The 245,402-nt window shown below is 38.1% G+C and overlaps 2 protein-coding genes and 2 long non-coding RNA genes across 8 annotated transcripts; 2 read left to right on the top strand and 2 right to left on the bottom strand.

Annotated features, from left to right (window-relative positions):
* Positions 1 to 23,071: 23,071 nt before the first annotated feature.
* On the bottom strand, positions 23,072 to 27,190 carry FABP2 (fatty acid binding protein 2). Its single transcript, XM_003985051.5, has 4 exons — positions 26,835 to 27,190; positions 25,448 to 25,620; positions 23,703 to 23,810; positions 23,072 to 23,323 (listed from the first exon to the last, which is right to left on the bottom strand). Exons 1-4 carry the CDS (start codon positions 26,899 to 26,901, stop codon positions 23,273 to 23,275), a joined length of 399 nt encoding a protein of 132 aa, XP_003985100.1. The 5' UTR covers positions 26,902 to 27,190; the 3' UTR covers positions 23,072 to 23,272.
* A 3,116-nt stretch (positions 27,191 to 30,306) lies between these two features.
* LOC111560155 lies at positions 30,307 to 100,524 on the top strand. Its single transcript, XR_006596829.1, has 8 exons — positions 30,307 to 31,729; positions 43,761 to 44,033; positions 46,811 to 46,973; positions 51,445 to 51,601; positions 52,210 to 52,288; positions 67,457 to 67,596; positions 79,338 to 79,434; positions 98,363 to 100,524. It is a non-coding gene; the product is annotated as an uncharacterized LOC111560155 (long non-coding RNA).
* PDE5A (phosphodiesterase 5A) lies at positions 56,613 to 199,435 on the bottom strand. 5 transcript variants are annotated; one of them, XM_011281658.4, is made up of 21 exons: positions 198,960 to 199,433; positions 178,456 to 179,044; positions 166,791 to 166,880; positions 142,024 to 142,095; positions 140,295 to 140,384; positions 137,822 to 137,959; positions 135,734 to 135,801; positions 128,296 to 128,404; positions 127,248 to 127,335; positions 116,967 to 117,142; positions 113,573 to 113,632; positions 94,472 to 94,618; positions 89,271 to 89,396; positions 87,158 to 87,252; positions 78,034 to 78,121; positions 73,435 to 73,535; positions 71,691 to 71,768; positions 69,526 to 69,589; positions 64,366 to 64,440; positions 62,870 to 62,953; positions 56,613 to 61,246 (listed from the first exon to the last, which is right to left on the bottom strand). In XM_011281658.4, exons 1-21 carry the CDS (start codon positions 199,079 to 199,081, stop codon positions 61,109 to 61,111), a joined length of 2,598 nt encoding a protein of 865 aa, XP_011279960.2. In that variant the 5' UTR covers positions 199,082 to 199,433; the 3' UTR covers positions 56,613 to 61,108.
* LOC109499004 lies at positions 109,204 to 116,967 on the top strand. The gene is made up of 6 exons (XR_006596830.1): positions 109,204 to 109,840; positions 111,309 to 111,543; positions 112,661 to 112,738; positions 113,786 to 113,835; positions 116,637 to 116,727; positions 116,822 to 116,967. It is a non-coding gene; the product is annotated as an uncharacterized LOC109499004 (long non-coding RNA).
* Positions 199,436 to 245,402: the final 45,967 nt, after the last annotated feature.

Genomic DNA, 245,402 nt, shown 5'->3' with positions numbered 1-245,402 from the left:
CGACCTGTACAATCCTATAAGTCTTCTTTAAGATATGAAAATCCTTTTGGAAACTTCCTTTATCTCTGCCCCCTCCCCCCCAATTTAAAGTATAATCACTTCTCACAGTCACATTGCAGCTCTTCTGCCCCCAGGTCCTGTACCATGGTATAATAAAAACACTTTTTTTGTACCATCTCAAGAAATCTTTCTTGATCTTTCACTCCTGGCCCATATCACATCAATAGCATTGAATTTTTCACTTAAGCCCCTATAATGTTCACTCAATCCAGAAATAGAAGGTTTAGGGATGCTAGTAGGAATAAAGTGAGTAAACATTATTTCTAAAGATGTTAATAATGTCTTCCCTTTGGAGTATTCCAGATTTTTATAAGGGCCAGAGGTAATGCTTCTGGCCATTAAGTCCAGTTTCTTAACAGACTTTTTCTAAAGTCCTTTTGACATCTGGATTTTTATATTCACTTTGCCTTGAGGATTAAGGATGGCACAAAGTGTGAAATTTTAATGAGTACCCAAAGTTTTTGCAAGAAAGTGGTTAATTTCTGCTGTAAAATTAGACCCTTTATCTGACCCAATCCATAAAGAATGCCAAAACAAGGAATACTCTCAGTTATGAATTCTTCACCATTGCTGTGGCATTGGTACTTCTAGCTGGATAGTATTCAGTCCACCCACTAAGTATACAGACATAACCAAATAGTGGGAATAGCCTGACACTGGAGATAAATCTGTGGAATCCATTGTGGGGTTTCACAAGGGACAATGTGGGTCTTGGAGGATTTCCTGAGGTACGTTGGTTTCCTCCAGAAATTTGGTGAGATTTGTAAGTAGTACACTGAGAAATAATTTGGCCAGAAATTTTGTGGATGCCAGGGAAGAACCAATTCTCTTTTAACTCCTTAAGTATCTCCCATCTACCCGTATGTCCCATCTGATGGGAGATGAGTGTAAGCCAAAAGGTCAAAAGAAAGGGGACCACAGGAAGTCTGTTTGACCCAATGTATAATCTAATTGTTTGGCACTCTTTTGTATCCATTTGTCTTTTTCAAATTGTGGGGTATTTGCCTGAATGGTTAATACTGTCAGTCAGGGATAAAAGCAGGGTTTTAAATTGGGTGGAAAAAGAAAAGGGGTTCTATTTGGGGCTGCAAAGGTAGCAGCCTTGTCAGCCCTGCTATTCCCTAGAGATACAATATCTGTCTCCTTAGTATGGCTACACAGCCAACAATATCAATTTTAGCAGGGAAGTGAATAGCATGTATAGGGCAGCAATTATATGCCCATTGGCGAGAGGAGTACCAGCAAGAGAGGTTAAGAATCCACAGGATTTCCAGATTGTGTCAACAGCCTGATGAGTTTAGCACCTTGGGCTAACTAACTTTACAGTGGGCAGAGAGTGTGCCTCAGATGTTTTATGTGGGGAAACTATGGCACAGCCAGTTATTATGTTTCCCCAGAAATTTCCTCTGTAGGAACAATCACAAAATAGAACTTAAGTCTCGGTTGTGTAAAGGGGGTGGTATCTAAGAGATCCTCTCATGGCTTTCAGATAATTTTTGTTTTTGTGTTTTAGAGAGAGAGTGTGTGAGCATGTGAGTAGGGGAGAGGGGCACAGGGAAAGAGAGAAAATCTGAAGCAGGCTCCACACTCAGCACGGAGCCCAATGCTGGGCTTGATCTGCCAACACTGGGATCATGACCTGAGCCAAAACCAATTGGCTGCTCAACCGACTGAGCCACCCAGGTACCCTGAGACAATTTCTATATTTGTAAAGTAATTCTGTGGAATGGAGTGATGTTCTCCATTATCAAGGAAGGGATAATAGAGTAGTCAGATTTAAAGTGTTACAGTGATGGAAGATGAAAGAAGGGTTGGATAATAGAGGCCACCACGTAGAGAGGTGTGGTGTCTTATGAACATAAAGGAACATAGAGGTGAATGGGGAGCCTGATCTCAGGGAACTGGCTTTATCAGTTAGGGAGGCAGCTGTGGCTACCGCACACAGGCATGAGGGCATGCCTGCTGTCACAGGATCCAGCTGACAGGAAGGTCTTACCTGAGAGGCAAAGATTTTCCTGGAATTCCCATAGCAATCCCAGTATTTTTGTGGCACTATAGGAACAAAAAAAAAAGGTTGTCAAAATTAGGTAACTGAGGGGCGCCTGGGTGGCACAGTCGGTTAAGCGTACGACTTCAGCTCAGGTCACGATCTCGCGGTCCGTGAGTTCGAGCCCCGCGTTGGGCTCTGGGCTGATGGCTTGGAGCCTGGAGCCTGTTTCCGATTCTGTGTCTCCCTCTCTCTCTGCCCCTCCCCCGTTCATGCTCTGTCTCTCTCTGTCTCAAAAATAAATAAACGTTAAAAAAAAAAATTAGGTAGCTGAGAATTGTGGGTGTTCACAGTGCTAATTTTACGCCTTCCAAGGAGGTTAATGAGGGCCCGGAAATGAGCTCTGAAGTAGTATCCAGGAGGAGGCTTCTAAAGATTTAGCCAGGGCAGCAAAGTTAGGAATTCATTTGTGGCAGTAGCCAGCTGCCTCTAGAAATTTACGTAGCTGTTTTTTCATTTGTGGGAGAGGGATGGGCAAAACTGACTCAAGGCATTTGAGAGTGAGCTTTTGAATGACTTGAGGTATCTCATGTCCTTAGTAGGTAACAGTTGTTTGTACCCCTATAAGTTTAGTTTAAGAGGATTTATGGCCTCTTTCAGCTACTATAAGAGCATGCTGCTTAGTTTGGTTACAAAGTAAAAGATCATAAACATACTGAACAAGAGTAGAGCCTTGGAATCTACCCTGGCGTTAGGGACTTGGGAAAATATTGAGGGAAACTTGCAACGTCCCTGAGGTATACCAGTCTATGTTAATTGTCTCTCTCTAAATGTAAATACAAAGAGGAATTGTGAGTTAGGGTGCAATGGAGTTGAAAAGAAAGCCGAGCAGAGGTTAATTACTGTAAATCAGGCTGGGTCAGCAGGAATTGAGATAAGAATGGTAGCTGAATTAGGGACCCTGGAGTGATGAGGAATTACAAAGGCATTAATGGCTCTCAGATGTTCTTTAAATTAATAGATTTGAATCCAGTCTGAATCCAGTTTCCCTCTTTCTTTACTGGTAAGATTGTAGTGTTACAAAGTGAGGAAGTGAGAATATCCTGCTGTCAAAGAGAGTAGGTTCAGTGCCTCACTGCGCACTAACGAGGGCACTAACGAGGGCAGCACTGGGCTACACGTGGGGGAAGTTTGCTCCTTTTCCAGTAATATGCACAACTCTGTTGCTGTAACAATTCAACCTCATTTGCATGTGAGGCCTGGGTGCTAGTTGGGATATCTTTTAAGATTGCATCTTCTTCAGAAGATTTTCAGTTGAGATGGGTTTCCATTAGGGTAAAAAAGTTTGCTGTTTGGTCAGATGCAGGAAAATAAAAACACATTTCTCATTACACTGTATGGTGGCATTAAATTTACATAACAAATTTCTACCTAAGAGATTTGCTGGGGAGGAGTCAGAAAACAGAAAGGCATGATGGATGTTAAGAGGCCCTAAAGGTATCCGGGAGGCCTAGGATATAGACAGTGAAATAGGTTGCCCAGAGACTGAAAGCTTGAATAGAGTCAGAGGTGACAGGTAGAGATAAAATCCTCTGAACAGATGGTAAAGTCACATCAGTGTCAATTAAGAACCAGTTCCTGATCCTCTGCTATGAGGTTGATGGTGAGCTCTGGGGTGCACCTTGGGGTTAGTTGACCCTATCAGGAGGGTATTGCCCCACAGAAGGGGAGAAGGGAGTGAACCCTCTGAGGGTGCAGGGTCTAGAGAGATTGTTTCCTTTTTTTTTTTTTAACGGCTGTTGGAAATCAAAAACAAGAATACTCATAACAGAAAATATCAAATCACTGCCTAAAGAACTAGTTCACACCAGTGTTTTCTTCTGCTAATCTAAATTTGGAAAAGGTAAAACATGAGGAGAGACTCTTAATACTTTTGTTGGATTGGATCTTGCAGGCAGAGATCCAGGAGACTAACTGGTAAGAATTCTTACCTTGTGCTGGCTGTGTCAGAGATCCCAGGATCTCTCAGCTGCAGTGGCCCTGGAGTGAGCAGTGTGCAACCAGTGACATCCCATCCTTGTCAGCAAAACTGTAGGTAAGGAAAAATGCTCCTCTACCTACCCTCTTTGTGTCTCCAGCAGGGCCTAAAAGTTAAACTGACATAAGAAAGTTTAACAGGAGGGGGGCACCTGGGTGGCTCAGTCAGTTGAGCATTGGACTCGATTTTGGCTCCAGTCATGATCTCATGGTCATGGGATCAAGCTTCAAGCTGGGCTCCAGGCTGACCTGAATGTGGAGCCTGCTTGCTTCTCTCTCTTTCCCTCTGCTCCGTTCCCCCTCTTGCATGCACTCTCTCTCTCTCTGTCTCTGTCTCTCTGTCTCTCTGTCTCTCTCTCTCTCTCAGAAAGGAAAGAAAGAAAGAAAGAAAAGAAAAAGAAAGAAAGAAAGAAAAACAAGATCAACAGGAGAAAGGCATATAAGTTTTATTATTATTATTTTTTTACATGTACATGACAACCTTCACAAGAGAATGAAGACTTGAAGAAGTGACCAGAACAGAACGCTTTTATATCTTTTAGACAAAGAACCAAGTAAGGCCAAGGAGTTTGGGCCAGGGGTAGTAAACTGTGGAGAAATGACTAGGAGGATAAGCATTAGTGTAACAAGTCTTGTTTGTACAGATTTCTCAGCGTGATTCCCCATCTCTGGTGAGGGGAATGATTTTCTTCCTCCTGGTAGAGGGAGGGGATCTTTGACATGGGAGTTTTATCTCCTGCCAGGAAGAATAAGGAAGGTCAGAGTGCCCCTCTTGTACCTGCTGTTTCTCAAGCTCCTTTAACTTAAAATAATCAATATGCTAAGACAGCGTATTTTGGGGTGACATGCTCTGAACTCCTTCACTATACTGCCTGGATTTTCCCTGGTGGCTCCCATTTTAAATATTTTCTCCCCTGTCATGTTATGAATCTTGGGTTGTTCAGAAAATGCAGGTATGTATTAGTGGTTCTCTTCGTGCAGTATGAATGAAGGTATGGCTGTGTGCCACTAAATCTTGATAAAACCTCTTTGAAGCTGTGATTACTCCATTTTACAGAATTAGAAAGTGAGACACAAAAGGGGTACAGAGTCTACAGTTACTAAAAAAAAATTATAAAGCCTAAAATTGATTCCAAATCCAGCATTTAACGTTTATTTATTTTTGAGTCAGAGAGAGAGCATGAACGGGGGAGGGTCAGAGAGAGAGGGAGACACAGAATCTGAAACAGGCTCCAGGCTCTGAGCTGTCAGCACAGAGCCCCACGCGGGGCTTGAACTCACGGAGTGTGAGATCATGACCTGAGTCGGGTGCTCAATTGACTGAGCCACCCAGGCGCCCCACAAATCCAGCATTTTTAATGCTGTTCTACAGATGCCTACACTTGCTTTAATTTGCCTCCAAATCAATTACCCAGTAATAGAGACAAACATAGTCTGCTACCTTAAAGAAAAATACCATTGTCCTTTTGCTTTGTGGCTTTGGGGAATGAGAAGACTATTATCTGAAAATTAGCTAGACTGTGTGATGTAGCCCAGATTATAGGCTGGTAATAGGTTGGAAAAGACCCTGATCATAGTGACACTGAAACTTTACAAAAATTAATGGAGGCAAGTGAACTATTACCCATATAATGATGGAAGCATTCTTTTCAGTGGCAAGATTGAATCAGCTACTCCTAATTATTGAAATAGGATTGATAAAAATCATTGAAATTCTAAATGTAGAAATAGCCTGACATAAACTGAACAAGTTCTGAAATGGTTTGAAACTTGTCCTTAGCAAAGAGTCACATGTTCATCTGTGAGAGGATGTTGGTACTAGGGTCTGATTTCTTGAGTAGGAAGGTCTGTCACATTTGGGAGAACAATTAATACAAACAGAGAGGAGTCATGTAGACTAAATTCACTGGAAAGAGTCTGTCACCTGTTCAGACTTCACCCCTGTAAAAATTCCAGTGATTCTTGATTATTCTACCTGATAGACAGAAATGAATATGGAGTATGGTGGTAGAATTCACTATGTTCCTTAAATTATAAGCAATTTAATTTCAAAGAAAGTACTTTACTGAAATTCAGATACATTGTTAGTGAGGTAGGAGCTTAGCATTTTCCCTTAAACCTTTCTGCCCGATATGTCCATGAAAAATATGTACCAGAAACTACAGAATGAGTTATTATACTGCAACCGTGATCCGTCATGTTCACAATACTGTCAACACAATTAATCTGATTGGAGCTAGGGTAGAGAAGATAGTGTATGAGCATGCCATTACCATCAGGCCAAAGATAGGTATTTTTTAGGAAGACATTCCAAACTTCTGAAGTTCAAGTGTAGTAAGTTCTTAAGAGGGAGTGATAAATTATGCTTTAACCTAAGGTGATAATACAGATTTCTTCAGACAGCTGTTGAGTTAGTATGTCCATATAATAAATCATCCTCATGATTATCCTAGGAGTTAAACTAATTTTATAGATAGAGTAACCTTTCCAACAATAAATAAATAAATAAATAAATAAATACTTTGCTAATTGTCATCTGAAAACATGGATTTTTCTTAAGTTACCCCTTTCTTATCTTCATTGCATTTTTGTCTCCTTTCCAAATTGAATGAGTGTTCCAATAACTCTGTGGATTGGTACACCAAGTTATTTCTCTGTCTTCTGGGGAATTTTGTCTGTTTTTTCTTTTCCACCATCATTGCTGTTCACTTCTATTATTGTTTCCTTTGAGCATTGTATAGTCATCACAATTAATTGCTATTTGTTGCAGCTTCCCTTTTATCTTCATCTTGGCCTTCAGCAGCTCCCATCCATGTATCCCACCATTAGTCTGTCTCCACCCTACTCAGCTAAACTCGTGTCCAGCAAACACCTTTTGCTGTAGCCAGATTGCTATCTTCCTTCTTTCTCAGAGAAACTGTTCTCCTCTTGGCCTTTGATGTGTGTACTCATTAACCTGTAATACTTCCCCTTCTATCCTAATCCTCCGCATCCTTTTTCAATTCAAATGCCAACTTCATAAAGTTTCCCTCTAGAAATCACATTGATTTCTCCATTCTCAGTATTTCTAACATACCAATTGTGAAAACTTCACATTTAATTTGTCTCCACCTATTTCATATACCATGCTTTCTTCTTGGGGAGAGGGTTAACTTCTCAAGATCAAGGCAGTAAAGTATTTACTTCCATACTTTTCTTACCTTCCTTTTGCATTAGCTATTATCCTCTACATTGTATAGCAACCACCTGTTGATGAGGCTATCCCCTGGGCTGATCATTTTTCCAAATTTTTTTTACCTTCAACTCAAAAAACGTCAAAATTTTCTTGACATATTGTCTGGCACACTGGCTTGCTTTATAACACAACGTTATATAAATTTTCTCCCCTATTAAAGTATTAAGTATCCTTTAGAAGGGAAACTATATTTTTTACCAGCTTTGTAGTTTCACAGTCCTTCAACAGTACCTTGAACATAGAAAAATTAAATATTTATTCAATTATATTTTGTTGTGTTCTGCAACCACTGATACAATCCTGGTAAAAAAAATACTTGTGGAATTAGCTCTGTTTTAACATAATAGTATAATGATACCACTAAGATATCTCACTACTGATCTACCACTCTCAGTGGGGATGCTTTCTGAGGTTTTTTTCCAGTGGTAGTAATGGATATGCACTAATCCATTCTCCCCTTTTGGATTTCTTGTCTTTAATTTCAATAAATACTCTTTAAATGCCTCCTGTGTGTCAGGCTCTGTCTGAGCAGCCAAAGGTTTAGGTGCAGTAGTCATTTAATTCATTAGCAGTACTGACTGAGGACATTTAGCAGAGCAATGTGATGTTCACTCTGTCCCAGAGTCCTGAGGTCCTGCATCATGGTTTTGGTGTTAGGAAGTCTGAGCAGGATTGGCTGTGAACAAATTACCTATCCTCTTCCACCTACCTTCTCACACATGTGCACACTTCAACCACAAAAGCTCAGTTTTGTTTATTTAAATTTTAGAGTTTCATGAAAGATTTCATTTCAATATAAAGAAGGCATTCTGCTTCTTTTTAAAGTTTCAAAACAACTTCAGTAGGGCAAGGCTTAAATTGGTAGGCATAGATGACAAAGATGTTGAAACCTACAACCTAGAAATATCATTATACTAATCAACTGAGTGATCAACCTGTTTTTGTTTCATTGAAAGGTGTAGGAGGGACAGGCATTGAGTTGGAGATTGAAAGATTAGTCAATACTTGACAAGTCTTCTCTTATAAAATTATATAATAGGCTTCCAAAAGTAGACATAGTGATATTAACATAGGCCTGAATGGAATAACAGTGTTAAGTAAATGGATGCCAAGGTGATAACTGCTATATATATATATATATATATATATATATATATATATATATATATATATAATGTTAACCATTATTAAACTTATTTTGTAAACATGAAAAATGTTGACATATCATCAGCAGTTATCTCTGGAAGATGGCATCACAGATCATTTTGTTCTCTGTGCTTTTTCGTATTTTCCAAATTTTCTCAATGAAAATGCACTAGAAGTTGGGAAGAAGGTTTTTTGAAAACAAGTAAGTTTAAAAATAAGCAAGAGATAACTTAGCCCCAAATTAATTATCATTTAACTGTTTCTAACATCAGATCATAAGCAACAGACACATAACTATGAAGGGGTATAATGGCTTATAATACTGCTTTTCAAACTACTTTTCATGGAGTTCTATGATTCCTCAGGGGCTGATATGAAATGGAAGAGATAGATGCAGGAATGACCCCTGCTAGAGAAGCCCCTACTAGAGAGGGTCAGTTTTTATGTTCATATATAAATATGTCCTGTTAGAAGACATATTTACTTTTTTTTTTTTTTTCTTTTTGCTCTGGTGAGAGCTGTGTCAAAAAGTCACCTTGGGAGACCCGTGTTCAAATTGGTGGAGTAGGCAATGCCAAGCCTCCAGAAACATTTAAAAATAGGCAGAAACTATTTGAAACGAGTTTGTCAGAACTCTGGGAAATAGAGGTTTACAACAACTAAGCAAATGTTTAATCAAAATATATGAAGAATACAAAGCCAGAATTAAAGGGAGAAATAGATGGTTCTACAATACTAGTTAGAAATTTCCATATCCCGGGGCACCTGGGTGGCTCAGTCGGTTAAGCATCCGACTTCAGCTCAGGTCACGATCTCACACTCCCTGAGTTCGAGCCCTGCGTCGGGCTCTGGGCTGATGGCTCAGAGCCTGGAGCCTGCATCCGATTCTGTGTCTCCCTCTCTCTCTGCCCCTCCCCCATTCATGCTCTGTCTCTCTGTCTCAAAAATAAATAGATGTTAAAAAAAAATTAAAAAAAAAAGAAATTTCCATATCCCACTTTCAATAATGGGTAAAAGATCTAGACAGATGATCAGTATGAAAATAGGGGTCTTGGGGCACCTGGGTGGCTCAGTCAGTTGAGTGTCTGACTCTTGATTTTGGCTCAGGTCAAGATTCCAGTGTCATGGGATTCAGCCCTGTGTTGGGCTCCGTGCTAGGCATGGGGCGTCCTTGAGATTCTCTCTCTCTCTCTCTCTCTCTCTCTCTCTCTCTCTCTCTCTCTCTCTCTTTCTCTCTGTCTCCCCCTCTCTCTCCCTCTCTCTCTGCCCCTCTCCCCTGCTCTCTCTCTCTTTTAATAAAAATTTAAAAAAATAGACGTTTTGAGCAACTCTATAAATCAATTAGACCTGATAGACATATATGGGATACTCCACTCAACAGCTATAGAATATACTACATCAGTTCTAACCCAGGCAGAGTAGAATACTGTATCAACTTTAGAAACTGGGAAGAATAAAGTTCATGAAGTTTTCAACACTTCCAACTCACAAAGTATTCCTACACAAATTCCAGCTCAAAATAAATGCAGAGTCTGTTGGCTCTTTTAATAATGCTCAGTTTCATTATTCTGCTCTTCCTAAGCTAGCAACTTGGAGCCCTCATAGAATGTGCTAGTTAGGCCCTTTATATTGCAAATCCCAGAAAGTCACTAAATGTAACTCCAGGGCTATTTTAATACTGTCATGCATCCAAGGATCCAAACCCAGGACTCTTACTCTACCTAATATCATATAAGGCACACTTAGAATGGCACATTCCCTCACTTCTTTCAGTTATTGCTCAAGCATCACCTACTCAGGTTATGGTCCTTGAACACCCTATTTAAAATTGTACCCACCATCTCACCCCTGGCACTCCTCCTCATTCCTCTTCCTGACTTTTTTTCTCTATAGCATTTATACCATCTAATATACCACATATTTTACTTCTTGTGTATTATCTGTATCCTCTTCATGAAGACAGGGATTTTTGGGTTTTGTTGTTGTTGTTCACTGTTGTATCTCTAACAGCTAGATAAGCACCTACATATAATAAATGCTCAATAAATATTTGCTGAATGATATTTTGGAAGAAAATTTGCCTATATAATCACATCAAATTAAATTGAATCTGGATTCCAGAACCTCTAGACTCTAAAACCAGACTGCTTAGGTTCAAATCCTGGTATAGCTACTTACTGGCTATTAACCTTAGCCAAGTTATATAACCATTCTTTGCCTCAGTTTCTTCTTTTATGAGTATAGTAACACTAGTTCTTATTGTATAGAATTGTGAGGATTAACGTGAACTGATTTTTATAAAGCACTTTGAACAACATCTAGCATATTGTAAACACCATATGTGTTGACTTGTGGTAGTAAGAGTTGCATTGAACTGCATCTGAATGTATTCTGTGAGTAAAACAATTATTTAGATTTTACAGTTTCTTCTTTGTATTTTGGAGCAAATTTGTATTGTGAAGATTTTGTAGGCCCTGGGAACTAGCATTTTCATGTATGGTTACAAATGAAAATAAGAATGAAAAGAATCTCAAGTGTGTGTTAGGCCTCTTTGAATTCAGGAAGGCCTATGTAATCAGTCATCTTAGCAAAAAATAGACCGATGGAAAATATAATCTAAGATGTTGCATGTTTCTATGAGAATCTACACTACTTCTTTATAACATGTATCACAGTTGTTTTTACTTGTTCAATGTCAGTATTCTACTTCTAGGTTCTAAGCTTCTAAGCTAGATTCCAAGCTCCATGGGAACAAAATAGATTTCTCTTGTTCACCACTGAAACGCATGTCATATTTGTCACATAGTAGGTGCGTAGTTCATATTTGGTTAAAGAAGTATGTATTCTTGGCCACCCAGGATCCAACGATGCTGTGGTGAACAAGTTATACTTTCATCCACCAGAAGCAAGAATTCATCATTTCTACCTCTAAAAACCTACTATTTCACACTCTTTTCTTCTATCCAGTTTTTTATCAGAACTCGATCATGACCCTTTTTGCCTCATGGTCTCTGTTGTCTGCCTTTTCTTCTGTGCCTTTGGACTTTTGCCCATCATTACTAGCTGATGACTTTTTCCACATATTGAAGTCAGGTTTCCAAGAGAGACTCTAACTCGTTTAATTAATTAGTATTATTGATCTTGGACAAAATTCTCATAGGCTGCTCTCAAGTATTATAGATTGACTGTCCTTGCATCAGCTAGCCTAATAAATGACCAGGGTCCTGGTGACCTGGTTCAGAATAAGGTTATCTTGATATAAGGAATAACTAGAACTGGTTCCCTCTGTAGAGCTTCCATATATAAGTTCTCAGAACACCGGATGGTGAAGGCTGGCTTGCTGAGGCTGAGTCTTTTTAGCAGGTCCATTTATTTATTCAACTGCAATTGTTGAAGTTTACTTTGTGTTAAAGGGGTGTGGTGGAGTATAGATATAACTCTCTATCCTAGCCCTCCCAAACCTCACAGACTAGAAGAGACAGTCAAATTTAATACAGAATAATGATATTGGTGAGCACATTGTGCTATGGAATCACAGAACCAACAGCCAGTGGGGATTGGGGACATGAAATAAGCTCCGTCTTCACTCAGGTTTTTCTGTTCTAAGGATGTGTTGAAGAGAAGTCCTGTGTCATATTTATGTCCTTTGATACCCTTGCTAATCTTGATATATTGTATAAAAAATTATCTAAAGCAAACCAAGAAATGGCATTAAGCATAAACTCCTTCACTAAAAGGACTTTTGGGTTTTTTTGTTGTTTTAATTTTATTTTATAATCTCCACACCCCACATGGGACTCAAACTCAAGACCCCAAGATCAAGAGTTGCATGCTCTTTTGACTGAGCCAGCCAGGCTCAGCCAGGCCCTGGACTTTTGTTTGTCTTTGAGTGAAGAAACAGAGTCTTTGGCTCTCAGGTATTTTCTCCAGTGAATGTAATGAGTGTATAAGAATTGTTTGAAAATAACCAGTTATACCCCTGTAGTCTGAGTGATGTGGCCTTAAACTGGACTGAGATCTGGGGAGAACTTCCTCCTCCTCCTCCAGATTTCAAATTTCTGTTACTCTTCTCCCTTAACAGCAGCCCTCACCAGCAATTATGGGACAGGTATTTAAGCCCCCCCCCCCACCTCCCGCTTTTTTTAAATTTGAGTATAGATGACACACAGTGCTATATTAGCTTCAGATATACACCTTGGTGACTTGACAAATTTATACATCATGCTAAATTCCCTTTTTTTCTTTCTGGTAATCTAGATATTGTAGAAGGGAGTGCTTCTGGTAATACTTTATTTTGATAGAATTCTTAGTGGGGGTAGATATTCTATGATGAGAACCTCCCTGGGACACTAATTTTTTTTGGTGACTATTAATTTGTTCCATGTCCCCTAACTTTCTTCATCTTCTGCCACTGCCTTGCTTACTCTTTTTTTCCCAGTCAATCCTCCAGGAATGTCTGCTTTACCCAATAGGCTGAATGTAGGTCATTGGGCCTGAAGGTCATAGGTATATACCATCTTGCATATTAGCATACACTGAATATAAAAGTATAACTCTACCCCTACAAGATGATGATGATATTCTAGGTGTTCTGATTCAGACCGAAGATGAACCTGAACATTTGAATTCATTCGATGAAGCTCTTAATGACCTAAATATCTCTACTGATGGGTGTTCATCATTGAACATTTGATGCCTGCTGCATAGTGCTTTTTAAAAATTGTTTTTTGTTGAATAAAGAAAAGCAGGTGTAAGGGATTGTTCAAGTGGACAGGTCTTTGTTATTATTTTAGTTTGGAAGCTGTAACTGAGGAAGCCCTTAATAATTATTGTTTTAAACTGCAGAATATGTTAAATCTTTCTGGATTATCCTTTGGACACTGAAATGTAAAGACCCTGAATTGGAAGTCTTTCAAAGACTTTGTGTCATTGACCAGTAGATGGCAGTCTTATACTATAGTTCAGAGAAAGCAAGTAGTTGCAGAAGGTAAAGAAACATTCAGTTTGAAGTATTCATCCAGAGTGAACTTCCTCCCTTTCTGATCCCCACAAAACCCCCTCCCATTCACATTCTACCCCAGACAACTATCTTACTCACCCAGTCACTTCTCTTCAGGCTCCCAGGGATCTCTTGCTGCCAGTCTCTATTTGCTCACAGGAAATATCTTTTATACTTATTCATAGTCAGCTCATAGGAACAGGACCAGCTACATAATTTGCAGGACCCAGTTTAATATGAAAATGTGAGCTTCTTGTTCAAAATTTATTGAGAATTTTAACACAGTAACAGCAGCACGTTAAACCAAACACAAGGCCCTTCTGAGCCCGCACAAGGTGCACCTGCATGAAGCTAGCCATGCTTTTATGAGCTTAAGAGATATCTCCCTCTGCCCAGCCCACTCTCTGTTATTGCAGCGCCTTCTGATGACACATACCAGAGGGCTATTTAAAGGAAGAATCACTGAATGTTATTCAGATATCATAGAATCTTAGTACTGTGAGAGAATTATTAGAGATCATCTAGTCCAATTGCCTTATTTTGAAGATGATTGGGCACCTGGCTGGTGCAGTGGGTAGAGCATGTGACTCTTGATCTAGGGGTCATGATTGGGCACAGAGCCTACAAAAAAAAAAAAAAGATGATTGAACTCAATTCTGAAGAAATGAAGTGGCTTACCCACAGTCCCTAGCTAGTTCTATCATAGACCGGACTAGAACTAAGAGTTCTCACCTGCTAGGCCAAGGCTTACTCTACCACATAGGCTTAGTGAGGGATATTTTGAGAAAAGAGTTTTCCTGTCTATTCAATCAAGACTACTTTGTTCTGTTTTCTTTATAAGAGAAGGGTACATGTTCTTACCTATGTTCTTATGTTATTACTTACTTTACTGAAATATCAGCTATATGCTAGGCACCACGTTAGATGGTTTACATATTTATCACACCTCAATTAAAAACAATTGCAGAAAATCATCACTATTTTCCCCATTTTTTAAGTAAGAAAAATTAAGGATCTGAATTTGACTTTTAGTAAGTGGGAAGACAAGAGTTTAAGCAAGTTTGTATGATTCCAAAACCCATTTTATTTTTACCACATCATTCCTGAGTTCTAGGAATGCTGAGTCAGCTTGTATTTCCTGAACATTGCTTCTATTTTTGGTCAGCTCTATAGAAGATTTGGGGGACCCATACTAGGCTTTCTGTGCTCTTCAGCTTTACCAAGCTTGCTCCTGTTTTAGGGCCTTTGCTCAAGGGTATTTTTTCCACTTGGAATTATTTCTCCCAGACAATCCATGAAAACAGGAATGCATGTCAGCTAAATAGGGGATCTGATTGTAGGCCACTGAGGATACAGGCTTTTTCTCTGAATGAAATGGGAGACCTTTCAGTGTTTTGTCAGAGTGACATGATCTGATTTAGATTTTAAAGGATCCTTCTGGCTGCTGTGTTGAAAAACACAGGGTAGGGAAGGGAAGGTAGATATTGGGAGGCTTTTTAAGGGAGTTATATTAATCCAAGGGAAAGATAATGGTGATTCAGTGGAAGTGACGGGAAGGGGTGGGTTTCTGGAGTTATATATGTATTTAAGTATTATATTTCTAACTTTTTTATGGAAAATTTCAAATATATACAAAAGTAGGAACAAATAAGATTAGAGAGATAAAAGTACTTTGAACATTTATTTTTTTTTAAAAGTGAAAATCTAAGTAATTGCTATTTTCTTTTTATTTATTTATTTTTAATTTTTTAAAATGTTTTTATTTATTTTTGACACAGAGAGAGAGACAGAGCATGAGTGAGGGATGGGCAGAGAGAGAGGGAGACACAGTATTTGAAGCAGGCTCCAGGCTCCGAGCTGTTAGCACAGAGCCTGACGCGGGGCTCAAACTCTTGGACCGCGAGATCATGACCTGAGCTAAAGTTGGATGCTCAACTGACTGAGCCACCCCGGCACCCCAATAATTGCTATTTTCTATGTGAAGTTTTTCATGCAGTTATAAAATTAACAGTGGATTTAAGTTCTTATTTTTGCAAAAGATTACATATACTCTAATCTATTTCTTTTCTTTTCATCACGTACTCAAATGGTTTTCTTCCCTCACTATAATGTATCTGCCATATGTATATACCATTTAGAACAGTGCCTGACACGTAGTAAGAATTATATAAATGTTAGCTGCTATTGTCATCATTGTGAAAAAGAATTAGTCAAAACAAAAGTCCATAGTTAAATGCTGAAAAAGTTGATTCCCCTCTCCACCCCCTAATACACACCTTCTTAAAATATAATTGCTTGAAGTGTATAAAATAGTACATCATGTGAGAATACGAGGAAAAGAAAACTTTTTGGGCCCTAGCCAGTTGTCAGAATCAGTGTTTATGAAAAAAAAAAAAAGGGAGGAGGAGGTGGAAGTTGAAGGTGACACTTTTGGTGTCTGATGACCCAGTTGTTCTCAAAGACTGGTTAGTAGACCTGCTGCAGCAGAACTACTGGGAGCTTTCCAAAATCTCCGGTTCTGTTTTCAGAGATTCTGTCCAGTAGGTTAACAGTAGAGATGAAGAATGCAAAAAATTTGGGGGTTCCTGGGTGGCTCAACTGGTTCAGCATCCAACTCTTGATTTCGGCTCAGGTCATGGTCTCATGGTTTGTGAGTTCAAGCCCCAGTTTGGGCTCTGCGCTGGCAGCATGAAGCCTGCTTGGGATTCTCTCTCTCTCTCCCTCTCTCTTTCTGCCCCTCCCCTGCTCAGGCTCTCTCTCTTTCAAAATAAATAAATCAACATTTAAAAATTTTGTAAAAGAATGCAAAAACTTTTTAGTTTCTCTGGTGATTCTGATTCTTAGCCAGATCTGAGAATCACTAGTGTAGAAAAATATAGTTCTTTGACTTAGTATTTCATTTATTTCCTATCATATTGTTCTGAGTGATATTAATGGGGAAATATACATATCTACACCAAGAGAAGGGAACTAGGAGGATATCTATCAAAATCAGAATGGTGATAATCTCTGGATTGTAGGTTTATGGAAATATTTATTTTGCAATTGCTTTTCTTATTTCTGAGTTCTAATTGAATGTATATTATTTTTATAATAATAGATGTTTCTGGGGCGCCTGGGTGGCGCAGTCGGTTAAGCGTCCGACTTCAGCCAGGTCACGATCTCACGGTCTGTGAGTTCGAGCCCCGCGTCAGGCTCTGGGCTGATGGCTCAGAGCCTGGAGCCTGTTTCTGATTCTGTGTCTCCCTCTCTCTCTGCCCCTCCCCCGTTCATGCTCTGTCTCTCTCTGTCCCAAAAATAAATAAACGTTGAAAAAAAAATTAAAAAAAAAATAATAGATGTTTCTAAGGAAAATATTTACAACCAGTGAAAGATTTGTTTTCATTGAGTCATAATTGGCATGTAATATCCTATTATTTTAAGGTATACATCATAGTGATGCCATATTTTTTATACATTATGAAATGATCCCCATAATAAGTCTAGTTACTGACACCATACAAAGTATTATAGTAGTATTGACTATATTCCCTTTTCTGTACATTATATTCTTATGAAATTTATTTTATAACTTGAATTTATACCTCTTAATTCTCTTTACCTACTTTGCCCCCTCCTCAATACCTTCCCATTCTGGTAACCAACAGTTTATTTCCTGTATCCATGACTGTTTCTGTTTGTTTTATATGTTTGTTTAATTTCTTAAATTGTACATTTGTGTAAAATCATATAGTATTTGTCTTCCTCTGTCTGACTTATTTTGTTTAGCACACTGCCCTCCAGGTCCATCCGTGTCACAAATGACAAGATTTCATTCTTTTTTATGGCTGAGTAATATTTCAGTGTGTGTGTGTGTGTGTGTGTGTGTGTGTGTGTGTGTGTACATCACATTTTCTTTATCTACTCATCTATTAATAGACAGGTTATTTGGTTGTTTCCATATCTTGGTAATTGTAAATAATCCTGCAGTGAACATGGAAGTGTATGCATCCCTTCAAATTGGTGTTTTTGTTTTCTTTGGATAAATACCATGAAGTAGAATTATTGGATCATATGGTAGTTCTGTTTTTAATTTTTTAGGGGAACCTCCAGGCTGTTTTCTTTTTTTTTTTTTTTTAATTTTTTTTTAATGTTTACTTATTTTTGAGAGAGACAGAGACAGAATGTGAGTGGGTTAGGGGCAGAGAGAGAGGGAGACACAGAAGCAGAAGCAGGCTCCAGGCTCTGAGCTGTCAGCACAGAGCCCGACATGGGGCATGAACTCACGAGCTGTGAGATCATGACCTGAGCCGAAGTCAGATGCTCAACCGACTGAGCCACCCAAGCGCCCCCAGGCTGTTTTCTACAGTAGCTGCACCAATTGACATTCCTACCAACAATGTATGAGGGTTCCCTTTTCTCTACATCTTTGCTAACACTTATTTTTTGTCTTTTTAATAATAACCGATCTGACAGTTGTGAAGTAAAATTGTGGTTTTGGTTTGCATTTCCCTGATGTTGAGCATCTTTTCATATGACTATTGGCCATCTGTAAGTCTTCCCTGGAAAAATATCTATTTAAGTTCTCTTCCCATTTTTAAATCAGGTTATTTGGGTTTTGTTTTTTGATATTAGGTTTTGCAAATTCTATATATTTTGAATATTAACCCCTTATCGGATGTCTGATTTGCAGGTTATCTCCTCCCATTCAACAGGTTGCCTTTTCATTTTGTTAGTTTTCTTCTCTCTGCTTTTTACTGTGATGTAATCCCATTTATTTATTTTAGCTTTTGTTACTTTTGCCTGAGGAGACTAGTCAAAAATATATATATATTTCTAAGACTGATGTCAAAGGGTTTATTCCTATATTTTCTTCTAGGAGTTTTATGGCTTCAGGTCTTGCATTCAAGTCTTGAAAACATGGTGTGAGATAGTGGTCCAGTTTCATTCTTTTGCACGTAGCTACCCGGTTTTCCCAACAGCATTTATTGATGAGACTATCTTTTCCCTGTTGTGTATTCTTGCCTTCTTTGTCACAGATTACTTGACGATGTAAGCATCGGTTTATTTCTGAGCTCTCTATTCTATTCCATTAATCTATGTGTCTGTTTTTGTGGCAGCACCATATTGTTTTGGTTACTACAGCTTTGTAGTATAATTTGAAATCAGGGAGTATGATACCTCCAGCTTTGTTCTCCTTTCTCAAGATTGCTTTGGCTATTTGGAGTCTTTGTGGTTTCAAACAAATTTTAGGATATTTTGTTTTAGTTGTATGAAAAATGCAAAGGCATTTTTCATGGGGATTGCTTTGAATTTATAGATTTCTTTGGCTAATACCAACATTTAAACAATATTAATTCTTCCAGTCTTTGAGCACTGTATGTCTTTTCATTTGTTTGTGTCTGCTTCAATTTCTTTCATCAGTGTCTTACACTTTTCAGAGTACAGGTCTTTCACCTATTTGGTTAAATTTATCCCTAGGTATTTTATTCTTTTTGATGCAGTTTTAAATGGGATTATTTTCTTTATTTCTCTTTTCTGGTAGCTTGTTGTTAGTGTATAGAAATGCAAACGATTTCTGTATGTTAATTTTGTATTCTACAAGTATACTAAATTGGTTTATTAGCTCCAATAGTGTTTAGGATTTTCTGTATATAGTATCATGTCATCTGTAAAGAGTGACAGTTTTACTTCTTTCTTTACATTTATTTATGTATTTATTTATGTATTTATTTATTTATTATCATTTTTGAGAGAGAGAGACAGAGACAGAGCATGACTTGGGGATGAGCAAAGAGAGATGGAGACACAGAATCTGAAGCAGGCTCAAGGCTCTGAGCTGTCAGCACAGAGCCTGATGAGGGGCTCAAACCCACAAACTGCAAGGTCATGACCTGAGCCGAAGTCAGATGCTTAACTGCCACTCAGGTGCCCCTTTTTCTTTCAAATTTAGATGCCTTTTGTTTCTTTTTCTGGCCTAATTGCAGTGGCTAGGATTTTCAATACTATGTTGCATAAAAGTTGCAAGAGTAGGCATCCTTGTTTTTTTCCTGATCTTAGAGAAAAAGCTTTCAGCTTTTCTCTTTTGAGTATAATGTTAGCTGTGGGTTTGTCATATTTGGCCTTTGTCATTTTAAGATACATTTCTTCTATACCCACTTCAAGACTTTTTGTCATAAATTGGTACTGAATTTTGTCAAATGCTCTTTCTGCATCTATTGAGATGATCATAGGATTTTTATGCTTTGTTTTGTTAATGTGATGTATCACGTTGATTGATATATAGAAGTTGAACCGTTCTTATATCCCTGAAATAAATCCCAGTTGATTGTGGTATATGATCCTTTTAATGTATTGTTGAATTTAGTTTGTCAGTGTTTTGTTGAGGATTTTTGCATATATGTCATTCAGGAATATGGACCTGTAATTTTCTTCTTTTGTGATGTCTGGTTCCGGTATTGAATAATATTACCCTTGTAAAATTAGTTTGGAAGCATTCCTTCCTCTTCAGGTGTTTGGAATAATTTGAGAAGAAGAGGTATTAACTCTTTTTTAAATATTTGATAGAACTCATCTGTAACAGTGTTTGCTCCTGGACTTTTGTTTGTTGGGAGTTTTTAAATTACTGATTCAATTTCATTACTTGTAAACAGTCCATTCAGGTTTTCTATTTCTTTGTGATTTGGTCTTGGAAGGTTCTGTGTTTCAAGGAATTTATCCATTTCTTCTAGGTTTTCCATTTTGTTGATTTATAATTGTTCATAGTATTCTCTTGGGATCCTTTAGATTTCCATGGTGTCAGTTGTAACTTCTCTTTCATTTGATTTTATTTGGGTCCTGTGTCATTTTTCTTGATGGAACTAACAAAAGGTTTATTGATTTTACTTATTTTTTCAAAGAATCAGCTTTTAGTTTCATTGCTTTTTTTTTTTAGTCTCTATTTCATTTATTTCCACTCTGATCTTTATTATTTCCTTCTTCCTACTAACTTTGGGCTTTATTATTTTTATTTTTTTTCTAGTTTATTTAGGTTGTAAAGTTAGATTGTTTATATGGGATTTTTTGTTTGTTTCTCGAGGTAGGCCTGTATCATTATGAACTTCCTTCTTAGAACTGTTTTTGCTGTGTCCCATGAATTTTTAAGCCTTGTGTTTCCATTTTCAAGGTATTTTTTTAATTCCTTTTTAATTTCTTTATTGACCCATTGATTGTTTAGTGGCATGTTGTTTAGTCTACACGTTTGTGGTTTTTCTAGGTTTCTTCTTGTTATTGATTTCTAGTTTCATGTTATGGCCAGAAAAGATGCTTGATATGATTTTTATCTTCTTGATTTTATTGAGACTTGTTTTGTGGTCTAACATGTGGTTGATCATGGAGAATATTCCATGTATACTTGAAAATAATGTGTATTCTGTAGCTTTTAGATAAAATGTTATATATATGTATCTGTAAAGTCCATCTAGTCTAGTGTGTTGTTTTAGGGCACTGTTTCCATACTGATTTTTTGTTTTTTGTTTTTTGTTTTGGCCTGGACCATCTATCTTTTGATGTAAGTGGGGTGTTAAAGTCCCCTACTATTATTGTATTACTGTCAATTTCTCTATGTCTGTTAATATTTGCTTTATATATTTAGGTGCTCCAATGTTGGATGAATTAATATTTACAAATTAATTGATTCATGGATTGACCCCTTTGTCATTATGTAATGTCCTTTTTAGTCTTTTGTGGCAGTCTTGGTTTTAAAGTCTATTTGATATGAGTATTGCTACTCTAACTTACTTTTCATTTCCATTCGTATGTAAAATATTTTTCCATCTCTTCACTTTCAGCCTGTGTGTGTCTTTAGATAGAGCGTTTCTTGAGCCACCTGGGTGGCTCAGTCAGTCAAGCATCCAACTTCGGTTCATGTCATGATCTCAGGGTTTGTCAGTTTAAGCACCGCATTCGGCTATCTACTATCAGCACAGAGCCTGCTTTGGATCTTCTGTCCCCCTCTCTCTCTGTTCCTCCTCCACTCATTCTCTGTCTCTCTCTCTCTCTCTCAAAAATAAATAAACATTTAAAAAAATAGAGTCTCTTATAGGCATCATATAGATGGTCTTCTATTTTTATCCATTCAGCAAACCTGTGTCTTTTTATTGAAGCATTTAGTCCATTTATATTTAAAGTAATTATTGATAGGTATGTACTTATTGCCATTTTGTTAATTGTTTTCTGGTTGCTTTTGTAGTTTTTCTGTTTTTTTTTTCTTCCGTTCTTTGTCTTTTCCCCTGTAGTTTGATGATTTTCTTTAGTGTTATATTTGGGTTCTTTTCTCTTTATTTTTTGTGTATCTATTGTAGATTTTAGGCTTGTGGTTACCATGAGGTTTTTCTATATTGATCTATTTATATAGCAGTCTATTTTAAGCTGATAGTCACTTAAGTTTGAATGCATCTGAAGGCACTACATTTTAACCCCCTCCCCATGTTTTGTTTTTTAAATTTTTTTTTCAACGTTTATTTATTTTTGGGACAGAGAGAGACAGAGCATGAACGGGGGAGGGGCAGAGAGAGAGGGAGACACAGAATCGGAAACAGGCTCCAGGCTCTGAGCCATCAGCCCAGAGCCCGAGGCGGGGCTCGAACTCACGGACCGCGAGATCGTGACCTGGCTGAAGTCGGACGCTTAACCGACTGCGCCACCCAGGCGCCCCTTGTTTTTATGTCATATTATATATCTTTTTATTTTATGTATTTTAAAACTATTTATGTAGTTATAGGTGTTTTTACTATTTTTGTTTTCTAACCATCATACTAACTTTTAAGTAGCAAATGCACTTCCTTGATCATATATTTACTTTACAATGGAGATTTTTTCTTTCATATATTTTATTTCTAGTTGTGGACTTTTCTTTTCCATTTAAAGAAGATCCTTTAACAGTTCTTGTACAGCTGGTTTAGTGATGATGACCTCCTTTAGTTTTTGCTTCTCTGGGAAACTCTATCTCTCCTTTAATTCTGAATGATAACCTTGCAGGGTAGAGTATTCCTGGTTATACATTTTTCCCTTTCAGCACTTTAAATATATCCTGCCACTCCCTTTTGGCCTGCAAAGTTTCTGCTGAAAAATCACAACCAGTGTAAGATTTTAAAGACCCCAATCCAGTCTGTGTTTTCAGTTTACCAGATATGGGGGTGGGGGGAAGTATAGTCTATCAATGCATATGTTGCATAACTTTATTTAATTATTTTTTAATCTTTATTTAAAAAAAAATTTTAAGTTTTATTTATTTTGAGAGAGAGAGACCGAGAGACAGAGAGAGAGAGAGAGAGCGAGCGAGCAGGGGAGGGACAGAGAGAGAGAGAGTGAGAGTGAGAGAATCCCAAGCAGGCTCCACACTGTCAGCATAGAGCCAGATGCGGGGCTTGCTGTGGGGCTTGGACTCATGAGCCGTAAAATCATGACCCTGGCCGAAACCTAGAGTTGGATACTTAACTATCTAAGCCACCCAGGTGCCCCTCCTTTTTGTTCTTTTTTCTTTTTCTTTCTTTTTTTTTTTTAAAGGAGAAGCTACCTACAAAGCAATGTGGCAATGAAGTTTATTCATCTGTTTTAAAACATGTCACAAATTCTTTTCCAACACGAATACAGCAAAAAATGTACATCTTAGAGAATGTAAAACAAATTAAATCCTAATTAGTTTTTACTTCTTTTGCCTTGGCAAGACTAGAAATATAAGTCGCTGGTTATGTTTACAAAAGGACTAATCAGGGAGAGAAAAACAGTTTTAATACAATATAGATTTTCTATTCAATTTGTGTTCTGGGCTGTGCTCCAAAAACGAAGCTCATTCCTTTTTGAAGATCCTCTTGGCTTCTACTCCCTCATATGTGTAAGTCTGAAAGGTGTTAACAAACATAGAAGAATTTGCCATTAAGATTTAAGGCTAAATTAAGAAAAGTATTAGTATTATTATAGCTTTGAAATGATTATAATATTTTTTTCTTAGTCTTGATAGCAACATTTTATACAGAGACAGGATATGCCTACTTCAAAACACATTTTTTGGTTATCAATAGGCACTGATATATTTGGCATATATATAAGCTCTCCTCAATAAATAGGCATCAGAAAATAACGTATCTCTTTAAAATAAGATTTATGAGAAAAGTATTAGTTTATTTGTTGAAGCTATAACTCAGGAATCACAAAATAAAATTATTGTTATGTAATTATTTTTGTCTTTAAGAAATAGCTGTAATATTTTTACAACTCACCTGGACCAGTTCACCACCTACAATTTCTCGGATAGCATTCAGTTCACATCCATTGTCTACCCGTTTGAATTTTCCAACAAGTTTATTTCCCTCTAGGCTCCAAGCACCCTACATATGTAAAATAATAATAATAATAATAATAATAAGTAAAATAATAATAGTAACCACAACAAATAACAATAATGATAATATTTTTTAGGGTCTTAAGTATGTCAAACACTGTTCTGAGGTGGGGTTTTTTGGGAGTTTATTGTTTATTTTTAAATGTTTATTTATTTTTGGGAGAGAGAGAGAGAGAGGCAAAGAATCCCAAACAGGCCGTGTGCTGTCAACACAGAGCCCTGCACGGGGCTCAAACTCATAAACAGTGAGATCATGACCTGAGCCTAAGAGTTGGATGCTTACCCTACTGAGACACCCAGGTGCCCTCTGTTCTCAATTTATAGATCTACTTTTTCAATCTTTGCAATAATGTTGTGAAGTAGATATTATTATCTCCATTTTATGGTTGAGAAAACTGAAGCATAGTACTTCACCTAAAGTCACAGAGCCAGGATTCAGCCTAGGTTTTGGGGCTCTAGAGTTTGTGTTGGTAACCATTATGCTTGTCTCACTCAGTTGTTTCCAAATGCTAAACTTTAAGGTAGATGAACAGCATTTTTCTCAATGTTTCATGTTACAAAGAGTATCCTAAATTTAGTCATAGTTCAAGTTACTTTCATGGAGAACCTAACAACCCTGTGTTTGTTTTAATTTTATAATTGTAATAATTTTAAAATGGTCATAGGGGTGCCTGGCTGGCTCAGTCAGTGGCGCATCCAACTCTTGATCTTGGGTTGTGGGTTCCAGCCCCAAGCTGGGTGTAGAGATTGTTTGATAATAAAACCTTTAAAAAAGAAATAATAAATAAAAATGACCATAAGTGATAAGATATTTCACAGTTTGTCATTACCAACATATAATTTAACTACAAAATCCTGAGGACAAAAATGTTTTTAAAAAATCAGTTGAAAGTATGACTTTCTAAAATTTTTTATCTTAAACATTAAAAGGTATATTCCCGGGGCGCCTGGGTGGCTCAGTCAGTTGAGCGCCGACTTCAGCTCAGGTCACGATCTCGCGGTCCGTTAGTACGAGCCCCGCATCGGGCCCCTGTGCTGACAGCTCGGAGCCCGGAGCCTGTTTCAGATTCTGTGTCTCCCTCTCTCTGACCCTCCCCTGTTCATGCTCTGTCTCTCTCTGTCTCAAAAATAAATAAACGTGGAAAAAAAAATTTAAATAAAAGGTATATTCCCAATGACCTACAATGTAGCATTAGACTTTCCCATTTTGTCACTTATCCATTAACTAATTTATTCACTTATTTTACTATTTTGGTATATTTATTAAATTACTATTATGTTTAAGTTAGAGAAATATGAAAGTTTTTATTGCTATCAGTTATATAATAAGTTGAAAACACTGAGCTATCATTTTCTTTATGAATAATAAGTCTATACTTAATCACCTGAAGGATGTTTTTCTAATTCTTATTGTTCAATCCAGACTATTTACAGATGTGTATGAAAATAAAAACATTATAGTTAAATATTCTGCCAATTTGTGCAAGATACAATGTGGATAAACTATTGGCTGCTTCAATAAATGAAGGAGACTTAATTAGACCACATCCAATGACAGAAAACAGATTATTTTAGTATTGTGTAAAAAAATCAAGAATGCATTGCTTATAAAAAGTTTCTTACACTGAGTTCAGTTCCATCTGCTAGGCTGTAATTAAAAGTGACACCAAGCTCAAAAACAATATCAATGTTACGAAAATTGCTGGATTCTTTGACCGTGAATTTATTTCCTTCTTGTGTGATTGTCAGTTTCAGATTGTCATGAGCTGCAAGCTTCCTTTTCACCATATTAACACCTGCAAAGCAAAAGATGTTGGAGAAAAAGTCAAAATGCCATAGAAAGTGTTTATTTTAACAAGTCCTGTTTTACTTATTTGTTTATGTACATTTTGAGGGTGGGGAAGAAAGCCTGATAACATTGTCTTTGCACAAGAACATTCAAAATGCCTCTTGCTGAAAAAGTTCAAGCTTAGATCAAGAGTAGTGATTCAAGCTATTTTTCCAAAACTTAAGAAAAATTAAATGAAAACTAGAATTGTAGGATCTTAGAACTGAATAATTTTAATACAGTTATCAAACTTTTTGTTTCAGTGTTAAGTAAACTAAATTCCAGAAATGTCAAATGAAGGATTAAATATATTCATATATTTATAAGGAACTTTAATTCTGCAAAAACAGTGTTTTTAAAACGCTTTTTCACTTTCCATAATAGCTTTCAAATTTTGAACTTCATAATTCTCCTTGCTTTTTGTAGCATTTCTGACTGTCACAAAAGTGAGAAAATTGGCAAATATTGAAGTCAAATTCATTAGTGTAAGAATGTGCAAATTCCATAAATTTAAACATGGAATTCTGGAACTATAGGACATAATTGATGCAGGTTTTATTTTTTGAGGAATGACACACGTTTGTTTGCACATCTTGTACAATGTATGGACTTCCAGAGTATTGGAATAGATATTAAAGTTAGCTAAAACTCACACAGAAACCACATGGAATCCTGAGATTATTCCCCCAATTTTACATGTCAGAGGAATGAGAATTAAGTCTAAGTTATTTAGAATTGTGAATTTTGATAGAACTTTTTTTTCCCATCGCTTTACTATCTTTGTTTTTCCATCCTCTAGAATTCAGTGTTTCAAAGTTTTGAGCTTTTCATTACACACTGCCCTTTTTTACTCTCTAAGCAAAAAAAAAAAAAAAAAAAAAAAAAAAAAAAAAAAAAATCAGTTTTCAATGGTATAAGCACAATCATTAGTTAAAGAGTGAATGAAACCTACCTGGATATTTTTTGTTTCAGAGAACTCAATCTTTGCTTCTACTAGTGAGACAGTGTAGTCTTCCTAATATAAGAAGTGAAAATATTATTTTCCCTACTCTGAACCATCATACATTCTGGATCCTTACCACCAGAACAGGAGCCATTCCCTAAACCCTGAGGTTTAGACAGAATTAGAAAGGAAAGTATCTGTGAGGAATAAAATAAGCCACTGAAGAATTAAGTCCTTACCCATTTTTTCCATGAACTTGTCATAGTTCTCATTCCGGTCTATCTTCCAAGTACCATCAAAAGCCATGATCTCCGGTTGAGTGAGCCTCTAGGCAGTCAGAGATTCAGGTCTGTCCTTAGGGGACAATTTATTCTATTTCTTATCTCAGAACCAACTTCATACTGTGATGTGGAAGTTTAAAGTTTAAAAGGTCACCTAACTACACTAATGCCAACCCATCATAGTTTATCTTTCCATAAATTTCTTGGTTCCTCTCTTGAAATTCAACTGAATTACAGTTGACCCTTGAACAACATGAGTTTGAACTATACAGAGCCACTTATATATGGATTTTTTTTTGATAAATACAACACAGTATTTTAAATGTATTTTTAAAGTATTTTCTCTAGCTTACTAGAGAAATAAGAATTGTGTAAGAATACAGTATATAATACATGTGACATACAAAATATGTGATCGACTGTTTATGTTATCAGTAAAACTTCCAGTCAACAGTAGACTATTAATGGTTAAGTTTTTGAGGAATCAAAAGTTACACAAGGATTTCTGACTGCATGGGGCTGGTTGGTGCTCCTGACCCCCATGTTATTTAGGAGTCAACTGTAAAACATGATAAACAATGCCTACTCTGTCTTAAACTACAAACTTGGGAGCACATTTATTTCAAGAACTCGAATGCATACCCTTTGAAAATAGATTTTCTGTGTATAAGTTCAAAGTGCACACTACATTGGAGGTAACACAATTCAGAACATATATCAAATAACATCTGAGAAATGAGATTATTAATGACCTATCCCTTTTTTACAATAGCAATTAACTTGTAAAGTAAGACTTTATGACCAAATTTAAATAAAAAGTTAAACTTAATATGATATTGAGACTGAAGATTTATTTATTTTACTAATATGTTCTTTCACATTGTGCTTTTGGGTTGGTAAATATCCTGGCACCTGGTACAGTGCATGACACAGAGTAAGTACTCACTAAGTTTTTGTTTTGGTCTTGAATGGTGATAGGCCACTGAGAAAAATTTTAAGAGCTAGAAATGTAGCTAGATTACATGAAAGCTTCTATAAGAGAAAGAATCAGTTTCAAACATCTGCCATGGGCAGAGAAAACAAAAGCCAGATGTTAGCTATATCATTAATTAAAGCCATATCTTTGTTTTATTCCCCCTCATCCCCAATCCTGGTGCAATCAGAAGCTAAAACTCAGTATGTATGTAGGGCGAGGCCATGGAGGTCAGCTAAAAAGGAAAAAAGACAAGGAGGTCACCATATCTCTCCCTTCCCCCACTGTAGGCTTTCAGTCTGGAGCAGGACTGGGCTGGTAGAGGAAACACATTAACTTACTATGAAGATCAGAGTTTTGATTATTAACTAGCCTGAACTTATCACTTACTAAAAGGAGACTATTACTGTGAGTGAATGTGATCTGAGAACATTTTATTAACTAAAGGTCAATAGAGAAGCTACAGAGCATGTCCAAAATTTCATTCGCAGTTAGAGGAAGGGCATAACTAACACATTTGAATAGGAAATTGGGGAACAGAATTAAGTTTGTAATTTTGATTATATTCATTGGACACACTCTTTCAGTGGACTTGCCCACTTATTATTTGATCAAGTAAGCATGTTAAAAAGCAAACTACCTTCTACTAGCTCCACTGTTTCATTAAAAGAGAAAAAGACATCAGAGATGGGGAGAGGGAGAGGGGTGTTGGGGGAGAGAGATTGTAGTTTTAGAATAATAGAAGTCTTTTACATTTGTAACTAGCTTTATGGAAAAAAGTTGATTACCTCAACTTTGTTTTTCTCCCTTTTGTCAAAGATACTGAAAACCTCATCATTTGGGATACTTTCAAGTTGAGAACAGTAGAAAAGTTCTAAAGCCAAGAACTAGTCTCTCAGGTAATTCACTGCTTATGGTCATTTAAGAATTTAGAAGGCCATGAATGATGGATCCAATATATCTTTCTAGGTTAGAAAAATAGATGTATCTGGTCACTGGAATAGAAATGTGGTACAGTAAAATGCAGGTGTATTTTAGAAACAAAAAGACTTGGGTTTCAATACTGCCTACAAATCCCAGACTTTAGCCTCTATTACAAAGCTGTAATCATCAAGACAGCATGGTATTAACACAAAAACAGACATATAGACCAATGGAATAGAATAGAGACTCCAGAATTAGACCCACAAAAGTACAGCTAACTAATCTTTGACAAAGCAGGAAAGAATATCCAATGGAAAAAAGACAGTCTCTTTAGACTAACAAATGGTGCTGGGAGAACTGGGCAGCAACATGCAGAAGAATGAAACTAGACCACTTTCTTACACCATTCACAAAAATAAACTCAAAATAGATAAAGGACCTGAATGTGCAATAGGAAACCATCAAAACCCTAGAGTAGAAAGCAGGAAAACACCTCTCTGACCTCAGCCTCAGCAATTTCTTACTGGACATATCTCCAAAGGCAAGGGAATTAAAAGCAGAAATGAACTATTGGGACCTCATGAAGATAAAAAGCTTCTGCACTGCAAAGGAAACAATCAACAAAACTAAAAGGCAACCAATAGAATGGGAAAAGATATTTGCAAATGACATATTGGACAAAGGACTAGTATCTAAAATCTATAAAGAATTCACCAAACTCCACACCTGAAAAACAAATAATCCAGTGAAGAAATGGGCAGAAAACATGAATAGGCACTTCTCTAAAGAAGACATCCAGATGGCCAACAGGCACATGAAAAGATGCTCAACGTCACTCCTCATCAGGGAAATACAAATCAAAACCACACTCAGATATCACCTCACGCCAGTCAGAGTGGCCAAAATGAACAAATCAGGAGACTCTAGATGCTGGAGAGGATGTGGAGAAATGGGAACCCTCTTGCACTGTTGGTGGGAATGCAAACTGGTGCAGCTGCTCTGGAAAACAGTGTGGAGGTTCCTCAAAAAATCAAAAATAGATCTACCCTATGACCCAGCAGTAGCACTGCTAGGAATTTACCCAAGGGACACAGGAGTGCTGATGCATAGGGGCACTTGTACCCCAATGTTTATAGCAGCACTTTCAACAATAGCCAAATTATGGAAAGAGCCTAAATGTCCATCAGCTGATGAATGGATAAAGAAATTGTGGTTTATATACACAATGGGAATACTACGTGGCATAGAGAAAGAATGAAATCTGGCCTTTTGTAGCAACGTGGATGGAACTGGGGAGTGTTATGCTAAGTGAAATAAGTCATACAGAGAAAGACAGATACCATATGTTTTCACTCTTGTGTGGATCCTGAGAAAGCTAACAGAAGACCATGGGGGAGGGGAAGGAAAAAAAAGTTAGGGAGGGAGGCAAACCATAAAAGACTCTTAAAAACTGAGAACAATCTGAGAGTTGATGGGGGGTGGGAGGGACGGGAGGGTGGGTGATGGGTATTGAGGAGGGCATCTGTTGGGATGAGCACTGGGTGTTGCATGGAAACCAATTTGACAATAAATTTCATATTTAAAAAAAATAACTGCCTAGAACACCCATTACTATATAGGACCTTGGTGAAATTACTTAATCTGTTTAAGCCTCAGTTTCTTCATTTATAAAATGAAGATAATAATAATACCTAATACATGGGGTTGTATGAACAAATTATGTAAAACATACACCTGAGAAACTGATAGACATCAAGTACTCAGTAAATCTTTCTCTCCTCATTCTCTGAGAAAGAAATTCCAACAGTATTAATAAACTTTTATATTTTTCCCAGGTCTCAAGCCACTTTAATTTTTTGTAAATAAAATCCTTGTCTTTCTGCTGTTTATTAGAAAGTCACCTTAAAGTTGTTTAAGTATTTAGTGACTTCACTGGTGACTAACTTGGAATTGGGTATGACTTGGATTTGCCTGTTAACGATAACATGATGCCATATAGCTCCCTCCAGGAATACATTTGTCTACTCTGTAATTTCATGGCTGAACTGAAAAGTGTCTGACCCAGTTAGGAAGGTGGGCAGTAAAAAGCAAGAAGTGGCTTCTTACCGTTGTTCACCTGACAGTGCCTTTGGAACATGATCTTGTCTCCTGGCCACATTTGAGCTTTCCAGAAGGAGCAGAGTAGCATCAGGTAAGCAAATAGCACTTGGACTCAGGCCAACCTACTAACAGAATGAACATGTTAAACTTTTCAGTCTTCCATTTATCAGTGTTAGTATCCTAATTTAAAGTCAGGAGTCTCTTGTCTGTAGATTGGAATCACTGGATTTTTTAAATGACTAGATCAAATTTTTAACGTTGTACTTTTCCTTCTCCAGCTTCCCAACTCTGTAGCTTCTCAATTCTTATCACTTACCTGACACCACCTAGGAAAGATTATACAGAACCTATAGACCAAGTTCCCTACAGACTTCTCCTACTGATGATGTAATTGGATCCCCCAGCTGATGGCAGACCCAATTCTTTATTTTCTTCTCTGATAATGCCAGAAGACTTAGGGTCTTGCAGCTTGGGAGAGTGGGTGGATTGGGTATGCATTGCATGTGGGTGCAGATGCTATGGAGGTAAAGCTGTGCTCTGTCTCTCTCTGGGTTTCATAGTCCACAACAGCTACTGAATGGTGTGGAAGAAGTGGAAATCAGCAGAAGCTCCTGCTGATCCCTATCCCATTCCTTCAGGGGATTATGCAGACTGCATTCCTACTGTGGCTTATGAAGCCTCTACTCATATCTCCAGTCTCTTGACATTCCTTACTGTTTCCTCCAAGGTCCAAGCATACTAAACCTCTTTCAGTCTCCAGTCTCCTGGATGTGCATGCTTTCTGTTGCTTCAGGTCCCAGCTTGGCCACTGGGACAGGTCTAAGAAGCCTGTCCTGAACTACCAAGAGTGGGTCAGGTAAGCCTACTTCTCCCAAATGTAATGATCTTCTAAAGGTCCCATAAAAGTCATAACAGACAAAAACAGCTGATTCATGATAGCCAAGGAAATATTAGTATCATCATGAAGACCAGAGACATCATGAGGAAGGGCAGTACAGTGTTTCAAGCTCATCACAAAGGAATAGCTTTCTAGAGATCAGAGAAATCCTTTTACCCCATTGTATAGTAGGAGAGAATGTTTTTCTAGAGTATTTAAAACATATGTATCATTTATGGAAAACAGAATTTTCAGGCCTTTTCTAATCACCTGAGGATTTCAATCCCAACTTGTTTAACTTTCACATGTCAGAGAAAAATAGTCATCTCTATCAGGCCCATATAAGAGAAGGATTTGAGGGACCAGTGGAAGGAGCAACAAGAAGTTTTAAGATTACTGCCCAATCCTGGGGCACCTGGGTGGCTCAGTCAGTTAAGCATCTGACTTCTGATTTTGGCTCAGGTCACGATCTCACTATTCGTGGGATTGAGCTCCATGTTGGGCTCTGCACTGACAGCGTGGAGCCTGCTTGGGATTCTCTCTCCCCCTCTCTCTCAGCCCTTCCTGTGCACGTGCCCACTGTCTCCGAAAAATAAATTAATTAATTAAAAAAAGGAAAGACTTAACGTCCAGTCCCTACCAGTGAATGGGGAATGAGAAAGAATTCTAATGTTTGCCTACAGAGACTACTTCATTATGTTTTAACCATAATCTTCTAAATTTTAGAAATAATTAAGACTTGTTAAATTATGTCTTAGATTTTGCACTTGACACTGCTGGTTGGTTTTCTTCCAAAGACTCTAGAATTATAGCAGTGCATAGCAGGACATTTACCATATAATGGTGAGTGTGGCTTGCTGATTGTCCTTAATACCAGGACAGCCATTTTATGGGATCTACATGTGTCAGTTGAATGGTCTTGCATGAAGGATTTACAACTCCTTCATTGTCTGCCTTCTTTTTTTTTTTTAAGTTTATTTATTTTGAGAGAGACAGTGAGCAGGGGACAGGCAGAGAGAGAGAGAGAGAGAGAGAGAGAGAGAGAGAGAGAGAGAAAGAGTAAGAGAATCCCAAGCAGGCTCCGCACTGTCAGCAAGGAGCCTGATGCAGGACTCGAACTCACAAACTGTGAGACATGACCTGAGCTGAAATCAAGAGTTGGACATTTACCCGACTCAGCCACCCAGGCACCCCACATTTTCTGACTTATTTGTAATCTAGTTCTGTCCCCCAAATAATGAGTCTCCCTCAGGCACTTTGAATGGAAGATCATTCATCTATTTTGCCCCTCATACCGCAGACATTGGAAGATGGGTTTGCATTAATCTCAGCTCTCTACTTCCCCATCTAAACCATGTTTCTGCCTTTTTTTTTAAAAGTCTTTTCTTTTGAGACCATTTCCTTTTGGCTATCACCTTCCAGCCTACTTCACCATAGTTATCTGTGGTTTACCCCATCTATCGTTATCTGCCATCTGTTCCCATGTAACATTGCCGTCTACCATCTACCACTGGAGATCTTGGCACCTGGCTCATCATCATCTCCTGTGTCCTGCCATCATCCTGAGTGACCTCAAAGTCCACACAGATAAGCCATTTGCCACTCTGACCTCACAGTTCCTTAACTTCCTCATCTCTAGTAACCTTTACTTTGATGCACTTTATCTCTTTACATCCAGGGCTATGACCTGTGGTTTGTCCTCACTAGAGTTGTTCCTTCTGTAAAATTTAACATGCGACTCTCTGACCACAAGTCTGTCTTCTCGGTTCCTTAATTTTCTCCCATCTCTTGGGAGAAAATGGCTTGGAGAGAACATCAGTTTTCTTTATTTTCTCCAAATTGGAGTCCCTATCTGGTTTATTTACATTCTCTATCTAATCAATATCCTGTTACCAGTTAAAAGAAAAACGCTCTTGCACATTTTCCCTGCACTAGGCCAGGTGCTATTACATACATGGTTTCTAGTCTGACCTGAATCTTCCGCACTGCCTGGCAAGACTTCTCTGTATCCCAATCAATTCCCTTCTCATTTCATGACGGTAACTGTATCTTTAATCATTCTTTTTTTTTCTATTAAAAGTGGAGTTTATCCTTTCTTAAAATTATTTTATTGACGTATAGTTGAAATGCAAAGTTACATTAGTTTTAGGTGTACAACCTAGCGATTCAGCAACTCTATGTGTTATGCTGTGCTCACCACAAGCATAACCACCATCCGTCACCATACAACACTATTACAGTACCACTGACTGTATTCCCTATGCTATACCTTTTAGTCATGTGATTTATTCATTCTCTAACTGGAAGCTTATACCTCCCTTTCACCCATTTTTTCCATCCTTCTAACCTCTTCCTTCTGGAAACCACCTATTTGGTTTTTGTGTTTATGGGTCTGTTTCTGCTTTGTTCATTTATTTATTTATTTTTCGGGTTCGTTTTATTTTTTTAGATTCCACATAGAGGTGAAATCCTATGGTATTAGTCTTTCTCTGTCTTATTTCATTTAGCATAATACCACCTAGGTTTTTCCATGTCCTCTAATTGCAAGATCTCATTCTTTTTTATGGCTGAGTAGTATTCCATTGTATATATAAACACACCGCCACCCCCCCCCCCCCCACCACCATCACCACCATCACCACCATCCTCACCACCACATCTTCTTTATCCATTCATCACTCAGTGGACACTTGGGCGCTTCCATATCTTGGCTACTGTATGTAATGATGCAGTAAACATAGGGGTGCATAGATCTTTCCAAAGTAGTGTTTTTGTTTTCTTTGGGTAAATACCCAGTAGTGGAATTAACTGTATCATACAGTATTTCTATTTTTAATTTTTTCAGGATCCTCCATACTGTTTTCCACAGGGACCACACCAATTTACATTCCCCCAACAGTGTGCAAGTGTTCTTATTTTTTTTTCTCCATATCCTCACCAACACTTATTATTCCTTGTCTTTTTGATACTAGCCATTCTGACATGGGTGAGGTTGTATCTCACTGTGGTTTTGATTTGCATTTCCCTGATGATGAGTGTTGTTGAACATGTTTTCATGTATCTGGTGACCATCTGTATGTCTTCTTTTGGAAAAATGTCTATTCAGGTCCTCTGCCCATTTTAATCAGATTATTTTTGGGGTTTTTTTTTTTTTTGGTGTTAAGTTTAATCATTTTCCTATAGTTTTTCTTCCATTTCCTTCAGCAGATGACCTATATATTACTCCACAGAGGAAATTAACCATCAAATTATAATGCCCTCAATTTATGCCTTTTTATTTTCAGTATTACCTGTTATTACTTTTTTACTCCTCTAAGTTCTTTTACCAACTTATTCACTTAACAGATACTAGAATTTCTACTGTGACCCAAGCACTATGCTAAAGTAGAGAAGTAGAAGAATGAATACATACAGTTTCAGTCAAGAGGAAGCAAGACTTGAAAATATAATAGTAAGGCACATGCAAAGATCAGCGCCCCCCCCCCCCCCCAGCACCTCTCTATTTCTCTTTTATTTATTTTGCTGAGGTAGAATCTTTTCTCCACATCAAGGCAGTCAAGTCTTTCTCATCTTAAGATGTGAAAAAACTCTCTCTAGATTCTTTTGATGTTTCTAGAAACTAATCAGTCTTTCTCCTTCCCTTTATAGCCAGGCTTCTTGAGAAAATGACCTATACTTCTCTCTACATTATTTTCTTCTGTTACTGCCTCAATCTACTGCAATACCAGCTTTCATATTCACCACTCCACTGAAACTACTGACTGAGGTTATAGATGACTTTTGTTGCCAAACACTATGCACACATCTTGGCATTTATGTCACTGCAGCATTCCAGACCATTGACTCTTCCGCCTTTGGAATTTCTCCTTTTCTTTTCCTGACTTTATTCTCTCTTGATATTCATCTTACTAATCTGAATGCTCCTTTTTAGGCTCTTCCATGGGCAATTCTCCCTCATTTGTCACCTTATATTAATAGTTGCATCTTAGGGCACCCGGGTGGCTCAGTCGGTTAAGCGTCTGAATTCAGCTCAGGTCATGATCTCATGGTCTGTGAGTTTTAGCCCTGCATCAGGCTCTGTGCTGACAGGTCAGAGCCTGGAACCTGCTTCAGATTCTGTGTCTCATTCTCTCTCTGTCCCTCCCCAGTTTCTGCTCATCTCTGTCTCTCAAAAATAAATAAATATAAAAAAATAAAAATTAAAAAAAATGTTGCATCTTAAGATCTCTTTTCATTTCCATGTCTTGAGTTTCTATCTATGTGACTCCAAAATTTAGAGCTACAACCCAGATCTCTCTCCTACTGGGTACCTATTCCTGACAAGGTTTCTCTACCTGCATGCTTTATCAGCACCTCAAACTCCACACAACCAGAAAAGAGCTTAACTTTCCAATCACCCTTGTTTTTTCCTCTTATATTTCCTACATGAGTGCTTGGTCCTGCCATCCTAGGGATAATTCTAAAGTCTTCCCTCTCCTCTATTCTTGGCTTTACATTTTATCAACAAATTAGCTTTTACTCCCTATTATCACTTAAATGTATCCCCTCTTTGTATTTTCCAATAGCCACTATTTCTCACCTAGATTACTACAATAATCTAAATGGTGTTCCCTCCTTCAGTCTCTCAGAATTTATTTTGTCCAGAGAATTATCTTCATAGAATGCACATTTGGCCGTGTCCTGTCTTTGCCTATTACCATTCAGTGATTCTGTTTTGCCATCAGCATACAATTCTATATTCCTTACTTCTGTTCACCCAGCTTTACTCTTCCCCCATCCAAAGTGCTATGATGTCTCACATCTCTGTATTTTGTACATCTTCCTAACTCTGCATGCAAATCCCACGTCTTACCCCATACTCTTTCTGCCTAACACCCACTTAGCATTGAAGAATCAGCTCAGTGTCACCTGTTTAACGAGCTGCCTTGCCTTCCTCCTTCCTGCTGGGCTCTTTGCCTGTGCTCGGTATTGCCATCATAATAACCCTTTTTCTTTACACGTACTGTACTGATTGTAGTATATATTAACTTGTTTCTTGTAAGAGATTTTCAGATTTGAGGGCAGAGACAATACAAAATGGGTACAAAATATGTACAAAATAACCATATGTATCCTAATTAAAGACTTTGTTGCCTATTTAGAAGTGTCATTTGTTTCCTAGCCTGGGTTCAGCATGTGAGTGTTTGACCAGCTAACAGGTTGTTTAATAGTGAACCGTACCCTACTGCCTTCTATTTTGGTACTAGGGTCATGGGTTTACCCAGTGTAATATTTTGACTCCCTCCCTGTTTTTCATCCTAATTAAGGAGCCTCCATTTGCAGGCTTTTCAGAGGAAAATTAATTGTAGATAATAGGCTTCAAAGCTCTCTGGTTGGCAGAATACCACAGGGACTTTGGCTCCTTGATGAAATGAAGCAAACTTATCTCAGAGTGAAAGAATAGTGTTGCCAAAGCACTACTTTTTAGGTGTGGCAGAAGTAATCCTCTAGAAATCAAGAAAATGTTACCAGTTTTAGGAAAAGCATCAGTTGGCTTTGCTATACCTTCTAGCATAGCTTTGCATCCTTGCCACAGAGACTCACACTTACTGGGGAAACTATCATGACTGTGTATATCACTATAGAAATTTTTGAAAATATAGCTAAGAACAAAGAAAAATAAAAATTACTCAAGGTCTCATCTCCCACGGTAGTCAGTACTAGCACACACACACCATTCATTCATATGAAATACACATTTTACACAAATACGTGGGCTTATACAAATCTTTAAAAATTAACAACCCTGTCAACATTTTTCAATTTCATTAAATGTTCCTTTACATCAGGGGTGGCTGGGTGGTTCAGTTGGTTGAGTGTCCAACTTAGGCTCAGGTCATGATTTCACGGTTCATGAGTTCAAGCCCTGCATCAGGCTCGCTGCTGTTGGCACAGAGCCCACTTCGGATTGTCTGTTCCCCCCGACCCCCACCCCTTCCCTGTTCAGGCTCTCTCTCTCAAAAATAAATATTTTTAAAATTTTTAAAAATTTCTCTACATCCCTAAGAAAAAAATTTTAAATTATAGGTTAGTGAGCAGTGAATGCTGATAACTTAGAAAATACAAAAAGGCATAAAGAAAAAATACTGATCAAGGACTTCTAATTCTACCAACTGTACATAGTTAATGTAATATGTATTATTCATCTAGTTTTAAGTTTATATGTACGTTTGTACACATACATATGTGTATGTATATATTTTTATACATTTCTAGTATACATATGTATGTGTATGTACACATAAGCATGGATATGTGTATACTCATATAAATTGCTGTGTGTGTAGATACCCATGCACGTATCTTCATTTGATCAAGGTTTGTACTTTAGAAGGTTTCATCTGGCACCAAATGTGGGAGGGATTTGAGGGACTCATCTGGGAGAAAAGGCTAATTAAATATTGTTGTAACCTTGCTGAGAAATGAGAACTGAAAATAAGGAAAGTGAGCCTGTAAAAAAGAGAACCACAGTGATGTGGGAACGTCCCAGGTGGCTGTCAGAGACTGATGAGCAAACAGCAGATGCCAGCTGTACCAGATGTGTATAGTATCTCACAAGGGCATCAGGGTACAGGCTTCTCTTTTCAGTGAGCTAATCTATCTGGAAGGCCAACCTTTGAAATACAGATAAAGTCCCTAAATAACATCAGGCAGTCAGACATTGAAATTTGCCCCCAATGAATGTTTATACCCTTTTCAATAGGAATTTGCTTCTTAAATCATCTCCCTGTTAAAGAAACAGATAAATTTAAATAGAATCACGCTCTTCGATAACTTAAATTGGCCTTTTACAATCTGCTTGTTTATTCATCCATTCATTCCTCTATTCATCCTTCTGTAACCATAAGTTGAATGAGCACAATTTACGGAGTTTAACTAAAATGCAAATTTATTTTTGTCTTTATCTTTCACTGGGAGAAGTTTTTTCCTGTGCTTGCTTAAAAACCCAGTCAGTCCCTTGTTTTTCCTGCCTATTCAAGTAATAAAATGTTCTATCACAGCCTCCAAGTCACACAACTCCAGGGGGCACCATTTGCACTGTAATTTTTGTAAATGAGTCTCCTGGAGTTTAGCTCCAATAGATTCTAATGGGAATAAAGCTCCTGGAATTTTACAACAGGGCCTTGAGTCCTAAGGCCACTTAATATCAAAATTATAGTTTTAATTCAGTTTTTAGGAATGTTTTGTGTAACATATTAAGAATACTTTACTCTTCGTTCAAAGTTAAGGCTTCTCTTCTACACCCTACCTTCGTTCTAGGGCTTGGCTGCAGGCAGGCCGGCAGTCTTCTGGGGAGAGTATGCCTTAAACCTTGCTTTGTCACCTCTAGGGATAGAGAGTAGAGTGGAGGGTAGAGAGGCAGACCTCAGTCTCACTCTCCAGATGTAGCAGTGCCTTACCTTCAGTTGGGTCACTCTTAGTGCCCCTCGGCTTCTGCCCTGCCAGCTCTGAGGTCGCCCTCAATTCTCTCAGACTATCCTCTTGGACAGGATACCTTTTTAAATGACCCCAGGCTACTATTCCTACCATTAGTTTTCATCTAGTTCCTAGAATTCCCACACTTTTGACCCACTATGAGAGGAGGGTGTAGTACCTTCCTTGGCGATCGACCTCTATCCTGCTGTAATAGGCTGCTTTAGAGGCACAGGTGATGGTCAGACATCATCACCTGGTCCCCCTCAATCAGGACTGGGACTAGGGTGAAGCCAGTAAGGCACTCACCTTAAGAGCAAAAGTAAAGGGGATGCCAAAAAGCTCAGCAATCAAGATAAACAATATTTTAGTGAAACACTTATAAATACTAATGCAAAAAATATGATGGGCAAGATCTCAAAGTTTTCGATGAAGACAGGGTTAGTGCAGGAGATCCTTACTGAATTCTGTGATCGTCATGAGGTGCACCGCAAACAACTTGTATCATTGTTCACCTACAATACATCTCTCTTTCCAATGAAATAATCTTCAAAAAATTCTCTCCATTGCTATCATCTTTCATACCTATGTTTCATCTTTCATACCTATGTTTAAATTTAGGCTCTGGGGTCTAACAACTCCCTTTGAAATGTATTTTGTGTACTGTCATATGGTCAAACCTTCCAACTTAAATTAGTTATCCATCTGTCCATCTACCTACCCATCCACCCATCAATCCATCCACTTATTTACTGGGGTTGGATATGAAGGAGAATAAAGACAATCTTCAGGAAGGTTGGCTGGTTCAGTCAGAAGAGTCTTGATCTCAGGGTCATGAGTTTGCATCCCATGTTGGGTGTAGAGATCACTTCAATAAATAAAACTTAAAAAAAAAAAAGACAGGGGTGCCTGGGTGGCTGTCGGTTGAGCGTCCAACTTCGGCTCAGGTCATGATCTCACAGTTCGTGAGTTCAAGCCCCGCGTCGGTCTCTGTGCTGACAGCTCAGAGCCTGGAGCCTGCTTCAGATTCTGTGTCTCCGTCTCTCTGCCCCTTCCCTGCTCATGCTCTGTCTCTCTCTGTCTCTCAAAGATGAATAAACGTTAAAATTTTTTTTTAAATAATTTTTCAAAAGCTAATGACTAATTCATTTTAAGAGATGCATTTACAGTTACAAAAGGAATACTAAATTGGTCTGCCTCACCAAGTAGGCCTTGAGGCTAGATTGATGTGTAAAATTAAAGGGAGTCACAGCGTAGCGTATTTTACTTTCCTGTTAGAAATGTCCCCTAAAACATGTCATGTTACCAACTGCTCTCTTCTGCTTACATCCCCACCTCTATAGAGTCCATTTTTTATGAGCTGTTCTGAAACAGCTCATTCCATAATTTCTGATCAGTTTCTTGTCGGTGTAAATAGAGACTTGCTTTCAGAGGTAGACTGATGAGACTGTCTTGTTCAGAGAAAAACTAAGGACCTTCAAGCTAATAATTGTCACTTCCTTTGTAAAGAGTGTTTTTATTACCCTTCAGCTGCCTTAGAGGAAATTGTTTTCACCTAGTGGATTAAGTCAAACTTTGTGCCACAGAATACAGTTATGCCTGTCATGGTAGGCACTGAGATTTTTTTTTAAACCTCTTTTCAGAGTTTTTTTTTAAGCTGATGTATTAGAAAGGTAATTTAGTCAATAAATACTTTGTTGTCTCTGTAACTGACTTCATAGAGAGATGTTGGCTCCCATGATTTTGAGTTGTCAGAGATAATTCTCTAAAATCAGTTAAGCACCTTTGGCCTATTTGTGTAACCCAATACAAATTAGTAAGTTTCCCCCTTGAGTCCAACAGCAATGTATTATTCTATAAAACATCCAGTTGTTAGCTATTATTGTCTTGGTCAGTTAAATGGCCCTGCTCCATAAGCACAGCCTAAAATGCATCTGGCTCAAGAAACTAAACTGTAGGGGTGCCTGCGTGGTGCAGTCGGTTAAGCGTCCGACTTCAGCCAGGTCACGATCTCGCGGTCTGGGAGTTCGAGCCCCGCGTCAGGCTCTGGACTGATGGCTCAGAGCCTGGAGCCTGTTTCTGATTCTGGTCTCCCTCTCTCTCTGCCCCTCCCCTGTTCATGCTCTGTCTCTCTCTGTCCCAAAAATAAATAAACGAAAAAAAAATTAAAAAAAAAAAAAGAAACTAAACTGTAATATTCTGGTCCCAGAAAAGAGGATTATAAAGAACCATTCTTGCTTGGAATAGCATAATTGGGATTTGAGTTAATTATAATCCAAAAACTTGTCTTAGCCCATGGTATACGAGTTCTAAAACCCCTAAAGCCAAAATCTTACTATGTAAAAATTATCCATATAATACAAAAACAGAGACATGAATTGAATTGAATTTCACACCATGTTGCTCTCCTAAAATATACTGTCTGAAGAGTTCTTGCAAATCAGTTCCTGCTGCTTTATAAATGACCATATTTACACTGAATTACAATGGCCCTCCTTCAGTGAAAGACCAGCTTGTTCAGAGAATGAATTAGGGCCCAATGACACCAGGGAATCTGTGGTCCCATTACTGCAAATGAGCAGAAGGTCAGTGAAAATGAAACATATTTTGAAGTTCACATTTCTAACAAACATTGCCCAAAGAAGAAAATGGGAATTCAAGACATATGTAAAAGTTTACTTAATGTTCTTAATTAACATTAGCATTGATATGAAAGAATACATTTCATATATATAGTATGAAGAATAACCAAATAAATCCCATTTTAGCCACTCCTAGTTGAAAAACTAGAATAGTATTGTGGCAGGCTTACCCCCTCAGTGCTCACTATTCCCAAAAAGCACTGATGGCTCTCTGTTTTAAGCACCTGAGATGCTTTGCCTGCAGGCTTTCCTCTGGTCAAGAAAGATGCTCAGCCCCAGAAGCAGGGCATGCTGGACATAGGGGGAGTTAAGACCATCAGGAGCATACCTCAACTAATAATGGGTGGGAGCTGGGAGCTAGATATCTAAACTTCTTTGTCCCACAGGTAGGATGACTTTGACTTGTATTCTATACAGTCTTCAAGAGGTCCCCAGTGATACTGAGCCTCAGTTGTCCACAGTAAGAATCTGCTTATAACTTACCCTGTGTTCACTTCCTTTCTTTGCCTTTCCTTCCCTTCCCATCTTACTTCCCTACTCTCTTACCAGTATTTGCTGGGATAACCTTCCAAAATAAGCTACTTACACTTAAGTTCTCACATCAGGGTTTGCTTGTGGGGACTCTAACAATTGCCAATACTGTTGAAGCTCATTTTCATTCCCAACTTTAACTCTGTTTCTTTCCAACCAAGGGTAACTAACTACTGCTTTGTTTTTTTTTTTTTTTTTATGTTTATCATTGCTTTGCTTTTTTAAATGGTTTTATTATATTAAAGATACTAGTAACTGACAATACATTTTTAGGATTTTTTAATGTTTTTCAACTGAACAAATTTATACTGTATATATGTTTCTGTAACTTTTAAACAACAAGCCATTATGTTTTTAAGATTCATCCATGAGTTACTTTTTATTGATATGTTAATACTGCTATGAATATTTCTGTACATCTCTCCTGGTACACATGTCAAGAGTTTACCCAGAAGTGAAATTACTGAATAATAGACTCTGTGCATCTTCATTTTTTTTAAAGTCACATTTCCTAGTAAAGACAGTAGTCCTAATACATGTGTCTACTTTTATTTCCTTTTAAAATTTCACTAAAGCTTTTAAGGCAAAAATCCACAGCGATGGGGAAAAGAGAAGACGAGACAGTATCAATAAAATTTTTAAATCGGGAAAGTAGATGGATGCATGGTAAATTACTTGGTAGAACTGAGAAAGCCAAACCTAAGATAGGGTGAGGGGTCAGACCAACTTAATGTGTACTGCAGAATCTTCAAAAGACTCCATAATAGGTATCTCTGGAAGATGGGATAAAAAGAGCTAGCTGAAAGATGGTGAATTGATTGAAAGTGTTTTAAAAAGCAGTGAAATTCTCAAATCACCTTCTCTATACTAACCCATGAGTAATTATCCCTCACACCCAGCAGAATTATTCTCCAGAGAAGCTAAAACAGAACTTGACTGAGGAAAAGTAGATACAGTTGAGAACACAGATACTGTAAAGAAATAGGAAGATTAATTGAATGTGTGCCTTTTAAATATTGAGAGATCCACCTTATTCACTTTTTAGAACACTGGAAGCCAGGCCTTTGCTTTCTATACAAGATTTTGGAAGAGTCTTCTCTGGGGGATCTGACCAGTCTGTAGAAAGATGTAAAGAAAATGACATTGCACCTTCCCCAATATATGGCCCACCTAGGTCATGCTACAGGGAAGTTCACAGTTGACAAGCTCACCAGGACTTTAGTCATAGACCTTTAAAAATGAACATTTAATCAAGGAGACATTTGAGAAAAGAAATCTCTAATATGAAAGAGCAAAATAAATGGATGAAATTATTTTATATATATGTGGGAGGGATAAAACCTCAAAAATAAAAATAGAACTGTACCTATCATTAATATTTTCAGAGATGTAAGAGAATATATGTTTTTCTGGAACAAAAACGATGCCGTGAAAATTAAACAGAACCAGAAACAGCTCTTAGAAATTAAAAATATGATGGAAGAAGTGAAATACTTAATAAAAGAGTTGGATGATAAAAGAACACCCCAGAAAACATTAAAAATACAAAGAAAAGATAAGGAAATTAGAGGAGTGGTCCAGGAGTTATGACATTTGAGAAACAGAAGTTCAGAATGTGAAAATGGAAAACAGAAGACAGGAAATCAATCATAAGGCAGGTAAGTCACAAGAAAATCCCCCAAATTGAAAGCTGATTATTTTCTACGTTGAACAGGCTCACCAAGTGCTTAGTAGAGTGAGTGAAAATGGGACAACACTCAGGCACAAAGTGAAATTTCATGTATGTGGGGAAAAAGAAAGAATTTTCTAAATTGCTGTGATTTGGGGGGATAGGGTGAGATGGCAAGGACAGGTGACATCCATATCACAGCCATAATGGGTTTACATTTCTCAACAGCGTCCTGGAAGTTAGATGATCAAAGAGCATTGCCTTCCAAATATGAACAAGATTATTGCTTATTTTTCTAATTTTGAATTCTAGCCTATCCAAACTATCAACTGAATATTGGGATAGACTACAGATGTTTTCCTGGTATACACATCTCAAAAATTTTATTTCACAGGAAGAGAATCTGGAACACAGCTTGGTGACCCGTCTTAAAATGTGGTGGTCTTGAACCATCCTTTCTTTTGCATTTCCTTCCCCTATTTCCTATTTTGGGCAAGATCTTCTATCCTAAAAACTTGACTCCTACCCTATCCTCCTCCCCCAAAAAGCCCCCCCCCATACACCTTTAAACCATGAAAAAGCTGTAAACACTCCATTTCTCGTTCCTAGTATCCTGTGTCAAGACCATTCCTTGATGTGATTCATACTAATACACTTGTATTTGGATGGATCAACCCTACTTTAATCTCTAATCTTAGGGTAGAGAGAAGCAGAAGCAATGAGGGGAGCCTTCCATGTAGAGATAGGGTCTGGAGGCCAAGGAAGGGAAGATGAATGTATAATCCAAGTCACTCAGGAACTTTTATGCAGGTGCAAGAAACATATGTCAAAGTGGCCACAAGATTGTTAAATAGGAGATGAACTATTGAACTCCATGTTTACTGCTAGAAACCAAAGCTTTGTGTGAAATCTTGAACTTATGGGGGTGGGGTGGGGTAGGAAAGCTTGTACCTATCTGTTCTTTCCCTGATCCCTTCCCCCTCATTTCTGAACTGCAGGAGACTGAGCCCCCTTGGTCTTTAGTGACTACGTCTCTGGGGGGTGTTTATGTGGCTGATTTTGCTGTGCCGGGTACTTCCTTTCCCATTTGCTATTGTTTTGTAACACACATGCTGACCCTTTCCCCTTCTCTTTTTACCCTGGGAAAGTCCAATGAATAAATAAAAAGTTATTGGTAAAAAAAAATTATTTCATAAACATCCTAAGAAGCTGTTGGAGGACCAAATGTGCATCTAAAACTTAGTTTAAAAAACACACACACACACCTTAAAATGGATTTAAAAAATGAGGGAAAATAATACCAAATACCTTTTTCGGAGTCGTATATCTCCCTAAACCAGTGTATATAAGATTGCTGTAGACCTCATTTTCATCAATAATTATTTTTCTCTAAAAATTTGACGAGACTTATTGTAAACCTATCTAAGCCTGACAGATCTTTTTTTCTTCTTTATGGGAAAATTTTAAAAGAGCAATTTAATTCCTTTAATTATAATAATATATACAATATAGTGGTATAAATATAATGTAATATAGTATATATAATAGTATCATGTAATGTATATATTATATAATACTATAATTTCTTTATAATACTATACATATTTATATTTTGAATCGTTTCAATGAATTATTTGTTTCTAGGGTGTTTTCTTTTGTCTGTTACCAAGATTTTTTTCACTAATATATTTAATCTATTTGTATTGGTTTTGTCTCCTCTTCTTTTTTTTTTCATTTTGGTCATTGAACATGAAATATTTATTCAAACACACCAATAACTAGAAAATTGCAAATTCAAATGACAATGTGATGAAATATTCTTCCCTCCAAATGTCTTCTCTTCATTTTGTATGTTGTAGGTCACACCAAAATGGCTGTTTTCCTCTGCACTTAGAGACTCTAAGAAACTTTATATATATGCAGTGTGTATGTATGCATATGTAACTCTTACTACAGATACAATTTATGTTTACTGTTGAAAATCTGAACATGCAGATATGCAAAAAGGAGACAGTAACCTTCAATAATCCCTTCATTTAAGAATTGCCACTATTCACATTCATTTTAGATTGGGTTCCCTGAAAAACAGACTTGAAGACAGATAATTCAGTGCCGTTTATTGGGGAGTGCTCTTGGGTAACCACCTGTGAGTGAGTGAAGGCAGCAGGGCTGGATGTGTGGGTGGGTGGGGTGGGGGGTGGGGGAGGAACTTAGTCTGCTATGCAAAAGCAGCAAAGTCCTTGGCCAATCCTCTGAGGAAGTCTGAAACTGGAATAGCCCTTCAGAGTTGTACCTCACTCAGACAAGGGGGTTGGGTCTTTGTTCGAACCCTCATTGTCCAGTGATAGGATGCAGGCTGCCCCTGGAGAGAGAGTGTAACCTTGACCTTCAGCCTGGGACAATTTATTGGCCCAGCTGTGAGCTGACATTGTCAGCAATCAACAGTCGGGACAGCCTGGACAGTGAGTGCCTTGTGCCTTGGTGTGCCTTGGTGTGCCAGGGTTCGGGTGGAGGTGGCTCTGGTAGGAGATGACTCTTGTCAGTACACCACGGTATCCACTAAAATCCACCTCTTGCACTGCTTGGGTCAACTTGCTTAATATAATAAATTTACTTCAGCTGGGAACAGCTCCTCTAGGATTCTGATTGGTCTCTTTTTCTGAGGAAAAATAGGTTAGTGGGATGAACTTTTAGCCCCAGGAGGGCAGCTATCCTTGGGGTCACAAATGAGAATTTACAATCTCTCTCTTCTGTTTCTCATTCTAGATTTGCCTTGCCTTAGGGGCTCTCCCTGAGAAGCCAAGGACTCTGGCTCACACTGTGGTGGCTGTACTTACCCACTTTCTTCTGAAATTTGGCAGAGAAATACTAAAAGATGCTCCAGTGGATGAATCTGGGTACCAAACATATTTCTTCCTGCTCCCACGGTGTAAGAGCAACCCTATCTTTTGTTACCGTGGGTTAGTTATTCCTGCCGGGATGGTAACTTCTTTCCTTGCCTATTGGCCTCTTGGGAAATAGGATTTCCTAACTCATAGAGGCCAGAGTTGGAGTGGGAAGTGGTGGCAATAGGGCAACTTTTACCTTTACTCTTTATTTCTCAGACCCATATATTCTGCCCATTGAAGACAGAGCACCCTATGATGGTTCTTAGTAAGTAGACCTTGTATCCTGGAGGCTGATGCCTCACTCTTGCAGTGTATACCCATTTTTATTCCTTAGGCGAATTTCTGAATTTAGATTTGCTGACCAAATGGCCACAGTAAAATCAGCTTACAAAGATGAGAGTGAGTGTTCCTTCCTACATCTATCTAGGCCATGGCGAACATACCCTGGGCTGTCTACAAATGCTCTTCTCCTATTCCATTCCAGATCGTTTGCCCTGCCTGGCAATTAGCACCCCTAAGTTAGTGCTTCCAAGGAACCTTGCCCTAGTATGGAGGAATGGATTCTGTCATGGAATTGTCCTGGCAAACAGCTTGTAAAATGAAGGATATAATTGTAGTTGGTGAATACAGAGTGAAGTATCAGTAAATACCGCACTATTCCATGATAGTTAAAATCTCCACTTGGGAATAATACATTATATATTTCAAGAAGAAAGCAGTCTGTTCTAAAAGAGGTCAGTTTGGCCAACCTGAAAATGGGAATACAAACTTCGCAGAAGACTGTTCTGACTTAGCCTAATGAATGATTAACTGGCTGAAATATCATTAAGGTTATGACTGTGTTGTATATCAAGCTTGTTTAGGGCAAATAAAACAGCACTTAGAGGATTGTGCTGAAATAAGCAGATTGCAGCAAATGCTGTTTGGCCTTTGCAATAAAATGTTTTCCTTAGCCTTTTTTTTTACTCTTGTAAGAGATAGCAAAAAAATTGATGATGGCTTTCTGTTTAATTGGGATGTATGGGGGTAACATGGAGGAAAGAGGTTTTTGGATGGAGAAAGAGGAATAGGTACAATAAATAGGGATCATCCGTGAGGACTCAGCTGTCCTTTGATCCCCCTCTCCTTGTTCGGTGGTAGGAAGAGTGCATAATGATCCTCCCTCAGGACAACATAATTAGGATGTATGTCTGTGGGCCAACAAAGATGGCACAGGTGATGTCTACACTGTGACCTCCATTGATCTGTTGGAAACAGCCACACGGGAAGGCCTGAAGTGCCCTTTGCTCAGAGACGGGTGGTGAGCTCATTGGGCTCCTTCTGCTGTGATAGCACTGTAGTGAGAGAGCAGGGACTTTGAAGCCAGACCCGAGTTCATATTCTGGCTGTGCCACCTGCAAGCTGTGTGACTTTGAGTAAGTAACCTAACTTCCTCTGCCTTGTTTTCTGGTCTGAAAAATGGGGATAAAATTATCTACTAAATGAGATTGTTGTAAGAATAAAATGAGTTAGTGTATGGAAAAGGTCTAGCACGTAGTTACTGCTCAATAAATGTTCGCCTCCTTCCCTCTACCCTGCTAGAAGGCCTTGCTAAACTGCAGGGAATTGTCCTCTGGTGATTCTATAGAAAAGTCCTCTTTAGGCATGAAATCACCTGCCAATTGTGCCCAGGACACAGGCTTCGTGGCTCTTGGGGGCCAACTAAGGTGCAGGGCTCTGCAGAAAGATGTTTCACCATACCTATGACAGGACGGATGCCAGGGTCTCTTCCCTGGCCATGGCAGAGTTCTTTCCCTGAAGAGTTGGAATAACCCCATTCTCATGTGGAGTATATCCCAGGTTTTGAAGAGGCTCCAAACTAGAGGGACAAGGAAAGCCTAAGGCTGAGCAGAGAACCAACCTTACCCTAGATCTGGGCTTCTGATGAAAGCACTGCTAGCCTCACCTTCTCTAAATCTCCTTTGAAATGCTTACTCTCCATGGTAGACTTGGAGCAGACTGCTTTACCTGAGGGATGCTTTTTGCAAGTCTTCCCCAGGGTCTCTTTCAAAGCTTGATTGATCCCTAGCTTCTGCTAATAAACCTCTGGTGTGGCAACCTGCAGGGATCTTTGCCCTCCCAAATTGCTCCTGGATATTGATTCAACCCATCAGGACACAGATGGTAAATCAGAATGAGAGCCTTTGCCCTTACTCCCAGATCTAGAAACAATTTGATGAACTACGAGTAAGCAGTATTTATAACATATAAAATGTCAGCTCTCCCTTTGCCCCTCTCGGCCTGTGGCATGCCACATACAATTTGTCTTTGTTCCAACTGTGAGAGGACGTAATCTTGTCATTCTGGCCTGTTGCAATTAAGTGTTCTCAAAGCATATGATCAATGAGGAAGAGGAGGAGGACTGATAATAGACTAATCTTTCAAGGTCTTGCTTAAGCAATCATAGATAATATAGGAGAGGAAATTCTGGAAACCATCATTTTATGTATGTATGTATGCACCCCACAACATATTTAAAAAATTTTTAATTCCAGTGTAGTTAACATACAGAGTTACATTAGGTTCAGTATTAGTATAGTATGGTGATTCAGCAGTTCTGTATATTACTCAGTGCTCATCGAAATCAATGTATCTTAATCCCCTTCACCTATTTGACTCATCCCTCATACCACACTCCTTTCGTAACCATCTGCTTGTCTTTCTACAGTTGAGTCTGTTTTTTTGGTTTGTCTCTTTTTCCCCTTTGTTCATTTTGTTTCTTAAATTCTACATATGAGTGAACTCATATGGTATTTGTCTTTCTCTGACTGGCTTATTTTGCTTAGCATTATACTCTAGATCCATCCATGTTTTTGCAAATGGCAAGATTTCATTCTTTTTATGGTTGAATAAGATTCCATTATATATATATATATATATATATATATATATATATATATATATATATATCTCACATCAAAATAAAAAGCTTCTGCACAGCAAAGGAAAACAAAAAACTAAACTAAAAGACAACCTACTGAATAGGAGAAAATATTTGCAAATGACATATCCAATAAAGGAGAAGTAATCAAAATACCTAAAAACCTTATAAAACTCAACATCCAAAAAGCAAATAGTCCAATTAAAAAATGAGCAAGAGACATGAACAAACATATCTCCAAAGAAGAGCTACAGACTGCCAACAGATACATGAGAAGATGCTCTCAACATCACTCATCATCAGGGAAATGCAAATTATCACCTTACACCTGTCAGAATGGCTAAAATAAAAAAACTCAAGAAACAAGTGTTGGTGAGGATGTGGAGAAAAAGGAACCCTTGTTCACTGCTGGGAGCACAAACCAGTACAGCCACTGTGGAAGACAGTATGGAGGCTCCTCAAAAGGTTAAAAATAGAACTACCCTAGGATCCAGGAATTTGCACTACTGGGTATGTACCCAAAGAATACAAAAACACTAATTTGAAGGGATACATGCACCCTGATGTTTATTGCATCATTATTTACAATAGCCAAACTATGGAAGCAGCCCAACTGTCCATCAATAGATTAATAAATGAATGGAAGCCATCATTATTATCCTACTTCTGTCCCTATTGAAATTCAATCTTAAAGCCCCCAGGTTTTTACTTTTCTCTTTCATACACAGACAGAATATGTTGTACTTTTGTTGAGGTGAAAAATCCAAATAATTAGAACAAAGTTTTCAATGAGTTTGCTCTTCAAGCTTCTAGGATTCTCTCTAATAAAAGTGTCAGTTTAATCACTGAATCATTTTTTACATGGCTTTGTGTGGCTTTAATCTCGGGGTTGTAAGCAGTTAGAAGAGAGCAATATTTTAGATCAGTGGTTCTCAAGCTTTAGAGTACATCAGAATAACCTGGAGGGCTAATACAAAACTCATCTTGCCCATCCTGACCCTCAGCACTTCAGGCATGGTGCCTGAGCATCTGCATTTTTAACAGATGTTGCTGATGCTGATGCTGCTGACCCAGAACCCGGCTTTGAAAATTACTGATTTACATAATAAACACCTGAGCATTTGGAACTGTTAGAAAGCAGAACTATTTTGTAATGAAAAGTATAGCAGATTTGATGGGGGGAGTCTTGGGTTCAAGTGGCAAAATGCAGACTACAAGTGGTGAAGCAACTGAGTTTTCAAGACTCAGTTTCATCATAAAATCAGGAATGAAAATAATGCCTGTGTCACAGAATTGCGGGTAAGATGAGATAAGATCATGTGTGTGAAAGAGCTTGGTAAATGGCAAAGTACAATCTAAGTTTAACTCGTTCTGGATGTGCTTTCAGTAGTCAGTTTTTTCTTCTTAAGATTTTAACTTCTGGGATAGAAATCTTTCATCATTATCATCATCATGAAAATAGTAACAATAACCATGTCTCCCAGTCTCCCACTTGTGTACTTTTTGTGCTAGGCACTTAACACATTTTGTTTACATCTTTCAAAAGCCCCATAAAATCTATTTTATCATATAAATGTTTGCTTTCCTAAAAGGAATAGAGTCAGAATTTACATTATTTTTTGAAGATGGAGGAAGAGGCTACGATGTAAGCAATGCATGCAGTCTCTAAAAGCTCAAAAGGGCAGAGAAACGGCCTTTAGAAGGAATGCAGCGGTGCTAACACATCTTAGACTTCGGATCTCCTGAACTGTAAGATAATAAGTTTTAAGTGGATGCATTTCTGGTAATTTCTTACACCAGCAATAGGAGGCTAACACAATTAAAATTTTCAATGAAAAATTTAGAAGATTGGGTACAGAAGCGATGTTTACATTTTTCATTGTCCAGGCAGCGCATGTGAAAATCAGTTCACACTAGCAGTGTCTAGGTACCATCTCTTCTTATTCAGGTTCAGGAACAATTTTCTTGTATATTTCATTGTCAAATGTGCTCCTCCTCCCTAATTTCATAATTTCCACTGAGAGAAAAAAAGAGCAACTCTGTTATACTCACAATGTTGTGGCTCTTTAGAACCTGTTGGTGTGAAAATAGTATCTTCTTGTTTTTGCAGTTCCCTAATACCATTTATTTATGTTGGTTATATTATTAGTTCTGACGATGCCACATCCATTGTGCTGCTTATGAATACTGGCTGCCAGTGAGCTGATGGTCATCAGGTGATGATCATCATAAATGCAAGTCTTAGAATAGGCAGAAGAAAAATATGAACGATAATTTCTGGTCATGTTAAATTTACCTTTCAGAATTTTATAACACAAAATAGAACAACATACCTTACAACTATGCTTTTCTTCAAGTCTTTAGGCCATAATCACTGCATTCCTGGGATCTCATTCAATGTTGGCTCGCTCCTGCCTTCTATACAGCCACTAGCACGTAAGTAAGAAGAATGCTCTGACTTGTACATTATGTCCCTCAAACAGCAGATGGACAGACTCAGGAAAGCGCAGATTTACCACATTGGTCAGAAGCAGGAGAGGCCATTGACTGAAGTGGCCCACTGATATTGTAGAATGACAGTCTAGAAAGACCTTACAGGAGATAGGCATAGCACTCTGAGAAAACCATGTGATGCTGGCTGGTGTGGAGCTTTGCAGAGATAGTTAGGTAAATAAGGTGTTTGAAGAACATGTATAGGTTGGAGAACATGTTATGGTTAAATGGGTTTGCTAAGTTACATTCCCTGCCTGAAACCCTACCCCTTTAGCAAGCTAGATCTTGAAACAGGCCACATAACCAGACACTTTTACCTAGGATTTCCAACTTACACTGGATTATATTGGGTTCGAAAGGTAAGGAAAAGAAACAAATTTCCAGCATTCACTGCTTTTTATTAGATTTACTTCACCCACTTAAGGGGTGTGGACTGATGTCTATGACCCTCCAGTCGGGTATTTGACTGAGTTGAGTTAGAGGTGGAACAAGAGGCTAAAAGTGTCATTTTAGAGGTGTTCCTTCATTTGGAAAGACAAGAGTAAAAAATTGATTCCTCCCAACAGCCTCAATCAAAGAACTCTATTGTCTGAATTTCATGGGGATCTGATGCTACTCTTGTGGCTTCTGACTTCAGGCATTGTGAATTGCTTCAATTCAGTTCTTTCAAAAGTTTCAGCTTTTCTTGGAGAACCATTACCCATTTACCCTGTTTCCTGCTTGCGTGGGCATTAAATACCCTTCATTATATATATCTGCAAATATTCCTTGGTCTGACAAAGTATCAGTTCACATGCTTACTCATTTGATTTTTAATTGGCTTTATTTTGGCCTCTGGCGATTTCTCTTTCTTAAGAGTTCAAACATACATTTGTTGAAGCACATTTGCTTTATTTTATGCATTTATAAAGATCTATACATCATACCAATACTTTATAAATAGTTTTAATCTTCATCATTCATAACTATAAAACCAGTAAGTATTTAAATAAATAAATAAATGACGGGAAAACTTTCAAGTTCCCTAGTCAGCTACCTCTAGGTCTGCACACATACTGTTCCTTCTGCCTGAAATGTTCTTCTCCCTTTTCACTTGGCTAAACCAGATATCATACTCTGAAGGAAGCCAACTGTGAACCCTCAAGTTTGAATTAAGTACCTCTACTTCCCACCCTCAATGCACAGACCGGAGATCATTGTCCCTTGTGTGTAGCTTCCATTGGACTAGAAGCTCTGTGAGGCCAGGCCTTTTAGTTTACCCCTGCTTGGGTTGAGAATGAAATGTTTGTGAGTGAATGAAGGAACATCTTTGGTTGACTTTTGTTTGCTTATTTATTTTTAAGTGCAAATCCTTTCTCCTCCATAAGACCGTTGGCCTCTAGCCTTTATGACTTTAGCTTTGTAGCAATATGGTACAATTCCCACCGGGAGTAATGCCACCAATGGTTATCAATTTATTAATGAAAGTCTGGTAGCTAACTTATTTTTCACAGCAGGAAACAAGTATTTTTTCCTAAGATACTGTTTTATTCAGCTTGTTTTTTCATGTTAAATTTTAGCTCTTGTCCAGCTGAGAATGTCTAAAAACACTATATTGATTTTTGTTTCCTTTCAGTGGAATTACCTTCCTGTTTCTTTATAAAAATATCAATTTTATGTCAGGTGGAAAATTATGGAAATCTGTTCTTTCACTCAGTATTTGTTGAGTACCTTCAAAGTACAAGGAAGATGCAGAGATGCTGGTAGGTTAGGAGGGCTGTGTGATTCAAGGTGTCTTAGGGCACAGGAGAATCAAATATGTTTGAAGGCCAAGGGGATGGAGCTAGAATAGAAAAAGGAGAAACAGAGGTTTCAAGAAAGAGGAAATAACGTAGGACATAATCGTCCCTTTATCACCCAAGAAATCTGTAACTTATTCTAACAGACTCAGTAGAGCACTCTTAGAAACTACTCCTATTGGCTTGTGTGAATGAGGGGAGAGAGAGGGGGAGAGAGAGAGCATGAGCACATGTGAGCAGAGCAAGCAGTTGTAGCTGAAGCAGTCATTAACCATGTTTTATGCCTTTCTTCCTTGGGTTATGCAGATCAGTGAGACCAGAGAATTCCTGAATTTCAGAGAGCTGATTGGTAAAAGGAGAAGCTTATTTCTTACAGTAATATGCTAGACAGACATACAGGAATATGTCAGATAAAGCCTAAAACACTCCTATTGGGTAAGGGGAAACAGTGATATGAAGTGAAATATGGCTTTAAAAGTAATCAATGTTGGGGATATTAAGGTTGAAAGCTATTGTGGCAGTCTGCATTTATTGCTTTCCCCCCTGCTGTCCCCCACTGTCTGGCCATGCAATCTTGTCCCTTACATGGTGATTTAGAAAGAAGAATCCTAAAAAGTGCCATTGAGATTGCTGTTAGATGATTGAGAAAGTCAACTTAGTTCCTGTATATTTTACACACACACACACACACACACACACACACACACTTAAAATAAGGCAAGCCAGAGCGAAATCATGCATATAATTCGTCAGATTTCTTTTGGTTTCAAATAATTATTTAGATTCCATTCATACCTTTTGTGCATATTTATTTTGAGGAAGTGGTTTGTGAACAGGAAACATAGTTTTTGTTTGTTTGCCAAGGCTGAACATAGCTTAAAATCAGAGAATATTCTCTGCAAGTTCAAAGAGTTTCTGTGAATTTAATGTCATGTGCCTTAAAAATAAAAAATCATATTGTGACACTTGCATATATCAAACATAGGAATCCCGGTTTGCTGAGAAGGCAGCACAGTTAATAGCAAGAATGTGAGTTGAAGAGAATTGTCATACAGCTTTCGTTTTCTGCAAAATGGAATGCTGTCTCCATGGATGGAATATTGAGTATCAATCAGAGCCTTCAGATGATCAGTTATTGTTTGGAGGACATCTTGATGAAATGATCACTGAACAAAGAGCAGTAACCAAGAATTAATTCTCTATTGATTATTTCCGTTTTGTTTTTCTTTAGCTAGTAAAAATATTTTAAAAAGCAGTTTGGGTGGCTCAGTCTGTTAAGTGTTCGACTTCAGCTCAGGTTGTGATCTCACGGTTCATGAGTGAGTTTAAGCCCCACGTTGGGCTCTGTGCTGACAGCTCAGAGCCTAGAGCCTGCTTCAGATTCTGTGTCATCTCTCTGCCCCTTCTTGGCTCATGCTGTCTCTTCTCTCTCTCTCACAAATAAATAAACATTAGAATAAAAAAATTTAGGGGCTCCTGGGTGGCTCAGTCAGTTAAGTGTCTGACTTGATTTCAGCTAAGGTCATGATCTCACACTCCATTTCAGGCTCTGCACTGTCAGTGTAGAGCCTGCTTGGGATTCTCTCTCTGCCCCTCTCCCTGCTCATGCTCTCTCTCTCAAAAATAAATAAACATTTTTAAAAATTAAAAAAAAAAAGCAGTTTTATTCATTGTACCCAGTAGGGGAGGAGTACTTTAAATAAAACAGAAACTCTCATGCCCCCTACGGTCAGAAAATCTAAACTATTATTTTACATGAGCTTTCATTTTATTTTTGTCTTTAGTTTTGTGAATTATATAGCCTAGATATTATGTCCCACATGAAGAGGACTTGTCTAGGGCTTGTCATATTAGCAAAACTAAATAATGAATCAGATATTCTGAATTTAATTATACCCTCACACCTCTACATTAGCAGTACTGAAACAGGGTGGTATCTGGGATTTTGTGAAGGTGGGCATTAGCTATTCAGATGAACTATAGGAAAATTAACAGTAAAAACCCAAACAAAACCAAACCTGCTGGGTGAGGTAAATCTCTCTAAAGCTTGTAGATAGCCCATTTGATCCACTAAGAATGGATTTTGGAACTTTTACAATTAAAATTCAAAGAAAGAACTAAATGGAATAAATACCTGCTTTGAAACCAGACAGGTCTAGGCTCGAATCCAGCTCACGCCATTTGTCAAGTATTTAACTCCTAAGTCTTAGCTCCTTATGCAGCAGTAAGCAGGTAATCATCACCCTCCGGAGAGCTGTTACCGACTTGAAGCACAGGAAGTATGGAAAATGTTGCCTTCAAATTGGTAGCAAAGGATGTTAATAAAAAGAAGACTATTACTGAGAGGAGTCTTGACTAAGGAAAGGGTTTGATTAAACCACATTTTCTCAGCTAATATGACCAAAGGCTAGCTTGCCTACAGTCTCTCAAAGCATTGGACCCATCCTCCCTGCCTAAAATTCCCCTAATAATCACACAGTAGTCATACCTACTTATTCATTCTTCTTTTTATTCTTACAAAGCATAGCAAAATGAGTAAACAACTGACAGGTGAAGAGTTTGCACAACAGAAGATCACTCTGACCATCTCTTGATTTTATAGGGATCACAGGTAGGGAAGTGTTCCTTTAAAGTGATTTTGTCATGGAAGAGTCATCTGACATGGTTCTCATGGTGGGGAGAGGAAAGACAAGAAATCAACACTCACAATTATTTAAAAGGACTTTAAAGCTAAACATAATATACACAGTAACTCCTTTATCCTAGTACAAAAATAGTGCCAGAAACTATATATTTGTTCAAATATATTGAAAAAGGTATAAGAATACAAATAGATATTAACAGTGGCTAGTGATGATCCATAAGGTTTTCTTTTCTTAAACTGTAATAGAAATTTATATTTTCAACTATTTACACTGCTTTCAATGACATTTATTAAGACATGTTTACACAGGCTTTTGAGAAGCATATGGAAGGGCCAAGTGAGCTTTAATACTTTCTTCCTTGCTCCCTGTGGTGGAGCAGAAGGGGTCCAAAACTGTGCACAATTTAACAATCTAAGAGAACTCTGAGTAAGCTCTACCTGGCTAGCAAATGGGAAAAAAACCTATATAGTAGAATACATGACTCCTTACTTAAGGTGTTCTTTAAGCATCAACAGGCTAAATGATCCATACTTGTTAGAAGGCAGGATGTTCACGGACAGATTCTTAGTAAGTTCCAGGTAAAGAAGATCCTTGAGGGGGAGGGTGCAGGGGCGGGGCGGGAGAAGGTCCTCAGAAAACTGTATAATATGTATTTTATAGATGAAAATGAAAGTGATATAACGTACCCTATATTTTCATGTTCAATTGGCAGGATCAGAAGCTGGTAAGTCTCTTATCCAGCACTTCCTGCAGACTGTGAGCTCCTTGAGGTCACTGCTCTGTCTCTTTGGCTGAACACAGTGCCTGACATGTCACAGGGACTCGATAAAAGGTGGACTGTTGCATGTCTAATACTGAGACGTTAAATTATACCACCTCATTTTAACTACAGTTGTTCACAGGAGAGGACAGCAATTACACCTTTTCCTCCTCTCTTCTTAAAATCACTCTTGTAAACAAAACAAAGCAAAACAAAACAAGAGCACTGCTTGTGATGACCTATAAAGTGTTAGGAGTAAAATCTGGTGGAAAACACAGGAAAACTGAAAGTCAAACTGGAGTAGGTCTAACATTTGTGCTCTATGCTAAAGATAAAGGCACTTCCACTGCTAGGCAAGAATACATCTGTGACCAGTTTCCTCCCAGAACCCAGTATTTCCAGTATATTTTCATATACTTTCTTATCTCAGTACTCTTATTGAAGGAAACTATTCTTTATGATTAAGAGATCAGTGGTGACAACACCACTGTCTAGAGTTTGTACCTTGAGGCAAGGTGCTCAAAATCTCACAGTCACTGGTGATGCACATGAGAAGCCAAATAAATGTATTGTCTTGTTTTCAATCTTCAAAACAGGAAATGACATGTGGAATGAGATACCATATTCTGTAGCCCAATATCCCACTTCTGACACTGGTCTCCAAGACCCACTAGGGCTTACACAGTAGCTGCCCTTTGTGACATTCTCCTTGAAGACAAAGGCTTCACCCAAACATAACTCCTTTAACAGCCCAATGTGTTCAGGCACACAGAGGTTAAGTGACTTACACAAGTTCACACAGGACTGTGACTGGCAAGGGCCAGTCTTGTGAAAAATAGAAGGCCGGACAATTTTATAGAGATTTTTTAACAACTTAGTATAATAGTGGGGACTTTTGGAGCTAAAAATTGAAATGAAATGGTATGTCATTCAGTTATAACTATCACAAAACTACTTTAATCCAGAAAAAGAATAACTTCTTGCTAGTTATGGGTAACAGAAATATAGAGCAGGATGAGGGAGGACTATATATATATATATATATATATTCCCACTATGTGTATGTATATATATATATATATATATATATATATATATATATATATATAATTTTCCCACTTGAGAAGATACTGGGAAAAATATTCACATAAGAACTAAAGCTTTGATTTTGCCTCTGTACCAGATATTAATCTATGTATGGAATGATTTTCCTAAAAATTAAAAATTATTTGCACCAACTAACTGGTCCTAAAGAAGTACTCTTCTTATAAGAACTAAAACTTCCAACAACAAAATAGGCATGGTACTACCCAACTTCTTTTAATTGCTAAACTAGTAAAGTAAAATAAACCACTGTCTAAAGGTAAACCAAATAATTTCTAATCTAAATATATCTTCTTGCTTGTTAAAATGACACACATACAAAACCTCCATACATCTCAGTGGCATAGATTAGATGGAGCTAAACAAACTACTCAAGTATATGATTACAGATTTCAGCATAACTGCTAAATCACAATGTGTATGATGTAAAGGTCATTAAAGACTGCTATTCTTTAAACAATTTTTCTATACTAAGGAATTATGTATGCATGCATAGGGGGATACCAGTATATAGATATGTTATTTTAGTAACAGCCTGTGTAATTTACACACCAGTGCCACCAAGAGGCAATCTTATAGATCTCACCTATATGACATCAAATAAAAATCGAATAACATCCTGAAAATACAAGTATTACAACAATAATACATATGGAAACAAACAGCTGATAACATTCTATACTAGCCTTTACCACTACAAAGTAATGGCAATACAATTTGTTTTGCCCTTTTTTTTTTTTTTTTTACCTGCATGGTAAGAAGTCACATTATGTAAGATACACTCTCAGAATTTTAAAAACTTAATGAATAAGTTGAATTTTAGGCAGTTTAGAGAAAAAAAAGGTGTTTCAGAATGCTGAACCATGGCCCCAAGAGATTTGCTATCCAATTTAGTGATAGCTAAAAACTCAGAACCTGTTTTTTGGGAAGGGGGGTGGTTAACAATTCAGACAAATATTTCTCTTCCTACTCTGCCCCAGTCCAAACATTTCCACATATTTGGAACAGATTTTCCCTTCTTGAACCAGTTGTTCAATTCATTATCTACTTCTCCAGTACTGAATAAATGTGTATTTATGGCACACGTGTTCAATGGGAATCCATTCAAAAGGGCTCAAATCTAAGACAATGTTAACATTTTCTAAATGTACTAAAAGCTAAATGAAGTGAATACCAACAACTATAAGCTCAGGGTCAACAATTAGCATACATAGCCAAACTTCTGTGATTCTAATTGACTAGTCCTATAAACTGAAATTGGGCAGTTTCTCAACTGCAAACTGAATACTCTTAAGTTTATTCAGGCCTAAGCTTTCTTATCTTACAGTGCTCCCTCAATTTAATTTTGACCCCGATATCAAGGATGGCCCTTTGCTGTTTATATAATTAAAACTATTCTCTATACTTCCTTTGACAAAAAAAAATAATGGTTCATTTTACCTTTTATCTGCAGTCATATCTCACCTCAGGTCAGTGTTCCAGTTATCACTTTTTTTTTTCTCAATTTTCTGTTGAGACTTAAACCGTTCACTTATAAACTATGGTTTGTAAGAAAAACAAGTTATTTAAAAAAGGAAGTTCAATGTTCAAAACACTCACTGACTCATAAGAGTCTTCCAACAGAATGTTTCCCTTCACTGACAGATAAGGCCATTCCATTTCTCGATCACATTCATCCCTCAGTAAAGTCAGTGACCGTGAAGTCAGTGAAATCAGTGTCTTCTCCTAAGGTTTCCCCTGCTTTCCATCAGATGGGTCAGATTTTATGGGTAGTCTCTGGATAAAATGTATGTGAAATCAAAGAGTTCTCCCCTTCCTGCTTCCTGCTCACTAACAAAAACAGCAAATCAATTAAACAATACCTTTTCTTTACAATACTGCCTTCTAGTACTTTCCATCTGTTTCAGAGTTTTAGCTTTTTTTGTTAATGCAAAACATTGCTGACAAATAGTATCTTTTCACCTTAAAATCCACTCAGCCAACACTTTATCTTTTGAAAGTTTTAAATGTCACAGAATACATTCAATTTTCTCCTAGCCTATTTTTGAGAAAAAAAAGATTCCAAACATTCTTTACAAGATTGATAATTCAGAAAACACAAAAACAATTATTTAAAATCCCCAAGCAAAAAACCCCAAAAAACAAAAAACAAAACCCCCAAAACAACGAATAACAAAACAATCTCAGTGCAAGAATTCAACTTGCACTTTGCAGTACACAAAGTATCACAAACAGCGCTCTTATCCATGTGCTAAGAGTGGGTATCATTGATAATCTCAGATCAGTGGCATAAAACAAATATACAGAAAATATGTAATAGTCCCCTAAAAACATTTCATGCTATGTTCTTAAAAGTTGTGCAAAAATAAAAATACAGCAGTGGCAAAGTATACACTAAATCTGTACAGTGTGTGGCAAAACTAGACATATGCAGAATACACCATCTGTAAACTTCAACTCTGCTTGAATAGGCCACTCAGTTCCGCTTGGCCTGGCTGCTTTCCCCATTAATCAGCATTTTCTCCTGCTGTTCTGCAAGAGCCTGCCATTTTTGCCTGTTCTTCCTGCAGCCATCCAGCAAAGGGAAACAGTCCTCAGAAACGTGGGTCAAGGCCTAAAGAAGAAAAAGAAAGCAAACTAGAAAGCAGCGAGGAAATAAGCCCTCTCCCCAGGCCTATTTCAGAGAGTCACATCTCACACTCATGTCAGAAGCAGACCCACTGCTGGGGTTTTCACAAGTGTGTGGACACAGCCTGAGCCACTCGGGCACCCTGTTTTGTGTTTTCTATAAAATAGTTTTATACAATGTATTTAAATACACTTGTATTCAAGATTATAATAAAGATTGATTTATAATTCTGCATGGTATTATTCTTTACCAACTATAATGCCATACATATTTAGATACAAGAATGTTCACTGCAGTTTTCTTTGAAATAGAGAAACTCTGAAAATAACATAAATACTCAACAACAGGGTTAGGTATATTATGTTACTATTTTGCAGGCTTTAAAAGTACATTATGATGAAGGGGCGCCTGGGTGGCTCAGTCAGTTAAGTGTCCGACTTCAGCTCAGGTCGTGATCTCACGGTTCCTGAGTTCAAGCCCCGCATTGGGCTCTCTGTTGACAGCTCAGAGCCTGGAGCCTGCATCAGATTCTGTGTCTCCCTCTCTCTCTGCCTCTCCCCCACTCACGCTCTGTCCCTCAAAAATAAATGTTAAAGAAATAAAACAAAAAATACATTATGATGTAATATGAATTACAAAAAGCAAATTTAAGTGAAAAATATGAAAATGTCATAAAGCATATACAGTGATATATTAACAGTAGTGTCTTAGTAAATTATAATTCTCTGACTTTTCTACGGTGAGAATATTATTACTTCTATAATATAATACTTATAAATAAATGTAGTAAAAGCACAAATCAATATTACATAGAATTTAACATCAGATTCAAATGAAATAAATCCTTGCACACATATGAAATGTAAGATTAAACCATCACTGAATTGTGAAAATGTCTGGATTAGAAGATTCTAGGGTTTGAGTTTTGACATTCTATGATAACTCTATGATAAATGCTGTCTTCCCAAATAATTAAAACTGAAGACAGTTTCCTATTCAAACTTTTAAAAACAAGGATAGTGTCTGCTTTCTGTATTTTGGGCATGAACATCTAAACTAGTAAACCAGATGTTTTAGGGAGAATATCTTTACCTAAAAAATAAAAACTCCAAGCCAGTAGGTGCAAGGAAATGGGACCCCGTAATATTTTTCCAGCTACCTTCTTTTCATCATTATAAAATTTTCCTTGACAATATGAAAACTACACTATAAGATGAGAAAAAGTTGGATACTTTTTTTTCTTTATTGAGGCCTAAACTTAGAAGAATATGCTGACATAATGTATGCACAGTATACCTCCTTAAGGTAGCACTGGCATATAATTCTTTTAAGTGTTCCTACACCAATTTGCTAGTCTAGCACACAGTGGGCACTCAGCAGATAGTCACACATTGATGAATTAACGTTTTTGAAAAAAATCAAATATAAAATGTGTTCCTTGTTCAATGCAAACAGCATGTTCATCAGCCCCCCCCCCCAAAAAAAAAAAAAGAAAAAAGGAAAAGAAAAAAAAAGAAAAAGGCCTAGTGTTAATCGCTTCAATTTACTTGAGGTTTTAATTCATAACACAGTCTAAGTTTAGCAAGTCTAGTGTTTTTGTATAAATACCTCATATAGTTGCAAGCAGATGGCATCTATGAACCCAACTTGCATACTTGGGATTTTGTTTTTCTTCTCCCTGTTCATCAGATCCTGAAAACACAAACACAGAAACACACACACACAACACACATATCTGCATTTACTTAAAGAACACAATGCAAGTTGGCTCCGAAAACATGAATCACCAGGTTAGCTGATGAAGGCCTGATACCTGCTTGTCTCCTTCCTTTGCCAGCCTCCTGCATTTCCTTGCCAGCACTGTGCTCAGAAAGGCCCTGATTCTCTCTGTCTTGTTCATCTTGGCTGACTTTTCCCACACTACCCTTGGAATTCATCACTACTCTAGAGTCAACCACTGACCTAGAGCTGACCACCGACCTAGAGTCAACCACTGCCCTAGAGTTGACCACTGACGTGTATTTGGAGAACACACAGGCTTTGAATTGTCTATTGATGTGGAATCAAACACCCTCAGCTTTGTGGGGGAAGCCACTCAGGCCACAGCTGATTACAATTCAATCCACACAGAGAGCCTTCTTAGTGACGATTATGCAGATGTCATTCTGCTTATTCCCAGGAGGTCATGGCTGGAGCACCAGACAAGCCCAGCACTCCCATGGGAAGCAATGAGTCTGTCACAGTACTTGTTTAAAATGAAGCAAATTCTCCATTAGCTGTTACCATTACTCTGCTACCCACGACTTTCTAAGAAGATTCTGAGCTTCTGAACGAGCCTACCATTACATTATAGGACACTGAGCTAATTGTGAAAGACTAATGAGACAGAAGATGTGCCCAGCTGAGACTAAAGAGCAGAGTGGATGAAACTGTACACACAGAAAGGGGGTCATAACCATGTCCCATTTAATATGGGCTCAATAAATGTCCATTTGAATTAAAAAAAAAAATGACCGTGCTTCATTTTCAGGAAAAACTCATTCCAAAACCTAGAGATGGTTTGAGAAGGGTCTTCTTCTTGTCTGTGAGATCCAAACTCTATGTGAACAAGGCAGTATCAAAAACCTTTAAAATCTGTGCCCTTCAACACAGCAATTCTGGGAATTTATCCTAACAAGATAATGAAAAATGGCACAGAAACACTTAGCAACATAGATGTTATCAAAGTGCTACTGGTAATAGTGAACACTGCAAACATTACCCCAAAGGTAGTGGATAGACTATGGCTGCATCTATTTCAGATAATCACTAGAAATAATAAACATAAGACCATTTGTCAGAATGAAACGTAGCTTATGATTTAAATTTAAATAGAAAAAACAAATTACAAAAAAAGTAGGTACAATATGATGAACCAAAGAGTCTTCTTTTATTTGCTTATATTTTCTGTAATAAACACATAAAATTCTCTTAATAAGAAAAATGCTTTAAAAAATAAAATGAAAAGAAATTGTATTCTCAAGGAAAGATCTCATAAAAGTGTTAAGAAGTCCACACTCACAGATGTATTGAAATAATTCCTACCAACAAGGTCTCAGACTTACAGCAGGCTCTATGTTGAGTTCTTTTCTCTCTCTGTCTCCTTGGTCAAAAAATTCAGTTGCTACAAGTTCTGCTATCTGAAATAAATGACCGATTAAGTTTTGGCAGTTAAAAGCATATAACTCTAGAACAGAGAATAGAATAGAGACTTTGAGTAAAGATAATAAAATCTATCAAATCTAGCTTCAACCACATTAGCAAAATGGTAATAGAACAATAATGAGTAATGGAAATTATATTTTATTTGCTTTTAAGTATGTATCTAATCACAAAGGCTAGAGTTTGTAATCTGAAATTAGGCAGAAAAAAGCAACATGTTATTTCAACTTCAGCAGTTAGTGGGGAAAAGGCCGTGTATGCCCATCTGTATGCATAAGCAATGATATTTATTAAGCACCTGTTATACCAGCTGCTGTGAAAACCAGTTATCAAATAGCTGCATATATTGTGATTGATTGCTGTGCCTTTTAAATTAATTTTAATCTACATTACATTCTCTTCTCTGTTAAAAAATTTCCTTATAATTTTTTTTGTTGCTGTTAAATAAACTGGTTGTTTATCCTGTAGTTTCCCACTATCTGGATTTTGCTGACTGCATTCCTATGATGACAATTACTGTTTCTCTGTGCCCTATTTACATAAAATGGTAATGAGATCTAGAGACTTGATAAGACTGACCGAATTTTTTTTTTTTTTTTTTTTTTTTTTGACTACTTCATAGGCAATGCTGTGTACTTCCATTAAGAGCTATACAATGCCCGGCTGCCTCTCTTTTTGTGATATTAGCGACCATTAATGATCTTTGTCTAGTAGATCCGCTACCTTAAGGGCTGCAAAAAGGTGATATTCAAAGCAGTCATTCCTTTTTGTTTTATTAGTTGAAATACAATAAAAAAGGAAGTTCCCCACACCAATTATTTAGTTTCCCTAAAGTACAATTTGTATAAGAAAAGCAGGAGATAAAAAAAAAAAAGCAAAGCAAAGCAAAGCAGGAGAAATGTTTGATTTTCTCCACTTTAATTACCATTAAAAAAGTAACATGGCTACCAAGCAACTATCAAAGATGACCAGGGAAGATTTTATTTTATTATTTTTATTATTATTTTGAACTTTTAAATTTAAACATGTTTAATGTATTTTAATCCTTACTGATATCAGATTGTTCCATTTTGGCCACTGGGAGGCTATAAAGTTGGCATCTCTGTTCTTTTGACAGAATCCTATCAGTCTTTGAAAGCTTCCCTGCTTTCTGATAGAGTAAGATGCTCTAGGCTCATTTTATACATTTCCTGCTTTAAAACTGCTATCAGCCATTTCTTTGTTGGAGCCCTTGTTCCTTTAATGAGATACTTAGAAACCTCAGTATGGGCACTAGGTTTGTTCATTACTACCAGTATTTGTAAGCCCTTTTAGAGGATGGAGCTAGGACACAACAGAAGTTCATACAACATTTCAATTCAAATTCAAGACTACAGTGTTTTTGCATAACCTAATCCACTTTAGATCTTGATCTTTCCACTCACACTGACAGTCCTCAATGATACCAATACAATTTTTTTATTTGCTTTTATCTCACATCATCTACAATTGTGATTGAATATCTATATAAAATTACCACTAATAACATTATTGAAAACAGTTTTAAAGGCTTTTTTAAAGGATTTATAATTCCTTTTTGTTTTTAGAGTACATCCCACTAAGAGATACATGGTCAAATTACTGTTTTAATGTCACTTGGAATAAAATAGTCTGTCACTATGGTTTTGCAACTGAAATCAGGTTTGTTTCATTTTATTTTTAAGGTTTAATGCTGAGAATTCAACCTTATGATTTTAAACTGTTTACATGGTTCCATGGTTCTGTTCACTAAATTCTGTTCCTTCCTTCTCTTATAGGGGATCATTAACTTTTTTGTGGTTAATCCTAGGTTTTTTAAATATTAAGTAAATATGTACATATATTCATATTTTACTTTTTTTTTTAAGTTTATTTATTTTTGAGAGAGAGCGCACGCACACGTGAATGGGAGGGGGCAGAGACAGATGGGGACAGAGGATCCAAAGCAGACTCTGTGCTGACAGCACAAGGCTTGATGTGTGGCTCAAACTCACTCACTGTGAGATCATGACCTGAGCCGAAGCCAGATGCCTAACCAACTGAGCCCCCCAGGCACGCCCTTACCCTCTTCTTAGATAAATGGCAGAGTACCATATACATTTTCTCTACCTTGCTTTTTTTCCACTTAAAAATAGATCCTTGTAATCACTCCATAGTAGTATACAGATAATCCTCATTTCTTTATATAGCTGCCTAGAGCTCACTGTGTAAACGTACTACAAATTATTCAATCAGTAACCTACTGATGAGTATTTGGGTTACTTCCAGTCTTTGCTATTACAAATAGCACTAAAATGAGTAGCCTTGTATAAATATCTTTTTACATTCTTTCCCGTATATCTTTGGGATAAGATTCCTAGAAGTAATGGTAAATAATGAATATGTATATTTATAAACTTCTAAAGAGTTACAGTATTTTTCATTCCTCGTTTTCCCTCAACTTCTCCAATAGAGTATATCATAAAACCTTTGGATTTTGCCAAATGAGAAATGGTATTTTTTTTTAAATGAAGTAGAATTTATATACTGTGAATTGCATGGATCATGAGTTCAGTGTATTGACAAACGCATAGAACCATGTGAAAAATACCCCATCCAAGATACAGAATATTTCTATTGCCCTTATGACCCTTCTCAGTCAATTCCTGCCCCTTCTTTCCTCCCTCTCCTCACAATCACTATTTTATTTCTTTCACTGTAGTGCTTTAATTTTGCCTAGTCCAGAACTTCCTATAAATGAAATCACAGAACATAGTCTTTTGTGTGGCTTCTTTTGCTCTGTATAGTGTTTATGAGACACATCCATGTGGTTACAGGTATCAATGGTTACTTCCTTCTTATTGTTGAGCAGTGCTCCACTGAATAAGGAATGGACCACAATATGTTTAGCTGTTCTGTTGACAAGACGTTTGGGTTGTTTCTAGTTCTGACTACAGTAGTCCCCCTTTTGCAGAGTTTTGCTTTCCATGGTTTCAGTTACCTGGAGTTAACTGTGGTCCAGAAGCAGGTGATCCTCCGTCTGATACATGGTCAGAAGGTCCTAACACTACATCACAACGCCTGTATCCTTCACCTCACTACCTCTCACATTATCATCTCCCATCATCACAAGGAGGGTGAGTAAAATATAATAAGATGTTCTGAGAAAAAGACCCCACATTCACATACCTTTTATTACAGTATTGTTATAGTTGTTCTATTTTATTATTAGTTATTGTTGTTAATCTCTTACTGTGCTTAATTTATAAATTAAACTTAACCATAGTTATGCATGTAGAGGAAAAATCATAGTACATATAAGGGTTCAGTACTGTTTCTGGTTTCAGGCAACCACTGGGGGTCTTGGAATGTGTCTGCTGCAGATATTACTACTATATTAGGATTAAAGCTGTTATGAGATTCTATACAAGTTTTTTGCGTGTGTCAGTGTAGTTTTAATTTGCATTTTTTCTTATGAATGAGGTTCTGAGAACCTTTGCAAATAGCAAGAGCCATTCACATTCCATCAACTTTTTGTTCAAATTTTTGGCCCATTTTTCTATAGGGTTGTTGCCCTTTTTCTTCTCTATTTTTTTACAATTTCTTTAATATTTGGGGTATCTACCAAATATAAGTTGCAAATATCTTTACCAGTTTCTCACTGACTTTTACTTTGCTTATGGTGTCTTTTGCCATGCAAAAGTTTTATTTTTTTTTAATTTTTATGTAATCAAATTTACCAGTCTTTTCTATTGTTTCTGCATGTTGAGTAATAGGAAAGTTTTCTCACCCTAAGTTATAGCAGAATCCACAAATGTTTTTATTTAGTACTTCTATGGTTTAATTCTCTAGACTGAACTGTATGTTCCATTTGGAATTTAAGTATGTGGAATAGATACAGTTATAGAAGATGTGAAAGTCACCCTAACATTATTCAGTAAAAAGTCTCTCTTTTCCCCCAGTTATTTGAAATACTACCTTTATTATATATATTAAACGTTCTATGTAATTCTCAAAGTTCTATTGTGTTCCATTGGTCTGTCACCAATACCAAACTGTTTTAATTATAGAGGCTTTGTAGTATTGCTTTTTATGTCTGGACTCTAACCTCATTGCTCAACCTTTTGGGGATCTGATTAAGAAGAAAGGATAAATGAAAAGACAAATTCCTCCCTCTTCCATTCCCTTCCCTATTTGGAAATGGGCGTACAGTCCCATTTATTATTACAGAGCAGCACACTCTGTAAAGACCACCTTTCCTGAGTGCTTACGGCATGTCAGCTTTGGCACATGGATAGCACACTTCTGATCTTGTTTTCTCAGCATGTATGTTTCATGAGATGAACCTGTCGTTGGGCTCCATGACTCTGCAGATCAGAGCCCTGACCAACAGCAGACTGTCATTAGTCTCAGGTAGTGCATTCAGGATTCAAAATGCAGTCTCAAAAAACAAAAGCACAATACACACATCATTGCATGTATAGCCATCTCTTTTCTGAGCCTAGGGCCTTTACTGCCTCTGCAAAATGTTATAGCAGTTACTTATTTAGAGAGAAGGATATATTTCTAGCCTCCTAGCCACAGGTCCTGATTACATCCTTCCTGACACCTTATATCAACACTTCCTATATTTTTAAGACTTAGGAAATGTTTAAGTTCTACTCGCTAATGCCTACTTAGAGCTGAGTTATAGCATGGTAGGCTAACCATAAAGAAAAATCATAAGAAGAAAAATAATTTGCTTTTTCTGTTTTTCAAGGTTATTAAGGAAATGTGTTAAAAAGCATTCCTAAGTGAGCCAGAAGTAGTACTGGAATTAAAGACTATCAGCAGCTAGGTTTTGCTGTGTTAGTATAGATGCTATCTTTCTTAATACGTTATAAATATTAGTAAATGCTAATGAATCTTCTAAGAAATAAAACCTATTTATGTCCAATTCTGCTTTTAAGGCTACTTAAAATTTGGATAAAAATTTCCACAAATACTTTAGAAGCTACCTTTAAGAATACAGACTTTTCTTACTTTGACTTTTTAATTACTACTTTTACTGTCAGCAAACAACATACCCGTTGTTGAATAGGCCAGGGTTTTGTAATTGCAGAGAGATCACAAGCTGTCATCAACATCGCTCTGTTCAGGGAAAAAGAAGCCCAATACTACTGTTTACTTTTTATGTGAACATAAACTCTCAGTAAATAGTTACTGGTAAAAAGGTTAAATTAAAGCTCGCTAAACTATTAAGATGGCAGTTTATAAAGACAAAAGAAACAGAAACAACTTATATGGAAGTGTGGCTGATTCAGGGATAGCAGAGTGTCACTCTTTTGGTTGCCCACTGAACTACTGGAATTTGCCCTAAAAACGCCTCATTTAGCTCCAGATTGGCACGAGAGAAATTATTAACCTCTGGGTAAAAACTTGCCTGCTGTTGCTCTTTTTTTTCACCTTGGTATTCCATTCTCAGTGGTAGTAAGATGAAAATGCATTGATTACTAATAATTAACCATTAAAGGATAACATCAGATATTCTATTGATATAAGGCCTCTAAGAGCAAGAATTAAGGTGGGTCATCCTAACGCACTCAACATGTGCAGTGACTTCTGTGTGAAAAGCTCTTACTTATACACAGTATGGGCCAGAGAAGGGGAGGGAGGGATATGAGAGGACAGAGCTCTTTAGTCTTTCTGTTGTTCAGAGAAGTAAAAACCATGCCGGACGGAATCTGGAGTCGGTGACAAGGTGCTCTATAGCTCGGTACCACAACTACAGTATGAAAATAGTTCTGTATTTAGCACCGTGTTTTCTCATGTTGGATCTGGATACCTGTTTGTAATAATCTGGAGAAACAAAGTCCAGTCACTGTCATATAGAAACACTTATAGCAAAGGATGGTAACCCTCGTCCCTGCTGGGAAACCCAACCTAAAAGCATGTTCTCCATAACTACATAAGGCAAAAAGAAAACGGTTTCCTGCCACTACTCTACGTCTTACACCAACTCTCTCAGAAAAAGTGAGTGCACCAGAGATATTTTTAATCACTGTTTAAGCCCATTTTCATAAAAGATTTCGGTGCTTGTCAATATAAACTGCCTCCCCCAAAGAAGACAATGCTTCTAAATGAGCTTCATTAAAATCAGACACATGAGTTCAAGTGGCGACACTGAGCACTAGAACTATGAGTACTTCTCTGCAAGAGGTTCATGGCTTCGGATGGATGGAGCAGCAGAAACTGGTGCAGACTTGGAACCAAGGTTGGATTTCCTTTTTGTTACTGGGAAAAACTGTTCCCTAACTACAGTAGTATGTCTATTCTTTCTTTCTTTTCTTTCTTTCTTTCTTTCTTTCTTTCTTTCTTTCTTTCTTTCTTTCTTTCTTTCTTTCTTTCTTTCTTTCTATATTTTTATTTTTAAGTAATCTCGACACCCAACATGGGGCTTGAATTTGAGGTCAAGAGTCGCATACTCCACCCACTGAGGCAGCCAGGTGCCCCCATCTGTCTATACATTTCTAAGGGACCATTAAGAAAAACATTTTGAGGCTATGAAATAAAGCATGATTACATAGAACAGACAGCCAGGCATTTGTGTACTGTTTTCTTATAATCTGCATCTTTGTTTGCATGCTAAGTAGTATCAATCCATTTAAAGAAATGTTGATTTCAGAAGTGTAATAGCGCTGTCCTTGGTGTTCTGTGTCATCCTTTTATTAAAATTATTGACCGCTTGTTCTTTTTTATGGATCCAGTTCTGGCCATGGTAAAGGTAGGAATAGTAACAGCAAAGAGATGGCATCTACAGCTAGAAGGGAAAGGGACAGGCCTACAGGTGAGGAAAAGGGAAATCTTGAGGTTCTGATGGTGTTACTCTCCCATCACTCAAGAGAAGTAACCACTTCACAACCACCTTCTTGCTCCCACAATCTTTGGGATGCTATTTTCAGCTATTCCAAAGTACTGGGAATATGAGCAGGGGGAACCCTAGAGCCTTGTATTCATATTCCACCACATTTTAAAGTTCCTTCTAAGACAAAGGAGTAATTTACTGACTTGAATTTGCAAATGCATTTCTTTTCAAATAAATATTCATATTCAGCCCTTTATACAACACTCCAGATAATTCTGACGGCCTCTAAGATCATCACATTGTAACAAATACTTGCAATAAAATCTGATAGTTATAAAATTAACTGGAGAGCAAAACGTCGGTGTTAAGGACAGAAAACCTACTTACAAAAACAACTCTTTTTGATGAGGATCTTCCAAGTTGAATTGATTTTTTCTTATAAGTTCAAAAAATTCTCCTCGTCTCCTTGAAAGTAAAAGAAAAACATATGGTAGTTATGATGAGTCCCCAGGCTCTTATTTCTTCAGCTAACAAAGACCCATGGAGTAAATTTTTGGGGAAAAAAAAATCTCTAATGGTTTTTCCCATCTTAGAATCCGATATAGAAACTATCATTTAAAAAGCTAAAAATACCTCACTTTTTTCCTTTGTGCCATTTTCTTTGGGTAAAACAATAACACCTCACCTAGTTTTTAACTACAGATCACAAATAATGGTAATTTCAATTCTTAAGCATGATTTTAAGAATATAAAACAAATTTAACATTTGATGCCAAGAATGACTTGAAAATTTAAGTGTATGGCATAATGAGATCTCTATGGCTTCAGTTCAATTTCATACATCTTATTCATATACATTATGGTATAAGGTAAAAAGTATGTACTATTATTCACTCAGTGCATAGTGAATGCCTCCTATGTGCCCAACACTGTTACGCATCTTGGGAAGTTATAAGACAGGAGTCCTTTTCACAATGTTTAAAATCTAGTCAGAGACACAAACCAAAGATAAGAAAAACTTATATAACAAAACTGAATGTATGTCACTTGAGTACCAAAAATGAAAAATACGTTGCAAAAGGGTTCAGAAGAGAGACCCATGTGGCCTGGAAAGGCTGGGAAATCTTTGTGGTTACAGGTATTTTTAAATTCTTGGTAATCTGATCATCTTTATTCTGTAATCATTTTAAGTTAAACTGAAGCTTGCTGTATTTTCTTTTATCCTAATTAAAGTGCTGCCAAATCCAATGGCACGACACTTTTAGATGCAGACACTTTTAGGTGCAGCTATTTTTAGATGTACAACAGTAGATACCTGGGGTATGTGTTTTTGTATATCCATTCTACTTGTCTTTACTTCTCATAAGAGTGGTGAAAGCCACACATATGAATCCCTGTGCAGAAGGAGAGAGGCCTGTGCTTCAGGGAAATCCCACAAGTGTGACCGCCAGACTCTCCTCACTCCTATGTGTGCAGCAAAAGATCTTGGTCTGCGTGTGGGAAACTAATGCCTGCCCAAATGCAGCAAGGTCTTTTCTCGCTTTTAGAAAGGTAGTTTAATTACAGGGAAATGCATACATGCATGACAAACACTACTCTAATGCACACTCTAATTTCTGAGTCAGTGACTTCACTAATTAAAGTTCTGTATTAACACCCTTCTGCCAAAATCAAATAAAAAGAAACAAGACTTATGTGTCTGGCACTTAGCTCTTTTTCCTGCCCACTTAGGCTTAGATGACAGTATAAAGGGACTGTAATATGGTCAGAAGCTGGGGAGGGGGGTGAAGGAAAAGCAGATGGGCTCTATAACCTTCCGGCTGGACAACGCAGCCTTGGAATGACCTTGGCATGGTTATTTACCTTGTACACAACTTCAGAGGCACAGGAGTAGTCACACGTCAGAAATGACTCTGTATTCTGTAATTTCTAGCACTAAGTCATGTGCCAAAGGCGTAGAGTTTTCTGGCTTCCTTTAAGAAACTGCCCCATAGTTTTAAAAACAAGACATTTGATTTGCCAGGACATTTGTCTTTATAATCTTAAAACCTCCCAAAGTGCATTTGAAAAGTTTGAAACAATGCAAACATTTCCAAGACCTATTGATCTCAGAATATTTCTTAAAACTTACTTAATATACAGCGCTAGGTCTGTAGCTAAAATAGCTTGCTTGATTATTTTCAGCGTGGTCTTATATTCTTCGATGGAGAGGCCACTGAGAATCTGATTGCCCTTTATAAAAAAGAAAACCATCATTAGCACTCTGCCTGGAGAGGCTGCTGACAAGAGCAAAATCTGAAGGTAGAGTGACATATCTTAAACACATGCCTAGTATTCTAAACTCGTGAATACAGAGGACAGCTGCTTACTTTAATGCCATGAAATGATGTTTCCCCTCTATGTTCCACTTCCCACCACCCTGTCCTATAAGAAAATACAGCTTCATAATGGTGCACCTACCTACACATGCATGTTTTTCCACATCTTATACTCCCTAGGCCTTAGTCCAGGCCTAAAATCTAGTAACTCTCTCTCTATATATATATTTGGACTAAGAGAGAGGATCCAAGCAGGCTCTGCACTGTCAGTGCAGAGCCTGATGTGGGGCTTGAACCCATGACCATGAGATCATGACCTAAACTGAGATCAGGAGTCGGATGCTTAACCGACTGAGCCACCCAGGTGCTCCCAAATCAAAGCCATATTAATGGAAATCTAGAATGGAGTAGCAAAACTTTTAAACATTGATTATTTAAAGAATAATCCTCTATGGATTCTGTCATAAATCTAATAACATTTTTTGGGTGCAAATTTCCATAATTTAACTAAATCAATATGGCAGACAGTGTGTGTTCTTTAGGAACATGTGAATGTAGATGGTGGCCCCGTAGGGCATGAGCCAAAGGTGTACTTACTGGTCACAAAAAAGCAAGTATAGTTGAAACATCTATAAGGAATATTGAAAGGCGCGTGGATGGCTCAGTCGGTTAAGCCTCCCCTCTTGATCTCAGCTCAGGTCATGATCTCATGGTTCATGCTCTCTGCTGTCAGCACAGAGCCTGCTTCAGATCCTCTGTCCCCCTCTCTTTCTGTACCTCCCCTGCTTGTGCTCTCTCTCTTTCTCAAAAATAAAAAATAAACATTAAAAAAAAGAAATATTGAAAAGGTGCTATGTAACCGTTTTTTATTTCTTGTCTGTAATTTAAGGCATAGTGGCTCCCTGATGTTGAGTTACATAAAACATTCCTTGGGTATTCAGCATACACTCAGGACAACATCTATAAGTTGAATCAGATGTGCTTCCTAAATCTCAGGGCCAAGAAAAACCCAGAGGAGTGGGAATGAGATCTGGAGGCAGAGGATTTGTTCTGAACAAAGAGAAACTGCCGAGTGTGGTAGGCCAGTGCCAAAACACCGGTTAGAGAATAACTAGACGCCAAAATTGTGGCATGTATCTAATTAATGAATCTGTGATTACAACCATAAACATTGTTTTAAAATATGTAATCACTTTAGATTCTGGGCCAGAAAGGAAACTATTTAGAAAATAACTGATACTTCTATGTGTTTTAAGATAAAACAATTTCAAATGGAAAAGGAAATATCTTGGGGCGCCTGGGTGGCTCAGTCGGTTGAACGTCTGACTTTGGCTCAGGTCATGATCTCACGGCTCGTGAGTTCGAGCCCTGCGTCGGGCTCTGTACTGACAGCTTGGAGCCTGGAGCCTGCTTCAGATTCTGTGTCTCCCTCTCTCTCTGCCCCTCCCCCACTCATGCTCTGTCTCTCTCTTTCTCTCTCAAAAATAAATAAACATTCAAAAAAATAAAAAAGAAAAGGAAATATCTTTTGGTGTTATATTTTTATTTTTGCTTTCAAAAACAGAGACTGTAAATTCTCTGTAAATGTTTTGGTGCTAATACTAAGTAATGTTTTGGTGCTTACAAAGACAGAATATTTATATGGTCTTATAATTTGAGACCAACCATCTATATGACCAAATTTCTTATAAGTAATAACATATTACTTAGTAAGTTATGTTGTTTAATAAGATAGATAGCTATGATAGGGATACTGTTAAATATGGGGTTCAGAAAAAGCTTAGCCTATTTTCTTTCCTTAAAACTAAACAAGATATTAAAATGAAGGTTTTATAGTTTTAAATGAGGCATATAGATAGCAAATCCCAAGGAAAGTACAGATTTCTCTACTACAAAACAGCATATAATTCCTGAGAAATCTCAGTTCTGAAAAACTACACACTAAAAATGACATGGTTTATGGGAAAAATTAGTGCTGGGGCAGATTGCACAAAGCCCATGAAACTTTATAACCAGAGTATAAACCAAACTGAAAATTGGTGCATCTGCAGGTAACCCAGTCAGCTCAGGCTAGCCAGTCTGGAGGTCCTTTGAGAACAGTCAACACACAAAACAATGGTGTGGAAGCAATGGTTTGTGGGGCCCAGAGACAACGTGGATGGGACTGGATCACTGAGACATTGGGGCTGCTATTAAGGTGGGCACCGAAGGAGGAGCAACCTCCTAGGAGCCTAAAGCAAGCAGTCCAAAGCAAGGGAGCAAATGCCCATTTTCAATATTCTTGAAATAGGGCAGAAGGGGTGCCTGAGCAAAGCCAAGTAGAGGGATTTTTTTCTTTCTTGTATAAGGTCAAAAATTCAACTCTCATAATTCTTGTACCTTACCCAAGAGAACTTGTGGATGAAAGAATACAACTTGTACACTTACACTAACGTCATTCAATTACCAGTCACACATGAACTAATTCATACTAATCGCATACTTTATCAATCTAAAGTCAATTTAAGTATGCAGAACTTAAATTTTTTTAGTGTTTATTATTTTTGAGAGTGGGAGAGACAGAGTGTGAGCAGGGGAAGGGCAGAAAGAGAGGGGACACAGAATCCGAAGCAGGCTCCAGGCTCTGGGCTGTCAGCACAGAGCCTGACATGGGGTCTGAACCCCTGAACCATGAGATCATTACCTGAGCTGAAGTCATACACTTAACCAACTAAGCTACCCAGGCACCCACTGTGTGCAGAATTTATAATGAGGTTACCAAATTGGCTGTATAACTCAACCCTTCATCCACACTGAGATGTTTAGGGAGAGGTGAGATTGTGTTCCCCTCCATCTCAAATAAGAGAGTGGGGCATGAAGTCCCTACATATGTCTTTTGTAGTGTAGTGAGAGTGGGAAGGGCCACAGTGGTCTCATGTCTAATTCCTGTCTGGAAAATCTAAAAGGCAAGACACAGGCTGACTAGCCACTCTGACTTTGGCAGCAATGGGGAGGTTCCTACTATATGGGATGCTTGCCCTCTCCAAGTTTTGGAGGCATGGGATTGATTTCAGTCCTGTCCTTTTCAAAGGGGATGACAAAGAAGGCCAAAGAACCTTAGCAGAAAGGAGCTGAAAGTGAATGATCAGATTTTCCTGAGCAGAGGAAGGAGCCATAAGTAAGGCAGGCAGAGATGGTCATTAAAGGAACATCTGGTAGAAAAGCCCCACAATGAGGGCACTTGGCAGGCATCATGAACTTACCCACAAGAAAAGAACTTGGTTTAAACACCTGCCAGGCACAAAGAGTGAGACACTCTTAACAGTACCAGTGTGTTGAGAAATTTCTTGCCCCTCTTCTTAGCTATTCTCTCTTCCTACTCTCCAAGTCTGGAGGGGAAGGAAACTACATGGGGGGTTAGGGATGAGGAAGGAGTTAGAAGAAGCACAAGATAGGATTGAGAGAAGCCAACCAGGCAGTAGGGGGAGAACCTGAAACTTTAAACCAAATCCAAAATCCAGAGTATTACACAGAACTGGACATTTTGGTTTCTAAATTGAGAATTGCATAGTCTATTTTGGGACTTGATGTAATTAGTACTTGACGTAATTTTTACTTATAAAAGAATAATCAGAAAAGTCATGGGCCTCCCAAGTTTTCTTCTAGGGCTCAGAGAAGACTAGCCACACGGGGCAAACATAAAAAGATGGGGGTAAAATTGCTTTAAGATTATATACCATGCATTGTGCTTGTTCCACATAGTAGTTACAACTTTGACTTTTTTCTTACTATAAAGGTAATACATGCATATAGCAGATACTGTGAATAATGAACGAATCAAAACGAGAATGTAAAAGTATTCATAACTGGACAAAGAAAACCTTTGTTAATCTTTTGGCATACATTATTTTAATTTTATTTTCCTTAGCATTTATTTGTCTAGCATAGCGTATCATATGTTTTCTTACACTGATGAATATTCATGTAACCAAACTATTGAATAGCTTTATTTCTTAACATAGCAGTTTGTTAATGGTCAGAAGTTTCCATGAAAAGAGGAACAGGCATGGTCTTGTGAAAGCAAACCTTTGAGCGCTGTATAAACCATTTCATTTGACCAAAAGAAAAAAAAAGGGGGGGGGAGAATTAACTGAGAGCCAAAAAATACTAGTTTTGTTTGTTTCCAGTTTGCCATAACCAAATAGAGGTGTGTAACCAGATATCCTTTATCAGGCAACATTTAGACAGTTTGGGCTGTCCAGAGAAGTGAGGCTGGGAAGATCCCAAATGTTTTGGCTTTGCCTTCCTTACCCAAAAAGGAATAAAGCATGCTCAAGAATTTATGATGCTGGGAAGAAGTCCAAAACTTAAAAATAAAATTGAATTTATAAAGCTCTCTTTTAAAATTCCACAACCATAAAGTAGGTACTTACTGGACTATTAAGAATCATCAGGCACTGGTCAAAATGATGATGCTCCATGATCGAATGGCAGTAGAGCTGAGCAAGTGGGTGTTCACTTCTGAAAAATATTTTGTGGAAGAGAGAAAAAAGGCTTAAAAATTACTAGTTTCCCCAATACATTAATTTGTTCTTCATATTAGTCAATGAAAAAATAGGCTACTTCACAAAATTAATCAGACTAACAATCTTCTCTCCTTTCGCTGAGGAAAAGAGTGAGATGATCTCTGGGAAAAAACAGTCAAATTATTTTCAAATACCAGGGTAACCACTGCCTGTTCAAAATATGAACAATTTCATTGGTTTTAATATTGATAAAATAGTAGGAGTAAGCACAAAGGACTAATTTCTCTAACCATGAGAAAAAAATTCTCTGAAATACTTGTACCAATGATATTTTTCAATTTCAAAACTGCAATTAGTTTAAAATCTGGTGGGGCACCTGGGTGGCGCAGTCGGTTAAGTGTCTGACTTCAGCCAGGTCACGATCTCGTGGTCCGTGAGTTCGAGCCCCGCGTCGGGCTCTGGGCTGATGGCTTGGAGCCTGGAGCCTGTTTCCGATTCTGTGTCTCCCTCTCTCTCTACCCCTCCCCCGTTCATGCTCTGTCTCTCTCTGTCCCAAAAATAAATAAACGTTGAAAAAAAATTAAAAAAAAAATAAATAAAATCTGAAACAAATTGCAATGCTAGTCTATTCCTCTGCAATAAGGCTGAGGGCCAGCATATTCACATGTGCCGGTATATCCAAGGAGAATGGACTGCGATGGAACGAATGGGTAGGAGGGACAAAAGGCAAAGAAAAGGGGCAGAGTTGGTGACCACCCTCCTTTGAAGGGAAGAAGGAGACAGCTGAGTCAGAAAAAGTTCCCCATGCATGTGGGATCCAGAGTATTTCAGCGTAGGATGTCCTGGTAGCTCTTTTAACTTGAACTTGGGGACAAACAGATGAGACTGGCTGAGTAAAGGGAATGGAAGGGGTGTTATACTCAGTTCACTGTATGTAACAGGCAGTCACAGATCAAGGTCCAAAGCATGTCAAGTACAGTCCTCCATCTCTTATTTCTCACGACCCTTCGCATGTGAATATAAAGCACAATTTTCACCAGTTTTTCTTTAAAAGAAAAAGAAAACGTGAGAGTTCCTGAAAGTCTCTGTTCCTAAAATTTGTAGGACAGGGATTTATGAATTGTAAAGCACAATACAAGTGTGGATAACACAGCTGACTTACTTCTTTGTATTACTATATGAGTCATTAATTGAGTTTTCATTTAATTTAGAGAAGCTGCCCAAGACTGGAGGAACATAACATGGGAAGAAAATGAGTGCAGTAAGAGAAGCTTAAGGGAAAACAAAAATAAAACAAGGGAAATAAAGGTAAGAGAATGGGCAATCTCATCTATTCCAGTTGTCTAATCTTCCACTGATAACTGCTGACCCCCAAACGGCCATTCTTTGTGTTGTAAACTTTCTCGAGTTAACTCCTGCCTGTCTTCTTTGCTCCTCCATGTTTAGTGAGTTGTACAATGGACCAGATACTGTCCTTCTCATTGGACAATGGGAAAACAATGGATGGAGTAAAATGAGCAGATTTACAAAAAAAAAAAAAAAAAAAAAGATAAATTTGCTGGAATCAAAACTGGAGATGCATGGAGAATACTGGACAGTAGTTAGGAGACTACTGGGAAGCTCATAGTCCTAGTTCTAGTAATGTAGGTACGAGACAGCCTGGACCAGGGTGACAGAATCCCACATAAAGACAAGTAGAGTTGCCTCATAGCTGTTTAGGAGGTAAAAGTTGGCAAAGAATCTTGATGTTGGGACCTAGTGGGGATTTTCCTAGGGGAAAAGTATGAATGCCACATTTCTGCCTTGTCATTTACTGACATAGGAGAAAGGGAGAGGATTAAGGATGGGAGATAAAGGAGGTGAAGATGTGTAATTCAGTGTTGGATCTGTCGATTTTAAAGTGACTGAGGTCCACCAAGTGGATATAAAAGTTTGTATCAGGTCTGGGCTGGAGATGTAGACTTAGAACACAATAACCTGCAGATATCTGGTTATCTCCAAGCCACAGGAGCAGATGAGATGATGCAGGATAATGGAGGGCCCAGGGAAACAGAATGATGGCCTCCCTTCTGAATTCTGGCTTGCATTCTATATTCTCTATTTTCTCAATAGCATTTTCTCACCATTCAGACTAGCTATGCTGAGGTCAACTTCAACATGATAATTGCAACCTTCTTCATTCCCTTCACTTAGATAAGGAAAAGCATCTAGAGTATCTGAGAAATTCAAGGACAGGGCACTTGGGTGGCTCAGCTAGTTAAGCATCCAACTTGGGCTCAGGTCATGATCTCACAGCTCATGAGTTCGAGCCCCGTGTCTGGCTCTGAGCTGACAGTTCAGAGCCTGGAGCCTACTTTGGATTCTGTGTCTCCCTCTCTCTGCCCCTCCCCTGCTCTCTCTCTCTCTCTCTCTCTCTCAAAAATAAATAAAACATTTAAAAAAAAAAGAAATTCAAGGACCTATGGTATTAGTTTAATATCCATTTTGTTCTGCCAGTTGTTAGCTGTTTATAAGTCTATTACCTTGTTAGACTATAAACCTCTTGAGTTTGGCCAGATTTGTTTTCCCCAGTGATAATAATTACCATTTACTGAATGCCTCTAACATGTCAGGCACTGCACTAAGTAGTTTATATTTCATTTTTATTTAATATGGGACATCTCTGTTCATCACATCAGAATCCTTGGCCCCACCTTGGACTCCAGCCACTGATGCAGCATCCAGTTTCATGCACAATTTAATAGACTCCCTGCAGGGCCCAATTAGAAGGTACTTTGCTGTGGCCCACCATGTCTGCCCGGCAGCTCTCTGCCCTCTGCTGGTGCCAACAAGACCTCTCTTGCTGCATTCACCCTTGTTGAGCCTGGGCTATGGAGGAGTCAAGGCACATGGAGGCCATCTTTGACCAATGGGGAATGGGAACCTGTGGATCTCTGCCCCCCTACCTACTTTGTCCCTGGCTATTTATGTACAATTCTGGGTCTCATTTCCTAAGACTTCTCTGAATCACCTGGCAGGACTGAGCACCAGGTGCCTGGATGGGTGGACTGCTGGTAACTCATCCTCTTCCTGGCTTCCCCTTCTTCCCTGTTTCCCACTCCCAGGCCTCCATTCCTGCTCCCAGGGATCACATGCACAAATAGGCTATGTGCACACCAGTGTTTGTCTCAGGCTGTGCCTCCAGAGTGACCCAGGCTGAGACCTCTCTAAAATTGGCATTTTAGCATTTATTTTTTAGACAACCAAGAGTTCAAAGAGACTGTCTAACTTGTTCAAGGTCAACATAAATGGCGGGGCTGGGATTCAAACACATCCTCTCACCGCATCACACTGGCTCCTGACCCCACAGCACTTTGCACACAGCATCCACTTACTGACCTAGTTAGAGGCTGGACCGAGATGCAATTAGGTACATACAACACAAACATGTTTAAAATTTCAGGCGCACATTACATTTTTAGACAATGCAGACAGGACTGTTTCCCATTAGAAAAACTTCTTGGCTTATGAGAGAGATGAATGCAAATTATGTGTGTTTGCCTTTACTTACATTCTAAAAATATGGATTTATGAATCCATAAAAGGGCATACATACCCCAAGTTTCCTGTTTACAGAAATATTAGTGGACACCAATGTGTTCTCCATTCTACTGCTTTTTACTGTTTCAAACACAAGGCTATTTCTTGCTTCTTTATATGAGAGCCTGTCAGAAGGGCCCACTTAAACCACCGCTTCCACTGAATCTTATTCCCACAATGATGTCTATTCGTATGGACCTTACACCCTCCCTACATTTCCCATCGTTCTGCAGTAGTCTGTCCATCTCTTAGAGTGGTGTTAGGAGTCAGTGCCAAGGTCAGAACAACATTCTAGGAACAAGAAGCCTTAGAAATCAATAAAAAATGTAAGTTCTCTGAGGAACAATTCTTGCCACCCCAGGAATCCTTTTACAGACTCTTAACAACCATCCTTGATTTTGCTTCTCATACATGTATATTGCTCTGGGTTCACATCTCTTAAGTACTCTTTGTAAGCATGTAAACCCCATTTGATTCTTCACTTGACCACTTCTCTCCAAATCATCACTGTTGTATTCTATCAGTCAGGGGTTATTTTACCCTGCATTCTCTGTAATCACATTAGATGCCACAGGTATTCAAGGTGATGATTCATTTGGCCTTTTGACCCTACTTCCTTAACCTCCTTGACTCTACGGATAGTCTCTTTTCTTTTTTTTTTTATTTTTATTTATTTATTTTTTTTAATTTTTTTTCTCAACGTTTTTATTTATTTTGGGACAGAGAGAGACAGAGCATGAATGGGGGAGGGGCAGAGAGAGAGGGAGACACAGAATCTGAAACAGGCTCCAGGCTCCGAGCCATCACCCCAGAGCCTGACGCGGGGCTCGAACTCACGGACTGCGAGATCGTGACCTGGCTGAAGTCGGACGCTTAACCGACTGCGCCACCCAGGCGCCCCTGGATAATCTCTTTTCATGTCAACAATGGATATTCCCTTCTTTGTTCCACAGCTTCTAGGTGCTACCAGGCACAGCATTTTTGCTACTCCCTGATCCATATCTCACCTTGGGACAAAGCAAGATCTTGAGTCTTTAATAGGATGTCCTTAATATGTCCTTAATAGGATCCCCTTTGAAAAAGCTAAAACCTGGAGAGCATTTAATATATCTTGGGTATTGTTCCAAGTACTTCACATTTATTTATACTTTTTAATCCTTGTTAAAAAAAAACAAAACAAAGAAACAAACTACAAGATAGATACTGTCATTATTCCATTACACAGAGAAGAAAATAGAAAGAGGGTGTTAAATGACTCATTCAAGGTCAGATGGTAAGAGGAGAAGCCAGTATTTGCTTTTGTACCCAGGCATCTGACTCAAGTTGGCCCTTAACCACCATAACTATCATAGCCACTGTGGCATGGTCAAAGAACTAGTTGAACTCATGTATATGAAGTACTAAAAAGAGTTCGCAATGCCACATGGTAAGGGGTATATAAAGTGTTAACTTCTATTATTATTATTATTACTAGCTAGTGACTTTAGGACTCCTCGAACTTGTACTTTTTCATATTTGGATCTCCAGTCTCTCAAGCCCTCCAAACTTATCAGGGATGATGTCATTCTTGGCTAATACAGACTCTACTCAGTTGAACTTCACAAACTGTGATTCCTGTGCTGTCTTTACTGCCCTGTTGGGTCCCTCAGTGCCTGCTGACATTCTGTTGCCACCACGCCAGCCCATGACTATAGCTGTTCCTCTAACAGAGAGCAGAGAAGAGCAAGGTACACAATGAGTTTTCCCAGGACAAAGACACATGGTCTGAGTGTGATTACCAGGAAATTTCTTTTATTCTGATTTTATGGAACCTTAATCTTGAAAAAAAAAACATTCCTTTGATCATTTTACCTTTTCTAACTACCATCCTATTTATTATTTTCTCTTCTACCTCCTGTCCTTTTTGTCCCTCCTTCCCTAAGTATACACACAAGTGCATACACACTTCCCAGTTCTACTGTCATCAATGGCTCCATCAGTGTTCCAGTTTCTTGGACCAGGAGTCATGATTTCCCCCTTCCTTCATGTTCAATATTAACAATATTGAACAATATTGAACAATATCCCTTCCCCCTGTTCAATATTAAATTGAAAAACATTTCTCCTTCCATCTCTTCCTCTCTGTAGTCAGTATGTGTTTTTCACCAAAACTCAGCTTGCTGTAACAGCTTCCTAGCTGCACTCTGGGGTCCTATTTATTACCCATTATAGCTTGTATCTTCCTTTTGGTCTTTCCTTCCTAAACAATGTCTTTATTACTCACTGTAATGGCTCCTTGTTTCTTCACTACACCAAATATGCTTAGTTTTATAGCTGTCTCTAAAGAGTCCTACAACTTCTTGTTCACTCTCTTACTTTTCATCCCTGGTCAGTGAGCCTTCTGACTCTGCACAGGCCAGCCATCAGCACTGTTCCATGAGAATGCCCGCCTACCTCATCTTGTTTCTGGTATATCTTCATCCTCTCTCTTCTCCAAATCCTACCACTCTTTGGGATCCGCTTTGTCTCAGTTCTTCCATTAACAGTGCAGATGGGATTGCATTGGTCTTAACCAATCTCCTTCTCTGCTGAACATTTACAGTCCACGTTACTAAACAATTCAGGACTTACTAAGTACCTTGTTGTATTGATCACCACTGTTTCATGAGGCTATGAAAATTCCTTAATAGCAGGGACCACATTTTATACTTTATAGCTCTCTTTCTGCCTAGCAAAATGCCAGGCCCTAGTAACTGCCCATTAGCCAGCTGTCCAAAATGTAGGACACTGTCACTATATTTTATAAAACACCAAACTTGAATGAATCTAACCAAATAAATGCACTCATACAGTCTTCTTATACTGACTGCAGGCTGAATTGCAAGAGGTTTCTCTACTTAAGCCGAGTGCCACATTGTGCTTTCTTTAGTAGATGTCTGTCCTTCAGTCATTTTGTCCTATTCTTGCCTGTTTTTAAAGTAATCATCTAAAATCTATCTGAAACCACTCCCTCTTTTACCCACCCACAAGGGAGAAGAAAGCACAGCAGTGAACTCTTTCCCCAAATATTTCACTGGCATAGTAGCCGTACTCCTCATCATGGCAGTCTTCCTAATCAAGGAAGGAATCAAAAAATAACCAATAATGAATCAAAACATAGTCTGCTTTACATCTTACTCTAAATTAATTTTCTGAAAAGACATTCAAGAAGAATGAATGACAGGAGAAGTTTAGCATCTAACTTTGCTACCACATGAGGGCTTTTTTTCTCTTTTTGATGTATTAGTTTTGTTTCTGTGCCTTCTTTTATTGTGGTGGTTTTCTTTATGTAGTGTTTGAATACTGATGAAATTGGACACTGTACACCTTTTTGCAAGTTAGTTCTCTATATGGGAATGTTTATGGCACTCTGAATCTCCCGAGTCCCCTGGTGAAGAAATTCCTCCTTGAGCTATAACTCATTTACCACTAAGGAAAGAAAAAAAAAACATCCCTGGAAAATTCTTGGTTTCGTCTACTCAAACCACAGAGATGTAGGAAGAAATAAAAATCTCTGAAACTCCTTTAACTTTTTTTCTTAAAGTTATTATTACTTGGTGGAAGTCTGCTTTGTGGTGTGTGTAAAGGCAAGAAAGGCAAGATTCTGCAGTCTATGAATTTTTCCCAGGACTTTTTTTTTTTTTTTTGAAGAGAAGATGACGTTTCTCCAGATGTTTTTCCGGGTAATTGTTTTTAAATAAACAAAGTAAAATATAGCTGAGTGTTTTTTTCACTCTAAAGCAATGCAACATAGCATCTTAGAGCGACCATAATATGTTCAGCTTTGAGGTATGGAGGGAACATAGCACTGCTGGCTTGTATCTTTAGGCTGCTACGTCTGTGTTTATACACCTTTTCATGTCATTGTTCCCTTTCATAATTACTCCCATGTCAACGTCAGGCTCAGGAACACAATCATATGACAAAGCACAGAGGACAAAGGACATGTCATCCAATCTGTTCTCCAAAACGTTAGATCTTAAGAGAGGAAAGAGCCAGTCTCTGACACTCAGGCAAGAGCTTGATATCTTTTCCCATCAAAGGTCAGCAGAGGACACAGTTGCTGCATCACTACAATTCTTTCTACATGAAGTTTTCCATTTATTTAAATAAAGGGAATGTGATTAGAGAGCTCTCTGAAATTCCCTCAAGATATCAGACATCTGGAATTTCCTTAAGAGATCTATCCATTAGTTGAATCACTTGCATACTTAGAAAAATGCTAAGTAGTAAGAGATCCTGCCATTAAGATGTAGGCTTTTCAACTAAGTTGCTACAAGAAAATAAACATGTCACAGGGGCTCAAAACTCTGATGAAAAGTGATGTCACCTTTATCATCTCATTTGTCATTGCAAATGTCACTTTAAGCATGGCCCATAAGGGAGCCTGAAACACTTGTGTCAAGGGTTAGTATCTACTTTCAAAACCAGCCAGAAAACAGGCTTCTGATGGTGATAGGAGTATCACTAGCATCTGCTGCTAAGACTTAACACTTAAATATACACCACACAGGGGCCTCTGGGTGGCTCAGTCGCTTAAGCATCTGACTTCGGCTCAGGTCATGATCTTGTGGTTCGTGAGTTCGAGCCTCGCATCGGGCTCTGTGCTGACAGCTCAGAGCTTGCAGCCTGCTTTGGATTCTGTGTCTCCCTCTCTCTCTGCCCTCCCTTGCTTGCACTCTGTCTCTCTCTCTCTCTCTCAAAAATACATAAACATTAAAAGAAATAAAAAAATGCACTGCACATTCCGCCTCATATTGATATGTGTTATCTCTTAAAACTTACATCAACCCTACGAGGTAGGTTCGCTATCATCTCCACTTTACAAATCAGGAAATCAAAGAGAGAAATAAGAGAGAATAGAGACTAATAGAGAAAACAAGAGAAAAGTAGAGAAATAAGTTCCCTTGCCCAAGGTCACACGGGAACTGCATGGCAAAGGCAGGATTCGAATCCAGCCTGAATGCAGAGCCCCAAATTGCCAACATTGTGCTGCACTGTCTCCACTAACACCAAAATCCTCCTTCTACTGAGTGCTTACTAAGTACTTAGGACTGAGCTAAGCACTTTTCAGATATTATCTTTTCTAGTCCAGGATAAAATTCCACCTCTTTTGAACCAGACTTAGTTTTCTAATGAAGCTCCTAAGCTGGGTATGCATACACTAAAGCAAAACTCTTGGTAATTATCTAATGAAATAAGATTCTCAACAAACATACTTTCTGAGCTTTAGGCCAGAAATGTTACCAACACAACATTGGATTCACACTATTTTTTTTTCCATTTCACTCGAATACAACCAGAGTATGTTGTAGGACCCCGATCAATTGAAATGTGGTACCATCAAATTTTGCTGTTGCTCTTACTTTAAAAAAGACATCCCTACAATTTAAAAGAAACATTTTCTTCTTTTACTGGGGAAGACGCGCCTTACCGCTGTATGTAAGAGTTATTCACACCACGGTGGTCCAAGTCGTGGCTGAGAGCAGCAATCAGCAGGGCGAGTGTCTCCAGGTCGGTCAGCTTGTTCTACATGACCAAAGACGTCAGAGGAAAGAAAGAGAAAGGCAATTTGGTGAAGTTCATTAGAATACCTCTTCTCACCAGTCATGTATTTGTGTTTCCGACTAGCTTTTCATATATGCTTATTTATGGTTGCAAAGGACTCATGCTGGAATCCTAGTCTGCAGGCAGCAAGTGGTACTTTGTCTTTCGAATGGGATTATTACAAATGTCATTCTCACCAGAACAAGCTGAAATGCCTCCAACAATCAATAATCTGTCCACCTCTAGTAAATACCATTAACTCTTAATTATCTACATGTATGTGGAATAATCAAAATAAACTTTAAATAATTGTTGTCTCTCTGCCTTCTGGTTCCCTGAAGATTCTGCTGCTCTCACTCTCTGCCAGCAGTTGTCGTATCCCTAAGGAACACAGACAATGTGAACAGTAAGCAAAACAATAGAAAGTAAGAGGATTGGGAATGAAAATCTGGCTTTAAAAAGTTGCACAATATATTCTAAAGCCAAACATAGGTTATTTTTGTAATATCTGCCATTTGTATTATTTACACTACTGTTCTCCTTCATCAGTAAGAAAATAAGTTGAAATTATCAGCTCCACTCTGCTGGAAACTCTCAACTCGCCATGTTGTATGTTGATGACAGAGAAAAAGATCCTGGGGCGCCTGGGTGGCGCAGTCGGTTAAGCGTGCGACTTCAGCCAGGTCACGATCTTGCGGTCCGTGAGTTTGAGCCCCGCGTCAGGCTCTGGGCTGATGGCTCAGAGCCTGGAGCCTGTTTCCGATTCTGTGTCTCCCTCTCTCTCTGCTCCTCCCCCATTCATGCTCTGTCTCTCTCTGTCCCAAAAATAAATAAACGTTGAAAAAGATCCTGATTTTATTATTCTTCATAAAAAGCAAGGATAGTTTTCAGTGGTATAATCCTGATGACCTTTCCATAGCTCAAAAGAAGTTTACCCTATTTCTTTTTTTTTTTTTTTAATTTTTTTTTTCAACATTTATTTATTTTTGGGACAGAGAGACAGAGCATGAACGGGGGAGGGGCAGAGAGAGAGGGAGACACAGAATCGGAAACAGGCTCCAGGCTCTGAGCCATCAGCTCAGAGCCTGACGCGGGGCTCGAACTCCCGGACCACGAGATCGTGACCTGGCTGAAGTCGGACGCTTAACCGACTGCGCCACCCAGGCGCCCCAAGTTTACCCTATTTCTTACAAACGTTGCTATGGCAGGAAAATACTACTATGGTATTGCATATGGCTTCTTGGACAATTCCTTCTCTTAGCTCTAGCCAGTGTGCACCCTAGGGAAGTAGAGACAGAGGATACCATTTTCAGAATTTACTTTAAAAAAAAAGAGCATGGAAGCTCTGAATTAAAAGCAGTGATATATGATGGATGCCTGGAATCACTTACCTAGAATAACTAGTCAATTTCCACTGAAGTTAGAATCTAAGGACAGAGATATGGATAAAATTTGGCCTGGAAAGCAATGAATTACTTGAATGTTCTCTGCATTGATCTTCCTTGTAACATCCTATGGTCAATGTATATGATATGAAAACGCTTTCCATGACATAGTACTTAGAAGATTTAACTGAGGGCTCCAGAGAAAATGCGATAGAGAACCCTGGACCTATCTATGAAGTCATGTGGGTGGATTTTGAGGAATTCTACTATGGAACAGGTTGAATGTGGACACGAGAAATCTGATTATTTTTCTTATACAGTAGAAATTTCCTCTGGAGAATGTATTTCTTTGCCCAAAGACTATTAAATTTAACGTGAAGTAATTTTAAAGATTTAAAAAAATATGCCATGTAGGTTACATATGAAAGAAAATTAATAACTATTTTGCCATGCTAGTCTTCTTCAATTAATAAGATGTAATTTATTTTGTATCTGGCAATAAATATTCCAATCATCATTAGTGCACATTAAAAAAAAAACTTGAAAGAATATGTTATAAACTTTACCACTAAAGCAAGAAAAGGTCTTAAATATAAAAATGGCTCTCAAAAGTACCTGAATCTTGCCTGCTTTTAGAGCAGCAAACATGCACTGAGCTGTATTAAAGGCGTGTCTCCAATTATGATAGGCAACATTCTTCCGGTAATTCTTCTTAACACTTAAAATCCACCTGCAAAGAACCTTTAGGGAATAAAGCATAAGCAGTAACAATACTTGTTAACATCTATCACACATTTACTATGTTCCAAAGCATTTACATCTAACCCTCATAACTCTGAGGGAGGCACTACTACTTTGATCATTTTACAGGTGAGGAATCCGACTTTCAGAAAGGTAACTTGCCCAAGGTCACATTGCTCACAAAGGGTGGGGCTAAAATTCAATTTTGAGCAATCTGACTTCAGAGCCCACCATGTTAACCACCATGCTAACTAAATGAGATGTAAAATGCAAGACAGCTCTAAGGTATTTTTGGCATGGGTAGGGAGGGCACTGACTAGCTTTTTAAAAGATACTGTGTTCAGGTGCCATCAATTAGGAGAGTCCAAATGGTCCGTTATGTATGAATTCACTTCTAGAGAGCCATAGAAACAGCTACTCTCAAGTTCTTTTCATGCTCCCAGTTTTTAATTCTGCAACAATTTTTAATTCTGCTCTGCAATTTCAATTCAGAGCAAGGCTGTCAGGGGTGGATTGGGGGCTAACATATACAGCACACGTCCAAGGACAAAATGGAGCTCCAAGTCCTGATGCAATCAGCAAGTCTTTTGTCCCTTTTAAACTACGCTTAAATATTCAGGCAGAGTTACTGCTTGGTTACCAAGAAGTAATGTTTAAATATATACGTAAAATAAAGCCCTGGGGTCCACATGAAAAAGACATATTTTAAAAGATGGGAAAAAAGGGACAGACCTCGGAAATCTCAAAAGCTGGGTTTAATTCAACTTCTAAGTAGTGTATTCAGTAAGATCCCCAGGGACTCACGGGCCCTGAGCATGGTTATTTTTTGTTTGTGTTAGCATCAGAGCCTGCCTCTCTTCCATTCTGAATGATTTACTATACTTTGGGGGATCCGTAAAAATAAATATGTACTTCTTCCTACGTATATCCCTGGAGATACTTCAAACACAAAAAGCATTGCCCTGGGATATGGAAAAAGTACCAGGGAAAAGAATGTTGCTTTAACAATATTCAACACAGAATGACTGGCTGCAGAAGCAGGCCAAAAACAAGGTTTCTTCATTGTTGGTAGAAATTGCTTACATGGGATTTGGTAGAAAATCTGTGCTCTCATAACCTTCCTTTTCTTTTTTGGTCTTTTTGTTCCTGTTCTATAACACAGTTCACAGGGAATTCTGATAACAAGCAACCCTAATGTTCCATAGCTCTTGAACCTCCAAGTCACCATACTTAGCAGAGGATTTCTGTGTGACTACGACTGACATGTGTTAATACCAAGTATATTGCAGTTTCTTTCATCGTGACCATTTCTGAACAAAGTGAGCTAGAAAGATGATAGCTTCATCTTATTAGCAGAACTTTAAGTAAGAGCTCTAAACTTTCTTTCATATGCTTAGAAACTGTAAAGTGTTACAGAAAATTACTGGTGATTAATTAAATACTCAAGGAAAATATGCAGGAAAACACAGAAATTTAACCTATGAACATATGTCTTTACTAATCATACATCTGTAGATGCAACTAAATATGCACACATATCATATAATGTTAAATAATGACCAAAATGACTTTATGAAATACAATTCCTGATAGACTATTCAGTTATGCTTCTAACAAGAGGGGCCTAAGAGAACTGGGTCATCCAATGGAGATAATAGTTAGAAACTAGATTTAAATACAGTTTTAGATTCTGTTATCAGGAGATCTTTTAAAAACATTTTTTTATTTGAGTATAGTTAACATAGAATGTTACATTAGTTTCAGGTACACAACATAGTACTTCTCTATATGTCATGCTGTATTCACCACAAGTGTAGCGACCACCTGTCACCACACAATGCTATTACAACATTACTGACTGCATTCCCTATGATTTGCCATTCATTCCTGTGACTTATTCATTCCACACATAAGTGGAGGCCTGTAGCTCCTACTCTTCCTCACCCATTTTGCCCATCCCCCCAACCCCTTTCCCTTTGGCAACCAGCAGTTTGCTCTCTATATTTATAGGCCTATCAGGATGTTCTTAACAGCATTTAGGAAAATTATGGTCAGATCGGCTCAGTGCTTGATGGACATGCTTGGCATGTTCAAATCTGAAATACAGTCTTTTGTACAGGACTACTGAATAATTATGTGCAATTTGGATGACTCTAGGGAGCATGCTCAATACCCTGAATCAGTCTCCAACAATTACAGAGGCTTCCTAAGTCCTGGGTGGCAGACTCAAAATGCTCTGGGAGAAAGAGAAGAGACAGAAAATAGCTCAGTTCCTGCCTTCAAGAAGCCCAATCAGTAGTGAAAATAATAGAAGTGCACATATAAAGGAAATAAATCCAATCGAGAAAACAAATTTTCACCAGTACTCCAAGTGGAGTGAAGTTAAACCTAAGGTTGAGTCAGGCTCTGAGGAAGAGAAAAGCACGTTGTGGCAGGAAGTGGGGCAGACTTTCAAGTGGGACAGTCCATTCAGGAGGAATGACATGGAACAGACAGAATGTGAAAATAAGCACAGCACATGCAGATTTGTTCAAGTTGAGTTAAGAGTCCATTTCATAGATGAGCAAGAGCAATGGTTGTGATGTTAATAGGAGAGTGACTCAAGATCTGGAAGCCAAGAAGAGACATGAAGACTTGACATATCTTTCAGTAGGAAATATTCTTTGTCATGATGCTAACATCCTCACCAGCAATAACGTTTTAATTTTATCATCCTAAAACTATACTGACAAGAATATCTGAAATAAACATGACAGAAGAGTCACTAAGGCAGGAAGGTCAATCAGAATGACTGCTATTCAAATTGATGTTTGCCAGAATCAGAATAGTAGTTCATCAAACAGAAAAGGAGAGTAAATGAATGAAACACAGAGGAAAAGTATCTGCCTAATAGTCAAAAATTGAAGGAAAGGTAAGAATAAAGATTGCTAAAGAAATTCTGAGTGACTATCTTCATATGCGACACTCAAATGCTATCTGAAAACGTATGGGTTTTTAAGAAATAAGTCAACTTATAAGAATTTCATAAACAGGTAAAAGGATCACATTCCTTTGTTCTGGCCAGGCCCTTTAAACAGCATCATTGCTAGTTTAAAGTAAGGAAATCTGAGAATGCAAAGGGATTTGAAATGCTATCTTGCTTTTTAAGGTCCTGTAACTAGCAAGAAGCAGAACCGAGATTCACATTTAGAACTGGCCTTAAATGAGGTCTTTATTCCATTAATAGAAAAGGCTATTGAAAATGAGCCCTATAAGGGGCACCTGGGAGGCTCAGTGGGTTGAGGGTCCGACTTGGGCTCAAGTCATGATCTCATGGTTGGTGGGTTCAAGCTCCGCGTCGGGCTCTGTGCTGACGGCTTGGAGCCTGCTTTGGATTCTGTGTCTCCCTCTCTCTCTGCTCCTCCCCTGCTCTCTCTCTCTCTCTCAAAAATAAACATTAATTTTTTTTAAATGAGCCCTATAACCTATAGTAGAGAAATTGGATGGGGTGATACAACCATTGTCAAATTTGGCTGAAGGAAGGAAGAAGTGACATGTACTCTACAACTGTCTTAGGTACTGTGTTAAGCAGCAAAACACCATCTACACACATACACATGCATACAAACAGACAATCACATCGATGCATGTGTCATTCTCACAAGACCCTCATAAGGAAGTCATACCATTATCCCCAACTAACAGACTGTGAAACCGAGAACTTGAGAGATTAAGTGCTTAAGGAAATAAGAGCTACTCACTAGTAGGGCTATAACTCAAAATTCATGACCTTTTTACTCTTATCATGCTATCTGAATTTCTTCATCTGAAAACAGAGACAATAACAACCAGAGAACCTTTCTTGAGGGCTTCTTGAAATAATCAAATGACATGATATCCCTTAATCAACATGTTCTAGTAAGAGTGAAGTATTAATTAGACTTCACAGATAGTAGTTCTTTGTTTTCATCCAAGAGTAATAGAAACTTTGGCTAAATTTAAGAAAGAATACCCCAAGAATACCATAAATGACACTATATTACCGTTAGCTCTATTAGTCCTGAGTTTTCATTCCTAACTGTGTGAGGCTTTTGAGAGCAGGACAGCTCTTCGCTCAAATGAATACTTAGCACAGTGCTGGGTACACTGTTTATGTTAATAAATTTTCATTTTATGAATTAATGGATTGCTAAATAGTAGAGGCCTTCAAGGTATTTAAATTTCCAGACAGGAAATCTGTATAAGAAGACTAGAAATTCAACTGACCAGGGAAAGAACAAACAAACCAAAAAAAAAAAAAAACTTTAAAGGTAAATTACTACATTTTGTTTTCAAACAATCCTTTCTATTCTCCCTTATTCTTTGATGCTAATACACATTGCCATTATGAAGATTTTCCCTGCACTCTGCAGCTGGTATTAGAAGATTCTGCCTGAAGTCTTGCTGTTTTCTGAGGGGTGAATAAGTAATCAACAGGGGTTAAAATCGGTTTTCATCCACACCCCACAGAGGTAACCCCTCTTGTTCGAACCACAAGCTTGGCTTCACATCAAGCGCCTGTACTCCCTTATTTCCAAAGGAGTTCACTCTGTTTTGGTCCTTCCCTGGCCTGTGTGATCATAACCTCTGCAATGAGATCAAGTTACTTCCGTTTAAAATTCTTCAGTGACTCACCACTGTTTTTCAGAATAAAATCCAAATTCCTCTGAACAGCTTACAAGGTTACATATGATTTGCATCGTAACCTTCCTCTCCACTTGCTTCCCTTGCCACTCTCACTCCCCCTCCACTAAGGCTCCCAGCCCATCCCCACTCTGTCCTCCTGGCTTTGTACATCCTGCTCCCACTATTGGGGATAATGTCCCCTATTCTTCCACCTGGTGTTTGATGCATAGTAAAAATCCAATACGTGTCTTGTTAGGGTTGATCATTTTTCTTTGAAAATCTCAGGGATGCATTAGGTGACAGTATATTAATTGCTGAGACTTAAAAATCCCTATTCATACTAATTCTTTCTTAACACACACACACACACACACACACACACACACACACACACACTTTTCACTTTTCCAAAGGACATGACTTATTCCTACCTCATGTTTCATCTGGAAGTTCTGCACAAGGTTGAGGTCAGTGAACATCCGAATTGTACACAGTGCCGTTTCTAGGTCAGACAGCTCAAAGTCACTGAAACTGAAGTCAGTAATTTTAAGTGTCTGAGCAGATGGTACAACAGCAGCCTTAGGTGAAGAGAGAAGAACAAAATGAAATAAAGCTGTTAATTTTATAAAGCAGCAGTGATTCACAAAGTTTTCTCACTTTACTACAGGGAAATAGTGCATTGTGTTTATTTTTTCTTTCTAATGTGCACTCTAGAAATCTTTTGGTATAGGAGCTACTTCTGTTTTTTGGTTTTGTTTTTCAAATGAATCACTGGGGGAGGGGTGGGTAACTAATACGGTTCCAGGAAGATTAGGTAGAGGAGAGACGGTGACTACCCTGAGGTTGTACCTACAATAATAAGCAAAACTAAGGACTCCAGTGATCTGGCCCGTTTATACCCACTTAGTCTTAGTCATTCAGCAGATATTTACTGAGTAATTATTCTGGACCTGTCCCAGTACTATGGGCTGGGAATCAAGTGGTGAGCAGGATAACGATAATGTTCTAAGTATTGAATTCTCAAGACAATCTTATTAAGTTGACACTCTAGCTCTATTTTTCAGGTACTTTGTGCTTTAAGCACAAAGAGGCTAACTGCCTTACCCATAATAGCCAGCTAGTTAAGGAATGGAGCCCAGCTTCGAATCCAGGCGAACTATCCTATTTTCAGATTTGACACCATCTCTACTAGAGACGAAGTCACCCAAGCCTGGTCATGAGTCACCTAGAGTGCCTACTAAAAAATACCTCAGTGATTCTGACTCAGGAGATCTGGGATGGGTCTTGAGAAGCCAGTTTTGTTTTTTGGAGGAGGATCTGTTTTTTAATTAGTATCATTGGTTTTGATTCGATTATCATTTAATTGTAGTAAACACCCCTGAATTCTTCACATATACCTTGCTCTTTTTCACCTGCTTTTTGTACCTCCTGCTTCTCCGATAAAGTACCTACTCTCTTTAACTGATGGACTCCTTTAAGACACAGCTCCCATCCAAAAAAGGACTGGATGCCCTTCAGAGCGGACCCCACCTGGGGAATACCTGTTTAATTACAGGAAGTTCACTATAATGTAATTTCCCGTTTATCTGTCTCCTAAGTACAGTGGGATCTACAGGCAGGACTGTATCTTTGTACCCATCTTTGTATCCACTGTGACTACTGATGGATACAGCTTTGGTATTTGTTGACATGAACATTTATTAAATGAGTGAGAGGGAAAAATTTTATTCCCTTCACTTTCTATGAGTCATAAGTTCCAGTTTTAAGGTCCCAAAACCTCCAAAGAGGGGGAAGCCCATTAACTTGAGTTGGAAAACTAGCCGACCTGGCAAATACATTCCAATCTGTTATACTATTTAAAAATTTGGGAGATTTTAACAACGACAGCAAAAAAGGATTTCTGGCTTCGGAAAAATCAGGCCATTCCGAGCCCCAATTCTCATGAAGGAACACTGGCCAAGGCCAGGGCACCTGGCTCCCTCAGACTGAGCAGAACTTTCAGGCTCATCTCTTAGATTTCCTATCAGGCCCCTGTGGGCATCAGAACATGCAGGAACCCCATTCCTTCACCCCCTTGGCCATCCCCTCCCAGCACTTCAACTACTTTAGCCAGATTGGACTGCAATCTACCTGATGGAAAGAGGCTTTAACTTGGTGCCAGGCAGAGAGAAGACAAATTAGGAAATCTGAACCCGATTTCTTCCCCTTAATGTCTTTTCCTCATCTCCCTCCAAACCCCTTACTTTTCCTATGAGTATCTAGGATATCACTACTCCACTTTACCTCCATCTTTTGGGAAGTAAAAAGATCAAAATAATAAAATCTCATGAAGCAACCCACAGCTTTCCCCAACCAACCTTGGGGTGCTAGCCCATTCTCCTGCTCGCTTGGCCTTTATATTGTACTCATGTATACCAGGCATGTTTAAACTTTAAGTTAATGCCCCCCTCTTCATATTCCAAACTAAGAATTTTTTCCCAAGCCCAAAACTCACGAGAAAATATGCCTTCTGTTAAGTCAATTCCACAGGCTACTGCGTGGGCTGAAACAGGGGAAGAGAGGAGGATTTAAATGTTTAGATAAAGGGCTTCATTGTTTACACCGGCCTCCGACATCAGAGATTGGAGCAGTCAACTGGAGCGCAGCTCAGAAGTGTGGAGGTGGGAATCAGCCCACCTTTTAACTCGAGGCAGATTGCTGCTGTTTCCCTTAAACAGACTGCACTCAACAAGAGAACAGATGTTTTTTCCTTAGGGCACCATTATTCTTATGGAAGAAGTTTTCTTTCTCTCCTTCCACAAAGGATATTCTAAAAGCTATGGGACAAAGGCAGCCAACACAGCCTGTGACACTCTAATTCCCAAACCCTCTAGTGAGAGAAAAGAATCTTTTGCTTGTTCTATCATACCACACCACCGACTCAACCTTTCAGAGATGATCCAGTGGGGATGTATAAACATTTTCCTTCAGCACCTGGTGGTCAGTGATACATGGGTTCAGAATTCTCAGAACTGATTGCTAACAAGCCATAAGAAAGTTGGATGTCATTTATAGCCCTTGTAAACTGCTTCTTTGACCATCATAAGACAATTCAACTTTCTGTTTTTCTCGAAAGGTCTTGGGATAAAGGTGACTTTAGATAAAACATATTACCTGTAAATATTACTTCCCATTTTATAAAACAAAATATTCTACAGTTTATTAATAGCAGAGAATAGGGTTTGTGGTATTTCTGGGATAGGCTATGTTATATATAATTCTGGATTTTCACAATCGCTTCTTTTAGTGACACCTTATTTTGTTAAGTGACTTTAGGGGATAATATAACTTATTGCATCGTGGTATTGAAGACTAGCAGAAATAACATTTTTAAAAAGATTTTATAAAGCCCATTTTATAAATGTGTATGTGTCTTCTGGTTGCATAATCCAATTCAACTATCATACTATCTAATCCCAACAAATACCGGTTATTCCTCTACATGGAAGCATAATGCCTGTGACTCCCCAGGCAACAGTGTTTAGATATTTTATTGCTTAATTCAAATATCGTTGAGCTCTTCTAGAGTTGGGAGTTTAATCTGTGTCAAAAATAACCAAATATGGAATGCAAAAAGTACACGAGGCCCAGTGGGTTAAAGATTCAATCTGGTAAAAAGGTCAATAGTATAATATCATTTTTCTTCTATAATTGGATCTGCCACTCAAACTAATGAAGAAACTAGGCTAGCTTTCATGACACTTTAGAGGGGATTCTTCATTTAAGTCACGTTTTTATGACTTCCTGTTTTTTATGACCCTCTTTTCTAAAGCGGTGGCTCTTTTTCACCATTTTTGCAAAATTTTTAAAAAACACAACCAACTTTGGCAGTGAAATTCACTAAGGGTGGAACGAAACACATCCTTGGGAGTAGGGCTGGATTGGGTTAAAGGAAGTAGTAGTATTCAGAATTTTTAAAATACTTTAATTTCTCTGCCATCGTTACTCAAAAGCAGTTGTTCTGAACACCATCTTGACGGATATGGAACTAAATGTTAAACTGACCACCAGCTAACAAAATCCTAGATTAGCTACCACATTTGCATTTCAGCATTAGATAATGACCATGAAAAGAGGGGCTTTAAAGTGAAGCACATGGTAAAACGGTATGTTTGCTATTAAGGGGTTCTAGTCCCGATGTTCCACAGACCTTATCACCCTCAACAAGATGTTCAACCACTCTGTCAAATTCTCACCTGTAAAATGAAGGGGCAGGGGTAGACTAGAGTGTCTCTAAGGTTTAATATTCTGAATTTATGGTATATTTATCTCTCTGGCCACAGGACTCCAGGACCTCTTATTGTCTTCTCTTTTGGAACCAGAAGCCACCCTGTATGGGGCACCTGAATCTTGCCACTGACCTTCCTGTACCAGGCTCAATCTCTCTCCCCGACCCTCTCATCATTTAAGGTAAATGGATGGATGCACCGTAGCTGTTGTGGCTATGTTGTGTTTTTCATGCTCGATTCCACATTCGTGTCACTGTCAGGCTTCTTGACACATGAGAGAAAGGAATCTTCCACAACTCCTGGCTAAACAGAGGACCACTCTCTGCATGAGTGTAGAGGAGGATTAGACTGGGTATGTGGCAGCCTCTTTACTTACTGTAGTAATGCTCTAAATGAAAATTTGAGTTTCCTGAAATCACCATGTTGTTGTTGTTTTTTTTTTTTTTTTTGGTGGGGGGAGGAGGTCTATACTTTTGCCATTTGTTTTTAAGGTTGATTAATACTCTTTCTCACTTCCAGGCCTCTTTAACTGTTTTTCCTCCACTTAGAATGCATCCCCCCCCAAGTTTTCATATAGCTAGTTCTTTTCTTATCCTTCCCAGCTGCACCAGGGAAACATTCACTGGTACATCCCTTTGGGAGATACTATAGCCAGACTCCATCAGCATCTATTTCAACCTTCTACTGGTGAGCCTTCATTTTTTTGAAGAGTTGAGAAAACTCAAAAATATACTTCTCTGCTCCCTTTGCGGCCAGGGTTCTAGCTTAGTTTTGGTTTCTTCAGTGAACTACAGGCATACTTTGTTTTACTGCATTTTGCAGACATTGTGCTTGTCTGTTTTTTTAAACAGTTGAAGATTAATGGCAACCCTGCATCGAGAAATCTGTCAGCACCATTTTTTCCTACAGCATCTGCTCTCTTCATGTCTCTGTGTCACATTTTGGTAATTTTCACAATATTTCAAACTTTCCCATTATTATTCTATGTGTTATAATGATCTGTGATAAGTGATCTTTGATATTACTACTGTAATTGCTTTGGGGTACCACAAACTGTGCTCACATAAGATGGTAAACTTAGTCGGTAAATGTGGTATGTGTTCTGACTGCTTCACCAGCCCGCTGTTCCACCATCTCTCTCTCTCTCTCCCTCTCCTCAGGCCTCCCTATTCCCCGAGACACAACAATGTTGAAATGAGGTCAATGAATAACCCTGCAGTGCCCTCTAAGTGTTCAAGTGAGAGGATGAGCTGCACATCTCTCACTTGAATCAAAAGGTAGAAATGATTAAGCTTAGTGAGCAAGGCATGTCAAAAGCCACGGGAGGCCAAAAGCTAGGCCTCATGCTCTAGTTAGCCAAGTTGAGAATGAAAAGGAAAAGTTCTTGAAGGAAAGTAAAAGTGCTACTCCTGCGAAGGCACAAATGATAAGAAAGTGAAATAGCCTTCTGGTTGATATGGAGAAAGTGTTAGCGGTCTGGATGGAAGATCAAACCAGCCACAACATTACCTTAAATCAAAGCCTAATCCCAGAGCAAGACCTTAACTCTCTTCACATCTGTGAAGGCTGAGAGAGGTGAAGAAGCTGCAGAAGAAAAGTCTGAAGCTGGCAGAGGTTGGCTCATGAGGTTTAAAGAAAGAAAATTCTTCATAACATCAAGTGCAAGGTGCAGCAGCAGTGCTGATGTGGAAGCTGCAGGAAGTTCTCCAGAAGATCTAGTGAAGATAATTAATGAAGGTGGCTACACTAAACAACAGGTTTCCAATAGAGAGGAAGCACCTTCTATTGGAAGAAGATGCCATCTAGGACTTTCACAGCTAGAGACAAGTTATTTGGAAATATCTTCTTCCATTCAGTAGGCTGCCTTTTTGTTTTGGTTTTGTTATGTAAAACCGTTCTTGTTTGATATAGTCCCATTTGTTTATTTTTGCTTTTGTTGCCCTTGCCTGAGGAGACAGATGATGTCAGAGTTTATTGCCTATGCTTTCTTCTAAGAGTCTTATGATTTCCACTATGACCTTTAAGTCTTTAATCCATTTTGAGTTTATTTTTGTATATAGTATAAGTGGCCCAGTTTCATTCTTTTGCACGTAGCTGTCCAGTTTTCTCAACACCATTTACTGAAGAGACTGTCTTTTAACCGTTGTATATTCTTAGCTTCTTTGTTGAAGACTAATTAAACATAGGTCAATACATTGATTGACCTCCTGACCTCAGATTTCTGCACTTTTTAGTCAGTTGCATTGGTCTATGTGTCTGTTTTTGTGCCAGTAGTAAACTGTTTTGATTACTCAGCTTTGTAGTATAGTCTGAAAACAGCAAGCGTGATTCCTCCAGCTTTGCTCTTCCTTCTCAAGGTTGCTTTGGTTATTGGGGGGCTTTTGTGGTACCATGCAAATGTTAGAATTAGTTGTTTGAGTTCTGTAAAAAATGCCATTGGGGGTGACTGGGTGCCTCAGTCGGTTAAGCGTCCGACTCTTTCACTCATCTCTAGGAATTTTTTTCTTTCCTCTTTGATTTGTTCACTGACCCATTGGTTGTTTAGTAGCATATTGTGTAGTCTCCATGTGTCTGTATTTTTTCCACTTTTCTTCTTGTAATTCATTTCTAGTTCATACAGTTGTGGTTGGAAAAGACACTTGATAACCCTCTTGTTGGAGTGATCCCTTTATCATTATGTCATGCCTTTCTTTTTCTTGTTACAATCTTTGTTGTAAAGTCTATTTTGCTTTTTTTTTTTTTTTGCTTCTATCTGCATGAAATATCTTTTTCCATTCCTTCATTTTCAGTCTATGTGTGCTTTTATTTTTTTAGAGAGAAAGAGCAGGGGAGGGGGCAGAGGGACAGAGAGAGAATCTTAAGCAGGCTCCATGCTCAGCAGAGAACCTGATGCAGGGCTCAATCTCACCACCCTGGGATCGTGACCTGAGCTGAAATCAAGACTTGAATGCTTAACTGATTGAGCCACCCAGGCATCCCTATGTGTGTTTTTACATCTCAAGTGAGTCTCTGTAGGTAATGTATAAGTTGGTCTTTTTTTTTTAATCTATTCAGCCCCCCTATTTCTTTTGATGGGAGCATTTAGTCTATTTACATTTAATTACTGACAGATATGTAGATATGTACTTCTTGCCATTTTGTTGATTGTTTTCTGGTTGTTTTTGTAGTTCTCTGTTCCTTTTTCTCTTGCTTTCTTCCCGTATGATTTTGTGACTGTCTTTAGGGTCATGTTTTTATTCCTTACTCTCAATTTTTTGTATATCTATTGTAGGCATTTCATTTGTGGTTACCATAAAGTTCATATATAACTTCCTACGTATATACCAGTCTGTATTAAGTTGATGGTCACTAAAGTTCAAGCACATTCTAAAGCATTAGATTTTCACTCTCCCCAATACATTTTTTGACATCATATTTTACACATATTATGTGTATTCTGTGAATAATTATTGTAGATACAGAAAATTTTTATTACTTTTGTCTTTTAAACTCCATAATAGTTATATAAGTGGTTGACCTAGTACCTTTACTATATCTTTACCTATACCAGTGAGATTTTTTTAAATAATTTTCTTATTGCTAATTATGGCCTTTCCTTTTCCAATTAATGAAGTATCTTTTAAAGTTTCTTGTAAAGGGGGCGCCTGGGTGGCGCAGTCGGTTAAGCGTCCGACTTCAGCCAGGTCACGATCTCGCGGTCCGGGAGTTCGAGCCCCGCGTCAGGCTCTGGGCTGATGGCTCAGAGCCTGGAGCCTGTTTCCGATTCTGTGTCTCCCTCTCTCTCTGCCCCTCCCCCGTTCATGCTCTGTCTCTCTCTGTCCCAAAAATAAATAAACGTTGAAAAAAAAAAATAAATAAATAAACTTTCTTGTAAGGTCAGTTTAGTGGTGATAAACTCCTTTAGCTTTTGCTTATTGAGGAATCTCCTTATCTCGCCTTCAATGCTGAATGATAACCATGCCAGGTAGAATATTATTGTTGTTGTTGTTTTCCTTTCAGCAGTTTGAATATATCATACCACTCCCTCTGGCCTATAAAGTTTCTGCTGAAATATCAGCTGATAATTTTATAGGGGCTCCCTTGTATGTAACTAGTTGTTTTTCTCTTGCTGCTTTTAAGATTATCTCTTTATCTTTTTTTTTTTTCAACATTTACTTATTTTTGGGACAGAGAGAGACAGAGCATGAACGGGGGAGGGGCAGAGAGAGAGGGAGACACAGAATCGGAAACAGGCTCCAGGCTCTGAGCCATCAGCCCAGAGCCTGACGCGGGGCTCGAACTCACGGACCGCGAGATCGTGACCTGGCTGAAGTCGGATGCTTAACCGACTGCGCCACCCAGGCGCCCCATGATTATCTCTTTATCTTTAACTTCCGACATCTTGATTATAATGTGTCTTGGTATGGGTGTCTTTGGGTTCATCTTTTTGGGGCTCTCTGTGCTTCCTGGAGTTGAGTGTTTTCTTCCTTCACCAGGTTAGGGAAGTTTTGTGGCATTATTTGTTCAAGCAGGTTTTCTGTCCCTCTCTCTCTTCGCCTTCTGGAACCCCTATAATGTGAGTGTTAGTATGCTTAATGTTGTCCCTTAAACTATTGTCACTTTTAAAAATTTTCTTTTCTTTTTGTTCTCATTGGGTGATTCTCCCCTACCCCTACCCTAATCTTAGAGAATCTGTACTTCTGCATCTTCTGCATCTGCTGTTGATTCTAGCTTTTCATTTCAGTTATTGTATTCTTCAGCTGATTGGCTCTCTTTTGTATTTTCTGTCTCTCTGTTGAAGTTCTCATTGTATTCAACCATTCTTCTCCCAAGATCAATAAGCATCATTGTGACCATTTCTTTGAACTTTTTATCTGGTGGATTGTTTATTTCATTTATTTGTTCTCTGCAGTTTTGTCTTGTTCTTTCATTTGGAACATGTTTTTCTGTCTCTTCATTTTGCCCCCTGACTCTCTGTGTTTGCTTCTATATATTGAGTAGATCAGTTATGTCTCCTTGTCTCAAAGGAGTAGCTCTATATAGAAACTATCCTGTGGGGCCCTGTAGTGGAAACTCTCCTGGTTACCCATCCCACCCAACACCACCCTCTGGGTGTGGCAGGGTGGAGGGCCAATCACTGGTTGTGGTGGGGTGAGGTTACCTGGGGCAGTGCCACTGTCACCAAGGCCACCCATCAGGTGTGGTGAGGCAGACAGTCACTTGAGAGGAGCACTGGCCAGAGCTGGTGGGTTGGGTGAGGCAATTTGCAGGGAAATGCCAGGGTAGGGCAAGCAGTGCTAGCACTGTAGATGGATAGTGTCAGAAACAGCACCTGCTAGGTAGGGCAGTTACTCAGGACAAGTAGGTAGAAGGGGAGTGAAAAAAAAAATGGCATTCACAGTACTTCTATCCCTGGATAAAGTTCCAACAGATCCCAAATTAGTTCTGTTCCCTAAATTTAGTCAATTAAATTAGTCAATGAATCTCATTCACATGTAACACAGGTACTTTTCAAACTCTTGCCTCTACTCTGGGACTCAGAGCAAGTGAGACTGTGCACATGCCCTTTATGAGTGGAGTCTTGATTTCCTGCTGTCTTCTGGCTCTCCTGGACTTGAGCCCCACTGGTTTTCAAAGCCAGATGTTATGGGAGCTCATCTTCCCAGTGCAGGTTTCCTGGGTCAGAGAACCCAATGTGAGTACTGGATCCCTGTTCCTCAGAGAGGGCCTTTGCAGTCATGATATCCTCCCATTTGCTGCCATGCTGGGGAGGTGTGAGTCCTGAGTTTAGTAGACTGTCTCTGCCTCTTTGCCACTCCTGGTCATCTTGATGCGACTATTTCTTTATATCCTTAGTTGTGTAAGATCTTAGGTCTGCTAGTCTTCAAGTTGTTCTTGGAGATAGTTGTTTTTAAACAAAAAAAATTTTTTAACATTTATTTTTTGAGAGACAGAATGTGAGCGGGAAAAGGGCAGAGAGAGGGAGTCACAGATTCCAAAGTGGGCTTCTGGCTCTGAGCTGTCAGCACAGAGCCTGACGTGGGGATTGAGCTCACAAACCATGAGATCATGACCTGAGCCGAAGTCAGATGCTTAATCGACTGAGCCACCCAGGCACCCTGATAAGTTGTTTTATATGTAGTTGTAGTTTTGGTGTGTCCATGGGAGGCAGTGAGCTCTGGATCTTTCTTGATTGCAAATCTAAATATTCTATTTCTTGAAGCATTAATGTAGCCAAAACCTAGATTCAATCTTACCTTGCAGGTTGCTGAATTACAGTGTAGTATGAAATCACAGACTTGCCACATCTCTTATGTGAATTACTACATATACCTCAGACCATCCTAGATATTCTAGAATGTCTCTATATTATATAATTTCACAATGCCCTACACTTTAAAGTTATAGCCTTTTTTCTGATTATAATCATATAATATTGTATAATTGTGTTATACATACAGTCCTTCACTATTCAAGTTCGAAGAGGGTAGAGACTTATTTATTGTTATGTGGAGCCCACATAGAGTAGGAGGTAAATATAAATGTGTGAATGAAAATCTTTTTGATATCATCAAGTACCTAACCAGTTCTCCATAATATTTAATTTAATTTAATTTAATTTGGCAAAGAGTTATAATACAAATGTTAACATCAATAATGAACCATGCTGTGTCAGAAACAACAGATATATTATAGAATACGCTTTCTTACCCTATAGTTCAATTATGAATTTTATTTGCTTTAAAAATTTTTAAATATAGTTGCATTCTTTTCATCTGCACAATAAATATTTCATTACTATAGTTTTTTAACAATGAGCTTCAGCTTGTCTTAAGTCTCATTAAAGTTTGATTCATTCACTTCCAAGAACACTGGAAACTCATGATGGGAAAGCGATGACCAATATCCTAGCAACTCTGGCAAGAAGTTATTCAAAATGGTCAATTCTAGATTACTGCCCTTGAGTAGAAAACTGTTTAAACTTTAAACAAAGGTTTACACTTGTTCTTACAACACATAGTACATTTTTCTTCCAGATGGTCCACCTACCTCTTCCACTTAGACTAATTTAAAAAATGAGTGTATACTTCATTGAAGTGCACATTATTAGAAGGGCTCAGGCAAAAAGACTTGGAACATGACAAGGTACATCAAAATCTTGATGCTGCTACTACTAGACTGAGAACTGATTTTCCTCCCACTGTTACCACTACTAACAACTAATACTTCCTGGGCACATAGGTACCAGGAACTCCACTCACAACTCTGCAGGGTAAATTCTTCTATTATCCTCTTTTTATACATAAAGAATCTGAGACACGGAGAAGTTACAGATTTGCCTGAGATCATGGAGCTGGAAGTTGAACCTGGTTTCTCTCTAGCCCTATGCTTCTTTATGTATTTCATCAACTACTAAGTTATTTCTAGTTTCATAATCATTTTAAGAAGAAAGAAAGCAAAATCTTATTGGATACTGAAGGAGTTTGGGTTATGTTATTTCAGGCTAGATTATAGGCTCTCTAAAACTTTAGATTTTCCAGAATCTACTGATTGATTCATTCACTCACTTAACAAGATATGTAAACCAGGTTCTTATTCAGCAATCACTAGATGGTAGCTATGATGATGATGATGACTCAAGAACTAATAGCCTGATGGAGAGGATAGGCACATAAATAATTGAAATACATAGTTTTTAAAGTTTAATGACACAAGGATGTTAGTAGTTTGCACATGTTCCCTAATAACACAACGATAGATAATGAAAGTACATACTTAACTACTTTTTTTAGTCACTTGTGATGGTTAATTTTACGTCTCACTTGACTAGACACACTAAACACTATTTCTGTGTATGTCTGTGAAAGTATTTCTGGATGAGATGAGCACTGAATCAGTGGACTCAGTAGACTTCCTTCTTCAATGTGGGTGGACATGATGCATCTGTCCAGGACCTGAATAGAACAAAAGGTAGAGGACGGAAGAACATGCCTTTTTTGCTTCCTATGAAGTTGGAATATCTCATCTCATCTTCTCAGGCCCTTGGACTTGGATTTCAAGCATCAGCTCCTCTGTTCTCAGGCCTTTAGACTCAAACTGAATTGTATCACTGGTTTTCCTGGGTCTCCAACCTTGCAGACTAACACTGCTGGAATTCTCAGCCCCCATCACTGTGTGAGCCAATTCTTCAGAATAAATTTCTCTCCTACTAGTTCTGTTTCCCTGGAGAACCTGAATATAGTCACCTATTTTTCTAAAGTCAAAGACAACCGACGGACTGGGAAAAGATATTTGTAAATGACACATCGGACAAAGGGCTAGTATGCAAAATCTATAAAGAACTCACTAAACTCCACACCCCAAAAAAAAATAATCCAGTGAAGCAATGGGCAGGAAACATGAATAGACACTTCTCTAAAGAAGACATCCGGATGGCCAACAGGCACGTGAAAAGATGCTCAACGTCACTCCTCATCAGGGAAATACAAATCAAAACCAGTCACACCAGTCGAGTGGCTAAAATGAACAAATCAGGAGACTATAGATGCTGGTGAGGATGTGGAGAAATGGGAACCCTCTTGCATTGTTGGTGGGAATGCAAACTGGTGCAGCTGCTCTGGAAAACAGTATGGAGGTTCCTCAAAAAATTAAAAATAGACCTACCCTATGACCCAGCAGTAGCACTGCTAGGAATTTACCCAAGGGATACAGGAGTACTGATGCACAGGGGCACTTGTACCCCAATGTTTATAGCAGCACTCTCAACAATAGCCAAATTATGGAAAGAGCCTAAATGTCCCTCAACTGATGAATGGATAAAGAAGTTGTGGTTTATATATACAATGGAAAGCCACTTGGCAATGAGAAAGAATGAAATCTGGCCTTTTGTAGCAACGTGGATGGAACTGGACAGTGTTAGGCTAAGTGAAATAAGTCAGACAGAGAAAGACAGATACCATGTGTTTTCACTCTTATGTGGATCCTGAGAAACTTAACAGAAGACCGTGGGGGAGGGGAAGGGGAAAAAAAAAGAGAGGGAGGGAGGCAAACCATAAGAGACTCTTAAAAACTGAGATAAACTGAGGGTTGATGGGGGGTGGGAGGGAGGGGAAGTGGGTGTGCGCATTGAGGAGGGCACCTGTTGGGCTGAGCACTGGGTGTTGTATGGAAACCAATTTGACAATAAATTTCATATTAAAATAAATAAATAAAGTCAAAGAGAATCTATCCTGAACTTTATATAAGACAAACAACCTTTTTTTTTTTTTTTTTAAATTCAACTGTTTCTCATTATGAAGGTCTCTACACAAGTGTAGAGGGTGGGTGCCTCTTTGTTTACTTAATAGAGAAATAAAACTTTATATGAAATAATCTATTTGTAAAGTGTATAGTCTCCTTGAAACCCAAAAAGCGTGTGTCCATGGAAAATAATATACTTGGGTAAGGTAAATAAAAGGATCATTTAAAAATTATTGAGTTTCTTATTTTGGGTGGATGCCTCATGAAAAAGGTTTATATTTAGCCTGTGGCAAAGTCTCTGGTCACCTCAGAAGAAAATAAAGACATGTGGCCACATGGCTACACAACTTGCTCGACTGTATAACCTTAATACAAAAAAGGTCACACTGCTATCAAAGGCATTCTACCCGCCTTAGGTCTGAAGTATCAAATCTCAAGAGCTAAAATAAAAATTACAAAATAACTCCTAACTGCCAACTGTTACGGCAAGGCTCCCTTATTCAGAAAGTCATTTCTTAAAATAAGTTTGAAAAGAAGAGCAGATACTGAACTTGGCCATCCATAAAATGTCAAATTCTTCCAATTAGCTTCAGTATTGTATAAAGGCATTTTGTTACATTACTCCTGACGTTTATTCATTATAAATGTTAGGATGAAAAGAGGTTTTCCTCAATGATCAATTATTGAAGGAAACTATTTTCAGGCATAAAATTAATGTAAGATATCTCATGGGTTCATTGGTAGCTACAAGCAGAGAGCCTCAGTTAGGTGTTTTAAGCCCTCCCTGTCAGTCCCTGATCACTACCCCCACCTATTGGGGCACCATTTTATGCGGAGCAGTTTGTTTCTAGGTCTTTGAATAAAGCCAGTTTGACAGCCATCACATTATACTTTACAGAAGGCTAATGTCTCTCTTCCCTACTTCTAACATGCACAGAAAACATGTTTTTAAAGAAAAAATCCATACCACTTACAAGCCTGTTAGAATTTATCTTTCTCTAAGAGGGAAGTGAATCCAAATACATATGAAAAAGAAATCTTACTTATACAAAGGGAAGTAAATAACCAACTTAGTATGTGGAACCGAATCTCATAGAGAATACAGAAGTGAATAAGGCACAGCACGGCTGGATTAGCATATTTTCTTCAATAACTACACCAACATGTTTTATGATTTTTCCTTCTTTCTAACATTATATAAATGTGACTATTTATTTATTTATTTTCAAATGTTTTTATTTACTTTTGAGAGAGAAAGCATGAACTGGGGAGGGGTGGAGAGATTGGGGGACAGAGGATCCGAAGTGGGCTCTGCAGAGAGCAATGAGTCTGACACAGGGCTCGAACTTCACGAACTGTGAGATCATGACCTGAGCCAAAGTTGGATGCTCAACCAACTGAGCCTAAATGTCCTAAATGTCCCTAAATGTCATCTTTTAAATCTCAATGGCAAAGAGGCACAGAATATAAAAACTAATGAGCATACAGTTTTCAAAACCATGCAAAGATGGCACATGCTAATGTCAAGATTCTGATAATATGTACATATGCTTATAAGTAAAACTCTCAGGGTAAATTTATGACTAAATTAGGAATTAGTCTGGTTAACATCTATTTAGTATGTAAAAAGCTGAAGAATGGTGCCACTATATTCTGGAGCTAAGATTACCATTGGAAGTAATGTACTAGTGAATTCAAAGCAGGAAAGATAAGATTAGCTTGCCGAAGGAAGGCAGGAAGAATCAAACAGAATATACTAAGTCTTGCCAATGTGGAAAAGACACAGCCCAGTTAATGTTATAGACATCTATAAAAACGAATGTATCAACGGATAGTATACAGGAAGTCCAAAGGACCCAGACAGTTTCAGGGTAATTCTAGCACTGTTTGAGGAAGAGTGTGCCTTCCTGGATGCCGTAGGTTACTACAGTTCAGCGACACTGGTTATCAAGATCATAACATCAACTCTTTGTTATTATTGGCTCAAAATTTTCTATTTATAATATGACTATCCGTATATAGATTTTCTGAAAAAGTGGGGGATGTGATGATCATCTTGATACAAGGAATTAGATCTATACTCTGCCACTGACTTGGGCATCAGGGATTTGAGTCAGAAACATGGCTCTGCCCTTTGCTGCTGTCACCTGCAGCAGGAACACACTCCTGATCAAGAAAGTTCACATGACGTTTCTGGCTCTGAAAGATTAAGGTCAAGATGAAGTAAATTCTGTTCTAGGAAATCCCGCCTGAGAGGTCAGCTTCTCCCTATCTCACTATTTTGATGCAGAAACCTTTCAGGATCACGAAAGGGTGAGTTTGCTTTTATATACATTACATATGATTCAGAAATTGCTATAAAGCAGAAGCTATAGAGATACACTGAATAAGCAGTGACCCCACGACAAAACTGAGCTTATTTCAAAAAACTAAACTCTAATACATATTTATTCACTACTCTTCTAACAAAAGAGGAAAGCAGAAAAGGAAACCAGTTAATCAAATACTCAGTTACTGGTAATAAATACTGATTTCATTCTGATATCTTAACTAATAATTTTCTAATAACCATTGCCAGGTAGCTGGGGTTCATTTATTTTTATCTCAACAACTTGTGACTAAGGATCATTAAAGATATATGGTAAAATGCTTAGTTTAAGGCCTTATTTCTGCTACACCCAATTTTAAGTCAAGAGAAATTAGATTAAAAACTCAAGTAAAACAAAGGGGAAAAAATAAGGATTTTGAGTTTCCTATCAACTTGGTTATACTTTTGTTATAATTAGAGAACTTTTCTGGAAACAGGCATAAATATTTGGTATACTTAAATATATTATTTAATGCTCTCCAGAACTAACTTGTAAAAATAAAAGTGAAGAAAACATTAGGCAGCTTTTCAATTTATTTTAGGTCTTAAATTGAGATAAATAATCAGATACACGACAAAGCAACTTTGGTAGTCGCTGGATGATGCAGACACCTGTGCAGTCGGGGCTGTAAAGGAATTTTTATTAGGCTGATGGAAAACCAGTATTGAATTCAGTTGCTGAATTTCAACCAATTTAAATAAATTAGCTGACCTATAAGTGACGTAACCCTAAATTTCCCAGTGCAGCTGCCAGAAATCTATTTTCCGAATGAAACAACAGATGGTTTGAACAATACTGCAATGTAGCAATTTTCAGTTATTCCAAAGCGTTTTTCTCTCGCTAAAATTATAAAAATAATTGAGAAAATAATTTTCAGATTTTTTTCTGAAAGATTGCTATTTTCAAAGTGAAAGCAAAGTTTAATATCCTAGTGATGTTTTTAGCATTATCTTCAGAAATTGCTCTATTTGCTAGTTTTTATTTATCTAAAACAACACATGGCAGAGTGTAACCTTGCCCTCATTTTAGAACTAATTTAATACTCTTGCAGTGCTCGCAAGCACTTCAAGATGTATCTTTCCATGTGATAATGTCCAACTCACAGTATGCATTTAGTTAAAAACTTCATCATTCTGGAAGGATGAGACCAACAGGCCAATTAAGCCTGATGTGAAAGATATTTATAACCTATAAACCTCTGTAAATAATTGAAGAACTGTTCGTTTCTTCAAATACCGCCATGAACAAAATAAATAAAGTCCATCCCGAATGAGGCTAACCCCAAAAGAAGCTTAACCTTTCAGGTGAAACATCCCAAGTTCCTTAAACTGTTCTTGGCAAATAAATGACTCTGCTTTCTACTCACTGATTTAACTGAGAACATCTGTAAGTCCTCAGCCTTCCTTTTCCAGCTCATTACCTCTCCAGTGCCACACAGGGGAGTCTGGGCTTTGGATCTGGGCTGCCCGGAGTTAGTACTGGCACCATCACTTAAGACCGGGGAGATCCCGAGCAGGACAACCTAAAGCCTCTCAATCTCAAATTCCTCACATTCCACCTGCTAACCATACCGACCTGATGGGGCTGCTGTGGACTAAATACACTTAGTGAACACACACAAAGAACTTCCAACATGCCATGTATGAGGTAAGTGCTCAATAAATGTAGCTATTCTTATTATTATTACTATCATCGCTTCCCTCTTGTCTCGCTCAATGCCTAGGCTGCTCCAAGGTCCAGATCTCTTCCCTGCCTTGCACTCCCTCATTGCCGTACCTTTGCCCTCCATCCACGAACATGCTGGTTCTCTTCCTTGTGAGCGAGCCTTGTGCACAACACAAAGCAAACCAAAACAAAAACATCAGCCAGCATCCTTAATAACTACTTCTCCACTCCTTGCTTTATACAAAACTTGTCTTTTAAAACTAGTCTATATTCATTTCCTCCGTTTTGTCACCATTTACTCTTAACTCTCGCAGTTTTACTCCTAAAGCTGCCGTCTGAACAATCACATGATCACAGAATGCAGCAGCCTTCCTCAGTCCTACTTCTCAACCTTTTTGAAACTTCTGCCTTCTGCGCCACTGCCCCATCCTAAATCTTCCTCCCTGTTTAACGACCACATCTGTACCTCAGCCAGGTTCTTTTCCCACTCCTTCCACAGAAACCCAGATTCCCAAAAGTTCTGCCTTCAGTCTTTCAGGCCCTTCTCCCAACCGCTCTACCCCCATGGGACTGCCCCAAACCGCAAGGCTGGACCTCCAAATCGCCACCTTTGGTTCAGCCCCTCCCCACTCCAGTCCTGCCTTTCATGATTACTGAAGATGTCCATTGAGTCCTTCCACCAGCACCTCACACTTACCACGTTCTAAGTCAAATCTGCCAAGTTTTCCTTCTTAATATTTCCACTTTAGTTAATTCATGGCACCATCATTTTTTTAATGGTGGAGGTCAAAACATTTCAATCATCTTTAATCTTCTCTGTCCCTAACAGCTCATAACAGACAGCACAGTGGTTGTATGCATGGGCTCTGGAACTAGACTGTGTGAGTTTGTATCCCGACTTCCCCTCTTTCTGCCAGTGTGACCTTGAGCAAGTCACTTGGCTTCTCTAACTTCAGTGTGGCCCTCATAATATAGCTGTGCAGTTTTCGTGAGAAAATGTAGGTAAGGCCACAGAGGGTTGGCATTTGGCCAGCTATGATGATGAGGACGATGAAAAAGAATCTCAGTGATCTGTTCACACCCTTCTCATTCTTTACAGACTCCTGTCACATCTCACATAGACCTCATCTGTGTTGTCTCAAGTAAATTTCAGAAGGCGAGCCTTTGCTGTAAATGTGTAAGTGCCTCAAATTTTCATTAATCTCAACCACGACCTAGAACATTTAACATTCTACTTACATTATCAGTGTGCTTTTTCTCTCATAGCATACTAAATAACGATGTAATAAGAATTCAGGAGCTGACCTTATTTGAACCCAATTTCAAGGAACATTCCATAGGCCATGTGGTCAGACATAAAAATCACTCTCAATTCTCAATAATGCAGAGCAGATTATTGATAACAAATTATAAAATCTTTGTTGTCGTTACCCTAACCAAACAACCACCTCACAGTCAGTCACCTGTTCACATTGTCCCCAGGAGCTGAAAAGTAAATTTAGTTTTGGCCTAAGAAAGATGTGACATTATTGAAAAAAAAATTCAGAATCATATAATGTACTACAAAGTCAGTATGTTATCTTTTGCTTTGGATCATCAGTGACTCTTTAGCCCTACAATAAAGTAGAACTGATTAAATATTTTTATGAATGTCCGTCTAAATATTTACCACATTTAATTAAATGGGACCATTGCGGGGGTGCCTGGGTGGCTCAATCAGTTAAATGCCCAACTCTTGGTTTCGGCTCAGGTCATGATCTCATGGGATCTTCATGGGTTCTAGCTCTGCATTAAGCTCTGTGCTGATGGTGTGGAGCCTGCTTAGGATTCTCTCTCTCTCTCCCTCTCTCTTTGCCCCTTCCCTGCTCACTCTCTGTCTCTCAAAGTAAATAATAATAATACAATAAAAAAAATGGGACCATTGCATTGGAAGTAGTTGTCCTAAGAGAAGCATGTTTATGTATTAATTAAATGTCTGTAGTCAGTCACTTTTACAAAGAAAGAGAATTACCGCTAAGGATTGGAGCTCTCTTGTTTCTTCCTCTGCTGCTGAAGCGTGATACGACAGAACCTATAGGGTAAGAAACCAAAGAAAACAGGTCATCCAAGAGAAAACTACCAAATGTAGACTACAATCTCAAGCTCGAGATTCTGCTAAAACTTCCTGGAGAGAGAACTAGACACCTCAGAATGTCAAATCTTGTTTGCTGCTTTTCTTCAACAGAAAGAAAAATCCCAGATTTGACTCAGTTGCTTGTTTCAGAAGACCAAAAGGTATACTCTCTCTGTGTTTAGAGAAAGTCTTGTCACTTTTATTCTGACACTGTTGATGTAATGAACACATTATTGATAAGCGATGCTACTGGCTCAAAGTTGGCAGAAAATTTATTTTGTGCTTTTTCTTTTTGCACTGCTTTTTAGAAAATAATACTGACTTCAGTTATTTTTACTTGTGAGAATTACGAAAAAATCTTTTGCGTAAACTGACACTTAACATTGACATTTGGAAAGCAAGGAGTCTAGAAGAAGCTCTCAGGGGAGGGCTGTAACTACTCTAGAATTTCATAAAGAAAAATGGCATGGCTAGAACATGATGTCACACAGATCAAGATAGGCAGCGCTGCCCCATAAATCCATCCAGTAACATCTGGGGACGTGAGGCACTCAGTGAGGAGACAAGGGGGCCTGGGACCCTGCTTTCAACACCTAACTAGTACACTTTCTCTTACCCTAGTAGAGTTAAACAGACAGGCTTACTATTTTCTCATCACTCAACAGAAGAATCATTAATTTCCATATTCAAAAGTAATGACTTCAAAGTAATAGGATAATATTTTAGACATTCTTTTGAATCAGGGCAGTGGTCATATTTAAAACATCTACCATATTTTTAAAAAAATATTTTTTGAAGTTCATCTTTGACAGAGACAACATAGATTTACTAAAAACCCCAAAGATATTAGCAGGATTGATAAAAAGGTAAGCCATTTTCAGACTTAAATTGATACAGGAATAACATACCATTCTAACTTTTAAAAAATAAATTTTGTCACACTGGAGATAATAATAACACCTTACTCATACGGTTATAACGATTAATTTTGTTAATACAGGCCTACCTCTGAGATATAGTGGGTTTATTTCCAGACTATTGCAATAAAGCTAATATTGTAATAAAGGGAGTCAAATGAACTTTTTGGTTTCCCAGTGTACATAAAAGTTATGCTGACACTATGCTATAGTCTATTAAGTGTGCAATAGCATTGCTTCTAAAAAAATATATGATGCCTTATTTCAAAAACACTTTATTGCTAAAAAAAATGGAACCCATCACCTGAGTTTTCAGCAGGTCCTAATGACTGATCACAGATTAGCATAACAAATATAATAATAATAATGAAAAAGCTTGAACTATTGTAAGAATTACCAAAATGTGACACAGAGACATGAAGTGGGCAAATGCTGTTGGAAAAATGATGCTGACAGATGTGCTCAACATAGGGTTGCCACAAACCTTTAATTTGTAAAAAATGCAGTATCTGTGACAAGCAATAAAACAAAGCACAATAAAATGAGGTATGTCTGTACACATGAGCATCAGAACACAGAGTAAACATTTGGCAAAGGTTAGCTATTATTATTGTTGTTTTGTTGGTCATTATAATGACCATGGCTTCCAGGTCAAAATAATTCACTGTCCTAAGAAAACCTGAGGGATTGGTGTCCCTAGCTTTTATCCAATGCCTTGTAAGGAAAGGAAAATCTTTTTCAAGGTTAAACTTGTGAGCATCGATAGGACTTCCCATAATGAATTGAAATAAAATAAATGTTTAGACTAAGTAAAAGCCTAATTACTCATATATTTAACTGAAGTAAAACTATAGTGTTAAAATAGAAATAAATCTCAATCAGGAAAATACTCGAAGATTTTGAACAAAATTATATAATGTCTGGGATTTGCTTCAAAATAATCAATGGATTAAAGTGGAAGAGTGCAGAGAAGTGAGCAAGTGTATGAATGGAATGATATTGGCCAGGGGTCAATAATTATTAAAGATAGCTAATGAGTACATGGGCACTCACTAAGCTATTTTAGTATACTTCTGTATATGCTTGCAATTTCCATAATAAAACGTTTTTACAAGAAGAGATAATTTCTAATTGATAGCTGGCTTAGATTCAATTCAGTGCAAAACCAAGGGAACTATAAAAAATTTGATTAAAAATATATGTATATACACACATGCACCCATGTATACATACATATGTATATATGTGTGACACTGTATGTACATATATGTATGTGTATAGATGTAATTTGAGGTATATGTGTGCATATATATATACACACATACATATATTTTTGTGTATATATATCTATATATATATATGCACCTATACCTACGTGTGTGTATTTCAAAAAAAAATTTCCACTGGCTTATAATCCAAGGTCTCTTATATAATACCATGGCAGAGCTATTCATGTTATATATTCATCATTACTAATACTATCTTGGTTATTAGTAAATTTTTACTTATATATCTTTCTAGCTATTTAGGTTAGGAACTTATTAGAGGATTGGAGGAAACGTTATAGTTTCTAAACATGGATTCCCACTGATCTCAATTACATAGGAGTAGGCAAATATTCAAACATACTTCACGCCACTGTATGAGTAAGTAGAGACGTTGGCCCTTTTGAAGTCTATTTCCCTAAACTGGGTCTCTGATGTAAGAAATTTCTGGGTTATGCAAAGTGAACATTTTCAGGCAGTTAGTGAAATACACCTGGAAAGGGCTGGCCCCACTTGGGTAGGGTAATCCTCCTCGGGAGGGAGCCTGCCGAAGGTCAGTGTCCCAGGCCAGTGGGTCACAAGCTGCCTGCACATTCAGAATCACCTGGGGGAAGCTCTGGAATAATGCAGATTCCCAGGCTCTACCCAAGACTTATGAATCAGGGTATTCAGAAGTGGGATCCATACATCTGTAGTCTGAAAGAGTTTCCCTTTTCCTCACTTCTGGTTCTCTGAGTGCTTAGGGTTTCTATTTTTGTCTTTCAAAATGTATGAGTACAGCTGTTCACCAGGGGACAGGGATGCTCAGGCACTGGAGCAGGGACAGACAGGCTGCACGGGCAGCAGACATCTGTGTGAATGCATTCTTAAGGTAAGAAGAGTGAAGGGATGAACAGCCTGAGTTTTGGTTTGGTCATGAGACCTTTGATTAGTCTCTAAAATATTCTGGGTCTCCGTTTCCTTAGCTGTTTCCGTGAGGAACTAAGGATTCAGTCTGATTCTCATGAGGAGACGCTGCTATCACACACAGACCCCACGAGTCGTTTTGGCGGGAAAGGCAGAAGCTGAGTGTGGCTGCAGAGACCGAGAGTCCCACAGTTGTCAGCCCACCTCCAGTGTGACCATTTGCTTGGCCATGGCTCTCTCCACTGCTTCATACATCTGTGTGTTCTGGATCCCCAAGCCACAAAAGATGACAAAAGCCTCCAGAAACTGTTCGTCATTTCGGTTGAAAGGCTTAACCTTGCCAGTATTCTCCTCCATCTTATTTACAAGTTGGCAAACCCCTATAACAATCCAAGAAATTGAGTAAACATTATTATTAATTATTATACGTTTTATTGATTTGAACACCCAGCCCGCGCAAAAAAAGATTATCTTATGCTTTTATGAGTGCTTGGAATCTATCTCCAAAGAAGCAAACGGATCCTCACAAATATAAAAGCTAGAAAAGTAAACCAAGTTAATTTACATGAGAACTTGTTTCACACAGTATGTTGCCTGCGTTCAAAAAAATCCTAGAGTACTATTTTCTTCCAGACGTGGTCACGAATTTTAGATCAGCTGAGTCCCCAAAGACAATTTGTCCTTTGGAAACTAATTGGATTTTTGTACATTTGCCAAGAGAACAATTTTAATGCACATCAGAATTTTGGGTCACACAGATTGCCTTTCCTTACTGAGAAACCAGAAGTTAAAAACTACAGTAACATACAAAACAACGTAGAAAACAGATTAGTTCACATAGACCGTCTCAAATTTCAAATAAGCACCTCTGTATCCAGGAGAATCATACTTGCAGACAACTTTTGATACTACAAATAAATGCAAATAAAAATGACCATTTAGAAATAAAGGCAGAACTAATCTTTGAAGAAAATCATAACCTCCCAAGTCCTGGCTTCTCTTAGAAAGTCAAACATATAGGGGCGCCTGGGTGGCTCAGTCAGCTGAGCCTTCGATTTTTGCTCAGGTTATGATCTCAAGGTTCATGTGTTTGAGCCTCATATCGGGCTCTGGGCCTGGAGCCTGCTATGGATTCTGTGTCTTCCTCTCTCTGCCCTTCCCCCACTCATGCTCTGTCTCTCTGTCCCTCAAAAATAAATAAATGTTTAAAAAATTAAAAAAGAAAAGTCAAACATGTAGTCAATATAAATGGAAAATTACGTCAACATTGTAAGTCTTTACTGAACTACTTCTATGGGATTCTGAGCCAGCGGCCTCTCTTTGAGGAGTTCAGTGACCTCTCAACTCTGGGTAAAACAAAGTGTTAAGTCCTTATTTCTTCTGTCTCTAAATATTTAATACCAGAGTTCCAGTGTGTGCCCACCATGGGATACGTGCTATGCTAAATGCTTCAGTACACACACAATCTCTGGGCCTTAAAATTTACACTGTAAAGTAGATATGACCATCCCCATTTTACAGATGAAAAAACTGAGTCTCAGAAAAGTTAAGCCATTTGCTCAAGGCCACTTAGCTTCTATGCTCACGTCTAAAATTCAAAGCCCGGCTCTGCCTAGTCCCAAAGGGCACTTTTTACCACACTCCTCTGCTCTGTGCTCTTTGACCTCCTTGAGATCACTGCTGGTGGTTCCCTGACTGTATCTTCTTGCTCACAACATTGCCTGTGCTTTTCCACCCGCCTCCACTGCTCCCCACTGCTTTCCTTCTGATTAGCCAGCTGACACTCACGTCTCCTTCACAGTAGCTCCTGGAGGCCTCCCACCTCCCAGGTGAGGCAGGCACTACTCTTTCCTATGCCCTTAATCCATTGCTTGGTGTATCACAGCCGATTTCATTTCTGTCCCTCTTTCTAGGCTGTACATAGCCTGGCCTTAGAGATTTTATTTTCTCAGATCCACTTCCCCAGTTAGCAAAATGCCTGGCATATAGCAGGAACTCGAAAAATGTTTACTGAGTTAATGAAAGAATGCAGGACTGCAGCTCTCACCCAAACTACTTTCCCATGAAGACCAGAGTGTGTTATCAGTTACTTTTCCCAGAGCACAAAAGGATTTCATAGAGTCCACAATGATCCATGGTTGCACATTAAGTCCTGTTATCGCCATTGATGTGCAATTTATTCTTAGCCCTGCAAATTCACTGTACTCTCATTTTTGCTCGTTTTGGTTTGTTTGTGGGAGTTTTTCTACTTTAGACAGTAAAGACATCCTTATCTGTCTGTATTAGCACTGCAGGGAATACTTCTCTAACACTTATTCCACTATCAAGGAATACTTTAAGTGAAACATAATGAATTTGGACACTGCAAGAAAAATAGCATTATCTTAAAAGAACATGTCCCGTATATGGTACAATGCAAGGGTTTGGTCCTCCAACCTTTGTGAATCCCCAAATTATAAACGTGGAACTGTTTATCTAGGTTCTGGCTGTCTCCCAAATCACATTTTCTTGAGAGTCACATGTCTCCTGCTTTATCCTCACATCACAACGTAACTGCCTTTCAATTTCTACTAAAGTTGTCTCCTGCTTGACTGGCCACTTTCCATAAACAAGATTTCTCTTTTTACCAGTGTATAAGAATTACTGTATGTATGGAAAGGAAAAGACAACAGGAAGGGGTTGAGATGTGGCTATCAGGCAAGCTGCTGGGCTTATGACCTAGCTAAGTAACTCTCCGGGACGTCAGTTCAAATCTATGCCTTAGTCAGAAGTCAATGAATGTGCATTAAGAAGTATTAATTAATTCATCTGGAATTCAAAGGTATAGAAATGAATGTCACATGTACAAACATCAAAAGCTGGCTGTACCAACCACAGCTCAGAGCGGAACAGCTAAAGTGTGTTTGCTTTACAAGCCACCACTATAGATAACAATGTGTAGACAGGGCTAAGCTCAGTGCAAGGAAAGGGTAAAGACAAATTATCCGTTTAGGCATATAATCTAATTCCCCTTTGAAAGCACAATGGACAATTATATTTTTATAGCATCCTTGATCATCCTGCTGATTCCTTTATACACTTCAGAGAATTTAATTCTATCAAACAAAAATACCCCAGTTAAAAAAAAAAAAAACTATGAGGAAGAAAGTTTATAACAAACAGGGTCCTTCTTGAGGAGAAAATATAAAGCTTGGACACATTTACAGCTAGGGTTTTCAAAAGTTCATTAATGACTGGAAGACTGGATGAAGAGTACAATAATAAAATTTAAAACTGGTCATCTGAGATGCCACATCTACCAGTAATCTGTGTGAAATCAGAATCACTTATATATAAAAACAAAGTACTTAATGCAGAGCCAAAAAGAAAAGAAAACCATTCAGCAAAAATCAATTAATATATACAATCATAACATAAAATATTCAAAAACATTAGGAGAAAACCAAGAAGGAGAACAGTTAGTAAAGTATCAGTTTACTTAATAATATTAGAGTTCACAAAGTACTTGTACTGACATTGTCAGTAGGGACTAGGTGGTTTCTAAAATCACACAATCATATTTCCTTTTCTGTAACTCTAGGAATCAGATGTTGTCACTAACCACAGTTTACTTCCTGGTTTTTTGGCACAGCAGGATGTCAGCTCTTATATCCTGCTCATAGTCTCATGTACTCTCTACCACATAGTGTGGACTCCGAAATTAGAATCCTGTCTTGCTTAATATGTAAGACCTGCCCTTATTACCAATCTTGCAAATATATATTTTTTTGTATTTGTCATTTGTCAATTATCTTAATCAAAAGAGATTTTCTGCTGAATAGTGTCTTGCTTTTAAAAGAAATTTCCCCATTTTAAGATTATATATAAACCTATATTTTCCTGTAGTATTTTTGTAGATTCACTGTATCACATTTAATTTTTTAATTCAACTTAATTTTTTCCCAAATTGCTACTAGATTTTTACAATAGTTGAATAGTTACCCCTTCTCTAATGATTTGAACTGCCACCTTAAACACTAAAGTCATACTTATTTCAACTACTAGGTACTTTTTTTCCCATTTTAATAATTTAAAAAATATGTATTCACTTATTTTTGAGAGAGAGAGAGAGAGAGAGCACGTGCAAACAGAGGAGGGCCAGAGAGAGGGAGAGAGAGAATCCCAAGCAGGCTCAGCCTGACTTGGGGCTCAATCTCAGGAACCTAGAGTTTGTGACCTGAGCTGAAATCAAGAGTCAGATGCTTAACTGACTGAACCATCCAGGTGCCCCACATTTTAATATTTTTGAAATCAGCTTGCACCCTAATCAATTGCTTGTCATAGTTTAATTGAAATTATTTTTTTTTTCTTTCTTGGAACTATAGAAAATGAAGTCTTTCAACCAATGGTACCTTAGAAATATTGAAATATACTCTACTATATACAATAACACTAATATATATGTAACAGATTGGGTGTGCATTTAGACTTTCTATTGCATTCCATTGATCTTGCCATCTTTTCTGGCACACATATGATACTTCTAATTATGTTACTTTTACAGCGTTATTATTTTTTAATATTTATTTTTGAGAGAGAGCAAGACAGAGCATGAGTTGAGGAGGGGAGAGGGAGACACAGAACCCGAAGCAGGCTCCAGGCTCTGAGCTGTCAGCACAGAGCCCGATGTGGGGCTCAAACTCATGAACTGTGAAATCATGACCTGAGCTGAAGTTGGAGGCTCAACCAACTGAGCCACCCAAGCACCCCTTGCAACATTATTTTAATTTCTGATAGACCAAATCTTTTTTTTTATTCTTTGATTCTTTTTATATGATATTCTTTCAGATGAGTTTTATAAATGTTGGTCAGGAATTCCCCTTCCCTCTGAAAAAAAAAAAACCCTATGAGGATATGTATTAAAATTGATATAAATCTAATCTGGGGGAAGTTGACATCTTACAAAATAGATTCTTATCATCAGGAAATGTTATGTTAGTTCATTTACTAAAGATTTTTAAGTTATTCAGTAGACTATTACAGTTTTCCTCATAAAGACACTACATATTTCTGGCTAAATTTATTCTTTGCTACTATTATCTATGGTTTTTTTTTCCATTATTATTTTTGAACAGATTTGTCTTGGGATATATTAAAGTTATTTCTCTTTAATAATCTGAAAACCAGGTGGGGCGCCTGGGTGGCTCACAGTTAAGCGTCCGACTTGGACTCAGGTCATGATCTCACAGTTTGTGACTTCAAGCCCCACACTGGGCTCTGTGCCGACATTTCAGAGCCTGGATCTTGCTTCCAATTCTGTGTCTCCCTCTCTCTCTGCCCCTCCCCCACTCACGCTCTGTCTCTTTCTCTCAAAAATAGAAAAAAGTTAAAAAAAATTTTTTTAAATAATTTAAAAACCAGGAAGTTTTAGAACTCTCTGTAGAGAAATACTTTCAGCTGATTCTCTTAGGTTTTCCACTTCACAATCATATCATCTGGAAGTTGTTTTATTTTGCCTTTTCTTTTTCTGTATCTCACATTGTTTCATCTCCTCCCCTCTGCTTTGGCTAGAATTTCCTCTGGGCAATAGTTGTTATTTTTTATTCATTGTTAGTTGTGTTTTTCTCTTATTATCCTCATTATATGTGCTGCAGGTTTGCTTATTATTATTGTTTCCCCATTATCTCTTTTTTTCATTATCCCTTCCCATTTCATGAATTTATCATTTCAATTACTTTTCTCTGCTTCCTATTTATTTCTTTATTGGGGGGCAGCATAGAAGTAAGAGAGGGTGCTGTTTTTCTAATTTCTTCAACTGAATTCTTAGTTCAAATGACTTTATTATTTCTTAATAATAACAAAATAGTTAAAGCTGTATCTCTCCTCTGAGCATAGCTTTGACCATATACCTTGCGTTTTTATGTTATGTTGATACAACCATCAATTTTCTAAAATGAGGTACTCTCATTTTGGCTTTTGATTTCTCCATCATCACAAAGGAGAATACTTTTCAGTTTCCAAGTGAGAATTTTCCTTCCCACTTGTCCTTTTATTATGCATTTCCAATTCCAATGCATTGTGATTCATGAGAGTGGTCATCAATTCTGTTTTGGAAATGACCGAGTTTGTGTTATATATGTGTGTATCATTAATATTTGTAAGTTTCTGATGGATATTTGACAGGAATTTGTATTTTTAGGTTATGAAATATAAGTAAATCTATATTTGCCTATTAAATCCACTTCATTTTTTTATATTAATGCTAATGTTTCCTTATTTTTTCCTGGAGTTTAACTTTCTATGAGATGTGGTGTTCTAAAGACTTCCATTTTGTCCATTTCTCCCTCTATTTTTAATAGCTTTAGCTTTTATATATCAATGATGCTAGTTTATTAGAAATATTTATGACAATTACACTGTCTTGGTGGATTTTAAGTTTAATAAATTTCGAAGTGACCCTTTACAGTATGTTTTTACCTTAAATTTGACTTTGTCTGATATTATTATTGCCATCTCTATTCAAATTTTTCCCATTTTGTGTAAAATGCGTTCTTACAAATGATATATACCTCATATCTTCCAGAAATTCCCTCACTATTTCTAGTCCAGTAAAGGTAATCTTCTGTTTTCTAGTGCTACTATAAAGTTTGTCTTGCTATTTTTGCAATAATTTCTTAAAACTATAATCCTTTATTTATTTTTATTTTATATATTTTCACTTTTATAATTCTAACTTATACATTCTTAGTTTAATTTTTTCTCATTTTCTTCCAATTATTACTGTCCCTACAGTCTCATTGCCTGGAACTTATTATAACTAAGCATAATTTACAATTCTGTGCGAAAAAAACCAGATAACGTTAAGCATTATAGGCAATGTGTACCATGGATGACACTGCACAGTTTCATTATACTTGCATTGGGAAAATCCTAGCAAATATTTCTATAAGCAAATGAGAAGTTAGTGATATTGCCAAATGGTAACACTTCATATGAAAAATAAAGTGAAGCAGTGTCAAATTTAAACATATAATTTTAGAATAGTTATCTATACCTTAGAATCAAATTGCAACACAGACATGAGCAGAGGGTTAGGGTAGCAATCAGTTTAGAACACACATTCAGTTAAGAAATACAGTTGACCCTTGAACAGCATGGATTGGAATGGTGAGGTCCACTTATATGTGCATTTTTTTTGATAAATACAGTACAGAACTGTAAATGTATTTTCTCTTTCTTATGATTTTCTTAATACATTTTCTTTTCCCTAGCTTACTTTATTGTAGGAATACAGTATATAAAACCTATAATAAATAAAATATGTGTTAATCAGCTGTTTTTGTTACTGGGGAGACTTCTGGTTAACAGTAGGCTATTAGTAGTTAACTTTGGTGGGATTTAAAAGTCATACATGGATTTTAGACTGCATGGGAGGGGGTGTCAGTCCCCCCTAATTCCCTTGAAGAATCAACTGTACATATTTCCCATACTTCACGATCAAGAATGTGTAATATAACGCTACAATTTTTGTTATATTTTTCATTAACAAAGAGATAAAAATGTAAGTTATTTAAAGTGGAGATGTTCTAAACATTTTTTTGGGGGGGGGGGAATGGAAATGGGATTAATTTCTTCAAAATCTGTCCCGAAATGGGTATGGAAAATAGCAGTAAGAATTTTTGGTAAATATGATTTGGGAAAAAGGCATATTTAGCCTAATAAATAGGGGAAATAACTGGTTAAAATGAATGAATATTGAATGAGAAAAATATTTCCTTAATAGCACTGGAAGCAAAACTCTAGAAACACTCTCTATTAGCCAGAGCACTAAGAAAACATTTGATATGAAACAATGCCTCAGGGAATACAACAGGCCTCACACTGGTCTAATGTCTATAATTTCATCTAAATGTCAGTAACAGAAAAATATGAGGGGGAAGGAAGATTACAAAAAACACATGGTCCTGTCTGCCTTTCCGCATGAAACTCTATGGGGATTCTCTATTAGAATTACATAATAGAGGAATCTGGCCTGTGATATGCAAGAAAAATTATCTACAGCCATGACATTTTCCATGCCACATCTGTGGGCACAAAACACAGGCAAGAATTCAAATTTTCTGTTTTGTCACACTTTTAAGCAGCAGGGAGCACTGGAAATGTTCCTTCTCTTTCTTGGAATCAACTTGAGCCCCCACCAAAACCCCCATTTTTTTCTTTCTTTTTATTAATAGGGAATTTTTCCTCTCCAAAGATAACATTTGCTTGCTTTTGGCTCTGTTATCAAGTAGGGTGACACAAAATGTATGCCAAGTCTGATCACTTCAACTGGTATTTTTGATTTTTTTTTTTTTTTTTTTGCTCACTTGAAGGAAACGTGACAGGATCACAGAATGAACAGATCTGAAAGGTTCAACTCGGCAGAGGTGAATAATGTGCTCATGTTTTAAATGGCTACAGGAAGAGTGAAGCCAAATGGATGCTGAGTCCCCTCCCCACCTGGGGCTGTTTGCACTTCACTGAACCAGCTCACATTTGTGTCAAGTGATGACAAAGCCTGATGGAGAACTTCCTCCAGCTACTCCCCATTCCCAATTATTATTCCAAAGAGATGCTGCTGAGGAAAAGCAAAGATCTGACCTGATGTAGCAAGTTGCCACTCAGTCCTCATTATGAAAACTTGCTAGTAAATAATGCATCCCTTCTGGAATTTCACTTCACATTTGCAAAGGTCAGAGGCAGCTTATATCAAAAAGCATTCTTTTAAAGAAGCGTAATATTTACAATGTAGTTTTCACCTTGCGCTCCCGACCAAATAAAATTTTTATAATATAACATTTACTTGGTATCATATTGTAAGGCACCCTTGTCAGTTTCCTTATTGCTTATGTTAGCAAACTCATGGATGATAATCTTGAAAAGAAAATTCCCATACTATGTATTCAGCAGCCTATACTTTTCTCTCTGAGATCTGTGAAGAGTGCAGGTGACCAAACAGCTCAGCTGGGAGTCCCCAGGCTGGTTTCTAGAGACTTTACTAGGCAATTCACACCACAGTCAGGATATGACTCCTGGCCTTGTAGCCTTAGAAACTAGATTACCATGACTGAAGGCAGAGCCATTTCTCTGGGGGTAGAGGCACTGTAACTAAGTTCACAAGACTGATATCTAACAGCAGAATATTCATGTACAGCAAGAAACAGATCTGTCCCAGGGAATAGGAGTATGCGCACCTGCAACTCCAGTCCATTGCCTCAAGTCCAATTCACTGATTTATAACTAGAAACAGCTGTCAAAGCCATCCATATATTTTCAAGTATATGAATAATGCATTCTCCTCCTATGAGTTAAGCTACCTTGGGAAAAAAATAATCAGAACAAGGGAAGTCTGATTGGTGGGATGCTTCATAGTATCCCCTGGTGTATCTGTCTCGCAAGAAGGATGTGCACCAGCAAAGGCACTGGAATCACTGATGGCTACAACCTGCTACATCCACTGCCCCCTAAGTGATGGCCTCGCCACTTGGTCAGAATACTCTACCCAGACTGACACAACTTACTACATCCATCTGCACTTGAGGGACAAAAATTCCCTGACTGCTGGACAGAATCTGGATAGGTATTTGTCTTTTTTTTTTTCTATTTTCATTAATAATACCTCTCCTCCCCCATCTTTCTGATACCCTCTTTCAATAAAATTATAGTTAAGTCTTGCAACCTAGAAACTATTCAGACTTTTACTTTAAGGTAAATTGACATTTCTAAGCCTTACTTCATTAGGCTTTTGATTTAAAAGTTCAGCCTTTAGAAAGCCTTCATATTTCCTTTATTTCTAAGTTCTTGAGACAATGTTAACAGTTCAGACTATTTTCACGTGTCAATCATGCACGGCTGACATAGAAAACCTCATATTTTCCGTACTACTCTTAATATAACTTGTAATGCCAAGAAATAAAAGTGTCAATAATAGGAAACATCATTCCATTTTGTTCTGAGGATGCATTCTTCCAGCATTCCTGAAGTAGACATTTTTCTATAATCTTAGAATGTAAGCTCCCTGAGGGCAGGGATTTCCACATTGCTTGCTGATTTATTCCAGATCACTAGAACAGCAGAGTGCTCAATAAATATTTTTGAACAAATGAATACCTTCTAAACTCTAAACCACATATTTACCAGAAAATCAGAGCCATGAAGTGATAGCTAAAACAACACACATTATTGACCTAATGTTTCTCAGTCTACAAACTTTCAACACATCATTTTTCAACAAATATTCTGTTGAAATAGCATTATAATAATTACAAAAATATGTTACAGTTAAGATATTTAACAATGTCTATAAACATTTATCAATGTAAAATTATTTCAAACGACTTTCATTATTCCAATTTTTATCTTTTTTCAAACATTTTATTTCTTAAATTTACACTTGAAGGAAAAAAGCTTCTGGAAATACATTTTTTCTTTAATAAGTCCAGAGTATGGGTTAGTAAAAGGCTTTACCTATCACTTTATTCTTCTTTCCATTTTTTATAGGCGTACAAAGCAAACTTCTAATGAACTGTTGACTTACGCTTCCTGTGTTTTCATTCTAAACAAAAACAAAAAGAAAACAAGACAGGTACAAATTATGAAGAGACTGATTTGCCCATTAGGTGTTATGTAAACTATACTGGACATCTGAAACCACTAATATATTCATCTTTTATTAGCTTGAGATAACATCGGAGTGCAGAAAATGTACAAATAACAATGAAGTTCACATAAATGCAATATAAACCAATTAGTCTTTACATTATTAAAAGTAATAAATATCCTATATTTCTTTTTTTTCATTGTAAACTTCTCAAGCAACTTTTGGTAATATTAAGCAAATATTTATGCAGTTATTTACTATACTGGTGTAGCAGATGTCTCAATAACTTAACAAGATGGGCAGAATCCAAAAAGCACTACACTATCTGGGATACCAATGCTACAAACTTGTGTTTCTTTAGGACTGCCACTGTTTCTATTGCCCATATTGGGTCTTCTAGATTTGCAAATAACAAAATCAAGGCAGCTGCCTCAAAGTGCAATGATTTTCCAGAGACAGAAAACATGACAATTCAAAGTTTTCAGTGTCTGAGATACTACTGATCTTTGTAGCTTTGCTGTCAAAGAAAATATACTCATTTCTCCACAGAGCTGCTCAATGCAGTAGATTACCAGCTATATAAGTTTGAGCCAAATGGAACTTAATTTTTTAGGATAAACTCAAGAACTATAGCAACATTATCTAAGGAATGTCACTGACATTAAGTAGGTAATAAATTGCCTCAAAATTAGTTGATAGTTCATTATTACACATTAAAAAACTGATCCAAGTAGAGGGAAAAATATGTGAGTATAGCTAACCATCCCTTAAGAGATGTTATGAACTATTTTATTTTCCCTCAGCAGATCACTCTGAAAGAGCCAGTTCTGAGACCTTCAGCTGAAGAGTCCTTGTAAGTGTGGATCTGATGGGAAAACAGTGTTCGAGCTCCAAGTTTAAAACTGGTTTACTTACTGTCCAGGGAAATCTTTTGTCTTTACTGACATCTGGGATATTAAGTGGTTCCATAGTATTTTTTACATACTGAGCATACATGTAATTGATTCTGTTTGCATCACGCTCCCTGTGGAAATAACAGATATGAGTTCTTTCCGTGAAGTGAAAAAACATGGGTAAAACAGAGTTAAATAAATGATAAGAGATATACACTAGTCTTAAATTATAGGGTAAAGTGTATGTCTTAATTGGAAATGCACTTTAAAAGTGATGATTCACAACTTTGGTAGTTATTACAATTTAAATGTTTTGAAAAGACAAAGACCCATACTTATTCAGATTTCTAAAACAAGTTTTAAAATGTCATAAGTAATGCTATTACCACCGTTAAATGGGCAGGTTGATTTTTGTGCCATTTATGTAAAATCCATACAAATTTTCTTCCATGTCTTATTTTTTCATCAGCTTATAGAATGACTGAGGTCCAGTCCCTGTCTGTTTTACTTCCTCAGTTATTTGCTTTATCCACCCCCATAATCGTTCACACATTTCAAACCAAGGGGAAAATCAAACATGCCTGAAAGAATTTTATTAAGTTTTTCTCTCTTCCTTTTTTTCTGCTTTGAGATATTTTATGATACTTTTTTAAATTAAAAATTTATCTTCAAAAAATTTTCTGAAAGTATAGTTGACACACAATGTTAACATTCCTTTCAGGTGTACAACACGGGATTCAGCAATTCTTTTTTTTTTTTTAATTTTTTTCAAATATTTACTTACTTTTGAGAGAGAGACAGAGTGCAAGCAAGGGAGAGGCAGAGAGAGAGAGAGAGAGACACACACAGAATCCAAAGGAGGCCCCAGGCTCTGAGATGTCATTACAGAACCCAATGTGGAGCTCGAGCTCATGAACTGCAAGATCATGACCTGAGCCGAAGTTGGATGCTCAACTGACTGAGCCACCCAGGTGCCCCAGGATTCAGCAATTCTGTATGTTATGCTGTGTACCACAAGTGTAGCTCCCATCCGTCACCACACAGGTGGTTTTACAATACCATGGACCATATTCCCTAGGCTATGCCCTTCATCCCCATGACTTACTCATTCCATAACTGGAAGCCTGTACCTCCTACCCCTTCACCTCTTTTGCCCATCCCCCCGCATCCCTTCTTTCCCCTCTCACTCTAGGTTAGACTTGTGTGGAGGTCCACAGCTCTCCTAGCTCTGTCCCCTTTTAGCCTCACGGGGAGTTTCCCCTAATAAATTTCCTGCACATTTAATCTAGTCTTGGCATTTGCTTCTTGGAGAACTTGGGCTAACTGTGACATCCACTGCTTTTTGCACAGTGAGTATCAATGGATGTATATGAATAAATTATTGAGAAGACAGGAACATGGAGCTTGGACACAGTGAGAAATGTATGTGCTTTAGAACTAAATGGGAATCACAGGCTATACAAGTCAAAGACAGAAAACTCCATCACAGAGACATGGAAACAACAGCTAACACTGACTTGGTACTTAACGCGTGCCAAAAATTTTCTGAAGCATTTGTGTATATTATCTCATCTAGTCCTGACTATAATCCCGCTATCAGTATCCCCATTTTACAGATGAAGAAACTGAGGCTTTGAGGGGTTAAATCATTTACAAAAAGCCCTACAGCTAGTAAAAGATGGAACTTAAATTTCAATCAGTCTGACTTCAGAGTGTATGCTCTTCATCTACTTAGTATCCACAGGTTTTTAAATTGTAAAAACCTTTTTACTACTTTTTATAGTGTTACTGTATTTACTATAATTCTGTTTTCTAATACAAAAATCAATAACAAGTATTAACTAGTATATATATTCCAAGAAAGTGAGCTTAAAGAATTAATTCTATCCATTTTTCATTTTATGATAAAAATGTGCATTTATAAATTAACATCAAGTTAACTAACAATGAAACTACAGCACTAAAATACCATTTTTTCCCTTCTAATTGGATGGCTCTTATGAAACGAAGCACAGAAACTCCAAAACCTCCCGCCACCTGGAGACGAGCTTCCCTTCCAAAATTCTTAGGCAACCCAACTCACAACAGCTTTACTGTGCTTTATCTCACTGATGATGTGATTCTAATAATTATGTATAATGTTAACCCTGGATATTTATTTTCATTTTACACTTAACATTTCAAAACTGTCTTCAATGTGTTATTCTAATTTATAAAAGATAATTAGTAGGTTGGTTGGACAAATACTAAGTCATGCTTTTCAACTGAAATGAACGCCTAAAAGAACGATTTGCTTACAGCTGACATCATAAAATTGCCTAGCATTTCATCTCATGGGAGAGAGTTTGGATTGGCAAAGTGTTTAAGACTGAGAATTGGAGAGTCCTGGATTCTATCAATAAACAACTTTAGAAACATAATGAAGAGTCTGCTGGTGAAGTGTCAATATTGGTTTAGTCCTTTTTCAAAATGCTGAAGTCACTACACATCATTTTTAATTCAGAGGTTTGGCAAAATTAGGCCTAATATCTAATTTTTATAAAAATAAAGACGAGTTATATCACCAAAAGGCCTTTTACTGTATCATTAATTAAAGGCTAACTTTATTTTTTTGAGAGAGAGAGATTGCATGGAAGCGGGAAAGGGCAAAGGGAGAGGGAGAGAGAGAATGTCAGGCTCCACACCCAGCATGGAGACCAAGGTGGGGCTCGATCTCACAACAGCAAAATCCTGACCTGAGCTGAAATCAAGAGTCTGACGCCTAACCGACTGAGCCACCCAGGCACCGCTAAAAGGCTAACTTTAAGTGTTTAGCTGACATAAGGCATCAGTGAATACTTTCAAATGCTATACAATTAGTTAATGAATCAGTTAAAATGATCCATGAAATTACTCTCTTAAGGTAATCACACTGACCTATTTATTTATCCTTTATAGAAATATCCTTATACTAAGACTATCTTGGAATGATGACAAAAATAAATGGAAAAAAAATGCCTTCCATTTTGCCTACAGAGAGGGAACACACTATTCAAAATAAATCAAATAAATAAGACCACACTTTTTTAAAATGCGTATTTACCAGTAGAGGTCACTATCATACCAAATCACTGGGGTTGTTGAGCTTTCATTAGAAATTAGAGGACCAGGCTGAATTTGTAATAAAAATCAAAATGCCAATACATAAAATGTGATTCTACAGACATATGCTGCTGTACATATATTCAAAGGTAAATGTATATAACTCATCATTTTATGCTCTTTTTTATTTTACTCTTTTTTTTATTCAAGTATAATGAACATAGAGTGTTATATTAGTTTCAGGTGTACAATACAGTGATTCAAAAATTCTATATGCTTCTCAGTGCTCATCAAGATAAGTGAACTCTTTTTAATTTATTTTTTAAACGTTTATTTATTTTTGAGACAGAGAGAGACAGAGCATGGACGGGGGAGGGTCAGAGAGAGGGAGACACAGAATCTGAAACAGGCGCTAGGCTCTGAGTTGTCAGCACAGAGCCTGACGGGGGGCTCGAACTCACGGACTGTGAGATCATGACCCGAGCCGAAGTCGGCAGCTCAACCGACTGAGCCGCCCAGGTGCCCCATGAACTCTTTTTTTAAAAAAAAAAAACAACTTTTATTTTGAGAGAGAGAGGGATAGAGAGAATCCCAAGCAGGCCCTGCACTGTCAGCACAGAGCCCAATGTGGGCTCGCACTCACCAGCTGTGAGATCAAGACCTGAGCCAAAATCAAGGGTTGGACACTTAACTGACTCAGCGACCCACACGCCCCAAGATAAATGAACTTTTAATCCCCTTTATCTATTTCACCCACCTCCCCTCTGGCAACCACCAGTTTGTTTCTGTATTAAAAAGTCTATTTTCTGGTTTGTCTCTTTGTTTGTTTTTTAAATTCCACATATGGTCATTATATCATTTATGTCATTTTCATATCATTTATATCATATCATTTCATCATTTTACACTGTTAATATAAAGTATCATACCTATGGATATATGTAAATACATTAAATGCATGTCTATATTTGCATATATAGCAATTCATTATGCAATCTGAAAAGTAAAAGAATCAAATATTTACATGTGTTTTATCTGGAAGCTTTCTAAAGCATTCTTTATAAAAAGCAGCAAAGAGGCACCTGGGTGGCTCAGTCAGTTGGTTAAGTGTCCAACTTCAGCTCAGGTCATGATCTCGCAGTTCGTGAGTTTGAGCCCCACGTCGGGCTCTGTACCGAAGGCTTGGAGCCCGGGGCCTGCTTCAGATTCTGTGTGTGTCTCTCTCTCTGTCCCTCCCCTACTTGTGCTCTGTCTCTCTCTCTCTCTTTCTCTCTCAAAAATAAACATTAAAAAAAATTTTAAAAAGCAACAAAAATGTCATAGCATCATAAAACCAAAATTATGTTAATGCTCTTCCTAAGAATAAGAAACTTCATAACTGATCCAGGCAGTAGATACCAGCACTTATTAAAAGGGAAACACACAATACTCACCAAGACATGGGCTTATTATCACACATTCAGAAAGGACCCAAAAGTTACTAAAACAATGTCAAATATGCCAGAAAATATAATGGTGCACAGAGGGGCTTAGGAAAAGAATACACATGGTAATAGGATATAAACTTGTCATGACCAGCAATGCCCAGAGGGAAGTGAAGGTCAGTTTTATCTTTGTGAACCAAAAACTCCAGGTAGCTGAAAAATCTCAGATAGAGAGAGATACCATGGTTTATCTACTTTGACTACGCACTCCAGGCCCAAGTTAGCAATAAACGTTTAAGTCAGTTGTACCTTCTGAATCAGATGAATTCCCCAACTGCCCCCAAGTTACATCTGACCCTTTGCGAATTCCTCGAATTGTTTTAATGAGAGAAAAGGTCTTTCATTGTATCACACTGTTAAAAGTAATAGTCTAGAACTAATCAGTTTTGATATACATATAATCACTTAACCAACTAAACTTTAAGTCACCACGGTCAAAGGTGTCTCCATCTTGATGAGGGAAGACATAAGAGGATAGGAAACGTGAGAGAGCATGAGGGGCAGAAAAGAATGAAAGACAGGTCTTCAGACCTACCAGGGGTCAGTCGTAACAGGGTTTGAACAGAACCAGGCTGTGCACTGAAGTACTCTGTTCTTGAAGACAGCTGTAAACTCAGGCAATTCTGCTTTACATGATCTACAGAGATTTTCCGTTTCCAATTTTTTTATTGCATTTATTACAAAAAATTTTATTATAAACATTTTCTTCCAATTTTAATGAACTTTTTGAAAAATCCAAAAAAGTTGAAAATAAAATGAATATCCTACTCTGGATTCCACAATTCATAATGTTTGCCACATTTGTTTTATCTACGTATGTATGTGTGAATATATTTACTTGTTTAAATGTATTAAATTTAGATACAGTTACTTATTTATCTTTGGTTGAACTATTTTAAAGGAAGGTACAGACATTCTAATACCTCATCCTTAAGTACACCAGGATGAATCTTACAAAAATAAAAAGTTTCCTGCTAACCCCAATATCTTCCTAATTCCAAAGAAAAGTAACGATTATTCCCCCCATCAACATCTACAATCCAATCCACATTCAGATTTCCAATTTTTCTCAAAAACTTTCTTTTGATAGTTGTTTTAATCAAAATAACCAAAATTCATGCATTGCATTTGGCTATCACGTCCAAGATAGTACTTCCCTCCATTTTGTTCAATGACACTGACTTTTTGAAGAGACCAGGCCAGTTATCTTACAGAATGTTCTATAGTTTAGATTTGCACAGAGGTTATCTTCAAAGGACTCATGGTCACTGAAGCTAATAGCACTTTTACTAATAAAAATTTTACTTTTACTAATAGCAATACCATTCACTACATGAAATAATTCTCTAATAGGTTAACTGTAGTAAAAAATATCAAATATCAAATAGTAAAGTTTTAGTATCATATAGTAAAGTTAGGACAATGTTCTATTTCCATGATCATATGAAGCTTTTATATATAACATCAACAATTAGGGATAAAATAACATTGAGAAATTTGAGATAAGTTATTTAAGGGGGTGAAATAATTTGAAACAAATGAACAATGAAAACTGTGATAAATAACACTATACCTAAGAATTCCAGTCACTTTACCCTGCAGACTTGTATTCCTCAGAATAGCCTATCACTTAAGCAAAAAACACCAGTTTTTTACTAAGGATGGAAAAGGGAATCTGAGAAAGAACATTTGGTAGTTTATTCTAAGTCCTTATCAAAATTCTTCAAAAAGCACAAATAAAATTGGGGCAATGATATCTCTAACCTCAATCTTATAAATATTTTCTATTATCCAAGTGATAATTAACCACAACAAAAAATTAATACAAATTTTTAAATTACAGAAAATATGACAAACACATGAGCTGCAATAGAGATCTGGTTTGATTCTAGCCTTTGGGTATATGTATTGGTGTGACAGAGATCATAGGCTTCCTTCTGTTACTAGTTAAATCCCTGTGACTGGTTACAAATCACAGCACACTTGAAGAGAATTTTGTTCAGAAGCCTATAAAATTTCCAGTGAGTGTCCAATATTCAATGAAAAATATAACTGCAATATAAACTTGTGGGCCTTAAATGAGTCAGTCCACAAAAACATTGTACATAGGTCTATACTAATTTTGACACCATTCACTATATCGGGAATTCTCCTATAGGTCAACTGTAGGGGGAAAAAACACTGGAACTTTGTCATCAAAGTGTAAAGTATTTTCAGGAATAAAATTATTGGTTGGTGGGGTGGGGGAAAGCATCCCATAGCTTCTATGTCTTAAACAGGTCACAAAATAACTATTTAGCCAGTATTATATATACAGTTAGCCCTTAAACGATGGGGGGTTAGGAGTGCCAATACTCCACATAATAAAAACTTCACATATAACTTTGGACTCCCCCAAAACTTAATAACTACTCTTGACCAGAAGCCTCACTCGTAACATATACAATTGATTAACACACATTTTGTATGTTATATGTATTATATACTGTATTCCTTTTTATGTTTATTTATTTCTCTTGAATGTGAGCATGAGTGGGAGAAGGGCAGGGAGAGAGGGAGGGAGAGAGAGATCCCAAGCAGGCTCCACACTCAGTGTAGAGCCTGATGCAGGGCTCAATCCCACAACCCTGGAATCGTGACCTGAGCCAAAATCAAGAGTGGGATGCTCAACCAACTAAGCCACCCAGGCACCCCTTTATACCGTATTCTTACAATAAAATAAGCTAGAGAAAAGAAAATGTTACTAAGGAAATCATAAGGAAGAGAAAATACATTTATAGTAGTGTACTGTATTTATTGAAAAAAGTCCATGTATAAGTGGACCCACACAGTTCCAATCATGTTGTTCAAGGGCCAGCTGGACTTTTGATAAAGACAGAGGAGAAGTTACCTTACCTTGTTAAAGTATCTGATGATTTTTCTAATTCTTCACACTCCATGTGAAACACACTAGAAAAAGAATCCTGAAAACAGAGGATAACATGGACTGAGAAATAAGTTTGACAATGTAATGAAATCTATCTAAATACACACATGTAAGTGTGTGCAACTGAGGAAAGATGACAATACTTGTGATATTTTTCAAGTTAGAATAAACTGACACAAGTACTCCGTTCCTGACAGCCTCAAGTTGCCTTCCCATGTTCTTACCAGTTTCTGATATTCACTTGCAAAACGCTCATTTGCGTACTACTTGTTTTTTGTTTTTCTACCAGGTGTTAATGAATATGGTAGCTTCAAATTTTCTCCATAGTTATTCAAAATCCACATTTTAGCTTTTATGCATATATTGATTGCGGTTGATAGATCTTTTTAAAAGACATATTTTATGAGATCATTAAAATAATTGTGAAGATTAGCAACACAGAGAAATACTTTGGAAGTTACATTAAAAAACAGAATACATATTCATACCCATGCTACATTTGCAACTGAATAAAGAATTGGAGGGAAACACACAAATAAAACAATGATATTAGTTTAATTTGGGGAGAGAAGAACTGAGTCCTTTCTTCCCTACATTTGGATTTTTGCTCATGTTGAAATCTTTTTAAACAAAAAGTTATTGTATAAATGGACATCAAGCCACTTGATTCCCAAACTCAACAAATTAAGTTGGTTTAAAAAGTGAACAAAATACATTAATGTTCACATTGCTGAGCTATACTGCAAAGCACCAATGATCCAAGTCAGTTGCTGCCATGGCAGATGTTAACCGGTAGGCACATGAGTTGAATGTTAATTAAAGTGATATTTAAGTTGTCTAAAAAAGCAGTGTTCTACGTATAACTTTCAAAAATTAAATGCTAAAGAACAGGTCACGGAGCAAAAATTGTAAATTGACTTACTGCATTAATGAGTTCTGACCTGAACTTTAAAAGAATAGCTACTTGCAATCATCTCCGTATTAAGGACTTTGTAACCGACTGAAACTATGAAATAGTATCTAAGAGAATACTGACCACCTTACCACAGTATATTCTCATTTGATATCCAGTTAATGAGACTTAGACACCCATACACCACAAAATGATTCAGAAAATGTTGAGTCATATAGTACAGTCTTACTATCTAAAACAATTTTTGAAATTTTAATATAAATATTATATATCTTTTATTATTCTACTTCCCAAAAACCCCATCAATTCAGATATCATATATGGATTACAGCAGACTACACAAGTGGTGACCCCCACTCTCTTTCCTAACCCACCAATGAAGAGCCTATTCTCAGGGTCTAAAGGAAAAAGAAAATAAATGACATAAAAAGATATATCCCAGAAGTAGTGGTTCATAGGTAAAAAGGGAAAGAAACTGCATAGAGGAAAACTGCTTTAGGCTAGGAGCTCTGATTCTAACCATGAATTCAACTGGCCTGTCTAGAAGCAACCAGCACTCGGTGAGAATACTCCATCTTTCCACACACATCTGTTTCTTTACATTACACATCAATGGATTGAAATATGCCAATTAGAACAGTTTAGTGGTTTTCCATTGCTGGTAAAGGATTTAGGACTAACAAGTACCTTTAATAATATTGCCTCTATTGGGCCTGCCCTTTGGTTTCTAGCCAATTTCTGATAAAAAGAAAATTTTATTCCCAACCCACTCAGAATGGGGGTCTACTTGTTCATCGCAACCAGGGCACCACTATTCCTGACCACAAAAGGTCTGCACACCATAATGACAATGTATTTTTCCATCAAGGTAGTGTAGTCATTGACAAAAGCAGCACACGGATATTCCCATGGTAACCACTTAGTGGAGGGACACAAAGGTGAAATGGTGCATGGAAGGCATCCTCTCACCTCACCTCTACCCCTGTTCAACCAGAACAGCTCATACTCTGATTGGCTTTGCATAAACAATAAACAGTTAGGTTTTAGCAAGAGATTTGAGGCTAACATGAGATTTAAAAGTTGTGCTTTAAGGAACATAGGTTTGTGTCTTTCTAAAAATAAAGAAGTCATACTCTGTACTCACGGAGCAATCTTCATCCACTATGAAAATGGTGCATTTCTGCACCTGCATGAAAGAGATAATAGTGGCAGCTATTTTCTTTAGAATTACTTCTAATGATTGTTGTTCTTCAAAAATTAAGCTAGCAAGGTCAAGCAGCACCTAGACAAGAAAATTTAGTTTATTATTTAGTAATTGTTTGTAATTATTAAAGCAATACAATGATTTATACAATTTATAAGTTGTTTATTTATAGTCTAACAAGTTGCAACCAAGTTTGCATTCAAGTATTAAATATGTAAGTCTCTATTTACTACCAGAGCTTCCATACTGATTGTTAGTACAGTTAGTATAGTGATTACAATCACAGACTCTGAAACCGGAGTCATCAGTTTTTAATCCTGCTTTCCCTCCCTGTGAGCTTTGTGATATAGGGCCAGTTCCTTAAAAATGGGATAATAGTAATAATAATATCAAATCATAGGATTATTGTAAGCACTAAATAAGTGAACATTTCTAAAGCATTTTGAATACTATCTGATACATAAAACACACTGTCATTGCTGTTGTTCCAAACTTCTGAGATCAACAATTATCAGCATTTTCACATAGCACAGTTAATACTGTCCAAAACAGACAAAATTTGAAGAGCTCCTTTTGTGTTTTTTCCTGGTAATTTCTCTTTCCTTTGAATTCCATAGAATGTCTTCTAATCTCACGGAATATCTGTGTATAGAGGAGGAAGAAAGGGTGTCAAAGAAAATTTGAGGAGATGCTATGCTAGCTGAGCCCTGAGAGATAAGCAGGCATCATTTGGGTGAAGTGGGAAAGGGAAATATTTCAGTCAAAAGCAACTAAATTGAGAGAGGGTAGCATACACTATAAGTCTTAATCAAGTTTTAAGAGAAGCTATAGAGTGTGAGGAGGAGAGTTGGGGAGATGAGATTGCAGACTCAAGTGGAGAAGGAATCTCAAAAGCCCTGTATGTCTTTGGAAGCAGTTTGGACTATGATGGACTGCAGGAAGAAAGTAACAGGCTTGTATCTGTGTTTGTAAAAATGGGGACTAGATTAATGGGTGGCAAGAACAGAGCAGGGAGACCAGGTAGGAAGATACTGTAGGCAAAGGCAATGGAAGATCCATTACTTTATTAACAAGATCTAAAAAGAGAAAATATAGGGTGGGAGAGAGGAATTATCAAAGAAGTAATGAAAAAGAATTACATAGAAAGGAAGGGTTTAAGCCTCCAGATGGAAAGGGATGACCAGGTACCAGTATGACAAATGAAAAAGAGTCACATTATAAAATTAACTTGTAAAAAGAAGATATAGAGAAATGATATGAAAAGCTTAGACAAAAAACAAAACAAAACAAAACACCTACACAGAGCCAAGGATCAGTACAACAGGGGCGCTAGTTAGAAGACAAAAGCACCACCCCGTAAATTCTGAGAAAGTGATTTTTCAGTTTATAATTTTATACCCAGCCAAACTGGTAGGATGATATAATAGGCATTTTTGAACATGCAAGGACTCAGAAAACTTACCCGATCAATACTCTTTCTCAAGAAATTAATTGAGAATATGTTGCAATAAAACAAGGGCATAAACTGACAAAGAAGGAGTTATGGGATCCAGTGGACAACCAGTGGAGCCCTTCTGAGAAAGCAGTGAAGGAAAATTCTATGATGACACCTATACAGCAGGCAGGGGAGATATAGTGCAGCTTGGAAGAGAAATGGTGGAAAACCTCAACTTTGAGATCTCCAAGGAAAAGAACTCAACAGTATGCCTAAATAATGGGGAATATGGGGGAAAAACTAACAACATGAGGGCTACTCTACACTCAGGGGAAAAGTTCAAGGGGAAAAAAAGGAATGGGATTCAGAAACATCATGAAAAACTGAAAGTTGTGTAACAAATGTAATATGAATATTTACATAGTCACAGTACTTATAAACACTTTATTTTAAATCACAACTTGAGAATTAAACTAAAGCTTACTAAAAGTTAACGATGGTTGTAGAACAACATATATGTTATCATGTGGGCAACAGAAAAAGGTCTGATGAGAAAAGCAGAGGCAAGTCATGGCAGTTGGGAAGGAAAGATGAGGGATGCTAAGATCCTCATTTCACAAAGCATAGAATCAACAGATGATGTCTCTAGTTGATAGGGCAAGAACTAAAAGCCGTACCTAACATTATGAATGCAACCCATCCAGTAACTTAAAACAGATGTAATGATACTAGTGGAACAGGATAATGGCAAGTACAGAGTGATGTAAATCGAATAAATCCACCTCTTTTAAGTTAATGAATATTTTCTAACAGTGATAAAGCAACAGAGCATTGAATACAGGAAATGGAAAAAAATTATTAGAAGATACAGCTAAAATATTAAGTGGATTTTTAATCATACACATATTTTACCTGGATAAAAATTTAACAATTTTTTAAAAAAAGAATTCCTATACGCTCTTTAGTAATCAGACTTGCCTGATTTCTCTTGTTCTCCAGCAGTGAAGTCTCATAGAGTTGAGCATTATGAAGAACAATACCACAAAATGCCAAATAGGCAGCAAAGTCCTAGAAAACAGGGAAGACAACAGCCAAATTAAGAACTGTCTACAAAACTGTCTTGTTATATTGTCTGAAACACAGAAGACATCCCAAAGTATTTATAGCTGAAATAAATATTAGAAAGCCCAAAGGGTACATGTTAATTCTGCACAGAATTAGGAACTGATGCAGAGCAAGTGTTAGCTAACTGGTACAGTAAGTAGATGACCAGTATTAACACTATCCCCTAAAGTCATACACTAGTTACAAATTACCAAGGAGAAAACGGGAGGGAGTAGGACACAGATCTCTTTATGCCATTTGAAACTGAAATTCACCCTATGCAAAATTTGGTGTTGTCTCTGAATGATATTAAGAGCTGGATCTGTGCTGAGACTATATAAATAGCCTGTAAGTTACTACTGGGGCTAATGAAAGCTAACATACTTATTGGGAGAATACTGGCAGTAACAGTCCCATATGTTGTATAAAATATTAGCTTCAGTATGTTTTTTAACACGGATCGTCATCCACAGTACACTATTTTATAGTGGTATGCTCACAATTATATTAATTATTGACTAAAACAAGTCTGTCCATGGCATACTTTATTTACAATTATACTTATTTTGCCCAGAGATGATACAGCCTACGAATGCAACTCTTTCAAGAAGGGATTATCTTAATGGGAAAATGATGAAATATAAATATAAAGCCATTCTAGAACCATGTTCCCCACCAAATATTCTCAGGTGTCATTAACAGAATAGGAGACTAGATGTCTATTACACTGATTTTAAAAGGTACTTGCTATGTTCTGAAGAAATTAAAACATGGGGACCAACATAAGTGCCAGTACGGCCTACACCATGGAGACAAAAATAACTCTGTCTTGTTTGAATGTCTTCCAAACGTTCCTACTAATTTTCAGGGGAGGGACATAAATAGCGACAGTCTTGAATAAGAAGAATTCAGTAGGCTCCACGATATACATATAATTACATATTCAGGAAGAGAAATAATAAAACCTACTGACAGAATGAAGTTATAAACAGGTTTAGGGGCTTCCGTCCTTAAACGGGAAGCATGTCGATGTGGTGCATGGAATGTATTCCTTCAGAGTTGGATGGGAAGAGTAATAAAATAATGCTGACTGCCGCTCTTTCTGAAGCTAAATTCACATCATCCAGCCTGAATTCACACCTTGGCGCCCCACCGTCTGTGTGCAAAGCTTATAAAACATTCTGAAATTTGCTTCCCCAGGAGGCAATTCCAATTTTTAGCTGACCTGGAGTTCTGAACTTGGAGCTTCAGGGGTTTTTACTCAGCGTTGAATTTATTTATAGCAGTGATGAAAGGTAAATGAGATAGTTAAAATACCGTGTCACCCTCTGTATGGCCCCAACATGCACACAGCCCTTGGGGGGCAGGGGACTTGGTGACACAGTGAGGAGGTAGTTGGGGGTTTCTGAGGACTGACTACCCCTAGGACCTCAAAGTCAGCACTGTAGTTAGCCATAGGAAAGAGACACTTTTGAACATTTCAGACCATTTTAAACCGTGATTTTTTTGTGATCAACAATTTCAGCAATAGCTAAGTCTATATACACTAAAAAGAGAAAACATCTTCCTACACTGACATCACAGCAGACATAAGTTTTGGTACCTTTTCATCTTTTTCAGTGAATGTCCCACCATTTCCCGATCTCTTGTTGATGGCCTGGGCTACACCAACAACCTGGTATAAGGACAAAAAAGTGGCAATTTCACTGACTGAAATTACTGGTATAAATTCACCGAAATGTGTTTATGGAGGGATTTCTACGTGTGCTTTTTTTTTTTTTTTAACGTTTATTTATTTTTGAGACAGAGAGAGACAGAGCATGAACAGGGGAGGGGCAGAGAGAAAGGGAGACACAGAATCTGAAACAGGCTCCAGACTCTGAGCTGTCAGCACAGAGCCCGACGCGGGGCTCGAACTCACGGACCGCGAGATCATGACCTGAGCCGAAGTCGGACGCTTAACCGACGAAGCCACCTAGGCGCCCCTACGTGTGCTTTAAAATAGCAACAAACTTTGAAACCAAAACAAAACCCCTCAGCTTTGAACTAGTTCTGTATCATTTGCTACATCCTTTTTTTTAAAATTTATATATTTTAAATGTTTATTTATCTATTTTGAGAGAGAGAGAGAGAGAGAGGGAAAGAGAGAGAATGCAAGCCGGGAGAGGGGCACAGAGAAAGGGAGAGAGAATCCCAAGCAGGTTCCATGCTCAGCGTGAGTGAGCCGATGTGGGGCTCAATTCCAGGATAATGAGATCATAACCTGAGCCGAAGTCAAGAGTCGGAGACTTAACTGACAGAGTTACCCAGGTGCCCCTGTCTTGTCTAATAAGAATTCGAATGTTGTCAGCTTTTTGGGTCCCACCATATTTGATTCTGTGACTTCACTTTGCATTGTGGGAAATATTGTTGGCCATCACATTTTAAGTGAATATTTTTCAAGATTTTTGGATGAAAAATAAACTGTAAATTTCTGTCACATCCAAATTAAATGTGTGATAAAATGAACATGTTATATTAGCTTTAAATATAATATTTCAAATGGTTTAGTTAAACACGGTCTTTTACTAAAAATGATACAGGATCCAGTGGCCAATTAGGGTGAAAAATAATTTCTAATGTAGGGGTGTAGTCCAACTTCCTTTGAAACTTCTGACCTTAAAAATTGTTTTACCCCCAATAGGCTTATTTTTGGGAAAAGAGGTTTTCTTGAAAACCCAACACAGGAATTAACAGGCTGAGTCTTACTTCCAATGAATCAAAGGTAAACTGTATCTTAAGACTGAGCTCAAACTCTGGGAATATGTCTTAAGTTTCCACAAAAGGTGTAGCAACACTTTAAGAACCTTCTCTTCCTTCTGCTTGAAAGTGTATTTTACTTACCTGTTTAGTTCCAAATTCAGTCTGAATAATTGCTTTAGTCTTTTAAAGACCTTCAAAACTTACCTTTTGTTTTTTTCCTCCTTCCTCTTATGAATTCTACTTTCTCCTTCCTTGTGTGATTTAATATCAGTGGAACAGCTATTATCCCCTAAATGGTTACACTTTAGAAAAATAAAGCCCTTGGTTTTGTGTGTGTGGCTCACCCTTTTTTCCTCAGCTCCTTCTGGTCCCTTAGCTCTAAAAAATGATATAAAATTCTTGGCTAGGAGAGCAAAACAAGGAAGGGGAAATGCATTTTTATTTGATGCAGTTTTCTGATCTTCTCAACACCCTTCCTCCATGACCCATGACAGAGTAAAGGGATGTTAAAAAAAAAAAAAAAAAAAAAAAAAGCAGAATTCTCCAATTGTCCTGTACCTTTTTGTTGTCTTTAGTTCAACTCTCCCTTTTTTTGTGTGTACCCTTTAGCTCTTGAAAATGGCTAAAAGATATTCAGATGCTCCAATCTCAATGAATAAATGCACGCAAAAACTTATGTCTATGGTCAAAAATGTCTGGATTGCAGATTAGCATGTTCACCTGAGTGTAACTGACAGGAGCCACTTGAGGGTCACTGGGGTCTAATACACAGTGCGATCAGTACAGCCTGGTTATTTCAACTACTGAGGTGTCTACTCTGTACTGAGGACAGACAACAGTGGGGAGAAAGACTACTCTGAAGGAGCTCTGGGTCAAGATCGGGTGATGCACAAACATACACTTAAGGCACATAGGACGGTGTGATCAGTTCAATGATACAGATGCCCACAGACTGCTATGAGTACAGAAGGGGGCACATAATATGGGTAAAGAGGCAGTTTCTCAGACATGATAACATCTGAGTTTTCATTTGTCTTTAGTAAACGGCTTTATAAAAGAAAGACTTAAATTTTAAATCTTCATTTTAAGGAAGGGAAGTTTACAAACAGATACAAAGAGTCTTAGGCAAACCTTCTCAGATGATTGTGCAGTATAAAAAAGGATGTAGTAATGCACTACATGCATGTGGAGCTGTGTGAGGCAATGTACTCAAGCTAGAAAGTAAAGTTCCCACTCATTCAAAAATAGAAAGACACAAAAAGCTAGTTGTTTATTAAATGGTCACCAAACTGTATTAACGTCTTAGTCGATCATGATGTCACCATAAATTGACAGTGAGAGAACAGTTAATTTCCTAGTCTTACAAGAGGCAAATCAGTGGCATAATGTATTTTCTGAAATCAAGACCAGTAAAAATGATAACATTGGTCAGTTTAGATCACTAGAGTCTCTTGAGAATGAGAACAAAGCCGGTGTGGGCTAATGAGCTCATTATGGTCCAAGGCTGCAGGCTACAGATAACCCTCAACCTGGTCAGTGATCTGCAGACTGACCTGGGGTGGTAGGCGAGAGCTGGGAGGGGCAGGGGGTAAATATTTTCGAAGTGGGTCGGTGAGCATCAACCTCTACCAGAGAAGCAGGATCAAAGCATGGCCTGTTCCCAGTGTGCCTGCAGCAACTTCATTTAAGTAGAAGAGAACTTCAAACAAGGCTTCTTCGGTGCACTTGGAGATGATCCCTTCAGCTCTTCCTGTATTAAAATTTGTATGCCAATTTCAACCTCAGTTTCAATCCGCACATTTGATACTCAGAACTGTTTATATGATAAACATTTTTCTAACCATGGGCTGAAAAGTTTTCTCGGTAGTTAAAACAACAGTGTCCTTGAAACCATACTATCAGTCATTATTCACAATTTTCAACCAACACAAGAGTGTTCACATGGTTCAATAACTATTTTCCATTCTGGAATTTCTATCAGATTCATTTTTCAAATCTGTCTATTCCTCCTCCTCCTCCTTCTCTTATAAATACTAAGTCCTTCATCTCTTTGCCTGAGAGTTCATCTTTAGCAAGGGCTGTTTTCCACAGGAGTCCCACCTTCCCTGAGTCGTGAAGCATCTGTGCCCAGTGACTTCCTGTTTGTCTTGGCACTGCCTTGGGAGTGTGAATGTGAACTCCATACCTGTGTAGAGCACAGGCTCATGTTCTCATGATTCACAGGTGCCTCTTCTTTCTCTCACAGCAGCAGGCAGGAGACAAGCTTCCTTGAGGCTTCTCCTGTCTGCTGGTGGAGTTTGCCAGGCCCATTTTCATGAATGAAACCATCACTCATCTAGGCTTCCCCTCCCTGCCCCTCCATGCTATTCCTGCAGAGTGTATGCATTCCATAGCCTGCGGATGCTACCCCTGGACATTCGTCACTATCCTGAATCTCAGATCCTCGTGAGCCCATCTGGCCAGGACTCCATGCTCACGTTTCTTACCTTGGGTTCCCCTCTGTGTCTGACACCTGTGGGTTTTCCCTTTCTTGAGCGCATTTGTAATTTGTAAACTTGTTCTTGGTAAAATTTTATCTTCTACTTGTTTGCAGAATTGTGGAGGGGTATTCTTCTGCATCTGTACAGTCTGGCCAACAGACCAGAAATCTTGTTTATAGGCTTTAAAGCCTACTTTGTATTCCCTCAACACCAGATCTTTACTATATTGAATTCCCCTGACCCACAATTTTTTTCCCTCTAATATTAAACAAGATATTTACTTTTAGGCAATGTCATGGAATAAGGATTTCCAATGATGAATTTTTCAACCTTTCTGGTAACCAATTACTTCTCTTACTAATAATTTTACAGATTCAGATATTGAGGTTAATTTAAGAGACAATTAATTAAATATAACTGGTATTAAAAACACAGGCATGTTCTTCAAAGAGTTATTAGACCAAGAACATATATCTAATACATACATGTGCCTCCATCCCCAGATGGATGACATTTTAAAAACAGCACTGATTTAAAAAAAAAAAGAACAGGTAAAAATAGGAGAAAAAGCATAGCATTTGTCCAAGATCACATAATTCAGTAAAAGACCAAAAAGAGTTTGATTCTCTGAATTTCAAGGATCCTAAGCAAAACTAGCCCCTTTCTGCCCTCCTTGTGTTGATTTCCTTCTTCGGTCATCTACTGCCCCTTTAAACAAATTAGCTCATTGTCTTCAAGCCAAGTAACTGCTAACAATAGGCTTTTTAAATGTCAGTTTCGAACGATCGTCTTTATGGCAAGTGTGTGTCAGACGTCATATCTGAGAGGCAAAGCCCCTTAAAAGTATTAGTTTCCACATCAGAAAGCCCAATCACTCTGCCTACCTGCTGGCTACCTGGATCCTCAAATGGCAGTACTCTATGCTATTTTTTTTTTGAAGCACAAAGAAACTTCTGTTTTCTATTTTACTGGCACTTTGCACAGCATAAATGGATATTATGTCCTCACAGGGTCAAGTGTTCTTTTAGGAATGCAAAGGGCAAGACTTGACTCTCACTGAGTGAACAGTGTGGAATGTGACAGCTGGTCAATTCAGGGGCAACTGATCATTGCCACAGTGAGCAATTTCTTCTTCAATTAGCAGCTGCCCCAGACACTTACTGAGGCCATACATCAATCTCAATACACTTCCTTATTCTCAATTCCAGGGGACACTCAGGATGGAAGCTAAAAATGCAAGGGAAGAAAGGAACAGACTCTACAATTTTTAGCTATCCTTCTCTCCCATCCATGGAATGCCACTATCATAATGACAGGGCCCCTAGACCAGGTATAACCTGAGCCAAAACCTTATTTCACCAAGAAAATGCAAATTTAATACATACAGGAGCCAGTGGAGAAGTCTCCCCAGTGTTCTTTGCAAAAATTTACTTGACTCAGTCATTCATCCAACAAAAAATATTTTTATTCAAAAAATAATCTCTGAGTCTCTCATATATCAGTGATTGTTCTGGGCAACGAAGACCCAGCAGAGCACAAGACAGATAGAAACCCATGTCCTCATGGAGGTGACATTCTACTTAGAGCATTAGGCTTGGAAGAGAATCTCACCCATATACCACCTTCTCCTTCTGTTTTACAAGCAAGCAAACTGAAAGTGACAGAGTTGGTATGACCAATCCGGGCTTTCTCACCTCTCTTTCAAATCCTAGACAATCATCCAATTATGGCCATAGTCCATGTGGTAGGCAAAATAATGTTCCGCAAAGATGTTCTCCTTCTAATCCCCAGAACCTGTGATTATGTTACCTTAAATGGCAAACAGGAACTTTGCAGATGCAATTAACTCAAGGATCTAGAGATGGAGAGATTATCCTGACTCATCTGGGTGGGTCCTCCAACTGTAATCACAAGCATCCTTATGAGGGAAAGCAGGAGGCAGAAGAGTTGGAGTCAGAGATTTGAAGATGCTTGGCTGCAGGTTTTGAAGACAGAAGAAAGGGCCACAGGCCAAGGGATGTAAGCAGCTTGTAGAAGCTGGAAAAGGCAAGAGAACAGATTCTTCCCCTAGAGACTCCACACAGGAACACAATACTCTGACACCTTGATGTTAGCCCAGTGAGACCTGTTTTAGACTCAGACATCCAAAACTGTATGATAATACACTTGTGTGTTGTTTTAAGCCACTAAATTTCTGGTAGTTTTTTTTACAGAGGCAATAAGAAACTAACATATTCCATTAGAATCATTCTCCATTCCTTTTTCACTTTCCCTCACTCCATACTGTATCTTGTGCTTCACCATCTAAATCCTCACTCTCTTTGAGAGCCCTGACATATCATTGCTAATTGTTTTTCTGCCTTTAGTCGACCTTTGACACTCATGCCAAATTTATCTTCTTGGGACACTGCTCTGCACATACAAATCACCTTTTTACTCAAAACATTGTAATGTTCCATCCATCTAAAGGATGAAAACTGATGATGGATTCCACACCCTCAGCCTCAAACAAGATCACTTAAATGGGTCTTTGAATTAGAACGCTATGATGACCTTTGTTCACATCATTCCTTGAAATATTACCTTCCCCTTTCTCTACTGAGGCAGAGTCCACAGAAAGCTTCCCTTGAAACCCTTCTGAAATTCTGTGTGGCAGCTGGGTATGCCATCCATTTCACAATGAGGTATTCTCATTTTTAACCTCGTTTTCTCTCCTCTCATCCCGGCTCTCCAACTAGATTGTTTTCTAAGGACATGATTTATATCTATGCCTTACTGTAGCATCGGTACTTTGCTTTGTCCTGAATGCACTCAATGTTTGATGGAGATTTGCTGTTGACGATAATGGGAAAGTGTCAGAGGGATCAAATACTTGTTAGGGTGATGTACTTACTCAACAATTCACATTCGAATAATAGTTAATTATATCTGCCCATTTTCTTTCTCTGCCTTTTGCTTGATATTAAGTGATCTCTCCACATCTGAGAACTGATGTGGCAGTAAGAAGTTTATGCTGTTAATAATCCTTTAGTTATGGAGCTGGAACTTAGGGCCTAGAAGGACTTCGGGAGAGTGGCAAAGAAAAGCTTAAGATTGTTCGTTTTAACACTTAATTTTAAAAATACAGAAAATCACAGAGAATAAGATAATAAACATCCATATCTCTGTCACCTAGAACAGTGGCAGTGTGGGGCTTGTTAAACACAGCTTGCCGGACCCCACTCTACAGGTTCAGATTAGCAGATCTGGGTTGGGGCTCGAGAATCTATATTTCTCAAAGCTCTCAGGTGATGCCACATGCTCCTAGTCCAAAGATAAAAGACACTTTGAGAATCACTAATAAAGAACTACAAGGTGTTACTATTTGAGGATGTTTCCTTTTTTGAATTAATCTAAGAAAATTAAATTGGACTTTCTCCTTCCAGGGCCATTCTTCTTTCTCCCATCTTTCCTTCCCAGAGTCAACCCCTAACATTGCATTCCTAAGAAATATATGAATCTATAACAAGACCTAGTACTTTCATCTGTCAAAAAGGTTACTCAAATAAAATAGTAAGAAATGCATAATTTTGCAACCTATTATTATATTCAATGTTGTTTTTCAATCAGTTCATATATAGATCTAGTTCATTCATTTTATATATAATGTTGTATTCCATACCAAATTTTATTCATCTAATCCCCAAATGATGGATGTTTGGGTTGTTTCCAATTTTTTGCTATTAGAATTCTAAAAAACATCTATGGTGAACATCTCTATATGGGTCTGCTTGTGCACATACATAAGAGTTTCTTTGTTGAAATCTTCAGAGGGATTACAGAAGTTATACCTTTATGAGCAATGCTTAAGAATTTTTGTTAACCTTACATTCTAACCAGCCCCTAGTATTTTCAGGCTTTTAAATTTTTGGCCATCTGACAGCTATACAAATGTGTTTCACTGTTGCTTTAATTTGCATCTTCCTGATTACTAGAGAGAATGAACAGCTTTAAAATTTTTATTATCTATTGGCTCTCCTGTGTTGCCTAAGTGTAATTTTGCGAATTGTGACCGTTCTGTTGTTGTTTGGCTTTTATTAATAAATTTGAGAATCAAGGTTTGATTTTTTTTAATGACTAGCAAGACTGACTTTGTTTGTGATCCATGTTATCCATTTATACGTATAAGCACCACTACACCTACCGTTTCTCTCAAGAATACATCTATGGATCTTCCAAGGTTGCAGACAACACAAGTATGAATACAGAAGTGGACGCTTTTACTTTATTCTCATGGCCCGAGAGGCTAGGAAGAGGCAGCCAAGTTGAAAAGAAACTTTGAGAAAGTTACAAGATATAAACAGCAATGCCCTTAGGATAACTGACATGAGAAATACATGATTAATGGCCAATATCTCTAATACAGTTAATAAATCTATCCCCAGCCAAAAAAATTCATAATCCTAAAAAGTCTGCTATTTATAAAAGGGAGAAGGAAGGGCCTGCTATATGACAGGCACTTTGTATCTGTTAATTCATTTAACCTTTGCCACAACTCTTTCAGGTAGACACAATTATTCCCATTTTATCACAGAGGTAGCTGATGTTCGGAAAAGTTAAATAGGAGTCCAAGAATGTGCAGACCCAGATGCTCTGCAGGTGTGATCGCAAACCTAGTTCTTTCTACTACTCCCCCCAAAGGGAAAGCAAAACCTGCACTAATATAAAATACAGGTTCTTAAGTACTATTCTTCAAAGGGATCGTGAAGACCAAGGATTTTGGAAATTTGCTGTCTGCAAATCCCATACATATGCTTCTCTTGTTAATGTGTATTTTCACCAAAGGGAATGGAACAATTTCAAAGTTATAACTTTAAGAAACAAAGATCCAAAATGGCAGACAAATCAAAAGTTGTTTTGACTTCCATTATAAATCTTATGCCATATCTTTATATCCAAGAACCTCTTATGCAACATAAAAAGGTCCTGTATTTCAGGGATATATAATACACTCTCAAAAATAAGTAGATCCTTCAAGAAAAAACAGAATTAATCTATGGTAACAGAAATCAGCACAGTGTTGTCCATAGTTTGTGAGATATCTTAATTGGGGTGTTAGCTTCACAGATGTATACACATTTGTCAAACTCATCAAATTGTACACTAAGATCTGTGTACTTCACTGTATATAAAACTTAACTCAGTTTTCAAAAGTCTTAAAGTAATTTTTTTAATTGTAGACAGAAAGTATGAGCTGGGGACAGGGGCAGAGAGAGAGAGAGAGAGAGAGAGAGAGAGAATCTTAAGCAGGCTTCATGCTAGCGTGGAGCCTGAGCAAGGTTTGATCCCATGACCTTGGGATGACCTGAGCCAAAATCAAGAGTCGGACGCCCAACAGACTGAGCCACCCAGGTGCCCCTTAAAAGTAAATTTATAATTGCTGATGTTATATGAAAGTGATGGTCCTTGAACCGAGTTCCCAGCTGTCTTGGTAATGTCTTGAAGCAGACAGAGGTTCTGACCACTTGCTCTGTGGTATTAGGCAGGATGGATGCTCCCCAGATAGGGCCAGAACAAATCCGGCCTCTGGGGGTCAGTAGCTGTCCTGCCCTAGGAACATCCAGTGGGAGTGGTGCCAACCCGAGACTGGGTTCCTTCCAGACAAGGGGATGCTGGGCATAATTCTTGATCCTAGTGTTTATTCTCATCCCTTTACACAAAAAATCCCTCTCCCCTGCCAAATACTAAACTCTCTGCCTCACTAGCTTTTAAGCAACGAGGTAAAAGTCTTAAATCTAGAACCACAGGAACCTTTTGCCTTCTTATTAGACCTTTCTGTCCCTTGGGATACAGAGACTCAATCCTGAGACAGAGCAGCACATGGCCACTGTGGAAAGTCTCCTTACATGCCTTTAAAAATTGCCAGAGACACGAAAGTTACATGGCAGAGAAGAGCCTGCCGTCTTTCCCATGGCAGGGTATGTTCAGTGTTTACCGTTATTTAACTTTCCATTCCCCCATTTGTCTGTCCTGGCCACCCTTCATAAAGGGAGGAAACGGACATTTTTCTGAACCTTCACTAGGTGAAGAGCTCAGTGGTGGGCACTGTCACATTCCTTGTCTCACTAGGACCTTTAAAACCACCCTCTGTGTTTGTACTTCATGTTGAAACTTTACAGATGAGTCAACTAAGGCACAGAGAGGTGAAGAAACTTGCTCAAGGAATCGCTGATCAGAAGCCAGCACTCAAGACTAAATCATTTTTGCTACAAATTCAGAGCTCTCTCTTTCAAACCCTCTCTCCCTCTCTCTCTCTGCCTAATTGGGACTAAGTCCAAAATAACAAAAAATACTATATATTGGATGTATATTATATAACTGTACTTTGTGTCAGAATAAACTACCACTCTTTGTGCCCACCCTTATACACGATATTGCCAAAAATGCCTTCAGAGCCTGGGATCTATTTGATAACTAAGATTTATTTTCAGGGTGGTGTCCTGCAATCTGCCAGCTGCTGGCCTGCACAGCACAGGCTGACCTCTGGATGGTGTTGTCGGATTTGGACTCTGTTAAACCAGGGTCAAGTCTGTTCCACCACTGCCTGCACTTGTAAGAGGTCCACGTCTCTACAGCCTGGTAAGATGCTGTACTAATAAACCTTCCCGGTAATTACACAGTAAAGTGGTGTGCCCATAGTGTGCACTAAACACAAACAGAAGAGAAGTAACACAGCAAAAGTGGCAAAAAAAAAAAAGCAAGTTTCATGCATCAAAACACAAAATAGGCTGAATCTCATTTACAAACTAGAGCTGGCATCAAAGATTTTGTGAGACCATCTTCTTTGTTAAAGCTGAACTGAGTATTCACATCCCTGCTCTCACCTGTACCGATCCAGCTAACCAGCTCCCGGCCATGAGAAGCTAGATACACATATCATTTAGCTTAAGAGATCCAGATCCAGGGCAAAAAGAATGTATGTGCATATTTATGATCTTTATTTTTTTTTTTTACATTCAACAAATCCTTCACATAGAGAATATAGCCTGTTATGTCACCATAGCCAAAACATAATTTTATTTCTAGGTGTTTTTTCCTTCACATGGAAGATGAGCCTGCGAAGGTAATCATACATGAAAGTTCATATGCAGACATCTGTCTCACTAGCAAAACTCCTAATTGTAGGTGCTGCTGGCAAAAAAAGACATGCCCTCCCCCACACAGCTGTGCCAGATAATATACAAAGAAGTTGACAGTATTTGGAATCATTGTTTGCAACTCTGCCTTTTATTATTATATTACCCCAGTCTGTAATTTGCATTTTCAAAAACTAAAATAGGAAAAGAGCTGGGTGGTAGCTTTTCAGGTACAACCATTAATAAAGATGAAAGAAGGTAATTACTTCATGGTAAGAAAAATGCAGCCTTAGAATAAAGATGAGGTGGGTCTATATTCCAGTTCTGCCACAGAGAAGACATGTAATATTGGGAAATTTCCTGTATTTGACCAAGTCCATCTTTCCTCATCTAAAATGGAGATGGTACATCAGGGAAATACAAATCAAAACCACAATGAGATACTACCTTACACCTGTCAGAATGGCTAACATTAACAACTCAGGCAACAACATATGTTGGTGAGGATGCGGAGAAAGAGGATCTCTTTTGCATTGTTGGTGGGAATGTAAGCTGGTGCAGCCACTCTGGAAAACAGTATGGCGGTTCCTCAAAAAACTAAAAATAGAACTACCCTACGACCCAGCAATTGCACTATTAGGCATTTATCCAAGGGATACAGGTGTGCTGTTTCAAAGGGACACATGCACCCCCATGTTTATAGCAGCACTATCAACAATAGCCAAAGTATGGAAAGAGCCCAAATGTCGATCGATGGATGAATGGATAAAGAGGATGTGGTATATATACACAATGGAGTATTACTCGGCAATCAAAAAGAATGAAATCTTGCCATTTGCAACTATGCAGATGGAACTGGAGGGTATTAGGCAAGTGAAACTGGTCAGTCAGAGAAAGACAAAAATCATATGACTTCACTCATAAGAGGACTTTAAGAGACAAAACAGATGAACATAAAGGAAGGGAAACAAAAAGAATATAAAAACAGGGAGGGGGACAAAACAGTATGTGCAAAGGCTCTGGGGCTGCAGCTTACCTGATTACTGAGACACAGCAAGACTGCCAGTGTGTTGGAGAGGATGGGAAGTCGAATAACAGGAGAGGAGATAAGAGGAGCATCAGGAGACAGGGCATGTGGCACTTTTCTTCTGGGATAAGGTGGTATGAGACAGTTTTGATGAGGGGAGTAATGGGCTCGAACAAATTTTATAAAGTTTGTGTTCAGAATTGAGTGTAAGGACTCAAAGGCTTGAGGCGGGGACACTAGTTAAGGAGTTACAGTAGTAGCTCAGGGGCTTGCATATCAAGTGCCTTGAATCAGGGTGACAGAGGTGCAGGTGGAGAACAGTGATGGAAGGGAAAACCGACAGTGTTTACTGGTGAGTTAGATGTCTACTGTGCGAGAAAGAAAGAGGGCAGAGATGGCTTCAAGGAATTTAGCCAGAATGAGAGAAGTCGCTGAGTGTGGTGGGGATGATCATGGAGCAGGTTTGGTGGGAAGGGGGATCACGAGTTCGGTGTTCAATATGTTAAGTTCAAGATGCCTGTTAGACATGCAGAAGCAGAGAAGTAAGCAGTTAAACAGAAGACTTTATTTCATTGTTTTTTAAGTTTACTTACTTATTTTGAGAGAGAGAGCAAGTGGGGAAGGGGCAGAGAGAAAGGGAGACAGAATTTCAAGCAGGCTCTGCGCTGTCAATGCAGAGCCTGATGGGGCACTTGAAGTCACGAACCGTGAGATCTTGACCTGAGCCAAACGAAAAATCAAGAGTGGGACACTTAACTGCTGTAGCCACCCAGGCACCGGGACATATGAATTTAAACTGAAGAAACAGTACAGTTGCAGCATCTGTTTGGTTGGCATATAAATGGTATTTAAAGCCATGAGAGTAGACAAAATCACTGTAGGAGTGCATGTAGTTAGAGCAGAGACTAGGGTCCAGGGCTGAGCTGAGCAGCACCAGTGTGATAAGCAGGCACCAGCCAAGGGGGCAGAGAGGCAGTCAGAGGCAGGAGGAAAACTAGGGATTCTGAGGTCCCAGAAAGTAGGTGAAAACAATCTGTCCTGGAGGAATGGAGGAATGACTGGTCACCCAGTCACATGTCACATGTTGCAGATAGGCACAGCCAGGTGAGGACTGAGGAACGATCCCTGGCTCCCTCTGGAAGTCACAGGACATTGCTAAGCACAGTTTTCACAGAGTGGGACGGGCAAAGGCATGGATGGAATATGTTCAGGAGAGAATGGGAGGAAACGGAAATGGCAACTGGTTGTGGGCAGCTCTTTCCAAGACCTGCTCTGATACTGATCAGAGGAATGAGGTGGTCTCTGAAAGGAGATGTCCAGTAGGTGCCTTGCTTTTAAGATGGGGGAAATAACAGCATATATGCATACTGACAAATCAGTTTTGTAGAGAGAGAAAATCTGGTGATTCCGGGCATGGGCCACTGGGAAGGGGGAAACTGCCAAGATTTGTCCTTGAGTGGGAGATATGGAGAGAGATCTGGTGCACACGTGTGAGACTGACCCTTGCTATTTCACAGACAGTTTGTCCCTAGAAGAAAAAGGGAAAACAGAGTATGTGGACTCAGATACAGGGGCGGGAAAGGGAGACAGGATAAGTTCTCTTATAGTATGCTTCTAATTGCTTTTTTCACTGAAATATTTAGCAATGCCATCAGCCGAAAGTGGGGTGGGGAGGCAGCCTTGAGTTTCAAGGAGAGAGAAGAAACTATTCAACAGTACAATAACATATCCCAAAAAAGAGAGCTCATCGTTTTGATCCCCACAAACCAATACTTTCTGTTACATGTTTTTCTTTAAGGAATATCACAACTCTCCTCTGTTACATCCTATCTAAAAAACCTAAATGTATTATAGATTCTTCTGCTTATTCCTCCATTTTATCAATCCCTCTATCTCTCAAACAGAAGTGCAACAAATCCACTTCTTGCTTCCTCTGCCTCAGCCTGGGTCCACTTCTAGCTTGGATTACTGCAAAAGCCTCCTTACCAACTTCCCTGCTTCTGGATACAAAACTTTATCCGTACATGAACAAATACGGAAATTATTTACTTATCAAGATCTATCAAGCGTCAACTTATGTGGCTCTGGGTTATATATTAAACAAGGAAACTGTCCATCATTAAGGCTGTGGCCATACAGATCTTAAAGTAATAGCAAATATTTCCCGCCTTAAAAAAAAAAAAATCAGCACCCCCTCTGCAGGGCATTGGATGGCTCTTCATGATCTTGCCTCTGCCTGCCTACACAGCCTTGTCTCCGCGCCCTTCCCTCCTTCCAGTTTGTACTCAAGCAAACAATGTGCCAAAGGACTAGACACATTCCCTCTGCTTTTGATTCATCAACGGATGCAGAAAACAATGGTGCAGAGAGATAACGAGGATATTCCAGTGAGCACTTCCTGTGGATATTATGAAGCAGAACATTACATTTACATTACATGCAAACAGTGATCTCAAATAGACCAGCATTTGTGACATAACATTTCAGAAGCCTCTTAATGCCTCAATCATTCGCCACAGCCGGAAGAAGCAGACATCTTCCTCGTGTCTCCTCAGTCTTCCTTTTTTTAAGTTTTCTGCTTCCTCTTTTCTCTTTCCCCCATGCCAACTGAGCCATACACACCAACTCTCCACCTTTGTTTAAACCCAGCCTATGTTGCTTCTGGTGATTCGTGTCATTGTTTAGTACGTGAAAGGGTGAGAAATAATTTTAACTGACAAACAAAATTCCTCTTTTATCAGCTGGCCATTTTTAAGGAAAGAGAAAAAGCCTTAAAGCAGATCTCGTACTTCCGGTGGTTTCCATCCCATCTCCTCAAATTCTTTAATACGCCTCTCTTCAAGATGTGGAGGATAATTGCTCTCCCCTCGAGTCTGGGCTGGACTTGATGCCCGGGCTTCTCAAGAAGAGAATACCTTGAAGCCAAGGTGCACAACTCTGGTGACTCAGCCAGACAGGGCTCTGGAGATTCCTTCTTGCCCACCCGCTGCTACATGGTGAGGAAACTGAGCAACTTACGGACAGCCCCACTTGGTGAGCAACTGAGGCCTCCTGCGAACAAGCAAGCATGTGAGTGAGCTCTCTGGGAAGTGGATCCTCAAGCATGAGCCAAACACCTCTGCCTGTATCCTGAGTGCAGCCCCCTGCAGGGAACCTGGGCCAGAACCACTCAGCCTGCTAAGCTGCTCCACAATCCCTGAACCACAGAAACTGTGACATAATCTATGTGTGTTGTTCAAAATCACTCAGCTTAGGGCAATTTGTTACATTGAAAAAGACCATGAATACAGTACTTATGACCATCAAATAATGTGTAATAATCAAACAGATCTGGAATCCTAAATCCAGGTTACTTTTCACTTTATTTCACTACCATGAACTAATGCAAATAGAAAAATACGGTTCAAAAATTTTTAAAGATCTTTATCTCTCGCTCTTTGTTTTTTAAAATCTTCTTAAATATTAAAAAATATTAAAATTTTTTTTCTTAAGCCTGTATTATTCACTTCCACTCTGGTAGAAGTGAAATAAGTAGAGATTTTTAGATGAGGTATAATAAGAAAGAATATAGAGTATTTAACAATTTATAAAAGCACTTTACCTACATAATCGTAGCTTTTACTAAATGAACACAGATGTCTGCACATATATCTATGGAGAGTAGCAATATTATTGACGACCACCTTAATCTGTTAAGAGTACATGAAAAACTTAAAATTATTTAATAATTAAAAATCTTAATTATGTAGTTCTGGGTTAGATATTATACAAAGGAATTGTTTATGCTTATCTGCAACATGTTCCAGACCTCTACTAGTCATTATTTCAGGGCCTATGTAAAACTTCTCAAGATTAAATTTGTAAATGATCTATTAGATTAAAATGTAATGCATTTGAACAAGTGCTGGAATGGGTATCCTGAAAGTACTAATGAAGATAAACTTCATATTGAATAAAACATAGCCTTCAGTCTGAACCAGATTTTCTGAGCATTAAAAATGAGATTTGGGGAAAGACAGCCTATCAGTCTCAAGCTTTCATTCACCCTTTCTTCTTCTCCTGGATAAGCAGTGTAGCCTCAGGAATTTAACCTATTAGCACCGTGTTTTTCATCTGCTGCTCTTAACAAGTGTTTTTTTTCTTTAGGAAAATGTTTGCCATCTTCTCTGTAAAATACACTTGCTTATTATTTATTTATTTATTTTTTCCAACGTTTATTTATTTTTGGGACAGAGAGAGACAGAGCATGAACGGGGGAGGGGCAGAGAGAGAGGGAGACACAGAATCGGAAACAGGTTCCAGGCTCCGAGCCATCAGCCCAGAGCCTGACGCGGGGGGCTCGAACTCACGGACCGCGAGATCGTGACCTGGCTGAAGTCGGACGCTCAACCGACTGCGCCACCCAGGCGCCCCACTTGCTTATTATTTAAAAGGCAATATGGAAAAGCAATGAGAAAAGATCATCACCATCATGACATCAAGTCCAGAACAAACGGAAACTTTGTGGAGTACTTTTGTTTCTAAAAACAAGGCCACGAGAAAGAGTATCACTGGGGAACAAGTGCAATAAACAATTTATACGTTTTTTAAAAAGGCCACAAAACTAGCCAATTCTTTAAGACTAAAATAGATCTAGATCAACGAAAAGTCTGCAATTAAACTCTACTTTTTTTGTGTGGCTGTATTTTCATCTAGCCTGACTTAGAATTGAAGGATTATGCGTAAAGCCATAATGTTTATCTGTTCCGAGCTTACTTGTCAAATTTAAGACCCAGTCGGCACTCTAAGCACGAGATGGCTGGCAAGCGTCTCCCCTGCCTCCACCCTCTCATGTAAAGCTTGTATGTGCTTCTCTCGTAAGGCTGTGATATAAACAGCAGGAATCTGCTGCAGGAGACCACAGCTTACTTCTTTCCTCTTTAATTTCTCTAGGTCTCAAAATTCAGTTGTTCCTTTGACCTAGTGAGTTGAATACTGAACTCATTTAACACCTGTCTTGTTACCGCGTACTGATAGTTAACGTCTAGTGTACAAGATCTACATCTTGAAATTGAAAAAAATTTCCAGCAAGTACCTTCCTTGCTTCATTGTTTAAATATCCTCACTGCCTAGACCAGTGCTCTGCATATTTTAGGGATTCAACAGTTATTTGTCCAAACAAGATAATTCAGAGGAAAAAAATGAGATTACTTTAAAATAAACAGGTAAGGGGGCGCCTGGGTGGCTCAGTTGATTGAGCATCTGACTTCGGCTCAGGTCATGATCTCACAGTTCATGGGTTCGAGCCCCACGTCGCGCTCTGTGCTGACAGCTCGGAGCCTGGAGCCTGCTTCAGATTCTGTGTCTCCCTCTATCTCTGCTCCTCCCCTGCTCACACGCTGTCTCTCTCTCAAAAATAAATAAAGATTAAAAAAAATTTTTAATAAAAAAAATAAAATAAGCAGATAAGATCATAGAACCTAAATTCTAGAAAACTTTACGTTTGCAGCAGGAATTACACATCTGATTCCATTAATGCTTTATTTTGTGATTTCTGCAGGCATGAAATTTCTTTGATTCATCAAAGTATTTATCTCATAAAAACATTCATAAAAATTAGGGTTTTTTTTTAATTTTCAGTTTTTTTTTAAAAGAAGATATAAATTTAGATAGTTAGCTAAAATAAAATGTTCCTTTATCACACTGGAAAAAAGTTACCATGTATCTTCTCATAACTTATATTTGCGTCGAAGAATAGTAAGTACGTCATCAAGTGTGTTAAAATAAAATCAGTATGCTAAAATAAAAATAAAGGAGGAAAAAAAATCTGTGATTCCAAATTAGATTTCTATGTAGTAACTACAGTCGACAGAGAAAACAGGTATTTCAGACCAGCCTGAAAGACAATATTGGATATAATCTCCAGCTCAGATCAGTAAGAAATTTTCAAAGAACTTGCATTATTTCACAACAATGCCTTCCATAATGCCTATAAATACGAAAGAACACTCATCTCTACCATGTCATAATGAGCAATACTTCAGGGGAGGGCAGTATGTGAGAAATGGGTCATCTGCGATAGAAAGAGTTGAATTTCCCCTGCACTTCTTTACTAAACATAAAAGAATTGTCTGGTCATAGAAAAGACTAATGCCAAGCGACAAAAATAAAAACTGGTCCAAGTGCCAGGTCCAAAAAAAGTCCTGCAGTACGTCTGAAAGAAATCTGACAGCAGGCTTTAAAATTCATATGTTTGCTGCAATTTTTCTCATTATGCTTCATGCGCACATCATGGTTCTCCGCTGGAGCACGCTGGCCCAGATTAATATGAAACATGCTCCCGTAACTCTTTTATCCCTGGAGAAAATTTCCTCCTGGAGTCTGTCTGCAGAGTGGTTTAACCACTTGACATTAAAAGTCATCAGAATACAGCCAGATCTCCTTGTTTTCACCCTCAAGTCCTGCCTCTGCATGAGAGACACTAAATACACCAGTGTACCTCCCATCCCCCTCTCTTAGCCCTTTCACTGCAGTGGAAGAAAGTGGATGCAGTCATCACTTACAGCAGAATTATTTTTTTTAAGTTTATTCATTTTGAAAGAGACAGAGTGAGTAGGGGAGGGACGGGGGTGGGGGGAGGGGAGAGAGAGAAAATCCCAAGCAGGCTCCACCCTGCCAGTGCAGAGCCTGACGCAGGGCTCAAACCCATGGAACCGTGAGATCCTGACCTGAGCGGAAACTAAGACACGGGTGCTTAACCGACTGAGCCACCCAGGTATGCCCCATTCTCACAGCAGAATTTTAAGAAACCCTCTTTCCCATGTCATTACTCTATAGCCAGATTGTCTATTTGTGTTGTTGTTGAACAGTCAACAACATAGCTGACTTACAATATTATATTAGTTTCAGGTGCACAGCATAGTGATTCGACAATTACATATATTATGAAATGCTGACCACAGAAGTGTAGCCCATCTGCCACCATACAAAGTTATTACAATATTGCTGACTATATTCCCTAAGCCATACTTTTCACCTCCATGTCTTTTTTATTTTCAAACTGGAGGTTTGTAACCTCCTAATCCCCTGTTTCACCTTCCTCCCCTCTGGTGACAACGAGTTTGTTCTCTGTATTTAAGATTCTATTTCTGATTTGTTTGTTTAATTTTGCGTTCTAGATTCCACATGTAAGTGAAATCATCCGGTATTTGCCTTTTTCTGTCTGACTTACTTCACTTACACATTGCCTAGATTTGAATCTCAGCTTTGCCAGTTTTTAGTTATGTGACTTTGGGTAAGTTCCCTAAATGTTCCATGGCTGTTTTCTCATCTGTTAAGTAGGAACAAATAATGACCACCTTTTATGGCTGCTAGGAAGATTAAATGAATTAATATATGCCAGGTCCTTAGAATAGTTTCCACAGGATAGGCAGTTATTTCCAAGTTCATACCCCACAGTCCTCAAACCACTCTAATATACAGCCTGGGCTGGCTATCTTTTCTCCCTTGACCCTTCCTCTTCTCATCTTCATTTATTTTCTCTAGCCAGCAGCTCTTTGACCTTTCCAAAATAAATTGTTTTAGCCTCTTCAAGCTTCTTCAGTACCCCCCCCCCCGCCCCCACCACTTTGTGCATTAACCCCATTCTCTTAGAAGGGAGCAGGACGGGGGAAGATTGCAAAAACTTACCCACTACAATTCTTTTCAAAAATTTTTGTCACAGAAGTTTAGCAATATCTATGATCCTGATTTCTAAAAAAAGCATTGCTCTATCTATCACACATTAAGATTACATCATTAATGAAAAGAACTCCAGAAAATTTTTAATTAGTTGAAATATTTCAAAGGAAGACGAGGCAAATAAGGAAATTAAATATTTTTCTGAATCATAAAACTCTTCCTGAATTTTCTGTATTATGTTATAGTTCAGACTTTAGTATTCAATATTCAGCTTCTCCATTCAAGCAGCCTTCCAGCATCAGTGTCTATGCCTTAAGACACTGGTCACTAACAAGTACCAGGACATTTTGTGAACAATCAGTAAAATAAACTATTTACTGACTGTTTATAAAGTCACACCTCATTTGAGGTTCCCTGGTAATTAGTTGGAATTGGCGTTGGCTTACTCAACACAGTTGGACTAACAAAAGGGAAAACACCAAATTGATTTCACCTTATTTATGAGCACAAGCAGTGAAAAGCATTTTTCTCTTAAGCTTAAAGTTAGGGGGCAACAGATCAGGTTAAGGCAGGGACTTCTCTGGTTATCACTTGGCCCTAGCTGGCTGGTTATACCATGTGGCTAATGACCTCTTCATATAATTATATCATTCCTTATCTCTCCTAAAAGTTCTGTTAGTTCTAGGTCTCCTTTTAAAATATAACATTTATTGATCACTTTCAGTGTGCCTGTAAACCCTTAGCATGCATGAACCCATCTGTTCTTCACAGAAACCCTAGGAGTTAGGTCCTTTTATAACACCATTTTGCAGATGAGAAAACCAAAAACAAAGGGATTAACTAATTGCAACCTGGGTACTTATCAAGTGAGTGGTAATGGGATTCAAGCCCAGAGCCAGCAGTCTTAACAACTACTCCCAGGAGCACCTTGGTGGCTCAGATGGATAAGGGACCGACTCTTGATTTTGCTCGTCACGATTTCACGGTTCATGAGATTGAGCCCTGCATGAGGCTCTGTGCTGGCAGCATGCAGTCTGCTTGGGATTCTCTCTCTCTCTCTCTCTCTCTCTCTCTCTCTCTGCCCCTCCCCCACTCACAGGGGTGCATTCTTGAACTCTTTCTCTCAAAGTAACTAAATAAACTTAAAAAAAAAAAAGGCAATTACTCCCAAAGCTTTACTTGTGCCTTCCACCTTAACTTCAAAAACTTTGTGAAAAAAGAGTACTTCTTTATGTACACAAAAGTAACATTGCCCTGAGTTTGTCTACATAGCTATAAATTTGAAGATAATTCTGAAAGTCATATACTGCATCTTCTTACTGGCCTTGGTTCTGTCAGCCAAATTTCTTTTTCTTTCTTTCTTTCTTTCTTTCTTTCTTTCTTTCTTTCTTTCTTTCTTTCTTTCTTTCTTTCTTTCTTTCTTTCTTTCTTTTTCTTTCTTTCTTTCTTTCTTTCTTTTTCATAGCAGAGGATTCTATTCTGTTTCTCTTCATTCCTTTTTCTCTGAAGAAATGATTCTCACAGGAAATAATTTTGAACTGCATGGTGCCAGTATGGGAGAGAGGGAGCAGGTGGGAGAAGGTAGAGAGTGGGGACAGTCAGCAAGACCTTTTAAAATCTGTGTTTGGAAACCCTTCTTTCGATAACGTTACTAAGTCTCTAGTGAAGTTACTGAAGGTTTCTTTGTTCCATGAAATGCTTGGTGTGAGTGAACTTTTGTGAAGACCAGTGAAGAGCCCTGGCTTCCTATCTAGTCATTACAGGGTAAAGCAGAGACAGCAGGAGAGGATGAAGGGACATGGAGGCAGACCGACTAAGGTTGCTCAGGAACCTAGCAGGAATCTGAGGGAGAGCTCTGGACAATCACAATCTGGGACCTGTAGCTGGACCCACTTTAATCAGATCTGGAAGTAAGCAGACAGCCCTAGTTGAGAGTGGGGTTATATATATATATTCATATGTATATGTACATTCATATATATATATTCATATATATATGTACATTCATATATATATATATAATATATATATATTCACGTAATCAAATTCAAATCATCCTTACTAAAACAGCTTAAGTTTTAAAAACTGATAATATCACATGTTGCCAAGGAGGTGAAGCAGCTGGAACTCTCATGTTGTTGGTAAGAACACATGTGGTACAGCCACTTTGGGAAAGAGTCTGGAAGTTTCTTATAAAATTAAACATACACCTACCATATGACCTAGCAAGTCCCCTCCTATATATTTACCAAGGAGAAATGAAAGCATTATGTCCACACAAAGACCTGTATGCAAACACTCACAGTGGCTTCTTTCATAATAGTGGCTTTTTTCATAAAACTGGAAACAATTCAAGTGTCTATCAACCAATGAATGGATAATCAAACTAGTATATTCACGCCATGGAATAAATCACTCATCAATAAAAAAGAATTGGGATGATTTGATGGCTCAGTCAGTTGAGCACAGGACTCTTGACTTTGGCTCAGGTCATGATCTCACAGTCAGCCTTGGTGCTGACAGAGCACAAAGCCTGCTGGGGATTCCCTCTCCCTCTCTCCCTGCCCCTCCCTGACTCACACTCTGTCTCAAAACACATGAATAAACATTAAAAAAATAAAATAAAATAAAATAAAATAAAATAAAATAAAATAAAATAAAATGGAACAAATTACTGATACTTGCAACAACATGGATGAATCTCATGAACATTATACTAAGTGAAAGAAGCCAGGCACACAAGACTATATACTGTAGGAATCCATTTATATGACATTCTAAGAAAAGGCAAAGACAATAGTGACAAGAAACAAGACTAATGATTGTTAGGGGTTAGCGGTTGAGGGAGGGAGGGGGATGGGATCAACTGCAAGGAGTACAGGGAAATATCTGAGGTGACAGAAATGTTCTGTATCTGGATCGCAGTGATGATTACATGTCTGTATACACATTTGCCAAAACTCATCAAGCCATACACTTAAAATGGACGAATTTTATTGTGTTAAATTATACCTCAATACAGCCTTTTGCTTGTTTTAATTTAAGTCATCTTCACAGGTAGTCATAAAGAGAGAAACACATGTATCCTGTGGTCCCACTCACTCTGCCCTGGTGGTTTTGTTGCACATTCTCATGGGTTCCCCCAATCCCCAATGTTGGTGAGATTGTTCACACTATTTAGAAAGAGAAGTTAATCAGAGAATGATTCAGGCTGAGTCTTTGGCCAGTACAAAGTTGTTTTCTGGATCACAATTTTCCCATATATTTATCTAACTGGAAGCTGAATACAGTCTTCTCAAGTGCACAGAATCTTAGCTCTTGGTTTATAACTATGGCTATCAGATAAAATACAGGAAAGCTAGTCAAATTTAATTTCAGATGAGCGACAAGTAATTTTTAGTTTAACTACGTCACAAATATTGCAAGGGACATACTTCTTAGCTGCTATATCTGGCAACCCATCATTAGTCCATGCATTTTCCATTTTATTTATTCACCCACATAATTAACCAATTAATTAACTAATTAATTAATCAACTGAGTAGTTAATTAATTAATTTTATTCATGGTTTAACTGCAAGTACTTTTAGTGACTTTGGCTCTAACTATCCCCTTTAAAAAACCAGGTAGCAACTCTAAGACACTGAGAACTTATTTTAGACTACTAGAAAATAACTTCTTTAGGATCCTGTTAGTCAAATTGTGATCTGCAGACTTGGGGTGTCTGCATCAACTTGGTGCTTGTTAGAAAAGAACCTCAGGTCCCACCTAGGCCTACAGAAATCAGAAACTGCATTTTAACAAAATCCCTATGTGATTCATATGCACATTCATGTCTTAGAAGCACTGGTTTAGAATGCTGTGTTTTAGGAAAATTCCCAGGGCATATAGCAGGGAGGACTGAAGGGAAACTGAATGCAAGTACAGAAGCCTCTTACGAGAATATTTTAAAAGTTCAAGCACTGCTTCAATATCTGAATTATGGCAATAGGTGTGAAAGGAAAGGAACTGAAGTGAGAAAAATTCCAACAGTGAAAATCAATGGAACTAGGTAAAGGACCGGATGGAGGAGAGAAAGGAAAGATGTCATAATTTGAATATATATCAAGCAGCAGCATCGAAGTGTTTTTAGTATCCTTGGTAGTGGTTCTCAAACCTAGCAGCATATTGTAATCACCTGGGAATGTCAAAATACTGATGCTTGGGCCCCAACTCCAGAGACTGATTTCTGGTGAAGCCTGGGCATTAAAGTTTCTCAATATTTCCCAAGTGATTCTAATGTGCAGCCAAGGTTAAGATGCCCCAGTGTGGGTGCTTCCAATCTATTTGTTTTCACTTCCAGTAGTGATTTTCTTTTTTTTTTTTTTTTAATTTTTTTTTTTCAACATTTATTTATTTTTGGGACAGAGAGAGACAGAGCATGAACGGGAGAGGGGCAGAGAGAGAGGGAGACACAGCATCGGAAACAGGCTCCAGGCTCCGAGCCATCAGCCCAGAGCCCAACGCGGGGCTCGAACTCACGGACCGCGAGATCGTGACCTGGCTGAAGTCGGACGCTTAACCGACTGCGCCACCCAGGCGCCCCTCCAGTAGTGATTTCCAACCCTGGCTACACTTTAGAATTATCTGGAGAGCTTTAAAAACATATCAGTGTCTACACACTGCCCTCAGAGAGTCAGATTTAATTGGTAGTATTTTAGAGTTCCTCAGTTGATTGTGATGTGCAGTCAGGACTGAAAACGTTTAACTGAAACATACAATTTGACTGTTAATTTATTAACTTTTTTTTTTTTCAAATAAGTATGGGTGAAGAGGGAATTTAGTGCTAACAGAATCCAAACCTTCTAGTCAGATGAAATATAAACCAAAACATTTCATTTGCTTGTTATAATTTCACAATGAAATGTACTTGGAATTAGTTACAATTTTCATGTTTTCAAAACCTCATTTTGAATGCCTCCCCACAAAATCAGCTGATGACCATTACAATTGGATACCCAATTATGAAATGAACATTATTCAGATGCTTCCAATATAATATGAAATAAATTGATTCTAACCACAATCACAATTATGTATCGTAAAAGAGAATAAGGTCCTAGGGTGGTGGTGGGGTAGTGAGGTAAGGAAATAAAAAGTCTGAAATCTATTTCTAAGTCAAAGTAAAGTCTCTATCAAAATTCAGCCGTATCTAAAGTCTAAATAAAAAAAAATCTAGGAGAATATTTAAGCTCTTCGTAATTAACTTGTCACTACAGTATTATTTCATAAACATGCAAAGTAAAAGTTTTTTTCAAAAAGAAAAGTGTTTCCAAATGACCTTTTACAAAATGGAAAATTGGCTTACCTCTTCCCTATGATTCTTAATCGGCATACAAAGAATACTTTGTGTCCTGTAGCCTGTAATTTGGTCAACTTCTGCATTGAATCGAGGATCCTAGTAAAAAAAAAGAAATTCAATTTAATGACTGACCTGTTCAAGGACAGATTTGATTTTTCTGATTTATAAGATTAGAAAAATCTAACCTACAACTTACCTTGTTGCTCTGAATGACAATTTTATCATTGGGAAAGACATCAAATCATCTAAGTACATATCATCTTTGACAAAGATAAATTTATATTTTTTAGTAGCTAGTGTTTATGAGAACCAAAAAAATACAGACTCAAACAAATGTTCAGAAATAATGGAAATTCAAAATATTAACTGATTTAGATAGCATTCCTTAGACTCACAAAAAATCGGCAACTCTCCACCTCTGTAATACAATTTGCCTGTTCCCATCTCGCTATCTGATTCTTCTGTGCCATCCTAAAGAAAAGCATCTCTGCTCTGAAATTTTTCCTATAAAACCTACCAACTCCAAAGTGACCAGCTTAATATTGACTTTACTTCCCATATAATGGTTGTTTATATATTATCTCAGTATTCTGTCTTCTCTCAGGTGTTCATAGGAATTTTAAATATTTTCATGTGTATGTGTACGTAAAACAAGCTGTATGGCCTCAATCAGACTGTAAACAACTCCTTAATCTTTTTTTTTTCTTCTTACAAATTATATCCTACACATCCAATAACCACAAAGGACTTCTGAGAGGTGTAAAAGTTCTAAATGTGGGTCAATTAAAGAAGGGTACAGGCTATTTTTGTTGAACTTTAGATTGGGAAGATTAAAGTTAGGCTATAAACTCTATGAGGGGATTTTTTGTTTTTGTTTTTGGGTTTGTCACTGTATTCCCAACACTAGCAAAAGAAGTCCAAAGCATTTGGTAAATAAATGAAGGAATTAATTAACAAATAATATCACCGTTATCAAATGTGATCATTTTTAAGTTATTATAGTTTATTTTTTTTTTAATTTTTTTTTCAACGTTTATTTATTTTTGGGACAGAGAGAGACAGAGCATGAATGGGGGAGGGGCAGAGAGAAAGGGAGACACAGAATTGGAAGCAGGCTCCAGGCTCTGAGCCATCAGCCCAGAGCCCGACGCAGGGCTCGAACTCACGGACCGCAAGATCATGACCTGAGCTGAAGTCGGACGCCTAACCGACTGCGCCACCCAGGCGCCCCTGGGTTATTATAGTTTAAAACAAACCTTGTAAGTGAGGGGGAATACACACTAGGTGAAATGGACAGATACTACTATATGAGATAAGATTAGAATGGAAACAAACATACCAGAATGAGTGTTGTTCCCCTCAAAGCAATAGTCTTGGGAAGTTACATGCTCAACCTAATTATAGCAACATTGCTCTAAAAGCTCTGTTTTTGGAATTCCCTTCAGAGAACATGGAATAGCCACAATGGAAAATCCTCATCTTTGAAAGTCATTTATTTGTTTTTTTAATTAGTCAACTCATGTAAAGCCAAAGCTGTGAATGAAGTAAATGATTACACTAGATTCCATCAACTGGGGTCAGAAATGAGGCCAAATTTCCCAAGAAAGTTGAACTTGGCATTAAAGACAATTTCAAGACAGAAGTTATAAAATAGGGGAAAATCAGTATAAATATTTTAGATTATAAATAAACAGTACTGCATTTTTGCCTTTTTTTTGCAAACATGCTCAAAGTTATACTGAGACACAGGGAAAACTTTGGCTGAATATTTTTAAAAAATCTTTCTTAAATAACATACTATATGGGAATGTATCTAAAAAGGCAGACAGGATACTGATACTGATGAATTAAAGAGGTAAAAAATTATTAACTTATGTAGTGGGTTATTCTACAAGCTAATAATCAAAATATGAATAAAATGCATCCTCAGCAATTTTTGTTAATGAATATTTAAATTACAAGACCAATTTATAAAGAAGAGAACCAAACTCAACTATCTAATCAAAGCAATAGAGTTTGACAGACTGACAATAGGACTTTCACAGCTTTGGGGGCATACTAAGAGCTTAAAATCAACAGCAGCCTAAATTTCATTTCATTGAAGGAGGTGGGAATAATGTATGCTTCAAATTCACCTTAGGTGAATTTGGTCATCTCAAAGAATTTTCCTAACAATGCACTCAGGGCAAAGGCAATACACATAGAGAACTTTTAACTGCTCTAGCTCCGGCCAACACCAAAGAAAAAATGGAGCGGTACTATTATCATGATTATTCCTTTGACTGTTTATGAGAACAGTGTAAAAAAAAAAATGAGCCTTGGATATCCACTTGCTAAAATAAAGCAACTGGTACCAGACATGCCCTCCTACTGAAAAATATAAGACTAGACAAATATATGAGACAGCTAAACTACAGACCATGAAAATGGGGAATACACATGACAACCAGGCAATACTCTGGCTTTCTTCCGGGGGCATTTTCCTGCTGGCAAGAAGGTAGGTGGTACACAAGTGCAGTAACAGTTCCAAATGGAACTGAAAGGAATTCGGGGCTTCTAAAGTGGCTAAAATTTGCAAGGCAAAGTACCTAATAAGAGAGCTATGTTGGGGAATTAGGGGAAGGGGTAAAAGGAGTGGCAAAAGACTGAGTGGCTATTCACTTCAGACATGAATAGAGCAAGGCTCTAAGAGAACTAGCTAAAATTATGTGTTGAAGGCTGAAAGCAGAATGGTGATACCAATTAGGTAAATATTTGGAGGCATTGGAGCTCCAGCTCAAGCAGAGGAGAGGCCTCACTAAGCACCTCAGGCATTCAGCTGAGACACAGAAAGGCTACTCCTTAGGAGTAAGGACCATACCCTTGATTTGGGAAGGGGTGGGGGGAGGAGAGGAGTATTCCTTAAGACAGTATTCAAAACAAAAATAGATCTACCTTAACAATAACACCAAGTCTGGCAGGACCAAAAAGATCATTTGTAATTTCACCACCTACAAGAACAAATATCAGCCCTCTTTTAAAGAAGGATGATATGATCCAAATGCCCTGCAAGAAAACATCCACAATATCCAGCATACAATAAAAAATTGCAACACATGTGAAGAAAACTTGCAGTTGCAACCCATAGTGAGGAGGAGAAAAAGTAGTCAATAGAAAATGACTCAAAAATGATTCAGATGTTAGAATTAACAGAAAAGGACTTAAAAGCTTCTATTATAAATGTACTTAAGGACTTAAAGGAAAACATGGTAATAATGAACAGATGGGAAGCTATAAAAAAAAAACTTAAAAAAAACAACAAATGGAAACTCTAGAGCTGAAAACTACAATGTCTAAAATGAAAAGTTCATCGATGCATTTAATAGCAGATGAAGAACAAAATAAGAAAGGGTCAGCGAACCTGAAGACAAATCAACAGAAAGTACTCAATCAGAAGGACTGAGAGGGGAAAAGCCTATAGAGAGTTAACAGAGCCTTGGTGTTTTCTGGGACATCATCAAGTGGTCCAGCATATATATCATTGGAGTCCCAAAGAGAAGAAAGAGGATGGAGTGGAAAAATACTTAAAGACATAGACCAAAATTTCTCCAAAGTTAGTGAAAATCTTAAACTTACACACATATTATGAAAATGATACATAAGAAACATAAGATGAAAATACAAAGGATAGCTGACTTCTCATGAGAAAAGTGAAGACCAAAAATATGGGAAAACTCTGTTAAAATGTTGAAAGAAAAATAATTATTAACTGAGTATTGTCTATCCAGTGAAAATATCTTTCAAGAATACAGGCAAAATAAAGGCATTTTCAGATAAACTAAAACTGAGACAATTTGTCACCACCAGACCTTTACTATAAGAAGTGCTAATGGAAATTGTTCAGCCTAAAGGGAGAGACACCAGATTCTACAGAAAGGAGTAAAGAGCTTGGGACTTGGTTTGAACATGCATAAATATGTAAAGATAAGGAAGCCTGGGTCTTCATTTTTTGAGAAGGAAACACCCAATAGAAAAAGGAGGAAGAGAAACAAAATGCACCTTGAGGTGTTGAAGGTATCACTAAGAATTCTTTTTTTTTTTTTTTTTTTTTTTCAACATTTATTTATTTTTGGGACAGAGAGAGACAGAGCATGAACGGGGAAGGGGCAGAGAGAGAGAGGGAGACACAGAATCGGAAACAGGCTCCAGGCTCTGAGCCATCAGCCCAGAGCCTGATGCGGGGCTCGAACTCACAGACCGCGAGATCGTGACCTGGCTGAAGTCGGACGCTTAACTGACTGCACCACCCAGGCTCCCCCAAGAATTCTTTGACATAAAAATAAATAAAATATAGGCATGTGTTGTATATTTACATATTTTTTTCCTAGCTCTGTCTACTGACATACTGGTAGCAACAAACACATACCAGAAGTAATGAACACATCTAGTGCTCACATCTTGGTTTCTATCTTGGTTATTTCCTCCAATGAAAGGAACCAGAGTTCCTTAGGAAATGAATGATTCTAGGGCTAGGACAGGGAAAGTGTAAGATAAGCCTGGAACATATTGTTAAGCCAATTAGAACTTTCAGCCCACAAGAAAGCAAGAAAACCCAGAGTGATGGCAACATAACAAAAAGACACAGAGCCTGGCGAATTGGATATAATTTGAGAATTTGAATAAATAAAGATAATAACAGACCATAACTCATTAAACAAAACAAAAATCTGTGAGTCCATAGTGAAATAAATAAAGGAATGTATGAATAAAGGCAAACTCTTCGTTACATGAGAACTAAAAAATATAGAAGTTATGATGGAGTTAGCGAATCAATGGATACTAAAATTACCAAATGTAGGTTCATGAAGAATAGAATATTTACACAATATCAAGGTACCTCATCATAAGATTTATTAATTACAACAGAAAAACTGTACCTTTATAGTGGAGAAACCTAGTAGACACCACTAACCAAGTTTTCAAAATTAACATCAACACTGGGATAAATCAAAATCACATGCTTCCTGGTAACATATGTTGAGAAGACTGTGGGTATTTAATAAAATATATATTTAGTCTTTGTCCCAGGTTCCGGCACAGAGCTCCTAAAATCCCTGTAATTCCCTGAGTAACAGGAAAGTCTTTTGATAGTCAACACAAGCCCCTTTCAACTGTACCTGTGTTCATGCTAATGAGATGAGTCATAAGTGAGTGGGTCCCAGAGAGCTTCCAGATGGGGACTGGCTACAGAAAAATCAATCAACTTATTATAGGGTTAGAACTCTGAGCCCCACCCCTGACCTCCAGAGAAGGGAGAGGGAGCTGGAGATTGAATTCAATCTAATGGCCAATGGATTTAATCAGTCATGCCTACATAATGAAACCTTGATTTAAAAAAACCTCAAAACAATGAGGTTTGGAGGAGTGTCCAGGTTGGTGAAGATATCTACGTGCTAGGATTGTGGTGCACCTCCTGGAAAAGGAATGGAATTTCTGTGTTCCCCCACCTCCTATTCTTTGCCCTAATGCATCTCTTCTATTTAGTTGTTCCTGAATTGTATACATTAAAATAAAACTATAACTGTAAATATAGTGCTTCCTTGAGTTATGTGAATCATTCCAGCAAATTATTGAACCTGAAAGAGGAATCACCTAATTTGTAGGTTGGCATAAATGTGGGTAGCTTGGGGGCCCTGTTTGTGGCTGATATCTGAACTGGGAACTGTGGACAATCTAGTGGGATTGAGTCTTTAGACTGTGGGGTCTGTGCTAACTAGTAGTAGTATAGTGTCAGCAGTTAGTTACGAGTGGTAGTTAGTGCTAACTACTAGCAGTTAGCATCAGAATTGAATTGGGTTGTAGGATATCACCTGGTGTAGGAAAAGTGAAGAACTGACTGTTGTTTGGAAGCCTATTGATATCTGTGGTTCTGTCCAAAATGCCTACTTTGAGTCTCCTCAAAAATTTGACAAAATAATTAGCCTGTACTCTCAAAATATATGTACAGATAGATAAAGAAACAGAGAAACTATTCCAGATTTAAAGAAGACTAAAGACACATGACAAGCATATTCATTATATAATTCTGGATCAGACCCTTGATCAGAGGAAAAAATAGCTATGAAGAACATTAATGGGACAATAGACGAAATTGAACTATGGACTATTCGGTAATAGCATTGTATCATAATCCTGATTTGGACAAATGTATTCAAATTATATAAAAGAATATCCCAGTTAGAAAACATTCACTGAAAAATTTAGTAAAAATATTTCCAACTTACTAAGTGGTTCAGAAAAATAGTATACACATATTACTTACATGTATTATATATGGAAGAAAAAAATGATAAAGTAAATGTGGCAAAACATAAGCAGCTGGAGAATTTGGGTAGAATGTATATGGAAGTTTCTTCTACTAGACTTACAACTTTCCCTTAAGTTTGAAATTACATAAAAGTAAAAATAACAGAAAACAACATAAGTAGACTTGCCAATTTATAAGCTATTTTTCTCTTACAGAGTGGCATTTTTAAGACAATGTCTAAAACTTATTAGAACATTAAACAAAGACAGATATAGTGGTTCCCACACTATGTTCCTTGGGGTGCAATTAGATCATGACAGATTGGTAGATTTATCAAGATTAAAACAGTTGATATTGTTACTTCTTTCTTCTAAAATTCATTTTGGAAATCATTTTACTCATTAGAAATTCTTTGAGAGAGCTCATACTTCTTTTTTTTTTAATTTTTTTAACATTTATTCATTTTTTGATAGAGAGAGACAGAGCGTGAGTGGGGGAGGGGCAGAGAGGGAGACACAGAATCCTAAGCAGGCTCCAGGCTCTGAACTGACAGCACAGGGCTCGATGCGGGGCTCAAACTCACGGACTGTGAGATCATGACCTGAGCCGAAGTCGGATGCCCAACCGACTATGCCACCCAGGCTCCCCAGAGGGCTCACAGTTCTTCAGGAAAACTTCTTGATAAAGTGAGACGTGCAAAGTGAGAGACGGTAAAGACTTACTTATCTTGATAAGGAATGCAAAAGGAGGAATGAAGTCATCAGGGTGGGGAAGAACAGCAGCTACATGGTAAAGGCCATATGAATGGCAATGAGACCCTCCCCTAAAACCCTCCAAGTCTTCTTCCTAGAAATCATAGCGTACCTGGAGTGGCTGTCCTATGGAAACAGGAGAAGAGTCTAAGTTTTGCATTCTGGTTGACTTAGGAGAAAAAGGAGTGTTTTGACAATACAAATCCTTTGACAGGAAATCTTGGGGAATCTTGAGGGTTCTGTAGGGCATGACACTAGGTGTTCAACGCAATCTGTGATGGTCAATTTTAAGTGTCAGCTTGACTAAGCTAAGGGATGCTCGAATAGCTGGTAAAACATTATTCTTGGATATGTCTGTAAGGATGTCTCTAGAAGAGATTAGCATTTGAATCAATAAACTGAGCAAAGAAGATCTTCACCAATGCAGGTTGGCACCATTTAAATCATTGAGGGCCTGAATGGAACAAAGAGGCAGAGGAAGGACAAATTCATCCTTTCTACTTAAGTTGAAACATCTACCTTCTTCTGCCCACCTGCTCTCCATTGAAGTTCTTGGTTCCCAGGCTTTTGGATTCGAACCCACAACAGACTTAGACTACGGGTTGCCCAACTCTCAGGCCTTCAGACTCTGAATTACACCACCGGCTTTCCTACTTGTCCAGCTTTCAGGCAGTGAGCAGACTGTGGAAATTTATGCCTCCATAATCCAGTAAGCTAATTTCTGTAATGAACTTCTCATATACATGTGTATCTTACTGAGTCAATTTCTCTGAAAAACCTTCACTATACACAATCCAATATAGATACTAGATGATACCTAGTTTTCATATAGAAGAAGAATACCAAACACATTTATATAGTTGTCCTGAGTTGTTCTGATGATTACGTTTTAATATCTTATTATCAATAAATGCTGTGCCACATTCAGGAAAGTTACACGAATGATGGGCTGATGCAGAAGGAGATGATGTGTGATTGAACATCTATCTATAGACAGCAAATACCCTCTCATTAGTATTTGCGGTCTGATTGAGAATCACTGGTTTAAGTTATGGATCTTGTTTTATATTTTAAATAAATGAATGTGTTATTTTATCAGTAATAAAATAGCTGACTTCTCACATTTATATCATTCTGTCACAAAGTTTTAAAAAACGAATCAAATGTTGACCACTTCTTATAACTGACTTATCTATGAGACTATTTTTTTTATTTTTAGCTTCAAACTGAGTATGATTATGTTTCATGGCCACCTCCGGGTTTTGCACAACTTTTCAAGGGTTCTATGGTCAAATAAGCTTTAAGAAATACTGCTTTTAGGGTGTAATTTTCACAGATGCATGTTTAAAGAGGTAGGATTCAGAAAACAGAATGCATTCTGACTACTTTCACAAAAGGCTATGAGACACTATTTTGATATGAATCATGGGTGGGGCTGAATTATGAATTATCCATTAGCCAATTGACTTCTACTGTCAACAGCAATGTAAACTGTATGTCACAGATCAACCCCACAACTTCTAAATGAAATCCTTGGGACACAAATAACTTCTGCAGGGCCACTATAAACACGGATCAAGGGTGCCAAGGGTGATGCAGCAACATGAAGAATCCACAGGCTAAGACGCTTCACCCTGGAAGCACTGCAAATCAAGGACATGGACCCCTTTGAGACAGCAGTACAAGAATTAAATCATTACTAACTGCAAAATAAAACTGACACTGTCAAAAATGGTAAGCGTATTAAACAAAATGCATATAAGTGAAGAAATTCTCAGGGCTGCAGAAACTCAGAAACACGCAGACAAATGAAGGCTTTCTCAGCGAAGCTGAAGCATATTTATGGTCCTACTGTACTTGGGACTATAGTGCCATTGAAAAGTGGAAACCCAGCTGTCACCTAAGACAGGAAGGGAATTCTGCAAATTTGGCAGCAATCCTTCAGCTGTGTCCTTAATACCCCGCTTGTAGTCTGCGACGGTGTGACGTTGCTCCAGAGCTCATAGAAGTTGCAGAGAGAGCTCCAAGAAGAATCAAAATTGAATAAACTCCTTGTATAGAATGGATTCTGGAAAATACCTCAGGATTTCACATCTTTCCCTAAATCCCTGCCCTCAATATTCCTCACTGGCTACCATATTTACTCACCCATCTTCAAACCTTCAGTCATCCTACCTCTTCCTTTCCCCTCACTTTCAACTCCTATTAGCGACCAACTCCAACAGATTCCACTTCTTTATCGGAAATCCACTCCTTTCTTTGCTCATAAGGCTAGTGTCCTGGTTCAGGTACTCACTGCCTCACACTATTCAATAATCTGTCCTCCCAGTTTCTAGAATTTTTCTAATTCATTTTATGACCACTGTAAAATTCATCCCGCTAAAGCACAGTATAAATCATAGCAATCCCCCTTTCAAACCACCTTTAATTATCCCTTGTGGTTCTAGTCCACATACACACCCCTCAGCCTGGCATTCAAGACCCCAGTAATCTCCAGGCTCTGCTCCCATAGCTCCTCAATGTCTACACTATTACCCACACATGTCTATACGATGACATGTGGTGCACCTGCCCTGTTGCTTCTTTCAACTTCTCTTTACATCTGGATTTCACCATGTACACAAACCAATCTATTCAAATCTTATCTGTTTTCTAGGGTCCATATCAAGCGGTGCTTCCTCAAAGAAACATTTCTTCATCTCCCCAACTAATGATATCTCCTGCTTCCCTGAACCTACCACATTTTCCTGGGCATCTATTATGACCTCCTTTCTATTCTACTTACTTATCCTATCTACTATATAATTTTAATTTAGTAAATATTTATTAAGACTTGACTGGGAGGATGCCTGGGTGGTTCAGTCGGTTAAGTGTCCGACTTTGGCTCAGGTCATGACCTCACGGTTTGTGGGTTTGAGCCCTGCATCGGGCTCTGTGCTGACAGCTCAGAGCCTGCAGCCTGCTTCAGATTCTGTCTCTGGCTCTCTCTCTGCCCCTCCCCCACTTGTGCTCTGTCTCTCTGTCTCTAAAATAAATAAACATTAAAAATTTTTGGAAAAAAAAAGACTTTACTGGGGCACCTGAGTGGCTCAGTCAGTTAAGCGTCTGACTTCAGCTTATTCAAGCCCCCCATCCAGCTCTGTGCTGACAGCTCAGAGATTGCAGCTTACTTCTGATTCTGGGTCTCCCTTTCTCTCTGCCCCTCCCCTACTCATGCTCTGTCTCTGTCTGTCAAAAATAAATAAATGTTAAAAAAAAAGACTTGACTATGTGCCAGGCATTGCATTAGCTATCGTGAATACAGGGATGAATAAAAAAAGCAATGACCCTTCAAATTACAGAGAGGAATTGCAAACCGGGATTGCCACGGAATATTTAGTGTACCACATGGTAGGTACCTAGAACAATTGTTCTATTACGGTGCTTGAAAATACCTGATAAACAAAGTGCCATTCAATTAAGATGTTTTATTTATTTATATTTTTTACTTAAGTTTCTTTATTTTGAGAGAAAGAGAGAGAGAGAGAGAGCGCGCACACATAATTGGAGGAGGGGCAGAGAAGGAGAGAGAATCCTAAGCAGGCTCTGCACTGTCCTCACAGAGCCCCACATGAGGCTGGATCTCACAAACTGTGAGATTATGACCTAAGCCAAGATCAAGAGTCAGACACTTAACCGACTGAGCCACCCGGGTGTCCCTAAGATGCTTTATTTAAAAACCATAATTCTGGGGCACCTGGGTGGCTCAGTTGATTGAGAGTCCAACTTTGGCTCAGGTCACAATCTCATGGTTGGTAAGTTCAAGCCCCACATCGGGCTCACTGCTGTCAGCGCGGAGCCTGCTTCAGATCGTCTGTTGACTTCTCTCTCTGCCCCTTCCCTGCTTGTGCTCTCTCTCTCAAAAATAAATAAATCTTTAAAAAAACATAATTCTATTAATAAAAAAGGTAATTTTAAATGAAAAATTTGAAAAATCATATAGTGTAATCTTTAAGACCATAATTAAAGACCTGTATATAATTGAAGAAAGTAGAAGAAATACCAAATCTTTTTGCCGAACTATTTTAGAGCAACAATTTCTATTTTTTTTAAGGCATAAATTTATTTGTTTAATAAAATAAATGAAAGAAAATATGGAAAGAAAGAAAATCAGATTTTGGTGTCAACGGGACTTCAAATGAATGAATATAATTAATTTGAATAAATAGGTAAATGAATGAACAAATGAATGAAAAAAGACTACTGGTTTCGTTTTTTGACAGGTTTTGGACCTAGCATTTTAGATTGTCAGTAAAATCCTTGGGAGACAAAGTAGATAAGGATAATTATAGTCAAAAAGAGAATACAACTATGAGATGAGCTGTGTTAAATTATCACCAAGAAGAAAACAAGACAAGCTTTCTCTAGGGCCCATATCCTTGACTCAACCACAAGTAAAGAAACCCTGGCATTTAAAAAGATGGGAAAGTTCTTACCATACGTACCAATTTTAAGTAAGTGTGCAAATTACTACATTCAGTAATCCTGTTACATCTCAGCTTGAAATATCCCTACTATTCCCAGCAGTTGTCCAGTGTTCCATCCATGTTCCTCTCCTCATCCTGCTACCCCATCTCAATGATGCCCCACTTACCTCGTAAGCATCTTTGATGTTTAAGGGCTCACCAAATGCTGCCACGTGTCCCACAATGCCTTTGTTCCATTCTAAGCGGATACAGTTATTTGAAGCTTCTTCCAGTGTTGAACCTTCTGCAACATCAAACAGGCGGCTGATAAGAAACTTGTCGTTGGAGCTGTCCTCACAGACAAGGAACAGGGAATAGCGATCGGCAGAGATAAGTCCATGAATATGCAAGAAAATTTTGTGACATAAGGCTGTGACATCCAAATGACTAGAGATATCTTTCACTAATTCCAAGAGTCTTGAGCACTGGTCCCCTTCATCATTATCAAACCTTGGGGGGGTTAGAGGCATCTGTTCCTTCTTTTCTGAGTCAGAGAGGAAGCTCACGGTTCCCTCAGAATCCTTGACAACAATGGGTCTAAGAGGCCGGTCAAATTCGGAGGCAGAGATTTTCCTGGTTGGTGTTCCAGGTGCACTGCTATCTGCACGGGGACTCTGCTGTGAGGGGCAAGAGCAAGATTCTGTGTGGCTTCTGATACCTTCTTTGCACACAGGGATGGTGTGGACTCTCTCAGCAAACCAGGCATTGACCATTTCTCTGCAGAACAGAATGCAGACATATTAAATATTTAAGAAAGAAAGGTGCTATCCCTGAAAACTGCTAAAAATTCTCTCACAGCAAACTGATCAGATAGTAATTCAATTTTTCACAGAAAATAGAAATAAGGTGGTTTGTTTAAGACAGTTTCATTTTGAAAAACTGTAGAGAACAATTGGCACAATGAACATTTTAATAAAGTCTGATGCCTATATACATAGATTTTCAGATAGCTGATTTATAACGCATCAAGCTTCAAGTTTGCTTCTCTCAAAAGCAGTTTGTGTTAGAGTAAAAGACACTAAATTTGACAAAGTCTGAGGAAAACATAAGTACAAAAGTCAGTTCGCTGTTTAAAACATAACTTGTTCTGAAGTGAAACATTTTAAATTTTAAAACAAATATTTAACTAAAATTGGCTAGCTAATATGTCTAATTTTAGATAATTTTATCCATATTGCTATATACAGATTAGATTTAGAAGGGAAAAATATAAATAATTTGACCTGCTTTGTAGAAAAATTATAGACTTCTGTAAATATTATCCAAATAATGCTTGTTCATCAATGGTAAAAATGATCTCTTCTTCTAGATTATCTACTGGTATAAAGGAAGAAAATTAAAAAGTATGCAATACCTAATTTTAAAAATTCTGCCCATGAAAATTTAAATTATTTGTTTTTAATGTACCTTTCTGTGAAAGAAACCTATTTGAGCTAAAGGCTTCACAGTGGGCGATTTGTTTTTAAACAAACTTCAGATCACACTATACATCCAAATGATTGTTCAATTCAAATGATTCCCCTTGGCAAAACGTAATCTTATACCAATTGATAGTGCCATTACTTTAGACATTTTTGGAGCTTTTCTTTTGAAACTTAGCTTCTAAGAAAATTTATAAGATAAATAATATTAATTTTCTCTAAAAGTTAGATCTTGCTTTTCACTAAGCCCTCTTCTCAAAACTAACAAATAGAAGAAAAACCAACAAAATAAAACCAAACCAAACAAAACCTTAAAGTAACAACTAACTTAATATCTCTTATGCATAAGACTTTCTTTTCCCAAACTCAAATTCCCTGTCAAAAGACAAAAACTTACTACCTCTGAGGATATTTAAAAGAATTTTCCATAATAAAAACAATGCAATCACTACTCTACAATGACGTATTATTTTCACTAAAAGGCCAGGACAAAAAAAAATTTGACAATGCACGATTTTGGAGAGTGTTGATATATACTCTTCATTCTTCTTGGCAGTCGAAAGATTGTTACCACCACCTCCTTGGAAGGTAAATAGGCAATTATCTAACAAATTTTAAAATGCATTTATCCTTTGTTCCAGAGATTTTACACAAAAGAAGTACCAGCATATTCACTATGGCACTGTTTGTTACAGCAAAGATAATAAGCTACCTATATCACCACTGGAAGGCTGTTTAAATACATAATGGTACATTTATATAATGGATTACTAGGCAGACATTGAAAAATGGTCATATGTACTGCTGTGAATAATCTCCACAATTTATTAAGTGAAAAAAGAAGGATACAGAGGGAAAAAGAAAAGGTTGCCTTATTTCTGAATCTGTGTTGTTTTCCATTTATCAGATATTGCCTTAATTACTTTATTTTGAACAACAATGTATTATTTGGTAAACATACATTATTGTAAAATATGCCAGTCTAGAATGCAATGGGTAAGAGAAATAATAACACAGATATTACTAGGATGACCTCAGAATTTCAAGTGTTGGATACTATTATAAAAGCCTTTCAAAGATCCCTTTAGGAAGAAACACTTACATAACCCCCCAGAATTGCAGTAGTTGTGCCAAAGAAACTGATGTCAAAAATGCATGTGAAGCTGTCAAAAATGTACAGGAAGCTTTTGAATAAAATTGTTTTGTAAAATGTAGATAAAAAAAGCACTATGTCTAAATTAACATATTTCATGTGATTTAAAAATATGCACAGGTAACTTAAATTGTTAAATCAATATAAAAATAGGCATTTGAATTACTTCAGCTACCAACTTAAAATTTAGTACAATTTATTTCTTACCTTCTCATTGGAAAATGGTGATCAACTTTTTTTTTAAATTCAAAATACTGACTTGACAACTCGAGGTGGATATCTAAACAGACAACTTACAATGGGTGAAAACAGAATTCCTAATGCCCTACCTGTTGTGTTGCTCCAATCTCACTCCCTGCCAGTTTTCCTCATATTAATAAAGAACACCATCACCTCCCTAGTTACTCAAACCAACATCTAGGAATTTCTCGAAATTTCTGTTTCCTTCAAATCTCACATCCAGGCCACGTCCTGTCAATGTGACTCCCAAATCTTGTATCCCAATCTGTTCATTTCTATCTCCTGCATTACACCCTGGTCCAAGTTCCACCACCTCTTGCTATGGACTATGATCACCTGCACCTAACTGGTCTTTCTATATTATACTTGCCCCCTTTCAAATCCATTCTCCCCATAGCAGCCTGAGCAATCTTTGAACAAAGTATATCTTAACATCTTAATTATCCTACTTGGCTTCTCAGTGAATAGAGAATAAAAGCCAAGCTCTTTTAATCCCCTACCTGGCCTCTCTGGGGCTCCTCAAGCAACCAAGCTCTAACTGCCCCCCGTCTGGAATGCTCTCCCGGCACCTACATCTGGCTGATCACTCAGACAGGTCTTCACTGATCTGCCACCTAAAGTGGCATCTGATACATGATGTTCTCACCTCACAGCACCTGAATTCTTATTATCAGATATTTTTCTTGTTTATTAATCTGTTGTTTTGTTGTCTGTCTCCTCCGACCAGATGTAAATTTCATGAGAACTACTTGTCCAACTTGTTCCTGTACTCGGAAAATGCCTGTTACATACTCTGTCCTCAATAAATCCCCTATACTTGGAAAATGCCCGTCTCATAGTGTGTCTACAATAAATAATTCTTGAGTGCAGTGAATGAATCAATAAATAAGGCTCCTAAATTAACTACATCAAGAGAGACAACAGTCTTTTGAATATCTGAATGCTTGTATATTCGTTACAGAAAATCAACATTGTGGTTTAACTATCAATATTTATTATCTCTTGGATATAAGCCTCATAACTTATCATGGTTAAGTTATCCTCATATACCCTGCAGGGCTTATGATATGTCTCATATAGAGTCAGCGCTTAAAAATTCTTTATTCATATGCTTTTTAATACTACATTTGTCACACGTGTTTTATTTCTAGTTATTTTCTTGGAGAGATGAACACAATATTAAACTATACAGGAAAAGCAGATCCAGTATATTCACTCATTCAATCAACAATTTTTATTAACCACGAGTGATGGGGAAGGGGTTTCTCATGACCACATTATTGATTATCTGAGTCCCTGTAGTTATATGTTTAGGTAGGAAAACATATCATATCATATCATAACATCAAAACACTCACTTAAGAACCAACCACAAAGAAAATTAAATCATTCCTCACACCTCTCTCTCTTCAGACATCCCTTAAAGTTCTGCAGTGCATGACCAATGTGGCTATATGAAGTGGGCCTTTCCTCTTAAAAGCATCTATCCTCTCCCAATGATTTTTTAATATTTCAGTTTATACAAATACAAATCACCTGCAAATCAAAATGATAATTCTTTAAAATTTTTTTAAATGTTTATTTTTGAGAGAGAGAGACAGAGCACGAGGGCCGGGGGCAGAGAGAGAGGGAGACATAGAATCCGAAGCAGGCTCCAGGCTCCGAGCTGTCAGCACACAGCCCAACGCAGGGCGCATACTCACAAACCGAACCGTGAGATGATGACCTGAGCCGGAGTCGGATGCTTAACCGACAGAGCCACCAAGTGCCCCCCAAATTAAAATTCTTACATAAGATACAGAATTTCTACAAGTAGATCAAAGTAATGTTGGAGAACCATTACAGTATTATACAAAGCCACTGACAGTTAAGGGCTATGCCCAATTAAAGACCAACTAACAAATAAAGAATCAACAAGGGGAATGATATAACAGATACTTGAAAAGAGAAATTTATTTAAATAATTATATTCAAGATTAAGAAAGGTCCTTGGAGGGTGCCTGAGTGGCTCAGTCAGTTAAGCGTCCAACTTTGGCTCAGGTCATCATCTTGCAGTCTGTTAGTTCAAGCCCCATGTCAGGCTCTGTGCTGACAGCTCAGAGCCTGGAGCTTGCTTCTGATTCTGATTCTGTTTCTCCCTCTCTCTCTCTCTCTCTCTGCCCTTCTCCCCACCTCTCTTTCTTTCACTCTCCTTCTCTCTCCCCACCCAAAAAATAAACATTAAAAAAAAAGAAACGTCCTTGGAAAAAATGATGAAACCTTCACGGTTTCAAAAAGTGTTTTTTTGAAAAAAAAGTCTATATTCCTGTTGTAAAAGTCAAACATGAAAAAGTGAAGTTAATTGGCTGTGAAATAGTTTTGTCAAAAATTGTCCATTCTAAAATTTAGCATGGAATTTTCATTATAATCTACATTTTATTAAATCTAAGATTAATTTACTTTTATAATCTGTGGTTCCATATTCAAGATAAAGTTCCAATCAAAACCTTTTCACTGATTTATTTCCCCATTTTAATTGGATCCATGTTTACATGTCCTTTTTTTTATAGAATGAATTATTCTCATAAGGTAAAGACCTGAGTGTGTCAGGCCCTATTCCAGCTAGGCCGGGCACCAGAGATATAGTAATGAACAACCCTAGACATATCATTCAGTGACCACTCCTCCAAAATTGAAGTTTATATGGTGTTCAGGAGTTTATTTCTGTACATACTGGATTTTGCTGTTCTATAAAGTTAAATGCAAATGCATAAAATGAATAAAGATGGAAAAGATGCCTGTAAATATGACAGATATAAGGGTAAAAAGTACCAGATGGAATTCAAGAAACCTAGATGGTACTTCTGACTGCGCAAATCACTTCTGTGGCCTACGATAGGATCTCTGTGTTCATGTCTCTTCTTTGATTTTGTAAGATTTTGAAAGTATTTATATGAAACATAATGAAAAGAAAAGGGCAACAGTTTATTTAAACCTGGTGAGACAGGCTTTAACAATCCTACTTTCTAAATTATGAAGCTAAATTAAATGGCTGAACCAAAGACATTCTATTTGGTGGCAAAATCTAGAGTCAAATCCAGGTCTCCTTTTCCAAGTCTTATGGCCAGTAAGAAGAAAAAAGTTCCCAGAACATCAATGCTTATCATGAAGGAAACACTCCCTAACTTCTAGCTGCATTTGAAAGTCAAACTCAAATTCACACATACAGGCACAGAGAGAATAAGACTGGAGTGCCTGGGTGACTCAGTCGGTTAGGTTTCCAACTCTCGATTTTGACTCAGGTCATGATCTCATGGTTCCTGAGTTTGCGTCCCTAATCGGGCTCTGTGCTGACAGTGTGGAACCTGTTTAGAATTCTCTCTCTCCCTCTTTCTCTGTCCTTCCCTGGCTTGTGCACACATGCACACTCTCTCTCTCAAAAGAAATAAACTTAAAAAAAAATCACTTACGATAACACATTTTTTAACTTAATTTTTTATACTCAGATCATAAAAGGATGGCATATTAAGCCACTGAGGCAAAAACTGTCTCAAATGACTCAGAGAATAAAGATTCTTAAGGATAGTGTCCTGAAAAATATCTGCCTGAATCCCATGTCTGTTTCTCTGAAACCAGGTCATGTTTTATAAATCTAAAACAGTGCACTGAAAAACCGTATAATGAATGTGTTCAAGGGAAGAGTCATTCTTACGGTTGCTAGATTTAGCAAATAAAAATACAGAACACCCAGTTAAAATTGAGTTTCAGATAAACAATGAATAATTTTTTAGTATAAGTAGTATCTGAAATTCAAATTTAATTGAGTATCCTGTAGTTTATGTGGTCACGCCAGTCCTCTATATTCTTTTTCCCCAACTGAAATTGTTGGCAAATAGACAACAAAGAAAAGGTGGGTTCTATACAGCATACTGATGAGCTCCAGACTATCAAATTACTAACACTAATTTTATCATCAAAAGAACACAGAGGACGACCGCACTGTGATCCTGCGTATAACTGAACCTTTTGAAAGCTTAGAGATAAATAATTAGTAGTATAAAATTCCTCTTTAAACTAAGTTCTTTCAGTTTACTCTCAAAACCACACCATGTATTTTTCATAGAGAAAAAACAAATTATAATTGACTCATAAAACAGAGACTGACTAGTTGCTAAAAATTCTTGGGACTATGAAGCATAAAGGGGCTATGTTTTTAGGAGACTTGAGTTCTAACCTAAGCACTTGTTACTAATGAGTTTTATGACCAGTGACAAACAATTTTCTTCCTCTGAGTTTCAATTTTATCTTCTATAAACCAGGGGAAACACCACCTGTTCTGATTACTTTATGAGAAGTGCAAGGTGCTGTCTTCAGCAAGGTATGAAGTCAAGAATAGCAAACGGGCAATCAGAAGGTAATGCTAGTTCCAGCTATAAGACTACACAGATATGATGCCAAACCAGTCAAAACTTCTCTGGAGTTCAAGTTTTTCAGGTGTAAGCATGGACAGCTGTATTAACAAGCCACTAAGACCCCCTACAAAGTCTGACTTTATCAACAGGTCAACAGGTTATCATTAGGTCAGTCAACTCACTTAATGTCTTTTTGCCCCTCAGCTTCCTCTTCTTTTAAACAGGAGAACGACCTCATGACTCCTTCACTCACCACACAAGGCTGATACATAAGTCAAATTAGAAAATGCTTGTAGGAGCATTCCAAAATCTCTTCCATATATTTAAGATTTTGCTATCTCCTGAACCCTTCATACTCATTCCAATGGAGACACAGGGTTTGGGCTAAGGAGAAGTAGCTGTTCATTTCTTCATAAAGTTCCCCCAAGAGAATCAGAAAAAGGATGAGGAGAGAAAGGTGTTTCTGGTACAACACCACAGGCTAAGTGGGCTAAATGGGGTCTGGAAACAGGCTGGCTACTGGCATCCTGACGACTGCTTGAAGTCCTCAAGTCCTTGGCCAAAGCAGATACTGCAGAATGCCATTCTTTATAGAATCCCATGAAGTTCCTCCTCCTCCCCAAGAATAAAGAGTTACATCATAATTCTACGCAAGTTGCATCCTAACCATCTGAGCAAAAAGGAAAGAGACACAAGTTCCACAAGTATTTTTACCCCGTGCTACAAGCACTAATAACTTAGAGACTTTGCTGTCATGGATAAGCATGTCCTTGCCAACTGCCTGGCAAACCTGGGAGCACTTAAAAGCAGGACAGCCCTCTTAGAGTCTTTTGGTTGATTTCACTTTACAAGGCTGTTAATGAAAGCTAACAGGGCCCAGAAACTTGAAGTAAAGCCATAGCCCAGGGAAATGCAGTGAAAATTGGTGCCAAGAGTTTATAGTTGATGATAAGATCCTGATGTTTAACATCCCATCCAAATCATTCCCTCTCTCCTTACCAAAATCTGTTATCCTCCAGTCACTTATATCCTTCCTTATTTTGACACAAAAAATGTCTTACTTCATAAATGAATTGTATTATATACCATTTTTAAATGGGTAGATTAAATTTAGTTTTGTGTTTGTTTTTAATTTTTACAGTATGTCTTAAAATAAGTAGACCCTGGAGGGTACCAAAATCAACATTGGGAGCTATTCCTCTCAGGTAACACAATGTGAACACCATCTGTGGTTTCAAACTTGTATACATCATAGATGCTGCTGAGGCACACAGAGGGACCCTTTCCCCCACTGTGCACGTAAAGAGCCCAAATGACTGATATTAATTAGATAATAGGAAATAAAGCCAAATGGCAGCTGCCAAAAACTTGCCAAGAGTTGTCATACATGTGCCCTGAATTTTAAATTTCAAATCTTTTTAAATAATGAATTCAATCAGAAGTCTACGGTCTCCATATCCTACTTTAGGGAAGACTCTTACAGCCCAAACTGCTCATGCAATGGCAATTTGATATAAAAAATCAGTGTCATGAAGAATATTGTTTAATGCATTCTGATTTCACTGGGGTTCTTTACAATACTGCCAGCACACACCCTTCAAAATGGTGTTACAAAGTAGGTGGAGCACCCTACAAAATTAAATGAGTTCATGCACTCAAAAGGCCAGGAAGCCAGGTTCCAGCAGCTGCAGCAGGAAAAGGCTGAGCTGCATATTTCCAGTGTTGAACATTTTTCATTTTTAGTAATACACAGAGGGATGACCAAATTAATTTGTGAATGATAAAAAAAAAAAGATAAAAAAAATTCAGGGTGGGGGGGGAAGCATAGAAGATGAATGGTCATTTTTTTATGATAGTTGTAACAGAGTTTATTTCCTTAAAATTATACACATGGCAGAACCCTGTGTACTTCTGTTTTTTTAAGTAGATAAAAGTATACTTCTTAAAATGATAGACTCAACTAAGTTAATGATTTAACTTAACGTTTCAAATCTAGTAATACCTTTTTTATAGATATTTAAATAGGTTTAAGTTTATATATTAGGCACACCTCATCTTCTTTACAAAAATATTACAAGTTGATTAGCAATCCTCATTGAAAAAATGAAAGGTAACTTAAGGCATATACTCTGTTAGGAATCAAAACTTTCCTCCTTTTTCAATTTCTCATTTTCACACAAGATTATTATAGACCTATGACAGAAAAGAAAACTACAATTTATAGCTTATGTTCTAGAAATTTTCCACTCATCTAGACATGCCACAGCTTCTTCCAAATACCTTCTATCTAAAAGTATTAAATAGGAAATGCAAAACCTACTCACAGGACAGACAGATGTAAACTCTTGTAGAGATTTCAAATATGGTTAGCAAAAGACACACACACACACACACACACACACACACACACACACACAGATGCCTATGTCCATAAGGGCTCCATGCAGCAATATATTTACTTTCCACCAAAGTTGAAGTGCTCACTCATCTTACAAAATGAATCTTGAAAAAGACAGAAATGCTTTAAAATGCACATTTAATATTCCAGATGTCTTGAAAGGGAAAATGATTAAAATATTCTGTCTGGGTTTTATAGAATATTTCTTGGCATCTAGAAACCTAAGGGGGAAAAAAAGGAAAATTTACGAGGCAAAGTAAAATTGTGATATAAACGCAGTAATTCTCATGAGTTAAAAATACAATTAGATGAAACCTAATTGTAGAGCAACTAGTTCAATGCATTTTGTACTCTTGCCTAAAAAAATGTACCAAAGGATGAAAATTATTTGAAAATATATTGTATTTAGGGTATTTGTGTTCTAATACTAAAAATATAATTGTGATGGCCTAGTACCTAAATATTCAGCCACTCTATTTTAAAATGTCATTGGAGAGTTCCCACTTTTTAATACTCTAAAATTATAGATGGAAACTAAACCCACTTGGGCAAAGTCTCTAAGCAAATCATTTAGTAATGCGTATGCACATTAAGGGGCCCTAGGAGAAACTTTAACCTCTTCCTGAGTTAGATTCCACATGATATTAAATCTATGAGCCTTTGCCTTGCTTCCTTTAACACTGACACTAAACTTCAGTAAAGCCTGGTGGGGAAGGGCCCTAAGTGGGACAGACTTGAGCTTCAACCCCACAGCTATTTCTTTCTAAGGGTGAAGTATATTATTCACTCCCTCAATAAAATGAATGAAGATAATGACATAACCTTTCTCAGGTTGTTCAGAAAATTAAAGGAAATAATGCATATAAAGTGACAGCATAGAGTCTGGGACATACAAATGTTATGTTTAATACAGTGTTTAATACACAATAATTATTTTTAAGTTAATCAAATATTATTAAATAATGGAGTACATCTTCAAAAGTGGTTTTTTTTTTTTTTTGGAAAAACAATTTATTCAGTGGGCTTGTACAGAGTAACTAGATGTTAGCCATTGCTTCTTCTGAAGCTCCTAGTTTTAAAACACTAATATCTCTACAGAAACACATGAAAAAAAATTAAGTTGCTTGAATGTTAGTATTTTCTCAAATTATAACTGAAAAAACATAAGACTCCCTAGACAAATAACTACACTTACATATGATGTAATTTTTTGAATAACATATAAAAATAAAGAACTTAACAGTTGAGAAAAATAATTGCAAGAACATAGTTTGTTTCTCCGTTACTACTTAAAAAAAACTTTTTTTGCAAAAATAAGTTAGAGATTTGGGGATGATTCTTTTTGAAAAAATTGAAAGATAAAATAAAACTGACAACACATGTGAGAAAACATAACTAATTACCTATAATGAAAATTATAGCAATATTTCACAGTAACCATAATTCTAAACTGGAGAATGGTTTTAATACTAGACCAAAAAAATGCTTTAACACTCTGCTAGAGATTTGGGGACTAAAGTTGGTCTGTTTTAGCTCCTACCCAAGGGGCTCGCTTGAGGAAAGTCTGGAAGGCTGAAGCCTGGGCCTCAAGCACAGCTACGCAGCAAGTCCTTGAGCAGTGTAACATTTGGGGAGATTTGCAGGGTGCCTCAAACAAAACAGGGTAAAAAACTGCAGGCCCCGAATGATCCAGAAAAAACAATGCATTCCCATGCTTTTAAGTTTACTATTAAAACATCATCCCTTTTTCTTTCTCTCCAGTGCTTTTTTTATTTCGTAGGTCATGTGAATTAATCACTTTAAAACCAGAATTACAAAGAGTGTACTAATTTCCTGTCTGGAAAGCGATGGTTGATAACTTGTATGGAAATCTGCTAAAATTATCCGTAGGAAAAACACAAAAGTAACTCACATAAAGTATAATGTTAGATATTTTTCCTGCTCTTTGATCCTGATTTTATACAGTTTTAGTTACACTGTTTGCATAATTTGACCTGGATCCACTACTCATTTCTGGAAAGTACTTAAAGAAGGAAACTGTTCAATCTGAGAATCTGATAATCTGCTCTCCTTGTGAAAATAAAGAATGCTTAGGGTTGAAAGAGCTTTTTCAGCTCATTAATGAATTTTTCTGCCTTGATTCCTCCCCACCCCACCTCCACTCCCACTTTAAAACCCAGGGTTATTAACCTGAGCCAGTCCCAAAGCTGGGGACAACCCACCCCGGGAGGTCTGGACTCCCGGTCCAATTACCTTTCCAGTAGCACAACAATCCACAAATGGCTCTGTCCAAATCATTAATATTCATGTAAAATATAAGGACATTTTTTAAGATTTTATTTATTCTTGAGCGAGAGAGACAGAGCATGGGCAGGGGAGGAGCAGAGCGAGAGAGGGACACAGAATCCAAAGCAGGCTCCAGGCTCTGAGCTGTCAGCACAGAGCCCGATATAGGGCTCAAACTCACAAGCTGTGAGATCATGACCTGAGCCCAAGTCGGACTCGGACACTCAACCAACTGAGGCACCCAGGCACCCCAAGGACTCTTAAAGTCTATAAAAATCGCTGTTTTATTGTTCTAATTCCCACTTACCAGAATAAAGAAATGACTATCAAAGTTTGTGATTATATGATTCTCAAGGTAAACTACTGAAATTCACTCTCCAAAAGGGAAGGAAATATGCATTATTTCCTTTAAATTTCTATGAAGTAAATGCTGCTTCCATTTTACAGAAAAGGCAAATAAAGCACCTAAGTTCATACTCTTTGAAAGAAAAAGTTCTAGGGTTGAAGCTTAGACTGCTCCTACCTAGGGCCCTTAACCAACATCAGTAAAAATCAATACTAAACAATTCAGAACAGTGGCTCCTAACCAAGTAATAGCACCAATCCTTGGGGGCATTTGGAACTGTGGGTCACAATGATGGGAGTGCTCCTGGCATTTAGTTTCTGGGGTCCAGGGATGTTAAATAACCTGCAATTTGTTGAACAGCCTCTCGCAACAACAAAAAAAGGTCACCACTGAATGCCAATAGCATCCCTTTTGAGAAGCACTGGCTCAGATGAAGAAAAGATGAATATACTATAATAATAGGCTGTTAAATGAAACTGGGGAGATTTGGAGCACCTCCAAGTGACATCCTCACATAATGTCTACTGTGATGTTACCGTGATCAGTTCTCTTGGATCTGGTATGAAAAGGAAATGAACGCTCTGCCTGAAGTTACTTAGTATTTCCAAGTTTTCTCCAGCTATGAAAACATCTGAGAAGTTGACTGGGACCAAATATAAATAAAATGCAGAATCGCTTCATATGGTTTCACATTCACATTTGATGGAGAGTTAAAAGAAACAGGTTTTGTAATTTTCCATGCATTTGCAATCACATGTATGAAAAACGTTCCTTAAAGGAAAACCTACTTACATCTGAAAGAACACATCATAACTGACATCTCTGCTGTAAATATGTAAATTGATTTGTTTTGCATATGGGAAAGACTGCACTAGATTGCCGTTTTTCAATCTGAGGTATGAGAAGGCCTGAGAATACAAAACAAGTACGTTTTAAAGACCTGTAATTTTTCTATGAAAATATTCTAATTTTGTGCTTTCACACTGATGACAATTAAAACCGCTAAAAAAGGTGAAAGAAGTACACTTTAAAATACTGGGATGACCACCTTCAAACCAAGTACTAGCCTACAATTTTAACACTCAGATTTATATCTGTGTTTACAACCATACGAACAGCTCAATGATCCCAGGATAAGGAAAAAAATAAAAAAGAGACAAATTTAATCTGCAAGTGTGCTTTCAAACCAAGCAAAAAAAAAAAAAAAAAGAAAAAACAAAAACAAAAACAAAAACAAAAACAAAAAAAAACACAAAAGCTATGCTATAGCAATAAAAGCTTCATGACTGTTCGGACCCAGTGGGAGAAGTGAATCATCATTAGGGCAACTGTAGCAAAGGTGAACTGACCTCACCAAACTCTTTATTGAGCAGTCAGGGCCACATGCAGTCTGCAAGGGTGATGTAATAAATACTGTCAATCTGCATCTGGCTGGAGTTTTACCATTTTTATTCATAGTTAGCTTATAAATTTATTTTGGTATTATAATTGGAAAAATGCTGAAATTATGATTAAATTATACCTACTCTTAGGAATCCCATATTTAACCAACATTAAATAAAAGGAAGTCCAACACTAGGTATGGTAGATACCTAGAATTTCTGGCTATGCCTATATCACTTTCTTTTAGGAATTCTCTCTCCTTCAATGGCATATCACATTATGGGTTACCTGCTCCAAGAAAGTAGTCGGACGACCCTATTCTTCTGGATACACTGACTGGACCAGAGCAGGCACATGACTCAAGCAAGGCCAGAGAAAGTTTGAGAGGACTGACACAGATGACTCGGTAGTTCTCTAACATCAGGATTTTAACACCCACAGAAAGTTGCCATAAAAAAGCTTCCAGCACATAAAGAAAGCATACAGAATAAAGCCAACACAGCATAGGGCCAAAAAATGGATGGAAGGATGGGATGGATAGATGGATGGATGGGCTGAAGGAAGGACAAACAGATTAAATAGATTTACATACAAACAGAATCCCGACAATATTTGATCAGATGAATTTCACAGACAAATCTATTTCCAGGCACTTAATTATGTAAGACAATTTTGTATAAATTCAAGTAGGGTTACATATGACCAAAAGTTTTCTAACTAACATACCACAGATCAATAAGAATGTCTTTCTTATCAGGAGAACATTACTTAAGTTTGAGAAACATTGGATTAAAGATCTTTTCTAAATCTAAAGTTCAAAAATCCTGCATGTGTGTATGTGTGTGTGTTTTAAGTATTTCATCAGCTTAAAGAGTCAGGATTTTTTTCTCTTCTTTCAACCTCAGCATAGGTATTCAACAGAGAGTAGAAATAATGATTGCTATTTTTTTTATAATTATCACTAAGGATATATTAGATGGAGATCTTTTTTTCTCCCAAGTTTAGATTTTTTTTTTTTAATTTTTTTTTCAACGTTTTTTATTTTTTTATTTTTGGGACAGAGAGAGACAGAGCATGAACGGGGGAGGGGCAGAGAGAGAGGGAGACACAGAATCGGAAGCAGGCTCCAGGCTCTGAGCCATCAGCCCAGAGCCCGACGCGGGGCTCGAACTCCCGGACCGCGAGATCGTGACCTGGCTGAAGTCGGACACTTAACCGACTGCGCCACCCAGGTGCCCCATCCCAAGTTTAGATTTAATAAAATTATTCACAGAAGATAATTTGCTGATTTTAGAATTCAGAATCAAGGGGAAAGTCTTGAAGGATACAGAAGCTAACAATGGCACATAACACTTTAAAAAGCATGCTTAGTACAAACTATAAACCAGAGAAATAAATAAATATCTTTAAAAGCTTTTTAATTATTTTATCTTTTTAATGTTTTTATTTATTTATTTTTGAGAGAGAGGGGAACGGGGGCAGACAGAGAGGGAGAGAGAGAGAATCCCAGGCAGGCTCCACGCTGTCAGTGCAGAGCCTGATACGGGGCTAGATCTCACAAATTGTGAGATCATGACCTGAGTCAAAATCAAGAATTGGATGCATAACCAGCTGAGTGTCCCAAGTGTCTCAAAAAGCTTTTTACAATACTTATCAAAATGATTCTTAAAAACCTAACACTCAGTTAGCTTTACCTGCCTGAAACATTTGGTTGGCCATAAGTATAAATTCCCACCAGTTAGAGAAAATGAATACAACATTTACATCATGAAAAAATATATATAATTCCAAACAAAATGAGAATGCCAAGTCAGTAAATAAGATTACAGAGCTAAGTATCAGATGAATGACTCATGTGGAAAGACTTTCTTCAATTTTTATGCCTAGGTATATAGCTCCCAGGCACTTTTTGCTGAGAACTTGATATAACAGATATTTCCAAGACCACATCAATCAGCTGTAAACACTGGTCAATGGAATCTACATCTGTCCAGCTAAACTAATTTCATCGGAAGCCCTGCAAAGTCAGTAGCTAGTCTGCATCCTAAATTCAGAAATTAGTCATTTTTCAACCCTCCACTATCAAACAACTCAGTGATTTATTTAATTGCCCTTAAGTCTTTACCAAAGGCTTTCATCCTAGGAAGAGGTTTTTATCCTACAATCAACTCTGAGAACAAAGAGCAAATCTAACTGAACCTAACAGTTATAGGTTTAATAAATTATTAATGTGAAAAATGTTTTGGGAATAAACTAATAAACATCAACCAGTTCTGCGTAACCTTTTCAACGACGGAAGAAATCTTTCCTGAGCATTATTAAAATGCACTGGGAAGTTCAAAGTTCTAAGTTAATTTGTGTTTTCAAATTTAAAGGAAAGGAAGCATATTACTAAGACACATTCCCTGTAATCAGATAAGGATGAAACTTTACCTGTACAACTTGAAAGCCAGTTTCAGATATTTTAAATATTTAAATACTTAGGTGGAATTACTTAAAAAGAAAATTTTGTTGCACAACATATTCAAAATGTTAAATATTGCACGTCTTGAGATGTTGAAAACATGATCCTAGGAAAATACAGATCTGAAAAAAAGCTACTGAATTGTACTATGTGCCTATTTCAGATTTTGTTAGCTAAGCAGATAGATTTATTTTGAGATACCATCTACGACTAGTTGCGACTGCATTAATTCTACCACATTCTTAGGAACCATGACCTTGTACTGCAGGCTCTAAAATGGGTCTGATTTTGAAACCTTGAGAACACTAGAGATAGAAGGGGCCATGAGAAACATCATTTCAGGGGCTCCTACAGCTTCTTCTAAGAGAAAGGAATTCCATACATATGAGTACTCTTAGGGCACTAAAAAGCAGTTTAGAGCTGGCTATATGAACCCTGGTTATAAACAATACAAAAAGAAAAGGCCGTTATTGCATCAGATTTACCATCATAAAAATATTATAAATAATATTAAAGTCAGACTGAGTCAACAATCAGGGTTTTATTATATTCAACACTAGCGACAGCTTAATCAAATATGCTTAACAAATCAGTTGTCTGAAAATTGAAAATTATATTCCTATATAATTACAGACACAATAATTTTTAAAAGTAGATAGCAATATTTATTTTATATCCATCATCTGATTTTAAAATAAATATCTTGCAAATAAAAATGGTAAGCTTTTAGAGATGAGAAAAAATTATGAAGAAAAAAATGTCAAGTAATTCAGCACAGCTTTGCAGTGTCAAATAAAAGGTCTATCTCAGAAAGCTACTTGGGAGTGTAAAACTTCTGTTTCTGGACTTTGATCCAAGCGATCATAAAAACTTGTCCTCACTTAGTAACTCCTATTTTCATTATATGCCAAATATTCTCAAGCTTTAGCCTAGTACAAAACAAAGCAGTAAAGTCAATCATGTTACCCCTACCATGCTAAATAAACTATAACACCACCCACAATGGCAGAGATGATTAGTAACTAATGAAAGGTAACATTATTTTAATATGCTGTCAAGAATAACAACAGCTGTTTAAGTGGCATTAGCACCCAGAAGACTTCATTTGCAAATACATGAAGATTAGAGCCCTTGATTAACACAGTATCTCAGGCGGGTAGGACTGAGGAAGTTGTCTAGAATAGTGAGGGTGGAAATTTTCCATATGTTGTACTTTTACTAGTCTCAAATTATTTTTTTATGCCAAAAGATTATGTTATGGATTGTTCAACCAACACTCTCAAATTCACATCAACAGTCGGTGATTACTAAAAAGCATCTGTGCTCCAAGCTTTTAGCTTTTAACTGGGTGCTTAGCCTTGTATTTGAAGATACAGGAAACAATCTAATACAGCGGCAGAATTGCTTTCGAGGTCAACCAAACCCATGGGTATTTAAATGAGAATTTAGGAATGCCAGAACCTTCATTCTGTTCGATGACTACTATTGAGTACAGATCATTCAGTCTGGAGATAGGATAAAGAGGCATGCATGAATGTCAAATGACAACAATCAAATCAAATAATGTAGAAACAGTTCCATCCACATGCCTGTCTACACTCACAGATGGCCAATCTAAGTGTATCCAAATTTCTTTTAAATTTTAAAACATGTTAAATGTTTCTACAGAACTGTTTCATGGGTTTTCTGAATCACTGACAGTATTCACATTACACTTACAAAATGTAACAAAAGGAAAAAAGCGAAGTAATGTGAGCTTCTAGTTAAAAAAAAAATCTTAGCTGTAAAGTTAAAATGTCTGCAAATAAATTTTTACTACAACCATAAGACTCACACTGGGTTTAGAAGTTTGGCATTTTTATAATCAACTACTGTCTAATCTCACAATCTTAAATCTCCAGTTAATGCCACCAAATATAAGACCAAACGGGAACCTCTGACTACACACAAGCTCTTAGATTATATTCTTTAAACTGACAACTTTCAGCACTTCATAACTCTTAAAACTGAGGGCCTGTACTACTCTTAAACATTTTATACTTTCGTTTTCCAACTCCTATTCAACATAAGCTCTTATAAATACATAAGAATATATACACACAACACACACATATCAGAGAAAGTGGTCAGCCTATGTCAATATAAACTATAATACAAAAACTAACTTAAAAAATCTTCATATAGAGTCTCAGATGATCTAAATTTTACACAGAGCAGTGTAACTTTGAGAAATTGGGATTTTAATCTTTTGCTACTTGGGAGAAGAAGTAATGTGAACAGAAAAGTAAATTTAATTCTTTCCATTTATTTTCCAGTAAAATGTTTTTCAAAGTTTTGGCAGGCTCGGAGTGAGGTGTTCTTACCTATGACTACTTAAAAAGAACCACTAAACAATCCCAAATTTCTGACTTTAAAGGGAGAGATGGGAAAAAAAGAAAAGGACAATTTATGTTGATTTGTAAGACAAATCACTTTTTTCTTTCAACTATTAATAATATGCCACCTCCCAAAAACACCTTGACACACTTAAAAAAAAATCAGCCCAGTTCTCCTGCTCACTCCCCGTTCAACGAGGGCAGAAAGGTGGATGAGTGCAAGGGGGAAAGGAAACGAAGGGCAGATGGCCTCGGAGTAGCAGGTGACCGCTGAAAACTGTCGGCCACAGCAATCAGCAATTCCAGATCTAGATGGCCTTAGTGCCTTACCCTACACTCGCAGCAAAGTGTGTTTTGAAAAGAAACCACTTTCTTTCCAGGGTTTATCCTCCGCTTGCTCCAGATTTAAGATTCTGAAGGAAGAAGGCCAAAATGGGAAAGCCAACTTTAAAAGGAGGGCGGAGTAATTAAACAGAAGAGGTAAGATCTGCCCTAAGCAGTAGCCTCTATCAAAAAAACCCCGAAAGTAATGAAATCGATACAAATTCGTTAGGAAAAACAGTCTTAAAAAAAGAGTCCCTTCTAAGATACCAAAGTAACACACCGCAAGAGAATAAAGGAAAACAAAAATGTCAGACAGTCCATTTTCAATGAAGATTCCTCCGCTGCTGTGACCCGGCGCCACCACCCCAGCACCCGGCCCCGCGCCCCCAGGGAAAGTGGGAAGGGAGGGGATGCTGAAGGAACTACCTGGTTTTGTCTCCAAAGGGCAACATATCAAACATGGGAAGTTCAAAGTGCAGACCATGCGGGCTCCGCAGACCCTGGGTTCCAGAGGCGCCGGAGGGCGACGACGTGCCCAGGTGAGACGGTGACTCCAAGCCCGCTCCCCTACCGACCCCGCCACCGCGCCGCTGCCAGCCGCCGCCCGCTCGTCCCGCGCTGCGCCGCCCCCTGGCGGGGAGCGCCCGGCACAGCGGAGACGGAGCGCGGGCGGGTGGGACCCCAGCGCCGTGCCCCGGCTGGCCGCTCCACCATCACCGCCTCGAGTGCGTCTCCCTAGCGGCCGAGGCGGCCAGCGCCGGCTGCCCGACGGCCGCTGCCTGGATGTGGCGGCGGAGGACACGGGACCCTTCTCCTAAGAGGTGCGTCCTGGAATCAGCCCGAGTCGGCTTCCCACCAACTCCTCAGGCTTTGAGGGATCCGCCCGCCACACACTCCCCTCTCCACCTCCTCCTTCCTCGGCTTCAGCCCCAATGCCTTCCCAACTCAAGGCGAGCGTTTCCCACGCGCGCCCAACTGCCCCCCGGGCGGCCGCCTCCCAAAGGACAGGCGCCCTCCTCCCAGCCCTCCGCAGCGGCCGCCCGGCGCTTGGCTCTCGACCAGAAAGAGCTGGCCTCTGGGGTCGGCTGGGGCCGCGCGGGACCCGCCAGCCCCCAGCTGTCCGCTCCCGCCGCGCCTCCCCCGCGCCCTTTGTGTGCGCGCCGCGAACCCCTCTGCGGAGCGGTTTCAGCGGCGCCGCCTTGGGAGCAGGAGAGAGTGAAAGGAAACGCGCGGGCCAAACTAAGGACTGGAAGGGGGCAAAAGGCGACAGCACTTACTCTGGGAAGATTCCGGCATGTTGCAGCCTTTGGGCTCCTCGTGGTCTCGCCCCTACCCCGGCTTCCCCGCCCCGCCAAGGGCCGGGGCGAGGGGGGACGGGGGAGGAGCGGAGCCGCTAGGACCGAGTTGGAAATGGTGCTTCCGGAGCTGCAGGGAAGGGGCTCAAAAACTGTTTTGGTTTCGCTAAGGAGATTTAGGGGGACCAGGAGGCTAGAGAAGGGCTGGAGGAAGGCCCATGAGCGCGGGTGTATGTAAATAATCTTGCTCTCAGGGAATACCAGGGCAGCCGAGGTGTATGTCTGGGGGGAGGGGGGGGTCCGCATGTACATTTTTGTATTTGAACTTTGTGAGCAAGTTGGATCGAATCCCATGTTTGGGCTTTTCGACTGTACTTGCCATAAAGTCGAGGTCTCTATACCCTAACAGGACCAAGGACCTACTTAAAAAGCCAAGGGCCTGGGAACGGAGGTTGTTTAACGGTGGAGGCAGGGGAAAATTCAGCAGGGGAGAGAGATGAGCCCCCAGGTCACTCTCAGCGACCCGGCTGAGTCTTCCAGGGGGTCCTCTTCTTACCTGGTGGCTTTCCTAACAAAGTAAGAGAAGGTAAAGTCCCAGTGATCATCCAGCCACGCTTCCACCGAATCCTGGTCCCGCTGCAACTGCGACCCCCCGGGGCCCGGGCTGGCCCGCTCCATGATCCGCGCCCCGAGTCTCTGCAGCTGGTTTGTGCTGTTTTCCACCCCAGCTGGGGTCCCTCCCTCGGAGGAGCAGGACTCTGCCCCGAGACCCTCCCCCTCCGCCTTGCTCCAGTCCGGCTGGCTTTCGGCGAAGCTGCTCGGGCTCCTGGCCAGCCTCTTGCCGCGCCCCTCCTCTCCCGGTCCTCACCGCTCCCAGGTGTGGCGGGTGGGGCAGGCGCTGCAGCCGCGCGTCCTCCCTGGGGTCTGGTGGAAACCGGCTCTCGCAGTGTCTCAGGTCCCCAGATTCCAAGGCGGCGGCAGAGGCAACTGGCGAGCTCTCCGGAAGCTAAGTGGCCACGGCTGGAAGGAGGCCACGCCACCGCTGGGGTGCGCTGTGTGCTGAGCGGGATCCAGGGGAGCGCGCAAAGGTGACTGTGGGTGTGTTCGCAGATGCCCCGCTGTCAGAAAGGGAGAGTCGCGATGTGTGCGCCCATCCTAAATCCCGAAAGCTGGAGCTAGGGGAAGTTTCCACGCAAAGTAAGAGGTGCTGCTACCCTGGGCACTTTTTCCTCTGGGCTGACTGAACAATGACTGTCTGGCCTCGCTTTCCTCCAACCCAGGGCTTGGGTCTGGGAGAAACCGGGATCATCGACCTTCCTCGGAGCCCAGTCAGCCCCGGGGGTTCGAAGCACCCCAGCAACCGTGCGGGTTAAGGAGAGCTGGGGCGTGCGCCACAGATTTGCGGGTCCTGGTGGGTAACTTCCAACAAAGCCATTCCCGTGTTTAAAATGTTAATATTAACGACAATAATAGTTACAAATTAGGTGTCTGCATCAAACATTCCCTTTTCATGGCTGGAACAAGATTTCCTAGGAAAAGGAAAAGGTAAACTGAAATAATTATGATGGTTTGTGTATGAAGTCAGAGAACAAGGGCACCTCTGTACAATGAGGTTAACTTGAGAGCACAGGCACTACGCGGGTACAGTGCACAGCAGCCCATTAGCCCAAGTTTAAGTTAATTCGTCATATTTAAATGGAATTAACACGGGCGCGCGCGCGCGCGCGCGCACACACACACACACACACACACACACACACACACTACAAAAAAGTATCCGTTTAAAAGGGCTCAGCCTTCCTACTCTGTTTTGCCCTGTCCCAATCATGCTTTACAAGAATGAAGTTGGTGTCTTCCTTTTGCTTTGTTCTCATCTCCATCTTCTTGTCCCGCAATTTGCAGTTTTAATATGGTATTTTGCAGTGACCTAATTTGGGGGTAGAATTAAATCAGGAGTTGTATGTTTCACTACGTGTGAAGGACACTATTATCCGTGATATACCCTAAGTAATCGAGCTGACGTACTTTTAACAAAGTCCTTTCAAAATACTCTTGGCAAGAATGTAAGACATTACTCACTACATAGAAACGCATGATTAAATTGATAATGTAAGAACTTTAGAAAATGCCTTCCAATCCCCCCAATGCAATGGTTTATCCTTCCTGCATTAAATAGTTGTCTTTCTGTAACTTCAGTTTCTGACACTTCACTGTTGTATATAAGTAACCACAAGCCAATAAAAAGTAAGCAAAGCAGTAGAATGTGACATAATGCATGATAAATTATATCAGGTTTTAAAATGTGAGCTCTAATTTGTTACTATGATCCTGATGTGTGATTACAGTGCCCATGAGCTGGAGACTGCCCTCGGTGCTCAGTTTTTCCCTGTGGAAATCCACGCATTTCTCCTAACAGAAGGTCAATTATGATTTAAAATTCTGCTTACCTACAAAAGATGGAGTGAATTTTTGGCTTGAATTATTTGCTTCTGTTGGTTGTCTTGATTAAATAAACTATCTAAATGTCCATTTTTTTCTTTTAACCTGAAAGGGTCAAATTATTAGAAACCAGGAGGTTTTCTGAAAAGTTACTTGAAAACAAAACAAAATAAAACAGTTTATGGATTCTCCCATCAGTGGGTCTGAATTCTCTGTGATGTACATGGTAGATTGGGGGTTACTGTGAAGGCCTGTTATATGAAGTGAGCATATCACAAGTCATTGGGAGATGAGGTATTTCAGACTGTTCTAGTCTCCAGAAATCTCAGATAAAATTTGTAACAAACCTCTGTAATTGTAAAGTTCTTAAAGGGGAGCATATTTTGCATTGACCTCACCCTGACCTCTTGTTCCCCAGCTCCATTTTATTCTTTATCCCTATTTGCTAGATTATTTAAATGTGTTAACTTACTGGTACAGATTGCACTAAGCATCTCCAATCTTGTTGTAGAATGAGTTGAAGATTGAGTAAATAACAAACATTACCAGGAAATAACTTCAAAAATGCTGTTACTGCTATTCACAACAAATAAATGTGCAATGATTTAACGGAAAGCCCTCCAGTTCCCAATATACTGGAATAAAGCCCAAACGCTCTAATGTGGCTTACAAAGTTCAACATGATTTGGCTTTTACCTACCTCTACTGTTGAAGTTTTTGATCATACAACCAGAAAAAAATAAATCTATGATCAAGTTCCTTTCAAAAAAAAAAAAGAATATGAATTATAAAAGTCATGAAAAACTTTCCTGCTTTGCTTTTTTCCCCCCAAATGCCACACAGTATATTCTGTCCCCTTGCAGCAATCCTGTATATTCCAGGCTTGAGAAAATTAATATATTTGCACTTATAATGATATCCAAGTTTCTAACTATTGAAGGGGGAAGACTAGAACATACATTGTAGTGTTGAAATAGAATTGGAGGTTAAAAATTAAATATGGGGGGGTGTAGTTGTGTATCATGCAGGGAAATCCCACATGATGAAGAAGTACAGGCAGTTTCTGAGAACTGTGGGTATCCTCTAGCTGACAGCCTAGAAGGAGCTCTAGTCAGCAAAAAAAAAAATGAATCCCTCAGTCTTCACAATACAACAAAGAAAATTCTGCTAACAAACTTTTTGAGCACAAAAGCAAATATTTCCCCAGTCAAGCCTCAGATGTGACCACAATCCCAGCCAATATATAGACTTGCAACCTTATAATATGCTAAGAAGACATCTTCATAATTGATATCTTAATGAGTCCTACAATCCACGAATATAGTATATTTATCCATTTATTCTAGTCTTCTAAAAGTTTTCCTGGTAATATCTTCTAGTTTTTAGTGCACTGGCCTTACACATATTTTGTTAAATATATCTCTGTATCTACTTCAGCTTTCTCACTGGGAGGTACTAGCAGCAATAACATTTCAATAGCAATGAGTACACTAAGTACCCAGACTTTGGCTTCTAAATGCCATTCTCCACTTTAAAAGGAACCAAGAGTCTTTGGAGAAAAATTTCCAGGTCTAGGACAGGAAACGTATAAGATATGCCTGGAAAATCTTGTGCTAGAAAATTAGAAAGGCTTAAAATGATGGCAACATATCAGAAGGACAGAGGATGTAGCTGAAGGGAGCTTCCAATGAACAAATCTGGATCGATTTGAATATCAAAATATAAAGTAATAGCAAATTGTAACCACTGACTAAAATAAGAAACTGTGATTTCACTCTGATATAAATAAATTGCTAGATAAGTAAGTCAATAGAAAGAAGAGAATACCAGCTAATAAATACAAAAGGAACTATGTAGTTAGAAAATCATCAGTGGTTGCTAAAACTAATAAGTGAGAGTTTGATGATGAATGGGATGTTTACATAGTCTTAAAGTATCTCCTCACAAGTTTTTTTTTTTTTATCAGTTATCATGGGAAAATCGTATCTTTACAATGAAAAAACTTGTGGATCTAACTACATGATCAATTTAATATCACTTATGTATACAATAATACACTTATATGTATAAAGCATATACACCTTTTGATAGGATATGCTGAGAAGGATACAAGATCACTTCTGTTACTCCTGAATCTGAATCTAATCATGAGGATCAGATTGAGGGATTTCCAAACAAACATACCCAGATTGAGGGACTTTACAAAATAACTGGCCTGCATGCTCCCAAGTCTTCAAGGTCAAGAAAGACAGAGAAAGACAGAGGACCTGGTTACTTGTTACTTTGTAACAATATTACCACAACATTAGTGGCTTGAAGCAACACACATTTGTTATCTCCCAGTTTTTGTGAATAAGGAGTGTAGGCTCCGCCAAACCATGTCTTCTGCTCAAGGGAGGTCTCACAGGCAATCAGGTGTCAGCCAGAGCTGCATTCTCATCTGAGGGTCAACAGGAGAAGGATCTGCTTCCAAGTACATTCAGGCCTTTGGCAGAATTCAGTTCATTGTGATTGTAGAACTGAGAGATTCTTTTTCTTGCTGAGTTCTGGCTGGAGACCCTTATAGGCTCTTGGCTGGAGGCCCCTCTCTGCCTCTAGAAGCCACCTTCATTTCCTTGCTTTCATTATCCAACATGCCTGCCTGCTTCCTAGAGCCAGCAAGGGAGAGAGACTCTAGCAAGATGGGCACTATAATCTTATGTACGTGATCACACAACCACATACACATAATCACATACACCCCATTACTTTTGCCATCTTCTGTTTGTTGGGACCAAGTCAAGGTTCTGCCTTTGTACAAGGGGAGGGGAATCACAACAGGGTATGAACACCAGGAGGGAGATCCATGGAGGCTACTGCAGGAATCCTTCTAGAATAATACTGTGTAATAAAGCATAGTGACTGTGACATAGCATGTATTCAATAGATATTGGTGGGGGCAATTTGAAAAAAAAAAGTTTTGTTAGAATGCTTTGGCTGCACTTTTTTGTGCATTGTATGTAAATATGTTAGCAACTGATCTTTGAATAAGGATTATTTCTTTTAGTGGTCTTTGGAAGTCTTTTCATACTGAGTAAAATCACCATTTACTCTTAGTGCTAGGCTCATGTGAAATACCAGTTTTCTGAGGACAGTTTTGGAGTACATGTTTCAAGTTGTTGCACAGCCTCGAACAGGGATCAGCCTATTCTCTTAAATGGGTGAATTTAAATTAGATCGTTATTCTCCAATTCAAAGACAGAGCCAACCTATGAAGAATAAAGCTGTGTAATAGTGCAATCACTCCAATCAGTACATAGCATTTTCTTTCCCAAATCAAACATGCAGTTTCTACCCAAGGCTCTTGTAGCAGCCAAGAAGTTAGCTTGATACACGAAGGCTGATCCATGTGGAAAGATTATTACATACAAGATGGTGAGCAGCTGTTTTTTGTTTTTTGTTTTTTGTTTTTTGTTTTTTTTTTGTTTTTGTATCAGTGAAGGTCACACATAGAGCAAATGGACTTACATCAAAACCGGAGGGATTTTGGACAGATACTAGACACACTTTCCTGACAGAGGGATGCAACACAGATGGATTTATGATGAAAAACAACTGTGGAATTTTTCCCTGGAGACTTTTACAAAAGGAGTGGACAACCACCTGTTGATAATGCTTTGAAGTCCTATGTCAGAGACAGATCGACCTCAGGAGGTCTTTCGGTTCCTCACCACCCTTTCACCTGCATATGGACAGTGCCTTAAACAGAGCAATTATGTGGTGCTCATTGGTAAATAATATTAACTGCTCACAGACGCAGAACATATAACATAAAACACTCGTGCCCAGAACAAATCTATGCTCTTCCCATCCACTTTCCTATTGAAAGAGACTCCATTCTCTAGAGAAAATATCCCACACTAGTCAGAATGACTAAAAATAAAATAATTAGTTTAGAAAGAAATAGCAAGGAGTGAAACACTTTTAAGTCAACTACATCCAGGTATGACACACTTAACTAAAAAACCAGTTTAAAAGTAGGTCATTTAAAATAGACTTTTTAAAGGTTGAGGGAACAAAAATGTGTATTTTTAAAAGAAAATCTAGAGAAACAGGTTTATTGATCTTGAATTTCTAGAGAATCACTTGTCATTTTCTAAAATAAATTATAGGTAAAAATTTTTCTGTCGATGCTGAGAGTCTCATTTTAAGAATCTCAGACATCTTTGTAGACACCATTGTGGAGCCCATCTCCTCCCAAGTATTAAAGAAAAGTGTGATTTAATTATCAAGCCAGAGAAAAAGAAGGAGCCTCATGACTGGTGATAATTTTCATCTTTTAGGAGTAGCCTTTGGGTAAACGTCTTTGAGCTAATTCTTTTTTTTTTTTAATCAACATTTTCAATTTAATAAAATCAATTTAACAAAACTCATGCACGACTCCAAAACTAGGTATAGTATAAATTGTGCAAAATTTTTCACTCAACTTCGATCCATGCCTTGAAAATGCTACATTTTTTTAATGAACGAAGGTTGTATAGAGATCTAGACTAAACTAGGAGTTCATTCTGTACAGATACAGTCACAGTGATTCCATTTTCCCATTCCTTTCTTATAGGGAAATTAACAACATATTGAAAGGGAATTAACTTGCAGCCATTCAAATTTAGAAGCTCCAGAATAAAATTTTCCAGCTATGCTCATAGAAAATGCTGTCTTTAAATGATAGCAGTCCCAAGACGTGTAATCAATAAATCAATAGAAAGAAGGAACTACATCCAGAGCACAGGCCCCAATTTCTTCAAGTTCATTTGTTTTCATTCTTCTCTGCCGATTAAATCACTGAGTGCATCAATTAGAATTACTAATTCTATAATTGTGCACTGCACAAGCTATTCCAGCCTGAGAGTAAGGCCTGCATAATCTTTCTTATGTTAGGGCTATGAATCTGGAAAACATTTTGATAATGTTTTAAAATTCAAGAATTTATCAATGCCAGTGATTTTCTCTTTGCAATAGTTTCCTTGGAAGGCTATATATTTTTATAAACTGTGTTGCCATTGCTGAAAACATTTTGGTGAATTTCTCTTTGGAATGCTTTCAGAGCCAGCATTAGTCATTTTGTGTCTCTTCACTAGTGACAATATTTTGGTTTGTTTATTTTATGATGAGAGGAAGTTTGTTTCTTTGTATATTTTAAACAGCCAAAAGTCTGGGCGCCTGGGTGGCTCATTTGGTTAAACCTCTGACTTCAACTCAGGTCATGATCTCACAGTGTATGGGTTTGAGCCCCACGTGTTGGGCTCTGTGCTGACAGCTCAGAGCCTGGAGCCTGCAGCCTGCTTGGATTCCATGTCTCCCTCTTTCTCTGCCCTTCCCCCACTCACATTGTGTCCCTCTCTGTCTCTCAAAAATGAACAAATGTTAAATAAAAAATCAAATGGCCAAAAGTCACTCCTCCTATGGTCTTGTGAGAAATACATTTTTTTCTTTTTTGGTAAAATGAGAAATGATTATAAAGTAATGGGACTGATATTTGTTCTTTAGATTGGAAGTTTGTATTATCTTTACATTTGCTAGCTATGTGACCAAAGACAATTTACTCAATTACTCGATACCTCAGTTTCCTTATCTGTAACAGGAATGACAATAGCCCACATAGATTTGTTGTGACTATTAAATGATATAATAAATGTACAGTAGTAATTAGAGTGCCCGGTACAGAGAGCTCAATAATTCTTACTGAAGAAATAGCTATATGAAGGGACTCTTAGCCTCAACTCTGCATCAAACTCCTTTCTTCAAATCTAATACATTATCCAAAACTTACTGCAAATCTATCCTTTTAAGTCAGCTCTCCCTCTTCAGTGTTACTAATTTGTAATTCTCTCTTTTCAACCACTCATGGAGTCCTGAAGATTGACCTTACATCATGACTCTTAAATCCATCCCCTTTCCTTCACCCTACTTCTTGTCTTCAGTCCATGAACCCGTGAATCCTTCATGTTGCAGGCAGAGTGATCTCTCTAAAGTATAAGGTTGAGGGGAGCCACTTCTCCCATTGTTGTCTGGGTATGGGATGATCTTCTTGGTAAAACCTGTAAGGCCATTTGCAATCTGAACCTGGTTTATTGCAAAGGCATCAATTCCACATTTGTTTAACGTAGCATGCTCTTGCTTTTCCAGGACTTTGCATGTGGCTGAAATTTGCTATGTTACTCTGGCTTTTGGGTAACTCCCACTGTTTCCTCTGGATTTAATTTAGAGATCAGGTGCTCCCGAGTGCTCACATTCTCAGGCACCCGTGTGGACCCCACCTGCCACCCACAGCTTATTTATGTATCCCTCTTAAGTAAATTTACAGTGTCTGTACCCTCACTGCACTGTATTGTAATCCCCTTTCTTTGAAATGTATTTCCACATCAGAATATGTCTGCTTGGGGGAGCCTGGGTGGCGCAGTCGGTTAAGCGACCGACTTCAGCCAGGTCAGGATCTCGCGGTCTGTGAGTTCGAGCCCCGCGTCAGGCTCTGGGCTGATGGCTCAGAGCCTGGAGCCTGTTTCCGATTCTGTGTCTCCCTCTCTCTCTGCCCCTCCCCCGTTCATGCTCTGTCTCTCTCTGTCCCAAAAATAAATAAACGTTGAAAAAAAATTAAAAAAAAAAGAATATGTCTGCTTGGAGGGCATACACTGTGTCATTCCTGCTAATCTTAGTTGTGCCCTCCTAGGACCTCATGTTCATAGATTCCTCAGACCGTAACAGGACTCAGTAATTATTCATTGAATAAATGAATGAATGATATTTCTGATGCCTTATTTAGAGTTCTTGTGACTCATTAACAACTTTTATTGTTATTAAGAGTTGGTGTTGTAATTCGCAAATTTAGGTGTTCATGCCTACCCTCTCTGCTTGGAAAAACCTGTATCTTTCCCCATATAGTTACATAGCTCATCCTTTCACTTAATGTGTCTCCAATTACATATTCCAGAGAGATTTTCTCAGACCACCTGAGTAAATGGGACACACTCATCTCACTGGCAAACACATCTTTGTTTTTCTTCATAGCACTTGTCAATTCTGGACACTATATGCTATGTTTATTATTTACTTATTTATTTACTTGATCTCCATAAGCTCTATCAGGTTGAATTTGTGTTTTTTATTACTGAGTCCCAGCTTCCACCATCCCATCTGGCACATAGTGGGTACTTAATGTTAGGTAAAGTATTGAATTCCAACTTATAAGGTCCTTGAGAACAGTAAGTTGTGTATGCTCCCTATCATCTAACCTAAAACGTTACAATCAATCAATCAATCAAAAAATCAAGCTTGTACTCACTTAAAAAAGCTTATACCTACTTTTTTGGATCTTTTCAAAGGGGTTAACTTTATGCTTGAGTAACAGGGTACTTCTTGAAGCAGAGGATACTTACAGGTACCCACTGAAGGGGGGTGGGGTTAAAAATTAAGTGAGCCTCTCCAACCTCTGGGAAAGGAGGCAGAAAGTTTCTTTGAAGCAGATCTTTGTTCTGCTAAGAATCAGGTGAAGTTCTGCCCTTATTTATGTAAATGTAGGATAAGAAGGTTTTTCCCGTTTGAGGCAGGAGATGATAGTTGAAACAAAAGACTGCCATTCCCCTGGATCCCCTGTGAGCAAACAAAGGCCTCCAGGATGAAATTAAGTGAATTTGCAGAAGGAGTCTGGAACTTCTGGAAGAGAACAATTTAAATGTGTGTCATTATTCCCTGTGATTTAGCATGTGGTGGGGGGTGGAGGCACGAGTCTGTCAGGGTGAATTGGGGTGTCCCTGATCTAGTCACAGAGACAGACAAGAGCAACAGCTCCCTCACCTCAAGGTAAAATCATCTGCCAAAAGGCAAGTGAATTTACCCCAAAGTTACATAGCTCCAGCATCCTTCATTTAAAGGGCCCTTTCTGAGTCTCTGAGTGTGTTCCTATCAATGTGTCCTCATGGTCATACATATTAACTGATGATTGTGACAACTGACTCTTTCCACCTCAACACCTCCTTGGCCTTCTTCAGTAAAATCACTGGAGTGGCTGAAGACATTTTTGGGATCCAACTAAGAGAAGTTGAGTTAGGGAAACATTTAGTTTGGTTTCAGGGGGATAGGTCAAAGTCAATTCTGTGTATCATTAAGTTTTTGCTAGCTGCCTTGTTATAGAAGTGACTTACACTCACTCTTCAGAATCACCTGGTCTCAGGACAGGAAGGGTCAGAAGTCTTATGATATGAATGTGCCCTAAATTACCTGTCATCAGAAGTATGTAGCTAGTTCAAGAGAAACAAGCTTTTTTCTGATTTCTGATCACCAGAAAAGTGTGATAAGACTTAGTTTAAAATGAGACTACAAAATGTTTGAAAATCATTGGACAGATATTCACTGGTTAGCAGAAGATTCTGGAAGAAATACAAGACAAATCCTACTTTACTAGTATTTGGTGAAGAAGGTATTAACTATTTAATTTCTAAGATAAACTAAAGAGGACTTTGGGGTAAGATTTTTAAGGCCTTCACCTGAGACTCCACCATTCTCTGCCCTCTACACCCCCCCCCCCACCTTCAAATTTTTTTGAAAAGCAAACCTCAAAGCTTTGTCCTGGAAGAGGACAAACACAGCATGTAGTGTTGCTAGACTCTTGGAGTACAAGCACACAGCACCCCAAACCTCAGTATACTAGCACATACAGATTGGCTCGTTGCTAGCTGCCTTAGTGTAAGAATCACTTGCAAGAATATTTCAATGGGGAGATTCCAACCAGAGGTAAGGCTATTTTGTCCATAGGCTTTGAAAAATTGATGTACCAGAAATGGAGGGTGTATTCTGGAAATGAAATTTTGGTCCAAGCGAAAACTTTCTGTGAACACTCATTAAAACTACAATTGTAAAAGGTACCAGAGTGGGAGGTACAAATGTAGGTAATAGGTAATTATACAGTTCTGTCTCCTTATAGTCATTCCTATGTTCTCAAAAACATACCCCTGCATAACTCTGGCACAGTGCTTAAGAGCCCTAACATGAGCAGTGAGGATTAGGAGAGTCATTGAACGTGCTGAATATCTTCTCTTTGTCCCTCCAGGGACTCTGTTCTCCAGCAGGCTGACCTATAAAGACTACATCAACAAGCATCTTTGCCCTCTGGCTAGTGGTTGCATCAGTAAGAAATGATGGGGCAGGAGGGGAATGAGCTCAGAATTTTTTACTAACCTGAAACAGTGGGCTAAACATGGTGGCAAATTCTTTGCGACCTCTCCCATTGAAAGGTAGAGTCTAATTCCCCTCTCCCTTTTCATCAGGACTGGCCTAAGTGATTTGCTTAAAGAACTGAATGCAGTAGAATTGACATTTTGGGACTTCTGAGGTTGGGTCATTACAAGAAATCTTGCAGCTCCCATCTGCCCAGGTCTCTTGGAGCACTCACTCTTGGAGCTCTGAGATGTATAAGAAATCTGATTACTCCGAGGTTGCCCTGCTGGAGTGGCTGTCAGGAGAGATCCCATGGAAAGAGAGCAATGCCCACCATTGCTCAGCTGTTCCAGCTTTTCCAGGCAGATATGTGAGTGAAGAGTTGGAGTACATTGGAACCCCAGCAGATATATTGTGAAGAATCAGGAAACCCAGCCAATAGCAGAACTGAGACATTTCCAGCTGTTCAAACTACCCCAGCTGAGGCTTTGTGAAGTAAAAATAATCTATTTCTGGGGTGCCTGGGTATCTCAGTTGGTTAAGCCTCTGACTTTGGCTCAGCTCATGATCTCATGGTTTGTGGGTTCGAGCCCCACATTGGGCTCTGTGCTGACATCTGAGTCTGGAGCCTGCTTCAAATTCTGTGTCTCCCTCTCTCTCTCTCTGCCCCTCTCCCACGCATGCTCTGCCTCTCTTTCTCTCAAAAATACATTAAAAATATTTTCTCTCAAAAATAAACATTAAACATAATGTTTATTCTCTCAAAAATAAACATTAAAGATAATCTATCTCTGCTATGCCCTGCCATGATTCCTGACCCACAAAATTGTGAGCATAATACACACTTATTGTTTTACAGAATAGTTGTTTGTGTACGTTTGGGGGTGTGCTGTTACACAGCAGTAAATAATCAAACACCTGGTAATCTCCCAGCTGTGTCATCTCTGGTTGGCTGGGTTCTGCTGCCGGAGTCTCTTCATCACAGCCCTCTCCATATAGCTACTCATGCCTTCTGGCCTATAGGAGGTAATGGCACCCAGTCCTCGCTAGCTGTACTAGTCATTGTTATTGGCTTTCTTGAATCCTGTCCACCTTTTAAAAACAGTCCCTTAATTAACCTCTCCTGAATTACCCAGTTTAAGAGTGTCATCTGGGATTCCTTGGGGTCTTGGCTCATATGCCAGACTTGATATACATGTCTCAAGACATATTGAAGAACAGGGGAGGAAGCTACAGTGTATAAAGAGGTTCAGAATTATGCCTCAGATAGCTGCAGAAAAATTTGCCTAGCAAAATGGTATGTTTATATACTTATATCAAGTACTTATATCAAGTAATTAGTGTGTTGCCATTAATGAAATACTTTAGGAAACAGTAGACTTTTAAGGCCATCCTTGAAGTTTTCTGGACTCAGTAAGTCTTACTCATCCTTTTAATTTGTTTGTGAGAGAAATGGCCATTCTCTAGCATACTGCATTACTTTATTTAACAGTCATTATATATTATACTTTCTATATTCCAGCACTCTTCTAAGACCTTTACACAGAATGACTCATTTAATCCTCCTAATAACCCTATCAGCCCTGTGTTATTATCATCATTTTACAGACAAAGAAATCAGGGTATGTAGAAGTTACATAACTGGCCTAAGGGCTCACAGCTAGGAAGTGGAAGTACTAGCACTAGAAGCCACAATGTTCAGCTACAGAGTGCTGTCTTTACCAGTGTGTTTCGCTGTTAAGTCTTGCCAGGAATGATTTAGGAAACAGGAGAAATGAGTTGACTGGGTGGTCTACCGTGTGATTCAGTCAGTGATTGCGGGGGCCTTCTCTTCTTGAAGGCATCTGAGATGATGGAGCATGAGAAAGAGAAACAGGTTGGAAGCTCCTGAGAGCATAAACACTAGAGAGGACAAGTGTAATGGTTATGCATTGCTGTGTAACAAATTACCTCAAAATGTAGTAGCTTAGAGCAACGGTAAGTTTTTATGTCTCATGGCTAGTGTAGGTCAGGGATTCAGAGAGGGTCCAACAGCATGTATAATCCACTGTATCTGGAGTCTCAGGTAGAAGACATGGAGTCTCATCTGAAGACTTATTCAGTCCTGTATGGGCCTAGCTGAGTATTCAGTCTGGAATACTATTCATCTTCCATCTGGTCCCAGGGGTGCTTAGAGGAAATGCCACCCACAAATGAAATATGGTTTCATGTGTGGGAGTTACTATTTTGGAAAACTTAGCTTAAATGATTTTTTGTTTCAGTCAGGCTTTCTGAAGAAAGCAGAGGGCAAGCTGGATCTGGGTAAAAGGATTATTATAAAAGTGTGAGGAGTGTTTAAAGAAATAAAAAATAAGGGATTATGTAGAAACCCAGGACTAGAAACAGCAGAGAGCCATTATCTCTCCCAGGACTGAAGGAAGGGGAGAAGTTACCAGAACTCTGACGGTAGCTATTTGTAGAGTGTCTGACAAGAGCTGTGGCCTTCAAGGAGGAATGCAGATAACCAAGGATGAGTTGGTAGAGTAGGAAGAGGGTGAATAAATACTTTTGTATCATTGTCCTTCTGCCCTCTGATCTCCTGCTTATCTAACCCACTGGATGACATATGGCCAGACCAGTTCACATAGGTCAGCCCCTCAGGACCACAGAGTAGAGTGACAGTAAGAAAGGTAGAGAATGGGCCTGGAAGGGCAAACAGGAGATACCCAACACACCAAAATATTTCTCCTGGTATGTGGGGAGTGATGCATGTGTTTTGGAAGGTCAACAGTTGTCCCTTATAGAGCCTGAGGTGAATTCTGCTGGAATTTGTAATGTCACCATTAACAGACTTTATAATATGTTGTATTGTTTGAAATGACCATTTTGTAGGTTAAAAAAACTGGAAAATTTGACAATTTCATATAGTTCAACCCAACATTCTGGGTACTTTCCAGTTAAAGTTGCTAATGGAAAAATGCTCGTATTAGATAACTGAAAATGTTGCTTCTCATTGTTTTATTGTTGGCTATTTTCTGAGTTAGGACTACCTAAAAAATTAAGTGGAATAGGTGTTCTAATTGGACGGCATCAAACATTTTTTAGTTGTTCAGGGGTAAGACAAGATAAAAATATAAAGTCAGCAGAACTTTTGAGGTAGGCATGTTGCTTACTATAGGTCATGGCAGTCTCAACCTCAGTGCCCAACTGAAGCAGTTTAACCTACCTTGCGGTTTGTCCTTCAGTAGCAGACAGCCTTGAACCCAAGCAGAGAACTATGAAGGGTATTCTGATGCCTGAATTTCAGGGAGGCCCAGCAGTAAATAGAAGAAACTCATGATAGACCATGGGAATGGCAAGTTTTGAGTTTCATTTTCAAATCATGCTTTTGACCATACTGACCTCTAATCACATATTATTTAGTAATTTATTGGATAAAGGAACTCTGGTGTTTTGATATGTTTTCTCACTGCCATGTAACTAAAAAGATATGGGCCAGATGCTGGTTAATGTGGATCTTGAAAGGAATGTCTATTGAGGCCTCCTGGGTGGTTCAGTCAGTTGAGCATCTAACTTCAGCTTAGGTCATGATCTCACAGTTTGTGAGTTTGAGCCCTGTGTCAGCTCTGCACTGACAGTTCCAAGCCTGCTTTAGATTCTCTGTCTCCCTTTCTCTCTCTGTTCCTCCCTGGCTTGTGCTCTCTTTCTAAAAAAAAAAAAAAAAACCAAAAAACCAGGAATGTCTACTGAAACATATATATTTAAAAATCTTGCTACTTCTGTTAAACATAGAGGAAACAGAAAGAGCCCCTAAAGCAGATCTCTGTTGTCTAAGCAATTACTGCGTGGTATGCCAGACAGAGTAATGAGTCCCCAAAGGTGCCCATCCCTAAGACCTGTGAAAATGTTGCCTTACATGATAAAGGGGACTTACCAGATGTGATTAACTTAAGCATTTAAGATAAGGAGATTATCCTGTATTATCCAGGTGGACCCAATGTAAACACAAGAACCCTTATAAGAGAAAGGCTAGAGACTTACAGTTAAGAGAAGGCAATGTAACAATGGAAGTAGAGATTGGAGGGATATGGCCATGAACCAAGAAATGCTGGCAGCCTCTGGAAGTTGGAAGAGGCAAGGAATAGATTCTCTTCCAAAAGGAACCAGCCCTGCAGACACATCTATTTTAGTCCCATAAGACTTGATTTAGACCTCTGAACCCCAAAATTGTAAAAGAATAAAATTGTGTTGCTTTAAACCACTAAATTTGTCATATTTTTTTTTTGCAGCAGCCATAGGAAACTAATAAAAGTGGTTTCCTTAGTTATGTGAATACAGGGTGAGGAGGCATCCTGCACTCCATATTGTTACTCCTTAAAAACCCAGATATGAAATTTGCATGAAGAGTCTAGAAGCCTCAGGGAGATTGGGACCAAGACGTACACCCAGGAATTTGGAGTTTGAGTGATGTGTCAAGGTAGAGTAGGGTGGTATTGGGCAAGACATAATCACATAAAAGAGCAATGGGATGCCTGGAAACAAAGTTTCTTTAGGAAAGTGGGAAGGTCTTGGCTGACCCAGACTTAACATAAAATCCTAAGTATTGCAGAGAGGATGGGTTTGGCATGATTTAGTCTACAAGACCCTTAGGACCCAGCTCCCCTGACATGATGCCACATTTTTAGGGAATAATGGCCGAGTAAGGACAAACAGTGAGGACAAACAACGTCATTGTGGACAATGAGAACTCTACTCTAGGAACCCAAGTAAGAGCATCCCTAAAGCCAGGACATGGGCTTGGACCAGCTCATAGGCTTAAAAAGTATCTGAGGAACTCTTGGGACCAAGTTTCAACAGTGACATTGTGTGGCAGTGAGAAACATTGGTAGGCTGACTGGACTTCTGTTCTGTCTCTATCTGGCCTCTCTACAAGGATTGTCCAAGGGCACCTGGCTCAGTCAGTTAACTGTCTGACTTCAGCTAAGGTCCTGATTTCATAGTTTGTGGGTTCAAGCCCCACATCGGGCTCTGTGCTGACAGATCATAACCTGGAGCCTGGTTCAGATTCTGTGTCTCCCTCTCTCTCTGCCCCTCCCCTGCTCACTCTCTCTCTCATTCTCTCTCTCTCTCTCTCTCAAAAGTAAACAAACATTACAAAAAAAAGAAAGAACGAGAGAAGAAAGAATACAAGGGTTGACCAGATAGGGACTGAGTAATCACCATTGTGTTCTTGGTAAATATGGTGGGGGAGAAGGGGATGGAGTTTAAAGGAATATACTGGGCTCTCTGCTAATAAGTTTTATTTTGACTGATTGGATTAATTGGGACAAAATAAGAGATATGCATACATTTTTATTCTCTAGGTTTGTGGAGCAGGTCACACTGGATATACATGTTTGTGTTCTGTTAGAAATCTAAAAGCATTTCTAGCTTCCTCCTTATGTATTTTTGGGAATCTGAAACTAAACTACATGAGTTTTTATATTCTTTCTTCCCCCAGTTTCTATATTCTTTACTCTTACTCTTCATTTAAAAAAATGGAATAACCTTACGATTCTATAAAATTATAGGAGTTGCATTTATATGCCTCATCTTATAATCAGCTTCTTTAATTGGGTGCCTTCCTCACAAGTATTTTCCAGAAGTTGCTTAACCTTTAGGGGAAGGTCTACTTTATATCACACATTATGATTTTATATAGCTCATCTCATTTAAATCTTCCCACAGTTCAGTGAGGTAGATTTTCTTTCTATTTTATAAATGAAGAAATGTGTTCATAGGGTTTAGGAATTTCTTCTAGCTGGTTATAAAAGATGGATGTCTAACCATATTATTATGGTTCTATAAGCATTAATTAAGATCATACCTAAACCAAGTGGCAAGTGAGGCATGAATATTACTAAGCTGCTTAAATACATTTAGTGTAGCAACAAAATCAAGATATAAATTATAAACTGTGATATAACAAAGTTTACATATCTCGCATTTTGTTTCAATTAATCTCTCCAAACAAATCCCATCAGCAACTAGCCCAGTATATCCCCCTTAAACTTCATCTCTTTCACCAATTACCTGAAATATACATATGCTAATAACCTATAGAAGATGGAAAAAGAGAACCTAGCACTGTACTTTAAATCAGGAAGTGCTCATCAAAGTTTAGTTGAGTAGAAGGTTGGCAAAAGCATCATCTGAAATGCACAGTAAAAGTAAGAGAGGCAAAGAAAATTTCCAAAGTTACAGACTGATTTTTAAAATAATGGCTACAGAATGACCAACCTGGTATATAACTCCTTTTGGCAAAAAGGTTGAAAATATACCATAAATGTGAAAGGATTATAAAAAATCTCCCAACTGAATAATTCTAAAGCTACAAAACAAAAATCCTCTCCATATGAAAGAGTATTGCCCTCTGAATGTTTTTATTTGAATTTGATTTTTGGAAGGCTGTGTTTCACCAGTCACCCTTGGAAATGGACATTTCTGCTGGTGACAAGCATTCATTTCTCTTTTTTCCAGTAGTACTCAGATCTTCCTCAAATGTCTTCCCCTTCCTCACATCTCACATGGGCCTCAGGAAAATCTGATCTCACTGCTCACTCCAGAGGTGGCTCTGTTACATCTAAGGCTAATTCCGTCCCTAGAGCAAGGGATGGGTGCAGGAGATGACATGTGGTCCAATTAACATGAGGAAAGTCTCTCCAGGGGCATCTGAGAAAGACCCACCATCACAAGGAGAGAGATGCTCAGAGTGGCTCTTCTCCAGACATTACCATTATTCTTCTGTGGTGATTTTGCTGCTGTGCTAGTACTCTGAAGATGAAACTTCTATTTAGAGCCAGGAAAAGAACTCTAGTGCTACAGGACTGTCACCTCGAAGGCCTCACCTCTTTCTCTTCTAGTTGGTTGAGCCAATGAGTATCTAATTGTTTAAGCTAGTCTGAGTTTTCTGTCATTTATAGTTGAAAGTATTAGAACCTATAAACCATCAGCATTGTATTCTAATCCACAGTTGTGCTATAAATAAAATTCTGGTTTTGAGTCAATAGAAGAAGTACAAAAGACAGTCTTTGCTCAGGGGATCAAACTGACAAGACACTCGCAAACCCAGAGGTCTATACTTAGGGGTCTGCCATGCCATACACACACTCTCTAAACACTCCATTAGTTAAAAAACTTGCCAGTTCAAGTATTCCCATTCATCTGAAGTCATCAAGTTTCAGTTCTGTGACATTGTACATTGCATGTTTTGTGAAATTACATGTTTCCTGTGATAGCAAGAAACCCAAATAATAATTTACCTGGCCAAGAAAAATGAAGAGTAAAGATGGGTACATAATGTGGTTGTGGATTGCTGTAGAAACTTGGCATATTTTTATTTTTATTATTTATTTTTAATTTTTTAATGTTTATTTACTTTTGAGAGAGAGAGAGAGACAGAGTGAGAGTGGGAGAGGGGCAGAGAGAGAAGGAGACACAGAATCTGAAGCAGGCTCCAGGCTCTCAGCTGTCAGCACAGGGCCTGATGCAGGGCTCGAACCAACAAACCATGAGATCATGACCTGAGCTGAAGTTGGATGCTTAACTGACTGAGCCACCCAGGTGCCCCTAAACTTAGCATATTTTTAACACCACATGAACTGATTAGAATAAAAAAAAGAAACTTAACAGCTTTTAAAACTCCAAAAAATTAAGAAAAGGCCATAAATAATTTTTAGGCACATTTAAAGAGAAGCACTAAAATCAAGAGCCACTACAATTTGTTTCAAGTTTGTAATGGTACTTTACACCTTAAAAAGAACATTTGACACTTAAGTAGATGATAGCAGTATACTTAAGTTCAATTTTCTTTAATGTTTATTTATTTTTGAGAGAGAGAAGGAGAGAGAGAGACACACACACACACACACACACACACACACACACAGAATCCAAAGCAGGCTCCAGGCTCTGAGCTGTCAGCACACAGCCCAACATGGGGCTCAAACTCACCAACCGGGAGATCATGAGCTGAGCTGAAGCCAGACACTTATCCAACTGAGCCACCCAGGCGTCCCAATAAGTTTTAAGAACCATTGTGAATTTAAATTATCACACAACTATCAATGTAGGGTTTCAAATTGATACTATCTCAAAAAATTAACCTAAAATAATGTGTCCATTTGACTTAAAGACCTAGAAGGCAAGAATAATTAGCAATGTATAAATGATCATTTTAGTCATACTTGGATTTCAAAAGTATGTTTGTGACTTGAATAAGTAAGCTCTTGAGTATAAAATAAAGCCCAAATTTACTTTGAAATTTTATTTTATTTTATTTATTTTAATTTTTTTTAACTTTTATTCAGTTTTGAGAGACACAGTGTAAGTGTGGAGGAGCAGAGAGAGAGAGAGAGAGACAGGTTCCATATTCCTAGCAGTCAGGTGCCCCTAGTTTGAAATTTTAAATGATTGGGGTGACTGGGTGTCTCATTTGGTTGAGTGGCTGGCTCTTGATTTCAGCTCAATCATGATCCCAGGGTAATGGGACCCAGCCCTAAGTCAGGCTCCATCCTGAGACTACTTAAGATCCTCTCTCTCTCTCTCAATCTCTCTCTCTCTCCCTCTTCCTTGTACCCCACTCATGCTCTCTCTCTCTCTCTCAAATAAAAAAAATTAAAATAAATAAATAAAACAAAAATTTAAATGGTTTTATTTGTTAAGTGATTGTTTATGGCCTAAGATCAAATTATAAACTTTAAAAAATTTACTCTTTATGTAATGAAAGAATTATTTTTTAAGTTTGCTTGTTTTACACCTTCCCAAGTAGTATATATGGCACATTTATTTGGATTAAAGTGGTAAAAACAAATCTAGCTCTTATGTAAGCTAGAGGATTGACTTTTGGAGTCTCAGATAGATTTCTTCTTTGTATTTTGCATTTGCTTTATCTTTATGTATTTTTCAAAAAAACAGTGATTCTATTGTTTTTTAAAAATTGAATAAATAGCAGGATATCTGCTTTGTTGTTCAGAATTTGTTTGTATATAAACACAGTATTGTCCCCAATTAATCTTATGGTTACAATTTTCTGACTGGTTCTTGGATCGATAGCTTATTATGTTGAATTTTTATTATTTCATATAAAACAGTTACAATCTTTAAGCCAAATTAGTATTTATTGACTATGGATGACCATTGTGTACAAAGTGCTATATTTAAATGTTATTATTTTCCCTGTTGCACATAAAAATCCAGTCGCATCGTCACCTCAGGAGGTGGACACAAGTATCCCAACTGCTTATATTTACAGTAAAGAAAATCTAATCACTAACTATAAAAAAAATCTGGTTGCAAAACAAGTTAAAAAACAGGGATAGTGATAATGATTATCATCTCAAACATTCATTCAGTGTTAAATTTAGAAAAGACTATTTCCTAATGCCTTTTGAAATCTCTCTAACCTTGCCTGCTCAAGCCTTTCTACAATATCTAATTAAACCTGACTCTATTCAGATAAATGTATCCCTTATATTGTTTTTGTGTGTGTGCGCAAAAGCTAATTGATTTATAGCTTATAAAACTTTTTTTGTTTTGTTTTGTTGTTGCTTTAGGACCCACACTGGCAATATTCTACCAAGGGGATGTTAAGTCGTGTACAGAAGAATAATTCAACTATTCATGGGATCCAGAAAGCTCTTCACTGTTTCTTCAAGGTTTGTTCATCCATTTGTGTGTTCAACGACAAAAGATTTTTGAATGCCTCCTATGTAAAATAAATTGTAATTATTCAAAAGTGTTTTGTGAAAAGTATACCATTACCAGGAGGACAGCTACTAGGCCATTCATTTTCTGTTTATTTTGCAAGGAAATGTATCCCTTTGAGCTTGTTTGATTTGGATATGTATTCCTAAAGTAAATATTGCTATTGATGGCTTCCTGTTTAATGTTAAGCTAGTCAAGTGACCCTAGAAATCTTCCGGTTGTGTTAGAGTTTCCTTTACATAGATTCCAATGCAATTGCTTTCATATTATTTAGGATATAAAAACAAACTACCTCCTATATTCAAACATTTATACCATTTGATTCTTACACTTCCTAAGAGACAAATTACTTTACAAAAATAATAGCATTATTTTTAAGTAATGATGCTATATCCCACTTAAGCCAACCTTTAACATGTCACATTAACTTTTAGACAGAAATTAAATTAACTATGCTGGCTTCCTGGTTCTTGGGAAGTTATTTATTACTCTTTTTCTCTTATCTGCAAAATTAAATTAAATTAAATTCCACCTAATCTATCAATGTTCCTACATCTGGACCCACATCGTCTGCTCTTCCTGCAGGAAGATGGCTCCAACCCCTTCACTTATGTGCCAGATCTTATTCCTCTTTAACTTCTACGAGGCCCTGTGGATCCTTTCTCTCTTCTGCATCATCTTTCCGTCTGCAAGAAATTATTCCCATCAGCATAAAAGCATGCTGTAATATCTTCCATCTTACTTTTATTTAAAAAGCCCTCTCTTGACTCCACATCCCACTGTAGTTCTGTCCATCTCTCTACTCCCTTTTGTGGAGCTCCATCCCTGCTTTTGTTTTCTTCATTTCCTCACTCTCTACTTGGATCTTCCACCCAAATCCACTTCTTTTACTCTTCCAAGGCACTGTCTCTTGAACTCATTTCAGTTATGCTTTCCTCCGTTTCGATTCAAGAAAAGAGTGCTTGTTGGGGTCACCAATGACCTCTATGCTATATCCAGTATAAAATTCTCAATCTTCATCCGACCTGACTTACCAGCAGCATTTGGCACAGGTGACCTTCCCTTCTCCATTTTCTTCATTGAGTTTTCAACACAGCTGTCTGATCTCCCCTTACCCCCTCTTACCGGCTGCTTGCTTGTCTCTCTTAGCTGCTGGATCTGCCTCCTCTTCCTAACTAGAATCAGTCTTCAGCCCCCATTTTATTCACACTCTTGTCTTCAGCCATCTCATTTCTGAGCTGAAAACTTCCAAAATTATATGCCCATCACTGCAGAAAAAGACTGCCTTTATTTCTAGTTGTGATATACAACTGGAAAAGAAGATTCTGTGGCATTCCTCTTTCTTCATTCTGTATTTGTCCCCTCATTCCTCCTGCTACCCTTTGGGATCAAATATGATGTTCATTTGTCCATTCATGTGATAAATACTATTGAGCAACATGTGCCAGACTCTGTGCTGACTTATCCATAACCTAGGCTTCTAATGGTTTCTGGTCCTTGCCTTCTTTTCCCCTTCTTACTCTATTTTATCCATTTCCCATCCTTCAGATATGTTCTAAGTCCCCTCCAAACTCATGTCCCCAGGCCCCCAAATACTTTCTCCCTAAAGCTGCAAACTCAAAATTCTAGAATCTAGATCTCTATATCTGGAACAAACACTTCAAATTCAACGATACAGTTTAAATGCAATTGTGTTAGAAATGCAAGCAAACAACAGGGGGGCCTCGGTGGCTCAGTTGCCTAATTGGGCTCAGGTCATCATCTCACAGTTGGTGGGATCGAACACTTCATCGGTCTCTGCACTGACAGTGTGGACCCTGCTTGGGATTCTCTCTCCCTTTCTCTCTGCCCCGCCCCCTGCCTCAAAATAAGTAAAACCCATTTTTAAAAAATCTTTAAAGAAAATGCAAACAACACACATGTTGATGTTCTTCCTACCTAAGTCAGACATGACTCATTCTCAATTTTTCTTCTTCCTTTAGCTCACAGTAACTTTCTAAGTATCTCTGTAACTGGTCCCCTTATCTCTATTCCTACTAATAGTGCTTTGTGCCATTAGCATTTTTCTTTAAGGATCCCTATGCCTCCGTTCTTATATTTCTCCAATTCTTGCCCCACATTGCTGCCAGCATGATCTACCTAAATTGAAATCTGAATATTTCACTGCTCTGAATAATATCTTTGATGGCTTTCCATCTCCCACGGAACAGAGCTCACAGTATTATTCCTTGTAAGAACAAAACATATGAACCTCCTCGGCTCTTCTGCAAAAATTCAAAAGTTCTGGCCCCCAAAAATGACTTGCAGATCTATGAACTGAACATGCTCTTTTAGACCTTTGGTCTCTGCATACATTTTCACACCCTGTGTGTCTGGTGAATACGCATCTTCCATCAAGACTCAGATCAACTTATACTGTCTTTGAAGCTCCTTAAGCCCTGACACCACATAATTAGGCCTTCTTCCTCCGTGTTATGATACTTTATGTAGATATCTTTATTTTTTCCATGTATTTCATATAGTGTAATTATTTGTTTATATGTCTGTTTACTTCAACGGACAGGGAAATCTATGCAGGCAGAGACCATGTATCATTAATCCTATAATTTCAATTTTTAAATTTTTGTTTCATCATTTGCAAAAAACAGGAAAGAGCTGATATGCATTCTCATATAATGAATATTTTTAAACTGCAGAAGTTTACATTATAAGACAGACTTTTTTTTTTCTAAAACATAATACTGTTTTCCTAATATGAGTTACTCATATAGGGTTTTTTAAAAATATTGAAATATAACCCACATACCATAAAATTCACCCTTTTAGAGTTTACAATTCAGTGGCTTTTAATATATTCACAAAGTTGTAAAATTATCACCACTATTTGATTCCAGAAAATTCCCAATTCTAGAACTTTTTCATTCTCCCCAAAAGAAACTCTGTCCCTCATTAGCAGTTATTCCCCATCCCTACTCCCTCTCTAGGCCAACTAATCTGCTTTCCACCTCTATAGGTTTGCCTATTCTGTGCATTTAATATAAATGGAATGATTTAATATGTGGCTTTGTATGCCTGGCTTCTTTCATGCAGCATAATGTTTTTAAGGTTCATCTACATTATAGCATGTTTTCTTCCTTTTCATGACTGAATAATATTCCATTGTATAGATATGCCATATTTTGTTTATCTATTCTTTGATTGATGGATATTTGGATTTTCTACTTTTTGGCTATTAGGAATAATGCTTCTATGAACATTAATGTACAAATTTTTGTGTGGGTGGACATATGTTTTCAATTCTCTTGGGTAAATGTTAGAGATGGAATAACTGGGTCATACAATTCTATGTTCTTTGAGGAACTCCCAAAATGTCTTCCAAAGTGACTGTACTATTTCACATTCCCATTAGCTATGTATAAGAGCTCTAATTTCTCTACAGCCTTGCCAACACTTGTCATTGTTCATCTTTTTTGATTATAGTCCTCTTGGTAGGTATGAAGTGGTATCTCATTGTAGTTATACAGGGTTTGATATCAGCCTCCCGTAAAAGGGTTATCTAGATTTCCATTCTATTTAAAACCAATAAACGAATATTTTATTTTATATTACTCTGAAATAAATGGGAGGTGATTCTCTCAAAAGATGGAACTATTCATTTTTCTTAAATGTCCTAAAATGTTTCATAGGACTCAGCATATTTTAAATTCTTTCTTATTATTCCTAAGATACTTCCATGACTGAATAATATTCCATTGTGTAGATATGCCATTTTTTGGCAATATAAGACCCCCAAATGTTGTTAATTAAGATTTCACCCATGTTAATTTTGAGGGGAAACACTTTCTAGCTCCTATCTATCCTGTGTGTAAGCATTATATGACAATTAGGGATATTGAAAATTTAGCCCAGTTAATTTGTCTCCCTTGTGACTCTTTAGACTTTTTTTCCCTTATTTTTCTCTTAACGATGATTTTCTGATAACTATTACTTTGTTTTTGTCTGCATTTAACCCATTCAACTTAGTATTGTTTGAAATTTTTCATAAATGTACTATAAATTTCCTTTCTGCCACACAACATGATATTCAGCATAGATAGTGGGTTTCAGAAGTCAGGTAATTTGTTTGAACATGTGGTGTGGTGGAATGACATTTGTTAGAGTGGCTGTTTGTACCTTTACACACACATTCTTTTGGATGAGGCTTACAAATGAGGTGACTGTGATTATGGCCAGCACTCCAGTCTCTAGTTGAAGAGAGACTATACAAAAAATAGTGACAATGATTTGCTCAGATAGATTCCCAAGCTCATAAGATGTGGACAGATGCTTCAGGCCATTTTCTGCAGTGTTAGGGCTTTTGAGAGACTTCTGTTGACATGTCCCAAACATATTCTCATGGGGTTGTTGCTTTGTTTTTTTCAATGCTTATAAAAATATTCATCCAATGATCTTGGTTCATGGACATTAAGCATTTCTCAATTTTGTTTGGAGGCTTTTAGCTTAGTCATTGAGTAAACGCTTTCTTCATTCATTCACAATTCATTCACCCTGGATCCTTAGTGTGTGATTTTCATTATTATTATCACTAAAACATTACCTCTGCAAAGACTTCTCTGACTTTTTCTTGATCTACCATGTGTTTATATGGTTGTGAATAACCTCATCTACCCATTTCGTATAACGTTACCTTAAATATCCAGATCAAATATTTTAAGTTCACTCTCATGTGAGTGCATAGCAGAATATTTAACTTAAATAGTATCACTTCGCACTCACAAATAGGCACAAGTAAACATCAATCACCATATAATTTGTCTTACCAATTGTATAAATCCTTTATTTTATTTTAAACTAGAAGTCAAAAGTAACAAGCATTCATATTTCTGTTAATATCATTGATTTTAAAAAGGAAGTAAAGCAAATTATGTAGAATAATTCTCACCTGATAAATGCTTGAAAGTTACATTACCTTAAATATGTCTCATCAATAATGGGTGGTCATGTCTCATTTCTACCTACTAATGCATTTTGAATATCAAATGCTTTATTTTGTGTCTTTCAATTTCTTTGTTATGCTGACTTTTCCTAAGAGGGTTAACATTTTTCGATTCTTTTTTTTTTTTTAATGTCTGCACTGTCAGCGCAGGCTTTGACATGGGGCTCGATCCCACAAACTGTGAAATCATGACTTTAGCTGAAATCAAGAGTCAAACATTTAACTGACTGAGTCACTCAGGTGCCCCATCATTTTTCATTGATTCTTAAGATAAGATTTATATTGGCAAGCGACTCACTTCCCCTATTCAAGTACATCTTTCTCACTGGTAAAATTTCTTGTTTTTATTGTTTGTGCCTATAACAAAATTACATTTAATCTGTGCCACTGGGAACTCAGAAGATGGGCCATAAAAAATTGTTCTTTCTTCCTCCTCCCCCAAGGATATAATGCTTATATAACTAAAAATTTGAAGCAGATTCATGAGCAGGGATGGACAAAGCCATGTTTTTAGCAACTGTAATTAAAAGAAGTTGAAGCTCAGAACATACCCCATTTATCTTGAAGTTTGTATCATGAGGGAATTATCACTGCTATAATGAGCTTGTGCACCTGCAAAGTCTAGGACTTACAGGTATGTCTGTAAATGGAGGGTGTATCTGGAGTTCCCACAGGTACCACATCATTTGTTCCCATTTGAATGTGCAATCAGTCATATTCACAGTGCATAAATATGAGCAAAGTGTAGCATTGAGCTTAGATGACATGATTTTATGGTTCCAGATGTTTTCAAATCTTTCAAATTTGCTTTGAACTAAACGATCCATCCATCTTTTTTAGAATTTTTTCTTTCATTGCCAGTTGCCTCCATTTTCTCTAAGGAAGAAGAGACATCTTGATCCCCAAATAATAAATTCTTATTGAATTCTAGTGGGTCCTATTCTATATTATCATCACATTACTTTCAACAATCTTAAAAGTCAAGGATTTAAAATTTCTCTCTTCCATTTTGTTAACTTCGTTGGTCATATTCTTCTTACTGGAATGATTTTAGAAAGCTAATTTTAGTACCAACACTTTGTAGGACTGACACTGGATGTTGCACATTAGATGCTTGGGTGCATTACTGGTCAAGTTACAGAGTTATGTAAAGCCTCAATTTTCCTATATATAAAATGGATTATAAAAAAATAGGAGAGCTTCCTTACCCAAGCAGAATTCATACTGGAAGAAAAACCTACTTAAAATGAATACACTTCAAATACCATGAATTTTATAGCAAATTATAAGAAGTTTGCAAATTCATCTTTAAAAATTCAAACTAAACTATCTGATAATGAATTCATTTTAATTCATAGTTAACATTGCAAAGATATGATATTTTTAGCATAAATAAAAAATGAATCAGGTATTATTTTTTGACACAATTTTGGAGGGATAAAATGTTGATAGCATGATAGACAATCTTCACTTCAGACTTGGCTTTTAAAACAGAATCATGTTTTGATATTTAAATCATTCTGTTTTGAAAAACATAACCTGGGAGTGCCTGGGAAGATGACGGTGTAGGAGGACACTGGGCTCACTGCGCCCTGCTGATCGCTTAGATTCCACCCACATCTGCCTAATTTACCCAGAAAACCACCAGAAGATGAGCAGAACGGAGTCTCCGGAGCCAAGCATTAGACAAGAGGCCCACGAAAGAGGGTAGGAAGGGCGGAGAGGCAGTGCGCACTGCATGGACTGGCGGGAGGGAGCTGGGCAAGCAGAGCCCCCCCAGTCTGGCTTGCAAAAGTGGAGGGGCTGGACTGTGTGAGTTCTGACAGCAAGCAGGACTTAACATCTGGAATGTTATAAGTCAACAGCTCTGCTCCCAGAGCAGGAAGGCTAGAGGACAACAGGAGGGAGAGGTGTTGAGCCCCAGAGGACAGAGCTCAGCTTGGCAGGGAACAAAGGCACTGGGAAGCGCTGTCTCCCTTGCCCATCCCCCTCGCCCATCCCCCAGCCAAAATCCCAAAGGAAACCAGTTCCCATCACCGAAATTGCTTGCACAGAGCAAACACCCAGTGCTGTGCTTCTGCAAATCCATCCCTCTGACGGGTCTGCCTCCCTCCCAGTGCTGCAGGGCCTCTTCCGAAGTGGACCACCGAAGGCAAAGTGAGCTGAGCCTGCCCCTCCCACCCCTGTGCACCTTGCGGGTCCACCCCGGGTAATATGCCAGATCCCATCCAAGCTGTACCACAAGACTGGCAGTGTGCAAGTAGCCCAGACAGAGGCCACTCCACTCCACAGTGAGTCCTGCCCCTGGGAGAGGGGAAGATAAGGTACACACCAGTCTGACTGTGGCCCTAGCGGTGGGCTGGGGGCAGACATCAAGTTTGACTGCGGCCCCGCCTACCAATGCAAGTTACTCCAGACAGCACAGAGAAAGAGCCCTGCAGTTCCCCGCCACTCCAGGGACTATCCAAAATGACGAAATGGAAGAATTCTCCTCAAAAGAAACTCCAGGAAGTAGCAACAGCTAATGAACTGATCAAAAACGATTTAAGCAATATAGCAGAAAATGAATTTAAAATAATAGTCATAAAACTAATCACTGGGCTTGAAAAAAGTATAGAGGACAGTAGAGAATCTATTACTACAAAGATCAAGGGACAAAGAAACATTCAGGAGGAGCTAAAAAATGCTATAAATCAGCTGCAAAATAAAATGGAGGCAACCACAGCTCGGATTGAAGAGGCAGAGGAGAGAATAGTGAATTAGAAGATAAAATTATGGAAAAAAAAGAAGCTGAGGAAAAGAGAGATAAAAAAAATCCAGGAGTATGAGGGGAGACTTAGAGAACTAAGTGACATAGTTAAACGAAATAATATATGCATAATTGGGATTCCAGAGGAGGAAGAGAGAGGGAAAGGTGTTGAAGGTGTACTTGAAGAAATCATAGCTGAGAACTTCCCTGAACTGGAGAAGGAAGAAGGCATTGAAATCCAAGAGGCACAGAGAACTCCCCTCAGACGTAACTTGAATTGATCTTCTGCACGACATATCATAGTGAAACTGGCAAGATACAAGGATAAAGAGAGAATTCTGAAAGCAGCTAGGGTTAAACATGCTCTAACATGTAAAGGGAGACTGATCACGGATCTGTCTACTGAAACTTGGCAGGCCAGAAAGGAATGGCAGCAAATCTTCGGTGTGATGAACAGAAAAAAAAAATGCAGCCGAGAATCCTTTATCCACCAAATCTGTCATTTTGAATAGAAGGATAAAGGTCTTCCCAAACAAACAAAAACTGAAGGAATTTGTCACCACTAAACCAGCCCTACAAGAGATCCTAAGGGGGATCCTGTGAGATAAAGTACCAGAGACATCACTGCAAGCATGAAACCTACAGACATCACAATGACTCTAAACCCATATCTTTCAATAATAACACTGAATGAAATGGACTAAATGCACCAACCAAAAGACATAGGGTATCAGAATGGATAAAAAAACAAGACCCATCTATTTGCTGTCTACAAGAGACTCATTTTAGACCTGAGGACACCTTCAGATTGAAAGTGAGGGGATGGAGAACTATCTATCATGCTACAGGAAGTCAAAAGAAAGCTGGAGTAGCCATACTTATATCAGACAAACTAGACTTTAAATTAAAGGCTGTAACAAGAGATGAAGAAGGGCATTATATCATAATTACAGGGTCTATCCATCAGGAAGAGCTAGCAATTATAAATGTCTATGCACCGAATATGGGAGCCCCCAAATATATAAAACAATTAATCACAAACATAAGCAACCTTATTGATAAGCATGTGGTAATTGAAGGCCTTTATATAGGGGGACTTTAATAATCCACTTACAACATTGGATAGATTATCTAGACACAGGATCAATAAAGAAACAAGGGCCCTGAATGATACACTGGATCAGATGGACTTGACAGATATATTTAGAATTCTGCATCCCAAAGCAACAGAATATACTTTCTTCTTGATTGCACATGGAAAATTCTCCAAGATAGATCACATACTGGGTCACAAAACAGCCCTTCATAAGTATACAAGAATTGAAATTATACCATGCATACTTTCGGACCACAATGCTATGAAGCTTGAAATCAACCACAGGAAAAAGTCTGGAAAACCTCCAAAAGCATGGAGGTTAAAGAACACCCTACTAAAGAATGAATGGGCCAACCAGGCAATTAGAGAAGAAATTAAAAAATATATGGGAACAAATGAAAATGAAAATACAACAATCCAAACACTTTGGGATGCAGCGAAGGCAGTGCTGAGAGGAAAATACATTGCAATCCAGGCCTATCTCAAGAAACAAGAAAAATCCCAAACACAAAATCTAATAGCACACCTAAAGGAAATAGAAGCAGAACAACAAAGACACCCCAAACCCAGCAGAAGAAGAGAAATAATAAAGATCACAGCAGAAATAAACAATATAGAATCTAAAAAAAACTGTAGAGCAGATCAATGAAACCAAGTGTTGGTTTTTTGAAAAAATAAACAAAATTGATAAACCTCTAGTCAGGCTTCTCAAAAAGAAAAGGAAGATGACCCAAATAGATAAAATCATGAATGAAAATGGAATTATTACAACCAATCCCTCAGAAATACAAGCAATTATCAGGGAATACTATAAAAAATTACATGCCAACAAACTGGACAACCCGGAAGAAATGGACAAATTCCTAAACACCCACACACTCCCAAAACTCAAACAGGAAGAAATAGAAAGCTTGAACAGACCCATAACAAGTGAAGAAATTGAATCAGTTATCAAAAATCTCCCAACAAATAAGAGTCCAGGACCAGATGGCTTCCCAGGGGAATTCTACCAGACATTTAAAACAGAGGAATACCCATCCTTCTCAAGCTATTCCAAAAAATAGAAAGGGAAGGAAAACTTTCAGACTCATTCTATGAAGCCAGCATTACTTTGATTCCTAAACCAGGCAAAGACCCAGTAAAAAAAGAGAACTACAGGCCAATATCCCTGATGAATATGGATGCAAAAATTTTCAATAAGATACTAGCAAATCGAATTCAACAGCATATAAAAAGAATTATTCACCATGATCAAGTGGGATTCATTCCTGGGATGCAGGGCTGGTTCAACATTCACAAATCAATCAATGTGATGCATCACATTGATAAAAGAAAAGATAAGAACCATATGATCCTGTCAATCGATGCAGAAAAAGCATTTGACAAAATTCAGCATCCTTTCTTAATAAAAACCCTTGAGAAAGTCGGGATAGAAGGAACATACTTAAAGATCATAAAAGCCATTTATGAAAAGCCCACAGTTAATATCATCCTCAATGGAGAAAAACTGAGAGCTTTCTCCCTGAGAACAGGAACACGACAGGGATGTCCACTCTTACTGCTGTGGTTTAACGTAGTGTTGGAAGTTCTAGCATCAGCAATCAGACAACAAAAGGAAATCAAGGGCATCAAAATTGGCAAAGATGAAGTTAAGCTTTCACTTTTTGCAGATAACATGATATTATACATGGAAAACACTGTAGACTCCACGAAAAGTCTGCTAGAACTGACACATGAATTCAGCAAAGTCACAGAGTACAAAATCAATGTACAGAAATCAGTTGCATTCTTATACACTAATAATGAAGCAACAGAAAGACAAATAAAGAAACTGATCCCATTCACAATTGCACCAAGAAGCATAAAATACCTAGGAATAAACCAAAGATGTAAAAGATCTGTATGCTGAAAACTATAGAAAGCTTATGAAGGAAATTGAAGAAGATATAAAGAAATGGAAAAACATTCCGTGCTCATGGATTGGAAGAATATTATTAAAATGTCAACACTACCCAAAGCTATCTACACATTCAATGCAATCCCAATGAAAATTGCACCAGCATTCTTCTCGAAGCTAGAGCAAGCAATCCTAAAATTCATATGGAACCACAAAAGGCCCTGAATAGCCAACGTAATTTTGAAGACCAAAGCAGGAGGCATCACAATCCCAGACTTTAGCCTCTACTACAAAGCTGTCATCATCAAGAGAGCATGGTATTGGCACAAAAACAGACACATAGACCAATGGAATAGAATAGAAACCCCAGAACTAGACCCACAAACGTATGGCCAACTAATCTTTGACAAAGGAGGAAAGAATATCCAATGGAAAAAAGACAGTCTCTTTAACAAATGGTGCTGGGAGAACTGGACAGCAACATGCAGAAGGATGAAACTAGACCACTTTCTTACACCATTCACAAAAACAAACTCAAAATGGATAAAGGACCTGAATGTGAGACAGGAAACCATCAAAACCCTAGAGGAGAAAGCAGGGAAAAACTTCTCTGACCTCAGCTGCAGCAATTTCTTACTTGACACATCCCGAAAGGCAAGGGAATTAAAAGCAAAAATGAACTATTGGGACCTCACGAAGATAAAAAGCTTCTGCACAGCAAAGGAAACAATCAACAAAACTAAAAGGCAACCAATGGAATGGGAAAAGATATTTGCAAATGACATATCGGACAAAGGGTTAGTATCCAAAATCTATAAAGAGCTCACCAAACTCCACACCCGAAAAACAAATAATCCAGTGAACAAATGGGTAGAAAACATGAATAGACACTTCTCTAAAGAAGACATCCGCATGGCCAACAGGCACATGAAAAGATGTTCAACATCACTCCTCATCAGGGAAATACAAATCAAAACCACACTCAGGTATCACCTCACACCAGTCAGAGTGGCCAAAATGAACAAATCAGGAGACTATAGATGCTGGAGAGGATGTGGAGAAACGGGAACCCTCTTGCACTGTTGCTGGGAATGCAAACTGGTGCAGCCAGTATGGAAAACAGTGTGGAGGTTCCTCAAAAAATTAAAAATAGACTTACCCTATGACCCAGCAGTAGCACTGCTAGGAATTTACCTAAGGGATACAGGAGTACTGATGCATAGGGGCACTTGTACCCCAATGTTTATAGCAGCACTTTCAACAATAGCTAAATTATGGAAAGAGCCTAAATGTCCATCAACTGACGAATGGATAAGGAAGTTGTGGTTTATATATACAATGGAAAACCACTTGGCAATAAGAAAGAATGAAATATGGCCTTTTGTAGCAACATGGATGGAACTGGAGAGTGTTAGGCTAAGTGAAATAAGTCATACAGAGAAGGACAGATTCCATATGTTTTCACTCCTATGTGGATCCTGAGAAACTTAACAGAAGACCATGGGGGAGGGGAAGGAAAAAAATGGTTAGAGAGGGAGGAAGCCAAAACATAAGAGACTCCTAAAAACTGAGAACAAACTGAGGGTTTATGGGGGGTGGGAGGGAGGGGTGGGTGGGTGATGGGTATGGAGGAGGGCACCTGTTGGGATGAGCACTGGGTGTTGTATGGAAACAAATTTGACAATAAATTTCATAATAAAAAAATAAAAACATAACCTGCCAACAGTTTGTTAATTTTCTTTTTCAGTTGTTAGCTACTCTAAATTCTGCCAAGTCCTCATTTGTTAATGTCTTTTCAGTGTTCCAACATATTTTTTTATCGACTTCATGAAATCTGCATCTTTTCCAAAATTTACAATTATGCTTTGTTGTTGGCTTTCACTATGTTTCTGGATGTTTGACATAATTAACAAGAAACCGAGGAACAGAAACTTTGGCTCTTGTATAGGGATGCTGGCATTAAATGGAAATGATTTTATTTGTGTGCAATTCATTCTATAAGTAGTCAACTAATTAGTGAATATTTTGTACTATAGTGACTTTTATTTTCTCTTAATATTTGGACTCAATAAATGAACACTGATATAAGGGCCCCCTAACTCATCTAATTATATCATTAAGAAATCTAAATGTAGGGGGTGCCTGAGTGGCTCAGTTGGTTAAGCATTCCACTCTTAGTTTCGGCTCAAGTCATAATCTCATGGTTCATGGGTTTGAGCACCACATTGGTCTCTGCACTGACAGCATGGGGCCTGCTTGGGATTTGGTCTCTCTTTCCCCCTCTCTCTGTCCCTCCTCCCCTTGCCATCTCTCTCAAAAAAATAAATAAACTTAAAAAAAAAAAGAAATGTAGGAATATATCTAAGACACTTAGCACAGTGCCTGGCATATATTAATCAAACCATACATATTAGTGATTGTTACTAATATGATTATTTTACAATCATCTTCTACTGAAGATAGTTGATCATAAATGGTAAGACTTTGGGATACCCACTTAACAGAATAAACTTAGCCATCTAGAAATTACCAAACTGTTAGGTTAACAGAATACTTCTGTGATCAGAACCACCCATCCCATTTATTTAACTCACCAGAGTTTACTTCCACAAACCAACTGACAAAACAAATAAACAAAAAACACAGTTTTTTAGAGTATCAGCAGCCCAATCCATTCATGCTGGTTTTTCTCTTCAAAGGGAGGACACAGAAAGTATAGATAGGGAGTTTAGGTTTCTAAGTCAGAAGCTGAAAAGGAGAAAGACTTTTGGCTGAATTTGTGGCAGAGTGAGAAATCAAGACTGTATGTCAGGTGCAATTTCCTTTAAACACTTTGCCTCCTTCCTTTCCTCCCTTTCCTTCTTCCTTTGGTCTGCAGTTCTCTTTTTGCTAAGATTGAAATCAAAAGCAGAAGTGGGATCCAATCACTGTGATTTTTATTTGAGACAGTGGAGAAAATAAACAAAAACTGGGATAAATGGAATGATAAATAACCTTGGCTAAGAGCACGCAGTGCCTAGTTCCCAAGATACTCAGTCAGAATGCCCTTAGCAAATAACTTTAACCTTATGTAGGATGATTGCCATTTCTTCAGTCTGACTCCCCAAACCCCAACCTTTCTCTCCTTGCTTCCATTCCTAAATTTATGTTTTAAATGTGGGTTATGAGATCAGTAAGCACTTTACTGTCCGTATCAGTGCTTCTTAAAATTAAAATGCATAAGGATCTCCTGGAGACTTTGCTAAAATGCAGGTTCTGACTCTGTAGGTCTGGGGAAGGGCCTGTTTCTAATAGGTCCTGGGTGATACTGCTGCCAGTCCAGGGCCAAGAACCGCACTTTGAGGAAGAAGAATCTAGTGTATTCCCAGGAATGTTTGGTGAGATGAAATGAAAGCCCTCACTGATGATTAAAGAGATTAAATGTGCAGTTTTCTCTTTATCAATCTTGCTTTGCCATATATCAGGAAATTAAAGTGGTCTTTCTAACACTATTTGAGTTTGCAAAGGCATGCTATTTACTCTATTTCTGGCCTTTCAAGGACATTTCAAAATGATGATGTTCTACTTCTTCTTGGGTGTCAACATTAAGCTGTCTCATCTAATTTTGTCTTGACAAAATGGTAAAGTAGATAGTCTCTGCTTTTCCAAGTTACCTCGTGATCTCTTGCCGTTTCCTCCTCAGCAAAGCTTCTAAATCTATTCTAATCAGAGTGTAAATAACTAATAATGATAGCGTAAGACTGATGGGAAGGTAGTATTACATTCCTACTACATGATACAAGCTGTTGGATGTGCTGAGACACAATGATGAACGAAATATGTATGGTATCTAATTGCCTCCATCCTTTAAGCCCGTGACATGGGTGTGATTCTAATTGTGCAGCTGCAAACACACAGTGAGTTAAATACCTGGAGCAGTGACAGCAGGTAATGGCAGAACCGAAATGGAAGCCCAGTCCTTTTTGACTCCAAAGCCCTGGCTAAAGCTACTGAGCTATTCTGAATAGGAAGGTGCCTACTCCCTCAGCACTATAAATGACCAGGGGTTTTGTACTCTCGAGTGTCCAAAAAAAGTCACTCTATTTCTTTTTCTTATCCTTTCAGAAGAAAGCTTTTGACTTCATAGTGACAGCTGCCAATCTGTTTTATAAATAAGGATCCCACCTTCAAATCCAACTATTCCAAATGTATATCGTATTCTGAGACTGCTTTACAACTAAATAGATTTTCTCATTTTAGTGCCATTTCCTAGCTTTCTATCTCTTGTGCTAGATAATTGACAATAATTGATATTTTTTTTTAAAAGACAAAGGAAACTCCTACTATACACAGAAATCAATTTGAAGTGATATTGAGATCTAAGTGTGAATGAAAGATGTAACAATAAAATTTATATATAACCCAGGAGAATGTCTCCATGAACTTGGAGTAGGGAAAGTCTTTTTTTTTTAAATATTTTAATGATTATTTGTTTTTGGGAGAGAGAAAGAGACAGAGCATGAATGGGAAAAGGGGCAAAGAGCGAGGGAGACACAGAATCTGAAGCAGCCTCCAGGCTCTGAGCTGTCAGCACAGAGCACAACACAGGGCTTGAACTCAGGAACCGTGAGCTGAAGTCGGGCACTTAACCAACTGAGCCATCCAGGCACTCCCTGGGAAAGTCTTTTTAAGCAGGATACAGAAAACATTAATCATAAGGGAACTTACTGATAAATAATATTGTATTAACACTTTCATTGTTAAAAGTATATTAAGGAAGTAGAAAGGCAAGCCACAAAAGAGGACTCAGAATAAAAATATACACAAAAACATTCCAATAAATCATAAGAAACAGATGGAAAGCATATAAGAAAATGTTGCAGAAGACTTACAAGAGCACTTCGGAAAAAAGCATATCCAAATTGCCAGTCACACGTATGAAAATGTTCTCAACCTCATTTGAAATACAATTGAATTGCAATTTAAATAAATTAAAACCACAATAAGATACCTCCACACCCTCTAGAAGATCTAAAATTAAAAAAAAAAAGTCAATACCAAACTCAAAAAAAGCGTAGAGCAACTGGAACTCTTATACACTATTAACGAGAATGTAAATTAACACAGCAACTTTAGACAACCTTTTGGCAACAAATATGAAAACCGAGCCAATGCACAGGCAATGATTAAGCAATTCTACTTCTAGGTATATATGTAACAGATATATGAGCAACAGAAAGTCATGTTTATGAATATGCATTTTCCCAGTGGTCAAAACTGGGAACAATCCAAATATCTATAAACATAAAATGGATAGACAAATCGTGTTTTATTCATTCAATGACATACTATTTAGCAATGAACATGAATAAACAATTGACGCTTGCAACAATATGGGTGAAATCTTATAAACATAATGTCCAACAAAGACACAAGGACACATTGTATGATTCTGTTTACATGAAGTTCAAAAACAGGCAAAACTGATACATGGTATTAGAAGGGGGACTTTTTAGGGGAGGGAGAAGCAAGTGGCCAGGGCAGGAAGATGAACTTCCAGAGTTCTGGATGTACTATTTCTTGACCTGGGTGGTGGTTACCTATGTGTGTTCCGTTCATGAAAAAGCACTGAGATGTGTATTTATATATATGTAGGCCAATGCATACATGTTGTATGCATTATGTGATTCAACAATACTTTCCTACATGTATGTTATTTTTTGATAAGAAGTAAAGTGTATGAAGGAGTAAAATTATTTAGTCCCTGTGTTTTTAATGTCATCTCTTACTCGTTTTTCTCCCTCTATAGCAAAGAAGACAAGTTTTTCTTAATTTGATTCCTTTGCCTTGCATGACTGAAATCTCCATTTTAAACAAATTTTTATGACTCTTGTACATTTAATACTGCTTTTTTGTCTACAGGTTTTGCCTTTTCTACATCAAATCCATTCTGTATTATTATTATTATTATTATTATTATTATTATTATTATTTAGTTCTGACCCAAACCTCTGATTTTTGTCACTTTTCCATTTGTCTTTTACATTTCAGCAGGGTTCTGGTAATAATTCCATTTGACCTTAAGACAAATGCATTATCAAACATTAAACAAAGAGCAGCTGCCATGGGCCTGATGTGTGACCTCATTCCACCTAACATTTAAGGGAACAACAGTCTGAGAATGATGGGATACTTTCTTTCTGAGGATATGAGGCTTATGACTAAATAGATTTTTTTTTTTTTTAAAGAGTACAGAAGATGAGAGTATAAAGGCGCTTTATCCTGCCAGAAGTGGAAAATCGCCCTGTCACCATACTGTGCAGGGGACTGCATCATGCACTGTGCACCACCACCACCCACTGCCGCCCAAGGCAGCACATGGCAGGAATGGTTTGGAAAAGACTTGGGTTCCGAGGTCATCAGGTCGGGATTCAAACTCTAGATCTTACTAACAGTGTATTCTTGAGCACGTATTCAGCCTCTCTGACTTGACTTCTCTATAAAAATGGGAGTATAAAAAGTCTACATCACAAAATTGTCGAAAGGATTTCAATTGCATGGATGTATAAATGTCTCTGCCATAATATTTAACACCTCTAGGTGTTCAAAAGATGAATTACTTTCTCTTTTATATCCTTTTCCTTTCTTATGCAAAAATATATTGTTGGAATAGTTTGCGATTGTTGCAATTGCTGTTGTTTATTAAGTTTTTAAGTTTTAATTCCAGTATAGTTACATACAGTGTTATATTAGTTTCAGGTGTGCAATATAGTGACTCAGCAATTCTATACATTACTCAGTCCTCATCATGATAAGTAAGTGTGGTCTTTAATCCTTATCACCTATCTCACTCACTCCTCCCCCCACCTCTCCTTGGGGATCTGTTCTCTATAGTTAAGAGTCTGTTTCTTTATTTGTCTTTCTCTCTTTTTTCTTTTGTTCATTTTTTGCTTAAATTCCACATGAGTGAAATCATATGGTATTTGTCTTTTTCTGATTTACTTCTCTTAGCATAATACTCTCTAGCTCCATGTTGTTGCAAATGGCAAGATTTCATTGTTTTTTATGGCTGACTAATATTCCATTATATATGCATTTTATATATATATATATATATATATATATATATATATATGCCGCATCTTTATCTGTTCATCAGTTGATAGACACTTGGGCTTGGGCTGCTTCCATAATTTAGCTATTATTGATAATGCTGCTATAAACATTGGGTTGCATGTATCCCTTTGAATTAGTATTTTTGTATCCTTTGGATAAATACCTAGTAGTGAAATTACTACAACATAGGGTAGTTCTATTTTTAAGTTTTTGAGGAATCTCCACTGCTGTTTTCCAGAGTGGCTGCACCAGTTTGCATTCCCACCAACAGTGCATGAGGGCTCCTTTTTTTCGACATCCTTACCAACACTTGTTTCTTGTGTTGTTGATTTTAGCCATTCTGACAGGTATGAGGTGATATTTCATTGTGGTTTTGGTTTGCATTTCATTTCCCTGATAATGAGTGATGTTGAGCATCTTTTCATGTGTCTGTTGGCCATGTGGATGTCTTCTTTGGAGAAATTTGTGTTCACGTATTCTGCCTATTTTTTAACTAGATTATTTTATTTTTGGGTGGGGTGTACAATTATATTTGAGTTTTTTATTCACAGCAATCCAGCTTTGGACATGACAGGCTGTGGGATTTTTATTTCATGAATACGTACTGGATCCACATATCTTTTCATACAGCCTTTTTTTGAATTTTCCCTTTTGAATTTTCCAGATGAATCTGTACTTAGATGGGATAATAAAGTAATAATGATGTTAGTAAAATTCCTTTAATGGAAAGAAAATATTTGATCTACTATCTTTTTAAAATATTTTTTTCCTTTTAAGTTTATTTATTTATTTTAAGAGAGAGAGAGAGAGAGAGAGAGAGAGAGAGAGAGAGAGAGAGAACATGCACACACACGTGAGTTGGGGGGGGGGGCACAGAAAGAAGGAGAGAGAGAGAGAATCCCAAGCAGGCTCTGTGCTTGTCAGTGTAGAATCCGATGCAGGGCTCAATCTCACGACTGTGAAATCATGAACTGAGCTGATATCAAGAGTCAGATGCTTAACTGATGTTAAACCAATTGAGTCACCCAGGAGCCCCAATCTACTATCTATCTTAAAGGAGAAGAGAGAAATAGTATAAATGAGAAATTTATTTTTAATCTCAGTTTTAAATTCTCACAAATTTGCACAATCTCTGTTGAAGACCTGGATATAATTTTCGTGTTTGGTTTTGTTTTTAATTTTTTTAATGTTTATTTATTTTTGAGAGACAGAGAGAGATAGAGAGGGAGTGGGGGGCAGAGAGAGAGGGAGACACAGAATCCGAAGCAGGCTCTAGGCTCTGAGCTGTCAGCACAGAGCCTGACATGGGGCTTGAACTCACCAACCATGAGATCATGACCTGAGCCAAGTCGGACGTTTAACCGACTGAGCCACTCAGGTGCCCCATTTTTAGTGTTTGTTTTTAAAGCAATGCACATTTGGCCAGTTTTGATTATAACCGGTTGAATTTGGATTTTAAAAAATGTATTACCTGAGAAAGTTGTAAATGCAGTAGCTGGAAGCGACTCTAGTATTGAGCAATCTCTCATTTTACATATGAAAATGTAGGGAGACAAAACAGTTTGCCTAAGGTGACCATTGAAAGTTAGGAGTCAATGAATCTTCTCTGAGTTCTAGGTGGTAGAAAGTGGACACACACACTGAAAAAAAAAAACAAAAAAAACAAAAAACAAAATGATGAGAGTCAGTGTGTTAATAGCTGGTAAAGCTGGATTTGAAAATCCAACTGGGAGGGGCCCCTGGGTGGCTTAGTCAGTTAAGTGTCTGACTTAGGCTCAGGTCATGATCTCATGGTTTGTGGATTCCAGTCCCTCATTGGGATCTCTTGCTGTCAGCTTGGAGCAGGGAGCCTCCTTTGGGTTCTGTGTCTCCCTGTCTTTCTGCCCCTCCCCCGCTTGTGCTCTCTCTCTCTTTCTCTCTCTCTCTCTCTCTCAAAAATGAATAAACATTAAAAAAAAAAAGAAAAGCCCCAACTGGAAATGAGGTTAAAATGGCAGTGTTCTGAAACTGTGCCTCAAAATTGAGACCTTGGAGCCCTCTGCAAAGCTGACTCCATGTACACCTGCCAGCCCCAGGTCTGCCTGGCAAGCTCAGACACCACAGAGTGCAGTTTAAGGGAGAAAGCTGAGCCCTGGTGACTTCTGTGCATGACTTTTCTCAGACACACCCTTCAGTCCCCTCAAAGCAGCATCCCCTGTAGATCAGCAGCTGCTTTGAAAATGCCGGAAAATATTTATTTTAAAGAAATTTGCTCTGTAACCTTATGCGGAGTATTAATTTGTTTAGCCTGCTTTTTTGAACTACTTGTGTCATGTTGGGGAAGATGTCAACTTACAACCTGTCCAAATTATTGTAATTCCAGATTATTATTATTCCTTTTTTTGTTATCACTTTCCATAATGTTTGTAGATTTCCCCTTAGCATCAAGCAACTTAGTATAACATCTCACAAATGGAATCCTTAGAAGACTATACAGAATGATGTCCTTTTTGCTTATTCAAATTCATGTGGGGTTAGTTGTCCAAATTCTTGAAGAGCTATTTTACGGTTTCAAACTGTAAAAAAGCTCCATAAAATTACAAAGCTCAAAGAGATAGAAAAAAATAAGCCACACAGGGGCTAAGGACTATATGCCATATGCAGTCAAGATAAAAATTAGGTGAAAGAGTGAGTTTCTGTACACAAACAGCAGTTTATTCCCTAAAGTTAAGAACTTGGTAGTGAAATATAAGTAGGAACTATAACTACTACTTTATGAAGTCACTTCATTAGCAAATCAGTTTGACGTTAGTGCAAGAATAAGCATGGGCAGGTTTTGAGGGTGTATAATATTAATTTAATTTGTTAGATCCACTTGCCACAAAGGATCTGAGGCATCTGAACCATTATTGGGAAAAGGACAACCTTTTTTTTTTTTCAGGAACTTGGCTTTTTTTTTTCAGGAACCTAACACGACTGTACCCGGCAGTGTTGATGTGAATGAGATATACAATGAGGCATCCAGTGAGCAATTCACATATGTGGTTTTTATAATTTGCTAAATCCTTTGTCCATCTGGGAAACTCCAGGAACTAAAATAATTGAAAAGGTTGAAAGGGAGGGTTGAAAGCACTGCATCATGTATGTGTCTGCATGTGAAATCAATACCTCTCAAGAAAAATACATGTTCGTTTAATTCATTATTTGGTAATACTTTACTAAGCTTCTTTCATTTAATCTTTTTCTTGCTCCTTTTTTCGTGTTCTCTCTCCTCCACATAAAGTCTCGTTTTTGAGGACACAGTAAATTAACTTTCAATCTCTGTGATCTTCTATCAAAACCTAAAGTGGTTAAAGATATTTTGCATTGTTTTGGCCACAAAGCATAGGTTACAAAGGACATTCTTTTTTATGCAGTGAAAATGGAGTAGGTGGCAGCTATACTTTTAACTGCAAGCGTGGCATTTTTACAATGGCATTTCTTCCCATCTCTGTTAATGGAAAGTGTAACTGGTACCTGCCTTCATTCATTCTGGACTTGTATTTCTGCATTCTCTTGAATATAGGTAAGTAACTCCCCACGGCTACAAATGTTGTCCTTTATTGAAAGACGAGTGACAAGCTTAGGGTCTGTATGTGACTTGGTTTTTTGAAATCATGATTATTCTCATGACTGTTTTATCACTATGACACTGTGCTCGTTTTAATCCTTCCTCTATTCCAAATTTTTTGAAGAGACTGCTCAGAATACAGAATATCTCTTCAAAATTTTTGCTGCAGGGCACCTGGGTGGCTCAGTCAGTTAAGCATCCAACTTCTGACGTCAGCTCTGGTCATGATCTCAGGGTTCCTGGTTTGAGCACTGCATTGGGCTCTGTGCTAACAGCATGGAGCCTGCTTGGGATTCTCCATCTATATCTGCCCTTTTCCAACTCATGTTTTCTCTATCAAAGCTAAATACATTAAATAAAAAGGTCTTTCTTGCTCTTTAGTTTATAAAGTGAAGGTGATGGTTCATCCATTTCAGTAGTTCTTAACCCGGGTTGCAAGAAGAGAATCACCTATGGGTCTTTTAGAAAATATACATGCCGAAGTTTAAGTGGGTCCCAGACATCCAAATATGTTTTTAGCCTCCCATATTCCCTCCCCAAGGCGATGCTACTGAGTTTCCAGGGTTGGTAGTCACAGAGCTATTCACACAATTGTTTTCTGCTATCTTGAGAACTAATGCCGCATGGCATAATAGACCTTACAGCTAGACTGCCTGGCTTCAAATCCTGGCTGCCACTTTTTACCAATGTGAATTTAGGCAAGGCACTTAGCCACTCTGATCCTCAGTTTTTCAAATGAGGATTGTGGTAACAACAGAACACACATCACACATGTGAAACAACCAGGCTAGTGTCTGGCACCTAGAATGTAGCATAAAAGTGTATTAATAAATATTTAATTCTACTTTCAGCACTTTTTTATTTCAAAATTTCTCCCAAACGTTAAGGTGAGCCTTGTTTATCTGTATATGATTTATGCATTTTAAGTGGCTAACAAGTTGGTGTTCCTAAGCAATGCATTAGGATTTTGTACCGTTCCTTTGTTTCATCATCCCCGTGACTAACTTGTGCGTGCTCAAGAAAATCCAACTGATTATACAATTTCGGTAAAATTGGATTAATTATACCCTCACTTTTTCTCTAAAAGGGTTTTGGGCAGGTATCTTACAAAATTATTATTATTATATATATAAGATTTAAAAAACATATATTTAATTATATATACTATAATAGAATATAACAAGTTAAGAGAGCTAAATACTAAAATCAGAGCAAAAGATAAACAAGGGTAGGAAGATAAATTAGCCTTTTAATTTTAGCTCTCAAGAAGGCACCCTATAAGGTCCTGTACTCTTCCAGCCCAGGCCCACATCACTCATTCAGGGCTAAATTCATAACAAAGTGATATTTTACATTATCTGTGCAATAGCTTTCCTGTTAACACAGGAACAAAAGGATAACTTTTATTATTGTTGTCTTCATAAGCAGGAAAATTTAGGTTCTAAAAATGAAGCAAGTTATTCTAGATGATTTTATGGGTTAGTGACAATGAAATACCAATATTCACATGTTACTTGTTTTACCTAAGATGGCTTAATTTTATAAGATAAAACATAAATCCTTTAAAAATACCTGCTAGACATTACTACCCCATAAAAGACAACCGTTTACATTCAACTGTTCAAAGAAACGAGTCTACAGGGCATGCCAGATATGGCATTTATTTCCATTTCTATGATCCACTTTTATCAAAGCATGCAACCGCTTGTGGTTAGCTCTCAAGGCTATAAAAGGAGACTAATAGAAAGTTGAGCGGTCTGGCCTAGCATTCACCCAATCTCCTCTGGACATCCTTCCCCTGTGTTGCCAAACAGCTGTCACAAGGATACCGTACGACCTGGTGTGTAGGGCATCCATCCCAGAATGCAGGCAGATAGGTTCGTATGTATTCCCTCAGCTTGCAGTAAATGCGCCATGTTCCTGTGGACTGATCCACGAGGACAGGAGAAAGACACAATAACTGTCAAGTCTAAATTTGTTAGAAAGACACTTAGTGCTTCAACATTATTGCCTCTGACCTTGACTGTGGCAGCATTGTATTCTCCGTGTCGGAGGAGGCAAGTTTGAGACGGTGCCCTTTAGTCACTGATGACATTAAACTCTTTAGGATTGATTTATTTTGTGAATCTATTCCAAGACTAAAATTCTCCAAGGATCTTAAAAGTTACAGGGCCTTTTCCAGGGAAAAGTCACGTGTATTAGTATCTATGTGAAAGTTTTTCTCCCATAGAGCTAACACTTATCTTAATCTCACTGAAAATGATAAGTTGGCAGGAAAAGGGGAACTATGAGGTGAATGTCTCCTAATTACTCTAATTTTAGTTTTGGGCTTAAGTTTGGTAGCGTCTGTCATATTTCAGACTGGTCATTTTTACTCATATTCTCATTTTACTCATATTTAACTCATATTCTTAACCAATCCATTCTAAAAGGTGAAGAATATTAGACTGTAGACACTCCATCTGTGCTTTTTACTCAGAACATAAACAATTACAGCTTTTAATTTCCTTCTTTGGCTGCAAAATTACTGGTGGGCTGTGCTTAAAAATATAATTATCCTTCTTTATATGCCACTCACTGCCTCCCTCATAGGATAGCTATTATCACCAGAAGCATATTTATTCACTCATTGGTTACTATGGAGTGTTTATTAGGTACATGGTCCTGGGGTAGGGATTGTGGAGAACACAGACAGGAAAATCAACCAAGAAAACTTACGCGGTAGTAAGAAAAACATAGATTTTCACATTTGATTTGTTTTTGAATCCTAGCTCCATCGTTAATTTGTTGTGAAAATTCTCAACTATTTTCCTTAATCTATGTGTCTATCCTTAGGCTAGCTAGTTCCATACCCCTTGACTATAGCCATGTACTATTGAAATAGGGAAGTGTGTTTTCTAGCTTTGTTCCTTTTCAAGAATGTTTTTCTTTTTGGGGGTCCCTTGAATCTCCATAAGATTTTAAGATCAGCTTGTCAATTTCTGAAAAAAAATGTCAACGGATATTTTGATAGGGATTGTGTTAAGTCTGTAGATCAATCTAGAGAGTAATTCCATCATAACAACATTGATTCTTTCCATCCATGAGTATATCTTGCCGTTTATGTAAGTCTTCATTGATTTATTTTAATGATGCTTTGTAGTTTTCAGTATACGTACACTGCACTTCTTTTGTTAGATTTATTCCTTAGTATTGTATTCTTTTTTGATGCTATTATCAATGAAATTGTTTTCTGGTTTGCTCATTTTTAAAGTACAGTAATATAACTTATTTTTGCACATTGGTTTTTATATCCAGCAGTGCTGAATTCATTTCATTAGCTCTAATAGTTTGTGTGTGTTTAACATAAAAATCACGGAGCCTATAAATAAAGATGTTTTTACTTCTTCCTTTCCAATCTGGATGCTTCTGCTTCTTTTTTCTTGTCTAACTGCCTGGGCTAGTATCTCCAGTTTAATGTTCTGTAAAAATAGTGAGAATGAAGATTATTTTCTGACTCCTGACCATAGGGGGGGAAACTTTCAATTTTTCACCATTGATGATGTAAACTGTTATTATTATTTTTTTCACATTGAAGAAATTCCCTTCTACTCCTCATTTGGTTAAGTGTTTTTATCATGAAAAAAATTTGAATTCTGTCAAATGTTTGTCTGCATCTATTGAGATAATCATGTGGTTTTTATCTTTTATCTACTTAATATACTATATTACAATGATTGATTTTCACGTGTTGAGTCAAACTGTATTTCTGGGTTAAAACACATTTGGATATTATTATTTTTAAACCACTGGTCTAGAACAATGTTTCCCCAGTGTAAGCATGGAACAAAAACTCCATAGGATGCTAATAGCTGCCCTATGGAAAAAAGAGGTATATTAGGTAAATTTAGGAAATGCTGGATTAGATCAAACAGGTTTTTGTACAGCAAAGTATCTCAGAGACTATAATATAGTAACACACTTTGCAAATCTCCAACAAGTAGGTATGGTATGCCATATTTTATAAACTTATCTGCAAAAGTATTTTGTGAGATTAATTTTCCATCAAACACACTGTAAGCAATGTTTGTCCTAAGAATTTTGATTAAACTTCTCTATCATGTAGTAGTGACCGACAAAAGCTTAAAACTTACAGGATCATCAACTGTAAATTATATGCTAATGTCTAGAAAAATTCAATGTACAATAAATATTTATAAAGTGTCTATTATGTGCCAGGTATTCTT

The sequence above is a fragment of the Felis catus genome, chromosome B1 (genome assembly GCF_018350175.1).
Source record: "Felis catus isolate Fca126 chromosome B1, F.catus_Fca126_mat1.0, whole genome shotgun sequence".
Taxonomy (NCBI): domain Eukaryota; kingdom Metazoa; phylum Chordata; class Mammalia; order Carnivora; family Felidae; genus Felis; species Felis catus.
Note: the sequence above shows the minus strand (reverse complement) of the source record. Positions and strands in the feature narration are given on the sequence as shown.

Excerpts from the sequence above, each read along its gene's own strand:
- FABP2 (XM_003985051.5), bottom strand. The coding sequence starts at position 26,901 with ATGGCTTTTGATGGTACTTGGAAGATAGACCGGAATGAGAACTATGAC. Across the intron at positions 23,811-25,447 it reads CAGATGGAACTGAACTCAGT|GGTGCTTGGAGCCTAGAGGG; the intron begins GTAAGAAACTTT and ends TTACATATGTAG. Across the intron at positions 23,324-23,702 it reads TAGGTGGTGAACTGGTCCAG|ACTTACACATATGAGGGAGT; the intron begins GTGAGTTGTAAA and ends AACACCTTTCAG.
- PDE5A (XM_011281658.4), bottom strand. The coding sequence starts at position 199,081 with ATGGAGCGGGCCAGCCCGGGCCCCGGGGGGTCGCAGTTGCAGCGGGAC. Across the intron at positions 166,881-178,455 it reads ACATCAAAGATGCTTACGAG|GATCCTCGATTCAATGCAGA; the intron begins GTAAGTGGGGCA and ends TTTTTTTACTAG. Across the intron at positions 140,385-142,023 it reads TCACTGAAAAAGATGAAAAG|GACTTTGCTGCCTATTTGGC; the intron begins GTACCAAAACTT and ends CCTGTTTTCTAG.